At 40.8% G+C, this 288358-nt stretch overlaps 5 protein-coding genes and 1 long non-coding RNA gene across 17 annotated transcripts; 3 read left to right on the plus strand and 3 right to left on the minus strand.

Moving 5' to 3' along the window:
* Positions 1 to 17146: 17146 nt before the first annotated feature.
* On the plus strand, positions 17147 to 52618 carry MLF1 (myeloid leukemia factor 1). 6 transcript variants are annotated; one of them, XR_014296751.1, is made up of 9 exons: positions 17147 to 17312; positions 35568 to 35715; positions 45112 to 45189; positions 45552 to 45635; positions 46730 to 46858; positions 48892 to 49051; positions 50636 to 50774; positions 51543 to 51605; positions 52316 to 52387. XR_014296751.1 is itself a non-coding variant. In XM_082654442.1 (8 exons), exons 1-8 carry the CDS (start codon positions 17266 to 17268, stop codon positions 52419 to 52421), a joined length of 891 nt encoding a protein of 296 aa, XP_082510568.1. In that variant the 5' UTR covers positions 17147 to 17265; the 3' UTR covers positions 52422 to 52618. The 6 variants fall into 6 exon arrangements, 5 of the variants coding, with proteins under 5 accessions (XP_082510568.1, XP_082510569.1, XP_082510570.1 ...); XM_082654442.1 differs by lacking the exon at positions 51543 to 51605 and having other exon boundaries at positions 52316 to 52618; XM_082654443.1 differs by lacking the exon at positions 51543 to 51605 and having other exon boundaries at positions 45576 to 45635; positions 52316 to 52618.
* A 4840-nt stretch (positions 52619 to 57458) lies between these two features.
* Positions 57459 to 100214, plus strand: GFM1 (G elongation factor mitochondrial 1). The gene is made up of 18 exons (XM_082654303.1): positions 57459 to 57659; positions 58960 to 59112; positions 59978 to 60110; positions 60559 to 60763; positions 62726 to 62842; positions 66449 to 66599; positions 70130 to 70284; positions 70853 to 70937; positions 73260 to 73397; positions 75182 to 75283; positions 76947 to 77003; positions 79980 to 80117; positions 81008 to 81090; positions 91384 to 91546; positions 93161 to 93305; positions 97911 to 98071; positions 98850 to 98903; positions 99063 to 100214. The coding sequence occupies exons 1-18, from the start codon at positions 57561 to 57563 to the stop codon at positions 99192 to 99194; spliced, it is 2271 nt and encodes a 756-aa protein (XP_082510429.1). The 5' UTR covers positions 57459 to 57560; the 3' UTR covers positions 99195 to 100214.
* LXN (latexin) lies at positions 81162 to 87074 on the minus strand. Its single transcript, XM_082654700.1, has 6 exons — positions 86869 to 87074; positions 85480 to 85542; positions 84188 to 84365; positions 83735 to 83871; positions 81727 to 81789; positions 81162 to 81459 (listed from the first exon to the last, which is right to left on the minus strand). Exons 1-6 carry the CDS (start codon positions 86995 to 86997, stop codon positions 81361 to 81363), a joined length of 669 nt encoding a protein of 222 aa, XP_082510826.1. The 5' UTR covers positions 86998 to 87074; the 3' UTR covers positions 81162 to 81360.
* A 1472-nt stretch (positions 100215 to 101686) lies between the features above and the next one.
* RARRES1 (retinoic acid receptor responder 1) lies at positions 101687 to 145284 on the minus strand. The gene is made up of 6 exons (XM_082654304.1): positions 144996 to 145284; positions 118320 to 118382; positions 115725 to 115908; positions 112046 to 112182; positions 104513 to 104575; positions 101687 to 104433 (listed from the first exon to the last, which is right to left on the minus strand). Exons 1-6 carry the CDS (start codon positions 145272 to 145274, stop codon positions 104284 to 104286), a joined length of 876 nt encoding a protein of 291 aa, XP_082510430.1. The 5' UTR covers positions 145275 to 145284; the 3' UTR covers positions 101687 to 104283.
* Positions 145285 to 147488: 2204 nt separating this feature from the next.
* LOC309822468 lies at positions 147489 to 207044 on the minus strand. The gene is made up of 3 exons (XR_014296739.1): positions 206915 to 207044; positions 162528 to 162658; positions 147489 to 147613 (listed from the first exon to the last, which is right to left on the minus strand). It is a non-coding gene; the product is annotated as an uncharacterized lncRNA (long non-coding RNA).
* A 4187-nt stretch (positions 207045 to 211231) lies between these two features.
* MFSD1 (major facilitator superfamily domain containing 1) lies at positions 211232 to 234833 on the plus strand (the record flags this gene model as incomplete). Of its 7 annotated transcripts, XM_082655207.1 has the most annotated exons (16): positions 211232 to 211479; positions 213633 to 213685; positions 214624 to 214736; positions 216521 to 216563; positions 216879 to 216946; positions 218414 to 218522; positions 223313 to 223415; positions 225572 to 225670; positions 226191 to 226302; positions 227226 to 227282; positions 227638 to 227794; positions 229082 to 229179; positions 229794 to 229906; positions 231586 to 231633; positions 232899 to 232956; positions 234115 to 234833. In XM_082655207.1, the coding sequence occupies exons 1-16, from the start codon at positions 211308 to 211310 to the stop codon at positions 234116 to 234118; spliced, it is 1407 nt and encodes a 468-aa protein (XP_082511333.1). In that variant the 5' UTR covers positions 211232 to 211307. The 7 variants fall into 7 exon arrangements, with proteins under 7 accessions (XP_082511333.1, XP_082511335.1, XP_082511334.1 ...); XM_082655209.1 differs by lacking the exon at positions 229794 to 229906; XM_082655208.1 differs by lacking the exon at positions 234115 to 234833 and having other exon boundaries at positions 232899 to 232960.
* Between the last annotated feature and the right edge of the window lie 53525 nt (positions 234834 to 288358).

Consider the following 288358-nt stretch of genomic DNA (forward strand, 5'->3'; position numbering starts at 1 on the left):
ACTATGTTTAATACCACTGAACTGTACACCTAAAAATGGTTGAGGTGGTAACTGTGTATATTTTACCACAATTTAAAAATCTATTTAAAAAATACTAAATAAAAAAAATAGATGAGTTTTGTGACCAGATTAGTTTGGTTTCTGTGATTTGTGTCTCCACACGTCTCTGAGCTGACAAAGGCCTTTGGAATTCCTGGGGAATATAGAGTACACCGGTCTTCTCTATTACATTAGCGACTAACAACAGTGGGGCTAGAGTTTAAGCAAGGATCTTACTAGTCTTCACTTGCCTAGACTTTCTTTCTGGGCCAATTTTTATATTATATAAATAATATTTTCAATGATGTAGATGTGGTCATTCAAGGTCCACCCACTGGCTTCTGTGACTGCTCTCCTTGCAAATGATAGGCCAGTTTTAAAGAAGTAAAGTCTACCAATATAGTAAGACAACACTTTTAACTCAACAATGTACCATTTTATTTTTAGGTCTTGAGAAGGAATGGCAAAATGATCCTGCTGCAGTGCTAGGAGAGAATGATGAACTGAACTGACCCTCTCTTCTTCACATCTTGTAACATGGTACTCAGGCTTAAATCCCAGTGTACAAAACCTAGTATAGTGCAGGCTCCCTTCATAATCTTTTAAAAGATGAACTGCTAAAATCCCATGTCTTGAATAAAATCCGTAACTACAGTTTATCTACCTGTTCGTGTTCCATGAAAATATCACAAGCTTAAAATGGAATTGAAAACAAATAATTGAGAAATAAATAAATGTTTACCACATACCAGCACAATGGTTTGAATGCCTATGTTAAAGATTGGGTAGACTTTTTAAACAAATTCTGTAACTGGATTATTTATATAGCCCCATTGTAGCTTTTCTTCTTCCTCTTTCTGCCGTAGTAAATCTAAATGACCTGGAGAAGATAACTCATTTATTAATAGTTTGAAAAAATACTTTTTTCAGAACGCTTTGTATTTGAATCAGCTGCAGTGTTACTACATGCAGGGAAAATGAGGAGTCATCCAAAATTATAATCTCCCATAAATATACTTTCTCCATGTTTGAAATAGTTCATTTCAAAAAAAATTTTGTACCTACCATAGAGCATAATTAGCAGCCCAGTCCCTGTGTTATGTAATAGCTGTTCCATCTAAAACACTTAAACTTTCAGGAAGTAAACCATTTTCACATTAACATTTGTTCCCCTACGAGCACACTTGTGTTTCCAAGGTCTTGTGGGCCGTTTTCAGCAAAGGTGCTCAGAGACTTTTAACTCACTTTTTTTACAATTAATAAGAGAAAGTGACAAGTGACTGGTAAATAGGTTAGTATTCGACACAGTCTAGAAAATATCAGAGACTCAGTTTCTGTTTGGGATTCTTAATTTGAAGTTCCAATTTCTAAATATGTTTATCTTGCTATACTAACTGCAATATAATTCCCAAAAGGCATTGTTCAATTAATTTCTAAATCCCTTTGAAAGGCATTTACACAGACCTTAGAGAGCTTTGAAAGGGTTACAAAACTCATCAAAGAGTTCTTATTTTTTGAAAAACCTATTTTAGAATTTACCACAATCGATGACAAAAGTCTCTGTCTTTTCACTAACAAAGGCAGCATAGATTTGAAATGTATTTTTGCTTTGGGAGTTTAAAAAATAATATAATGTTTAAATGTCGATGGGGGATTTGAATATTGGATTCTAGTTCAAATGTGAAATTTGTAAGTTAAATATCAATGGCCACCACTTTACTAAACTAATTCTCTTTCTGATAAGTACTTCAAAACTTTCTCAATATTCATTTATATATTTTTTCTATAAATTATATGATTTATGCAAGCTAGCAAATGGCCACATATAATTTATTAAATTTGCTCATTTGCTAGAAAAAGTGTACACAAAATGAGAGTTATATCAAGAATTAAGCTTTTTCTTAAGTGATATCTTTCACATTTTGTGATTTGGGTTTTTTTTTTTTCTTTTTCTCATTGAAAAATACTAACAAAACACAAAAAGGAAGGTCATCCATGTGGAACCAGTTTTTGAATGTAAACATTATCTGTCCCTCTTAGTCGGCTGCTGCGTTGTCTGTCACCTCTGGTGACCATTATTAACAGTCATCCCAGCCTTTCCCTCTGCTTGAACAAATACGGCTCTGTTGAGATATTGACACATGGGCTCTCTTTTCAGACCATGAAAACAGATTTGTCTCCAGTTAATTTTTTTCCCGGATCATATTCCTTAGATAACTTTCCTGAGCAGTACATCTATATGCCTCATTGTTTTTAATGGCTGCGTAGATCCCTAAAAGTGGAATCGCTAGGACATAGGGTATGTACCTTTCACATTTTAACTAGTAAATAACAGCAACAATAAGTTAACTTTCAAATTGGATGATTTCATGCAAATTAAGATTATCTTCAAATCACTCAAGAACTAAAAAGTCATTTTATAATGAGAGGACATTATATATAGCTAGTTCTCGCCATCATCCATCAGAATCATTCTTCAGTCTTTTGTTCTCTGCAGTGTCCCAGGAGGCTGACTTTTACAGACTATATCACCCAGTTTCCCTTGCCCTCTGGCTTCTGGTTGGGTTCGGCCAATAGTAGGCACTAGCAGGAAATCACAGGAAGGAGGAGAGAGAATTGGGTCTCTGTACCCCTGCTGTTTCAGTTGTGGTTGCTTTCCTAAGTGTGGCTAGCCCCTCTCTCAAGGATACAGTTCCCACCATGTTATAGTAACAGCTCCCTCCTCCTGCCTTCTGACCTGGAGGCTGGGGCAGTTTCCGGTAGCTGTTAGTCCCTGATTGGCTTCCTTAACCCTGCTCACATCTCTGTATATATTGCCTTCGTTAAACTCTTTTGAGTATGTCATTTGTTTCCTGCTGGGACCAAAGCAGATAAAATTATCTGCAAGGGCAGTGTATCAATTAGGATTAATTGTAGCAATTAGTTTTGGCTTCGTAAACAATGACAACAGTAACAACAAACAGTGGCTTAAGTAAGAAAAACGTTTATTTCTCTCTCAAATGAAAGACATTTAAAGGCAGGTATGGTGGCTTCACATGTGAGGAACCCTGACTCTTGCTCTAACATCCTCATTAGGTAGGTGGCTTCCACCATGTGATTCAGTCCGGCTCTAGCCATCATACTCACATCCCACTGCCCACATTCCGGGCAGTGTGAAGGATGTACTTACTCCTTTCCTCTTAAGAAGACTCAGAAGTTAAAATTAAAGGAAACTTGGAAGTTTGTATGTCATCCCTTAGAACTTAGTCACCTGACTACTCTCCTGTTGCAAGAGAGATTAGGAAATGTATTTCAGCTTGTCAGAGCAGAAAATAGCCTGATAATTATGAATCTTACTATTTCCTTTAAAAATATAGAAGATCCTAAAGAAACCTGGCTACACAGCACATCTGCCCATTCAAATTTTTGCTAATTCAGAAAATAGTTACATCAAATGCTGCTGGGTGGCATACTCCCGTTTCCAGCTCTCCAAAGGCCGCTTGACAAGCATCCTTTTCATGAAGTTACAGTAAGCTGTGACAGCAGTAGCTTTATGTACAAACATTTCAAACATGAAGTGAGTGAGTGTCATTTCGACCCTGAGAATTCCTGATCACCATTGCTCCTCAGTTCTCTATTCCAGGCCAGTACTCATCCGCTAAGAGTAGTTCTCGGAGCCTGAATGTATCCCATTTAGGCATTGAATGTTTCAGCTTGACTCCGTGTCAAAATGGTATGATGTCTTGAGGTGAGGGCCCAGGGGAAAGGAGGCACCAAATCATCCATTTAACTCATGTGCCTAATCACCTCCTTTTCCATTTAAGTAGTTTCCACGTCTATTCAACTTTTTCTCCTTGAAGGGAAAAAAAGAACCTTTCATTCATCTTATCTTGTAAGCACATGGAAAATGCTCAATTCAATTCTCATTCTACATTTACCAGCCAACCTTTGATCAATGATTTCTGTCTCCACCAGCAGGATCTTGCTGTCAACAAATATTTGAACTTACTAAAAAATTGAATTAACCAGGTGTGTGATCTCTTGTGAGTGAAGCAATAAATATGATTTTTTTCAGCCTGCTCTCACTCCCAAAAAGCCAAGCAAAACCATCTAAGGTAAACGAGAGGCATAGTCTGATTCTCTCTGTCTTAGGAAGAAAGGTTGAAAAGGAGGCTTCCAGTGCTTCAACTCTTCCCCAGCCAATGTATCAAAGTCGTAGGTAGCTAGAAATTAGGGGCAGGAGTCCCAACTAGTAATAGAGGTGCATTTGCCTGGAGCGTGCCCTTGCTTATATTTCTGGCAACCAGGTGAGCCGTCCGGAAGAGGCAGGGAAATAGATGAGAACCTCAACTCTAACATGTAAGCCACAAGTAACAATATGTAGTTAAGTATTTATTACCCACTGTGATGGCTTTAAAACATGTCTGCAAATTCTTTGACACTTCTCCCATTGAGGGGGCGGGGAGGGGTCTATATCCCCTTCCGTGAATCTGGGTCAATCTTGGTGACTTGCTTTTAACCAACAGAACACACCAGAAATGACACAGCATAACTTCCAAGACTAGTTCAGGAAAGGCTTATGCCTAATTCTCTTGGGATACTCACCCCAGAACCCTGAGCTGTCATACAAGATGCCAATTACTTAAGGGCTGCCGTGTTGTGAGAAAACCCAGGCAATACGGAGAGTCCTCATGTTGGTGTCCTGGCTGACAGTTCCAGCTGAGGTTCCAGCCAACAACCAGCATGTGAGTGCAGACTCCTGCAGCCACAGTCCCCCTAGCTGAGGCCCTTCAGATAAGCCATCTTCATTTCCCAGTCTAAACTCCTTACCCACAGCATCTATGAATGTAATAAAATGGCACCTCCATACCACAAAGTTTTGAGGTGGTTTGTTATACCGCAAGAGTAACCAACCCTATTGAGTCACTGAAAACCTGGTTGAACCACATACTGATAAACACTGATGTTTATATGGAGGTCTGCTGAAAGCTGGGTGATTGCCACTGTTAGCAGAGACTGCATGGCATGGTGGTATGAAGTGAGCTATAGAGTTAAACCTAAGCCTAAACCCCCTAAGCCTCTGTTCCATGATCTAGTAAACAGGAATAGTAATTCCTATCTTGCAGAGTTTGTATGTGGATTAGAGCTGATGTGTGTACAACACTCAAAAAGTACAGTGCCTAGCAAAGAACCAGAATCAATTAAACAAATAGTTAAGAATAGCAGTGCTGTAATTTTCTGATTTTATACTCCCTACCATTTCACTTAGATTGAAGCCTTATGCTCTTGTGAGTAATCTTATTTCATAAAGCCGACTTGCCATATACAGCTCAGTTGGACAGACAGATCTATAAGAGTATTTGGGTTAAATGATAAATATAATTAGAAAATGAGAGTACCATGTAAAAACAAATACTGGGTTATTTAGTGCCTTTAGCTAGAAATCGGCTTGTCCTACAAGCTGACTGCCATGAGTAAGACTGAATAAGCCATAATCATCAAAATGACTGAGAATTAAGAAAGAAAATTAATTCGCAAAGGTAATCGCTATAGATCTCATTAGTTCAGGAATAACCTACCTTAGGACTTTAATTAAAAATAGTATTTATTCCAGATAAATGAGTGCTGGCAGGTTTCTGCAGAATCCATAATCTTGGTTATGCTAAATCTTCTTATATTAAGGCAGACATCATTAATCTCATTTGAGATGCCCTCCTGTCTGACAGCCCTTACAGCACTGGGGCTATTTCTTGCAGCAGACTTTTTATCTTCACAAAAGAGTTATAACTCATGCAGATACCTAATGTAAAAAGGTCTAGGCAATTAGAGACATCACTCTGAGATCTACACTGGCATTTTCTCATGTCAGAAAGCTTCTCATTATGAGTTTGTTCTCAAATGGAGGCCAATATCTCAACACCACCATTAAATTAATGGTGGTTATTTTTATTATTTTATTTATTTATTTATTTCTTCCTTCCATTCTTTGTTCCAGAGAAGCATCAGGTATTTTATAATAATTCAAAGACTGTGAGCAGATAAAAGAGAAATCCTAACAAGTCAGTGAAGAAAATAGGGCCAGGGAGAGAATGAGAGTAGAAAAGGCAGGAAGAAGTTGGAATGAGGTTAATATCCTAAACACATGCTGTAAAAGTTCTGTAAAATTATATAACTTTCAAGCTTGCCAGCTGATTGTTGGCTTATATTCCAAGTTTTATATAATGATTAATTCTGAAAAATTTGTTCCCTGCCTATTCTGATTATTTCTGTACAAGTTACTAATGGATGCATGCACTGGGTTGAATGGCATCCCCCCCCCAAAATTCATGTCCACCTGCAACCTGTGAATATGACCTTATTTGGAAGTAGGGTCCTTGCAGATGTAATCAAGTTAAGATGAGGTCATACTGGATTAGGGTGGGCCCTAAATCCAGTGACTGGCATCCTTATAAGGAGAGGGAAATTTGGATTCAGAAACACACAGGGGAGCAGGCCACTTGATGATGGGGGCAGAGACTGGAGAGATATGGGGACAAGCCAAGGAGTGAGGCAAGGAAAGAATTCTTCCCCAGAGACTTCAGAGCCAGCACGGCCCTGCCGACAGCTTGACTTCTAACCTCCAGAACTGTGAGAAAGTAAATTGCTGTTGTTTAAGCCACCCACCCAGATACTCTGTTATGACAGCTCCAAGAAACTAATACAACCCTTAAACATTTTTCTTTCTAAGAACCCGGAGTACATGCCCAGTATGGAAATAAGGATTCGAAGGGAGAAAAATTAAGTAAAAGAAATAAAATTCCAAAAATGTTGCCTAGTAAGCTTTTTGTTTAAAATGTATAGCTCTCCTATACATTCTGGCTAGTGACAAAACAAGTAGCAAGTAAACAAGTAACAAATATTAAGAGGGGGAAAAAGCTCTTGGAAGCATCCAATCACATTTAGTTTAACAGATTGCTTTTATATGGATAAATGGGCTTTTGATCCTTTATTGCATACACTATGAAAGTCTGATTTTTCCCAAAGCTATACAGGGACTGCTGACCCACTCTCTGGCACAGAGGAGACTAGCTGTTTCATTTACCTCCAATTGAGGGAGGGCCTAACCTAGAGCTAGAGTCAAAAACCACAAGTACTTCAACTTACAAAACTGGGATGCAAGGATTTTAGAGCACAGGCAAGATTATCTCAGGTCTACTTTAAGACAACAGAATTAGAAAGGTAATATAATACCCCAAACTGATAAACTTGTAATAAATGTTTGCACACCAGATGAAAAACATTAGTTTGTAATCTAAATATCCTGCAGAAATGAAACTACTGCTTTATGGTGCCAGTATTTTAAGATATGGACAGTCAGTGATGTGGCAACTGGCATCCACTCATGAAGGCCTTCAGCTGGGAGTCCGGGCACTTCTCAGCTCTCACAACACAGGCCTTGCTGTCAGCGCAGCTTTGAGCTATGCTCAGAAGGCAGTACGTGGATGCTACTGGGCTCAAGTATCCTTTCCTGCCATGACAACTCAAGCTCGAAGTAACTAGATCACAGACTCGAAGCCTGCGGGCCAGATTCAGCCCACAGCCTTGTTTTGTTTGGCCTGCTAGGGTATCTTGTTCTTAATTAATTGCTCACTGTAAAAAATTGAAAGATTTCATGTGACGTTCCATACTACCAGTGGGCATGAATTTCTGCAGGGCAGTCATCTGGAGCTGAGTAGCAGTTCCCCGCTTTGCTGGAGACAAGCCCCCTCCAGTGCCCACTGTCACGCCCTTCCAGGCACCCATGGCCATACAGCACAGGGATAAGAGTGTGGGTTCCCAGCCAGACTCCCAGGGTTCTCCTGGATGTGTGACCTTGAACACATGATTGCTCTTCTCTGACCATTAGCTTCCTCTCATGTAAAATGGGTGTAATAATTGTGTCTATCTCATTAGATTGTTTTTGGGATTAAGACAGTTAAAACATGTAAAACACTTAGAGTGGTGCCTGGCACACAGTGGAAACAATAAATGTTTGTTCTTATTCTCCTTATCATCTTACCTATTCCACTTCTCTCACTTTCATTACTTACCTGGCCCTTATTGATGTTTGTGTTTTTGACTATGGCTCCAGGCAAAGCCCCATCCTCAGTTGGAGATAAAGGAGACAGCTAGTCTCCTGTGTGCTAGACAGCAAGGCAGCGGGGGTTATACCAGTGCATCGATCAAGAGCCCAGATTCTACAGCCAGACAACCTGGCTCCCAGTCCCAACTCTACTACTTCCTAGCAATATGCTCTTACACATATTAACTCTCTAAAGCCTGTTTACTTACTTCTATAAAAGAATAATGGAACTGTTGTGAATTAAAGTGCCTAGCACATAGTAGGTTTTAGCTTTTATCATTAAGAACATGCAGCAGACCACACAGCATTCTCCTGCCCACCAGCAACCCCAGGCCTGGCCCACCTCAGTTTCTCCCAACAGGCTCCAGTGCTATTCCATAGTATGAGCCCTGCTGGAGGCTGTATCCCAAGGGAGATTCCAGGTCTGAGGGTGATAAATGAATTAGGAAGAAACCAGGTATAGCTTGGAGCTACTTATGATTAACTCCCTGTCACCCCTTTATCTTGTTATGCCCAAGTATATACCCCAGATAGCATTAGAACTTGCATGGCCTTGAAATTAAAAACAACTCTTCTAAGATGGAAGCAAATTTTTTCTAACACTTCAAATAGTAAAAGCATCGAAGCATATGACCAGGATGAAGGCATTCAAGTTCTTAAAGTTTTCCAATATAATTCCCTCAAGCCCTGGACAGCCTTCTCATATGATTGCCTTCACAGTGGGACATCCACCCACAGCTTGAATTCTCTCCAAATCTTATCAAAGGTTTAAAAATAACTTTTAAAATAATGCTTTAGACAGTCACATTAAACAGTTCCTGAGAACAGATGACCTCAACGGTGTTTCTTAAAGAATGCTACCTACTATTCAACTTGTTTTAGGCTTCGTGATTCTAAACTTTTTCAATTTTTTAAAGACGCAACGAAGTGTTCCTTCTATTTTAGACACAAAAGAAATATAGACAGTTGCAAACATCAAAAAGTTGACTCAATAGAAAAATCCTCCTTATGAAATTATTGTCTGTAGAAAGCTTTCCGAATTTCAATGAAAATAAAGATGAAAAAACAGCTGAATGTTAAATTGATTTTAAAAATTAAGTCATGGGAATTCCCTGGCAGTCCAGTGGTTAGGATTCGGCACTTTCACTGCCGGGCCTGGGTTCAATCCCTGGTCAGGGAACTAAGATCCTGTAAGCTGCACGGCACAGCCAAAAAAAAAAAAAAATTAAGTCATGTACAAGAATGGTCATAGCAGCTCTAGTCAAACGCAAAAAAAAAAAAAAAAAGAGAAAGGAACAATCCAAAAATCTATCAACAGTAGATGGGTAAATTACGTGTGGTAAATTCATACAATAAAATATTACACAGCAATGAAAAATAATAAACTACTGCTACATGCAATAATATGAGTGAATTTTGCAAACATAATGTTAAGCAAAAGAAGCAAATCTCAGAATACTAGTTACTTTTGAGAGAGATGATCTGGGGGTGACCACGAGGGAATTTTCTGGGGTATTTGAAATGCTTTGTATCTTCAACTGGGTGGTGTCTACGTAGGTTTATTCATATGTAAAATTGTATTGAGCTGTACATTTACAATCAGTGGACTTTACCATATTTAAATTACACCTCAATTAAAAAGTAAGTTAGAAAACTTATTAGTCTTCGGGTGTGGATTTCCATAACTACACATGGCTCTGTTATGGTCTCTGTGGAAAGTTTGTCACTTAAAAAAAAAATTAGTATAACATATTTCTACTTGACATTGTCATTCAGATGCCTTGTCTTTGGAGTAATAGGCTTCATTTTATTCATTAAATAACATTTTTGCTACTGTTTGTTTTTAAAGAAAATTCAAAACACAGGCCAAAGTTTTGATGTACTTAAACCAAACAAGCTATGCCGAAGTTTGGACAATCTTGGCAGCTTCACATATATGCCGTTTCACTCCATCAGGTTCTTTTTCGTTATGAGAACTACCTAGGGGTGTAGTGAGAGGAAAATGTCCTTGAAGTGGCCCCATCCGGATCAGAATCCCTCTTCTACCAGTCTCCAGCTAGAGGACCTTGGCAAATCACTCCACCTCCCCGAATCTGTGTTCTCATCTGCAGAATGGCGATGGTGCCTCCCTCACAGGGTTACTGAGAGAATTAGCATAAAATTTGTAAAACTTTTGGTAGACAATTTTTAGGTGGAAACTGTTAGTAAATGGAAGTGAGCCCTTAGCTAAGACTATATTTTAAAAAGAACATGGCACGTGCTTCAAAATATCAAAGTCTCAAAGATTTACATCTAAGAAATGTGGGAAAGGCCAAAATTTTGCCCATATGTAACAGCAGTATAATCCATGGTTCAGCCCTGACCCTACAGTGAGCCTTCACTCCCTCCCCAGTGTTTTTCTGTCCTCTCTGGCCTTCCATCACTAGGACAGGACATTCCTCTGCTTCTCTCCTACAAACTTCCTTTTTGCCACCCGAACATTAGGACCCCAGCCCAGGGACTAAAGCCTCGGATTCTGCCCCCAAGGGGCTGCCTAAAGCACCTTTCAGCAGAGGCAGACCTCTTGTTACCAATACCTCAAAGGTGACATTTTCTCAATGTTTTTCTAAATAAAATATGACAATTACAATTTGTGCAAAATAACGTGTCCACAGAGAAAATGAGCTATAACCGTAAACACCACTGGAAAAGTGTGCTGCTTATTCGTGGCGTGCTGTGAACAAAACTCCTGGCTCTCACCTCAGCAGCAGGCACCAAAAAGGAGGACTTAGCGTTGAAAATTTTTCTCTGTGAAGTCAAATTTGCTTTGAAGGTTTACTTCACCGGAGGAAAAACTTGCTTTAGAGAGTATGACTCTCAAGGGAGAAGAATGCTATTGACATTTAGGACAAGACGGTTCTTCATCGTGCCAGACTGTGCCACACATCGTGAGACGCTTAGTGTCCTGACTCCAGCCAGCGAGTGGAATAAAGATGCCTTCAGGGATGCAGCACAGCTGGCAACTAACTCCACCTTGGCATTGTCTGCCTGGGAGAGAAGGAAGGGTCACCCCCAATAGAATGGGAACACAGAATATAAATCAAGTTCAGCTACAGGAAAATAAAATTACATTTCTTGCTCATGAATTTGTGGATGAGCTGGGTACATTAACTTCTGACAAGTAGAAAGAATTCATGCTTGGGAGAGGGCTACCGTAATCAAGTGTGAAACACCTAAGGGGGCACCAGTCATACCGTACACATTGTAGATTTATAAATTTACTAAACAATTGTCCCATTAATGGAAGTATCTTGAGAGGGAGGCAACTGTTCCTAATTTGAACAATGATGCTGTAGGGACCAGAGGTGGCCCCAACAGGGAGTTTGAACACCTTGGACCTATGCTTTTATTATATGTCTTTTATCACTATGTATGATTTCCCATCTTTCATAAAAATATAATGCAAACTTGTAAGAGGGCTGGTAAGACGGCTAGTTGAAAAGAGAATAAACACTAAAAAGAAAATGAATCATACCTTTTAGAAAAATTGGATTTGTGATACAACTTTTAATTTTTAAAAATTTGAAAGAAAGAAAGATCATGGGGTTAAGACAGATGTGCCCAAATGATCTCAGGTCATGAGCCCTTAGTGCCTCAGTAATATATTCACTGTGCCCCCTAGGTCTGAAGAAATACTCAGTAGTTGGTTCTGTTTATTACCAACAACTTAAGTCCAAACAACTTAAATATGTATGTCCTAGAAACTCAGTAGCCTTCTTAAAAATTACATACATTGAAAGAAAAAAATTTTTATATCATTCTTAAATAATCACACTGAGAGATGTGTGCCACTCTAGCATGGCTTAACTTCTCAAACTTCGGGAACAGATTGAGCTTTGCCATCGACATTTCCTTTTCCACACTGATTTTCACAAGGTACTTCCTTGTCATCATGGTAATTTCTCAAAACCTAGCTTTCCAAAGCTATGACATCACCTTAAGGAATGTAGCACAGTATTGAAATATGTGAACTATCTCAAGCCAGTAGATTCACAACATCTGACAGATGTCAAGTTTCTGTTTCCTTTGAAGTTTTTTAATTAAAATTTTTTTTTTTATTTTTGGCTATTCTGGGTCTTCATTGTTGCATGCAGGCTTTCTCTAGTTGTGGTGAGCAGGGGCTACCCTTCATTGTGGTGCACTGGCTTCTTATTTGCAGAAGCTTCTCTTGTGGAGCATGGGCTCTAGGCGCACAGGGTTCAGTAGTTGAGGCGCATGGGCTCAGTAGTTGTGGCTCACGGACTCTAGAGTGAGGGCTCAGTAGTTGTGGTGCACGGGCTTAGTTGCTCCATGGCATGTGGGATCTTCCCATACCTGGGATCGAACCCTTGTCCCCTGCATTGACAGGCAGATTCTTAACCACTGGACCACCAGGGAAGTCCTCCTTCAAATTTTTAATTGTTGCATGGCACCCCCTGTGAATTTGCTGTAACTCTCCTGCAGCATCTCTGTGCACAGTTTAAGACAAACGGATTAAGACAGTGAAACCCTAAACACATTGAAATTAACTGTAGTAAAGATATTTACCATGGCCTAGCACCCGTGGCTCTGCAGAGCTAGAATTAAGTCTGAAAGTCCAGCACTCAAGAACCTGTTTACGTCTTCTTGGGCACTTGAGATAATGTCTTCAAAAGCATTTTGAAAATTCTGAAGTGCTGTAACAATAATACTTGCCGAATTAGCTGGTAAAAGAGCTGTCTGCTAGAATGTAAGATCCAAGAGGCCAGGGAGTTGTGAATCCTCAATGCCTAGAATAGTGCTCGGGATATAGCTATTTTTTTAATAAATAGTTGATGAATTAATAGATGAAAGAAAAGAGGGCACACTGACATTTCAAACTCTTGGTATTTTTAATAGAGTTGTAGCGTTGTTGTGGGTTTCATGCTTTTCTTTGTATTCTCTCAACTTGGTCAGTGACTTTCCAAGTGAAACCTAAGTTGTAGTGTGGTTAGAGATTACTATGTGTCTTGGCGTGTTTCTCCTTGGGTTTATCCTGCCTGGGACTCTCTGCGCTTCCTGGACTTGAGTGGCTATTTCCTTTCCCATTTTAGGGAAGTTATGGACTATAATCTCTTCAAATATTTTCTCGGGTCCTTTCTCTCTCTCTTCTCCTTCTGGGACCCCTATAATGCGAATGTTGTTGCGTTTAATGTCCCAGAGGTCTCTTAGGCTGTCTTCATTTCTTTTCATTCTTTTTTCTTTATTCTGTTCTGCAGCAGTGAATTCCACCACTCTGTATTCCAGGTCACTTATCCGTTCTTCTGCCTCAGTTATTCTGCTATTGATTCCTTCTAGTGTATTTTTCATTTCAGTTATTGTATTGTTCATCTCTGTTTGTTCTTTAATTCTTCTGTTTGTTCTTTAATTCTTCTAGGTCTTTGTTAAACATTTCTTGCATCTTCTGGATCTCTGCCTACATTCTTTTTCTGAGGTCTTGGATCATCTTCACTGTCATTATTCTGAATTCTTTTTCTGGAAAGTTGCCTATCTCCACTTCATTTAGTTGTTTTTCTGGGTTTTATCTTGTTTCTTCATCTGGTACATAGTCCTTGCTTTTCCATTTTGTCTATCTTTCTGTGAATGTGGTTTTCGTTCCACAGGCTGCAGAATTGTAGTTATTCTTGCTTCTCTAGAGATTATACATGTAAAAGTGTCTAGTACTTAGAGATACTCGGTAAATGATTAATTTTTTATAGGGAGATAAAGCAGGGTGGTGGCAAGAATACTAGCTTTGGAATAGGGCTAATTTGGATTTGAATTGACTGGATAATCACCAGATTTCTCTGTGTCTCAGGTTTTCCATATATAATATGGAGATAAACATCTTAGTACAGCAGTCCTCAACCTTTTTGGCACCAGGGACTGGTTTTGTGGAAGACAATTTTTCCAGGGATGGAGGGAGGGGAATAGTTCAGGCGGTAGTGCGAGCGATGGGAGCAATGGGGAGCAGCAGATGAAGCTTCGCTTGCTCACCCGCCGCTCACCTCCTGCTGTGTGGCCCGGTTCCTAACAGGCCGCGGACTAGTACCGGTCCACGGCCCAGGGGTTGGGGACCTCTGTCTTAGTATACAGAGTTGTTGTAAGGATTAAATGAGAAAATGTATACAAAGCACTTAATACAATGCCTGGAACATAAGAAGTACAAACAGGAGCTATTATCCTTATAGGTAATTTTCACTTTACTTGACTTATCTCATTCCTCTGAAGGTAAGTTTCAGGACCTATGAATAGACAGTGCATTATATACACCAGGCACATGCTACCTCAGGGCCTTTGCACTGGCCTGGAATGCTCTTCCAATACATGTCCACTTCCTTCCAGTGAGCCTGCTCAAATTCACCTTCACGATGAGGCCTACACAGAATTCCCTGTTTATAACTACACACCTCCATCCCCCTTACCCTGCTTGGTTTTTTCCCCTAACACCTATCACCTTTTAACATACTACTTTCTATGTTATTTATTTTCATTCTGCCCTCACAAGAATATACACTCCAGGAGGACAGGGATTTTTGTCTGTTTTGTTCACCAACAACTCAGTGTCTAGATCAATCACTGACAGAGGGTAGGCACTCAGTAGATATTTGTACAATTGAATTGAATTGATTTTAATATATTCCCACTGAATTTTATACTGTTTAATTTGGGTCCATTTTTTAGTTTGTCAGCATAATTTTGAGAAATAATAACTTGCTTTCATCCTGCATCTTTAAGTGTGGCCCATCACCCACATTGGTGTAAGTAGCCCCCACCAGGGAAAACTCCAGGCACCCCACCCAGTTCAATTACTGGCTGTGTGAACTTTGGCAATTTTCTTAGCCTCTCTGTGTCTTGGTTGCATTACCTATAAACGGAGATAAAAAACCATTGCTACTCCATAAAAATCTTGTGAGGATTTAATGAGTTAATACACAGGAAGTGCCTATAACAGTGCCTGGCACACATTCAGTAAATATGAGCTATTGTTTTTCTATCTACAGCCAAGTCCAAGACCTTCTCCCCTTAGTCCTGCTCTGCATCTCTATTCTCCCCTCCTCTGGTATTCATCCTCTGCCAACCCACCTCGTCTTTCACCTCCTCCCTCTTTACCTATCTGATCTGAAACTGATGAGGTCTCTTTAGCTTCAACTGTCCTTTTTCCTCTACTAACTATTTTTTAAGCATTGGCCATTAGGCCCAAACTGTTTTTAGAAGCTCCAGGTAACTCCCTGACTAACCTGTGCCTGGACTAAAGTTTTCATGTTTTAACAGTGCAATTCTAAGAAAAATCCCAATGGGAACAAGAGGGAAAAACTTCTCACAAGTTGCTTTATTTGACCTTAATCCAGAACTATTTTAATCCTATCATTTATCACAAATAACTTACCCCATTTAAGTATTTTTTGTTTTTTTTTTTTTTAAAGCGTGGCCTCCTTAACATCTTGTGTTGTATTATTTTAAAGAGAAAATAATTTCAGGTCTTCTAAAACTTTTTTTTTTTTTTTTTGCCTTGAAACTAGTCAAGAAGATCCCTAATATGTATATGCTCTCTGAACTTCATTCTGAGGCTGGGGAAGAAAATATCCTCTTCCCCGGAAGGGCTATACTATCTCAACTTGGGCTGTGAAGGCTGCCCAACCTCATGTCACCAGTCTCGGGAAAGGGGGGCTGCCAGAGAACTTGGCTAAAGGTGGGGAGGTAAAAGGTCCAAAGGATTAAATTTCTGGCTCCCAAAATAACCCTGAGTACTCCTGCCACCTCCAAATCAGGCCCTGCACGCTTCTTCACTCTGGCAGAGTGCCACTTCTCTGGCCCAATCCCAGGAGGCCCTGTGGAGCCATGGATAACACTCTGTCTCCACATGACAGCCCTCTAGAGAGGCTGGGGAGCCCACTTAATTAAGGATGGACATGCAAGGTGCATTTTCTCTCTTCTTAGACTCAATTGTTCTTCTCTTTCTTTAATGTTCTTTCTTTCTTCTTCTCCACCTTTCTCTAGGCTCCTGCAAGTTCTCAGGACAGTGTTTTCCAAAGCTCAATAGTATGAGAACCACTGTCATGATGCCCTCCCCCCTCCCCCCCAACATATCCAAATCCCACCTGTACTGTTTCCTTAAATTAGCTCACTTTTTCACTTAGTGTTTAAAGACTAGTTACTGCTTTAAATTTAAAACCAGTTTCACTTGCCATAAACAGAAGGCTCAGATATAAATACAATTAAAACAAAAATATACAGTAATGGAATTTTAGTTGGCTACGGCTGCTTGCTGCAGGCCTTGTGCCTGAGTCTTACTCTGTTAAGGAATGCTGGAGAAGGTGTTAAAGACATACCAGCATCAAAGTGAGACTTGCTTCTTGAAATAGGGACTGGAAAGAGGATGGAAGAGAGCAAAATTCTCATCTTATTTTTAAAGAACATGTCTACGTAAAACTTAAGCATTTCCCACTTTGGGAAACACTGCTTTCAGTTCAGGCTCACAAAAGGCAAAGATTGTTGAAATCTGATAGGCCTCATCCCATTTCCCTCAAGTACTGGGTACACTATTTACTAACTGTACTCAAAAACTTTTTGCATATCTTTTCTTATTATTTGTTCACAGTGTCCGACCAACCACCACAGAGCATTTTGGATATAGGACTCTGCTGTGGATCACAAAATGTGGCCGGTGAATGGGTCTTTGGACGCCATTTGGCCTAAATCTTGACCCATCTCCATTTTCCCGAAAAGAGACTTGGGGTTCGAGGCCGAGGGGGATTTGCCCAAGGTCACACAAGGGGTAGACTGATTTCTGTGTTCCTGCAGCCCAGAGAACAAGCTATCTTGTGCTACCCGAGGCTTCACGATGGGTTGCCTGGCTGGCGCGTGGCCAGACTTCCAGTCTCCTGTGTTGATGGCGGTTGCCATGGCAGTGGCACATTGTTTCCCCGCCTCATCTTGGTGACGTTATGGGACCAGCGTTCAATGGGAAAGCAGCTCCGCGTCAAGCACCGCCTTTCCCGACGGGCACTGCCTTAGCGACTGGGAGACAAGCGTCGACAAGTGCTGGACCGGCTGGCTCGGGTCGCGGCCGCGGCGTTACATCGTTTTCCAATCTGTCCGCAAACGCCGCCGCCCGAGACAGAGCCAGGATGTTCGGGATGCTGAGCAGCAGCTTTGAGGATGATCCCTTCTTCTCGTGAGTGTCGGCGGGCCGGGAGCCGGCGGTCGCGCGGGAACTCGGGGATCTTGAACGGAGCTATCTTAAGGGAAAAGAGTCAGTTAAAACTCAAGAGGGCGAGAGGGAATTCGAGTGACTCCAGGAGGCAGTTTGAGGGAGAGGAAGACTTGGGGGGCGTGAGAGGGAACGGAGAAGATTTAGGGGCGTGTGAGGGAGAGGAGAGGAGGATTTCGGGACGTGAGAAGGAGGGGAGAGAAATTTGGCGGGCGTGAGATGGGGGGATTCCCCGCCCAACAAACCCGTGTGCCGGCTGCTCTCAACTTGGCCAGACTTCGGATACTTCCCGCCCCGCAACCCCTGTGCTTCTGGTGTTGGGAGTCCCGTCTTCGCAGCCGCAGAGGCTTTGCAGGTGACAACGGTAACTGCCCTCTCGGTGGAACTTCTGCAGAGAATTATACTTACAGGACCCTTTCCACACCTGCTTCTATTCCAAATGAGGGGCAGGGAATGTTTAATAAGTCTTCAAAAAAGGAACCTTTTTTTTTAAAGAAGTATTTTCCATAATACGTGCTTGTAAGAGCACTTGGAGAGTTTTGCTGTCTTTCCCTGGAAGTGGCTGGAAATTGCCAAGTGCCCTGTTTGTTTCCTTTGCTTGCTTTGTTACAAAGCTAGCCTTGTTTGGAGAGAGACTCCTCTTTCTGTCAAAAGTACAAATAGGACAGGGAAGCAGAGAGAGGTGCACTGAACACCTCAGGTAAACAAGTGCCAACCCAGTGAATGGTTCCAAGTGAAATAATATGATGCCTTAAGACGAAGGCATCCAGAAATTAGTTGTTTCATTATGATCTAATTTTCTGGGTTTTGCTGTGTCTTGTTTTTTCTTTAGTTCTTCCTTTGTCGATTATATAAAAGTAATAACACAATCTAGTGATCCCTAAAACAGGAAGATTTGTGTTACTTTTTTACCCAAGTGTTTTGTCAGTTTGAATTTTGACTTGCTGTCCTAATTTATTTTGATCACTTAAATTCTCTATCTGTGCAACTTGGGGACCATCTTTTTAAAAAGTTAAAATGTTAACAGTTTACTACATCGATTTTTTTGTTTGTTTTTAAAGAAAAATATTATATTGGCTTAAATGTATTAGTACTATATTAAAACCAAATAACATAAAAGTAATAACTGAAAGAAAATTAACAGTAGAAAGATGAAATGATAAATTTAGAAAAAGTTAAATGATTAATATTTTATTCTAAAGATTATTCATTATAATTAAGGGGTGTATGGACTCTAGCAAATTTATCATGCTGTTTTAACTTGTTTAGTAGCAGTTGGGACGCTTATGACCAGTGTCATTTTAACACATTTCAAATTTTGGATTATGATTTGCTCTTTTAAAAGCCTCTGAGAGTAGGGACTAAATATATCCATAGATTAGTTGAGCTGTTGAAGTGGCTCTTATGTAATTGTGACATCAGTACAATGGGCGACAGTTAAGAAGATTATGACAGACAACTTTTGAGTTGTATTGTCTTTGATTATATCAAAAGAGCAATGAACTAAACTAAACCATGAATGTATAATTAGTACCTTCTTTAAAACGTCTAGCAAAAGTGTAATTTAAACTCTTGGATGACGCTTTCTGAGCAAAGGCAATGAACCCAAGAGTCAGGGTCAGAAATAGTAACAGACCACAAATAGTAGGCATACATCAAAGAACACTCTTCCCATGGGCTGAGGATGGATAGGACCATCAGTTACATGTCAGTAGGTTTTTCAGTCATCATTTTCTGTAGCCTTCTTCAAATGTAGGCAGCCATATCATAGAAATCTGGGATAAAATTAATTAACTTTATAAAACTGACGTATAATTTCTTTGCTCCACAATTAACAATATAGAGAATAAACATAATTAGGGGAGACAAGGGAGAAAGAGAATGTGAGTTTATATTTATTTCAAGTAATGTGTCATTTGACCCACCCCTTTTACCCGCACCCCAAACAAAATGAGAATCCACTACTTAATACAAGTCAAGCATAAGGAATTGATAAAGGTGACAGACTCCTTATTAAATCATCCACTGACCTTAAGGAACACAGAAGGGTTCCATGCCCACCATCTTTTATATAAATATTATCCCTATTGCTAACATTATGTGTCTGGTCATTGGGTTCACTAGTGGTTATTTTAATGTCTCACATGTAGAAAGTATTCAAGAGATATTGTTTAATGACAATCTGGCGTCTTTTACTCTGTCTTGTAGTTAATGTGGTATTTAGTTGATTGCTGGATTGCTGAAAGTAGTTACAGATGGTCCCCAATTTACAATGGTTCCACTTAAGAGTTTTCAACTTTACCATGGTGAGAAAACAATACACATTCAGTAGAAGCCATACTTTGAATTTTGAATTTCAGTCTTTTCCCGGGCTCGCGACATGTGGTACAATACTGTGATGAGGTAGGCAGTGGCAGGGGCAGTGAGCCTCAGCTCTGTCAGCCACACGATCACGAGAGTGAATAACCCATCACTGACAACCATTCTGTTTTTCACTTTTAGTACAGTATTCAGTAAATTACACGAGGTATTCAATACTTTATTATAAAGTAGGCTTTGTGTTAGTTTTGCCCAACTGCAGGCTAACGTAAGTGTTCTGAGCACATTTAAGGTACACTAGGCTAAGCTATGATGTTTGGTAGATTAGATGTATTAAATGCATTTTCGACTTACGGTTATTTTCACCTTACGATGGGTTTATCATCACAAGTAGAGGAAGATCTCTGTATTTGCATTCAACAGGTGCCATTGTCGATGTTGGCACTTTCTAATTTAAATACTACCATTTTCTAAATAATTCATTAGTTCAGAATCAGGGATATTAATAATAAGCACACTCTACTAATTTACTAATTAAAAATGGGCAGACAAAAAGTATATACTTCTTGGATATAAAATTAGAATTATTAAATAAATTAGGACTAGTAAAATACAGTGTCAAATTGTCAAACACTTTAGAGATTTGAGTAAAAAACAAAATCTAGTTTTGAATTCAAATATATTCATTTTTAATGGTTACCTTCCTATAATAGCACATATTAAATGTTTCATCAGAAAATTAAAGGGAAACTTTAAAAGTGATATTTTAAAGTTTGTTGTTTTATTATATATTTGGGACATTTTTGGTGTCATAATATGTTGCAGAGCTGAAGTTATTTCGGTGAAAATTGCCTCACAGTATACATTCACATATACCTTTTTAAACAAATAATACTTGTAATTTGGTTAAAAACACAAAGGCTAAAAGCTAGCACTTCCTGGCATGCAGTTTTCTCTCAAGAATACTACTTTCTCCTCCCGTTTGCATTTTCTTAAGAATAGAAATATGCAAGTATGGACAGAAAAATTAATTTGAGAATAAAATGATTTTGGCATCTATCCTACACCCTAAAAAACACTGATTATTAAATGTAAAAGTTTACATATATTTAGTACAATCTAGAAACTTCTGCTTTGTACAGAAACATGAACTTCGAATCTTCTGAGCTACAGAAATGAAATTCTGATTGTGCAAGTCTACAAAGAATAGCTGTGTTACTACTTATCAGCTATTAGACATTAAACAGCCTTTAATAAGGTAAATCAGCCTTATTTTTCATAGTAAATTGTTAGCATTTCTTTAAGCCACCCAAACTCTTCATGTGGGCACCATATTGTGATGACCAGTCTTTGGTTAAAGAAGCCCTGCCTATATGCTTAGGATGTTACTTTTTCTATCTCCTCGCTCTCATCAGGGGCTAAAATTTACATATCTATAATCTCTATTTTTAATTTTTAAAAATTTATTTATTTTGCACTTTGGAGGTAGTCAGAGGACACTGCTTTGACCTATTTACTGAGTTGAAAGTGAATGTATTACACATACAAGACAGGCATTGACTGATATTTTCTTGATTGAGAATATTGCCACGGCAGAAAATAAAACAAAATCACCTTATTAAATAAGCTAGACTGTTCGGGGCATTCTTTGGCTCGTTAAGTACGAACCATTGAGTTAGGAGCCAAGGAGCACAACATGATTATGACATAGTCAAAGAATGCCATTTGGTACCATCTGATCATATCATAATGCTTAGTTCTATCAGTGACTTTGTAAGCATTCACACAGAAGTAGGGGAGTACCTACAGGATGGGAAAGGAGCCATAGTCATTCCTACATCTCTTACAATATCAAAGCCTTCTGCCACACCACCATTTTAAACTGTGCTTCTAAACAGTAGGCAGATAAAATTGCCTATGGAAATGTAATTCATTCTTCAGGTATTTCTTAGTTTTCTACTATATGCCCAGCCCCATGGACTTTGTTATAAATTTGTAGAAGTCATGGTCCATGCCCTAAAAGATTCTCTTACGAAGGTTGTATGCATTATTTCTAGTGTTGAAAATATATCATCTGATCTATTTTCTTTATGGACCCATACACCTTACTGAGACTAGGAAACATTTTTTTGTGATCAAAGACCCATAGCAATCTGCTTATGCCACTACCATGTATAGTGGAAGGAAGGAATTTCCCTTGATGAATGGGACTGCCGTATCAGTTATCTAAGACCCTTTGTAATAAAGAATAGTGTACTGCTTTTCTACTTAGAAGCACAAATATCTATATTCTTGTACAGGCCAGTAAAATTGTAATTCTGGTAAAAAATATATATTACATGTATATATAATATAAATATTATATATATATATACAACATATATATATTTGAGAGAATCTTAAAGAAAAAAAACTTATTCTGAAATGAAACATTACCAGCCCTTAAAAAAAACACTTTTATGTTGAGGTTATCCCAAGAGACCCAGAATCAATCTAGGAGTTAAGATTTTTTTGTCGGGGGAGGGGGCAACAATTTTTCCTAGCTTCTGATAGGCAAATAAAATGGAGTAGAAAACATATGTTTGGTGCTAAATTTCATTCTGTTTGATTGTGGTTTGTGTCAGCAATGCTGAAAGAAGTAGTATGGCCATTATAATAGTATACGTAAATTTTTCCTCATTTAAATGAAAATGCATTCTCATGGAAAATCTGAAGACTATAGAAAATTTGGTAAAGGAAATCATGCAACTCAAGATTTTAGCTACTATCATTATTTTGGTGTATTTCGTTTCTATTTTCCATATATGAATTTTTTTCTCCAAAATTGGAACCAAACTTTATGGTTATAAATATACTATTTTGGCTTCCCTGGTGGTGCAGTGGTTAAGAATCTGCCTGCCAATGCAGGGGACATGGGTTCGAGCCCTGGTAGGGGAAGCTCCCACATGCCGCGGAGCAACTAAGCCCCTGTGCCACAACTACTGAGCCTGCGCACCTAGAGCCCATGCTCTGCAACAAGAGAAGCCACCGCAGTGAGAAGCCTGCGCACCGCAACAAAGAGTAGCCCCTGCTTACCGCAACTAGAGAAAGCCCGCGCAGCAACAAAGACCCAATGTAGCCAAAAATAAATAAATTTATAAAAATAAATATACTGTGCTTTTCCTCAACATACACCATAAGCATTTCCCTAGTCTTTAGGTATTCTTTAAAGCATGAATTTAGTGGATGCAAAATACTGCATCCTATGGATGTACAAAGAATATTTTTCATATACATCTTTAACCACATTTCAAGTTATTACTATAGACCAGTTTATGTACACAGTATAACCAGTTTATAGGGTATTAGCTTTGTAAAGTGTCATCATATTTCTAGTTTATTTTCCTAGAAGAATAAAACATTAATTTTCTTTCTTTTTTAAAAAATATTTATTTATTTATTTGGCGGCACCAGGTCTTAGTTGCAGCACGTGGGATCTTTGTTATGGCCTGCGGGATCTTTTGTTGCGGCATGTGGAATCTTTAGTTGCTGCATGCGGGATCTAGTTCCCTGACCAGGAATCGAACCTGGGCCCCCTGCATTGGGAGTGTGGAGTCTTAACCGCTGGACCACCAAGGGAAGTCCCTAAACATTAATTTTCAAAAGAGAACAATATGAATATGTAGAAAAATGTAAAAACTCTTCCTACCTGAGAAAACAAACTCTATTAGATTAATTTTTAAAATATTAAAATAACTTCTTGCTACCACAAGAGATTTTGCCTTTGTTAAAAAAGAAAAAAAATCAAGCTTGAACAGGAGAAATCTTAAAGTCCTGTTTCCAAGCAGCTGCTGTTTTGGGTAGACATGAGTTGAACTCACTTCAGGGTCCAGCCAGGTTTCTTCCTGAATGGTTCAGACAGGTGCAAAAGCCAGACTGTGAGCCCACTTTTGTCTTAATGCTTTTTCCAACAAGCAGCCTTTTGTTCATGTCAATAAAAAAATTAAGATTTTTTTAGCATTTGCTCTATGTATAAATATACCTACTCCTATTTAAATAAAGAGAAACCTGGGCAACATTTTAAATGAGCCACATTTAGTTGCTGCATTTTTAACCCAATTATAATGCAATCAGAAAAATAAATCTTACTGAATGTTATGTTTCTATAGGAAAATAATAGCTATTTAATACTCATTTATTCACTGAGCAAAACTAGTATTCCCTGAAGTATCTTTCTTCATGCAGTTGAATGTCATCCATGTATCTAAAGAGAAAGTTGACTGGTTTTCTTAAGTAACTGCATATTAATTAGAATGAATATTTTAATCTTCATACTTGTACCCATATTCTAAGCTCTAAAAGTCCAGTGAGTATAGAGATCTCAGCAAAAGGACTCTCTTTTGACTCATCCATTTTAAAAACATCAGACGGTATGAAATTCTTTAACTCTACATAGTTCTATTTCTTTTTTATTCTTTAAAGATTTTTATGAAACATTTTGAATATATACTACAAAAGTGTAACAGTATAACAATACTGCATACCCCGCACCCAAAATTTCAAAATTTACACCTGCTTTACCCATCTCTATCACTGCTGCTGTCTCCAAAGCGTTTTGGGTATTTTTAAATAAATTTATTTATTTATTTATTTTTTGCTGCATTGAGTCTTCGTTGCGGTGTGCGGGCTTCTCATTGCAGTGGCTTCTCTTGTTGTGGAGCACGAGCTCTAGGCGTGCGGGCTTCAGTAGTTCTGGCACGTGGGCTCAGTAATTGTGGCTCACGGGCTCCAAAGAACAGGCTCAGTAGTTGTGGCGCATGGGCTTAGATGCTCCACGGCATGTGGGATCCTCCCGGACCAGGGCTCAAACCCATGTCCCTTGCATTGTCAGGAGGATTCTTAACCACTGCACCACCAGGGAAGTCCCCAAAGTGTTTTAAACCAAATTCCAGACTTCTTGTCATCTTATTCATATGTATTTCTAAATACATCTCTGAAAAATATTGTTGTATTCTTACATCACCACAATGCCATATTTACATCTAACAAAATTAAAAATAATTCCAATTTCTTGGTATCATCTGGCATTGAATATCATCATCTAGATATGAAATACTTAGGAACAGTCTGGTTTTTAAGGTAAAAACTAGAAATTATTTCTTAGACAACTCATTTATTTGTCTTAGAACTACTTGAAACTCTGTCTCTTTAAGTAAAAAGTAGGGAGATACATACACCAAATTCTGATTCCTTAATTGTAAACTAACTTTTGATCTTCACGTCTTGATTTGGGAAACTTGATTTTGAGAAACTGTTTCTGCCCTCTATTCTCATTGTGTGCCATTGATCCACTTAATTTTTAAATTGTCACAACTTCCGCATGGTACTAGTTGCCTATACTTCTGCTAAAATAGTGATTCTCAAACTTTTAACAGGTGGCAGGTCTAGGAATAGTAGTCTGTTAAATTTTCCGTGCCCATCGCTCCTATTAATAAGACAAAAATCCAAAACTAAAAATTCTGTAAGAATTCATGGGAAAATTATTTATGATATTTTTCTTCATTGTGTGTATAATATCTTTACTTGATTATTCGTAGTATGTTAGAGTCTGTTTTTAGTTGGAAAGAATGAAATATGAATAATCTCTAAATAAACCTAATGCTCTAGTGTCTTCAGTTTATCCTATTTCCTAAATGAATTTAGTACAAGTACATTTCTGTAGTTAATACTGAACGTTCAACTAAAGAGACTCTTCATTCTCAGAGATTCGGTTACTAATTTGTTTAAGAACAGTTTAATTTTTGGACTCCTGTTGAAATTTTTGTGTTCTGTTGCACTAAGAGCATCCTCAACCTGCACACACTGGAGAGCACTTTCCTTTTATGACTTTGCATAAAGTTTGTCAGCAGGAAGGAGGCTGGAAAGTAGTCAGGGCAATGTCCACAAGTGGATTGGTGTGTAAAGGACAAGGGAGTGACAGTAGGAGAACAAATGAAGAAGTAAGAGTACCGACATGTTACAGTTTTTTAGAATATGGATCAATCATCCAGACCAGCAGTGGTCCTAATGCAGGGGTGGTTGAAAATTATCGTTTCGGTCAGGTATGCAGAGGACCTGCTATTTGTCATTCATAAATATATTTCTTTCTCTACTTAACCAGTTTCCTTTACAACAATTGATACTGCACAAGAGTAAACAGATCTGTAGAACAAAACAGTCAGGAAACAGCCTCCCTATTAGATATATTTAGAGAATACTTTTTTTATTTTAATTTTTTATTTTATTTATTTATTTTTTTGCGGTACGCGGGCCTCTCACTGTTGTGGCCTCTCCCGTTGCGGAGCGCAGGCTCCGGACGTGCAGACTCAGCGGCCATGGCTCACGAGCCCAGCCGCTCCGTGGCATGTGGGATCTTCCTGGACGGGGACATGAGCGACTCTCAACCACTGCGCCACCAGGGAAGCCCTCATCTTTTTATTTTTTATTTTAATACTTTGTAATATCATCACATGTACCTGGGAAATGGCACTGCTTTCTGAGTAGAAGACTATAATTGCTGGAAATCCTTTATACAACTTAAAAACACTCACCTTTACACCAGTTATTGTAGAATCAGTTTAATCATTTGAAACATTCGACATAAATTTCTACATTCAATTTTCAGAAATTATGTTCAAGTCGAATTAAGGCAATAAGACTTCAGAACTACACAATATTTTTTGGAGTAAAGTTCTGTCTTAGCATATAATTAAAACTAATGCCTAACTGAAAACAGATGGGAAATATTAATTTATTGAAGCAAAAATCTTAGTAACATCTTACCATGAAGACCAAAATTTGACAAGCTTTAGGGTTTTCACAGAAATAAATTGGTGTACTTTATTTTACAGCATTTTAGTGGGAGTAGAACTTTTGTAGAACTTTTTTCCCATTTCAATTTTCCATGTTTACACATGCACTATAAGACTTTAAAAAATGAGGAAAATCTCTTAAAATTTAATAACATCCAACATCCAGCAATTAATACCTTATTTCATAAAGTATCAAGGTGCTTTACATTTTCAAAAATGTGTTTTTGGAATGTGTAAAACATGCTTGTGGCAAAAACTCAAAAAGGTACAGAAGAGTACATAACTAAAAGACCCCTCCTCACAACAAAACAAATATAGTTAACACTAAACTGTACATTTAAAAATGGGAAAACTCATTGAGCTGTACAGTTGTGATTGATCTGTGCACTTTTCTATATGTGCTATTCTTCAATAAAATAATTTAAGACAAAAAAAGACCCTCCCACCTTTGGCCCTCAAACATCTAGCCACCCTCTCAGAATGCAACCACTATGACCAGTTTGCTGCATAGCCTCCTAGGGATATATTCTATACATTTATAAGCATATGTACATGAATTTTTTAAATATAAATGGAGGTATACTACATATCTTGCTAATCCTTCTATATCAATACATAAATAGCTGCCTTGCACTTTTAAAGGTGGCATTATATTCCATCTGAATGCTTTTAAAGTGCTGAAAAGTCTTCAATGGCTCTTTTCCTATCCTTTTTTGGTTATTGTTCCATCAGTCAGTCCAGAAACATCTGTGGGCCAGATAATTTTGTACAGTAGAGGGAGCAAGAGAGATGTGTCCCCTTTCCTCAAGAAGCTTCTAATTGGGCAGAAAAGACAAATAATATTTTCTGTATGATATTCTGTTTTCAAATGTCTTTGTTTTATAAAGAGGACTAAAACAAATAGCAAGACTTTATTTTTAACTTAAATTAAAAAAAATTTCCCCTTGACTCCCTATAATGGTAACCTATGCCTTCCCTTCAAGGGAAAGAAAAGAAAGTAGAAAAAAATATTGAAGAGTACATAAAAGAAAGATAATAAAATAGTTGAAACGGTCAGTACTGTTCAGACATGCTGCAATGGGATTAAGGCTGACGAAAATAAAAGGAGTAAACCTTCCCACCTATGTTGATATTGTGGAAAACGAAATTTAGTCTAGCAACTTGAAGCAGAAAATGATTTATTACAGGGCATTAGATGGCTTAGAGAATCACTGTGATGGCTGAAGAAACAGACTAGGTTAAACTTTCAGGAATGACCCTCAAAGTCCCATCACATCCAGACCACTGGGGAAGCAACTGCCACTTCCCAAGTTAGGAATCACTAAATTGGGAAGCTGCTGCTACTCCTAACTCCAAAGCCATTGTGTACCTGCTAGCAACCATATCAGCGAAATGGATTTCACTTCCTGTCCCCCAATACCCATAAAGCTCTAGTGATGAGACACTCTGAGTTGCTAATACTGCTACAGAAAAACTACATAGCTCTGTGATCATGTTTACCAACAAACAGAATTAATGGTACATACAGACTCTCCTACATCTCTACCTTCCAGTTATCCATTGTCCATAATTGGCAGAACCTAAATCCAGAATCTTAGCTGCAGGGGGGTCTAGGAAATTAAATTTTACCTTTTGAGCTTCTGCAGTATAAAAAGGCACATTGAAAGGAAGTTGAAATTATTGAATGCCAATCTGTCTTTTATATCCTCTTCCCCTTCCTCCAATCTGTAGCTCCCTTCCAACCCCAACGTCTTTTTCTCCTTTGTGTTGCTATTTTAAAGCAGGTAAGTGAAAATAACTATACATGATGGGGAGGATTAAAGTCTACAGTCACACTACGCTCCCCTCATTTCCTTTTTAGGGGGATAAATTATTGCTCCCAAGGTACTCCTTTGCTGTTCTGTGTCTCAGGAATGAAGGAAAAAGAAAATTATAAGATCTAGAGATCTGCTGTATAATATTGTGCCTGTAGTTAACAATACTGTATTGTACACTTAAAATTTTCTTAGAAGGGTAGGTTTCATAGGAAATGTTCTTACCACAGTAAAAATAAAAGAAAATTGTAAAAAGCTAGAGAAGCTAATTTGATAGAAGAAAGAGAGAGTAGTCTATTAGGCCTTGGATTGAAAGGGTTTGGGGAGGAGGTTAAAACAGGAAATCTCAAATACTGAACCAGACTGTAGGACTAAGCACACATTCCAGCTTCTCCCTCCTAATTCAGATCTATAAACTCACTTAAAATACTTTTAACCACTCATGTCCCTGCATCCATTTATTTCTTTATCTTGTTCAAAATATGTAAATAACTGCAAACATTTGAGGAAAACTAACATCACGAAAGACAGAAGCTACACTAACCAAACAGAAGAACCAACATTTAAGGAAACAAAACTAATGAAACAAAAAAGACTATAGAATGTGAGATTAATATCTTCAGGAGACCTTCATTTCTAGCATAGCCAAGAAAGCTCCAGTTGTACCAACCCTCCTTCAGATAACAGTATAATGCCAGAATAAAACACAAAAACAACTTTCTGTAGAAGGTACTGGAAAATGACCAAAATCAGACATACACTGGAGGTGACTCAACAGTTGGAAGAAGGGAAAGCAATGGTAGCCTATGGGTAAGCTTGATCTGTGCTATGTAGGGGTGGCTAAAACTCTGATAGAAGACTTGAAACTGGCTGGCTAAGAACCAGGCTCAAAGTTCAGTGCAGCCACAGTCACAGGAAAATGAGGAGTGAAGTCCCAAAAGGGGAGAGAATCAGAGAGGGTGATCTCTAAGAGCTGTTAATAAATTCTGCACAAGTCTCCATTTGAGCCTTACACCTGTATATGCGGGAGAGACATAGGATAAAACCAATATTAAGCCAAGGATAAAACCAATATTCAGCCAAGGATAAAACCAATATTAAGAATTGAGCTGCCACTCAAGAGACAGAATTTTAATATTAAGGCCAGCCAGAATAACTGCCTGCTTAAAACAACAACAGCAACCCACACTACTCCTGAGTATAACAGATCTATAACTCCCAAACATAATAGCCACAATTTACAGATACAATCCAAAATTACTTGACAACAACAACAAAAAAAAAAAACAGGAAAATGTGACCCATTCTCCAGAGAAAAGATAATCAATAGAGATTGATCCCAAACTGATCCAGATGTTGGAATTAACCAAGAAGGATTTTAAAACAATTATTACAATTTTACTCAATGATGTAAAGGAAAATATGTTTACAATGAATGAAAAGATATGAAATCTCAGTGGAGGAAGAGAAATTATAAAACAAAAACAACCAAATAGAAATTCTAGAAGTGAAAAATGCAGTATTTTTAGGAAAAAAATTCACTGGATGGGCATAAAGATGGCCAACAGGTACATGAAAAGATGTTCAGCATCCCACTAATCACCAGAGAAATGCAAGTCAAAACCACAATGAGATATCACCTCACATTCGTCAGAATGGCTGTCATTAAAAAGCTCACAAATAACAAATGTTGACAAGGATATGGAGTAAAGGGAACCCTAGTACACTGTCAGTGGGAATGTAAATTTTTGTAGCCACTGTGGAAAACACTACAAAGTTTTGTCAAAAAAAAACTAAAAATAGAACTACCATATGATCCAGCAATTCTACTCCTGGGTATATATCCAAAGAAAATGAAAACACTAATTTGAAAAGATACATGTACGCCAGTGTTCATAGCAGCATTATTTATAATAGTTAAGACATGGAAGAAACCCAAGTGTCCATCAACAGATGAATGAATAAAGATGATGTGGTATATGTATAATGGAATAGTACTCAGCCATAAAAAAGAATTAAATTTTGCCATTTGCAACAATATGAATGGACCTGGAGGGTATTATGCTTAGTGAAATAAGTCAGACAGAGAAAGACAAATACTGTATGTTATCATTATATGTGGAATCTAAAAAATAAACAAATGAAAGACTATCACAAAACAGAAACTGACTCACGGATATAGAGAACAAACTAGTGGTTATCAGTGGGGAGAGGGCACAGGGGAGGGGCAAGAGAGGCGGGGAGAGGGGATTAAGAGGTACAAACTACTATGTGTAAAATAGCCTCAAGGATGTATTGGACAACACGGGGAATATAGCCAGTATTTTATAATCACTTGAAATGGAGTATAATCTATAAATATATTGAATCATTATGTTGTATACCTGAAACTAATATAATACTGTAAATCAACTATACTTCAGTAAACACAGACTTATTTGGATAGAAATGGGCAAATGTTCAATAATTGCTTTATCATTGTAATTTATACTCTGAGTACTTCAAAAAGTATTACAACTTCCTGGCCAATAGGAAGTTGAAATTGATTTTAGCCCTCCAAAGTTCAGGGCTCTATACCCACTGCCTGGCACAGGGCCTTCTACATAGGTATTCAGTATATATTTGTTAAATAAATGGAGACCATTTGCATCAAAACAAGCAGGAATTGAACTACAGTCCCTGATAAAGTGGTTGAAGAGGACAGATTATAGTGTTTATTCATTTGAGGTCCTTGGAACATCTGCATTAGGGTTACTTGAAATGCTTGCTGAAATGCAGATTACTGGGCCATGCTCCAGATATACTGAATCAAAAAGCCCTGGGCGTATGTCTCAGGAATCTGCATTTTAATGGGTACCTCTGGTGACTTTTAAGCACGGTCAAGTTAAAAGAAATAATGCACAGAGGGCAGGGAAAAGAAGACCAGGTAAAGCCCAGAGGAAGTATGTCTTTAGGGGGCAGTGCTTTTCAGCATTTTAACATCATTTACAATTAGAGAATATTTGCAAAGCACCTTGGAGTACAAAGGAGGAGAGACTGATAGAAGCTGGAAGTAACCAGCGCCAGGGACTTTGGCAGGTTCAGGCCCCACCTGGCTGCCACAAGGATGAGGTATCAACATTTTGACACATCAGTAATCTATCTGTGACACTAAAGAAGCTCCATCAAGGGCGAGAAGGAAAGGAGAATTTAAAGGAGAAATTTATCAAACAAGGCTGAGAACAGCGCATTGCCCCCAGAGTTCCAGATGCTGTGGAGAATTCAAGGACTAGGGATGACCTTTGGGTTTCAGTAATTGGAAGGTTAAGGGAATCATTGGCGTTTTATTGCAGAGGTGAAGGGAAGGAAAAGGCATTTGTAAAGAAATAAAGGGAATGAGCTACAAGGAAGTAAAGGACACAAGTATAGATGACTATTGGAAGATTTTAAGTGCTAAAAGAAAGGAGACAGTAGCTGGAAAAGTATCAGGAAAGGGTTTGGGGGAGGGGGAGGCAAGGTATAACAGAAGCCTTTCTTTGGTACTTTAAGAACAAAAGGTAGTTTGCGTTGGCATGGATTTCATAAATTACTTTTAAAAAATTGTAATTATTTAGTTGTCTAATAAAGGACCTCAAAAGTCCCCTTGAATTATAACAAGAAATAATAGTTACAAATCAGGCCATTAGTCAGAGAGAATGCTGCCATTGGGGTGGATACTTCTTCAAGAGATGGTGCTTTCAGAGCTGATGTCTTTTGGCTTGTCCTAATTCAGGTTCAAGTTCTTTAATCTATTGTCTTCATCATCAGTCATAGAAATCCCCTTCAGCACACTAGTGCCAGGTTAATCACAAGCTGTATTTTATAGCTTTTCAATCTTCTAAGACTGTTTTATGCAGACTGACAGGAACAATTGGAAATTGCTTTAAATAAAGTGATTTTAGGAATGTATTTGTGGTAGACAGAATAATGCCCCCCTAAAGATGCCCATGTCCCAATCCCCCAAAACTGTGAATATGTCATTTTGCATTGCAGGGGGAAATTAAGGTTATAGTTGGAATTAACTCTGTTAATCAGCTAACCTTAAAATAGGAGAATAACCTGGATTATCCAGGCAGGCTCGATTTAATCACAAGAATCTTTTAAATATGGAAGCCTCAGGGAGAGATTTGAAGATGCTATGCTGCAGGTTTTGAAAATGGGGAAAGGAGCCATAAGCCAGGGAACACGAGCAGTCTCTAGAAACTAGAAAAAGGCAACTGATTTTCCCCTGCAGCCTCCAGAAGCAATACAGCCCTGCCAACACAATGATTCTAGCCAATTCTGGGCTTCTAACTTCCAGAACTGTAAGAAAATTAATTTGTGTTGTTTTTTTTTTTTTTTTTTTTTTTTTTTTGCCATACACGGGCCTCTCACTGTTGTGGCCTCTCCCGTTGCGGAGCACAGGCTCCGGACGCACAGGCCCAGCGGCCATGGCTCACGGGCCCAGCCGCTCCGCAGCATGTGGGATCTTCCCGGACCAGGGCACGAACCCGTGTCCCCTGCATCGGCAGGCGGACTCTCAACCACTGCGCCACCAGGGAAGCCCTGTGTTGTTTTAAGTCACTAAATTTGTGGTGATTTGTTACAGAAGCAATAGTAAACTAATATAATATCTAAGTTTTAAAATCTTAATTTTAAAACATGAAGTCTCACTTCTCTGTCAGACCAGAAGTTCCTCCAGACCAGTAATCAACCTTTATGCTTGATGCACAATATAGAAAATAAACATTTGTTGAACTTGAACCGGTATATCATATTGTCCAGCCACCATTTCTTGGGAGAGTTGCTTACTGTTCTTAAAGTTTCCACTCACCTGGAAGCATACTACATAGAGAAGCATTTCCGTTGCAGTCAGTACCTGTAGTTCCGAACTTCTTCCTTAGTGACTTTTGATTGACTCTTATTTATTAAATATGAGCATTGAGAACCATAGCTATGTTATGAATACCATAAAAGATACAACATTATTTTTTAAAAAACAGGTTTTTTTTTTGTCTTAACGTTATGGAGTTGTGAGGGTTCTTTATATATTCTAGACATCAGGCTTTTATTTTATATGTCTTGTAACTACTTTTTCCCCCAATCTTGGACTTGCCTTTCATTTTCTTAACATCAGCTTACTGAGCCACACAGCCAGGATCCTTTGTTAGGTCTTCAGTTTTCACCAGACTATGACCTTTGCATGGAAATTTTATTTCTGACTTAGTTTTCTACCTCTGCCTTTCATCTTTAACTAACTCCAACTCCTATGACATTTTACATATCTCCATAAGCGTCTTTTGTTTTTAGAAGATGAGGAATAAATAGAATACAAGTTCCGTGTCTTCTTGTACCTCAGTTTCAACTGCTCTGGAGTAAGACCACCTATCTAAGAAACCTATCTAAGAAACACCACCCTCAATTGAGGTTTGTTTTATGCCATAGAAGCTTATATATATATTCATACCATCCCAAACATAGTCTCAAAACTTGGTGAAAATCTAGAAAACATTTTCTCATGATGCAGAAACAGACCTACTTATTTTTATAGATTTGTATTCATTTCCTTCCCAGTCATTAGATGAAACTACCAAAATTGACAGAATAAGGGCAGTTTTAAATGTGTTATACACTGCTCTTTGGGATGTAATATGTATTAGTTGTCTATTGCAGCTTAAAACAAACATTGATTATGTCATAACTTCTGTTGGTTAGGAATCTAGGAGCAGCTTAGTGGTTCCAACGGGCCCTGTTAGGCTGCAATCAAGTTGTGAGTCAAGGCTGTCGTCATCTTAAGGCTTGACTGACAGAGAATATACTTCCAAGTTCCTTCACGTGGCTGTTGGCTGGTCTCAAAAACCTGCCCCTAAGCTCACTCAGGTGGGCCTCCCCACAGGGCTGCCTCATAGTGTGGCAGCTGCTTCCTGCAGAGTGAGCCATCATGCTAAGAGAGCACACAAGCAGAAGCCACAGTCTTTTTAAAAACCTAATTTTGGAATTGACATCCCATCACTTATATTCTATTAGAAGCAAGTCTGTAAGTCCAGCCATACTTAAGGGGAGGAAGGGTTTACATGAACTCATGAATACCAGGGAGTGGTGATCATTGGGGCCATCTTAGAAGCTGGGTACCACACATATAAATTAGTGAGTTCATTGGTTTATCAGAGACTAGATAATCAAGTTTATAATATACCTAACTGAAATTAAGTTCAGTAATATTAGAACATTTTGTAAAAAAAAAAAAAAACTACAAATAAATCTCCCATGTTAGAAGATGTAAAATAAAAATGGAAGCCTTTTAAATTTAAGACAGGAAATTTAGAAGGTACGGTAGAATAATCAACACAATTTACTCTTTTATACGATACTCCCCTCAGATTGTCAGATTGTCCACTTCTGACTTTCTATTACAATTCTTCCCTTCATGTTTTAAATTCTACTTATTCCTCATCTTCTAAAAATAAAAGATGCTTATGGAGATATGTAAAATGTCATAGGAGTTGGAGTTAGTTAAAGATGAAAGGCAGAGGTAGAAAACTAAGTCAGAAATAAAATTTCCATGCAAAGGTCATAGTCTGATGAAAACTGAAGACCTAACAGAGGATCCTGGCTGTGTGGCTCAGTAAGCTGATGTTAAGAAAATGAAAAGGCAAGTCCAAGATTGGGGGAAAAGTATTTACAAGACATATATAATAAAAGCCTGATGTCTAGAATATATAAAGAACTCTTACAACTCCATAACATTCAGACAAAAAAAAACCTGTTTTTTAAAAAATAATGTTGTATCTTTTATGGTATTCATAACATAGCTATGGTTCTCAATGCTCATATTTAATAAATAAGAGTTAAAAAATAAACAAGCCAGCATTCTTTATTAGCTCTCACTAGAATGTATGTAGACTGCCCAAAGTGGCCTCTACCTAGTAGCAATATTTTTCAGTCCTTTTTTGCCATTTCCTTTAGTGCTGGCTTAAGCTACCTGAGATGTGTTACTTTGTGTTTATCAATTTCATACAATGAGATAAATAAAGGTATATTTTTACTATTATACATAAGTGACTTATGGTAGGTAACAAACAACAGGTTTTGTATTCATGAATAGTGGGTCTTTATGAGATAATTCTATTCTCCTAAGCTCTTCTTTTGTCTCTTTAACAAGCATATTAGCGTAAAATCATTCTTTGTAGTATTAAGCTGCCTACTTATTATTTAAATTCCAACACTTACTCTTACATGATTATATGTATTTTCAACAGTGATTCTTTTATGGCACACCAAGAAAGTATGCGACAGATGATGAGAAATTTTTCTGAACCTTTTGGAAGAGACCTGTTCAGCATCTCTGATGGCAGAGGAAGAGCTCGTAACCATACGGGACATGAGGATGGAGAAAATTCCTTGACTGTAAGTTCTTTATTTTAAAGTTAGTAAAGAAAAGTATTACAGAAGAATATATCTCTGGCAACAGGATATGACTAATATTTATGTTATAGAAATAACTTATGTAAAAGGAGGGACCGGTTGGAAAGCTGAGTTCTTTAACAATGAATTGTTAATTGTATAGAATTCCACTGTGCTACTAAAACTTTTAGCACCATAAAGTTATATATTACAAGCCAAACTTAAAACATTGTTTTGCATATGTATATAGTTTTTTCCTCACCTCATCATTTACTCCCATGTCTTACATTAGAACAGGCAAGGAAATATCATTGCATACAACACTTTTTTTTCCCACTTTAAAATAAAAAAGGATAGTATAATGCTTTATCTCTATTGGACCAGGAAAAACCGGTCTTCTGCATGGCTACCTTGGACCTTCAAAACTGAGATTAACTTTTAATTGTATTCAAAAGCCTTGCAAAACTACAATATATATTCAGAAGTCTTGTCTGAGAGCAAAACTAAAAGGTTACAAACATACTCAACTCAAAAAAAAAAAAAAACCAGGATATTTATATACCTTAAGTATCTTCTTTTCTGCTTATTTCTATTGCTTCTTCAGCCTCAGGAATGGCAGTTCTAGAACAACAAATCCACAGGAGTTTCTTTCTAAAAGATAAATCTCTGCAATAGAAATGTAGATATTTGGAACTCAGTAAACATTTTGAATTGGTCAGTTGGGAAACTTCCCGAATCTTCCAGGAAAACATTTTTGTATTTTCTATTTGCAGTGGTCTTAAATAGAGCAAAATGTTTCAAATACTCCTAAGACGTTTGATGGATAACATTGCATTTGCCATTTAAATGAAAATAATCTTCACCTTCTTTTTCACATATATATTATTCCAATATATATATTAATTACATTCCAGTTATTTTTTAAATTAGTTAATGTGGTATCATTATATATATTTTTTACTGTTAGGGCTATAAATTTCCATAAAAGTTGAAAATTAAGGTCAAAGGAAAAAATTGTCAAAGAGAGCAGAAAAATCAAATATGACATTCTGAAATTTTATCTCTCACATGAGCATTGAAGCATTTTATATATCTGCTATAACCACAGCAAAGAAAGAGTAGGGCTGTACATAGTGCTTTGTATTTACGTGCATAAATGAGCTACTCGTAGCCTTTGTAGAAAAAGAAGTGACAATTTTATTCCCTTGTAAGCATAGAAAGGAGATCTGTTTATAATAAAGTTATATTATATATATATATATATATATATATATATATAAAGTTCTTATTAAGGATGCCTAAGCTGTAACTCTGCTGGTCATCCATTGGAAGTAGAAGTAAATGGGTACTTGTGCTTAAAACACATTGCTGGTCATCCATTGGAAGTAGAAGTAAATGGGTACTTGTGCTTAAAACACATTGCTGGTCATCCATTGGAAGTAGAAGTAAATGGGTACTTGTGCTTTCCTGGGTACTTGTGCTTAAAACATCTGAATGTTTAATGAGCTGGAATAAGAAATATATGTAACCAAATAGATAAATTTCTGTGAAACTGTAGCTTATACGATTCATAATTTAGAACTATTTGTATTTTAGCTTGCCTCATAGTTACCTTGCCAATGTGGCTTGAAATCAAGTTTTGGGGAACCAAAAACACCCACACAGCTGAAGTAATATGGTTGCATAAATGTGATGATTAAATAAGGAAAGTCAAGCAGGAAAACAACTCTGAATATAAAGGAAGGCCAAGAACAACATTTGAATGAAAAACTAAAATAGTTGCTACCTTGTCTGGTTTATAGTGACATAAATTAACTTTTGTGTAAGATTGTTAATCATAGATGTAGGCTTAAGTCTGTAGCATTATCCAATAGAACATTCTGGATGATGCAAATGTTCTAAATCTGCCCTGTTCAGTGTGGTTAGCCACATATGGCTGTCGAGCACTTGAAATGTGCCTAGTGCTACTGAATTTTTAATTAAATTCTAATTATTTTAAAACTAATTTTAAATAGCCACACGTGGCTATTGGCCACCTTAATGGAGAGCATGATGATATTCAAATAGACTGGAAAGCTTTTAGCTTTTTTTTAAACCAATGCTGAGTAAAGTACACTAATCGCCTATATGTGAACCTATCATCTTATGTTTTAATTTAATAAAAATGTCTTTAAACATTTTCCCAAGAAAAACTGCAGTACTCATCTACCTATTAAATAAAAAGTAAATGGTAATTTTTACTATATCAGATTTAGACAAAACCATTTCATAAAACTTTGAGTTTTATAACTTTTTATATAGTCAATACTGCTAGGTAGTATTTAGTTGCCTCTCCCATCTAAAATCAAGTAGTATACATTCTTCTTCAGTTACATTGTATTGTATCAACTGTCTTAGAAAGCTAACACCAGTGGGGTTTTTTCTTGTTCAAACTATGAAAACTCTTTGCCAACCAAGAGTACTGAGCACTGTCCTAGGGCAGTTGAAGGGCAGTAGTAATTTTTAAATATAGGAATTTCATCCAGTTTTACAAGGAACATTCAGCTTCTCTTTTAGCCAAAACACTTTTTCTTTCCCGGTACATTATAATTTATACTGGTGAGATATGGCTCACCTTTTTTTCCCTAGGGTGTGATACATTTGACATATTTATGTCTCAGTATGAAAGAGATATGTAATAGCAAAACTAAATAAATTAATTAAAAGAAAACAAAAACAAACAACAGTAGCAACAGAAGGCCTGTATCCTAACTTGACTTTTCTAAGTCAGTGTCTCATAACTAGATGTGAAAGTAGAAACAAGTTAGAAGTTGACTGCAGAAGATGAAAAAGATGGCTACCTAGTTTGAAAAGAGCACAGTGAAGAAAACAGTAGACTTTTTGAGCATGCTGGCTGTTCTATTTGAACTTTTATTAACAGTTTACACAAACTTTTTATTCTCTTTTTATGAAGTTATAAATTTTAAAATGAGTATTTTGATTAAGTAGCGAGCCATATGCTGATGCTTTTAAGCATAGTGGATGAAAATTTATATTTCAAATAGACACTTGATAACTTTTTTCTTTATTTTTGGCCCATTTCTTGATGTTTGTCATCTTTAACAGCCCTATTAGGAGGGAAAACAGAGACACCTACAGAAGTAGAAGAAGCATCAGCTTTGCTGTTTTCCTGTGTTTGTACTATTAGCAGTTTCTTCAGTTCATGATTTCTTTATTGGGATACTTTTAAGCCAGTTGTCCATTTTGAGAGGATTGGTTTGTTTAAAACTATAATTTAATCTGTAAATTTATTTAATTAGGCAGTTTATAATTCAAGATATGACATGTGACCATTTGACAATTAGATTGAGAGATGGTGCCAGAGTCAATGTAAAATCTGTTTTTCCTTTCAGTAAAAAGAAACAGAAAGAGGAATTTTACTGGTACATCAATACACTTTGGAGATTACCGTTCTACATATACAGTATAAGTATATATCAACTGATACAACTTATAAAATTGAAGATAAACACAGTTTTCTCTAGTTTTTTTGTCATAACTTACACAGGGAGAAAATTATCACAGAATAATGGTAAAACTTTATATATACCTTTTACCAAGAAATTCAAAATTTATTTTCAACATTTAAAACTTCCAAGTAATGAAAGTTTTTAATTTGTATACGAATCTAAAAATTTATTTTCATTCATCTGTACCTATTGAGAAATATAATTTATGAACTATTAATTTTGATTATTCTATCTATTATACTTAATGTTCTTTTTCCTATCGAAGACTCCAAATATCTTTAAATATCTATGTGTGATCCTTTCTGAAGTCCATATTACTTATTCTATAAATTAGTTCTTAGGAGGTATTCATTAAATTTTTGGCCGAATATCTCTACTAATTTTTTGAAATGTTATTAATTTAGATACTTTTGATTTTTAACAGGTTAAAGGAAAGATTAACTGATTTTTAAAAAAATATGGAATAGTTGAACAAAGGAAAGATGATATAATCTTAATCATTGTACCTTATGTGTTAACTTTGGTGTGAATTTGCATTTCCTTTGAGAAATGTTTGTCTCAATCCATAGCAAATACTTTCTCTTTCAACTGCCTTTAACAAATACTAGAGTAGTCTTATTTAAAAGTGATATATGGTCTCTCTATTTGCCTGCCAGGATCCTGTCAGGCTCTACAATGAATAATAAGCAGATAACTTTAAAAATATATGTTGAATTCTTTTTGATTAAAAGGTTCTGTAATTTGGTTAGCTCTGAACTATGTGATTATGCAGTGCATTTCTCTCTTTTTCAGAGATTGTTATATAATAAATATCATAACCAAAATTAATTGGAGTTTTTTTCTAGGTGATGAGTTCTCTTGTGCCTTTTGGCAGTTTTGGTAGTATGGTTCATATCATAAGACACAAACCATTTGAGCAATATTTTCTGACAAATATTTATTTTTCATTAACTCAAGCAAACTGAATTGGCATGCCCAATTTCATAATGGCTTTTTAGCATTTAGTACTGAAAACTTGTGTCATGTGTTAAATTTATCTTAGAGTGTTTAGGCCTGTGTTTTGTGAAGTAAGTAATATCAACATAATAAAATCAGTTTTCCAAAAGAAAAAGTACATTTTAGTTGATGACTACTCACTTGATTTGCAAAAGGGATCCCCACAGTTGTGTTTAAAAGTTGGAAACTTCTCCAAGCTTATGAAGACTTTTCAAAAGGTGAAAAACCACCAAACTGTAGCTAGACAAGCACATCTGGAAAAGCTCAGATTGGCTGCTTTCTCTAGGACTCTATTGCCAATTCATTCATGCGTTTCCTTTCCCATGTTCAAGCATGGCTACTCTGCAACCAGCTTTTCTCCCACCCCTGTTTCTCCAGGCCTTTGGTCCTGTTTTCTGTGGCTCTAGCTTCTAACACATTAAAGGCAATCTGAGGAGTAACAGAAAATAGCATCACCTTGGAACATTTCCTATGGATGCACCTATGCTCTCATGAAAAAGTTTTTTTATTCTCTTGTGCTAGACTTCAGCCATTTCTCTCCTTAAAGTTTGACATATAACATTTGTCCTTCCTGACCAGAGTTTTTAGTGGGACAAGTGATGAAGGAAAAAAAAAACAGCTATAGCACAGAGTTATCAGTAAAAATGATCAGGAAGTTCAGCATGCTGTGGGAGCACAGGCAGAAAAAAGCCTGTAGCCCAGACCTTTGGGGATGGTGGAGTGGAGGTCAACTAGAGAACACTTCCTGAACCTTAAGGATTAATAGGAGTTAGCCAGGAAAATCTGGGAGGGGAGAAGACGAGTGCTCAACACAGAGGAAACAGCATGTGCAGAAACCTAGAGGCTAGGGAGCCCAAAGATGTTTAGGGTCATTTGGCCCTAGGATGTGAGTTGGAGAGTGTGTATAGATGAGGATGGAGAGGTAACCAGGGCGACTTCTTTTGGCCCTGGTAAGGATTGTGGACATTATCTTAAGAGCAGGGGGAGCAATTGATGAATTTTCATCAAAACAGTAGTAGAATCAGGTTCTCATTTTTTTTTTTTTTTTTTTGCGGTATGCGGGCCTCTCACTGTTGCGGCCTCTCCCGTTGTGGAGCACAGGCTCCAGATGCGCAGGCTCAGCGACCATGGCTCTTGGGCCCAGCCGCTCTGTGGCATGTGGAATCTTCCCGGACCGGGACACAAACCCGTGTCCCCTGCATTGGCAGGCAGACTCTCAACCACTGCACCACCAGGGAAGCCCCCAGGTTCTCATTTTTTAAAGATCATTGTGCCTGCAGGGAGGAGAGAGATTAGAAGGGATCACAGTGGAGACAGGGAGACTAGGAGGCTGATCAAGTATTCTGGGAAGTATTAGTGATAGCTTCTACTCAGGTAATAGCTGTGGTGATAAGGAGAAATAATCTCCTTTGAGAAAGAGTTAAATAGGTGAATGGATAGAACTTGTTGATAAATTGGGTTGATGGATCAGTAGAGAGGGAGAAGGAAAGTATTATGCTTATTTTTGTGGCATGAGGAATTAGGTAGATGGGAATGCCACTGAGCTAGGAACAGAGAGCATTGATGCAGTGCAGGTATGAGGGCAGGGGTGTTCAGAAAGGTCATTTCAATTCTGGGTGTTTTGCATTTGAGGCATCTGTGGGCTGTCCAGGTGGGATTTATCTGGTAAACAGTTGGATATATGGGTTTGAGCTGAGCTAATTAGGTAACTAATTAGAGATAATTAGTTCCTTCATTCAGCAAATATTTATTGAGCCCTCCTATGTGCCAGGAGTTGTTTTTAAAGTATTGGGAATTAGTAGTGGGTAAGACAGAGAATATAGCCCTGCCTTCACAGAGATTATTTTTACAGAGTGGGAAGACAGACAATAAACAACAAAATAATTTCAGATCGTCAAAGTACTCTGAAGGAGATGGAGTAATGATATAGTGACAGGTGGATGTGAGGCAGAGATTAGTTTAGACGGGTGGGCTTCTTAAGGAGGTGATACTTGAATGATTAGAAGAAACTATACTGAGAGTCAGGAGAAAACATTCTAGGCAGAGAAGAGCAGCTGTACAGAGTTCCTGAAGGCCTCAAAAGCCCACTGGAATCTCCGCTCTAATTTGTAGCTCCACTTTTTTGTCAAGGCGTTGGGCCACCCCATAGCAAGTACAGATACATCTTTTGATGGCTGATTTGATAGTGAATTGAGAAGAGACAGAATATACCCCAAACATCGGATCTTTTTCTCCTCCTCCTCCTCCTCTCCTTCCTTAGGCCAGCCCTTCTGTCTCTCTTGAATTGTTCTCTCTTATACAGCCTTGATTCTCAACCTAATGTTGAAGCAAAAAATTCACAACATTTCCTGAATTGTGTTGAATCTCTGAAATGCAGATTAATTCTATTGTAGTCCTTTGCATCCTAAAGATGTATCAGTAACTCCTAAACGTGTCTTTGTTGTTCCCTACTGTGCTAAGTGCAGATTCTAAAAAGGAATTTGCTTTTTTCATCTATTTTCTATTGTAACTAGCAATAAAAACCCAGTAGAAGGCAGAGACATAAACAGGCCTTTGATGATTCTTTACTGAGTCCCAGCTTGGCACAAAGCAAAAGAATATCCAGAAGGGCTGAAATACCAGCATTGAATAACAGTGCCTTACAGGATTCAAAACACTCCTCCTGCTTGAGCAGGGGAGTTCCTTGAACTAAACACTCCTTATAATAGTAGATGATGCTTTGGGTGACACACTAGAATATGTGCTTCACTTTTTGATTCCTGCTGATTGTTCCAGTGATAAAACTGAAAATCAATAGCAGATCTTTCTAGAGCAGAGTTTTGCAGCCTTGACACCACTACTTTCACGTTGGGCTGGATAATTCTTGTTCTGGGGAGCTGTCCTATGCTTTGTAGGATGTTTAGCAGAATCCCTTGCCTCTACCGCTAGATGCCAGTCATATACCCTCCCCAGCTGTGACAAACAAAAATGAGTATAATTATTGCCAAATGTCCCCCTGGGATCAAAATCACTCCTGGCTAAGAAACTACTGTTCTGGAGGAATTCTTAACTGTTCTTCTAAAGGAGCATACCTCTGGAGGCATCAGGCTCCCCAGCTTCAAACTATACTACAAAGCTACAATAATCAAGATAGTATGGTACTGGCACAAAAACAGAAATATAGATCAATGGTACAGGATAGAAAGCCCAGAGGTAAACCCATGCACATATGGTCACCTAATTTATGACAAAGAAGGCAAGAACATACAAAGGAGAAAAGACAGTCTCTTCAATAAGTGGTGCTGGGAAAACTGGACAGCTACATGTAAAAGAATGAAATTAGAACATTCCCTAACACCATACACAAAAATAAACTTCAAATGGATTAAAGACCTAAATGTAAGACCAAACACTATAAAACTCTCAGAGGAAAACTTAGGAAAACACAAACCATATATGTGGTTTGACATAAACCACAGCAAGGTCTCTTCTGACCCACCTCCTAGAGTAATGAAAATAAAAACAAAAATAAACAAATGGTACCTAATTAAACGTAAAAGCTTTTGCACAGCAAAGGAAACCATAAACAAGACCAAAAGACAACCCTCAGAATGGGAGAAAATATTTGCAAATGAAACAACAAAGGATTAATCTCCAAAATATACAAATAGCTCATGGAACTCCATATCAAAAAACAAACAATCCAATTAAAAAATGGGCAGAAGACCTAAATAGACATTTCACCAAAGAAGACATACAGATGGCCAAGAGGCACATGAAAAGTTGCTCAACATCACCTAATTATTAGAGAAATGCAAATCAAAACTGCAATGAGGTATCACCTCACACTGATCAGAATAGCCATTATCAAAAAATCTAGAAACAATAAATGCTGGAAAGGGTGTGGTGAAAAGGGAACCCTCCTGCACTGTTGGTGGGAATGTAAATTGATACAGCCACTATGGAAAACAGTATGGAGGTTCCTTAAAAAACTAAAAATAGAACTCTCATATGACCCAGCAATCCCACTACTGGGCATATACCCTGAGGAAACCATAATTCAAAAAGAGACATGTACCACAACGTTCATTGCAGTACTATTTACAATAGCCAGGACATGGAAGCAACCTAAACGTCCATCGATAGGTGAATGGATAAAGAAGATGTGGCACATATATACAATGGAATATTACTCAGCCATAAAAAGAAACAAAATTGAGTTACTTGTAGTGAGGTGGATGGACCTAGAGTCTGTCATACAGAGTGAAGTCAGAAAGAGAAAAACAAATACCGTATGCTAACACATATATATGGAATCTAAAAAAAAAAAAAAGTACTGATGAACCTAGTGGCAGGGCAGGAATAAAGACATAGACATAGAGAATGGACTTGAGGGCACGAGGTGGGAGGGGGAACCTGGAGCGAAGTGAGAGTAGCATCGACATTTGTACACTACCAAATGTAAAATACATAGCTAGTGCGAAGCAGCAGCATAGCACAGGGAGATAAGCTCAGTGCTTTGCAATGACCTAGAGGGGTGGGATAGGGAGGGTGGGAGGGAAGCTCAAGAGGGAGGGGTATGGGGATATATGTATGCATGTGGCTGATTCGCTTTGTTGTGCAGCAGAAACTAACACAGTATTGTGAAACAATTATACTCCAATAAAGGTCTATTAAAATAAATAAATTACTTAAATAAATAAAGGAGCATACCTCATGCTTCAAGTGTATGCCCTACTGAGCTGGCAGTGGTGGGCAGCAAATCCAAGGACGGTTAGTGGAATCAACCTATATCACTTGGGTCCAAGTCTGATGGAAAGGAGGACTGATTACTCCAGAGGCAGCTTCTATCACCCATGTTGGACTGCTGGAAGGAACACTGTCATCTTATACTTGGGTTTTATTTGCCTGGTAGGATATCCAGAAGGAAGAAGGAAAAATTGGAAGACTAGTCTATGCTAGAGCTGTCCCACAGCCAAGGATACACCACTCAGTATTTAAATTTTAACCAGATTATGTTATGAGCAAGTTGAATTTTATGTGTGTGTGTATTTATATGTTCTTGCATGTATATATGTGTGGATATATACACATGTATGTATGCATGTATTTATAGTGTTACAACTCCCTAACCATTTGTATGTTGGCTGTTTAGGATTTTGTGTATGCTTCAAATTCTTCTTTAACAAATCACTTTCATTATATAGTCCTTAAATTATCTTTGCCTGGTCGATCACTGCATGAGACCCCACAGCAAAAATCAAAAAAATAAAATTTCAGCTGTTTTGGGAATGTTGATTTTGCTTCCTTTGTGTTGTGCTTATAGTTAATAACATACTTCCTAATATCCTATAGCGTACAGATGTCAACCCTTTTCAGGCAATGGACCGAATGATGTTAAATATGCGAAACAGCATGCAGGAATTACAAAGAAACTTTGTAAGTACTAAAGGACTGATGAGAATGTTATTTTCAGTTATTGGTATCCTATATTATAGTGGCTTTCAACCTTTTTCTAACCATGGTCCACAGTGATTGAAAAATATATCTTACATCATGACAGTACTTGTGTACTGTATATATTTTACACCTGAAATAAAAATTTCATGAGAAAATAATCATACTGTTTACAGCATGTGCTGATATTTTCTATTTTACTTCATATTTTAAAAATCCTGGTCACAGCCTACCAAAATGATCTCAGAACCTGCAAGTTTGAAAAGCAGCGTTAATTAAACTTTCAAAATAAAAACATTCAACTTCAAAAACATTTATTCTGCTGAAGATCACTATTGTAAATGAATGTTTTATATGAATTTAGATTTTTTTATTATGTATAACTTGTCTACTTAAAAAGATTTGTAGCATCTAAGAAATTAAGTTTTAGTGTTAAAAAATAACTCTGAAAATAGAAATTTCAGGAATGATGTTTAGGCACTGGATTAGATTCATACAGTCCAAACACTTATAAACTAGTACTAATACTCTTACTTTTCTACTCATGATATTAATCAAAATAACTTGATTCAGTATGAAGACCACCCATATTATTTTAGTCATCTAGTTTGAAATCTAAGGATCATTTCAGAATGTCCAAATCTAGGACATTATTAATGATTTTAGAAATGTAGCAGTTGGTACCCACAGAAGGTATAAAACTTCTTGGCATATGGCTAATTGGCTCAACATTGGCAAAATTGCACACAAAAGTCAACCACTGACTGTAAAAGTATTACATGCTTCAGGGCACGGCATCTATAAATTTAAGCCACAAGTCTTTGACCTCAAAGATTTGAGGATTTCTGAATGAATCACTTGTCATTTATTATTCCTTACAAGGAGAGTGTGAATTGGTACCTAAAATGGAAGGAGGTTAGGGCCTTCATGGGGGTACCATTTGGACATCATACTGATCATATATACTATCTTTAGTAGAACTTCTAGCTAGTGTTGTTACTTTATTTGAATCCTCTGACATTATTTCTTCGTATTTGACTAAACTCACTGGATTTACAATTTATATGTACCTCTAGGGTAACCTTTCAACGGATCCAAATGGACATTCGTTTAGTTCTTCCTCAGTTATGACTTATTCCAAAGTAGGAGATGAACCACCAAAGGTTTTCCAGGCCTCAACTCAAACCCGCAGGGCTCCAGGAGGAGTAAGTATTTTCTTGGAACTTTATAAAGTTGTGGAATCATAGATCACCTATATCAAATTTTAACTATTAAAATTTGACCTGGGACTGGTCAGGGGAAGGGATGGGGGGAGAAAACACAGGTCAGTGTGAAAAGCAATAAAACTAACTGTATTTATGTATTTATTTTGAGGCATTCTTTGTCTCCCCCACCTACCTCCATCCCTGCCCCACGTGCCTTTTTTCATGTTAATATCCATGGATGTTTATTAGCTTTACATGTTGACAAAGTAAGTAGACACTATAAGAAGTCTTTGTTTCATGAAATAAATGTCTACTTTCAGTTTCTATTTGAAGTAGATGAATTTTTTAACTCATAAAATATTTCAAGTATACAGAAAGGACATAGAGAATAATATAATATAAGTACCCCATACTCCTTCAACCCAGTTTAGTCAAATCATTAACACTTTTCTCTATTTAAGTTGTCTCTTGTTTTGCTTCCTTTTTAAGCAAAGATGTTACAGATTCAGTTAAAGCTTCCAATATACTCCTCCCTCCTCCTCCTTTTCCCTTTCTCCGTCCCCCAAAGACAACCATTTTCTTATACAGGCATACCTCGTTTTATTGGGCTTCACTTTATTGCACTTCACAGATAAATTGTGTTTTTAACAAACTAAAGGTTTGTGGCAACCCTGTGTTGTCAGATGATAGCAATTTTTAGCAATACAGTGTTATTAAATTAAGGTATGTACATTGCATTTTTAGACATAATGCTACTGCACACTTAATAACTACAGTATAGTGTAAACATAACTTTTATGTGTACTGAGAAACCAAAAGAATCATGTGACTCACTTTATTGCAATATTCCCTTCATTGTGGTGGTCCAGAACAGATCCCGCAGTATCTCTAAGGTATGCCTGTACCTGGAATTTATCATTTTCATGCATGCTTTTATAATTTTATTACTTATGTATGCTTCATATACAATACAGTGAATTATTTTACAGGTTTCTAAACTTTGTATAAATGGTTTCATACTGTACGTGTCCTCTGCAGCTTGACTTTGCTCAGTAATTGCTTCTGAGATTTATTCAAGTTGATATGTGTAGCTCTGGTTTCTTATTTTAACTTCTATATAAATGTCTAAAATATGAATATACCACAGTTTGTTTTGTTTTGTTTTGTTTTGTTTGCGGTACGCGGGCCTCTCACTGTTGTGGCCTCTCCTGTTGCGGACCGGCTCCGGACGCGCAGGCTCAGCGGCCATGGCTCACGGGCCTAGCCGCTCCGCGGCATGTGGGATCCTCCCGGATCGGGGCACGAACCCGTTTCCCCTGCATCAGCAGGCGGACTCCCAACCACTGCGCCACCAGGAAAGCCCTATACCACAGTTTTTTAATCTATTTTTCTATTGATAGATATTTAGGTGTTTATAATTTTTCACCTATTCATCTTTATACCTGTCTCCTCGTGCTAAAGGGCTAGGAATGCTATTGTTGGATCGGAGGAGATGTGTGTCTTCATCCTTACCTAGAAATCACCAAGTTATTATCACACAGTGATTGAGACAATTAGCTCCCACAGACTTTGGTATGAGTTCCCATTTCTCCACTTCCTTGTTAGTACTTATAGTAAAGAAAATTTGGGTTTGCCTGTCTAATGGGTGACTTAAATGAAAATAGAATATATAAGTCATTTCACGAGTGCTGAATAATTAGTTGCCCTTTCTTGTAGGAATGCTAGTATGTACTCCCATCTATTAATTGTCAAGGACAGTGTTGAAGGCACTAAGTTTAATATAATTAAGTTATTCTTTGTTTTAATAATTATATTCGTTCTGTTTGTCCTAGACATTTTAATTGTAAGCAGTTCAGGAAATATCAGAGAACTATTACCATAATTTTACTACAAGTTGGTAGTGGAACTGAGTACCCATTATTTTTAGAGCAGTAGATTTATATTCTTACCTCTATAGGTAAACAGGTTCTGAGGAGTTTATAGTCTATATTTATTTAAATAATAACTAATTTTTATTTTCATCATTTTCACAGGTAAAGGAAACTAGGAGAGCACTGAGAGATTCTGAGAGTGGACTAGAAAAAATGGCTGTTGGTCATCACCTCCATGACCGAGCTCATGTCATTAAAAAGTCAAAGAACAAGAAGACTGGAGATGAAGAGGTCAATCAAGAGTTCATCAATATGAATGAAAGTAAGTTATCAGAGAAAATAGCATTCTTCCTCTCAAAGTTAAAATAGCAGCTGTACCCATAGAACTTGGTGAATATTTTTTATAGAAACATTTTATATGATGTTGTTTCAGACAGTTTATGAATTGTAAATGTAGAGAATACGTTATCAAAGTAGTAATAAAATTGTGGTTTCAGTGTTTCATTGTAGATCTGTTTTTTATAGTGATTTTTGTTAATGTTGAGTATCATTTATTTTTTTGTTTTATACTTGGAAAATGGAATCTTTTGAATTGTTTTTTAGTAAGACTATCAGTAGGAAATCGAGTTTTTATTTATTTCTGATATCAAAGAAGTACATTCGAAAAGTATAAAAAAGTATAAAGGAAATTAAAATTATTCATAACTCCAACCCCAAATAACTACTATTAACGTTTTAGTGTATTTCTTCCTAATAGTTTTATGTATTGATATATATAAACATACAATCACACATACTGTTTTTCAAAATTTGTATTTTACTACCTATATAGTTTATATTGTGCTTATTTTAATTCCCCACTATAATTGTGAACAGTCACCTATGATGTTACTTTTCAGAAACATCCTAGATGGTTACCTAAAAGTTTTATCATGAATTGGCCATAATTTATTTCAACTATTCTGTATTGTGGGGCACTTAGGCTTTTGTATAGATAAGATTTAAATTTCTGGTGTTGTTAGATAGTAAATCACATATATATCAAGCAAATCTTTCCATTTCTTAGATTTTATATTCATTCTTCAACTCATTTAAGACTTCCTAACTTTTTTCATTATAGTTTTTAAGCTGTATTCATTTCCTGTTTTTAGAAAGTATTTTGAATAAAAATGTTTTATCATAGTAAAGGGTTTAAATTATATGATTTTAGAAAAAGAAATTCTCTTGGAGCTGGATAAAATTATTCTTATGCAATGAGATGGAATCCACAACATCTTAACCTCTCTTTAATTTTAACCTTCGTAATTTGGCCATATTTAAATATATACAGAGTACTTCACAATAATGAACATACTGAAGAAAATTTTAGTAAAGTAACACATTATTATAAAGGCAATCTGAAAGAACACGTATTATCATTTACTTATTGTTATTATGGAATTTAGATTACCTACTTCATAACAACATGAACTGTCAGATGAGTAACCTGTCTCAGGAAATTGAAAAAGAAGCTTGTGAGGCCAAACTGAGGACAGGAAGTGCTAGGCACAGGAGGAGTGTCCTCCCAGTAAGAGGAAGAGTAGCATCACCATGAGATGACCCGGGAAGAAAGCCTGTTAGTGTCGCTGGGTCATGGGGTCCATTGGATAAGTAATGTGATATCCAGGCAGGTGTGTGAAAAACCAGATCATCCATAAGCAAATTATCAACAGGAATAGGAGAGGAACAAAGAGAAAAGGAAATACTACTCTGAGTCCAAGACCTTTTTATTTGAAGCAGTTTCCTGCTTCTACTTTAAGGTTAGGCTGATGGAAACACCAGGCTAGAGTGAAATGTGTGGGGAGCAAGGCAATTACTGACAGCTGATACCTTAATACTTACCACTTTATTTTGATATTGGATGTAGGTGATGCTCATGCTTTTGATGATGAGTGGCAAAATGAGGTTCTGAAGTACCAACCAAGGGGACAATGGCACAATCTAGAAAACTCTAGGATGCGAAACATTGGTCATGAGAATTCAGGATCCCGAGAACTTAAAAGAAGGTAAAAGTTATTTCTAAACTAAGCTGTGTTTTTTAAAGACAATTTAGAAGAGAAGTTATGTAATTTTACCTCTGTTATCGGGAAGTTTTGATTAACATCCAAGTTGTTTGTATCAATAATATCTTTTGTGAAAGATGTAATAACTTTATATTATTTCTGAGTATTCCAACACAAATTTAAATTTGTATCTGAAAACCAATAGTATTTTAGGATTATATGACTAGTACCTTACTAGCAAATTATGCTTTAGACAATGGGGCTAAAATCCTCCTAAGGTAGAGCAATATACTATAATGCAGTTATTCTTGTGAAACAGATTTTCATCTGGATAGAGTAGGAGTCATACATTTTGTACCAGGTAAAGATACTGGTGTTTAGGGATATGGTAAGGAGAGAGGAACTGTAGCTAAAAGGCTGAACAAAACTTCCCTAACAAGTCAAAATTGAGCATTTAATGGTAAAAAGATTTTTAGACCCTTGTATAATATGTAACAGTATCTGTATTAGATATCAAATATTTTGGAAGAGTTTTGCAAAAACTTTAGCCTCCTTTGGAATTACCGTTTGGAATAGCTGCGAAATATGAACGTGCTAATACCACACTTTTATAGAGATTATAGAAATTTTGACACATTTACTATATATCCTAGAGTTACAATTTTATTTGATACTCTGGGGGAACAATTGAAAACACTACCTAAATCCTATTGAAAATTAGACTCGAGAGAGAGAGGGCTCAGCAGGCCTGAAAACAGAAATCTGTTCTAGGCTCTAAGAGAGTGGAGAATTGCTGCAGAAGGTGGAAGCCTTCCCAGAACCAGCGGTCGACAAGTGGGTACCAAGTAAATTAGAAGACTTGTGCAGAATTTCATGTGCTAGCATCTTTTATTTTAAAATACTTGTTTAGGAATTTAGAGCCCCAATGTTTTCTTTAGAAATCTTGCTCTCATATTAATTTTAGATAGTATTTGTCTCACTTTGAAAAGCTTATTGATAAAAACCTAACAGTGCTAAGTTTGACTATGAAATCCAGGTCCCAGTTAGAGAAAAGCATGCTCTTTATAGATGATCTATAAATTTATGGCCTATCAGTGGCATTTTCTGTAAATCAGCACTGTCCAGTAGAACTTTCTGAAATGATTTTTTGCAATGACGAAAATGTTATGCATCTGTACTGTCCAATATGGTAGCCAGTAGCCCCACGTGGCTATTGAATCACACTTGAAATGTAAACAATGCAGCTGAGGAACTGAATTTTTAATTTTTATTTTATTTTAATTAATTTAAATGTAAACGATGTGGCTAGTGGCTACCATGTTGGACAGCATGGTTCAACGGTAAACAGTTAAATCTATCTCAGGAAAGCAGCTGTTGCTTTCTTAAATGTTAAGTGAAATAGTATGCCATATGTTTTTCAAAGCTATTAAGGAACCTTTAAGATAAAACTCACCTTAAATTACAGTGGTCTGTATCATGTTTGTATTGATTTTTTTAATGACCATTTAAAAAATGGTATTAATGTTCACATGTATATTTCTCAGGGAGAAACTGCATCAAAGTCCAGCCATTGAACGTGGAAGAAGATCAAATGTTTATGTGGATAAACTCAACATCAAAGGATCACCTATGAAAATCAACAAAAAATAAATAGCATTGCACTTGATTTGTTTAGTTTTGGTTGTTTGAACAGAGAAAGTAATGGTGCTGAGTAATACACCTAAGACCAATTGCTTGTTATTAAATCAATACTGTGTTCTTAGCAACTTTCTTCTGAATTTTCTTGGAAGTGCTAGCTTTATATTGTCCCTACTTTAGGAATAAAACTTTAATGTTCAATAGTGCAAGCTGTTAAACATTCTATGACACTCTTTAAAACATAACACATGCTGATTTTGCTTTCACAATTATTTTCCTATTGGCTATGTATTCCCCTATACATTCAAGATTGAATGTACAGCTAGCTGTTCTATCATATAAAATTAGTTAAAAGAATAAACTGTAAAAAAAATAGTCTCAATTTTTACTAACACTATAATAGGGTGATGTTTACAAAGGTTAAAATTATTTAGCTCAAATTTTATAATGTGTTATGTAGCCAGCTAGCTTAAAGAATTTTTTTTTTTTTTTTTGCTGTATGCGGGCCTCTCACTGTTGTGGCCTCTCCCGTTGCGGAGCACAGGCTCCGGACGCGCAGGCTCAGCAGCCATGGCTCACGGGCCCAGCCGCTTCGCCGCATGTGGGATCTTCCTGGACCGGGGCACAAACCCGTGTCCCCTGCATCGGCAGGCAGACTCTCAACCACTGTGCCACCAGGGAAGCCCAAGAATTTTTTTAAATAAAGCAAAACTATACTAGTACTCTTTTACAAAAAATTAGTTATTGTTTTGATAGAGAACATAAAGAATAATCAAATAGTTCCTTTTCAAAGAGATTTTAAATTGTTAATATACATGAATTTTCTTATTGTTTCTTTATACAGTGTATTCTTTTTTTGTTCTGTGTTACATTTTCAACATTCGACAGACTTTATATTGACCTTTCTCTTTAACATCTTAAGGTAGCATATTTCTGTTCTCCTTTCTCACAGACAGCTTAATCTATCTCCACGGTTAACATTCTAAAGTTGCAGTGTCCTTGGAGAAACTCTGCTCGGCCTTTTTGTGACATTTAGAAAAATGCATTTGGTATTCTGCAAACCTGAATGATTGATTGTCTCAAAATTTCTTAGACAGGTGAAGTGTGTTTGAGCAAGGTACTTAATAATTCAATTGTTCCCTTTTTAAGTATACTATTTAAAAATTCAGCTCTTGGGTTTTTTTCATTCTAGAATGCGAGCATTAATCTGTTTTTATAAAGTTAGGCATGAAGTTTGTGAGAATATATAATCTTAACTTTTAAGTTTTTGTTGTTTCAAGGGGGGGAAAAACAGAATCGATTATCACTCTATATAATCCTAATATCTTCCCTTTTAAATTTTGGAAGTAGAATTGTGTGATTGTGCTTATACTCATCTAATTTTCTATATCATATCCTGTTAATTTTACTAGTCAGTGTTTCATGCCTTTAATTAGTCACTAAAATAAGATGCATATGTGTCAATTCATTTTTATAATGGAAAGCAATTGAGCAAGTATTAAAGATGTTAAAATTTTCCTCTTATGGATAATTTAGTATACTAATAACATACTATTACATACTGGGAAGTTATCATAAGGCATCCATTTGAAATAACACTTCTGCATAAATTCCCTAGACAGAGCAAAATCCCGGTAGACACTGAAATTATTCTCCTTTTGCCTAAATTATTACACTGAAGTTAACTTGAATCATTATATTCAAATATGAAAACACATTTTAATAAATAATTGTACTTAAAACAGTATAACTTCTATGCATCATATAACAGAGAATTCATAGATGCTTTTTTCATCTCAATTTGTTTACTGTAGAAATCAAATTAAAATTGAATTAGATATATATTTCCTCCTATGCCACAGTGCTTCCTAAGGGGCCACTTACAAAATATGTGACATCTGGAGACTAAGTGTTAATTCTTTATGTTCACACGATGCTGAAATTAACTTTTTTCAGATTTTATTTTTATCTTCATTCTGAAGTCAACTAGTATAAAAAAGAAGGCTCGCCATAGCTTGTAGTTCACATGTTATTTTTTCTTTATTGACAACCACTGATCTTTCTGGAACGCTGGGTCCTTGGGGAATGTAAGGATATTAACTATTTTGTGAATGTGGCCTTGACAATAAGTCCAAGTTGAAAACTTAGGCTCCTTGCTACTTTAGTGATTTTCCTGGTAACTTTCAGTCTCAGTGATAGGTTTTCATTATTTATCTTTAGGACTTCATTATCTTTTATTGTTACAGGGCAGTGGCAGGAGCACATTGGTATCAGATGGTGCCCTACGTGTGGCAATGTGATGGTGTTTGGAGGTGGGGCCTTTGGGAGGTGATTAGGTTATGAGAGTGGAGCCCTCATGAATGGGATTAATGCCTTTGTAAAAGGGACCCTAGAGAGCTCCTCCACCCTTTCTGCCTTGTGCCCACACAGTGAGAAGTTGGCTGCCTATGAACCAGGTTGTGGGACACACCAGACACTGAATCTCCTGGAACCTTGATCTTGATCCCACCTTGCAGATCTATGAGAAATAAATTTCTGTTGTTTACAAGTCACCCCATCTATGGTATTTTTGTTATAGCTGCCTGAATGGACTAAGGCAATGGTCTTAGGCTAGTCGGGCTCGGGCAATTTGGAGATTCTACTGATGTTTGACCTAGACCCTTACTGCAGTGAATCAGGACCTTCACTGAATTGATCTTTATTCTTATAAAGATAAGATATAAAAGTTATAACATATACCTGGCAAAGTTATAGCAAAGTTATAAAATGACTATGAATTAATAGAATGTGTAACTGCTTTGAATGATATAATGTATGTGTATTTTGCCACTTTAAAACCTAACAGAAGTAATCTATAATGTATACCCATATAAAAATTTAGCTAGACAGTTCTTGGCCTTTTGTCCTCTAGTTTCCTCTGTGGAGAAAACAAGTTTATTACTTTGGTTAAAAGTGGTGATTAATAAAAATAATTAAGAATATACTTGGTATAATAATTACAGAAAAATATGAATATATATATATACACACACAGAGGACAATGAGTATGAATTTTTACTTCAGGAAACTTAGTTTGTTAAAGTGGTAATTTCAAAAAGTAATTTCAAAAGTAACAGATACACTTTTTTTTTTTTTTTTCCGGTACGCGGGCCTCTCACTGTTGTGGCCTCTTCCGTTACGGAGCACAGGCTCCAGACGCGCAGGCTCCAGACGCGCAGGCTCAGCGGCCATGGCTCACGGGCCCAGCTGCTCCGCGGCATGTGGGATCTTCCCGGACCGGGGCACGAACCCGTGTCCCCTGCATCGGCAGGCGGACTCTCAACCACTGCGCCACCAGGGAAGCCCCAGATACACTTTTTTATTTAACATAATTATATCTTAAAATTAAAGTAAAACCTTAATGTTATTACTATTTACATAATTATTATTTAATTTACATATTTTAAACAAATACACAGGCTTATAAAGGCTAAATTTTTGAAAGCCTACAAATAAAAAAGTTTACTTAAAAGTATTCAACATTAATGGATTGATTCATCAAAGTAAATCCTTTACTAAAAATTAATACATGGATGATATACAAAAAATAAGTACAAAATTCATCATTGAATCTCTGGTTTTTCTTTCCTTGTATTCTGTAATTTACTCTGATTTCCATTTATTTGATCTTATTCATTTAACAAATATTTATTGAGCACCTAGCACAGCAGGGGGTACAGCAATTAACAAAACCAAATCACTGTCCTTGTGGAACTTACATTCTCATTGGGAGAGTCAGACAACAGACAGCTATGTAAAATGTCTGGGTGTATCTAAGAAGAGCTCTGAAGGAAAATGAAGCAGTGCAGGAACATAGGGAAGAGCTTGCTGTTTTAGAAGAGTTGGTCAGGGAACACCTCACTGATAGAGGATATTTGAACAGAGAGAAGAAGGTAAGGGAAAGAGCCATGCTGGTATCCAGAGGAGAGCACAGGCTCTGGTCATGTGAGGATCAGCAAGGAGGCCAATGTGTCTGGAGGAAAATGAGCAAGTGACGTAGAGTTACACTGGTGTGGCTGCTCAAGCAAGACCTTGTAATGTAGGTGCTTATTCTGAAGGTTAATTTTTTTTAATTTATTTAAATTTTTAAGGTCATTAAAAATTTCAGATTAAAAAAATTAGTTACGAAAAATTTCAAGCCTACACAAAAGTAGAGATGACAGCAACAGTGAATTCACTAGTTGAGTGATTTCAGTAGAAAAATGACATGGCCAGGCTTAAAAGGATCCCTTTAGTTACTGTGCTGGGAATAGACTGAGCAGTCGCAGGGCAGAAGCAGTAAGGTCAGTTAGGCTATTACAGTAATTCCCTCGAGATAGCAGCGCTTTGAGAGGTGGAGAGAAGCTGCCGATTCTGGATCTATTTTTGAACGTAGTTCCCATAGCATATGCTGACAGACTAGACCAGCAGAGTCAAAGAGTGGTTCAAAGTGACATTTTTGGTCTGGGCAACTCAAAGAACGGAGTTTCCATTTATCGGATGAAGACTGCAGAAGAAGGTTTTGGTGGAAGATCATTAGCTCCTTTTTGGACATATTAAGTTCGAGATGCCTCTAAGACATCCAAGTGGAATCCTCAAGGATGCTGTCTTCTATAGGACTGGACATATAATGTTTAACATAGAACAAAGGTGAAACATTTTGAAAGGAGAAAAAGCACTTGTAGATAGTTCATTATTTTTCCACGTTCTTTACAGGTCATCCTATAGATCAATTATTTTTTCATATTTCTGTAGTACATAGATAACAATTTTGCATTTTTTAACGTAAATTCTATTATAAACGTCTCTGCACTCTGCTGTATGGGGAAAACAACCACGTTTAAAGGCTGCATCTTTCTGGTAGCGTGCCAAAACCCTGATTAGCTCCGCAAAGTGACTGCACTTCCTCTTCCTAGTCGGCAGAGGGCACCCTGGCAGCGGAGGGTGCTGCTCGGCTCTGAGAACCGGAAGCTTCTCCCTCTCTCTTTTTTTTCTCCCCGCCCTCTCATCCTTCGCACGTGAAGTCCTCTTCCGGCACTGTTTGCTGGCGTGCCTGTGAACGCCAGTAGTAGTGGTGCTGGTTGCCGGGCAGAGCCGGAGCTGCGGGAAGTTCGCGTCTGTTCTGCGCTAGCCATGAGGCTGCTGGGAACCGCCGCCGCCGCCGCCGCCGCGGCTCTGGAGAGCCGGCCGCTCCCGCGGGTCCCCACCGCTCTGTGCTGGCAATGGAAGCAGGTAGTGGAGTCCGGCAGGGCGACACCGCACCACGGACTGTCCCCGGGACCTTGCGGTGTGTCCGGAGCAAGGGAGGAAGTGACACTCCTACCCTCCCTGGCACCTCCTTACTGACAGCTCCGAATGTGAGCTGTCGACCTCAGCGCTGAAAAGCCCCTCGGTATCTGCACAGCTGCTGGTTATTAATGAGCAGCGCCTCGGTGCGCTGGGAGGTTCGGCGGCCTCCGATTTACGGTTAAGCGTCTTATTTTTGGTATAACTTAGAGAGGAGAGGTGACTGGAGTGAAGGTCGAGACAACCTTCACTCGAGAAAAATTAGTGTGTCCAGGGCTTCTGACTCGTTATGCCGTGCTCTTTTCATTACAGAGTGTCGTTGGCCTGACTGATCCCTCTTTCAGCTGACCCTGGGTTGTTTGATTTGGAGCCCGACCCTCCCAGTACCTTTCTTTGGTTCTGTGTCTGCCTTTTGTGCGGGGCGCGGGGAGCGCAGAGTGGACTAGGATTAGGTAGGAGTTGAGCCTTTCCTGTCATGCAAACCTCCTTTGCTTTGCTCGCTGATATCGGTGGGATTTAATCAACCAAGTGCCGATCACCCAGATTCCATTTTACCCAGGTTTTCCAAGTTCTTCCCTTTTCCCAGAAGTGGCTGCAGTGCATTTTGGATGGGCAGTCCTATATAGAGAGATTTATATGGTGTCTTGTTTCCATAAATGCAGGATTCCCCATCACCACCAGAGTAAAATAAAGTTGTTGTTGTTGTTTTAATGTTACTAATTGTTTGGGGGTGGAAAGGAATTGGAGACCTTTTGTGGGCTGCCTTGAAGCTATTGGCACCACTGCATAGAGCATATAAGTCCGCAAACGTCCTTGCTAGCTGTGAACTACAGTAAGGAGGAAGGGGAAAAAAAAGTAAAATTTAGAGTAAAAACTATATTTCCTTTTAAAGTAGTTGTTGGGAGCAGTTTTTCTGATTTTATCAGCCCCAGTGTATATTTTCAAACTTGTGCCATCCGGTAAAAGTATCTGTTCCCTTTTATTTATTTAATTAATTAATTTGAATATATCTTTTCTGACTTATTTATTTTTAAGAGTATGTCTTTTCTGTTCTCTCTTGCAACCTCTTCTTTGGTTACAGGAGTTTCAGGTTGAGACATTCCTTCTTTTGCCTTTTCAGACAATCATATATGACGTTTTGTGTCCATTGAGATTTCTCGGAGGAAAGATGTCCACTAAACCCTTTCTAATTGTCCACTGTTTTCTCATGAAAAGTGCATTGAATTGAGCTCTCTTATTTTTTCAGGCTAATTGGAAGATTTGCCGATGGTGTTCATCAGGGGTGATACCTAATGAGAAGATACGAAATATTGGAATCTCAGCTCACATTGATTCTGGGAAAACTACATTAACAGAACGAGTGCTTTACTACACTGGCAGAATTGCAAAAATGCATGAGGTATGTGGTTCATGGTTGATGCCATTATTTTGACCCTGGTTTTAATTGTTCTATAAGGATTTAAGAAACTTTACAAACCTGAAAGATTAAAAGAATGGTGACAGTGGATCTTTAATCAGAGTCACAAAATGGATAGATCAGGTTGGCTTGAAATGTTGCTCTGAGGAATCTTTCTAGAGACCATCACTGTGGGTATACTGAGTAGGCTGTTTTTTAAGAATGTTAAGTCAGTATGATGTACCCTTAAGCAGCCATTAAAATAATGTTTACATACTTTTAAATGTTATGGAGAGATGTTTATAATGTTAAGTGGAAAAAGGGTTTAAAATGAGTTTAATAGTTTAAAAATACATATGTCAGGAAAGAATTATTTTAGAAAATCTTGAAACTCTCCTGAAGACATTACATTACATATTATTGAGTAATTCAACTCTCCACTTAAAAATGTTACTTCAGATGAAGATCATCTCATTAAATCACAGACTTTAAAAGCTGCATTCTTCCCACCCAGACCTCAAAGTCCACAAGAAACACAGCAGGGAAAAATCTCTTCTCTGCATATCTGCTCACAGACTAACACAGGGCTGGTGGGCAGGAACAGTGCAGAGGGAGCAAGGATAGCTCTAAGACCAGGTAATGCTCAGTGGTAGCAGCTGCTAAAAATGGCAATGAAAAAAGGGTTAGGGTTAATAGAGGGCAAAACCTGTAATCAATTTTCTACTCCATGAGATGATATGGTTTGACAATTAGGTTTCTCTGAAAATTGCATCAGTTAACTATCTGTGTTCTGGTTCCATCTGTGAAGGTTTCTTTCCTTCTTGGAATGCAGGGACAGAGAAATCTGAATTGCTGTGCTTGTGTTTAGGTAAAAGGTAAAGATGGAGTTGGTGCTGTCATGGATTCCATGGAACTAGAAAGACAAAGAGGAATCACTATTCAGTCAGCGGCCACCTATACCATGTGGAAAGATGTCAATATCAACATTATAGATACTCCTGGTGAGCTAAGTTCTTGGTTTTATTGCAGCTTGTTTTGGCAGTGGCATATTTAGTTCTTTACCGTGATCTAGCTCATTTTTGAGTACAAAATAATACTCAAAAGTGTGACTGTGAATTCCCTATTAGAGAAATCTGACTTGGGACCTAGAATACTTCATCTTTAAGTGGTTTCTTTGAAAAATAGTGCAAAGAAATTGTGAATAGGAATGTTCTTGCCTTTTACATGTTGCAGCTGATTCCAAAGATGCCCATGCCCTAGTATCTTTTGAAGTGATTTTGTTGAGCCCCTGAACCTTATGGTAAGTGAACAGTATTGGTGGTTTAAGGAGTTCATATTTTATTTAGAAGACATACGTAGTGATCAGAGATAGAAGAACTTTTACTTGTACATGTTGTAAAAATTCATACTGCTTTTTAAGACCCCGACACAGTTCTCTGTCTCATTTAGGGCACGTGGACTTCACAATAGAAGTTGAAAGAGCCCTGAGGGTGCTGGATGGCGCCATCCTTGTTCTGTGCGCCGTTGGGGGGGTGCAGTGCCAGACCATGACTGTTAATCGTCAGATGAAGCGCTACAGTGTTCCATTTCTAACTTTCATTAACAAACTCGACCGAATGGGCTCCAACCCAGCCCGGGCCCTGCAGCAAATGAGGTACTGAACCTTAGAACAGAGCGGGGGTGATGATCCGGATAACAAGCCTCACATCCAGAAGGACAGTTAACTCAGTGTCATTAAGCTTTATCCCCTTAAATTTTTTTTCCCTTTTTAAAATTCATCTATGTGTATGACTTACAGTAAATGGAACACTAAGGTCCGTAGTTTGGTTTGTGATGTGATTTCATCAACTACTTTCTCTGTAAAATGGAAGAAATATGACTTAAATTTTAGGGAGATTGAAGGTGAATTCAGAAAACCATCTGGCAATTTGTAGTGTTTTGCTCTAATTAGAGAAGTTATAATCTAGGGTAGATTCTAAAAGTACTGTGCATTTATTTAGACAAAGCTAGAGGATTATCTTCAATTTTAACCTTCATTTGAGGAATTTTAATTAATGACTTAAATTAGTACGCTATATTCTCTTGCTTTTCTTTGTTAACATATTTGTTAAGACAACAGCAATACTTCCTTCCTGAATCAGACATAACCCAGTGGTATTGATATGATTTTACATTTTGCACAATACTACGTGTTTCACACAGCCTTTGAAAAGAGTCGGAGTTTCACTTTTCACCTTTTGTAGATCTGTAAATGTAGCGGTAGAGTTCCTACCCAAGTTTCACATGGCAGAGCTGATGGATGTAGGCAGTAAGGTTTGTGGTAGTGGAGAGACTAAGAATGATGTGTCTGATGACAAAAGATACCGTGTTGAGGAACTTTAACTGACAGTATTGCTGTGTGCTCTCTGATGGAAGTGATGTTTTGAGAACATGAGAGTGAAATATTTCTTTATTGGGCATTTGTAATACTTTCTTGGGATAACGAAACGTTTTCACTTTTTTTTTCTAGTTATATTTTACTTGTGGTTGGCAATAGATGGTCTCTTTGCACCAAGTCTTTTCCTGAATTCCAGGCAGATTCTCTTTCAGCATTTATTTGACTACTTTGGTTCTTTCTTTGCACCACTCCCTTTTACCTGTTACCTCATTCTGTAGCTCCCATTAAACAGATCTTGAAACTTCTGAATCTGGCCTCTGTGTCTTAACTTTTCTACCATACTTTCTCATACTTTCTCCTAATTTTTCACTGGGTTATGAGAGAATTTTTGAGGTCAGTCTTCCAACTCACTAATCTGGTATTCATCTGCATCCCTTCTGTTATTTAGCCTGTTTTTTGTTCTTTTTAATCCCAGCAGTTATGTAGTTAATTTCTATAAACTTTCCCTTTTATTGTGACATCTTTATTAATAGAGGTAATTCCTTTTTAGATCTTTACATTTTATTTTCTTCTAGTAACTTTCTCCTTGGAGGTTAGTACTATTTCTTAATTTCACCTCTCTTGCAAGCTATTGATTTCCTTCAGATATTTGGTGGTTCTTAGTTATCTATCCATAGTTATAGATGGGTACCTAGAATCTAGAGCATAGTTAGCTAGAGCATATTTCTACTTGAGTGTAAATCCCTGCCAGTGAGTGTGATTTCTCTTCGGTGGTTGTGCCTGATTGAGGGTACAGGCCGATGATGAGTGTCTGACTTTAATACCCACTCTAAGGGTTTTCCCCCTAAGGAACTTCCTTTTCAGATAGCTATACTCAGCTTCACTAGAGTCAGCTGATCCAAGAATGAGATGTGGGTACAATTATCCCACTATGCTTTAATTTCCTGGCCAACCACTCAATGACCTGTTTTTCCCTCTTCTGTTTCTGATCCAGGGTATTCTGGGGATCTGATGGGAAAATACGTATCTTACAGTTCTTTTTGTTGCCCGAATAGGGTTGAGGCTTCCTGAGCACAGTGAGTTTGGCTGTCAGTCTGTTCCCAAATGCTTTTGTATCCTCCGCTCTGACCTGCTGATCACTTCCACAGATCTGCCATTGATTTCTTTTTATATTTGTTTTGTCATTTCAAAGGGATTTGGGGAAAAAAAAAGGGGTAAACATGTATTTTTATTTTTCAGGTCTAAACTAAGTCATAATGCAGCATTTGTGCAATTACCCATTGGTTTGGAGGGTGATTTTAAAGGTATTATAGATCTTATTGAGGAACGAGCCATCTATTTTGATGGAGACTTTGGGTAAGTGTTAAAAATATACTATTCTATTAAAATCTTATATTTTAAAAAGTATCAAAGAGAAGGAAAAGGATGAGTGCTTTAAATATAAACTTCTTTTTGAAATGTGGCTGGAAGAATATCCTCTAAGATGATTTTGTTTTAATGCTTTTAATCCTAGTTACTCCCCATTTTGCTTAGTATTCATTCCAAGGGAGAGTATGTTACTCTTTGGATGATATATTTATATCGCATTATGATATACACGGTGTGGTGAAAGGAGACCTTCAGCTTGGGCTAATGATGTAATATCTCTTTTTCTACTTGTTCATGCATTCATCCATGTATTCTTTCATTCTGTAGACTTTTCTGGAACAGCTACTATGTTCTGGGTATTATTATAAAAACTGGGAAGAAAATAGGGATCATAAATATTTCCTCTACCTACTTCATGGGATTACAAAAATAAAAAGATTAATATATAAAAGAAGTTAAAACTTGTATACCTGTGGTTTAGGCAATACAAAAAGCAAATTGGTAACTTTTGAAATGGTTTTGGTCTGTCAACCAACTTTTGAAGAGACCTTTGCACACAAAGCATTGTAACTGCGCAGTGGTTATCAAACCATGGCATTCAGAAAAGTCACCTAGAGAGCTTATTAAAACACAAATCTCTGGATTCACCTTCAGAGATTCTAATTCAGTAGCTGTAGGGTGGGCCTGGAGTTTGCATTTCTGGAAAGCTCCCAAGTGGTGCTGATGTTTCAGGTCTGCAGACCACAGTTTGAATGGCACTATTCTAGACAATTTGGGGAGTCATAAATGAACCTTTGTTCTGAAGCGTGGACCCAGTAGCCCGGCAGTTCTCTCCGAAGGTCCTTTATTAGGGGTTTCCTGTTTCTGCTATGGAACTGAGATTGCTGGTCTGGCAGGTGGGTGAAAGGCATTGTGATCAGTTAACTATATAGAATTTATCCTTATCGACCGTCTTGTAGGTAGGGAAAAAGATCAAGCCTATTCAGTGGACAAGGCATTTCTCACTCTTACTTTTTGTTTGACAACTAAGTAATGACAACAAAGTTTCTCTCTCACTCCTTAGAATGTAAGGGACAAGGATTTTTATCAGGTTTATTTGCTGCTGTGTACCCAGCCCTAGAACTGTCTGGTACAAAATAGAGACTCAAAAAAGATTTTTAAGTAAATGAATAAATCTGCTTCCTCAGAATTACCAGGGCACACGTTTCTGCCTACTGAAGCAGAGGCTTTTAAACATTGTTGTACATCAGAACCACGGGCCTCTCACTGTTGTGGCCTCTCCCGTTGCGGAGCACAGGCTCTGGACGCTCAGTCTCAGCGGCCATGGCTCAAGGGCCTAGCCGCTCCACAGCATGTGGGATCTTCCCAGACCGGGGCACGAATCCGCGTCCCCTGCATCGGCAGGTGGACTCTCAACCACTGCGCCACCAGGGAAGCCCAGGTGGAACTTCTTAACATACCTGCCCCCTTTCCCAGCCCTAGACCACTGGGTATGTACATTTTGAAAGGAAGATTCTGACGTGAAAGACTAAGAAGGAGGGAGCTTGCCAAAATGGAAAAATTAAGTTCTGAAGGCTGTGAAGAGCATTCTTTAGGACAATAAGAATTATTTTCTGACTACTTGCAATTATTTGCAATTGGCTTCTTTTCCCTTTTTTTTTCCCCCAGGAATGTGTTTTCTGAAAAGCTTGTTATTTTTCGACGTTAGATTCCATTTTTAAAGAAATCCTTTTAAAATGTTAAGACTGATGTTTCTAAATATCAAGTATATCCATTTCTCTGTTTTGTATTTTATTTGTGACTCTTACCTGTCTGACCCCTAGAGGGACGGAAAACTGAGGTCAAGGTTGAAGAGTCTGTCATAATTAGTAACCTTTTTTTTTTTAAAACTACAGAATGGAGTGTTCTGTGTTAAAGATTGCTATTAATGAAAAGGAATAGTCAAGTCTCTAATCCTGCTTGTCAAAGACTGTGATATTCTTCTTTTGTTTTTTTTTTTAAAGATTATGAAAACTACTGATACATGGAGTTTTTAATAAATTTATTTAATTTATTTATTTTTGGCTACATTGGGTCTTTGTTGCTGCACGCGGGCTTTCTCTAGTTGTGGCAAGTGGGGGCTACTCTTCCTTGCGGTGCACAGGCTTCTCATTGTGGTGGCTTCTCTTGTTGTGGAGCACGGGCTCTAGGCGTGCAGGCTTCGGTAGTTGTGGCTTGTGGGCTCTAGAGCACAGGCTCAGTAGTTGTGGCTCATGGGCTTAGTTGCTCTGCGGCATGTGGGATCTTCCCGGACCAGGGCTCGAACCAGTGTTCCCTGTATTGGCAGGCAGATTCTTAACCACGGTGCCACCAGGGAAGTCCTGACTGTGATATTCTGATTAATTTGGTTAATAGAATTTTCAAGTACAGTTGACCATTGAACAATGTGGGGGTTAGAGGTGCTGATCCCCCCGTGCAGTTGAAAATCCAAGTATAACTTTTGACTCCCCCAAAACTTAACTACTAATAGCCTACTGTTGACTGGAAGCCTTACCTATAACACAGTTGATTGACACATATTTTGTATGTTACATGTTGTATTCTTAAAGTAAGCTAGAGAAAAGAAAATGTTAAAGAAAATCATAAGGAAGAGAAAATACATTTATAGTATTGTACTGTATTTATCAATATGGAAAGTAATACCTACATCAGTAAAATCTTATATGAGTCAAAGCACTGTAGATGTTATATGTATTACTAACACTAGATATCAAAAATGAAAAGATAAAATATGAAAAGAAATTCATATTTATATACAGGTATAACAATTCATACATTGATAAGGAAGAAGCAGCACTATATTGCTTTATGGTAGCCTAGTGTAATTGATGTAATGCAGTAGCCTAATCTGTATGCTAATGAATGAGTCGTTATAGAATTTTTTATGGCATATCATATAATCATATTCATAATACAGTATTGGAAGCATTGTGACTTAAAAAAATTACTTGTGATGATACACAGTGTCTTTAATTATGTGAGAAAGGCATACTGTATGGTGATATAATTCTTTGAAAGCAAAGTTATAAAACAGTAAGAAAACTAACACATTAATTTCATATTAAATATCACTTATCTTATTCCTATATAATGATAGGCTGTCCACTTCAATACAAGTTTTGTATACAATGTTATACACATATATTTTTTCATGTTTATTGAAAAAAATCCGTGTATAAGTGGACCTGTGCAGTTCAAACCTGTGTTGTTCAAAGGTCACCTGTACTCATGGGTTTTGGAGTCAGTTTAGCTTTGAATCGTGGCTCATCTGTTTACTAGTAGTACAACCTTGAGCAGTTTGCTTTGCTTGTTTAAAGTATTTTGCCCACTATTCTGAATTTTAAAGATTCACATTTTTCTTATTTGTGATTTTAACGCAAATATATCAGAGCTCTTATCAAAAAAAATATTTTGGCCATTAGTTTATCTTTTTCATTGGTGCTTATATGTTTAATTGAATGTTCTTTTTTTAAATTAATCTTTATTGGAGTATAGTTGATTTACAGTTTAACTGAATATTCTTAAAGTACCAAAATAAAACATTTCTACTTTTAGTCAGGTTGTTCGATATGGGGAAATTCCAGCAGAATTCAGGGCGGCGGCAGCTGACCACCGGCAGGAGCTGATTGAATGTGTTGCTAATTCAGATGAGCAACTTGGTGAGATGTTTCTGGAAGAAAAAATTCCCTCAATTTCTGATTTAAAGGCAAGTGCTCTCAAAATTAATCTTATATTAATAAGAAAAAAGAGGGCTTTCGGGGTTTTTTTTTTTGCAGGGAAGGGACATGGTGCTTTTATGCAGGGGTTTTATTAATGAAATCGGAGCAAAGTTGTTAACATAATTGGTTTCTTAAAAAAATATTTGACATGGCAAATTATTCTCTTTTTTTAAGTAGTGAGTTATGTAAAATGGGAAAGGAGTCATAGTTGTAGGAAAAAAGATACTTACACTGCCAACCTCTTGGACATAGTCTTATTAAGAAGAAAGAAGATAAATTAGAAATGTACCCTGTTGTACTATTTGGAAGGCTGTATAGATTTTTTTACTTGATTGTTCAGCTCTTAAAAAATAAAGAGAAGATCCCTGCCTAAAACTGGTATTCAGTTTGTAAATAGACAGTTCTCCATAGAAGATAACAAATGGCCAATAAGCACATGAAAAGATGCTCAGCATCACTAATCATTAGAGAAAGCAAATCAAAACCGCAATGAGATACCACTTTACTCATTAGGATGACTATTATTTAAAAAACAAAATAAGTGTTGGTGAGGATATGGAGAAATTGGAACCCTTGTGCATTGCTGGGGAATGTAAAATGATGCATGTACTGTGGAAAACAGTATGGTGATTTCTCAAAAATTAAACCTAGAACTGCCGTATGATCCAGCGATTCCACTTCTGTGTACCCAAAAGAATTGAAAGCAGGGACTCAGATATTTGTACACCAGTGTTGATAGCAGCGTGATTCACAATAGCCAAAAGTTGGAAACAACCCAATGTCCATCAATGGATGAATAAACAAAATTGGTATATTCATACAATGGAGGGTATTTTTTGGCTTTAAAAAGGAATCAGATTCTTATACATGCTACAGTATGGGTGCGTCTTGAGGACATGACGTTAAGTGAAATAAGCCAGACGTAAAAGGACATAAAAGGACAAATATTGTATGATTCCACTTCTGTGAGGTACCCAGAATAGTCAAATTCCTAGAGACAGAAAGTAGAATAGTGGTTACCAGGGGCTGGCGGGGGGGGGGGGGGGGGTGAAGAATGGGAAGTTTAGTGGGTACAGAGTTTCAGTTTGGGATGGTGAAAAGTTCTGGAGGTGGATAGTGGTAACAGCAATGTGAATGTACTTGATGCCACTGAACTGTACACTTAAAAATTGTAAAGATAGTCAATTTTGTTATGTATATTTTATCATAAAAATAAAAATCATAAAAAGACTGATATTTATTTTGCCAAACCACTTGGTGCCCTTAGCAGAGATCAGACAAGTAATTATTGTGTGTAAGACATTGCACTCAGGGAGTTTATAGATCAAATGCACAAGGAAAGAACCCTGTTGAAGTTGAGATGCTTACTAATTTATCTCATAGCTTGAGTTCTTTACCATTCACAAAGGCCTTATCACCTCAGCTCTCTGATGAGTAAGGAGCACCACGTAGGAAAGTATAGGTCTGGGCCTTAATTGAAGTCAAGCACCGTAACCCAGGAACCACAGTAGAGAGTTAGGTTTCGATCTGTGAAAGGGAATATGTCAGATTCTGTGATTCACTAGGAGTAAGGACTCAGCACATAATCACACTCATGGCTATGATTTATTACAGTGAAAGGATACAAAGCAAAATCAGCAAAGGGCAAAGGCACATGAGGTGAAGTCCAGAAGAAACCAGGCGTAAGCTCCCAGGCATCCAGTGCAGTCTTGCAGTGCTTGCCTGTTTCCTCCAGCGGAAAGTTGTGAGTGCACCTGTGAAATGACGTCTACCAGGGAAACTCATTAGAAACTCAGTGCCAAGGTTTTACTGGGGGCTGGTCACATAGACACCCGCTGACTAGCATGTACCAAATTCCAGACTCCCAGAAGGAAAGTAGGTGTTTAGCACACATCACATTGTTTGTACAACAGTATAGGCACAGTGAACCAGCCTTACCAGTTCTGGGAATGCTGGGAACCTCCCAGAAATCCAGATCCCCAGGCCTCAGCCAGGGGCCCAGCCTTGCAAGCAGGCCTTTATAAGGAGGACAGTTTTAGCCCTGCTATGTTTACTGTTTTCTGCCAGGATACATGGGTGTACTTTAGTTTCTATGTTGTTTTTGGGTATATTGTTATTAGGGACAGTGGAAAGGCAACGGTTTTCAAGTGTGAATGTGATTCTTATAAAAGTAAGGGAAATTTTCCGGAAAATAAAGCTTTTGTTAGGCTGGTATAGGGTTAGCTTTAATTTCTCCTTTTTTCTATTTATCAACCGTGCTCATGTGTTTCTCTATTCAATGGATGTAAAGTTAAGCGTGGTAAGATTACCATATAGGGAGGGTTGGAAAGTTAAAGACCTGACCTTGTGGCCTAGGGTAGCCTAAGTGATTAGTGACCAAGCCATTTCTGGTCCCTAGCAACAGCAAAGGCAAGTGTTTTAAGATAGCTCCAAATAGTAATTGCTTTCTTACCATGCCTATTTTCTCCTTTTTATACTCCTTTTATTGTGCTCAGCTGTTATCCTACTTTTCATTGTGATGTTTAGAAATTGTGGTTATAAATGTTTTGCTTTAAGCTTTTTAGGATAACTAGTTTTCTGTTTTTCCTGAGGACTGAGAAATAATTGTATGCAGTTGCATATTTCTGCAGTGGTGGGTTGTGGCCACAGCACAGCACTGCTGTTGGCCTCTTCCAGCTGCTAGAGCTAAAGGTCCACTGCTCCCTCTGAGGCCAGTAGCCAGTAAGGAATGAGGCTGGGACACATGGACGGTGCTTGCACGAGGGGTTGGGACATGACCAGGAGGTCGTTATTTTAGAGCCTTGTTACTATCATGGCCCTTAATTTATGAGCAGTTTGTACTGTTTGGCTTCCTGTATGTATGTCCTTTAAAAAAAGAAAACAAATCAGTTAAATGTTTTTTTAATAGGTGATACTTTCATATCGTTTAAACTTTCATATCATTTAAACATTTAACAACTATACAAAGGTACACAGGAAAAAGTCTCCCACCTGGCTCCCATCTGCCCAGTTCTCTGCCCTGTCCCTAAAACAGGTTGCTGGTTAATAGTTTCTGGTGTATCTTTCCAGAGACGTGTGTGTGTGTGTGTGTGTGTGTGTGTGTGTGTGTGTGTGTGTGTGTGTGTGTGTGTGTGTGTGTGTGTGTGTGTGTGTGTATTGCTGTTCCCTCTATCTTACACAATTGTTAACATACTGCTTACACTGTTCTGTGTGTGTATTTTCTATGTATGTGTGTATATATGTATATATCTTTTTCTTTTTTTGCCAGATTGAAAGTTAGTGACATTCCAGGAGTGTTGAAAGCAATTGCAGTGTTGAAAGTTAAATAGCCTTTTTTCTTTTTTTTTCTTTTTTTTGTATTTTGATCTTAAGTTATAGAGAACCTGATTCCAGTCTTCACCAGAGCCAGTACTCCAAAGAGTACCAATTCATTTCATTGATTTGTCACTTTGTAATTGATCTGAAACACAAAATGTAACTTTAAGATAAACTAATCATTAATTTTTTTCGTTTGTAGCTCGCAATTCGAAGAGCCACTCTAAATAGGTCATTTACTCCTGTCTTTTTGGGAAGCGCCTTGAAGAACAAAGGAGTTCAGCCTCTTTTAGATGCTGTTTTAGAATACCTCCCAAATCCGTCTGAAGTCCAAAATTATGCTATTCTCAATCAGGAGTAAGTCTTGGAAATTGATTTTTAATTTATGCACAAAGACTTTAACACTTGTGCACTGGGAAAGTATTTAAGAATGGTTCTTGTAGTTGTGATTGTGGGTTTTTCCCCATAATTTACAAAAATCAATCTCCATTTCTATTTGGGTAACGATTTTGGCATAGAGAAAAATATTTATTATACCTTCCCATATATTCTATTTGTAAGTTAGAAATATGATTTATTTCATTATCAAAGTTTACATCATTAGAAAATTTACTCATTTGGAACCAATTGTATTTTTTTTTTAATGCTTTAAGAAACAAAAATTTTGAAGTTCTCATTGATAATTTTTCTTTTTCTGCCAGACTTTTTGTGTTTTTTATTCTGCTCTGGTCCTGTCACAATGCAGTAATTAAGGCCAGAAAAGTTATTCTTATTGATCCCTTTCAGTGAAATTTCACTTATGAATCAGCCCAGAAATGTTTACTGCACATGTGCTGCTTCTCAGATAATTTTCTGATGAAACAAATTGATATAAAAGAAATGTGAAATATTGCATCTCAAAAATGTGTATTTCTTTTATTTTAAGTGACTCACAAGAGAAAACCAAAATCTTAATGAACCCCGAAAGAGACAATTCCCATCCATTTGTAGGCCTGGCTTTTAAACTGGAGGTAAGTTGCTTTCTAATGTATTTAACTGCTATATATAGAAATTTTCTTTTCTGTTAGGCTTTTATTCCTATTATAAAATGACTCTTAGGAAATATTTGGTTACAGGTTTCTCCACTGTAAAGTTACTTTCCCCTCTACCCCGTTCCATATTGACTCTTTAGAAGAAGGTTCCTGGGCACAACCCACACTTAAGGGCTGGGAATTATTTTCTTCCTCCTTGAGGGAGCAGTATCTATGTAAGTTATTTGAGATTCTTCTGTATAAGAGAATTGTCTTTTCTCCCCATATATTTATTTATTCAATCATTTATTTTTATCAGTATGGACTCGTGGATATTTAGTTTGTACTTTGAGTTATAATCCAGTGGTATGTTACTTATTTTGTTGCCAGATTGACCAGTTTTGGCCATTGGAGCTGTTTCACTTGGCTTCTGTGCCCCTTAGACATTCCATCGTATTTTGCTTTTTTGAATACTTGCTTACTTTCTGGCACTACAGGATTCTCCAGGCTTACGTTGTATATTCCCTGCCCCAGCCCTAGAATCAGCCATTTCTCTAAGAGCCCTGATTTCTTTTAATTGTGAATGGTATTAGAAACCAACATTTGGGGACTGGGTGTGCTTTTTGTTGTGTTATTGCTTCTGTGTATAATATTTTAAGTAGGAAAAAAGTTGGATAATTTGAAAGTGTTAAAGAGTGGTTATTTCTGGGATGGAATTATATTGGGGAAGGCTTTTTCCTAGTTTTTATTTTTAAATTTTTACAGTATGTTTTTTATTACTTCTAAAACCAGAAAAAGTAATTTTAAATTAAAAAGTAGAAATAACATTGCAGTGACAATTTTTATGCATAAAGCTTTTAAAAATATATATTTAGGAATATTTTTCTTAGGATCCTCAGAATTGTAATTATTGAGTAACAGGTATGAAATATTTTAATATTTAATGATTTATATTGCCAGATTGCTTTCATACTCAGAATTAATGTATATGTTAGATTATTTCAGTGAATCTTTATCAGCATTGAGTATTGTTTATTAAAAATCATTACTGATTTCATAAATGAAAATAGTATTTTAATACTTCATCTTGCCTTAATTCCTAATAATAGAGAACATTTTTCCATATATTCATTATGGAATTGTATTTCCTCTTTTGTAATTGCCTCTTTATTTCTTTTGTCTTTCCTTTTTTAAAATTAGAGTCAAAGTGTTTTACTTATTTGTACGAGCCTTTCTCTAATAAAGTTTTTTAAAAAACAATTTGCAGTTTAAAATTTACATAGACAAATACATCAGTCTTTGTCTTTAGTCATTATCTCATTTTTAACCTTATAAATCTTCCTCTTTGATTATATTTTGTAAAGATTTACTTTTCTTTCTCCTTCTTTATGGTGGGGTTTCTTGTTTTGTTCATTGTTAATCCAGTTGGAATTTGTTTTGCTGAATGCTGTGAGGTAGGATCTAAATGTATTTCCTCTGCCTTCAAATAGAAGACCAGTTGTCTAGTTACCAGTTTTTGAACAATGTTATATTTTTTCATTGATTGTCATGTGTCATTTATCTTCTATTGACAAATTAATTAAACATTTTAGATATTTATACTATACCCTATGGGCTGTTCAGTTTAATTTGTTCTAGTTTTATACTATTTATGTTTTGGAGTATTTAATATATTCTTATATCAGAGTTATTTTCTATTTTTATCCATTCTTCTAATATTAAAGTCACTAATAAAATGTTTAAAAATTCCTATTCTGATTTTTATTGCTATTGTGTTAAACCTGGAAATTAACATGGGAAGAATTGGCAACTTTTAAATACTTACCTAATAAGTTAGTGTTACTATTCAGGAGGAAATGATCCTTGATTATTCATTTTATATTCAGTCACTTTACAGAACTCTTATTTGTATAGCTTTCCAGGTGACTCTCAAAGTTTCTCTAACATGTAGTCTAACTAACAATGTTAGTTTCTCCAACATTGTTGTCTTTCTAATAATTATACCTTATTTTTATGTCTTCTTGTATTAAACTGAACTTATGGAATAACTTCCTTATTATATAAATTTTAAAACTTTTTCTAATAACTTAGAGGAAGCAAAAGTAGTATCTTGGATTTTGATATCAAAGAACAACCATTTAACTTATCTATATTCAAAACTAGTATTAAAGTAGTTTATGACAACAAACTGAAGCATGTGTATAAGTTGTACTACTAAAACTGATAGCAGATATTTGAAGGTAGTTGTGAAGTTTTCCTCTTAATTTTGATTCCTGTGTTTCTTTTTCATTCTTTCTGACCTTATCCAATCTTGACTTCTAGGCAGGTCGATTTGGACAGTTAACTTATGTTCGAAATTATCAAGGACAGTTGAAGAAGGGTGATACCATCTATAATACGAGGACGAGAAAGAAAGTACGGGTGCAACGGCTGGTTCACATGCATGCCGACATGATGGAGGCGAGTACCTGGGCATTGTTGTGAGATCAGAAATTTCTCTAATGCAAGTGAAATATATCTACCTTCTTGGTATCCTGAGCCCCACAAGAAAATCACTTCTAGTTGAATGTGTTTTCCTAGCTTCTTCCTTTTTAGTTAGGTGGGCTACGATTCTCATGTGGCACTTTGGTGTAGGCTAAATTAGCAAATGTCAGGAACACATTTAAAACCACCATTTGTGAGTTAGCTGTATTTCCTCAGTGGCCAAGGTTAAGGAAAAGGGACATTAGTTCCCTAAGATTCGGAGCACAAGATTCAACACTTTCCTCAAGAGCTATCCTTACGAAGAGTATAATAGGTTTTTAGCACAGTGGAACTGTGGTTCTCAAAGGTAAATGAGAGTAATAAATTCATACATAACTTCCCACATTGTTCAGTAGATTTACTTCCTGAAATATGGAAGTAGAACCAACCCCCAGAAGGGCCATATTGATGCCAGAATTCATCTGAGCATTTAAAACCTCTGAAGGTCTAGTCTGGGAGATAAACTTTGGCTTATGGCTTGAATCCTTGAATTGGCTCTGAATCTGTCCTAGCCTTCTGTGGTCCATAGGGTTAAGGTTTGGCAGGAATACCAAGTGTGTGAGGTTGTCTCCTTCTTGCATCCTTTCTCAATTCAGCTCTATATTCCTAGAGAAATTTATTAGTCTAAGCAAAATGTTACGACATTCAGAAATTTTCAGTGGCCATAACTTTTTTATCTCCTGGAAAATGAACAGGCAGTCTTTCAAAATTAGACATCATTGCTCTTTTTTGAGATAGGCAGCAGGGGGCAGGCTAGAGGGATTAGTGATTGTTACAGCTCTTTCATGGGCCAGAAGCTAGGAGATCCGTACAGCTGTGTAACCAGTAAAGCAAGACACACACACTTGCTCATTCACAGCCACGGCTGTTATTAATGAACTGTCAATATAAAAAAGACTAGGAAGTTTAGAGGAACCAGTGCTTTATTCTTGTGTTTTTTTAGATTTCCTGTGTTTTTTTAACTGCCTGCATCTGTGAGAAATTAAGATTATTTTAAGTACAGTAGACTCCATTCTCCTGCCTTTGTTTTCCAAAACTTCCTTTGCAGGTTTTCCTTGTATGCCTTTGTCATACACATCTCATTGTTGGACTGTGGCAGCACATATAGTACTACATGTTTTTTGTTTGTTTTTCTTTTTTTCTTTCTGATAGAATTGTATTTTTTATTTTTTTGAATTTATCTTTTTAAAATTTATTTCTTAATTGAAGTATAGTTGAATTACAATGTTGTGTTAATTACTGCTGTACAGCAAAGTGACTCAGTTATACATATATATACATTCTTTTTCATATTCTTTTCCATTATGGTTTATCACAGGTTATTGAATATAGTTCCCTGTGCTATACAGTAAGACCTTGTTGTTTATCCATTCTATACTACGTGCTTTTTAATTCTATAGAAATAACTTTAGAACCGTGAGGTTCTGTGTTCCGTCAGTACTGCAGATCCTCCAAGTAAAGATGCCATAGCTCGGAGTTTCCATTTAAAGTAAAATCTTGTCAGTTGAGGTGTGGTTTAAATAAGGGCCCTGTTGAAGGTATATCTTGCCGTGGTTGATTGTTGGTGTTGCATTGATTCTATCTAATTCCTTCTTCGTGGAATTCATGGTGAGATTCTGCCACGTTTGTTTGTGTACAATGTGTTCATTGTGCAGTTACTTTTTAGTTATGATGTCCTGGTTTGTATTACTTGCAAGTGTCATATTGTATTCTTTATTTAGGATATTGAGGAAGTGTTTGCCGGAGACATCTGTGCATTGTTTGGCATTGACTGTGCTAGTGGAGACACATTCACAAACAAAGATAATAGTGGCCTTTCTATGGTAAGTCATTTAACTTCAAAGCTGTTTATCACTTGCGTTTCAAAAGTCTATGTTTTAGTACTTCAGAAAAACAACCACAGAAGTTTTCATTGAGTGCCACGGGCATCAACTGTAGGTTGGTTATGGCTCTTTTAATGTCAGCTAAACAAGTGCTCTGTTAGCTAACTTACCTGGTTTTTCATAGTAAAATCATTCCACCATTCTCCAGGGTTTAGCATGGAGGGAGAATCTCCACCAGGTAACCTGGCGTGTGTAGCGCTGACTCCTACCCTGAGATGTGCCTCCCCATTGTGGGCACACCTCTAATTGCTGTCACCGTCATCAGGCTAGTCCCAGCCAAGTGCTCCTTCCTTATTAACTCGGCAGCTGGAGCTTGGACCCTTCCCTCAATCCCCTAGAGAACTGTAAGAGCAGGCTGTAACATTTTGGCTAGACTCCAGGGGCAGCATGACAGAACAGAACCCTGCCCTGCAGGCAGGATGCAACTAGACAGTCCCACTTACTGTACACAGCCTGCCTTGTGGAACTCATAGGTCCCTTTTCATCACTGAGGGAGACTGAAGGGAAGAGCATGCTCGGGCAATTCCCACCTTTCAGTCCCCGCCTTTCAGTCCCCTTTACTCCTCCCCTTTTTGCCCCCACAGGACAGCAGGCTCTTGCACAGTATGACCATGTGTTCATGAGGGTGCTCCCTCTCCTGAATTCATTCAGTAAAGGACGAATATGAGTACACAGGGTATAGGTGATTTGCAGGGAAGGAATTTACAGTGGGTTGTTTATATAAGAACTGGTCCAACATAACAGATGAGCACTATAATAGCTCCTGTATCATATGATGAATTCTTAAGTTTATAATTTAGCTTTTTTGTGTAAAATACTCTCTAATGTCTATAGTTTTACATGTGAAGTTAGGACACTACAAAAATCATAAATCTGTAAAGGTTTTTGGGGGATCTAGATAAGGGGACTTTTTGACAAGTATTATTGATAAGGTTTTTTCTAAACTTGTCATTACCAATATGAAGGGACTGGAGGTTGTGGGAAGTACTCAGGCATTGAGGCAAATAGACCCTGGTCAGTCTTACCTCTGCCCTGTGCTACCTGCTGGCCCTTGGCCAAGTTAGTTATTCTTCTTGCCAGGCCTTTAATGCTTCTATTTGTAAAATGGGGATAATAATATCTGCCTCTCAGAGTTGTGACTGATTAAATGAGATACCATATGTATAAAGAATCTAGTCCCTTTCTCTGCTTCTCTTATCAGTGATGGCAGTATATTTTGATTAAATAACTTATCAGAAGATAGCTATAGCAGATGTAGCCACTAGCTAATAAGTATTCCACATCTCAGCATTTGAATTCATTATACGTAACGATTATGTTAAACTGAAAGTGTCAACAAACTTAAGGGTCTTAAACAGTTAAGTAAATAGATGCTTTATTTTTGTTATTTTGGGAGGGAGGAGATCATATAAGTGGACACCTATATATGTTAGTATATTCATTTATTTAAGGAAAAACAGACCAAGATATATTTGTCTACCCTAAGATGTTGACTAGTATTTGTCTTTTGTTCTGTTGTAAAGGAGAACATTAAAATTAATCCATCCCTGACACATACGGTACTGTATTTGAATTCTTCTCTGTTCTTTGAAAAATATTTTAGGAGTCAATTCATGTTCCTGATCCTGTCATTTCAATAGCAATGAAGCCTTCTAACAAGGTAGGAGTTTGATTTAACGCTCAGTATATCACAGTAAAAACTTGAGCTCTTTTTTGTCTGTCTCCACAATGCACATGGTGTCTTGTGATAACCAGCAGTCTTTTGGTCTCTATTTCCTCTTTCGGTATTCAGATCACCTTTTAAAATTTACCAGTCTATTAGTAGTAAGTACTTCACAGTATATTTGAAGAAGTTGATGGTATTAAAGTATTCATGAGACTGTGCTTTATAACTCTTTACTATAGTAAAGGTATATCATTGGCTCTGGAGTGTTAAGTGTGAGTAACTTCCTAGATTCAGATCATAAGAGATGGAAGAGAGGCAACTGAGGCATTTGTCCTAAGTTGCAGAAAAACCTCACTGTAAAGTATATTAAAATATTGCGTAGATTAATTGCCTTATGGATTATAACACATCTCTACGTCTGTGGTAGTTATGAACTAAATGTCTGACTATAACATGGAAGGCCTTCAAACAAGACTGTTTTGACTCACTTTCAAATACAAAGTTTTATGATTGGATTTGATGTCATTTAGCTTTTTAGCCAAAATTGCTTGAATAGGTTCTGCATATGCATTGCTTGTCATTGGAATTAGTCCTGATCTTGAAACATAATTGTTTAGTTCTTAAGTTAGTTACATTCATAACAGTCATTTTAACGTGATATATTGACATTAACTCATTCATGCATTGAGTGAACATTTTATGATTTCTTGTCATCTGGATACTATCATTTACAGAACGTATTCTGATTTATTGTCTTGTGGATATATTAATAGCAACTACTTCATCTATTTTGAGGAACTGAGATTTTCCAGGCCCTTCTCATTATAGAAAAGAGAATGTTGAGGTGGCAGGAAACGTTCAGTCACTCTATCTCAGAAAGTTGAAAGGCGAGCTTTACATCTTACCACAGTGAGATGCCACAGTTTGCTCCAAGTACTTTGCCAGATTGGTTGCTTTTCCCTTCAGAAGATGAAGGACTAGAAGTTAAAGATATTCTTCTTCTTTATTCCTAACTCCAGAGTTCATGTAAGACATTTAACTGTTGATAGTTCACAATCATGGAGGGAAATCAAACGCATCAATATTCAAAAGGTTTTTTGGTGTCTTGGGGTTGTCTGCTTCCTGGAGAATTAATATATATCAAATAATAAAATCACTGCATAAAACCCTGAATCTCAGTAGTGGGGCAGGAGTGATCTTCTAGTAAGTTGAGAGTCCCTGGCTAGTGCAGGAAAAAGGGAAAAGACTTTGGAGATAGACTAACCCAGGATTCAAGCCCAGCTAGCTCTGTGGACTTGAGTAACTTGTCTGTACCTAGTTTCCTCACCTGTAAAACATGGATAATTCTGTCGTGCAGCCTTGTGGTTAGAATTTGAGATAACTATACAAAACACATAACACATCTTCAGCCACATGTGATAGCTGTTAATATTGGTGATTGGGGCGTGTTAGTTTTCTATTGCTGCTGTAAGAAATTAGCAAAAACTTAGTGGCTTAAAACAGCGCAGATGTATTATTTTACAGTTGTGTAGGCCACAATTCGGACACAGTTCTTAATGGGCTACAATCAAGTATTGGCAAGGCTGTGTTGTTTCTTTCTTGGAGGCTCTAGGGGACAGTTTAGTTCCTTGCTTACTCAAATTGTTGGTAGAATTCAGCTCCTTGTTGTAGGACTGAGGTCCTCATTTCCTTGCTGTCACCTGAGGGCTGTTTGTAGCTTCTAGAGGCTGCTCATAGCCCCCTTCCTCCTGTCTTCAATGCCAGCAACAGCAAAATGAGCCCCTCTCATGTTTCAAATATCTCCTGTCTCTTCTTTTTCTCTTCCCATCTCTCCACTACCTTTCTTCATTCAGCTTCCATTTTTATTTTATTTTATTAAAAAAAATTTTTTTTGGCTGCATTGGGTCTTCGTTGCTGTGCATGTGCGGCGAGCAGGGGCTACTCTTCATTGCAGTGCACAGGCTTCTCATTGCAGTGGCTTCTCTTGTGGCGGAGCACAGGCTCTAGGCATGCAGGCTCCAGTAGTTGCATCATGCAGGCTCAGTAGTTGCAGCACGTGGGCCCTAGAGCACATGGGCTTCTGTAGTTGCGGCGTGTGGGCTCAGTAGTTGTGGCTCGTGGGCTCTAAGAGCGCAAGCTCAGTAGTTGTGGTGCACAGGCTTAGTTGCTCTTTGGCATGTGGGATCTTCCCAGACCAGGGATTGAACCCGTGTCCCCTGCATTGGCAGGCGGATTCTTAACCACTGCGCCCGCCACCAGGGAAGTCCCTCAGCTTCCATTTTTAAAGGCCCATGCAATTTAATTGGGCCTGTCCAGATTATTCATGATAATCTCCCCATCTCAAAGTCTGTAACCTTACTTACATCTGCTGAGTCCCCTTTGCCGTGTAAGGTAACAGTCACAGGTTTGGGGGGGATTAGGGCATGTCCTTAGAAGACCATTATTCTGCTTACCACATAAGGAAGTTACATCTAAGGAGAATAAAGGTGCATCAAACCGCATCCAAGCAGATAGTTTTGAAAGGGAGAGGTCTCATGTGCATTTGCCTAGTGTTGGTCTTAACTGCCCTCTTGAATCTACAGTAGAATCTTGGTAACCATGCTGATTCCTTTGATTATGTATAGGATTTCTAAAATATAACACAGTAACACAGATTCTGCTTTCCGCTTTATGGGCAGTTTTCCACAAATGGACAGTTTTTGTCAATATAATAGGAAAGGGCATAGAGTTAAGTCTTGGACTCCTGTATCTCGGTGTGAAAAGAAAATTCTCTCAGTTAGCTGTTCCCTGCTGTCTTGGCTGTGTGGTATCCAAGCTCTCATATTAAAAGGATATAGCCTAGAAACTAGATGGTAGATCATTTTTATTTTTTAACTGTTCATGTATTTGATTTCATTCATTAAAGTTTTTTCAACAATTTCATTGCTTACCATGCTTAGTAAAATGTGTAATGATTTTCTTTTTTTAAAGAATGATCTGGAAAAATTTTCAAAAGGCATTGGCAGGTTTACAAGAGAAGATCCCACATTTAAAGTCCACTTTGACACTGAGAGCAAAGAGACAATTGTATCTGGAATGGGAGAATTACACCTGGAAATCTATGCTCAGGTAGTGAATAACAAAGAAGTTAAATTCACTTTATTTATGTCTATGTTTTGTTAAAAGTCGATAATTCTCAATCTAATGGTTGTAAACTAATAGTGGTTCTTCAAGCTTCACTCTGGTTTTTGTATCTAGATGTGGTATACTGCTTCTTCCAGTGTGTGTTACTAATTAATTACTTTTGGTTTCTAAATCTTTTTATTCGTAAAACATTGCAGACTTCTAGAATCAAGGCTCAGGGGATTTGCAGTAAGACCATTGATCCATCCCTAGGTTATGGTCCCTTGGGTCGAGTGTATCCTGGTCTCAGCCTTAGGAAGACAACCTCAGGGAGAAACCTGCTGAGAAATCGGCCCACCAGTACCCACTCTTCAGGCCATTTCTTGCCTGTTTTCTTCTCAAGTCACTACTTGAAGATCATTATAATGGAGATAAACAAGTGGGTAGATGGGGCTCCTGCTTACCTAGGAAAGGTCTTGTGTGTATGTGAACGAAAACAAAATATATGTGACTTACGATTAAAAATTCTGGTTCTGATTATATCTTTGAAGTTGAGATAGTAGAAAATTATGACAGCAGATTCATATACTATTCCAGTAAATATGTAATAAAATGGAGCAAAGATAAAGTTTTAGTGGATAGATTAATTGGAGGTAAGTATAAATTAATCATTCTAAATTAGAATTCATTTATATAAAATCTGTAAAAGCAGTTTGTATTGCTTAATATCATGTATTTATCCTCATAAGGTACTTAAGTGATTTAAGATTTATCATTTGCTTATCATATTTAAATGAATGCTTCTAAGGTATTTGAGATTCTTAGGATTTTTCTTCCTTTAGTTTATTATTTTTTTAATTTAAATATATCAAAAAGATCTCTCCTGCTCTTTTTAGAGGATGGAAAGAGAATATGGCTGTCCTTGTATCACAGGAAAGCCAAAAGTTGCTTTCAGAGAAACCATTACGGCCCCTGTCCCGTAAGTATGCAAAACGATTAAACATAAACTATGAGGCTGGAATTTAAAGCTTTTTATTAGGGGATATACATAGCACTATTACTGTTGATAAGACACTTTTACATTGTGATGCTCTTTATTACGGAAGCTATATAGTTCTGTAGTTCAGGCCGTTTATACAAAGGGACACTTACGAGATTTGTCTGACCCTTTAAGCTAGATATCAGTGAAGACTGGTATACACATCATTAATAAGCATGTTTATACTTCATCGAATGTTACAGTCTTCATTTATTCCAATTGTGCTTCCTTTGGTAGACGGCTATTATGTTTTACTTTAGTACCATATTGTGGATGCCAGAGAACTTGCATTTGCCAAGGAATAATCTCCTGCAAGTAAAGGAAACCGATGCTATGATAAAATTCAGAAAACATTTAAGGAAACAGTTGGGTTTATATTTTGTTAGAAACAAAACAGTCCTCATAAAGAAAGCACAAAACAAGTTAAATTGCTGCAAGTGTAATATATTTCAACCTGGTGCCTATTTGAATTTATATGAATTCTGATTTAGAGTCAAAATTAATAAGGCATACTGTGGCTACAAAATGAGTCTCAATTTTCAAAGTAGCATCAAATAAAGGAAAATGATACTCTACCTGAGATGCAATGTCATGAAGTAGAATGGTGTAGTCTAACTCAATGAAGTCATCATTTCTTTGCTATAATAAAAAATAAAAACCTGCATTTAAAACTTGATATCATTGGCAAAAATGATAATTTTAAGAATCAGCTTTCATTAATAGATGACAGTAATACTTCCACTTAAGTAAAATTAAAAATTGAATGTCATAATTTATTTAGCCTGGCAGAAAAACTATTCTCTTATAAATAAGATTTTTTTCAAACTACATTTTAAAATCATGATTTTTAAAAAATTTGTTACTCTAAAAATCATTTACCCTTTCTGTTTTTAGTTTCTGAGTTGTGGTAGCTACTAAGAACATTAGAGTCTATAATTTGTCATTTAAATTCCTTAATGTTTCCATTATTCAGAAAAGCATCGTTTAAGGGATATAAACTACTGAAATGAGAGTTTACACTAAAGGAAACCAATTTTATAATAGAAATTCTCTTTTAAAAAACTGAAAATAATAAAATGTAATGTTTGATTTTGTAACTAAAGCTTTGATCTATGCTGCTTATTGCTTTGGACATATAAAGTATTTATACTATCAGCTGCACAGAAATATTGCATCTACAGAGTTTCAAACCATGGTCGTCAGAAATTTGCTGTACTCACCCAAGGCTCTTTAAGGCTTATAACTGATGTATTGAAACAAGCCCTAGACTCCAAGAGGCAGCACAAACTCCTGTGGCTCCTTTGGTTGACAGTAATTATAAATATGGCCCCAGGATCAAATAAAACTGTACTCTTCTCTCCTTAATAGTATCTTGAAGCAATCCCTTCTTTGACTATATCAACAAAGAATGTCCTTTAAGGATAAGGTAAAAATCAGGAAGGTTTCTTACGTGTTGGATCATAATAGGTAAAGATATATAATATATACACGCTGAAGCAGTGGTTAAACTCTTCTGTTGGGATTTTCATTAATGCTTTAAAACTTCAATTTAGTGAAGGGTTACAGGAAATTTATTTCATAAAGCAGTAACACTGCATATTTTGCTATAAAAACATGGCTTGAAAATCATGATTGTGATTGTATATCCTCTGTAACGTGGACCCAGCTACTCAATTATCTGAGCCTCAGTGCCCCTATAGGAGTGTTGTAACCAAGGTTGCTATCTACAAAAATGCATTAGAAAAAGGCTCTCTTAAAGTGTTATAGATAGTGATGCTAGGTATTTGGCATTACACTCTGAGTACTGTAATTGGTATCCTGTCCTCCAGTGTCCAAAGTTATCTAATAAGTGGCTGCAAAAGCTTGTGGAGTAAAGGTGCTCCAACTGCCTTGCAGTTTGTTATCAACAAACTGAAACAAGCCAATGGAAAGTGCTTTTCTCTTACAGAGTATTTTTCTTGTATTCCATTGAATACTACTAGTTGACATATTTTGTTTTTCTTTTAAACCTCTTAATAAAGCTAAACTCAAAGAATTTAATCTCTTTAAGGTCTAGAAAGAGGCAGTTTGGAATAGTCATATCAGACTTAAAATACAAGGCTAGCAACAAGTAAGATATGAGGTTGTCAATTATGACTAAATGGGTTATAAAAGATAATTATATACAGCAAGCTTCACAAAGACTGAGATGCTAATATTTTTGTTCCAGCTGATCCTGGGGGAAAAAAATCCAGCCATATCTCTAGCTCTGACACTACCATTTCACTAGAGGAGAAAAGCAGAGGTGGTTTCAGTATCACATGATTATAGTAATTTGAACACAAAACTTAGGTTGCAAAAGGAAATAATCTGTATTAAGCTGCACACAAAAACTATTGCCAAATTATTTATAATTCAAGACTTCACTCTCTTGAAACTGCAGCTTCACCTTCTCTAGCCTTGATAACTGACTTCTCCTTCAAATACTGACTTCACTATCTTAAATACAAAATGACTAAAGGGGCACTATTCATCCAATCATGAATTATAACACCTTCAGTAAATATTAAATCTGTTAATAGTGTATTTTATAGAAATTACTTACCACTTGCTTGACAGTTTGAATTTTTGCCATTTTATACCATGTATTTTCAGTGGAATTTTGCCATATTATATAACCACAGGCAACCCAGGCTAAATGTTGAACTGGCTTCATTTCTTGAGGTACATTTCCAAAACTGTCTGGTGAGGGAAACATTTATATGATAAATGGAATTATTTTATATATACAGTATTAACCTTTAAAAAAAATCTAAATTTTAAGTCATGTCTTAGTTTTCTTCAAATGTGTACAGAAAGTAATTAATTTAATTAAGCCATAGATTGATCTATAAAGTTTCAAGGCTTTTTTGTTGTTGAATTAGATTAGTAATAAATATTTTTGCAAAAGTCAGTATATTGCCAGCATAATGTTAACATCTAACAATTTTGAGCATAGGTAATTGATATTGATCTTAAAGTCGAAAAAAATATTTTTCCGTGCCATATAGTTATATACCTGGAATATTTTGTGCTTCTAGTGGTTCCTTCATAGACTTGAGTCTATGATAAAATGTGTTATCTTCCTCATCTGGGTTCTTTCCAATTTCTCCTTCAAATGTGAAGTTGACTTCTGGTGCAGTATCTTGTCCCATTGGAGGGTACAGTACTTCAGCTGTGCAATTCACTGTAACTTGCTGTTTGAAACATTTTGTGAAAGATCTTTACATGTAGATGGACATCCATTACTGATTATTGTTCTTTGAGTTACAACATTTAAAGCATCGCCCCCCCTAATGATGTTGTTTCAGACTTGACCTGAGTGTACCTATTCCAGAGGTATCTAACTGGTGGTGGCCCAATAATTTTCTTAGAGGTATCTAAAATAGGTAACTTATTTTATAACATATAAGGTCTCATAATCTTGTAAATTCATTTTAAACTATGTATTTCAGTATTAATGGGAAGTCCATTTGTAAGGCAGAGTTTAGTCTGTCTTTATATACCAACTCTAGACTCTGGTTACTTTTTTTAAGTCTGTCCATTACTCTTATTCTCTCCTCCTGAAATAACAGAAATTTCAAACTCAGATTCTGCAATCTATATCCAAATATAAAATGAGAAGATTGTAGCGTTGGTTCTGCTTTGTAAAGATGACTATCAAGCAGCTCAAATGCCTTTTAACGAATCTCCTTATGTTAGCCTGTATCTCTTCTTAATTATGCTTAACAAAAGGGCAAGCTTTTTTAAATCTCAGGATGGTTATGGTACAAGTGGCAGTTCCTTCCTTTTAAGTTTGTCTCATTAATAATTTGACAGGTGTATGTATTTTTTAAATTTCCCTGCCCCATTACTGAAAGATTCTTATCTGAACACAGTGGTATCAGTTGGCCATTCTATTGCTCATAAATATCTCAGAAAGCACTTGCTTTCTTTAAATAAAAGAAATGAAAAACAGAATGAAACAGACATTTAAAAAGTGATGATGATTGTAGAGTTCATTATTACACTTGTTCATATTAGGCATAAATTCATACTGGCCTGTGAGTATGTAACATTTTTAAAGGAAGTTTATTTGAACTGAAGTATATAGAGTCTCTTTTCTAAACAGTGTGATAGAAATACTAAGTGTATCTCAGAATACACAAAAAGTAAAAACTGACCTTTGTATGGTGATCATTTTTTTTTTGAGGCAGGGATTTTACAACAACTCTTTTAAAAACCAAATTAACCCTATGATTTGATCAGCAGAGGTGATATGGAATATTAGGAATCAAATTTTATTTCATAATAACATGACATTTCACTTACTTTTTGGATAATTTCTTCCACAGAAAATTTAAGGCAATACTTTCGTCCTCTTCCCGGAATATCCTAAAATTAAGAAAATGTGTTATTATAACAATAACTCAATTTCTTTACATTGTTAGAAGAACCCATTCTCATTTGGTTGGGCATGGTGCTGACTGTTGGGGGTAAATGATTAAGGCCTTACACCTTGACCAAGGAATGTCACCATGTTTGTGACATCTAATTTAGCAGGTCCTCTAGCAGGGTTATTTTGGATGAGAACAAGAGGGTGAGATAAAAGCATATATAAATAAAATCGGTTATAATTCACTTTCAGTCATCAGAGTACTCTAACCTCTGGATCTGTGATCCTAAATTCCACGTAAGAAATTTTGAAAATTTTAATTCTAAAGGTGACAAATAGGATGCACCATTGAAAAGCCTTTTCATAAACCCTTATGTACCCTCCAAATAGTGTTCAATGAAGATGAATTCCATTTTGAGGCAGCATACTGCGAAGTGGTTAGAGAGTGTTAAGTACTGCTTTTACTTGTATGTTAGTGGACCTGCAAAATGATGCGTTAACAAATTTTATAACAGACAGACGTTTAGATATTTCACTTTTGAATCAAGATGTAATGGAGAATTTGTACCTAATTATGTTGTGTGGTTTTGAAATAACATTTACTCCCTGTCAGCTCTTAAAGACTGTTAGCAGTTAAACTTCTGTCAGATAAATAAGGGACAGTCTCAAATCTATTAGATTTTAGTAAAACAGAAACAAGCTTAGTGGTTGCTGAGGTCTTGAGCAGTTTAGATTTAACCCTTTAGCCAGAGGGGGCCCATCATTCACAGCAGTCACTGGCAGTAGTGTTTGGATGGTTGAAGTGAAGCTTCAGGCCACAGTACTTTTACTCTGCTTTGTCAGTTTCTGTTGCTTTTTGTTTACCCCTTCATTTTGGTCTAAGAGTCTAATAAAGGATTGATCTTAAAATTCAGGCAGTGAAGAATCTTTTGCAAGACGGGAGCTTCTCTTGGCCCAGATTGGAGTAGTAGATGCTAAACATAGCGCCAGTTTTAAGATCCTTTTGAAAATGATTCCTATAAGTTTCACTTGGGGAAAGGGGAGAAGCCGCCCCAATTGAGAACATTTACCGATTTCCTTGTAGCAGGGCCCATAAAAACCATCAGTGTCTCTGCCTTCCCGTAAAAACAACAAACAGCCCTGGGGCTGTCCCCAGAGACTGGAGTGTAGCCCAAGCCCAGAAAAGCCAACTCCTCTAGAGAGACAGCTAGCCTTGAGGCCCAAAACGGGCAAGGGGTGTGGGGAGTCAGGAGCAGGTGGAGCTGAGACCCTCGACGGTGGGGGGAACGGTAGCAGGTGCCGCCACCACCCTCTGCCCGACTCACCTGCAGGCTGGCTTGTTTGACTGTCTGCACCAGAAACACCTTGTGGGGGCTGCCCTGCTGGTAGTTGATGCAGCTCTCTACCACCGAGGCCGCCCTGGAGGCCGGGTAGTGGGTCGGAGGGATTGCCATTCTTGGTGAGCGGCGGCTGGGCTTGCGTGGGGCTGCTCGAGCTTCACAGGAAAGGAAGGGCACCCCCGTCCTGCCTGCTGCCGAGTCCCCCGGGCGGAAAAAGTCAGCCCTCCTTCTTCGGGCTGGGCGGGGCCTGGGGCGGGGCCGCCAGCTCCTTCCCTCCCTGTCTCCCTCCTTCCGATTCTGCAAGCCGCTGCCTGGGAGCTGGCTCCTACCGAGGCTGCTCTTGGAGCCCCGCCCTGCTACCGCCTACTGTTACTCTCTGGTCCCTGTTTAGAGAGAGCCCCCTCCTCCTTTAAGGGGGGGTGAGGAGGGAGTCGTTGGGCTGGGTTGTCAGGGACTACATCCTTCCTTTTATTAACCTTTACAGAAGCTTGGGGAGGGGCTTTCGGGCCTTCGCCTTAGTGGAGAGTCTCTGGGGCTTCAAGTTTACTCTTCCTGGAAGGAGGCTGGTTACTTTACTTGCAGACTGGAGCGCAGCTTCCTTATACACCACCCACAGTGTCCGGCACGAGCGCAACTTCCTTATACACCATCCACAGTGTCCGGCACGGGGCAAAGTACAAAGGAGCGCCAGGTAGTGAGTCATTGTGATTCCTTCTTTTCCCTTCCCTGGCCAGGAACAGGCTTGCTCATACCCAGCTTTCTGTGGTGGTGTATCAGTTCAGCCCAAATCAGGGTACGAGAGACTGCAAACGATAGCGTTAATTTGGAGGATTATGTAATTTAGGTCAGGAGAATTTTAAAAGGTACTTGCACTCCTCTCCCTTTGCTGATCTTCGAAAGATGAGGTTTTGATATCACACCATGCTTCCAACTTTCTGAATCACTTTGAAAATTTTACTTTGAGGATTAAAACTTACTTAAAAACTGAATTTATACAAAGCACTACATTGAAGTAACTTCTAACAAAAGCAGTTTTTAAAGCTCCTTAAGCAAGCACAGACTTTTAGTAGGCAGTGCATTTTTACTCTCCAGATCTCTTAATTACCTCCTGTGAGCTTTAAAGGAACTATAGTCTAGGCTGTTCTTTGGATTTGCTGTAGATCTACCAGCTAAGATTTCTTTTCATCAAATGTATAGCCAAACTGACACTGTAGCTTGTTGGCTTAGAAATAAAGACTCTTTGCTATTTTCCCAAAACGAATTTTGAAGGTTCCTTGGGTAGACATATATTGTGTTGCTTTTTTAAAAAAAAAGTTAACAAAAATGTATTTGTAATGTGTTGTTTTCCTCAAATACCCTTTTTTATTTATTTATAAATAAAGTATTTGGAGTAAGTAGATTTTTAAAGAATAGTAAGTAGTAAGGCATTCCCATTCTTTCTAATTATATTAGCCAACAACCATCAAGTAACTAGAGGATGAAAGGGTTAGTTTCTCCTCAAGGCTTTTTATAAAAAGTTGAAGCTTGTTTTTCTGTTTTGGGGCGGGGGCGGGGGGTGGGGGTGTGAGTCATTCATCTATCAGCCAACCTCTTAGGTTGTCATTGTATTTGTGTGTTAGTTGTATGAATTATGTGCTCCTTTGATAGTGTCCAAGAAGGAGTGGCCTAATACATTCTAATTACCCAGAAAGAGCTTTTTTGCTGATAATGAAATTTTGAAGTTTTCACAAGTAGCTAGTTAACATCTGTTTTATTACCAGTTAGAGTTGTGAGGAGTACAATATGTGAGCTTCCTAGATGAAATCACCCTTTTGAAGCTTTACGGATACAGTTACCATCTCTGTCGATCAAGGCTAGTAACAGAGGTTGTGACATATCAGGCATTTATTTACTAAAAGTACACATACCAATTTAGGTTCTTTTTAAAATATAATTATTATATTAAAGTTTTTAAACTGCTTATTTAGATGTTACGTAAATAAACTGCATTGAGAGAATCTTATTCCTATATTTGAGTCCTTGAAATCTTACTTACTAAAATTTCATTAGTGGTAAGTCAAGAGATCATTATCTGCAAACTTGAATAATGTATGAGTTACCTTGAAAGTAGCAAAATTATTATGGGTCTCTGGGATCGGGCAAATTAAATTATTATTTTAAATAATTGTATGGACATAAAACTTAAGTAAAAACGCCTATGGCTTGCAACTTTGATAAGACTATGAAGTCAAAATAAATCTACAAAACAGAGATATACAATAAAACCAACACAATTCTAATTAACAGTAATTTTAATGTGAGAGATGATGTTTTGTCAAAATGAAATTGTCTTTTACAAAATTCCAGTGGTCTGACCACAGGAGCATGGATTCTTTTGCCTTCAGCATATCTATTCAGTGCCTATCAAGTGATGTCTTAGTTCTTCCACTTCTCTATTTAAGCTACAGTAAAATCTCTCTGTGCAGTGTTTTCTAACAGCTTTTGAAGTGAATGCATCGTGTGCAGCTTAAATCAGTTTATATTCTTATTAGCCTTTTAGAAACATGTTTGATTAAGAGTGTTGGTCTTGGTACAAATCCTGGCTCTGCCACTTAAGAGCTGTATCACGTTTGGCAAGTTACTTAGCTTTTCTGACCCTCAGGTTTCTCACCTGTAAAATAATAATAAAAAATAGTGCCTACTTCCTGGGGTCTGTGGTGAAGAACAAGTAAGTTCATAAAAAGTGCTTAGCACAAGCCTGGCACATAAGTGTCCTGTTATTTGGCATCCACGTGATTATAAACGCAGCCATGGTCCCTGAAACTGCAGGGATTGCTTGGCTGTGATCTGGCCCTCCAGGGCACTGCTGTCCAGTAGCAGTTTGTGCAGTGATGGAAATGTTTGGCTCTGCTGTCCCGGACAGTAGCCACTCTCCACACCTGCCTGTTGACCACTTGTAATGTGACTAGTGCAGCTGAGGAACTGAATTTTAAATTTTATTTAATTTCAATGTAAATATCCATGATTAGTGGTTATCATATAGACAGCACAGATCTAGAGTATGTTGTATGTCATATTATTGTCAAATTGAAAACAATTTGAAATGTCTCAGAGAACTTGAACATACTAGAGAATACGTCAGTGGACCACAGGTTTGGAATCCCTTCAGTAATTCTGTGGTGATTTGGCAGTTGTTTCTCTTCTCCTTTTCCTGCTCTCGGTTCTGATAGCTGTTTGTTTCTCTCCCGGGAAAATCAACCGTTCAGCATTGTTTCCCAGCCTATCCTGAAGCTCTTGGCTGCTGGAAGATTATTTAAAGGCAGTTCATCAGGCACATTCACGCTTAGGCTCTCTATGGAAACTGCTTATTCCAAGCTGACATCTACTGAAATTTGCTGTTTACTTCTTCCAAACCATTCACAGATCTGTACGCAGGAACACACACTCATTAATGCCCATTTACCTGCAGTTATCTGCAGACACCTTTGAAAGCAGCCAGCTTCTTACATCTTACGGTCTTGAGGAAGGTTTCAGTTTAAAGGAAAAATGCCTTGCAAACAGTAGATACTCATGAAATGTTTTTTCAATGATACTGTAACCTGTGTTTACGTATATTTAGTATGCGTGTAGGTGATTATTTCATCCTATTTATATTGTCATTAGTAGTTTCAAGTAAACACTGACCTGTGTGTCTATTTGTTTGTTTTTTGGTTTGTTTTTTTTTTTTTTGCGACATGCGGGCCTCTCACTGTTGTGGCCTCTCCCGTTGCGGAGCACAGGCTCTGGACGCGCAGGCTCAGCGGCCATGGCTCACGGGCCCAGCCGCTCCGCGGCACGTGGGATCTTCCCGGACCGGGGCACGAACCCGTGTCCCCTGCATCGACAGGGGAACTCTCAACCACTGCGCCACCAGGGAAGCCCTGTGTGTCTATTTGAATGACTTATGTTAATCATGATCATTTTGCCATTAATCATTTTCAGGTGTTAGTTATTCCGCCTGAAACTCCCTTCTCTCATATTTTCTCAGTCCATAGTGTACAAGTTGTAAAATCAAATAGCAACTATCTCAATGAACTAACTGCATAGCTCCTATTTTCAGGTAATTGTCCTCATAGAGATTTAAGGAGAGAACACTGTGTCCCAGGGAAGGGAGGCATTCCAAAAGAAATGGGTAAGCTCTTGGAATGTAGATTACTATTACTAGAATAAGAACCTTACACAAACTTTTTATTTTAATTTGTTGACTTTTACTTTCTACTTGTGAAATTCAGAATTAGCAGAATTAAAACCATGGATTACTTTGGTGGTGTGCCTCACCCTCACCTCCAAGTAAGAACAGAAAGGACAGGATTACTTTTTAAATAAATTCTATAATAATTTTATAGCAAGGCCATCGTATTTGAAGGAAAAAGTAAAAATGATGAGAGGTGGTTTTTCATTTAAATTAGTAGGAGTTATTTCATTTTGGTGATTATATAATGCTATGTTGATTTTTTCTTCTTCTTCCTAAATTACTTTCAGGTTTGAGTTTACACATAAAAAACAATCAGGTGGTGCAGGCCAGTTTGGAAAAGTGATAGGTGTACTGGAGCCTCTGGACCCAGAGAACTACACTAAGTTGGAGTTTTCAGATGAAACATTCGGGTCAAATGTTCCAAAGCAATTTGTGCCTGCCGTAGAAAAGGTAAAAACAAACAAACAAAAACTTTATGGCATTTAAAAAAAAATCAAAAACAGTCTATTAGGTATCAAAGCACATTGCTATCACATTGTTTTCTGTGGTTCATTTTCATTACAGTTCTGCTTTTTCTCATTAAGCTTTCCATCTGATTAGAATCATTAAGTTCAAGAGCTATAAATATATGCTATGACGAGGGGAAGTCATTCTGTTTCTTAATCATAGTTATTGTATTTCTCTTGATAAATTGAAACTACTTCATTGATTATAATCAGCACTTGAAATTTGCAGTAGGCGTTAGGGATTTATGAAAATTTTAGGTGTACTGATGTAGTAGAATGTACATTCATTAAGATTCCCAACACCTGGGTGCTGTCCTCATCTCTGCTAGTGATTAACATGCCCTTGGGTAAATCATGGTGTTCAGAGCCACTTTCTTTTGTAAACTGAGCATATAGTACTTAATTCCGAACCCCTCACAAACTCAAGGATCAGATAAGACTCTGATATTTCTTCGGGAATTGTGAAGTGATTTGCACATATAATGGGTTACTAGTGATTTGTTGGCTTTCTGGGTCAACTGGCTTTAAGACTGTTGTAAACCTTTAGCAACTGTCTATTCTTGTAGATTGATATTTTTAGGTTTTTTTTAACCTTTTAACTTAGAAATCCTTATTAACAGATCATAATTTTGGCTTCAGCATTAATTTTGGTAGCATTTTTTGTGATTAGTGTGTTTCATTCATTATACTTTATTTCAAGACAATAGTTTGTCATTCACACACTTTTAAATTATCTTTTACTCTCCAGGATTAATGTAAGTGAAGGAAAGCTCAGATATTTTTCAGCATTTAGAGTTTACAGTTTTGAATGTCAGAAATATATTGTACTACATGTGCAGCTGTGTGATTGTCTTGCCATGAAAAACTATCTTGAATTGTAGGAGCTCTACGAGTATTTAAGTGACTGAATGGAAAAAAAAATTGCACACTTATCAAATTGTACTCTTTAAATATGTATAGTTTATTGTATATCAGTTATACCTCAATAAAGCTGCTTTTTAAAAAAAGAATTGCTTTGGAAAAATGAAATCAGCTTTTAATTTTAGTTCTTACTGACATTGTATAACACTAAAGCTGTTAGGTAGTGATCTGCCAATGAGGCAGAGCAGGGATAGGTATATAGTAGGAGCTTAAGACACAGCTGTTGATTAGATGTCAGTTTTGATTGAAGTTTTATTTTAGAGAATTTCTTAGATTTGCCTTTCCTCTGTTTCCTCCTTGTAAAATTAAGATCATGCTGTCTCTGTAATGCATCATGAGAGTTTAGTAATTCTTGAAGAAAAGGTTGAGAAAGTGATTGCTAGCACTCTCAGCATCACTTTCAAACCAGCTCTCACCTTTAAGTAATAGACTTTTGCAAGGGATTGCTCATCTAGATTCCACAATAATAATACTTAAATAGGCTGTTCAACTTAAAAAAATAATTTTTTTTTAAAGAATGAAATATAGCATACATAAAAATGTTACACTTCTGAATACTAAAACGTTTGGGGGTTTTTCATAATGCTTCTGTGAGTGAAACCCACTCACTCCAGAAGTTGTGTACATTCATTAACAGGGGTTTTTGGATGCCTGCGAGAAGGGCCCTCTGTCTGGTCACAAGCTCTCTGGGCTCCGGTTTGTCCTGCAAGATGGAGCGTATCACATGGTGGATTCCAATGAAATCTCTTTCATCCGCGCAGGAGAAGGTGCTCTTAAACAAGGTATGCTGTGTCTAGCAGTTGCCACCACATCAGTGCATCTGTTTCCCTGGTGGACCATCAGAGCCGCAGAAGGCAGCACTGTGTTGGTTAGGTCTTCTTCCCATCCCCCCCCACCCCACCAGAGCAGTAAGCAGCACACCAGGGGACATGGATAGACTCTGGGCAAGTACTCATAGAATCAAAGTGAGGATAGATTACTGTGTTTTCTTTCTTACAAAATTAAAATCCTACTTTGTTCTCCTAAATTACCTGGTATTTTTTGTAAGTTTAAATTCATAGATAATCTGTAAGTTCTACTTTTAATAGAGAAGACAGAAATGCTCAGAATTATTTTAAAGAAACATTAACTATAGTCATCCTGTTTTTAGTGATTTATTCAGATGTCAGAAAAATCTATAAATTTGTAAACAACTTTTTCATATATGACATTGTAGGCTTTTAGGCATTTGAAAGAATTCAGTAAACCTTATTCTCAGTGCAGACTTCTTGTTAAACTGCTAAAATTGTCAACCTTTCCCACATAGAATAATATGTCTATTAAAACCCTGATGAAACAGAACCCTAAGCAATTGCAGCTATATCTGATTCTTGCTTTTAAGAGAGAAAAGCAAATGACGGCACAGCAGTTTGACATTGGGGGCTTTTACGTTGTAACTGGGAGCCAGAAAATTCATTCTCTTTGTCATCTCTTCCATATCCATTATATGGTAATTCATTAGTTATGTCCATAAGTGGGGTTTTGCAGAGAATTACATTATGATTCACAAAACATTTCAGAGATATTTTTGTCAGGGTCAAAATAGACAGCAGAAAATTAATCCTAACACATCATTTCCAGACATTTGGAAAATCAGGATGTTATTGTATGAATTTTGGACTTTGTTGGTTTTGGTCTGTTTGCATCTGTGACCAGGTGTGGGGCAGTGGCTGGAGAAGGTTGCTTATTCCTTGACCAGGTTGCTAATTCCTTATTTTAATTAAACTAATGGGAGCCATTAGTAATTTGTGGTTTTGTTTCTCAGTTGTGAAAGGGTGAGAGAATCCTCCATTTTCTTTACCCCAGCTAGCTATTAAAAATGCATTTGAAATTTATGATCTAGAAACCTTGTCACAGTCTGTCAGTTGTATTAATAGGAAAAAGGGAAATAAAGTCACAAAGAAAATAAGACTTTATTAGGCATGATTCAGATTGTACTGATAACACCTGCCTCTTGCCTTCTAGGGGTTCACCACTTTAATAAATCTTAAACTGGCAAATTGGTTGTAATCACTTCATATTCTTTTTTTCAGCTTTATTGAGCAGTTGACAAAACTGTAAAATATTTAAAGTAATGATTTGATAAATGTATACATTGTGATACTTTTTTAAAGTATAGTTAAAACAAATTAGAAATCAACTGTTCTATGCTGGTTCTTGACTGGAAATTGGTAGCTTTCCTGGATAGAGGTTACATAAAGCAAGGTAATTGGTAAAATCAATTAACAAAGAGCCTCAACCTTTTTAATTGTACCTATATGAAATATAAATAAATATAGATTATATGCCCATAACATACACATATATAGCCATGAAAAAAGACTGTATGTCTATGCATATTAACTAAACAGGTAAATATGTACACTCAGTTTGTAAATACTTAAGTGTACAAATACTGTTATGTGTGATGATTGCCTGGTGGGGTGCAAAGGAAAAGCACCAGATAATAATTGAATTGAGGAGTATTGGTTTTTGCCAGATAAATATGTGCAAATAGGTTGCAAGTGTGAAAAATGAATTACTTTGCTGTATCATCATCTGATTCTTATTTCTCCATGACTGAAAGATAAAAGGGTAAAAGGAAATTTTTGCTGGGCTCTTAAGAAAATCAGCTTTTCATGCATGCATACACCTCCACTGATTATCATGTGAGAGTTTTAGGGTGGAAAATGTTGATAAATTAGCCTAGTATCAGATTAGCTTATACTTTTGAGCTATTCTCTATTATCAAAATTGGAAGAAAAATCGTTCAAATTCTCACGTAGTTTTCATTAAAAAAAAAAAAAAAACTGGAACTATTTTCAGTCACAATGTAAACTTTGCCCCTGAGATTAATCAGTAACTAAAACTGAAACGTGAAATTGAATGTTCTTTCAGGGACTGTTTCACCCCATGGATGTTAACCGTTGCCATCATTGTCTATGGCCAATTTTTAGACCGCTGTGCTTGGTCTCTGCAGAAACATTGAACTTGTAGCTACTCTACAAGAGAAATAAAGGCCTACCCAGAGTCATGTTAGCTCATTTTACTCAGCAGTGTGCCTTTTCTGATCTCCTGGGCTTCGAGTTTGAATGCTGGCTCTACTTCATACTTAACTCTGTGGAAATGGGCAAGTCCAGGCTGTTTGGAGATAGTAATGCCAAAGTATTAGATGAGAATGTACTTGAAAACACTTGCACACACATATTTGGGCATAGTGAAGTCTAATCCCTCTTCCCTTCACATTACCTTTGACCTAGCACTGTGCAGTGCCACCCATTTGCCAGCTTTTGGTCTCAGAGTGGTCATAATAACACTTATTGATCACTTTTGTGCTGTGTATTATGTTGAGTACATGAATTATCATATCTTATCTTCAACAGTGGCCTTATAGTTGAGAAAATTGAGACTCGAGTAGTCAATCAAATGGCCCAAGGTTACATGTTTGTTAGTGGTGGAGCCGAGAGTTAAACCCAGACCAGAGCCTAGCCCTTGACCACCTTCTCACACAACCTTGTTAGCACCCAGCCTGGTGTTATCAACTTTATCCCTAGGGGGCTGAAATAGAAACATTACCATCTCTACGCACCACTTTGGCTTAAAGGTCCTGTGATGGTGTGGGTATTTTCACTTGCTTTTTATTCTACTTCCGGAAAAATTGCTTGTAGGGCTTGGCTGCCATGTGACTATTAAAAAATGGCAGGATGAATTTAGCTCTGGTATCTTGTCATATGGAATGGGACAGAGAAAAGCATGAATAAGGGCGAGGTGAATCAGAAGGTGGATTTAGGAAAAAAGAGGGAGTTGAAAGGAGCAGGGTGAGGGAATATGAAACCGAGAACTGGACAGGTCGTCCTCAACAATTATATACTATACACTATATACTTGGCCCCTTCTTTCTCTTTAGAATGTGACTGTCTCACACTCTAGCTCTTTTATACCACTGACCTATTGAAAACACTAGATAATGTGTAACTAAATTTTAATATGTCTGTTCACATCTCTTTTTCCGGGTACCTTCTTCTGCATTAATTACATTTATTTAGAGCCAAGGAAGCTCTGCTGTTGTGGTAACCCAAGAAGTTAACAAGAAATAGAGCTTCTTCTGCAGTCTAGAATTTTTAGTCTACTGCTTTAGCTGTCTACATAGAATTCTGCAGGCTTAGCTAATGAAACTTAGGAGTCTGCAGAGTTCATTTATTCCTCTTTTCAGAACAAAATTCACTAATTAAGAGTAATGAGTCAGGTCTGAGCTAAGATATGATTTGAATTAGAAAACATTTCAAAGAAATGCAAGTATATTAAATGGCTGTTCTTATAATTATTGCACTTAAACTAATAGTGTCTTTAGAACAAGTGCTTTAATGAATATACAAGAATAATTGCTGACTAGATTATTATAAACAAATTGATGCTTGGAAAATTATGATTATTTTAAAACAAAACGTTTTCTTTGTCACCTTTTCATGTTACGCTTAAAGTCTTTATTTAAAGATAATTCATCCAGTCTGAGGCGGAAGTATTATTCCACACTATCATAATGTCCAAATTAAATATGAGTGTTTGAAGTTTTTTTATATTCTCTCCACACTGTTACATTTTCAATCTCAGTCAACATTTGTCACAGTAAGAAGTGTTCTTGTTATGTACTAAGTGGGATTAAAAAAATAAGTTTTTTTAATTAAAAAAAAACACACATAAAAAACACATTGGGGTTTAGTGCTTAAATGGCCTTTAGCATCTAGGCCGATGTCTTTATTTTGTAGGTGAAGAAACATGACCTGGACAGCTTGTGTTTTTCCAAAAGGCATATAACTTATTAGAGGCAGAGCAGAAACTAGAAACTTGGTTTTCTAATTCTCAATCGGGTATTGAAATTGTTTAGCCTAGACATATCTCAGGCATGACTTGATTATTGTCTCCAAGTATAAGTAACTGTCTGCCAGGGACCAGCAAGAAAGAATTGATTTACCTTGGTCAGAGGCTTAACAGATAGTGTCTTTATTCCCGAAGGATTTCAGAAAGAATTAGTAACCCTCAACTGCATAATTTAAATGGGAAGGGACTTGATCGAATGTTGTTTTAAGACCCTTTTATATTATTTCTGCAACCTAATGATTTTTAGGATAAAAATATGGTAATGGACATACTAATATTAGAATTAAGTATGTCTTACTGTAAGTTCCATTTAGAAGAGTGACTGCTGCTGCTACTAGAAAAATGAGTCCAGATCACATATTTTAACCTTATCATTTATGTGTGTACCTTTGGGAGAGCACTTTCTATTTCCCTTTTGTATATGTGGATAGGAAAGAGTTCCAGTTTGTTTAAAGATTAATAAACCAATTTATTTTTTTTTCAAACCCTAGCCCTGGCAAATGCCACATTATGTATTCTTGAACCTATTATGTCTGTGGAAGTTGTAGCTCCAAATGAATTTCAGGGACCAGTGATTGCAGGGATTAACCGGCGCCATGGAATAATCACGGGACAAGATGGAATTGAGGACTATTTTACACTATATGCAGATGTAAGTACTGTTAGTCACTGACAACCTTGCTTTTATTATCCACAAGAGGAAATCAGAGTTAGCTTTTGTTTTTGGAAATTGTAGAGCAGATTGGCACATTTCCATGGCTGAGTGTTGAATTTGTGGCTTATATGTATGTGGCAATTTCTGTACTTTGCTGTTAGAGTATCTCTTTAAGTGCAAAATCTAAAAATAAGATTCATTTCAGGTAGGCCTTTTGTGAGTATGTCATTTTCTTAGATGCATAATTACCTTTCTCATTATAGCTTTGTTTGCATAGCCGTTTTATGATGTTCTAATTTATTGGGATAATATTTAATTCCCTTGCCTGTCCCTTACTTAAATCTCATGGGAGAAAGGGTTTATCACGTTACCTAAGGCCTCTTAGAAGACACTACCCTTGGCATATGGCCTATCACTGAGGAGTCCAAGGGAAAGTTGTATTCACATTTTCACAGAAGAAACACTTCTGAGTGCTTGAGCTGCAGCTGCGTGGAGTGGGGATGAGAGGGACGGCTGTTAGTGGTGTCCGTCTGCTCCGTGAAACTGAAAGATTGGGTTTCTAGTTGTGTCTGCCAAATGAAATTATTTTCAAATAGGGTTTCTACTGTGGTAAAACAAAAACAGGTTTCTATTTGGCTTTTAATTCTTTTAAACCAGGAGTAGTTAGTAGAAACCTGAGTCTAAAGGAAGGAGTTAAATGACTAAGTCTTCTCTGTATTTTTCTCAAATATTTTTCAATAAGCAATGCTGAAATATCTACTGTGTATGTTTTCAGGTCCCTCTAAATGAAATGTTTGGTTATTCTACTGAACTTAGGTCATGCACAGAGGTAAGCAAGTGTTTAAATTTTACTTCAGTGTTCTTCAGGAGACCATCCTGCAAAATCATCATTTTTGTGAAATCTTGTCTTTTCATGACTTTACTTGATAGTTGTTTAAAAAAAAAAAAAAATCTGCTTTTTGTTTCTGTTTCTGTGTTAAACCCCCAGGGGAAGGGAGAATATACAATGGAGTACTGCAGATATCAGCCATGTTTACCAGCTACACAAGAAGACCTTATCAATAAGTATTTGGAAGCTACAGGTCAACTTCCTGTAAAAAAAGGAAATGCCAAGAACTAACTTTCCTCACTTTGTTGACTAACTTTAACTGTATCTGCAAGGTTTAGATATGTTAATGGATTCATGGAATAAATTCAGCCTGAAAAGAAGTAATTTTAGAAGCCCTTCCTATTATATTCAGGAGCTTCTGTTATATCATAGTTAATTCTGTGTATGTCTCAATGGTTGATTGGTTTTATACCTCAAATAAAATATTATTACTGAAATATATTTAATATTTATTTGAGGGAGGAAGATACTTATTTCTGTTATACTGAATAAGCTTAGAACATGTATAAACGTCCACATTCTTTCATAAGAATTTTCAACATACAGAAAAGCTGAAAAAATAGTACAAAGAACAGCCATATACCTTCCATCTAGACTCAACAATGAACAGTTTTGTCAAGTGTTTATCGGATAATAATTTGTTTTGTCATATTTGCTATTTCTGTTTGTTGTCCATCTGTGTTGCATACTTCCATCCTTCAAGTTGTTTTGCTGTATACTTGAAAGTGAATTGCATATATCATAACACTTCTTGGAGCATCACCTTTTTTGTTTCAGAGTGGATTCCTTTGTGACAACCTGGATAGCTAGCCCTAGAGGGTATCATGCTAAGTGAAATAAGTCAGAGAAAGACAAATAGTGTATGATTTTACTTAAATGTGGAGTCTAAAAAGCAAAACAAGTGAACAAACATAACAAAATGGAAACAGCCTCACAGATACAGAGAACAACCCAGTAGATGGTGGTCAGAGGGGAGGGAGGGGCAGGAGGGGAGAAATAGGTGAGGGAGATGAAAAGGTGCAAACTTCATTATGAAATAAATGAGGCACGGGGATAAAGTGTTTTCTTAAAAAGAAATGGAGAACACTTTTCAGATTTTCTAATGCTAGCTCAATTTCTAGCTGTTTTATATAGAGCTGATTGCTTCAATTTGTGGCTTCTGCAGATTTTGAACTGCTTGTTTTTAGGAGTATAAATGTTACTTTTTTGCAGACCTGTGAGGTAAAAAAAAAGGCCCTTGCATATGCTATTCTTGTCTATGTTCATTTTACTGTTTCTGCAGCCTGGAAATAATAACCTATAGGGTTGGTGGCTAGTCTATTTCATCCACCTATTAAATGCTAGTTGAATTAGAGTCTGCTGGAATGTATCATATATTGTATTCATTGAGATTGTGAAAGAACAAATGTTAAGCTAGAGAATGTTGGACATTGCCAGGGAGTTCTACCATATTGTGCAGAATTGCTTCATCCAAAAACCATCTGATGTGAAAGACATATCCTAGTCCTTTCCCTTAGTGGATAATAGACATGAAATAACTGTTTTAAATTCCTTTGTTTTTCTTGATTTGTAGATTTGGCTCTATAACTTCAGGTTCCTAGAAAAAAAGACCTTTAAAAAGTATTGAGCAAATGTTTTCAAGGCATTTGTTAAATGCTTTAAATGCATTATTCATTTTAGTTTTCACAACCCTATGAAACTAGGTACTATTATTATGACCATTTTGTAATAGAGGAGGCAAAAGCACAGAGTAAGGTAAATAACTTAAAGACCACACAGCTCATTAACTTTTCAAATTGATAATGCAGTTATGATACTTATCAAACCAAGTGCATTTTCCCATGAATATGTCTGTTGCTACAGTAGCATCAAGCCTGAAAAATTGTGTTGCTTTGGCATTTCATCAACATCTCATGCTATTCACACTGACTTTGAATATTGTTCCTGATGAGGAAATACCTTCATAGAATTTAGCACAGTTCCTCTTGCTGTTGCTAACAGTCAAAAATATTAGAACTAAGATGGATAAATTTGGAAGTGCTTTTTACTTGTAAAAACATTTTGGTTATGAAGATACGGTGCCAGAAAAGAGTCGAGATATCTAACACAACACCAGCGTTTCACAGGCAACGACACAGGCCCAGCTGGTGGGAGTAACTAGAATAGGATCACATAGGAACCCATCCAGGACCAGAGTCCACATCTTCTGTTAACTCATTAGTTTGGTTAGAGTTGGTAAAGACCACATACCAGCCAAAGTCTGTATAAGGAAAAAATTAATGAGAATATTCATAAATGAGGGTTTCTTTTATACTACTGTTGTAAAGGATGATTGTTGGCTAATTTAAAGACAGTATTATTTGTGTTGGAGAATGGTAGCAGCACTAGGCCTGCTGCAGTATCGCCCTGATTCGCAACCGTGGCAGCACTTTAAAAATTACTTGGGGAGCTTTAAAGAGAAATACCCAGGCCAACCCCTAGATACTCTGATTCTTTGCATCAAGATCAAAAGGTTTCCAGCTTATTCTAGTATACAGGCAAGGTTAAAGACCATTGCAGTATAACGTGTACCTCCAAAACATGAAATGCAGGATTTGTTCAGATGTGTCACATTATTAGTATTCTTTTGTGTGACGTTAGTGATTGGGCTATTGGTTCTTAGCTTGGTAAGTTTATCTTTAAAGATGTACAGTCAATTTTCTGTTATTCCTTGCCTCCTTGCTCACTCTTAGATTTACGTTGTGAAGTCACTAAAATTTAATACTGAAATTTTAGGATTTTTCAGATTTTAATACTTTTGAAATCTGGATGAGACTTAAAATTGATGCCAGTGAAGTGAGGCAGCCACCAGGTAAGTAGTAAATTGTGACATGTAGGAATATATCCCTTTGTAGAAAACATCTACGTGCATTGCTAGAACTGACAATTTTTGAATTAGAGCTTTAATTGCTGCTTAAAGCGTCTTCAAATAAAACTGTAATGCATCGTTGAAACAGTTCATGTTTTCACAGGCAATTTATTGGGAGCATGGATTCATTTATCCTTTCAAATAAGTGCCAGGCAGCATGCTAGTGATTGTAGCACTTTGAAAGTTAGGAAAGGTCACAGAACAGGTCATAGAATTTTCTAAGCTGAGAGAAATCAGTGTGATAAACTCATATGTCATGAAGCACTGTCATTCATTCAAGGGCCAATATAGAAACTTCCAATTGACTTTCAGAAGAACTTGTTTAACTTCTAACTATTCATAACTCAGGTAGGGAAAAGAAAACTATAAGTAGAGTCAAATGGAATGCAGGCAAAATCCTGGTGTTATTTTGTATGTCTTAAAATTTTTGAAAATTCTAAAGAGATTAGGAAAATAAATGTGATGCTCTCTGTTACTGTCATTGGGTCAGAGTGATTCAGAATTCTTTAGACTCTTAATGAATAAAAGAGGGCTTAGGGAATTTAGAGGTTTTCATTTTATATCAAGGCAGATGAAGCAATTTTTCTCCTCTGTTAGCTAGCAAAATCAGTATTAGTAAAATCAAGTCAGCAGTTCTAGAGTTTGTGCTAGAAAAGATGTTCTGGTGGTGAAATTGAGAAATTTTTAGTTGGTTTAACTTACAGGTTTTGTAAATTTATAAATTAGGTAATTTTTTTGTATGTCATATGTGTAAATTCACCTTCATAATCGATTATACCGAAATCTGTTAAAGGGTTACCACCTTAGCTTCCTTACCTGATTGAATTATGATCACGTTTGTGAGCCTAATCTCACTAATTTAAAATGCCTTTACAAGGATGAGAGGACTTTTAGAAAGTTGAGACAAGAAAGCTGAAACCCCTTTCTAGCTCTTAACGTGACACTGAAAGATTAAAAATCACAGGACATTGAATATGCTCTTATAATGCTCTTGGCACTTTTTTTCCAAGATATTTAGGGAACTTCAGTTAGAAGAGTTTATTACTTGGTTCTGGCATTGTTTATCACTAGATTGTTTGATATCTTAGGGAAAGTATTTTCTCTGCATTATCATATATGTGGGAGATCTGATGTTTTCTTTAAATGATTGTTTCCAGTGCTTTGGAAAACTTACAGTCCTTAAATCCAGAGGATGTTGGGAAGATGAATGCAGAGGGGTTGGGGTTTTAAACAGAATAATACATGATCTGCCTCTGCTAAAAAGTAACAGAATAATTCATCTTACTTTTATTTTGTAAGAGTCCATGTCTTAAAATTTTTTCTATTTAGTATAAACTTTTTCAGTTTTCTACTACAGACATAAAGGTAACATTTTGGTATGTTTTAAAAAGGCTGATGCTTCCTAACCAGCTACTGATCAAGGAACCCGGCTAGGGGTTTTGAGACATGAATATAAGCATTCCATTAAATACTAATTTTGAGAGGCAAATGCTGGCCACATTTCCTGGATCAATTCTTCCTGCCTTGGGGAGGTACTCCACGAATCTGATAATGGTACATATTGTTTGTTTTTGTAAATTACTTAGGCCAACACTGGGTCCAAGTTGTCCTTACAAATGAAAATTGTAAATACTTTATGTACTTTCAGTTACATCACTGTTCCATTTAATACATGTTTGCAGACACTCGGCTTTATCTCTGAGACACTCTCGGCTTTATCTCTGAGACACTCTTTTTATTTGTAAAGTTTTTATTAATATATAAATATCCTTTAATTCCAGCTTAGCACAAATTTTGCCTATATAGACAAATCTCTACAAACACATGTAACACATTTTATTTAGAAACACATTTAAAAGTAGATATCAAATTTAAAAGGAATACTTGCTCAAAATCATAAAAAATAGTAAAGTTCCTTTTAAACAGGTAATATTTTCCCTACAATTTGCTTTCATTGAAATATATTATCTTTTTTACATACTAGGTAGAAGCAATTTAACAACACAGAATAGTTAGCTACAATATGTTCAGAATATTGAGAAATGCAGATTTATAGATGTGACCATCAATTTTATTGTTATGTTTTAAAATACTTACTGGTCCAGCTGCAGCACACACTAACTGACTTGGTTTTACATTTTAGGGCTGAAACCCTGAGGAACCTGCAGAGTAACTGTTTAGCACTGAGCAGAGTTCAGTTTGCATGTGCTCCCACAGTTGAAAACTAAACCAAACCAATCGAAAACCAAAAATCCCAGTATCTTTTAATTTTTGAGTATTTACTTGTAATCACAGGCTTTCCCAAATTATTAGAATGCCTTGTACCTTGGCTATTTTACTAGAATAATGATTTAGGCTATTTAATATAATCATTTTGTTCAGAATTTGGTATAAACAGATCTTTTTTGCTTTTCAGAAATTACTAAGCTCTGTCGGTGCCACAGCTGATGCCTCTTCAGTTCCAGAGGCTTCTTCTGGTGTCTGTAGCTCTTGACAGTGGTACTTCACCTTCAGTGGTTTGCCAGGGTACCAGACCACGTGAATATGACAGGGAATCATTTCCTGGGAAATAAGAGTTCTAAAATATTATGATCTGCAAAAACTTGTGGTTTAAACAGTTCTATATACCGTTTTGTTTTACCTGTGTTGAGAATTCATGGAGTAGAACAGTATAATCAAAATCAATTGCATCTTCATTTGTTTTCTAGAAGAAGAAAGAAAGAGTTAGTGCGATAGATAGTGTGGGTTTATATTAGCTTAGAATTTGGAAGGCTCATCTTGTATCACCTGCCTTGAATGGGTGGATGGGTGCCTTGAATCGCCTGCCGCCTCTTTGATTCTAGCCTCATCTCCTTTGGTGGTATCCTGCATTAAGATGTGGAAGTTGTTGATTCTTACTGTTTTGCCACTGTCATGATAATCTAGTAAGGTCCTTCTGTCACTTTTTCTCTCTAATGTTTATGGGTTTTGATGGAGATTAAGGTCTATGAGAATAGGGAGAATCTTTTGACAAGCTAAGGAATCTAGATACTGTATATGCACCTCAAGCTGATTTATAGCCCTGATATGCCAGGCAGTAAGACAAGGGGCAGGGCAATCAGGATTTCTAGAAGGACACCATGGGCCAGGTTCTCTGCTAGGCACTTTATACATGTTCTTATGGAATTCTGTCTTTTACAGGGAAGGCAACTTGAGGTTACAACTAGTAGGTGACAAGTGGGGATTCAAACCCAGATCTACTGACTCCACCACCCACATCCTTCATGCGGTACCACACTGCTTCTAAACCCAGCACATTTTATAGGTAAGCAGGCAGTCTCCCTCAGCTCTTTTATTCTCTTGATTTCTATAAATTTTAAGAGTGACTAAACTGATTTCCTGCTTTCTTTTTGACAGTAACTGTTTTGAGGGGAAAAGGTTGGGGCACAAAAGTGCTTCTCCCTTTACTAGTAAAAATGGAAGAGAAGGAGTAAAAAAATTAATTTGGATTATGATTTTAATCTACCAGGCTTTCATTGAGACTAAGAGTATGCAAAAACAAAAAGGACTTGATATTAAGTTTTATCTTCCCTTTGCTTACACTGATGAAGACTTTTACAAGCCGTGAAATTTCCATCAGGTGGAGGGGGTACTGGAGGGATATGATACAAGAGAGGGCCTGGATCAATCAGAAAGTGACTGCTTTTCTGTGGTGCTTTGCGTCATTGGGTAGGTTTCCCTTCTGCCTTGCAGTGTACCCATGAATGGTGAAAGCAAATATCCAAAACACAGGCTGCAAAGTCAGAATTCATGAGAGAAAATTTAACATCTTTTATCTAAAGGAACGGTTTCTGGAGGCTCCAGTTATCAGTTGGGCATTGCTGGGTTTGGGGGGTCCATTTAGCCTTGTCTGACTCTTATTTGGTGACGATGTTGACCTTGGACTATATTGACACAGCTGGCTGCTGTGCTGTGTAATTTTTGTCTCAGACTTTTGTGCTGCCTGCACTTTTTCTCAAGGTCTGTTTACCATGTATTTCTACAGTTAAAAAATTGGTCTTATAAAGTGTTTTTTCAGGACAGTGCCTCTTTCTGTTTCTGAAAATAGCGTTTAAGGAAATCATGGCAATCCCCAGATTTTAGGCAAAAAGGAAGAAAGGCTTGAAACAAATCATGGCGTTCCAAGTCCATCTGACAAACTTCTGCTCAATACCAAGTGTTACCCATTTTTTAATAATCCAAACAAAAATTTGGATTATTATAATGCTTGGGCACCCTCTTCATTTAATTAAGACCTTCCTCAGTAAGGCTCCTGAGACACACCTCATGTTTCTGTTCATAGATTCTTCCTCCTTCAGGGGGAAGCGCCCTTAGACCAAACCAAACCAGGCCTTATTAAAGAGCTGCAGCCCAGACACGGCGCAGCCCAGCCTGGCAAAGTACCCAGGGGGCACTGCCCACACCAAGCAAGGCTCTGCCAGGAAGCCATCATTTTTAATACTCAGAAATAATCTCCTTGGTTTTGTTCAAATCATCACATGTGTCAAATCCTTATAGTCCAAATTGATGATTTACTGTCACATTTTTCTGATAACCTAGCACTTTAATCTTCCTAGAGACAGAATGAAGTATTTGGTTTCCTTATACTTACTCGTGACCTACCCTACCCCTACTGCTCCCCTTCCCACTAAAAAAAAAAAAAGGAATGATCCCTAGCAGAACCAGTGTGGTTTTAGTAGAGAATAAGTAGGCTTAGGTTATTAACATATGCTATCAAAAGTTGATATTTTTTTAATTGAAGTTTAGTTGATTTACAATGTTGTTAGTTTCTGGTATACAGCTAAGTGATTCAGTTATACATATTTTTAGTATTTTTTCCATTATGGTTTATTACAGGATATTGAATCTAGTTCCCTGTGATATACAGTAGGTCCTTGTTGGTTATTTTATTTTTTAAATAAATTTATTTATTTTTGACTGCGTTGGGTCTTCGTTGCTGCGCTCAGGCTTTCTCCACTTGCGGTGAGCGGGGGCTACTCTCCGTTGCAGTGTGCGGGCTTCTCATTGTGGTGGCTTCTCGTCACAAAGCACGGGTTTTAGGCACGCGGGCTTCAGTAGTTGTGGCACGCAGGCTGTAGAGCGCAGGCTCTGTAGTTGTGGTGCACGGGCTTAGTTGCTCCACGGCATGTGGCATCTTCCCAGACCAGGGCTCCAACCCATGTCCCCTACATTGGCAGGCAGATTCTTCACCACTGCACCACCAGGGAAGTCCATATCTGTTTTATATATAGTAGTTTGTATCTGTTAATCCCAAAGTCCTAATTTATCCCTCCCCCACCCCCTTTCCCCTTTAGTAACCGTGTGTTTTCCACGTCTGTGAGTCTACTTCTGTTTCGTAAATAAGTTCATTTGTTTCATATTTTAGATTCCACATATAAGTAATAGCGTATGGTATTTGTCTTTCTCTTTCTGACTTATTTCACTTAGTATGAGAATCTCTAGGTCCATCCATGAAGCTGCAAATGGCAGAATTTCATTCTTTTTTATGACTGAGTAGTATTCTGTTGTGTGCCTATACCACATCTTCTTTATCCATTCATCTGTCGATGGACACTTAGGTTGCGTCCAAGTCTTGGCTATTGTGAATAGTGCTGCTGTGAACGTTGGGGTGCATGTATCTTTTCAAGCTATAGTTTTCTCTGGATGTATGCCCAGGAGTGGGATTGCTGGATCATATGGTAACTATTTTTAGTTTTTTAAGGAACCTCCATACTGTTCTCCATAGTGGCTGTATCAATTTACATTCCCACCAGCAGTTGTAGGAGGGTTCCTTTTGCTCCACACCCTCTCCAGTATTTGTTACTTGTAGATGTTTTAATGATGCCCATTCTGACCAGTGTGAGGTGGTACCTCATGGTAGTTTTGATTTGTATCTCTCTAATAATCAGCAATGTTGAGCATCTTTTTCCTGTTGGCCATCTGTATGTCTTCCTTGGAGAAATGTCTGTTTAGATCTTCTGCCCATTTTTTGATTGGATTTTTTTTTTTGATATTGAATTGTAGGAGCTGTTTGTACATTTTGGAAATTAAGCCCTTGTTGGTCGCATCGTTTGCAAATATTTTCTCCCATTCCGTAGGTTGTCTTTTCGTTTTGTTTATGGTTTCCTTTGTTCTGCAAAAGCTTATAAGTTTGATTAGGTCCCAGTTGTTTAGTTTTGCTTTTATTTCTACTGCCTTGGGAGACTGACCTAAGAAAACATTGCTACAATTTATGTCAGAGGACGTTTTGCCTATGTTCTTTTCAAGGAGTTTTATGGTGTCAAGTCAAAAGTAGATTTTTTAGCAGAATGAGGTAGATACAATGGTTTCTGTAATGTACTGTCGGCCGATGGAGGCCTCTAGTTAGGGTGAAGACTTGGGCTGGCTGCCAGTGATGTGCTGCCGGTTAGATAGTTTGGGATGCTGACAGTATCTGGTACTGATAAGATTTGGAACAATGCTGGAAAAGTAACAGTTTTACTTTTCTCAGTTCACATTAAAGAAAGGCTAAAGGGTGTCAGGAAAGTCCTTATCCTTTTTTTTTTTTCTAGCCATCAGTATCTCCCCTGCCCTTGGCTTAGTCCTCACGGTTTGGGAATGACATCTGTTCTTCAGTCCTAAGGCAATAACTGCCGGTAAGATGGGTCTTATATTTATTTGTATTTCAGCTATTTCTTAGCCCACTCTTCTCTCAGGCTGTGTTCATATGGGGCTGTGAAGTTTATAAGGCTGCACTGCCTTACACAATTGGATTATCCCTGAGTGGAGAGAGAGTAATTCCCACCCAGTAAGCTTTTGGAAAAAACTATAATCCCTATAGATTCCTGAGCTACCTTGGGCCACGGGCACCTCCAGTCACTCCCTGCTTCTGTCTTTGCTTTGTCAGCCCTACTGTCCTGCTTCTGGTCTCCAGGGACAGTCCCTAGACTTTCTGATCGTGGTGACTTTTTTAGAAATTGTTGCTTGTTTTGCTTGTTGTTATGTTGCTTATTTTTCTGAAAGATCACAAGAATCTTTAGTAGCCACCAAATAGCAGAATTTGAAAATCTATTGGGTATGTGCTTGCTTTTATTTAAAAGAACTCTAATCTTGGAAGCTAAGCAGGGTTGGTCCTGATTAGTAACTTGGATGGGAGGCCGCCTGGGAATACTGGATGCTGTAGGCTTTTAAAAAAAAAAAACTCTAATCTGAAATGCATATCAACCTTAATCCAAATTTCCCAATTGCTTCCGTATTTTAGCTTTATGTTAGTTTCGAGGGCTTCACTCAATAAGCTTGTTGACCCTCATTTCATAGCCCTAAGAGAAGAAGTCATTTGCCTTAGGTGACCCAACCAAGTCAGCTGCATCTTCAATTACTATTTATCTAAAACACAGACACCACAGGGTAAAAAAATCTAAAAGTCCTGTTCCCCCTGCATTTTTGTTTTCTTAGCTCTACAATTACATTTGTCCCCACTTTCCCACTTGTAGGGATATTAATGGACAGATGATGGACATCAAAGACAGACTGGCTAGAATGAGTGAGAAATGGGGCTGCTGTTTTCAAACCATAGTAAGTCCTGGTGTTTACTTAGGTGATGTGTCATTTATAAATGCAGAAGAATGGAAAACAATGCCATTAAAAGATCCTAATTTTTTCTTTTGTGTCCCTGTTGCTCTATTCTTATTGAGTTTTCCTCTGACATTCATTAAAATTAGTTCTATTATCTTGACGCCATTTTCTACACTCAACAAAAAATTTCCCCTAACTTCTCAGTTAAAGGAAAAGCCTTCTGTGGAGGACATGGTTGTCTTGGTAGACGAGAGAAACTTTTTACCTGCAGCCAAAGAATCGGTGCTGTGCCCTAACTCCTGGTGTAACAGCAGTCAATTACACGGCCATTTCTATCAAAGCCACTCCATAGGGGAAAGAAACGTTCATTTCGATAAGGAATGAAACTACATTTCAAACAGTTGTCTGCTTCACAAGTGGCCTTTGAAAGGTACACCGAGCTGTTACCACCATGAATAATGCTGACTGGACGCCAGGCAACTCCTTGTACTCAGAAGATACTCACTGCTCTCCATCCATGGCGAATGTACTGCTTCAGCCACCCGTGAAGAAAACGATTTTTAGAAATGTGTATTTATGGTTGGCTCAGCCTGCCTCTGAGTAGTTGATACTGTTTACTCTGGAAGTGCCGCTCCCGCTCCACATGACAGGTGCCTCAGCCACCTCCTTGTCCGCACCCTACCAGTTGAGTGACTGGCCCTTCTCTAGATTCGCGACCACAGACCTTCAGAGGCCTGCAGTGCTGCGTGATGCTCGAATCCACGCACTCCCACCCCCTCTCACCTCCTGTTCCATCCTCACGCTCAGCTGGTGACTTTGCCTCATTTTTCACTGAGAAGACAGAAGCAGTCAGGAAAGAACTTCCACAGGCCGCCACGTGATACCCACCCTCCTACCAGCATCTGTGCCACATTGAAAGCCTTGCTCCAGGTGAACTCTGTGCCCTTGTCCAGTCATCTCCTGGATCGATCATATCCTCTTTATCTCCTCAAAGATGTTAAATCCAACAAGTCTTCCTTCTCTTCCCTACAAGTCCTACTTTGCCCCTCTCTACTGGATTTTTCTCATCAACATATAAATATGCCGTTAAATTGCCCAATCTAAAAATACAACGGAAAACCCTCCTTCAACCCTGTGCTTACGCATCTTCCAGCTCTAGCCCCCTCCCTCCCTTTTACTCCGCTTTATAGCTAAATTCCTTGATGAAAGACATGGAGTGTCCACTTCCTCTCCCATTCTTTCCTGAACCTATTCTAATCAGGACTTTGCCCACACTGTGCCAGTGAGACAGCTCTTGATAAGCTCTCCATCTACTTCCAGCTTGCCTAAACCTAATGGCAATTCTCGGTCCTCATCTTTCTTGACTTTCCAGCAGCATTTGATAGATAGTCAATTCTCATCCTTGAAACACTTCTTTCTCATCTCTCTAAACCCGCTAAAGTTGGAAGTGTTCCAGGACTCAATCCCTACATAACCTTCCTCTGTTTACACTCATTCTCTCATCTCATCCACTCTTGAGGCTTTAAAAACCATCTATGTGGTGATGACTCCAGCCTAGACATCTCCCCTGAACTTCAGACTCTTATGTCCAGATGACGATACAAATTCTCTGCTTGGTTATGGAATTTAGAATGCTCCAACTCAAGCTAATTTCCACGCAAATCTGTTCCTCTGTAGTCTTCCCCAATCAGTAAGTGAAAACTCTATCCTTCCATCCAGTTACTCAGGCCAAAATCATAAGAATCATCCTTGACTTTTCTCATTCTTGGATATATCCATATCTAACCCATCAACAAATACTGTCAGTCTACCTTCAAAATGCAAACACTTCTCACCACATCCACTGCTGCCACCCTGGTCCGAGCTCCCACCAGGCCTTGCCTAGGCTACTGCAATACATTACTGCTCTCCTTGCTTCCACCCTTGTCTATCTACAGTCTGTTCTCAACACAGCAGCCAGAATGATCCTGTTGTAAGTCAGATCGTGTCACTTCTCTGCTAAAAACCCTGTAGTGAGTAAAAGACAGGGTCCTTCTAATGGCCTTCCATGAACTGACCGCCTCTATCCGATCTCATCTCCCGGCACGCTCCCCGTGCTCAATCTCTTGCAGCCATACCAGCCTCACTGCTGTTTCTCCAACCCATCAGCCACAATGCTGCCTCCGTCCCCTCTGTCTGAAATGCCTTCCCTTCTGGAGGCGTGGCTCACTCTCACTTCCCTTAGGCCTCTGCTCCAGTGTCACCTCTGCTTAAATTAGAGGGGCCTTGCTTTAGACTAAAGTTTAATTCTGTCAATACCCTGCATTCCCTTTTCCCTACTTTATTTTTCTCCATAGCACCTACCACATGTTTACTTGTCTATCGCTTCACTGTCTTTCTTCTCTTGCTAGAATTAGTCTCAATAAGGGGAGCTACACTGAGTTTTTTGTTTAGTGCTATATCCTCAGTCCCCACAACCATACCTGGCATTCACATATTTATTGAGTTAATGAAATGCAATTAAAACTCTTGCCACAGATCTAGAAGTTCACATTAATTTAGTCTAAGAACATTGCATTGGTTGTATCTCTTGTGGTACAAGTTAATTGTCAGTTTTTCTTACCCACTGCTTCACACTGCTGAGCTGTGCCATGTAGTAGTGTAAAAACTGTGTTGTCTTTTCCCACATCACGTAAGAGCTGCCCAGAAAAGCTAAATCCCAGATGGGTCTCAGAGAGGGATCAATATGTCCATGACTATCTGAGGGCACAAAAAAAAGTACATTCATATTAAGACGTTTTCAGGACAAAATATTACAAGTTTCAGTAGTGAAGTGTGACTGTCTGTTTCTGTATTGTATGGAATCTTACATGCTTCAACTTGCCCTGCTGAGTAAAGCTACTATAAAACAGTTTAAGGGCTATTGGCTGTACAATATAAATGCAAACTAAGAGCTATAATGATACTCAAAGTTAATCTAAAACCTCTAATCTAAAATCTTTTAATTAGATGGAAACATCTATCAGTCATCTTCTCCACATTACCTTCTGGTTTGGGTCTACAGTCAATGTGCTGGTCTTTGACAGTCTACCAAACGTCTTTGTCCTCCTCTGATCCTTGGCGTTAAAGCTAATCTGTGTATTGGCGGCATCTGTCACTTTTGACCACATAAAGAAATCAAGTGGGTTTTTCCTGTGGCATTGTTTTTGGAACTGCAATCTTTTAAATTCAGCAAACATTTATAAAAAATCTACTTAGTATCAGATACTGCTATAGGTAGGGATACAATGACTAATAAATTACCTCTTGTGACTTTTAGGAACTCAAATTTTAGCAAGTAATTTATGAGCTATTCATGGACCATCATTTATGCAGTTTGAAAGAGATAGTGTATATTAAAGCCCAATAATAGTATAATATGTGAGGAATACGAACAGCTTATTAGGAAATGAATCCTTCTTAGTAAAATAATCTTTCGCATAAATTCTGCTCTGTATTGGTAGAACTAGACTTGGCCGGTTTATAGTGGTAGTCAATTCAGAAGGCATTCACTGATTGCTTGGGTGCTGTGAGAGATGCAAAGAGAGGCCCTACCCCCCACTTGACAGTGTGGAAATGCAGCTGACACCTTCCTTAAGAAAAAGGGAGGATCAGAGAGCTGAGGGGACACAGGGAAGGGGGGGGTTTCTTTGGGCTGAAGAGGTTGGGGACAGCTTCACAGAGATGAGATTTGAGCTGAGCCTTGAATTCCTGTCGTGTGTGTGGAAGCGAGAGAGTGACAGACTTCCTTCGTCTTACAGTGCCACTAGGAGTTTAACTTGTGAGATCAAAACGAATTACCATAGAAGAAAAATTAGTTATACAAAATACTGTGAATAACGAGGACAACTGAAAGTTATAAATGCCAGTAGCACTGCTACAGAGTCACTTAGGACTTTGGTTATTCCCAGGTCCCCAGTCTTTTCTTTTGTCTGTCATGTAGTTGGGCTCATCTATAGGAAGTTTATGAATTCATTAGAAGAGGAGAAATTTCTACTCTTCATAAAAACCAGACAACTGCTTTTTTTAGGGGAAAAACAGTGCAGAGCAAGGATAGCCTAAAATGGATTAGATCTTCTCACTTAGCAGTTGTAGAGAAAACTGCTCAACAGTCAAATACCCTGGATTGATTAAATACTGAATGGGATCTGCTGAGATCTGAACTGGCTGCTCCAACATAGGTTTTGATTCAACTTATCTAAAACCAAACCTTTTCAGTTTTAAATAGATAATTTTAGATATACAGGCTATAAGCACCATTAAACATCTCTGCTGAATTTAAAGTGACAAGAGAACTTGTAGATTTTGTTGATGAAAACGTGCCCTATATTAAGCAAAAGCTTTTTCAAAGCTTCACAGCAGCCACGTTAAGTTAGACTGTTACAGAATAATCCTTGTGGGCATATAGGACTTAACTGAACAGGATCCAGTTAACCTGCATTATTAAAAATTGTCCAAAATCTAGAGACCCTGTGGCAAAAGGACTGAGACCCTTTCAAAGAAAGGGTCCAATACGATTTCTAAAATTTGTGTTTTAAGAAGAATATATAAAACCTTATTTCCCCAACTAATGCTAATGAGGGGACCAATCCCTAAATAACCATAGATTTTAAGTATTAGTCATGGCCCATTTATTTCAGGCAGTTAAATATAAACAAATGCTACTACAATGTAAGATTCTGAACTTTCTTCATAATTCTTTGGAACAGGATTTAATCCAAGTTGTCAGAGAACTAGAATGCGAATGAGCCAAGCCTCTGAATTCGAGAAACGCCAAGGTGCAGTATCCCACCTCCGGGTTTTTCAGAACACTTAGTCTCAGTAATGGATGGGACACAGATGCAGCCAGAAATGGAGACCACAGGTCCTCCATGCTGACGCGGGCCTGTCACAGTCTCCGGGCAAATGAGTGAACTGAGAGAGAGACAGTGGGGCAGGAAGCGCTGTGGTGGTCAGATGTCAAGCTTAATACCCCAGTGCAAGTCCAGAGATGACTTCTGTGGTTTTGGAGATTGGATTTGCCGGTAAGTGCCAAGTGTCAGCTGCTGTCCACAGACCCTGCTGAGTGCCAGCGCAAATGGGCTCTGCTTCACTTCAGCTGAGTCACTTCAGAGGCAGGGCTCATTTCTTATAAGAGACGGCACCACCGCCCATTAGCTCTGGACCTAAAATGAGATCAGCTTGACTTCCCTGCAGCCTCCCAGCAAGGCCCCGAGACAGCTCGCCTGGCCCTGGTGCAGAAGGCCATGATGCACACGACAGAGGCCCTGGATGGGGTCCCGTCACCTAAAGTTTCCAAAGCCACCACCAGAAACCTCTAGAATTTTTCTCCTCAGCTTCTGGACTCAACCCTGAGAACTGCACCCCTACGTGTGGGTCCTGTTGCAACGACCTCCACCTCTTCTCCCTGGAGTCCGGCTCTTGCCCAGCCCTGTGTCTGGGATGAGAAGTGGGCAGATTAAAGGGGCACAGATAGTTTTCAGTGGAGTCACTATATTGTACTCGAGGGGGAAAACAGGAAAAGGATACTTGTGAATTTTGTTCAGATAATCAGGTGTACCACATTCTGTAGTTGAATTAAATTGCCATTTGGGGGATACATTTTTAGATAATCATTTTTTAAACATAGATCTCTATAGGAGTATAACTGCTTCACAATATACTGTGTTAGTTTCTGTTGTCCAACAAAGTGAATCAGCCATATGCATACATATATCCCCATATCCCTCCCTCTTGAGTCTCCCTCCCACCCTCCCTATCCCACCCCTCTAGGTGGTCACAAAGCACCGAGCTGATCTCCCTGTGCTATGTGGCTGCTTCCCCCTAGCTATCAATTTTACATTTGGTAGTGTATATATGTCCATGCCACTCTCTCACTTTGTCCCAGCTTACCCTTCCCTCTCCCCGTGTCCTCAGGTCCATTCTCTAGTAGGTCTGCATCTTTATTCCTGTCCTGCCCTTAGGTTCTTCATAACCATTTTTTTTTTAGATTCCATATATATGTGTTAGCATACAGTATTTGTTTTTCTCTTTCTGACTTACTTCACTCTGTATGACAGACTCTAGGTCCACCCACCTCACTACAAATAACTCAATTTTGTTTCTTTTTATGGCTGAGTAATATCCCATTGTATATATGTGCCACATCTTCTTTATCTATTCATCTGTCGATGGACATTTAGGTTGCTTCTATGATCATTCTTTTTAAGATATAGTAATGACATGCATTCCTGAATATAGAAATTCCAGATATTGGTTCATACCAGGTATGCTGACAACATCCAAGAGGTTTTTAAGTTGCTTCATGTACTTGTAGAGCTGATAATCTTCTTCTTGTCTTGTCTTCTTCTCAATGAGCCGAGTACACGTTATATTAATGGCCGGTCTGGGTTTCTCGTTCCTGAAAAACACTCGAGCAGAACATTTCCCCAGATGTTCCTTACCTTCCTGAAAGAAAGATTTTGGAATTAGAATGGTTCCTTATCACTCCCCACTCACTCCAATGAAAAACACACACAAGATTGGGGAGTTCCTTGTACATGGCAGGTATGCACTGGCATCCATATGTAGTATTCTTTGCTTTGTAGAAAATGATTTTTGCGCTCACAGCCAAACACAACAATCTTCAGTCTTTGCTGTCATTTAAAAAACTGCTTTCTGATGGTGCCCTTATGAAAGAATGCTGGGCCTCTTCCAAAGAAATACCGCTGACATCTGTGGGTGCTACTCGGCTCAAACCTCTAGCTAGGATGGAGGTACTTTCCTCTCTACCGTGGACCAACCAACATAATGCTTACTTGGCCCTCAAGCTGGCCGACTTGAACCAAAAGGAAGCTGATTCCCATCAACACAAATGACAGTGTCTTCATGCTGCCTGATGAATTCAGTCCTCTTATTCCAATTTTACAGTTTAAGACAAGTTTAAAGAGGAACCTACTCCATGTCTCACAGCCAGTAAGTGGTAAGCCAGGACCTGAGCTGGGTCTGTGTGATGCCAGGGCCCCAGCTCTGTGAGAACGCCATCTCTCTACTCCGAGGTCTAATCTAGAAGAAGTGGAGGGACAGATCACCCAAATGGGACTGATTCAACTACCTGAGTGACCGAAGGAAGTCTGCTTGCACTCATATTTAAAGGTAGACACACTGAGTGTTCTGGGATCTCCCTCACTTACTTTCCAATCCAGAGACACATGGAGCTGGGTAGCTGGATGCTTTAAGTAGACATCAAGAGTACAACTCATTTCTGGGACGGTGCTTCTCCACTCTTTTAGGTCACTGATTCCTTAACCCGACAATAAAAGCCAGGGAACCGCTTCCCAGAAAAATGCACATTCACTCATACCATCCACTGGGCCTAGAATCTGAGGGAGTTCATGGCGGCACTCAAAACCCATCCATGGGCTGTAACTCCTGTTACAACATGGTTGGTTGAGGAACTGAGTTCTTTTCACGTTTACAGTCATTTAAACTGGGTGGAGTCCCAGTTAAGACAACAAAAAGAAAAAGCCCACAATGAAACAAACCATACTTAAAATTGGATCTGCTAAATAAGCCCCCTCCTTGAACTAATGCAAAAAAACTGAAATAGGCGTTCCAGTGGGCAGCGTCTTCTCCCGTAGTGCTGGTTTACAGGAGAGCAAATTTAAGTGGTACATTAAAATCCTAATGATCGGTGCAATACAGGAAAACGGTGAAGGGAGCAATGGGGAAGAGGCTTATGAAAGGCAGAAGACAGGGCTGGTACGTGGACTCTTTTGGTGTCAAAACCGTTTCCAGGGAAGAGAAAAGGCAATAGGTATTGTCCCCTTTTGTTTTTCTTTCCCTTTCCCCTCAAACAGCTCCACAGAATCAAAACAGTTGCCAGAAGACGAAAGAACTCTCCCTACCTCCCGAAAGGAAGCATTTCAGTTAGCTAGCCCTTCAGAGAAGCACAGTTGGTCAAAGTAATCTAGTAATTGTTTTCCTTTTAGCTTTAATCTAACACTTCGTTTGCAACACAGAAACCAAAAGCACCTTCCTTATGCTTTAAGAAAACGTTAATTCTTAGGTTAATTAGCAAAGTTGGCATAGTGTTTTCTTGTCAGAACTTGTTTGTGAATGCTGGTAAGCTTTCTTCCAGAAGCATCAGCCGGAGGGGTTATGCCTTCTCCGAAGCTCCGCCTTCCTGAGACACCATAATGCCCATGCTGCCTGCTCATCCCCTGCTCTGACTCCGCGCCACACAAAGGGGTTTGGGCTGGTCCCTCCACCCCGGTTCCGGGTGCTGCCTCCCAGCCTGGCCCAGCCCCGGGAAGTCCATCTGGCTCTAATTTCTGTATGAGTCCTCTGTTTCCTCTCTTCTTGCGAAGGGGGAGGTGGTGGGGAAAGGAAACTTGGTGACCGTGGCCCGCTGGGTCAGAAGGAGAGGCTGAAGATGCCTGCGGCGCACGTGGGCTGCTCTGAGTTGCGGAATGCCTCTGTGCACGGAAGCTCCTGGAGGTGGCCTCGTGCTATGCCGGCCCGCTAACGAGAAATGCCACCAGCTGACAGGAGAGAAGGTTGGCATTTGAGAGTGAATCATTCTGGGGATTCGGAGGTGCTAGGGAGGGGCACCGGGTCCAAAGGGGGTGTGAAACGCCCTCCCAGCGGCAGAGGAAGGAGGGGACGGCGGCTGTGTGGACGCGGTAAAAGGAACCCTGTGTGAGACCATGAAGTGGTCCTGCCTAGCGCTGTCTTCAATTCTTGAGAACAAATAGAAAACAAAGCAGGAAAGAAAAAAAAAGGCAAACCTCCAGGTCACTACATATTAAGAGTCTCACTTAAAAAAAAAAATTCATACAAGTTGTTAATAGCACACTTCACAAACCATGGCAGCTTACCTCTGGGTTGTAGAGCTCCGTGGTAAACACCAGGTCAACTTTATATTCCTTCTTTTGATTAATCTGAAACACAGAAGTAGAACTTTAGCCTCGTGGAAGCTCTGTTAACACCTTCATATCCAAGAACCGCTCGCTCTCTGAGAATAACATGACATGCAAATTGCAGCTCTAGCATTCGTACCTGAATAAAATCGCTGATTTTTTACAAAGAGAGAAGATCCCAAATTTTGGGCTTATCATGACACACTGCTGGCTGATTTGACAGCTACTCACAAGGCGGGAGGCTGAGAGGGGGAAACAGTGGTCCTGAAGCTACAAGTTGGCTTTGTGGAAGCAGCTAGATGAGAAACAGACATGAGCACACAGGGCTGAGAGGCAGGGGCCTTCCTTCCTTCCCCAGCCGTGGAGTGCCCCTCCACGCCCTGTGCGGGGCGCTGGGCCCCATCAGCGGCCCCCTCCTGCCACTCACAGCTGAACACGGAATCCAGCGACAAAGGTGCACCCCGTAATAAATAATGGGTTTTCAGATGGTGAAGAGAGAGTGGTGGGGCAGAGTGGCTACTTTTCTTAAGGTGGTCAAGGAAGGCATCTGGGAGGAGGAGACCTCAGCTGAGGCCAAAGGGACAGTATGGAAGCAGCCACACCCGGACCTGGGGTAGGCGGGGGGCACCCACACGTGCACCCAATGCAGAGTTTTAGAGTATATATACCCATATCATTGAAGCATATTAGACTGTTTAGAAGAACTTTATGTTATTGGCCAACTTTTTTTTAAACACCACAGTGACCATTCAGTAAAGGGAGTGTTTTCTAGAGAAGAAAGGAAACTTCCGCTGCCTGGAGCTGAAGTTATTTCATAGTGTTGATTAAGTTAGATTCTGGAAACAACAATTTCCCTTGAATCAAGAACACAACAACCAAACAGGGTTGACTTATTGGAAGTAGACCAGATATCATCTATTCCCATCACAGATTTTTTAAAAATTCTGGGAAACCAGAGGATGGAGGGCGAGATTCTGTGGCAATTATTTATGTAAAGAATATTTAAACATGTGGATATATGGATATTGCTGGGAGACGGGGCGGGGGGCACCCAGAGCACATGTACGAGAGCAGTTTGCTTAGGGCTCATGCTCAGTCTTGAAACAAGCCCTGGTATACGCTGAAACATTGATTTCAATGACAAATTCATACAAATTATAGAATTCATACAAACAAGTCTGTCTTCGCATTCACTTTTTGCCACCTATTATGCCAGGCACCAGAGATACACAAGGAAACAGAACATCCAGTCCAGCTTGACCAGAAACCTACTTCCTGTGTGGAAACAGATATATCAACAGAGCAGCTCATCTATGTGGCCAGAGCTGCACGTGTGCCGGGCACTCAGTTTAGGGGGGGCTTATCTAGAGCAAGGGGCCCAGGCGAAGACGTGGGAATGGGGTGCAGAGCCTGGCGTTCCAGGGAAGGCAGTGAAGCTAGAAAAAAGGCTGTCTGGGGAGGCTGGCGCAAGGTCACAAAAGCCTCTTTTTTGTAAAAAAGTTTGGGATCAACTTGGAACTTGATCCCAAAGTCTGTGGGAGCCCCAGTTAACATAATGCAGTACTTAGGCTGTTGTGGAGAGTAAGACATGGCACAAATAGAGCTTCGACTGTGCCTGGGTCGGGGTAAGAGTCCAACATATGCTCACTCTTTTTAGCATTATTAAAACCTATTCAAGCCCACAGCAAACACCATTCTCAATGGTGAAAAGGTGGAAGCATTTCCTCTAAGATCAGGAACAAGACAAGGATGTCCACTCTCACCACTTTTATTCAACATAGTTTTAGAAGTCCTAGCCATGCAATCAAAGAAGAAAAAGAAATGGAATCCAAATTGGAAAAGAAGTAAAACTGTCACTGTGTGCAGATGACATGACACTATACATAGAGAATCCTACAGATGCCACCAGAAAATTACTAGAGCTCATCAATGAATTCAGTAAAGTTGCAGGATACATGGGAATTGTCTGGCGGTCCGGTGGTTAGCACTCGGCACTTTCACTGAAGAGGGCCTGGGTTCAATCCCTGGCCGGGGAACTAAGATCCCACAAGCTGCACAGCGGCAGCCAAAACATAAAACTACAACGAGGTGTCACCTTACACTGGTCAGAATGGCCGTCATCAGAAAGTCTACAAACAATAACTGCTGGAGAAGGTGTGGAGAAAAGGGAACCCTCCTACACTGCTGGCGGGAATGTAAATTGGTACAACCACCATGGAGAACAGTATGGAGGTTCCTTAAAAAACTAAAAATATCCCTGGTGGCGCAGTGCTTGAGGGTCCGCCTGCCGCTGCAGGGGACACGGGTTCGTGCCCCGGTCCAGGAAGATCCCACATGCCACGGAGCGGCTGGCCCGTGAGCCATGGCCGCTGAGCCTGCGCATCCGGAGCCTGTGCTCCGCAACGGAAGAGGCCACAGCAGGCCTCCTTTTGTTTTTTTTCAAAAAAAAAAAAAAAAAACTAAAAATAGAACTCCCATATGACCCAGCAATCCCACTCCTGGGCATATACCCTGAGAAAACCATAATTCAAAAAGATGCACGCACCCCAATGTTCACTGCAGCACTATTTACAATAGCCAAGACATGGAAGCAACCTAAAAGTCCATTAGCAGAGGAATGGATAAAAAAGATGTGGTACCTAAAAACAATGGAATATTACTAAGCCATAAAAAAGAATGAAATAATGCCATCTACAGCAACATGGATGGACCTAGAGATTATCATACTAATGAAGTAAGTCAGACAGAGAAAGTATTATATATCACTTCTATGTGGACTCTAAAAAGATGATACAAGTGAACTTATTTACAAAACAGAAATAGACTCACAGACTTCAGAAACAAACTTATGGTTACCAAAGGGGAAAGGTGGGGAGGAGGGATAAGTTAGGAGTTTGGGATTAACATATACACGTTACTATATATAAAATAGATATCAACAAGGACCTACTGTATAGCACAGGGAACTCTACACCATATTCTGTAATAACCTATACAGGAAAAGAATCTGAAAAAGAATGGATATATGTATAACTAACACTTTGCTGTACACCTGCAACTAACACAACATTGTAAATCAACTATACCCCAATATGAAATAAAAATTAAATTAAAAAAAGTAAAATGCAAAAACAAAGAAAACAAAACGTATACACATCAGGGAGGGAAAGAACTGTGCTGGAAAGCAGGGTCTGGCCCAAGGATGTGGCTAGGGAAGGCTGAGGTACAGACTCCATCTAGCTTGTTTTCACATTGGTTTTCTCCTGCCTAGAGCTCGCAGTGAATCATTAAAGGGTGTAAATAGGACCTGCACGAAAGTGGCTGCACAAGGCGCTCCATACATCCGTCTCCAAGTCTCCTAAAGTTCAGTGTCCTCGTCGCCCCACCCGAGTTAGAGGGACACATGGAACAACTCACCCGAGCCACTCGGGCACCAACAGCTGAGACTCAAAGGAGGCGACACTTCTGCCAGCCGGCAGGTCTAAAGCTTAAACTGCTTGCTGCGCCAGTCCTAGGGCCCTCTAGCCTGCTGCATGCACGACCTAGGAGTCTGCCCTTCCCGTCCACTTAGGGGTCTAAGCGCAGCCTCCTACACAGGAGTCAGGATGCCCCTCAGGCTGCTAGCTGGGGGTGAGTGGGGTGGGTGGTGAGGCCATTCATGGGAAGAGGAGGGGCAGCAGGGTTGGTGCTACATTCTTTGTGCTCAGGGACATGGAATACGGCCAGGAGGCAGCTGCATGTCATAAAAATACATTCAGTAGAGGTGGTGGTTGAAGCCACAGAATTGGCTGCAATCCCCCCAGGGAAGGTGTGTACACTGAGAAGAATCTTGAGGACCACCAATCTTCCCATCGGTAATAAACTGGGCACACTTACTTGCTACCCACAAGGATTCACAAAAATCTGCCTCATTCTTGATATAACTGTGCATATTTTAAATAAAGTACTTAAGATATTATTTGACTCAACATTTTTTTGAAAACACACGGAGGCAAAGTGATGTACCAGTACCTATTCTTTGCAGGGAAAGGAACAAGTGGATTAACCAAACCAAGGCTGTGAGCTGAATGGAGCTGTCTGGTTTTTTTGGCCCCACTGTACAGCGGCGGCTTGTGGGATCTCAGTTCCCCTGACCAGGGATCGAACCCACGCCCCCTGCAGTGGAAGCTCGGAGTCCTAACCACTGGACCACCAGGGAATTTCCCCGAGCTGTCCTTTTGAAGAGTAATTTTTCCTTCCCGATTTGATCTCCTTCTTTTGTTTTAATTAGGCACTCTTAAAGGCATCTACATTCTGTCCAAAATAAGACTTTTATATTTTTGGTTGTACTTTATCCTTTATCAAGACACAGCCCTTTTTTCTCCCACAGAGGCCTCTCCCGCTCCCTTCCTCTGAGCCACAAGTTCCCCTGAGGCAGCTTTGCTGGTTCTCCTGAGATAAGGTGGCAGCCTCAGGCCCTGGGCAAAGCAGCACCAGCCAGGGCCTCCTTGTCTGGGACAAAGTGTCTCACACTCCTCGGGACATTTTAGGGCTGTGAGTTCCCTGCAGCTGCCTTTGATTAAACTATCCTGTGATAAACAGGTCTTTGTAGTTCAACACCTACCCCAGGAGTTTTGAACGTGTGAGCCGCAGGGCTAGGTGACGACAGGGAACAGACTGTCACAGCCGCCCTCAGGGCAGTCAGGTGACAGGAAGAGAACTTCAAATAGATGGCTGTAGAGCTGATTATATGATCATGGATGACTTAAGAGCTATGAAAGGATAACTGGAGAAGTGATCTAGTCTGGGGATCAGCGACGTGACATTTGAGCTGAACTCTGATCATTAAGAAGGAATTGACTTTGGGGTGTCAGGGTGAAGGTGGGGGGATGGCAAACATTCCACATGGAGGGAAGATGGGGCTGAAGGTGCTGGGGAGCAGCTGGGGGGCAGAGGGCAGAAAGACGGGAGCCAGGATCCAGAAGAGGCTGGCCCTGGCCGGCTGCTCAGGGGCCGTCCCCTGCAGGCTGCAGTAAGAGTTTCTTCCTAAGAGAAACGGGAAGCCACGAACAGGAATGAGAGATTTTTAAAGATCCTTCTAGCCCACATATGGAGAACTGGTGGTGCTGGAGTGAGGAGGGGTCCGGAGTGAATGCAGAGACCAGGAGGCTCGTTGAGGGGGTGGATGAACCAGGGTGGGGACAGCGGAAATGGAGGGAAGTTTATGGTGGAGAGAAGTGGATGTAAGTCCTAACTAGCAGGTCAACTGACCAGTCACATCACTCAAGATCAGAAATAATCACGAGAATACATGTTTTGTATTAGGACAACATTATTACGTCCACCATCATTTAAAGGACGCTTGTATTTATACAACAACAACAACAACAGACACCCTCTAGGGCCTGTGCTGGGTGTGGTTCTAAGCATATCACATGTTTTACCTGGGCTACCAGAGCTCTGAAGGCCTGCGCACAAGTGAATAATCGGGGGGGGGAGGGGGTGCCAGCTAAAGAAGCAGTGAGGGACCACTGTACAACTGTTAGATTGGCAATAAATGAGAAAATGCACAGGGCCAACCCATCGGCCGGGTTTGGGGGGTTCATGGCTGATAGGGGAACCAATGACTGAAACTGCCCACTCTGGCCAGGCACCACAGAAACCATTTGCATGAGTTATCTTGCCGCAGGAGGTCCTGGTAAGGAACGCAGAACTAACAAGTCACCACCAACAGGAAGAATTCGGGGAAGGTCAAAAGGAGCAAGGAGATGCCAGTCCACATGTCCTACCGACCTCCCAGAATCCTTCTCACTGGAATCCATCTTGGCTGAGCAATGCACATGCCACCAGGAAGGACCCTGAGTCAGAACGATTGGGCAGAGGCAACCCAGAAACTAACCCCATCACCGTAAAACCTGAGGCTGCGAGCCACGTGGCAGAGCGGTTCTCCTGGGCTCCCTTACCCTGCTGCTCTCTGCCCAGGCTCCCCTTCCCAATAACGTCTCTTGCTTCGTCAGCACACGTGTCTCCTCGACAGTTCATTTCCAAGTGCTGAACAAGAGCTGACTGCCCTGGAATGGTCCCCTTCCTGCTGGGGGGAGGTAGCTTGGTGCAGTCTAGCTGGAAGGCAGTCTGGCTGACTTGGTCAAATCAAGACTGCACACACCTTATGATCCAACAACCTACTGCTGGGTATGTGTCCCAGAGAAGCTGTGATGCTGTTACAGGGACTCGTGGGAGCATGTTCCTTGAGGCATCATCTGTGGGGTGGGAAGTGGGAGGCAATCTGGTGTGCGTCCCTTGGGGGCGGGCAGGTAAAATGGGGTTGCTGTGCAGCAGGGAGAGGTAGCCAACTAGCCATACGTACAGCAACCAACAGAGCTCCTCAAGGCTGGGCGTGCAAACAGAAGCAACAAAACGCATGGCAAAACAGCACTTACAAAAATGTTTTAAATAAAAATTTGCACACACACCAACAATATCTTTTATAAGAGCACTTACAGACAGAAGAATATACAACAGCCCTTTTCAAAGTGGCTGCCATGGGAGGGCAATGGAATGAAGGTGTGGACAAAGAAGGTCACCTGCCATGTCAGTAAACACAGGACACTGCAGCTGTAAAGCCCCTACAGTGCAACCCTGAGGGGAATTCAGGATGGAGAAAAACAGGATACTGGCCCTCGATAGTTAAGATGCATATCAAAGGAATAATTTCAGTGAGCCCAGACTCTTGCATCTTCCCGTACATAGAAAAGCACGAAACTCATTAACTTGAATACAGACTGAAAGTGAGGGGATGGAAAAAAAATATTCCATGCAAATGGAAATCAAAAGAAAGCTGGGTGGATAAAGAAGATGTGGCATATATATACAATGGAATATTACTCAGCCATAAAAAGAAACGAAATTGAGCTATTTGTAGTGAGGTGGATGGACCCAGAGTCTGTCATACAGAGTGAAGTAAGTCAGAAAGAGAAAGACAAATACCGTAGGCTAACACATATATATGGAATCTAAGAGAACAAAATGTCATGAAGAACCTAGGGGTAAGATGGGAATAAAGACACAGACCTACTAGAGAATGGACTTGAGGATATGGGGAGGGGGACGGGTGAGCTGTGACAAAGTGAGAGAGTGGCACGGACATATATACACTACCAAATGTAAAATAGATAGCTAGTGGGAAGCAGCCGCATAGCACAGGGAGATCAGCTCGGTGCTTTGTGACCACCTAGAGGGATGGGATAGGGAGGGTGAGAGGGAGGGAGACACAAGAGGGAAGAGATATGGGAACATATATATATGTATAACTGATTCACTTTGTTATAAAGCAGAAACCAACACACCATTGTAAAGCAATTATACTCCAATAAAGATGTTAAAAATAAATAAAGAAAGCTGGAGTAACAATACTCATCAGATAAAATAGACTTTAAAATAAAGACTATTACAAGAGATAAGTGAGGACATAATGATCAAGGGATCAATCCAAGAAGAAGATATAGCAATTGTAAACATTTATGCACCCAACATAAGAGAACCTCAATACATAAGGCAAATGCTAACAGCCATAAAAGGAGAAATTGATAGTAACACAAAAATAGTGGGAGACTTTAACACTCCACTTACACCAATGGACAAATCATCCAGACAGAAAATCAATAAGGAAACACAAGCCTTAAATGACACATTAGACCAGACTTAATTGATATTTATGCCACATTCCATCCAAAAACAACAGAATACACTTTCTTCTCAAGTGCACATGGAACGTTCTCCAGGATAGATCACATGTTGGGGCACAAAGCAAGCCTTGGTAAATTTAAGAAAATTGAAATCATAACAAGCATCTTTTCTGAACGCAACGCTATGAGATTAGAAGTCAACTACAGGAAAAAAAACTGTAAAAAACACAAACACATGGAGGCTAAACAGTATGATACTAAATAACCAATGGATCACTGAAGAAATAAAAGAGGAAATCAAAAAATACCTAGAAAGGGGCTTCCCTGGTGGCGCAGTGGTTGAGAGTCCGCCTGCCGATGCAGGGGACACGGGTTCGTGCCCCGGTCTGGGAAGATCCCACATGCCGTGGAGCGGCTGGGCCCGCAAGCCATGGCCGCTGAGCCTGTGCTCCGCAACGGGAGAGGCCACGACAGTGAGAGGCCCGCGTACCGCAAAAAAAAAAAAAAAAAACAAAACCTAGAAACAAATGACAATGAAAACCTATGACCCAAAACCTATGGGCTGCAGCAAAAGCAGTTCTAAGAGGGAAGTTTATAAGCAATAAAATCTCACCTGAAGAAACAAGAAAAATCTCAAATAAACAACCTAACCTTACACCTAAAGCAACTAGAGAAAGAAGAACAAACAAAACCCAAAATTAGTAGAAGGAAAGACATCATAAATATCACAGCACAAGTAAGTGAAATAGAAATGAAGAAAACAACAGTAAAGATCAATGAAACTAAAAGCTGGTTCTTTGAGAAGATAAACAATATTGATAAACCTTTAGCCAGACTCACCAAGAAAAAAAGGGAGAGGACTCAAATCAATAAAATTAGAAATGAGAAAGGAGAAGTTATAACTGACACCGCAGAAACACAAAGGATCATAAGAGACTACAAGCAGCTATATGCCAAAAGATGGACAACCTGGAAGAAATGGACAAATTCTTAGAACAGTACAACCTTCCAAGACTGAACCAGGAAGAAATAGAAAATATGAACAGACCAATCACAAGTAATGAAATTGAAAGTGTGATTAAAAATCTTCTAACAGGGCTTCCCTGGTGGTGCAGTGGTTGAGAGTCTGCCTGCCAATGCAGGGGACACGGGTTCACGCCCCGGTCTGGGAAGATCCCACATGCCACACAGCAGCTGGGCCCGTGGGCCATGGCCACTGAGCCTGTGCGTCCAGAGCCTGTGCTCTGCAACGGGAGAGGCCACAGCAGTGAGAGGCCCGCATACTAAAAAAAAAAAAAAAAAAAAAAATCTTCCAACAAACAAAAGTCCAGGACCAGATGGTGGCTTCACAGGCGAATTCTATCAAACATTTAGAGAAGAGCTAACACCTATCCTTCTCAAACTCTTCAGAAAACTGTAGAGGGAGGAACACTCCCAAGCTCTTTCTACGAGGCCACCATCACCCTGATACCAAAACCAAAGATATCACAAAAAAAGAAAATTACAGACCAATATCACTGATGAACATAGATGCAAAAATCCTCAACAAAATACTAGCAAACAGAATCCAACAACACATTAAAAGGATCATACAGCATGATCAAGTGGGATTTATCCCAGGGATGCAAGGATTCTTCAGTATACACAAATCAATGGGATACACCATATTAACAAATTGAAGAATAAAAACCATATGATCATCTCAATAAATGCAGGAAAAAGCTTCTGACAAAATTCAACACCCATTTATGATAAAAACTCTCCAGAAAGTGGGCACAGAGGGAACCTACCTCAACATAATAAAGGTCATATATGACAAACCCACAGCAAACATCATTCTCAATGGTGAAAAACTGAAAGCATTTCCTCTAAGATCAGGAACAAGACAAGGATGTCCACTCTCACCACTTTAATTTAACATAGTTTTGGAAGTCCTAGCCATGGCAATCAGAGAAGAAAAAGAAATAAAAGGAATACAAATTGGAAAAGAAGAATTAAAACTGTCACTGTTGGGCTTCCCTGGTGGCGCAGTGGTTGAGAGTCTGCCTACCGACGCAGGGGACACGGGTTCGTGCCCCCGGTCCAGGAAGATCCCACATGCCATTGAGCAGCTGGGCCCGTGAGCCATGGCCGCTGAGACTGCGCGTCCGGAGCCTGTGCTCCGCAACAAGAGAGGCCACAGCAGTGAGAGGCCCGCATACCGCAAAAACAAAAAACAAAAAAAAAACTGTCACTGTTTGAAGATGACATGATACTATACATAGAAAATCCTAAAGATGCCACCAGGAAACTACTAGAGCTAATCAATGAATTTGGTAAAGTTGCAGGATACAAAACTAATACACAGAAATCTCTTGTGATCATCAAGAAATAAAGGAAACAATCCGATTTACCATTGTAACAAAAAGAATAAAATACCTAGGAATAAACCTACCTAAGGAGGCAAAACACCTGTATGCAGAAAACTAAGATACTGATGAAAGAAATCAAAGATGACACAAACGGATGGAGATATATACCATGTTCTTGGATTGGAAGAATCAATATTGTGAAAATGACTATGCTACCGAAAGCAATCTACAGATTCAATGCAATCCCTATCAAATTACCAAGGCCATTTTTCACAGAATTAGAACAAAAAATTTTACAATTTATATGGAAACATAAAGGACCCCAAATAGCCAAAGCAATCTTGAGAAAGAAAAATGGAGCAGGAGGAATCAGGCTCCCTGACTTCAGAGTATACTACAAAGCTACAGTAATCAAGACAGTATGGTACTGGCACAAAAAGAGAAATATAGATCAATGGAACAGGATAGAAAACCCGGAGATACACCCACACACCTATGGTCACCTAATCTATGACAAAGGAGGCAAAAATATACAATGGAGAAAAGACAGCCTCTTCAATAAGTGGTGCTGGGAAAACTGGACAGCTACATGTAAAAAAATGAAATTAGAACACTCCCTAACACCATACAGAAAAATAAACTCAAAATGGATTAAAGACCTAAATGTAAGGCCAGACACTATAAAACTCTTAGAGGAAAACATAGGCAGAACAATCTTTGACATAAATTACAGCAAGATCTTTTTGGACCCACCTCCTAGAGTAATGAAAATAAAAACAAAAATAAATAAATGGGACCTAACTAAACCTAAAAGCTTTTGCACACCAAAGGAAACCATAAACAAAACGAAAAGAAAACCCTCAGAATGGGAGAAAATATTTGCAAATGAAGCCACTGACAAGGGATTAATTTCCAAAATATACAAACAGCTCATGCAGCTCAATATCAAAAAAAACAAACAACCCAATCAAAAACTGGGGGGAAGACCTAAATAGACATCTCTCCAAATAAGACATACAGATGGCCAACAAACACATGAAAAGAGCTCAACATCACTAATCAGTAGAGAAATGCAAATCAAAACTACAATGAGGTATCACCTCACACCAGTCAGAATGGCCAGCATCAAAAAATCTACAAACAACAAATGCTGGAGAGGGTGTGGAGAACAGGGAACCCTCTTGCACTGTTGGTGGGAATGTAAATTGAGACAGCCACTATGGAGAACAGTATGGAGGTTCCTTAGAAAACTAAAAATAGAACTACCATATGACCAGAAAGTGCACATATGGTGCACATTTGGCAGTCGGTGGAATAGGCTGGGATTCTGAGAAGTCATTTTGTCTGGCTGTACCAACTCTCAGGGGCTTTGTCATCTTAACCTGTGCAACAAAGGTCTTTACCTTCTTTGACTATTTTGGGGAGTAAAGTTTTCTTGTTTTTTAGGCTGCACGGCACAGCTTGCGTCATCTTAGTTCCCTGACCAGGAATTGAACCCGGGCCGCTGCAGTGAAAGAGCCAAGTCCCAACCACTGGACTGCCAGGGGATTCCCATGAGTAAACTTTCTGTATCTTGTGTAGGCTTTGCACTCTCTTGTGGGGATGCCTCTTTCATCTTCCTAGTCTGAGTCACTATTAAGATATATCTTGTTAATGGCCAGATGATGGATCATTTAAATTGGAGAAACTTCAAAATTGGTAAATTTTTAGAGAGCTCTTATTATATAGTTTATTGGCACCTATAAAAAAATCAGAAGGTGGAGATGTATAGGTATATGTATATATAAAATGGCTAATCAAAAGAATCCCTTTAGTTTAATTTCTTATTTATTTTTTTTTAATTTTTGGCTGCATTGGGTCTTCATTGCTGCACGTGGGCTTTCTCTAGTGGTGAGCGGGGGCTCCTCTTCATTGAGGTGCTCAGGCTTCTCACTGCAGTGCCTTCTGTTGTTGCAGAGCACGGGCTCTAGGCACGCGGGCTTCAGTAGTTGCAGCATGTAGGCTCAGTAGTTGCGGCACGCAGGCCCTAGAGCATTCAGGCTTCAGTAGTTGTGGCACGTGGGCTCAGTAGTTTGGCTTGCAGGCTCTGTAGCTGTGGCGCGCAGGCTCTAGAGCGCCGGCTCAGTAGTTGTGGCACACGGGCTTAGCTGCTCCGCGGCACGTGGGATCTTCCTGGACCAGGGATCGAACCCATGTCCCCTGCATTGGCAGGCAGATTCTTAACCACTATGCCACTAGGGAAGTCCCACTCCCTTAGTTTAAAACAAACAAAAAAACAGTTTGGGAAGTCTTATTTGTGGCCTTTGCTTCCCCTCAGTGGGTCTAACAAATCCTAATAAAAACATTAGGTTAACTAATGTAAATTAGGTTGATTAATGGGGAGGGAGGGAGAAAAAACTGAGGGGAAAGTCTAGAGACTTCTTCCCAGCAAGGTGGAAATTTTAAAGGGACTCCTTCCAAAAGGATAAAAATCTTTAGATGGTTATTAAGAAATGGGATAAATAAAACAGATGTTAATGGGATTAAAACAAAAGGTTTTGATACAACACTACCTAAGGTTGGGTAGGTTAAAGGGACCCCTATTGGCCCCCAACATAAAAGGCCCCAAACAAGTCTGCTTTATTTACCCCAGTTATATATATAAAGGCTGGGGGGCGGGGGCGGAATTACATTGAGATACCTGACCAGCAATTGCTTGGGGCGACAGTTAGGCCAATTAATCAAGTTAAAAGATTGACAAAAGGGCCTGAATCCCTCAGCTCAGCCCTTCACTGGGGACCCCAGAGCCTTTTATACAAAAATAGATTAAATGGTTGGGAGATTAAAAAAAGGAAAAGCATCTAAGACTCCTTGTAAGACCAAGACTTATTGATGGGGTCCTAAAGGAAACTAAAGCTAAAGGTATAAAACTTGATAGAATTGAAATGAAAGCTTACATAAATTGGTATGTTTAAATGGGCTTTATAAGGTGGTTACATCTCTTTTCCCTAATTATACTGTAAGACAGACACTATGTCTCCCCCTTCCTGGTATAAGACAGGGCATATAAATCCGCCCCCAGACAATATTAGTTAAACATACTAAAAGAAACCAACAGGGTTACCTGAGACCACACAATATGAAATAAAAACTGAGTGCTAACATTCAGGGGCCAATAAAAACAATAATGGAGATCCTTGCTCTAGGTTTAACCTGTGCACTCAGAAAGAGGGCCTTTGTTGAATCCCTTATGCAAACTTTTGAAAGCATGATAAATAAAAGCTTAAAATTCTAGGACATAGAACTCTTGAATTTCAGTTTAGTTGGAAATCTTCTCACTGATACAAAAAAAGCAACTTAAAGAAAATGTTTTTGGACAAATCAATCTTCTAGTATAATTTAGGCAGCAGATCTGTTCTCTGGGGAATGAAAAGCAACTGTCTGGTTTTCAAATCTCTACAAATCAGGAATGTAGATAAGCTACACTGACCTGAGACTGAGCCTAATCTGCTTAATCAGGTAAAACCTGATACAAAAAAAAAAGGAAAAAAATGGCCTTTTAAAACTCAAACCATTGGAAAGGCTCCCACGCTCAAAATCTAATTCACAGCTTCCTTAGGGGATTATCAAGAATACAAATTTTAGAAGTCTTTTCCCCAAATATCAATAGTAAAGTCTTGGTCATCTGAGAAAATAAATTTGACTTATTCCAACTTATTTATAAACTAGTAAGTTTATACCGTAATACCTGATTCAAAACTAAGTGTTAAAGTGAAGCTATGAGATCTCTATTTTTGTTTGTTTATGTCAGTGTGTACATTACACATATAGGTGTTTCTACCTCTGGAAAATATTATCAAAATTAAACTTATAAAAGAGCTCTATTTAATTAACTAGTAAGCACTTACAAATTAAATATTTCCAAGTATAAAGGAAACTGGCCAGAATGAATTCCAGGTTCACATGATCTAGTATGCAAGGAAAGTAGGATGAGTGTTTTTGGCAAAGAAGGTATGAGGAGTGGAAGTACATTTTGTTAAGGGAAGAGAGAGATTTTGTCCTAGAGCTGGTTGTCTCAGGGCGGAAAAATAAGTGACAAACTAAAATGGATATAGAAAGTGTGAAAGGTTTGTAGAAAGACAGCTCTGAAAAAGTTGTTCCATGCATGGCCAGGCTGGGTTTGGATTGAATTTAATTGGGTAAGTGAATTTTGTTGTTCAGGGTGGGCTGGTGCAGGACTGGAGTTTGGTTTTCTGTGTTAAGAGAAAAGAGTTTTCTTGGAATGTTGAACTAAATACTTTTGGTAACAGATTGTGAGTTTCTTTGCCTTCTAAATCATCTGTTATTTGCCTTAAAAATCTTTTACTGTCACTTTGGTTGAGTGAATAACTATTGCTTCACAGTGACCTATGATCCTATTTGACCAAGTGTTTTAAAAACTTGACTTTTTTTTTATAACAAACTTCCCAAATATCAAATTCTAATTAAGATTCTTTTGACTTTCCAACTAACTTTGGGATGCTTCAAAGGACCCCTGAAACATCCCAAGGAGAGATATTAAACTAATTAGGTTTATTTGCCATGTTAAATTACATGGGAAACATTGTCAAATAAGTGTGATAAAACCTTCTTATTTTATGGGTAAATGTCATTAATATAGATATTCCAAAACTTATATGGAATTCCTAAAAATCTGATAAGTCCTGATATAATGTTATCAGTTATAATTCTAGTTGTTATCTTAAAATGTCATATGACACAGAAATAACCAAGTTTCTCGTCAGTTACACTGTAAACGGATCTTTAACCATGCCATTTTAAGTCTTTTGTCATTTATAGACAATCACTGTTTTACTCTGATGCTTTTATAAAATGACGATTCTCAAGAGGATTCGTAAAAAAGACTTTTGACAAATTTGTTTCTGATAACTTTTAGATCATACCACTGGACTCAGTAAGAAGTTACAAAACCCTAACGGAAAACCTGATGACTTCATCCAGATCAACTGGAATTAATTACATGGGACTGAATGAATTGATAAATATGGTTTATAATTTTATGACTTTTTTCTGAAATATACTGGCTTTTAATTTTTTCCAGAAAATCTTTCTCTTTACGCTAATTTTGATCTACAACAAACTGATGAAGTGGACCTTTGTAAACAAAGATGAAACATTTACCTTTTTCTCTCTACATGATCCTTCCAGAATCTGGCTTATCCAGCTGGCTCCCCTGTGGGTTTGATGGCTTATTGAGACCAGATTACAACTAGTTATACTAATCATTGTTTTAATTTGTTCTCTTGTTGTTTTCAAGTTATTTATGGCTCGTGCCTTTCTCTGCCATACTTCATTAACATTACAGGTGTATTATTTACATCCTGTCTATTTTATGAGATTATTGTCTCTTGCATTACCCAACGTGTAACCAGGCCTCCAACAAAACTAATGATGGCTAAATGTCTTGAGGCAATCAATCACATATATAACTCTACGTAGAATAATTGTAAGAGTGCAACTGTAGACATGGGAAGAAGCAACAAGAGAAAACGTTTCCTGGATCATAACAGACTAGTAGAACAGGCAATCCAGAGAATTTTAGATTACCGACAGGGCCTAATCCAAAAACCCTAGCACATTGAGTGGCCTATCCACAGAATCCTCACCTGATCTAGGAATGAGCTTTCCTAGAACCACGGGACAAAATTGGTCATGAAATGCCTCCCAAATGTTGGTCAAATTTATGACCAAGAAGAGGCACTGTGGACAAAGAAGAGGCACTGTGGACAAAGAATGTCGCCTGCCATTTCAGTAAACAAAGGATGTTGCAGGCTTCCCGAAAGTGCGCCCTGAGGGGAATTCAGGATGGAGAAACACAGGATACTGGCCCTAAATATTTAAGATGCTTATCAAAGGAATGATTTACATAAGCCCAGACTCTTGCATCTTCCCATACATAGAAAAGCACTAAAATCACTAACTTGAGACGTTTTTGTGATTAGCAGTAATCTTTTGACGTTGAACTACATGTTGTTTTGTTTTTGTGGGGTTTTTTAAAATTATTTATTTTTGGCTGTGTTGGGTCTTCGTTTCTGTGCGAGGGCTTTCTCTAGTTGCGGCAAGCGGGGGCGGGGGGGGGCACGCTTCATCGCGGTGCGCGGGCCTCTATCGCGGCCTCTCTTGTTGCGGAGCACACGCTCCAGACGGGCAGGCTCAGCAGTTGTGGCTCACGGGCCTAGTTGCTCTGCGGCATGTGGGATCTTCCCAGACCAGGGCTCGAACCCGTGTCCCCTGCATTAGGAGGCAGATTCTCAACCACTGCGCCACCAGGGAAGCCCCTGTTTTTGTTTTTTTTTCCAGCAAAAACTCCTACTTATCCTGGCACCTCCCTTACCTCTTTGGAGTAGTTCCTCAGAGCTATCTGAGAGGCTGTATCCTGGGCTATAGTTCTAAGTTCATCGAATAAAACATAATTCTCAACTTATAGGTTGTGCTTTTTTTTTTTTCAGTCGACAATGGGAAAGGGGATAAAAGAGAATAAACAGCCATCAGAGAGGGGTCTCCACGAAGCAAAGGTAATGAGGGTGTTATTCCCTCAGCTTTGTACCTGGAACCAACAAGTGCATGAATGGGCTTTTAACAAGATAGAAAGTCATTTAAAAAACGTTAAGTCCAAAGTAACTCGGTATGGATGTCCCCACCCCGTATCTTAAACTTGTGTTTTTGTCCCTCATGTTGTTGGTGTGATCAGATTTGCAGAGTGAGGTAAACTGCCCGCTAGAGTGGTTTTGAATCTAGAAGCTCTGTACCTGGGACGGAGCCAAAGCCAAACTCTCAAGGTCAGGCGTTCCTCCCTCTGTGCTGACAACACGTGTTGTGACGGCCAGATGGTGCAAAGCTAATCCATTCACTTAAAGACATTTTTTGAAAAGCTACACAGACATTTTTTAAAGAGCCTAGGCTGTCGCAGGGAAGGTGACAGGCAGGTCTGGCTTTCCTGACATGAGGAGTGTTCCCACGGAGCGGATCATGGGGCTCTGCTTCTCCCATCCCCACGCTGCCAAAACTGCCCACATGCCATACGGATTAGGAAGTTCACATCCCTGTCCAAGCACAGCCAGGGGCACAGTGTCTTGCTCTAATCTTTTCCGGAATAAAGCTTTTCATGTAAAGAAAAAGTTGGCAAACAAAGCAAATTACTATATGGCTGTATAACCTGAAGGAATGAATTAGTACACATTTCTTTTTAATTACGTGTAAAAGAGGACTTATGTACTGTGGCCTAGAACTAAATGCTTTACAGTCACGGACCGCCAATGATGTGGTTTATGTTCTAACCTGTTTTTTTTGTGTGTGTTTGCTTGATTTTGTAGGTTCCTTGGTTTTTGTCCCCAAAGGCCATGAGGAAGGGTAGCCCCAGGCAGCTGCCCTGCCTCAGGACAGGCTCTTCAGGAGAGTGACCAGCACTGTTTGGGGGCTTCCCTTGCAATCAGTTCGGAGGGAAACAGGCCACTTTTAAAGTCTTGTTTAAGAAAGTGTACCATAGAATGCCTTCATAGGACAAACTCATCTCACTAGATTTTGGGGGGGGGGGGTCAAAAAAAAATGTTCCTCAAATCCCTATCTAATCAATGTCAAGCATTTATTCAGCACTTGTGTATAAAGCATTCTGCTGGCCACTGGGTAGAATCATGATAAAAACTATAATATATATGTTATATATATATATTGAGCTCTCACTACATGCTTCACGTGGTTTAACACAGTGCCCAGGAACTACTTAACACAGCACAAGAGTCCTTTGAGGTAAATACTGATCTTATCCCCATTTTAAAGATGAAGAAACTGAGGCACTTGCCCAAAGTTAAGGAATTGTCCAAAGTCACAGAGCCAGTAAGTAGCGAAGCCTGGCTCCAGAGCCCTGCTCTCCCCTTATACAGGACAGAGGTCATACAAACAGACCCAGTCAATCCCTTTAAGAGAGGGCGGAAAGAAAGCTGCCTGGTGTGTGTGTGGGAAGTGTGAGTGTGTGTGCGGGCGTGAAGTGTGAGAGAGGGAGAGGGGGAGAGAGAGGCATTGAGAGAGTTGGACTGTGCTTAAAACCACAGTTCCTGTAGACAAGACCACGCAGACCTTCTGGAAGGGAGAGAGCCAGGCAGGGAGTGGAGTGTGTATCCATTTCCTAGGTGGCCATAACAAAGTACCATAAACTGGGTACCTTAACACAACAGAAATCGATTCTTTCACAGTTCTGAAGGCCAAAAGTCCAAAATTAAGGTGTTGTCGTGGCCGGCCTCCCTCTGAGGCTCTGGATAGAAGCCCTCCTTTCCTCTTCCGAGCTTCTGGTGGCAGCCGTCAATCCTTGCCTTCGAGCTGGATCACCCCAGTCTCTGCCTCTGTCTTTAAATGGCATTCTCTCTGTATCTTCACATGACCTTCTTATAAGGACATCAGTCACTGGACTTAGGGCCCACGCTAACCCAGTACAGCCTTATCTTAACTTGATTACATTTGCAAAGGCTCTATTTCCAAGTAAGGTCATAATCACAGGCCCAGGGGGTTAGGACTTCAATGTATCTTTTCTGAGGACACAACAATCCACAACAGTATGGAAGTGACGATGATCTGAGACTCTGGAAGGAGTCCCTGGATGCACTCTTTCAGGCAGGGTTTAAGTGGGAGCTTGAGCCAGTGCAGCGCAGGAGGGGGAAATCTCCAGGGCGACTAGGCTGGAGACAACTGGGGAGAGAGAGGGCGAGGACACTCAGGAAGACAGGTGAGCAGCCAGGCTGGGGAGATTAGCAACTTAATAGCGGGGATACTTGGAGTGGAGGTTACCATGGTGGATGGGGCCAGATTAGAGAAGGTCCCTTAAGGGACTTTCTTGCAGAGCCATGGGTCGCAAACTTGAGCTGGAACAGAATCTCCTGGAGGGCTTTGCTAAGTAAGACACAGTGTGATGGCCCCACCCCAAGTTTTGATTCAGTAAACCTGGAGTGGGGCCTGAGACCCTGCATTTTCACAAGTTCTAGGGGATGCTGATGCTGCTACTGCTAGGGACCACACTTTAAGAACTTCTCTCTAGACACTGAGTGGAACCACTGAAGTCCAGAGGGAGGGACAGGAAGTAACAAGTAGCTCCAGTGACTGTCACTAGAAGACAGATAAGCAGGAGATTAAGGACATGACAATTAATCCTCTCCAAAGGTTTGAGGGTATCATGAAACTAAACGAAACGGAGGAATGTCATCTCAAAGTTTGGTCCACCTGGAGTCTTTGGCAAATCAGGTCATGATGATTTAGGAAGTTCGTGGGACAGATCGACCCGCTGCTTCAGGGGGTGCAGCTGGTAAAACTCCGTGGCAACACAGCATGTGCTGTTTTTCAAGCAGGAACATGTGGAGAAGGCAGTCTGGATTTAAATCATTTTTGAAGAAAATTCACTCCTTCCTTCCTGCTACATGGATAACGACTTGGCCGTGTAATGCCATTTATATCCAGGAAGTTAAAAATTACATGTTCTAATAGCAACTCTACTAAGCCATGTCTCATTTTCAGTACAAAGCTATTTTCTGTAAAACACAAAGCTTTTGTTTTCATGTCAGTAGATCAGAGATGTCTCCTCCAACACGTGTCCAACTATCTCTATATTAGACACTATACAACATTTGCTTGCTTGTTTAAAGTTAAGTCATTGAAATACTGGGTGTGAGTACTGGACATAAAACTGAGGAACTTGATAAGGGATGGAGAATAGGTATTTATTATTCTAAGAGCACATTTTAAAAACCTAACACCCCCTTTAAACTCACTCAAAAAACACAACAAAAACCTAGGGCAAATGTAAGAGCAGGGATGGTACCCAGAGAAACCTTGCTGTCGGATGCCGCAGGGGTCACGAAAACACCGAGACTCTGGGAGTCTCCAAAGATAAGATTCTGCCCAAAGCTCATCTACAGAAAGAAAACCCTTGGGAATTCCCTGGCAGTCCAGTGGTTAGGACTCTGCGCTTCCACTGCAAGGGATGTGGGTTTGACCCCTGGTTGGGGAACTAAGATCCCATATGCCCCGCAGCGAAAAAAAAAAAAAGGAAACAGAAAACCCTGTGCTTTGGGGGAAGCCTGTCTTTTGTTTTTTCTCTCTGCCACTGGTTCCTAGGCATGGTTCCTTCATGTAACCTTAGAGCCGGTGGTGACAGCCTTAAACTTCATGTTTCCACATTGAGGGGGTGGGCAGTGGGGACAGACCAGTTGTCAAGAGCTCGAATGGTGATGCTAATCTCCCCTCGGGCACACAGTGGGCCTCACTGGCCTAACAGACTGGGCTTCTAAATGTCCCCTCCAGCCTTCACATTTGGTAAGAAAACATAAATGTCATGCCATTCCGGGAAAAGCAAACTTCTTCATTTTATAAGGTTAGTTTTATGAGTCAGGCTTAGTTGGAGATAAGTAAACAACTCATCTGTGGACAAAAATTGCTATGCTGCTCTTATGTTCTGGACAGAGAGAACATCAGCGTATTACATTAGACCCTGGAATTATCTCATTGCATTTTCCTTCTCTCGGGCAATGCCTTATGGGCAATGCCAGATAAGGCGATTGCAGTTTACGGAAAAGTCAATGACCTCCAGATCAGGCCCTATCCTGTGGGGTCCAAGGAGACCTTTGCACGGGACACTTCATCAGGCTAAGGAGCAGTGGAGAAAGAGAGACAGAATACTGTGTGTTCATCTGTGTGGCCAACTCTGAGTACGAGTTCTTGACCCTTCTTCCAAAGGAGCCAGGGTAGAAGTGGCCAGAGGCAGTGTTCCCCTCCGCTTCCCCTCTAGCTCAAGGTGGGGCTCAGAAAATTAGAAAAGGCTGGTTGTAAGAGATTTGAGGTATTCGATCTCCCTCCTCCTGTAGGAGGGCTGGGAATGGGTCGGGGCCTGGCCCAGCCTCCTGTTCCTGATGCCCAGTGGTCCCAGCACCCTTCCAGCTACCTTTGTTTTCATCTAATATTTCATATTTGTCTCTAGCAGGTCCCTATGCTAGGACGTGGCGATAAAGAGAAGGGAGGCCTTCCACCCTGTGGAAGCAGACACACATGCAGGGCAAGAGAACAAAGCAGCCTACAGTCAGGTACCAACACGGGGTGTGGAGGGTGGGCGTGTTTGGGGGTAAGGAGGTTACCAAGGCTGCAGAGATCAGCCAGTGCTGCCACCTCTTGGGTAGAGGCACGTGTTTGGCAGTGTGGTAAATACTTGCATGAGCTCGCAGCCACCCGGAAGCTGGGTGTGGGAGGCTGAGTAATGGCCCCCAGAGATGTCCACATCCTGATCTCTGGGATCTGTGAACATGTTTACAAGGCAAAGGGGATCTGGCCAATATGATCGGGTTAAGGATCTTGAGTTGGACAGAGCATCCTGGATTATCCAGGTGGGCCCAGTGTACTTACATGGGTCCTTATAAGGGAGAATAATGTTATACTCAGGAGGTGCTACCTGCTGGCTGTGAAGATGGAGGAATGCGGGCGGCCTTTAGAAGCTGGAAAAGGCAAGGAAATGGATTCTCCCCTAGAATCTTCTGAAAGAATGCAGCCCTTTCAACACCTTAATCTTAGCCCAGTGAGACCTAGTTCAGACTCCTGACCTCCAGAATTGTAAGGGAATAAATTTGTGGGAGTTGTTCTGTTTTGTTATTTTCTACAAAGTCTGTGGTCATTTGTTACAGCAGTGAAACTAATACAGATACAAAACTACCTGGGATCCTTTACATAGTGTTCTGTGTTGGCACCTCCTCGTGGGGCCGTTGTGGGTTCACGTACATCTCGTACACAGCTACAGTACAAGACTCTTTCATAACTCGACTTTACTGGCTAGAGGCGTCTCGGGCCATCCTAAGCAGTAACCCAGAGTGGGGAACTGCTACGGCTACTGTGGGACCAGCTCTGGGCAAACCTCTTCAACTGAGGGGCCGTCACAAAGGCAAATAAATACCACGGCTGCAAAAGCGTGACTAAATCTCTAGGGTGATTCATGCTGATGAATTGAGATCAAGGGTCAGGTTGGATCTGGGAGACTGTGTGTGCATGTGTGTGTGTATACGTGTGTGGAGTTAACATTCCTTGTCTCATTAAGATTAGTCATTCTAGGGCTATTGACATTCCGTCTGCAGCAGAACCACTGAGGCCGTTCAAGGAAGAGTGTGCAGCCAGGCCACACTCCTGATGGCTAAATTCACAACCCACCAACGGTGGCCTAATTTATTTGGGATCACTACTAACGTTCCATGATCACACGCACCCTTGGCCATGACTCCCCATGTGGCAAGACAAGTGGAAATGCTGTGGGCTGGTAAAAAAAAAAAAAAAAAAAAAAAAAAGTTTGCTGTTCAAAAACAACTTCTTACAAGCTGGTTAAAAGCGTTCGCTCATCCACGTGCAGCTGGCTTGAGCGACTGAGGGACGTGCGCCAGGAAGGCCAAGGCCTAAGTATACCCTCAGGGCCAGTGGCCTTTCCCACCCCATGCTGGACCCAGACTCTGCAATCAGAGCCTGCAGATCAGGTGGGCGCCGCGGTGGGAGGTGAGCGGAGCCATTGGGGGCACCTGTGCCATTTCATCAGTGGCAGTGCCCGGAAAGGAGGGCGTGCGTGAGCCTCGGTTCTGTGCTTTCAGGATTGTTATGTTTCATCCTCACGGCAGAGGGCGCTGAGGAGCGCCACCTGCATCCTGCCGACAGCCACCCCCTACTGTTCTTTCATGAGGGCTGTAAAAGCACTTAGGAGCCTTGCTAGCGTGAAAGCAGAGATTCTTTCACTTAAGGGTTTTATTACTTATCTTTCCCCTCCGTATTCATTGCGGCCTTCTTCAGTCTCCAGTTTTCATTTCTATGGTCGGCTTGATGTATCGCTTTCCTATTCTTGTGAACCATCACCTCTAAATTATTGACATTAATGGAGAGAAGCCTTCAAGGAGAGCAGTAATTAGATGAATTGTGTTGCATTAAAGTGCTTCATAGATTGAAAAGGGATAAAAGAAGAAGCTTTTTCTTAGTAGACTAGGCGCTCACCCAGCTGCCTTGTGGCTCATCAGACCGGCTCTGTTCCGCCTTCAGACACGCGCGGGGGGCGGAGGGGCGGAGGGGCGGGGGGCAGCAGCCCAGCCCACCAGCGCTGGGGCGGCCCGATTCTCACCAGAGGTCAGCTGTTTTGCTCCCAAACTTACCTATGCCAGGTGTACTCATTACCTAACTGCATAATTAAATGTTCTGGTGAAGAGGGGGCACAAAAAAAAGATGTCATGTCCACAAAATCCAAGTTAAATGCAGTAGAAAGAATTGATGAAATCAAGTCTCTAAAACTCTTGCTGGTGAGTCATAGTTAGGCAAGAAAAGTCAAAAAAAAAGTGAAAGGAGAGGATCGTGAACTGTATTCTTTGCAAGTGCTCCCTCCACTGTAAGTAAACAAAAATGGAAATCACAGGTGCCCATTATGGGTGTGTCTTCTTGCTAGAAAGACTGCAAGGAGTGCCAATTAATGGCCTTCGCCCTACACAAAAAGACAGATGATAGTTTTATATTTACTGATTTTAATTTAAATTGAAAGACAGATGATAGTTTTATATTTACTGATTTTAATTTAAATTGAAGCAGTTAAGGTTTGGGCGTAAGTCCCTCCTGCCCCACCTTTGGTCAATTGTTTCAATTATTGATATGTTTCCAACTACTGGTCCTGGCCTGGTCCTTGTGAGCAATCCCTAAGCAAGGGCTGATTTCAAATGGGTTGCCTTTCTCCTGAAGTTTGTGCACATAAAGATCTCGCCAGTCTCTCTAAATGCCAGGGAAGGGCTGGCCTCTCACCAGCTGCTTGGGGCAGGGGCAGTTGTCGTAGGACTTACGATTGGCCAGAGGATAGTTGTCTCAGCGTAAGAGACAGCCCCACATCGTCGGGAGCAGGGCTGATCTAGGATACCCTGGGTAGCATAGGAGCTCTCAACACCACCCCTCCATGCTCTGGGTCCTAAGGCATCAGAAAAATAGGAGCCTCCTGGTCGTGGAAAGGTAGTGTATGGTCAGGAAAGAGATGTCATCAGACAAGGGCAATGAGGGAACACAAGTCATGGTCTGTGATCTCTCCTTACAATTAGTAAACTAAACAAAACAGAATGCTCCCAAGCTCGCTAGCTAGCTCTGATTTCTTCTCAATACTTCCTTGCATTTACTACCACAGCTATTACTGCATTTTACCACTAGAGGGCAACAGTGTTCCTAAAATGAGGGTTTGTTGCAGAACCGAAACATCACTTAGAATCAAGGAATTTCAGAGCTGTTAAGAGGTCTTAAGAATCATTTGGTTCACTGGCTTTCAAAATTTTTTCAGCTGAAACACATAGCAAGAACTGCATGCTTCATAATGACCCAGTTCATACATATATGTTTGCAACATCTTGAGGCACTACTTACCCTGTCTTCTGCAATGCACTCTAAACAGTTTGTATTCCAAACTATTTCATTTAAAACAAAACAAAACAAAACTGCAACCAATAAATAAATTTCATAACCCAATAGTGTGCCATTAGTTTGAGAAACCCTGACTTGGTCCCAGCCCCTCATCTGTAATACAAAGGGATGATGCACTGACCCCGAGGATGGAGAAGGATGCTATCAGCTACACTTCTCTCGCCCACCCAGCCACCTGCTAACCCCGGGTCAGTCCTAGAGGAATGACAGATATTGTCCAGCAACTCAGTGCTCACTCTAATAATGCACTGATTGGATAAAGAGTTTTGAGGGTCTATCATTTTCCACCTCTTGTCAATGCTACGACTGCTCTTGTAATTGAAGCAGAAATTCCTTGCATTGAAGGCTCCTTGCAGGTGGTGCCTGTTCTCCTCATTCAAGCAGTTTCAATCAATCAAGCAATTTCACTGAATTCCAGGGAGAAACTGAAACCACTTTAGTCTCTAGAGTCTTGGCCCTGAAAATCACTAAGTTCTCTTCCTTGGCTCCTTGATGTTAAAACATTTATAATCACTTTGGGAGGAAATGTAAAGGTAAACCAGATGATCGAGGAAGGTACCTTTTCTTAGGGTCAATGTCCTGGATTCTTCTACTTCTTAACTCCTCATCCCTCTCCTGCATACCTGTCTCTAATTTACTGATTATCCCTCCCAGCTTTTTTAGGCCAAACAAGGAGATCCCTTTGAAATTCACGATTATATTATTACAGGCGAAAACAGTAACTGAGCTCTCTGTGGATAAGACAGGAAGTTTTTCTTAACTCACTTGGATTTAGTTCATTTTATGAAAAGTGCCAAGTATTTTATTTTTTCAATAAGGGGTTAACTAAATGCATGAAAATGCAAATTATTTTATTATTTAATTATTTTTATGGTCTTAGAAGGAAGAAAAAAAAATTCCTAGGACCTGAAAAATTCCTGGTGCACTTTAGAAATCGGAGCTTGGTGTTCTGTAGGGAATCCTTGCCACTGATAACCAGGGAGGAAATATTCAGGGGGGCCCCTCTTTGGGCTCTGGGAGGTGGCGACTCACTTACTTTGATAGAAAGTTCTCAAGCTCTGTTCCCTCACTTCTCTGTTGGGCTGGTAAACTGAACTTTTTCCTCCCTGACACAGCAAAGATCTGTTACAACAGGTGACAAGCACAGGTTGCCTTTTTTTAGGAAAAATTTTATTTCACCATTCAATAAATCTAGACAAGCTGGGTGTAGGGTTAAGTCTGAAGAACCAAGGCCGAACTTCCAAATGGCTTTCTCACACCCTTAACACCACGTCTAGAACAGTCTTAAAGAAAAATCCTACAGCCACTCTTTAAAATTCTATTTACACTATTTACTAAACTCTAGATTCCTTAAGGCTGAGTCTACAGGCTTCGTGGAATATTGGAGGATTACTGGAAAAAGCATCGTCACTTTTGGGACAGGCTAAGTGTAGTTCTGTAACTTTCGTAATCTTCTACTTGATGAAGAAAACAACGTAGCTCCACAGGCACAAAATGCTACCTACAGCCAGTGCCTTGAAATCAGCAACCGAACGAGCTGCCACGTTCTTATTCACTCCGTTCACAAAGAAAACAGCCCTGGTTCACTCACTCCCATTAGATTAAAGCAGACGCCAGGATTACGAAGGTTCTTGCCCAGGCCAACGCGTAAATTGCAATATTATCCTGAAGCCCTTGCAGGATGGCCTGCAATTAACCAGGGAACGTCAGCGGTTCAGCCTGGAAACTGGCTTAGATTTTGGAAATTCCGCCCTGAACTAATGCTCCGTGACCACCCCATAGCAACCAACTCTGGGTAGTCGCAGAAAAGATAAAGCCTTGCCTTTTGGGCCTGCTCCTCAGTTTCCCCATGCACCTCTTTCCCAGGTATGGGAGCTGCCCTGTAAAAAATCGTTATGGCCTCGTAAATGCCAGAAAGAACGAGCCAGCTTTCTACTGACTCCGCGCACTGACTGGCCTTTCCACGCCTAAACAATTCCCAGCGCCGAGGCGCGAGCCGGGATCCCAGCAGGGGCCTGGCGCATCACAGTCTCCCTCGCGGATCCGCCGCCGGGCGCACAGGCGCGCGTACCCAGGCGTCACCACCCACGCGGCTCGCGGCCTGTCCCTGCGCGCGCCCACTGTGTCGCTCTGGTACTCACCCACGCGCGGCCCTCCTGCACCTCAGCCAGCACTCGAAGGGCGCTGGGCGAGCTCGCGCGGAAGTTGAAGAAGTGGAGCGCCGCGCGCGCCGCCTGCGACAGGAGCCCGCGCGGGGGCTCCGCGTCCTGACGCCACCCGGAGTCCTCGGGCTCCCCGGACCCCGCGGGCGCCGCCGCCGCCCCCTGGAGGGCGAGCAGCAGGAGCAGCGCGAGCAGCGGGGCGGCGGGGTACGGGTCCCCCGGCCGTGGCGCGGGAAGCGGTTGCCGGCGGAGCTGCATGGGCGCGAGCTGGCGCGACGCTCGACGGGTCGGGCTTCGAGCGGGCTGCGCCGGCGCTCGAGTCAATAAGGCCGCGCGGGCCCCTCCCCTCCGCCCCCGGGGCGGCGGCTGGAAGGAGTCCGGGTCCCGCTCGGCCGCACCCTCTCGGCGCTTCCCGCAGCCCCTGGGCCCCTCCGCCCCGCCCCACTACGCTTGGGCTCCCAATGACCCGTCTCCTTACGCGGCGGACGCGGCGGCGCCTCCGCGGCGCGGGGCCCGGGTATCTGGCTGGGGCCGCGCGGGCAAGGGGACGAGGGGAGCAGTGGACGCTCCTCCCCCAAGGGAGAGCGGCCGGGTTGGCGCCACCCCGCGCCCCCAACCCAGCTTGGGGACCTCGTTTCTCTCCCCGGAGGCTGCTGTGATTTCGAAGCCCTTAGGGTTTTAGAGCAAACCTGCTTCAGTTCTCCAAGGCTTGGAGCTCATTTCCCAGAAGATGAAATTGGAAACAGGTGGAGAAGGGGGCGGGACGCAGCCGGCGTTGTTGGGGGTCCTTATAGCACAATGACCTTGGAAGTGGGACAGGTCGCCAGAGAACTGGGGCTGGAGAGGAGGCTGCCGTGGCCAGCAGGGCAGAGCCAGATAAGGCCCCAGAGGCCCCAGTGGACTTAGAAACATTGATAACCCTGGTGCGGCACAGATGGGCGTGGAAGCCAGATTCCAGGGAAGTGAGGCATGGACTGGGCTGTAGGGCAGTGGAAGCAGTGAGGGTTGACGACTCTTTTTAGATGCTTGGCAGTGAAGGGATGAGATGGCCATTGTTTTTAGGCCACAGAGAGAAAGCCCAGGAGAACCAGGAAGTAGATGCACTCCCCTCATCCTTTTTCCTACCTCTCTTTATTTTGTTCAGGGGTCCACCTCTCCCCAACACCCGCTGACCCCAGCCCCACTGTGGAGCTAAAGGAAGTCCCTTCTTGCCAGTGACTGGTTGAGGCCCCACTGGTTGTGCGATTCTGGATGAGATATGCCGGGGGAAGCCTGGGGAGGGGGTGATGCGATGGGGTCACCATCTCTGAAAACATCCTCCCTCCCCCACTTCTCCCTCTGGATGTTGTCCATCTCTTGTCTGTCTTTTCTTCTACAGAAATTTATGGAACACATACTCTGCTAGGCCCTGGGGGAAGTGAAGAGAGGGTAATCAGATAAGCATCTCCGTACTCCTGGAGCACACCTTTTGGGCAAGGGGAGCCCAGACAATCAGAGAGGCAAAGGAATGATGGATGCAGTTACATGCTGGAGAAAAATTAAGCCTGAAAGGGGATGGGGAGTTGGTTGTAATTTTAAATAGTGTGGTCAAGGCAGGCCTCACTGGGAAGGTGATACTTAGGACCTGAAGGAGCCAGATGGACATGTATGGGAAGAGCACTGTAGGTGGAGGGAACAGCGAGTGCAGAGGTCCTGAGGCAGGAGTCCACCGGCATGTTTGAAGAAGAGCAAGCAAATGCAGCTGGAGGGAGAGGGCAAGGAGGAAAGTATCAGGATGCGAAGTCTGAGGGATAATGGAGAAGGGGCAGAGCATGCAGGACTTGGTAGACCCTTGTTGTGTCTGGGTGTGCCGCGTGGAAGTATGCCCCTATCTTTTTTTTTTTTTTTGCGGTACACGGGGCTCTCACTCTTGTGGCCTCTCCTGTTGCGGAGCACAGGCTCTTGACGCGCAGGCTCAGCGGCAATGGCTCACGGGCCCAGCCGCTCCATGGCATGTGGGATCTTCCCGGACCGGGGCACGAACCCACATCCCCTGCACCGGCAGGCGGACTCCGTATGCCCCTATCTTGCTAACAGCCTGGGGATGAAGCCCATCTGAAGAATGGCTGAGCAGAGAGAGGGGAGGAGACTGGGTTCCTGATGACACTGTTGAGCACCCAGATCAGCTGACCCTGGAGCTTATTTATTATGTTCCTTGAAGCTGGAGGTTCTGTTTCTTGCCTTCAGAGGCAGTCTAACGCAGATAATTATCTTCCAGAACTCAGTCATCTTCCCCTCCAAGGAGTAATGTAGTAGGTTTCTTGAGAATTATCACCTCTAGGTCTTATAAAGACTAAGTATTCCTTACTCTACTTCAGTGCTTCAGCCCCAGTGGGTGTTGGGCTGCTTTCAGCTGCAAACAACAGGAAAACTGATTAACGTTGTGGACTCTGCAGTGGTGTGGAGTGGGAGGTCTCGGGGATGGCTTGAAGGGTTCAGGCTCTCTCCATCCTTCTACACAGCTCTCCTCAGCTGTTTGGCTTTTTGTCCATAGACTGACCAGTAGTTCCATAATTTCAGAATGGCTGTCACAGCTCCAGACACCACATCGTCACATGCTGCAACCAAAGGCAGGTAGCACAGAGTAGGTTGCCGGGGTAGCAAGAGAGCTCTACATCATGCACCTGTTTTGGTTTTTGTTTTGTTTTTTCATCAGAGAAGAAAATTTTTTTTTCTGGAACCTCTTCCCCCCACCCTTCTCCCCACCCGACCTTCCCATACATCTCGTTGGCCAGAACTGGGTCACACTAGCAAACCCTAGCTGCAAGGGAGGCTGGAAAAGCAAGCATCTGCCTTTTTTTTTTTTTTGCGGTACGCGGGGCTCTCACTGTTGTGGCCTCTCCCACTGCGGAGCACAGGCTCTGGACGCGCAGGCTCAGCGGCCATGGCTCACGGGCCCAGCCACTCCACGGCATGTGGGATCTTCCCAGACCAGGGCACGAACCCATGTCCCCTGCATCGGCAGGTGGACCCTCAACCACTGCGCCACCAGGGAAGCTCGCATCTGCCTTTTTTCAGCCTCTATCACAGTGGTCTGGTCTATAAGTTAGGATTTAGGCTTGGCCACATAGGACGAAGAAAACAAATGACATTGGCTTAAACAGGAGAGAAACTTATCTCACATAAAAGAAGTTGTAGGCAATCTGTGGTTAGTTTTGGCAGGTCCATGACATTGTTAGGGGCCCAGGGTTTTTCCAGATCTTTGCTCCCACATCTGAGGGTGTGGCCCCCATCCTCAGAGTACAGGACAAGCTCTAGCCATCAGCAGGAGTGCCCTTTTACAGGCTTCTGAGAAGTCCTATAGGGCACTTCCGCTTATATCTCATTGTTAAGAACTTAGTCATAGCCTTAGTTGAAAAGGAGGCTGGGAAAGGTAGCCTTTTTTTGGAGAAGTTGCATGCCAGAATAAAAAAAAGAAATCAGGATTTTGTTACTAAGGAAGAAGACTTTGTTTTACATTGCCTTTAGAGCCTGCTGCTGGGACACCCAAGGATTATGTGAGAGTGGTTTATGAAGGAAACACTCCCAGGAGAAACCAGTAAGGACCTAGAAAAAGGGTAGCAAGCAAGGATCTCAGACAAAGTTACAAGAAGGGTAACTTCACCTGGTCAGCAGAGGAGCTCCGGAATATGAATTCCTCCCCCCGCAGGGGATCTGGGCTTCCATATCTATGCCTGTGGGTTATTGGCTAGGGGCCACCCTGGTTAACATAATCCAGGCACTCAGGCTGTCTATCTGGGTACAAAGGGGCAGTCGTACAGGACAGCCCTCCTGAGAAGTGTCGCGGGTACCTCAGATTGGAAGCAAAAGCATACTTAGTGGTAGGGGCAGAATCAGGGAAAGGGATCCTGGGGATCTGGGCAGAGCCCCAACGGGGTCCCTGCAGGGAGAGTGGATAGAAGCAGGCAAGTGGGAATCTGTCACCGAGGCCGGGAGGGGAGGGTGGGAATGGCTGATGGCAGCATCAGTGCTTATGAGATGGTGAGTCACAGCAAGTCTTACACAGGAAGAAAGACAGACACAGAAAGGGCCAGGGGAACAAGTGTGGCTGGCTGAGTGCAGAGGACTCCTCTGAGGCCAGCTGTTTTTAATAGTGGTAATGACTACACGTGGGGCAGATTGATGTTGATCAGAAACACACATTTTAAAAGTTTTTAATGAACAGCATTCATTTTATTAACAGGTTTTCTGGAACACAGGAGAACACTTCCTTCATTGAGAACTGTGTTTGTCCTTTGTCCATTTGTCTGTGGGGTTGTTGGAATTCTAATTAATTTGTAGAAGTTCTTTAAATACTAAGGAAATCAGGCCTAGGTCATAGGTATCACTAATATTTTTTTTCTCAGTTCCTACACAGTGTGTGTGTGTGTGTGTGTATTCCTCCTTGTCAGATAGCGTGTGCATGGGCGATTCTGTTAACTGCACACCATGTTCTCCAAAGGGCCTGTCCTCTTGGGTCACATGTACCACCTCCCACCCCCGTGTTTCCTTCTTGGCATTGCAGGAGGCAGGGAGGAAAGTCTTAGTCAGCAGGGTCTGGCCCCCCCCACCAAGAGTGTCCCATAGGTCATGTTTCCTAGTTCCTTAGCCATTGCTCAAGTGATTGTGAGCATTTTTATATGGAGAATTTAGTTTAAGAAATATAAAAAATTATAGTGACTTTTAATCACATGAAAATATTCAGAACAGAGAGTGAGAGGAAATTGATACAACATTTTCTTGGGCTATTTGCAATATCTATCAAAATTAGCAATGCATGTATGCATGTACCTTTTCACTCAGCAATTCTACCTCTATAGTTTATAGAAAGGATACATTCACACATGTACACAGAGGTATGAGAATGTTCCTCTCTGTATGTGGATTGTAAATTCCTCAAATATCTTATTTTCTGCTCTCCATCCCTAGAACAGTGCCTGGCACATCTTGGGCATCAGTACAAACTTTAGGAAAGAATGAAGAGTAAGAGGCTGGAAAAAAATCCAAGTCCCACGGCTGAATAATTACGGTACTTCCATCTAGCGGGATACTGTACAACTATTAAGGAGTGAGATCCAGGCGTGTAGATATTGAACTATCTCTAAGGTATAATGTTAACGGACAGCAAGGTGTAGAGTAGGGCAAATTGTGCGCTACTGTTTAAAAAGAAACAAATGACATACACACATGAGTACATAAATGTGGAAACGTGCAAAGATGTCTGAAAAGGTTCATAAGAAATTAGCAATTATAAGATGGGAGACAGGGGTGTGAGAAACTTTACTATATACCCTTTCGCAGTATTTTTTTTTCTAACGTGCATTACCCATTCTAAATAACTACATAAATGAAATGCTGTGTATGAATGCACTTTGTATCAGTTTCTTCATCACCATTTCTACAGGGACGTTACAATTCTATCACTCAGCATAGTCTGAGCAAGCCTGACCTCACCTTATACATACAGTTCAGGCTTGTCTTCCTGCCTCTGCACCTCACCCTTCCAACACCCTTCTTTTGCCTCAGGCCCAGTCATGTTTCCCCTTTTGCCTCAGGCCCAGTCATTTTAATAGGGTCAAAGTCTTGAGCCCAAGAGACCTGAGCTCTGATTGAACAGATTGCAGGCACTGGCAGCTCTTCAGTGTGCGAAGTAGAGGCATTTAGCAGCCCTGAGCATCTGCACCTGCCCCTTCCTATGCCTTTGAGTAATAACAGGCCAGAGAGCTGAATGAGAGGGTTTCGAGAGGCATTGACTGTTGGCTTCCCTCCTCCAGGAAGGAGGGGCTGGGATGCATCTTCCCTGGACGTGGCTAAACACAGGCTTGCCGAAGTACCCTCACCAGCGGCCTGACGGGACTCGCTCATGATGTGCACAGAAAGAAAGGCATGGTGACACGACTGTCATGGCTATTCCCAGCTCTGCTGGCTTTTAGAGAGTGTGGATGAGGACTCAGGGGCCAGTTCCCTGACCTGCAGCCCCATGTTCCTTATCCAAGCCCTGAGAATACACCTGAGAACAGGTGGAGTCGAGTGGGCATTCGGCTCATCTGAGGTTACAGAAGTTGGAAGAGCTGAAAAGTTTATCTCTGCACAGATCCAGCCCAGAGCACTGTCCAGATTCTCCACCCTGGGACCCCTTTGGACAACTGGGCGGGGGGTCTTGTAAATTAATTTTTTTTTTTTTTTTTTTTTTTTTTGCGGTACGCGGGCCTCCCACCGCTGTGGCCTCTCCCGCCGCGGAGCACAGGCTCCGGACGCGCAGGCTCAGTGGCCATGGCCCATGGGCCCAGCCGCTCCGCGGCATGTGGGATCCTCCCAGACCGGGGCACAAACCCGCGTCCCCTGCATCGGCAGGCGGACTCCCAACCACTGCGCCACCAGGGAAGCCTTTGTAAATTAATTTTTGATGAAAGTTTCAGTTTAAGGTTTTTTACCAGCAGTCTCTTGTGGACATATTTGTAAACACTATCATGTTTCTGTGAAAATGCGTTATCAAATAAAATGGGAGGAAAACACCTTTTCTAGGAAAGGAAAGCAAAAGAGCAAAAAAAAAAAAAAAAAAAGCTGGGGCTTCCCAGCAGTGTCCCCTCTTCCTCTGGGTGACGCAGCTCTGATTTTCATCACTGCCTGCCCCTCTCCAATGCTGCTGAATACACCTCACTCCAGGGGCCCTCCTCCTCCACCCTTACACCCCTGGTCGTTGTAGGGGGCTCAGGCATAGGCTCGGGACCTATTTGGGCAAGTGTTGGGCTGCACCCAACAGACCAGCAAGTCTTGGAGTTGCCCAGCCATGAGACGGAAGAAAGAGCCCAGATACAGCTACAGAGACATCAACAGTTTATCAGATAGGGGAAACTTACAAGTCTGAAGCAAAAGGTCCTGGAGTGACACCCCACTGTGTACAGTAGGCAAGACACCGGCTGCAATCTTCACTGCTCTGGGGAGAAGGAGGCTACCGTTTATAGGGGGAATTAACATCAAGTTGACTCATCAGTTACCAGGGAGACCAGTGTCTGGGACAGGAGGCAAGCATGTAGGCAGTTCCTGATTAAGCCCTATAATTAAGAGGACTGGTTGGTGATGTGAGTGAAGCAGGGACTGGTCGAGCAGGGGATGTACAGAGAGGACGAGAACAGCCATCTTGAATGGCCTGACCGCACAGCGAGTGAGTCACGAGGAGCTGTTGGTGGGGTCTTGGAGAGAAGCTCCCTCGCCCTTCTGAGACAGCATGTTCCTCCCTCCCTTGCTGGGACTTTGAGAGGAAGCCGTGGCCCCAGCAGTTGCTGATGCCATCTTGCCGTCCTCGGGGGAGCAGGCCTCAGGATGAAGGCCGAGGTGAGGCACAGAAGGAAGCCAGGTCCTTGGGGATATTACTGACCTGCTGGCTCCCGGCCTACCTGAAGCCTGCCCTGTCCAGACCTTTCCATTATAGGAGCCAATATGCCAACTTTATTGTTTAAGCCAACTGAAGCATGCTTTTGCTGCCCCAGTTGAAAAATTCCTAACGGATTGCTGAGGCAGGTACTACTGCAGGAACCAAAGAGCTATAAGGCTGCCCTTGGGGGTCTGCTTGTGCCAGGGACAGGGAACACCTCTGCTGCCTCTAACCTGAGGAGACCATATTGGCAGCTTCCCCCAGCGTCAGGCTGAACCAGGTGGTGAAGGGACACCCTTCCCCCAACGACTCCCAGCCTGGCTGTGGACCTTCTCCAGCCACAGGGGCCAAGCCAGGCCGTGAGCCCAGATGCGAAGTGACCTGCTCAGGCTGGAGAGCTGTCAGCTGCACTCGCTCAGGCTCTACTCTAAGAAGAGCAGACTCAGGAGGAGTGCGACGGAGAAAAGACCCTGCTAGAGGAGAAGGAATCCCTAAGATAGAGACTGGAACCCGGGCCATGGCTCAGAGGAGGGTCCAGGACAGCACCACCGGGGTGGATGGGATCTCTCGCAAAGGCCCGAGTACCCTTATTGACAACGTTTTCTCCCGCCGTGGAGGCTTGGAGAGCAAAGTCTATGTCAGTAACTAGAAAAAAATGAAGACGTCCCCTATTTGTACGCGAGTGAGTTTAGGTGCCATTACACGTGATGTAATGCCACAACTTCTCCTTTCTGGATACTGATGTTGGCACAGAACATCTCTAAGAAGGACAGTCAGAAGCTGCTAACAGTGGAAGGGAGCTGGGGGCAGGAGGGGCTCACTCAAACTGTAACTCTTCGGTTCCTTTCTGTTTTCCTTTGCAGATGGCACAGCGGCTCAGAGCTCAGACTTGGAGCCAGGCTACCTGGTTTGAAGCCCAGCTGCACCAGCGTGAGCTGAGGCCAGTTGCTTCACCCCCACCCTGGGCCTTGGGGGTACATCCTCCCTCACAGAGTCGTTGGTGAAGCTCACGTGCCCTAATATCTACACATAAGTAAAGCACTTCACAGTAATGGCTATGACTGAGATTATTGTTATTAACTTTAAAAATTTAGGTGTAATCCTTTTTTTTACATTCATTTGTTTGGCTGTGCCGGGTCTTAGTTGCCGTATGCGGGGTTTTCAGTTGCGGCATGTGGGCTCTTGGTTGCTGCATGTGGACCTAGTTCCCTGACCAGGGATCGAACCTGGGCCCCCTGAATTGGGAGCGCAGTCTTAACCACTGGACTGCCAGGGAAGTCCCTGGGTGTTATCCTGAAAGGAATGCAATCAGCTGTGGACTTCTTTTCACAAATGATGAGAAGAGATAGTAGGGACTAAAAACTGCTGGGTCATTATATAAACTCTTAGCTATTACTTTTAGCCTTCTTAATCTCATCTTTTATGGGAGCTATTGGCAAGTCAGAAAATGTGACTCTCTATTGTTTTTTTATTCTTCACCGACCTAGGTGAAGGTCGGTGGAATTGGGAGAATGTGGATAATCAATCCTTGACTATTGAAAGCTGCTTAACCGTAGCTCAGGTGTGACGGAGATGATCCTTATCTCCAAGCCACGGAACTAGAAACGCTTGTGGAGAAAAGCGTTGTGCAGCTCACCTGGTTCTTTGGGTTTGCATCTAGCATGCTCGAAGTGACCTCTTGTCTTCTGTTTTGGTTCACCCTGCAAACCTGCACATTTTCCATGCTGTATCCATGGCCCACAATGTCTCTCCTGAAACCCCTGGAGGGAGACACCTTACTGGTGATGGAAAGAACGGAAGCCCTGCTCACTCCATCTGCTGTCCTAGACATTTGGCTTCTTTATCTCTCCTTTGAGGGTGCTTGGAACTCGTGGGGGAATTCCCCGTGTCCTCAACGCAGGGTCCATAAGCTCCCTGAGGCTCACACTGGCTGCAGCAAGTCCCCAAAGATGGCCTTTTGCTTTGAGAAGAAGACCAGTGGAGCTTTCAGTGTCATGCCCACACCCCACCAGATCCTCAAGGGCAAGGCAGAGGCTTCAGTGCCAAGGGCACTAGATGTAGGTCTAGGTTGTGGTGGGACAGCTGACAATTGTTTTCTGAATCTGTGAGGGCCAAGGAGAGAGCATTTCTAGCTGAATCTAGTAAGACTCACACAACTGGAGACAAGGTTCTTTCTAAAAGAGATGTGAGGGACTTCCCTAGCAGTCCAGTGGTTAAGACCTCACTTCCAATGCAGGGGGTGTGGGTTTGATTCCTGGTCAGGGAGTTAAGATCCCACATGCCTCACAGCCAAAAAACCAAAACAGAAGCAGGGGACTTCTCTGGTGGCGCAGTGGTTAAGGATCCGCCTGCCAATGGAGGGGACATGGGTTCGAGACCTGGTCCGGGAAGATTCCACATGCCGCGGAGCAACTAAGCCCGCATGCCACAACTACTGCGCCCGCGCACCTAGAGCCCGTGCTCCGCAACAAAGAGAAGCCACCCCAATGAGAAGCCCGCGCAGCTCAACGAAGAGTAGCCCCCGCTCGCCGCAACTAGAGAAAGCCCACGCACAGCAACAAAGACCCAACGCAGCCAAAAAAAATAAAAAAATAAAAAAACAAACAAAAAAACAGAAGCAGTATTGTAACAAATTCAATAACGACTTTAAACATTGTCCACATCAAAAAAAAAATTAAAAAAAAAAAAAGAGATGTGATAGGAAACAAAGTGGTTGCATTTATTCCTGTTAACCGAGGAAAGATTTTGTAAGGCCAACTGGCCCGAGGCAAGGGAACACAATCAGATTCACAGGTTGCATCAGACCGAAATTCTCCGGACCACCCAGTTCCAGAAACTGCCCTGGAGACATTCCGGACCACCCAGTTCCAGGAACTGACCTGGGGACTTTGAACCCAGCCTAGCCTTCCCGCCTTTCGAGGGGCGGGACTAACGGTCCCCCAGGATACCCGAAGAGACCACCAAATAAGGAATACCCTGCGCCCTCCCAGATTCACCACACCCCTTTCCCTTCTTCCCCTATAAAGTCTTGCCCAGCCCTCGCCCGGGTGCGACTTCTCTGGCCCCTTTCTCTCGGACCAGTGAACCAGCGAACCTCACCCGGGAGCGCTCCCTAATAAAGCTCACTTGAAGCTTTCCTCTGTTTCGCGGTGCCGTTTGTTAAGATCTGACCTTACAGATTTCACATGACACAGTTTAGGTAGAGACTGACATGGATGTGTTTGGAAGCCTTGAAATCCAAGTGAATACGGTGACCAGCACAATCCAATAGAACTTTCTGATGAAAATGTTCTACATCCACACAGTCCAACATGGTAGCCACTAGCTACAAGTGACTACTTAATGCTTGAGATCTGGTTAGTGCAAAGAACTGAATCTTAAACCATATTTAATCTTAATTGATTTAAATATACACAGCCACTTGTGGGTGGTGATGATCACGTTAGACACGCAGTTATAGACAACTGACTTTCACTACAATAATGATTTGGGGAAAGAAAGAAAGTAGTATTTTGGGGAGCTGCGTTTCAGCTGGATACTTTCTGTAACGGAATTATCTCATTTAACCCCCACAATTTAGAGGGGTCAACTGGGGGCCAGAGAGAGGTAAGTGACTTGCCGAAGTTTGCATCCCTAGAGGGGTCAGGGAAGGGGTTCACACTTAGGTCTGGCCCATTCTTTCTCCAAGCACCATTTTGTATGTGCCACAACCAGAGAGACTCAGGATGGACTGGAGGGGTTTAGGTTACAGCAACAAAGCTAATTAAGGCCGGAAAATATGACTTTGTGGTTAGGGAAGTTGGGATTATCTTATTTCAAGATAAGAATACTGAAGGAAGCACTCAATCTTTAGTACTAAATTGAAAGATTTAATGTTTGGAAGAGAGCGGCAGGCTGCCTCTGGCACCACTAGTGAAAGCGGCACTTAATTCTGGTTAACATGGGGGCCATGGGAGAATGTAATAAAGTCTTAGTTGTATTGTGGGGGGCACTCTCTCCACATCTCAATGAGCCTGAGTGGACTTAGGTCCCCGTGGGCCAGCTCTGGTGCAGGAGGAACTCGACAGCCTTAGGACACTGTGTGAGTAGCATTTAGGCTAACCAGAAACTGGTGGCTTCTAAAAGCAGAAGCCTGTACTCGGATGACACGTAGATCTCAACACTGGTGTCAGCAAAAGCACACAGTGTGGACAGCCTCTCTGCTGGGCCACTCTTGATGCGGAGTTATTGCCAAGCTTGAGCAGATGAATAGAACTGTTATGCAATTCTCTGCTCCACTTACCTGTGGGCATGAAACAATTCTTTAAAAATCCACCATGTTTCACATTTGAAACAAAGTAATTTAGATTGTGTAGCTTTGAGGAAAAAAAAAAACAAACTCCTTCTCTTGCAAAGATTTGACAAGCCCATTTTGACACACAATTGCCAACAGATAGTTTTATAAAATGTAATGAAATGAACACAGTCAGTATTGCATGTATAGGATTTTGCAATTTTCCAAAGTAAGCCCTCATTTTTGGCATGTCACGCTAGTTAAGAACACAACATCACTGTAGACCAGTTATACATATTATGGTTAACCTGGCATGGCCTTTTGTTTTTCCATCACTCCCTTAAGACAGGATGTTTGCCATTCTGAGAATGAATTAACATTCTATTCGGCGATCTGTAAACTGTGATGTGAAATAAATTATAAATTGGGACCGTTTTAATTTCCCAAGCAAAAAATATTTAAACTTGAAATTATAACGTTTACTCCTTCCTATTTGAGAATATGCATTACAGAGTGAAAAAAGGAATTTAAAGTGTTTTTTTCCTGGCAATAATCGTAGAATTTTACAGTCTTCTAAGAAAAATCTCCAGTAGTTGTTAATATTTGTATACCATAAACTTCCTGGAGCAACTGACTTATGAAACTGTTAATGACACTACTGTTCACCAATCAAACTTGCATAGAGTATGTTATCAGGGAAACCAAAACCAACTTCACACACCACAGAGGAAGGCATCTGCCCACATATGGCAGCCTAGATAACACAACAATATGTCAGAAAACCCACATTCCATTCTGCTTTTCTTTCCCTCCTTACCATTCTTTCCACAGGTACATTACAGGGCATGCATCTAATAGTGAGAATAAAGTGCTGATAAGTAAATCATCTGAGTAATACATAGATAACACAATTGCCTAGACAATTTATATACATACAGAGGTTGGTTGTGTTTCTTAGAATGTAATGATGCAGTGGGTGGATCTTCAAGGCAGGAAACTATTCAAGACAGGCTGGATTTGTGGTGGGTTTAGAAGAGACAGCAAGTTGGGAGAATATCAAGGGACAGGCTGTTTCAGGCAGAAGGGGTTACTGAGCAAGCAAACATGGGGCTGCAGTGAGGCTGGCTGGAGTGGCGCCAGGGGCTACCTGGGGTAAAGCCAAAAGGTGGAAGACCTGGTAGCCCAGAAATGGGATTTGTTCTTAGAGGGTCCTCAGAAGTTCTACACACCTAGGCTGAAAAAAGCATACAAGTTGGATCATAGGAATATTCATTTTTGGAAACAAATGTTCGTGCAAAACAGTTTTCATTGGTAATAGAATTATGACCAGGTTTTAGGATAAGGAGCTGCTACTGCTGGCTAGAGTGAGATTCTTGTCTTTTTATTCTTTTTATTTTTTAATGTTGAGTCTTCTTTTAATTAATTTATCTTTTTTTAAATTTTTGGCTGTGTTGGGTCTTCGTTTCTGTACGAGGGCTTTCTCTAGTGGCAAGTGGGGGCCACTCTTCATCGCGGTGCGCCGGCCTCTCACTGTTGTGGCCTCTCTTGTCGTGGAGCACAGGCTCCAGACGCGCAGGCTCAGTAATTGTGGCTCACGGGCCTAGTTGCTCCGCGGCATGTGGGATCTCCCCAGACCAGGGCTCGAACCCGTGTCCCCTGCATTGGCAGGCGGATTCTCAACCACTGCACCACCAGTGAGGCCCTGTCTTTTGATTCTTAAAGGACAAACAAGTACAGTCTAGTGCAAAGGGCTCTTGTTTGAGAGGCAGGAGGAATGAGGTCTAGTCCCAGCTCAACCACCCAAACTGGCTTCAGTCTCTTCTGTGTAAAACGCCAGGTGTGGGATGAATGCGATGATAATCAGAGGGAACTGCCAGTTTGGAGCACGTTGGTTGTACCCTCCTTTAGCTGTGCCTACCCAGTGCAGGGAGACTTGCGAAACTGTCTTTTCTTGGGACTAACCTCAGTGACATCTTCCCACCTTCTGTAAGAAGCCCTGTGCCCTCTTACTAGCATGCAAGTATCACGTATTTTAGATTTAAAAAAATCCATTGCCCCCCCATCAATGGTTTAATGGATAGGCCTATCATCTGAATTCAACAAAACAATTGAATGTTTGAGATTGGGTAAATGAGATGACTCAGATCTGAAATGGTGAGTAAACTGATGTAGCGGTCAGGAGAGTCTGGGTTCCCTGCCATAATGAATATGCCAAAATCTCAGGGCTTAAAATAGCAAAAGTTTACTTGCCGTTCTCACTGTGAGTCCATTACTGGGTTGGCTGGGGGCCAACCAGGGCCAAGCTGATGGAATAGCTTCCTCAGGAGACTGTTCCCTGCTGTGGCTGAGGGGAAAGAGAGCAGACACAACTGTCCGCAGGCTCGTGAAGTTCCTGCCGGAAGTGATGTCACTTCTGCTCACCTTTTATAGGCCAAAGCACATCACATGGACATGCCTAACTTCTTCAGAGGGTGGGAAGGTACAGTATCATGACGTTCCCCAGGAGGTAGGGAGCCGAAAGTATTTGGAACAGCACAAATGCCTACCACCACATAAGTGCCAGGAGAGGCCCAACTTCATCATGAGTCTTTTGTATAACGTTATTCGTCTGCTAGGCCTGCCCTAACAAAATGCCACAGACTGGGTAGATCAAATAGAAAAATTTTTCTCGCAATTCTGAAGGCTAGAAGTCTGAGATCAAGGCTTGGCAGTACTGGTTTCTGCTGAAGCCTCTCTTCTTGGTTTGTGGATGGCCGTTTTCTCCCTGTGTCCTCACATGGCCTTCCCTCTGTGCCTGTCTGTGTCCTAATCTCCTCCTCTTATAAGGACGCCAGTCATATTGGACTAGGGCCCACATTAATGACTTCATTGTACCTTGTCACCTCTTTAAAGTCTGGGGGTTAGGACTGAATTTGGGGTGAGGGGTGGGTGGAGCACAATTTATCCCATAACAGATATCATGTTAAAATTGGGACCTGTCTCGTTAATTGGGGCTATGACAATGCTAGGAGTATGCAGAACTTTTGGATACATCTTATCCCTATACTTGGTGCCAAAACTCTAATGAAATAAACTTCTGCAAACAAATCATCTCTTGCTATGACCTTTAAGACAGATGCTGTGATTAGAATTAAAAAAAAAATTTTTTTTAAGAAATGTAAATTCAATGGCAGGCCTATAGAGAAAGTTTCCCTAATTCATTGAACACCCTAAACTCTTTCTGAACTTATTAGATAGTACTGATTTCACTTTTTACTGGCTTAGTAATTCTCTTGTGATAGCTATATGGTAGAAAACCACAGACCAGTTAACTCTTATTGAATACTTCCCTGCTATTAGACACTGACCTAGGCTAGGGATTCTCAAACTTGCCTATATATCAGAATCCCAGTAGGTCTGGGATGGGCCTGAGGTTTTGCATTTCTACTGAGTTCCCAGGTGCTGCTGGCGATGCTGCTTCGGGTCCAGGGACCAGGCTTCAAGCAGGGCTGGATTAGGAAGCTGTGGCTGGGGTGATGCAAAACCAGCTTCACGTGCCTTCTCATCTGGGTGCCTGTGTGTGGGGGTGCTGGGAGCTACCAGGTTAATGTAGGTATGCACACTGGCACCTTCCAGGCACTGGCAGACAGCAAGCCAGGGAGAATCATCTAACCAGGACTAGCTCTTCTGTGTTTTTCATCACTGCACAAACCATGTAACTAACCTTCCTCACTCTGCACAAGGCCTGCCTCCTCTTGGCTCACTTTTCAGTCATTCTGGTTTTGTTTTTAGAACAGAGGGTCCTGGTAGAACATTCTTTTGAACAGTTATGCCAATTCCACCAGTCTTGAGGAAAAAAAACACTAACCCAAATCCTTTTACCATTTCCAACCGTGCTGTTGTCACAAACAAAAATTCCCTGGGCCCAGGGTTAACTTCGACCAGTTCTGCTTTGGGTGTCACGGAGCTCCCTGCCGAGACACAGCATGGCAGCCTGTACTCACTCTCTTCTTGACATCCTCGCCCTCCTATTGGGGCTGCAGACTCCAGCCCTGCCATTAGGACTGGTGGTTTTTTAGTTCCCCAAGGAGCAGGGACAGCCAGGGAGGTGACAAGTGTATATGCCCAGAGGTGGCTGAGGCAGACATTGTTCTCTGCCTACCCAATATCCGTTCTCCTTTTCTTCCTTACTAAGCAGATCCCAGTGTCGTTCAGGGTGGCAATGTGTCCCCTAAATGCCGTGGCAATGCCCTTGCAGCCAGCAGTAGCTGTGTGACCCAGTACTGACCAATGACATCCAAGGAATTTCTGCATGGGGCTGCCAGGAATGGCTTTTAAAAGGGGTCTGGCTCAGCTGGGGTGCTCTTATGGCCTTCCCTTTCCCTTTTTTTTTTTTTTTTTGCGGTACGTGGGCCTCTCACTGTTGTGGCCTCTCCCGTTGCGGAGCACAGGCTCCAGACGTGCAGGCTCAGCAGCCATGGCTCACGGGCCCAGCCCCTCCGCGGCATGTGGGATCTTCCCGGACCGGGGCACGAACCCGTGTCCCCTGCATCGGCAGGCGGACTCTCAACCACTGCGCCACCAGGGAAGCCCCCCTTTCCCTTTTTTTCCTTCCTGGAATTCAGGTGCAAGGCTTGGAGTTGCAGCAGCCACTTTGCTACAAGAGCTGCACACTGAGGAAGTTGGAGCAGGAAGAAAGAAGGAGCCTGTCTCTTGAATGACCTCCCTGCAGCTGCTGATCTCCAAACTTCCTCTTCTGTGAGAAAACAAACCCCTTACTCAGCGAGGCCTCTGTCAGGTTTTTGGTTACTCAGTTACCCGCGCGGGCTCTGCCTCAGGCAGCGTGGTGTCTGGGAAGGAAAAGAAGTGATTGCGAAAGGACATGAGCATGCTCCCTGCCACTGATGATGCTGATGATAAGCACTTACTGTAGCTCAAGCACGATGCCAAGCCCAGGACACACAGAACCCTGGAGTTGAAAGGAATCTCAGGCAACATCCAGCCTCACCCTATCCCCTGTGGATGGCAAACTCGGAAGTGGTGAGGGGGTTGGAGGACTTGCATGGGAGCTGGGAGCAGAGCATTCTGTATAGAAAGGTTAAATCATGTCTCCCAGTTTCCAAATGTATCAAGACACTGTTGTGATTAATGTAATATAATAATATATATAATAGAATAATATATATTACTATGTAGAATGATATATAATATATATTAATATAATAAAAGCATCACTGAATGCAGAGGTTGTGACCATGATGAATTTTCTGGTGCGTGTGTATTTAAAGGGTTTTCATACCCCAGGAGTCATGACCACCTCCTCATGCAGACCTGCCCTGTGGTGTTCCTTCTCCTGAGAAAGTTCCCTGGGAATCTCAGAGTCTTTCTTACCTGGAGTTCAGCTCTGCCTCTGGGTAAGTTCTACCACTGATCTGGTCCACATAAGGGCCGTTGAGAATAAGCCCCTCCAAATATTTGGAAATCAGCAGTCGTATGTCCTGGTACCTCTTACCCCATTGTCACCTCGACCTAGGGTGACAGCTTGTCCTGGTTTGCCTAGGATTATCCCAGCTTTAAAACTGAAAGCTCTGGGACTTCCCTGGTGGGCCAGTGGTTAAGACTTCAGCTTCCAATGCAGGGGATGTGGGTTCGAACCCTGGTCGGGGAGCCAAGATCCTACACGCCTTGTGGTCAAAAACCAAAACATAAAACAGAAGCAATACTGTAACAAATTCAATGAAGACTTTAAAAATGGTCCACATCAAAAAAATCTTTTAAACAGAACAAAACAAAACCCTGAAAGCTCTGTGTCTGGAAACCTTCTCAGTCCTGGGCAAATCAGGATGGTTAAGGGCCTAACCCGTACCTGTCTACCCTTTTTCAGGCTAAGCAATATGTTTCCTAAAATGTTGGTAGTAGAATGAGGTGTCTCCTCCCACCCTGTCCCTCCTCTCTGGCACACTCCAGCTTGTCAACGTCACTCGTAAAATGCAGCACCTGGAACCAGAGACAATAGTGTTGAGTTCAGCAGACCTGTCAATGCAGTCAATCTGTAACCAACTGTACAACCATTGGCTCATAAGTGTACACGTGGTCAATTAAAACCATAGGGCTTATTTCCCTCAAGTCTGGTTTCCCCGCTCTCACTCTGGATTTGGCAATTGGCTTTTTCAAACTAATGGCAGTTTGTTTTTTAATTTATTCTAGTTTAGCATTTTGGCTTGGGCCCAGGCATCATTCTTGTCCAGGTGATGTGAATGGTGAGCATGTAGCATCTCTTACTGGTGGTCTCACGCCTGCGTGTGACTTCTGAATATTTGGTAAACACTTCTTCTATGCCCTCATCCAAATTGTTGATTATGTTTGACAAAGAGCCCTGGGGCACACCACCGAGACATCCTTTTAGAGTAACAACAAGCTGTCAGTCAATAATCTGTAGTTTTCTTGTTCAGCCACCTAGGAATCCATCTCACTGTGTTTTGGCCCTTGGGGGTAAACCACAATGACTTTGAGCATATGCTCCTGAAAAATAAAGATACTTTAGGGGCTGAAGCCTTTCCCAAAGAGGTGAGGGTGTCACCAGGTCAACTCCACCTGAATGAGCACAGATAGTTGAGGCACTGACCCTATAATTACGTGGGCGGTTTACTCCCTGCAAAGCCCTAATGGTCAATTGACTCCCTTTGGTCACTCACAGGTCTCTGAGTCTCCTCCTCTCACCAGAAATTAGTTAGTAAACCCGTGGGGAGTTCAGATCGATTTGCTTAGTATTCCAAGATTTTATTCTGTCACATAAAGAAATTGGTACCGTGGGATATATTATACTTTCAAATGTATCCTCTTAGAACTTGTGTTTTAACTTTTCTATTCCTCTACCTGTTCCTATAACCTCGATTACAGCTGAGCTATGGCCTACGGAGAAACGCCAAGGCCTTCCATGTGCAGTTCCAAGAGTTTTGACAAAAGTATGCGTCCATATAATGAGCACCCCAATCAAGGTACAGAGCATGTCCATCACCCTAGGAAGGTCCCCTCCTTTACCCTTCACACGGTCTAAGGCTCTAACATGGCAACAGATCTTAGACACCATGCAGATATAATTAGGGTGGAGTAAATAAGCTCTAAGAATAAAATTAAGAGATATACATGATTTGAATGTCCCTCCTACATTCAACTGTCCCTCCAGTTCAGAATGTTCCTCCCTCTCCACGGGGCAAGGTAACCAAGTGTTTACTACATTGTTTCCCCACAATTCCCATTGCATAATTTTTTTCAAATACCTCAACATGTCATAACAATTAAAGTGTTTATTCTGTGCTGTAACTTGTAGTATTTAACAAATATGTATATAAAATTGAATCTGTCTGGACACGAGTGTCATTAGGTATGTAAGGACCAATGTCATGGTCATTGGTTGGCAGAATTGACCCATGAAGCCTGCAGTCGGCAGAGGTGCAGGAGTGGGTGCCAGCTGGCCTCCATCACTGGTTTGTGTTGGCTGCTATTTAAGGAGCCCTGCATTTGCAAGTGCATCGCTGACTGCTGTGGCTGACACACCTGCAGGTGTCTGGTGAATGTGAGTGATTGGTGGGGCCTGGCTTTGCAAATAGTGAAGACTTCTTCTGTTGCCAGAGAGGAACTGGACTGGCCCATTCATCATAAGTGGACAGAAGATAACTCTCTGTAATACTACCTCGTAAAGAGTATGGAAATAGTAAATCGTGAAACATTTATTATGATGGTGACGTTAGGAAAACTCTGGGAAGTTCTTTAAGTCGGATAGCAAATTATGTTTTAGGGATCCTGTCTCAGGTTCAGCTTTGGTGTTTTTGCCCAGCTATGGTTAGGTCCTACTTACATCACTGGGTAGCAATAAAGAACTATTAGCAGTAACATCAGTAATAACCACCACCATTATGACAGCAATAGCAACCGTTACTGTCTGCTCATGTGCTGGATGCTGTGCTGCGGAGCTTATGTAAGTCATATTAACTAATTCCCACGGCTGCACCATTTATAGATGAAGTAATTGGAGTCAGACAGGTTAAGTAACTTGCCTAACAGGGCTACACCACATGAGCAGCAGCATTTGTACCAGGTTTACTAGTCAGTGTCCCAGGGGAGAACAGATGGCCGACTTAAATTGGGCGATCAGAAGTGAGTATACATAAGGTGTGGGCAGGGTTTAAGGAAACCATAAGGGCTATTAACAGTGGGGCCCTTGGACCCCTAAGCCAGTGGAGCAGAGGAGAAAGCTGGGGACAGTGAGGCTGTGTGGAGAGGGCTCTTTCAGGAGCTGCGGTCTTTGGTTGAGAGTCACAGTCAGTCATGGGGACATCCACGGATACGGGGAGGATAGGTGCTCTGACCTCAGAGCACTTGCCTGCCTCCACTCCACTGGGCTCTCCGTTGATAAAGCCAGTGGAAGCAAGCGGTGGAGCCCCGTTGACGTAGTCGAGTATGGGTATTGAAAACTTCTTTCAGTCTATGGATTGCTTTTTTCACTTCATGTATGCTGACTTTTGTTCTACATATGTTTTACACTTTAATGTAATCAGAGTTAGATTTTCTTTCATGGTTCGTGCTTTTATCTCATTAAAGAAATTCCTTTCCTACTCAGATGTCGTAAGAATAGGCTCTTATTTTCTTCTACCTGTGTTAAGATGTTGTTTTCCGCATTGGTCCCTAGTATCTATAATTTTGTATGTGCGGGTGAAAAAGTGACTTTTCCCCCCAATAAACAGCCAGTTGTCCCAGCATCATTCACTGGTCTAAACTGTAATGCCACCCTTGCCATGAATGGGGTTTTCACACGTGTGGGGACCTGCATGTAAATGTGTTCCTTGGCTGATTTGTCTATCTGGGCTTGTTATTTTACAGACACCTGGCACTCGTTATTTTAGTGTCTCCTTCTTAGTGAGTTGTATTATCCAGAAGTGTGAGTCCCCATCTCCTTCTCTTCCTCCTCCTTCTTCAATTTTTTTCTTAGCTGTACTTTTCCTTTTGTTACTTGCTATTAATCTGAGAATGAACTTGACAAGTTCCATGAAAAAAATTTGTTGGGGTTTTGTCTGGAATTGCATGGCATTTATTGATTAATTTGGAGAGAAATGACTTATTTAAAATAAGAAGTTTTGGGGAATTCCCTGGTGGTCCAGTGGTTAAGACTTGGCGCTTTCACTGCTGTGGGCCTGGTTTCCATCCCTGGTCGGGGAACTAAGGTCCCACAAGCCGTGTGGCTCGGCCAAAAATAACCCAACAGAACAAACAAACAAAAATATTAAGTTTTGCCATTTGTGACTGTGGTACATATGTCTACTTGTTTAGGTGTACTTCATTTTCATGTCCTTCATTATAATTTGATAATTTCCCCTGGATCATGTACTATTTTTGTTAGAATTTTTTTCCTAGTTTAATACCTGGTGGTTTTGTTTTGTTTTGTATTAAGATTGGAAACTTCTTTTTTATTACAATTTTTATTAGTTGACTCTTGTCTAAATACTTTTGTTTTTTCATCTGTTGATCTTTTATATTTAGCAACCTGTTAAAATGTCATATTAGGTATAATAGTTTTAAAGGATCTCTTAGATTTTCTGTGTTGTGGTAGGCAAAAGTCTAAGAAAGTCCTCAAGATTTTCACCTTCTGATATACACCCCCATGTAATCTCCTCCACTGAGTGTGGCAAGATCTGTGAATATGGTGGAATAGTCACTCCCTTGAATAGGTTATTTTACATGGTAAAGATGATGGGATAGTCACTCCCATTACTGTTATATCATACAAGACTCAGTCTTAGCACATGGAAAGGAAAGACTCTCCTGGAGGCTTTGAGTAAGTACACTGTCATAGGGCGGGGCATGTGGCAAGGGACTGCAGGCGGCTTCTGGGAGCTGAGGGCAGCTCCCAGACGCTCAAGGAAATGGACACCTCAGTCCTACAACCACAGGAATTTAATTCTGCCAACAACTGCATGAGCTTGGACAAGGACCCTGAGCTCCAACTGAGAATAGAAACAGGGAGCCACTTTGATTTCTGCCTTCTGAGACCTTGAGCAGAGAACAAAATTCTACTGAACTATGAGGTAATAAGTGTGTACTGTTTGAAGCTGCTATACTTGTGATAATTTATTACCCTGAAACAGAAAACAAATACATACATAAACAATTATATTGTCTGCAATTAATGGTAAGATTTTTTTCTTCCTTTCCAACCATTAAACATTTTATATTCACCTCTGGTCTTACTGTGGGTGCTGAAACCTTGGGTTAAATAGAAGAGCTGATATTGAAAATCCTTGAATTTTTCTTGATTGTGAGGAAACACTTCCAATGTTTCATCATTTGGTATAATGTTTGCTGTGATTTCTTGGAGGACATCTTTTATGAGGTCATGAGCTTTCCCTTCTATTCCTACTTTGCTAAGAGTTTATTTTCTAATTATAAATGGGTTTTAAGTTGTTAAATGAGTTTTCTAGATCTATGGAAATAATTATGTATTTTTCCTTTTTTAACATGCTAACTGGCCCCTACATTGATAGATTTTCTGAAACTAAACCACTGTTTCATTCTGGCAATGAACCTCACTTTATTTTTTAGGTTTTAATACATTGCTGGATTTAGTTTGCTAAAATCTTATTTAAGATTTTTGTTATCTTTCTTCAAATATTTGGAAAACTATCAAGGATTGTTGCTTTTTTTTCTTTTCTTTTTTTTTGAGTTTAGAACTCAAACTTTTATTCATGCTGGAAAGGGGAAGAAAAATGATTAGCAGTCACATACATGGTGTAACAAGACTGATTCTTCCCATACAGAGCAACATAAAAGTACTTTTTCCTCCTATTTTTACAGTTTCAATTTCACAACAGCTTACCATTTCCCCATACATGCATGACTAGTATTCTTTAAATACCAATGACAGTTACTGCATCATGCCCAAATCATGGGTTAAGAACTGAACTATCATGTCAACATATTTTTAAACATTAAAAAGAGCACCTAGAAAGATCCCAAGTGTATAAATATTGGGGATTTAAAATTTTCAAAATGAAGTTCAATGGGAAGAGGGACATGATAAAAAAGCCACTGGTATTACTTTATCACAAAGGATTCAGACCTTTCCCTGAATTTTCACAAACACACCGTAATCTAGTAATAAAGCACCTCCCCATCCCCAGTTTTGCTTATTTCCCAAACTGATTTTGGCTGATAGCTTCCTCTCTAATACGGTTATCACTTAAAAAAACACAAACATTCAAACTAAAGATACAGTGGATTACTGACTGGAACCTTAGCAAGCCTACATGGATTGTTTGCTCCCAAATATTACAGTAATTTTACAGTGATCACAAAAAGTCATTAGGTTCTCCTTGTTACAATGACGACGAAAAGTAAAAACTCTTGCTGTTTCTAATACTCATCACAAAGAAGAGATGTGCTTATAAGGCAGGAAGTAACACAAAATTCCTTTAGAAATCATTGCATTTTCACTTTGCTCAAGTTTTCAACTGCAAAACCTCAGTGGAAAAAAATGTTGCAAACCCATAAGAGTACATCTCACCATTTTAAGTGCACTCCAAAATCTCAAGCTTACTTTAAAAGCCCACAATATGGGTATTTAAAGTCTTTTCGAAGACCTCTCCCAAATACCACACATCTCCAGATAAACCATGTAAGAAGCTTGAAAGCAGTGAAGGATGTTAACCTGCTGATGCAAATTTCTGACACCAATCTTTCAAGCCACCAATAACCAGGTCTTCAGTTATCTTTTCAGTCTTCCCCATCTTGCAGCAAAGCAATTTTGCTTTTTCCCCTGCACTTAGCAGAGTTCTAAGCATTTTAGAAAGTTTCCAAGCAACTTTTTTTGTGTGCTTGCAAGCGATAATTTAACTAGCATTAACAATTTACTATTAACTAGTGCTTTATTTGCCCATGAGCTCTATATAATTCCCCAGAGCTCTGCCTACTGATCTTTTCTCCAGAGAACTCCCTTCAACCCCCATTCCCTACCACTCCCACCCTCTACAACCCATACCTAACCACAACCCTCCCCCCTTCTCCCTTTCTTCACGCCCACCCCTCCCACCCTTCCCAGCACCTGCGGCAGGCTTTTCCCTCCCCACCACCCCTCACCTCAGGGTCCTCCCATTTGAACACTAAGATTGCTCTGAAATATGATCAAGTAAAATCGAAGTTAAAAAACACATAGAGCAAGATGAATCAAAGATCACTGTCGGTACCCTGACCACTCCCTTCTTAGTAGGAATGCCCAAACTATACCTGCCATTTCTATCACAATTTGGGCATGACCAACTCGTACCTCCAGCACAGTACAATGACCCCCCTCAATTTGCCAGTTGGCTCATTTAAGTATTTGCCTAAGGCATTTCCATCTTGAACGCTTTCCCAACACACAGATTATATCACTTCATGTATGCTGACTGGCGGGCGGGTAGATGAGAGGGTCACGGAGATGCATCCGCGAGCTCCGTCTACAAGGCAGCACTCTGCGTTGTGGCATCGCGTTAAAACGTTCTACAGCTTCAGAGTCCTCTGGGAGCAAGGTGCGTAGCACAGAACTAGTACAACAGGAGGCTGAATTTAGAAGATGCAGCATCTGAAAACCTCCACCCCAGAACAGGACAGGTGCCTGCTGGCATTCACGTGCCCAGAGATCGCTGCTCCCGGATTACACACTCAAAGCAACACAACTGCTGAAGGCCCCGGATGCATCTGCTTTGGACTTTTAAAGATTGCCCCCTCATAAGCTCATCTGAAAACCTTAAAGGGTGGTCTCCTGAATGAATACAGGGCTTCCTGAGCAAGGCCTGGAAACAGGACACTGAAGAACTCCTCCTCCTAAGCCTCTGGAAATTCAATCTGTAGACATCAATTTAGGCGGGCTCTCTCCTCCTCCAGGGTCTCCCCTCCTGCACTGCTACGACTCACACTGGCCAGGGGCTCCATTTCTCCTGGTGCCACCAGCTTGCCATGATGAACACTATAGTAACAAACCACGGTCTACGAAGCATTTTTGTAGCTTTCAGCTGGTACCATCGCTGTGGGCCCACCCAAGGGTGCACCTTCAATCCCCACCCTCTCCACCGGCAAGCAAGACCAACCCGCCCACCCAGAGTCTCCGCTGGGGACGCCTCTCCTCCTTCGGGATTACCAACAATACCGACTCCGGCAGGGACTCCAGCAACTTTCCCGGCTTACCAGATTACCAGAAGCAACGTTTTAAGTGAAGGGGTAACCTCGAGAGAGTTAAGAGGGGGGAGGAGGGGCAGAGTGAGGTCATAGAAGAGGTAAGCATGGGACCTAGAGGAAAAGTCCAAAGGGGTGCACTGCCACCTGGAAAATAAAGTGGGCGTCAATTTTGTCTGCCTACAGCTCCCGCCTGTCAGATACACCAGGCGCCGTACCAGTAACCGCTCAGGGTGGCACCTGACCTCCATCACTCCCTAGACCACCCTCACACCCAGACCTGGGTTCCACCCAGCTGGGCCTGGCTGGACCCTGTCCCAGGCCGAACCAGAATTACATACCGCCCTGTGCCAGAACTGTCAGCCCCACGAAGCTAAGTTCAGTTTCCACAATGCCAGGCAGGTTCACAACCCTCTGTCTGGAAAAAAAAGGGGGCTGCTGGTATTGACAAGTTCAAGTGCTGCCCTCCCTGCCCATCTGCATCCCTGTACCCCACTGCCTTCCTTCCTGCAAATTTTGAGGGCGTCGACTGCCCAAGTGTGTCTCCAGCAAGGGCCGCGGGACCATCAGCCTCCTCCTCCTGTCTCTCTGCCTTCCTCCTTCCATACAAACCAGGGCACTGGGGGCCGCTCAGCCTACACAGGAGCGGCGCCCTCCTAGAGGTCAGGCTCCCCTTCTCCAGCAGGCAGCTGCGACAGCCAGGACTGGGGTGTTGTCCTCCCCCCGGGTTACTGTGGGCACTTCCGACGCAGCTCTTCCCAGCACAGTTCCCCCAACATCAAGTCTCTCCTTCAACCTTCCTTCTCCTGGCACCCCCCATCCCCCCAGTCCCATCTAACTCTGCCATCTCCCCCACCTGTCTCCTGAGACCCTAAACTGGCCACCTCCTCCCCCAAAACTAAGCCCAGACCCCCTGCCCTCCCTGTCGCTAGCTCCTCGCTTTTTTTTCTTTTTAAATAGAATTTTTCTTTAAGAGCAGTTTTACATTCACAGCAAAGTTGAACAGAAAGTACAGAGTGTTCTCATAAACTCCATCTCTCCCCACGCTCCCAGACTCCCTCGTTATCAACATCCTTCACAGAGTGGTACATTTGTTAACAACTGATGAATCTACGTTGACACATCCTTATCACCAAAAGTCCATAGTTCACATTAGGTTTCACTCTTGGTGTTGTACATTCTATGGATTTTAACAAATGCATAAGGACATGCATCCACCATTATAGTATCATACAGAGTACTTTTACTGCTCTAAAGATCCTCTGCAATCTGCTGATTCATCCCTCCCTCCCTCCAACCCCTGGCAACCACTGATCTTTTTACTGTCTGCATAGTTTTACCTCTTTTACAATGTCATATAGTTGGAATCATACAGTATGCAGCTTTGGCTTCTTTCACTTCATAATATGCATTTAAGTTTCTTCCATGTCTTTTCATGACTTGATAGCTCATTTCTTTTTAGCACTCGGTAATATTCCATTGTCTGCATGTACCACAGTTTATCTGTTCACCTACTGAAGGACATCTTGGTTGCTTCCAGGTTTTCGTAATTATGAATAAAGCTGCTATAAACATCCATGTGCAGGTTTTTGTGTGGACATAAGTTTTCAAGTCCTTTGGGTAAATACTGAGGAGTGTGATTGCTGGATCATAGGTAAGAGTATGTTTAGTTTTGCAAGAGGCTGCCAAACTGTCTTCCCAAGTTGCTGAACGATTTTGAAAGATCATTGCCATTTTTTAGCTGTTGAATTTTTTTTTATTACTGATTTGACTTATTTTTTAAAGTTTATAGATCTTTTCAGGCTTTTAAAATTCTTGTTCGATTTTTTAATGTTTTTCTAGAAAATTGTCTACTGCATCTAATTATTAATTGTTCTATTGTTCACAGCTTTCATGAAATTAAAAAAATTTTTCCCATATCAATATTTATATTTAATTTTCATATTTAGTATCATTTATTTGTGCCTTTTCTTGTTTATTACTGACTAATTTTGGAGAGTTTTATCCATTTTACAGGTCTGTAAAGAGTCAGCTTTTGATTTTTATTAAACCTAGTTAGTTAGCTTCCCATTCACTTCTGTTCTTACATTTATTAGTTTCTACTTTGTTTTACTATTATTTTTATGTCTTCAACTGAATGCTTTAGAGCATTAGCTTTTAATTCTTCTTTTCTATTGTACCTAAGTTCTTCTCTAAGCACTGTTGCATTCCACATGTAGAACGGTACCCATTTCTAAATATTTTGTAATCTTTATAATGGTTTATTCTTTAACACATGAAATATTTAGAAAACTATTTCTTATTGTTCAAATACATTGATTCATTTAAAAAATTTGTTTTTGATTGTATTTTCTTGGTGGTACTGAGTTTTTGTACTTACTGAGATTCTTTTTGTTGTTGTTCAGGGATCAATTTTTGTAAATATTCAACTTTGATAAATGTTTTAAGTGTGACAGGAAAAAAAATATGTTCCTAACATTGGGCACATGGTCAGATTATTCCAAATTTTTGAAACACTAATTCTTTCTGATATCCTTACAGGGTAGTCTGCCTTTTCTTAGATCGAAGGGCTTTTGGAGTCCCAGACTAGCTCTCAGTTTAATTTTTTGTTTCTTTGTGTTTTTGGTTTTTTTGAACATCTTTATTTTATTTTTTTATACAGCAGGTTCTTATTTGTTATCTATTTTATACATATTAGTGTATATATGTCAATCCCAATCTCCCAATTCATCATCCCCCCCCAATTTCCCCCCTTGGTGTCCATACGTTTGTTCTCTACATTCGTGTCTCTATTTCTGCCTTGCACTCAGTTTAATTTTTTGGATTAGGATTCCTGTGCTCTGGGAATAATGTAAACGTGGCTCCTATTTCTGTGAGTGAGTAAGCCTGGGGATTTGATTTCATGTGAAACACTTACTCTTCTTTATCCATAGCAGCAGACAGATGACAAACTCGCTGGACACCCGTAGTCCTGGGGGAATCACTTATATTTATGTGTATAGTTTTTCTAGCCCCCTTTTCATGGAAGGGTTCACAGAGAGTTACAAAACTTGTGCTACATTTATTAGAAATTTGAGAGGTGACTCTCTCAATGAACACTTGATCAAATGATACAGAAGTGCCAATTACAAGGGGAAAAATATATAACAGTATAAGCTTAGGTTTTCATTGTAGTGTTTATTCCAGCACGTATTTCCAACACTACTTTTGAGCTTGATAGAAAGACTTCAGTCATATATAATATTTTTAAATTATCTTTTTAAAACTTCTACTGAGTTGGCTGAAGCTACTAATTAGGTTGCTCAGCTATCTTAGCCAACTTATTCTGTATTTGAGAAATTAGGAACTAAAAGGAATTATTTATTATCTATTTGTACCACTGTCTACAGAAAATGAGATCAGCTCTGACTAAGATTTGCTGTGTACCACTGGTTTGAGGATTTTCCTTCTGCTTTTACACAAAATAACTTTTATAATATGTGGGACAGGGACTGTCCAAATTTCTCACCTACTTATTACTACATCCTACTGAGCTGATTACAGTATTTTTGATCCAGCAGCCCTACAGATGGAAGGCCACTGAAGACTTTAGTAGACCCCCATTTGGGACTATAATCACTCTGAATGAAGAAACCTAAGTTTTCTTTTTAGACTGTGGTATTCACATTTTATTTTTAATTTTTTTTATTAAAAAAAAATTTTAACATCTTTATTGGAGTATAATTGCTTTACAGTGGTGTGTTAGTTTCTGCTTTATAACAAAGTGAATCAGTTATACATATACATATGTCCCCATGTCTCTTCCCTCTTGCATCTCCCTCCCTCCCACCCTCCCTATCCCACCCCTCTAGGCGGTCACAAAGCACCGAACTGATCTCCCTGTGCTATGCGGCTGCTTCCCACTAGCTATCTATTTTATGTTTGGTAGTGTATATATGTCCATGCCACTCTCTCACTTTGTCTCAGCTTACCCTTCCCCCTCCCCCTATCCTCAAGTCCATTCTCTAGTAGGTCTTCATCTTTATTCCTGTCTTGCCCCTAGGTTCTTCATGACCATTTTTTTTTTTTTTTTAGATTCCATATATATGTGTTAGCATACGGTATTTGTTTTTCTCTTTCTGACTTACTTCACTCTGTATGACAGACTCTAGGTCCATCCACCTCACTACAAATAACTCAATTTCGAAGAAACTTAAGTATTAATAACTAAAGTATTAGTTATACTTTAGTGTGACGTATTTGGAGGAAGTAGGATTGGGGTGAGATAAAGTCTTTTTTAGGTCTAAAAACAAGATTGCCCTTTGACTTCTTGATGAAGGTAAGACATCTTAAATGCTTAAACCACCTGACTTAATATTTAATAAAGATGTACCTTTAGTCTATGTTAATCCACCACAGTTCTGAGCTCAGTTATTTTTGACTCATTTATTTTTCTCAGGCTGTGAAAGAGGACGGGTGGAAGGGTACCACTGAAGCATGGCAAGTGTCTCCCATCACTCTGAGCTGGCTCACCCCCACCTGCTGCCAGCCCGTCTTCTTCCTCTGACTCAAAACAGCACCTTGTGACTTTTATAAACATTTTTATCAGCAACATTAATTCTTGAAATCATTATTTTAATTATGTGATAGGCAGGATTGTTTTGTTTATACTAACCCCCAGATTGAATCATAATACTGTACATATTGTAGGTGTTCCAAAAGCTGGTTGGTTCAGAAAGAAGTAACTCTACTAATGGTTGATAATATTTTTTGAGCACTTGCTCTATGCCAGGTGCTGGGATAAGAGCTTTAAATGGGCTGATTTTTGATCATCAGGCCAATCGTATAAGGAGGAAGCAAGTCGTTTATTGTGAAATTTAGGGCTCAGCGAGATTTGAATCCTCATTAACTGTCCTTCTGCTGGCTTGCACTGTCCAGGTTATTTCTTTTGTTGTTCACTTATACTCTACTCTTTATCCTGACCTTTACCTTGAAACATAAGGTAATTTTATTGCCTTGAGAGAATAGTTCTTAAAGGTATAAAAATAATTTTAAAAAGAACTCTTTCTCATTTTGATGAAATCACAGGAACCGTTTCTTCTCTTCCTCATTGGTAGTGTGTCCAGAATGGCAAGACATACTTAGATCACCTTATAACCCTTGACAGAGGATGGAGAAAGAAGACAAGTCCTAAGCTATATGGAAGGACTGATTGATGGAATAAATGAACAAAGGACTAGGACCATAGCTTCTGGTTCACAAAGTGCTGTGTAACAGAGAGAATATGAGCTTTAGGATTCGACCAGGTTTGAAATACCGTCTGCTGCTTACTGATGATGTCACCTGGGACCCATTACATAAGCTCTCTCAGCCACAGTTGCCTTGAGGAAAGAAAGAGTAGAAAAGAAAATAACGTGGTGGTGAATGAAATCTCACACTATAAGTAGGTTACAAACCATAATTCAAAAAGACACATGCACCTCAATGTTCACTGCAGCATTATTTACAATAGCCAGGTCATGGAAGCAATCTAAATGCCCATTGACAGACAAATGGATAAAGAAGATGTGGTACATATACACAATGGAATATTACACAGCCCTAAAAAGGAACAAAACTGGGTCATTTGTAGAAACATGGATGGACCTAGAGACTGTCATACAGAGTGAAGTAAGTCAGAAAGAGAAAAACAAATATAATATATTAACGCATATATGTGGAATCTAGAAAAATGGTACAGATGAACAGGTTTGCAAGGCAGAAATAGAGACACAGACATAGAGAACAAAAGTATGGACACCAAGTGGGGAAAGGGAGGGTGGGATGAACTGGGAGATTGGGATTGACATATATACACTAATATGTATAAAACAGATAACTAATGAGAACCTGTTGTATAGCACAGGGAACTCTATTCAGTGCTCTGTGGTGACCTAAATGTGAAGGAAGTCCAAAGAAGAGGGGATATATGTATACATATGACTGATTCACTTTGCTGTACAGTAAAAACTAACAAAATATTGTAAAACAACTGTACTCCAATTAAAAAAATAATAAATGGTAACAATTACAAGACAGAAAAAGAAAAGAGAAAAGTGGGTTACAACAATATCTGTTAAATCAGAGCACCTTATTGTAATGCAAGTCCTTAAAGATACTTCCTGCTAGCACTGCTAATGATGGAGAAAAGCAGTGGAGGCACTTTTCCCCACACTCACTCTCTTGTGCACCCCTCTACCCAGAATTGGTCTCTACAAGGAAACAGGACTCCCAGAGGGTAGCTGAGTCCATGTCCAGGGCAGAGAAAACCTCAGGATATATGTGGAGCAAAGCAAGAATGATTTCCAGGACTTCCAGAGTTGTGCTGGAAGGACACAGGAATTGACCTGGGGAGGTTCCCACCTGCCTTTGACCATCACAAAGGGAATGGTAATTATAGTTGGAATTGTTGTATTTGTACAAAGTTAATAACATTTAAAAGAAAAGTTAGGGCTTCCCTGGTGGCGCAGTGGTTGAGAGTCCGCCTGCCGATGAAGGAGACGTGGGTTCGTGCCCCGGTCCGGGAAGATCCCACATGCCGCGGAGCGGCTGCGCCCGTGAGCCATGGCCGCCGAGCCTGAGCGTCCGGAGCCTGTGCTCCGCAACGGGAGAGGCCACAACAGTGAGAGGCCCGCGTACCGCAAAAAAAAAAAAAAAAAGAAAATATAAGATGAATGAAGAGGAGGTCATAGTAGAAGAATGAATGCGATGACACGTGTTTAACTTTGGGTTGATTGTAACAAGTAGAACAGTAACACACACCCACTTATTTCTTCTGTTGGGCCATGATTACAGCTGGCTTTCCAAAAACAGTGGGTTCAACAAATCTTGGACCAAAATTTCCATAATACTAGAAAGGTATTGTAGTAAATAGTACTAGATTTTGTATAACTTAGAGAAGGCTTAGGAAGTATAGAAAAAATTAGGAAATGAATTGGGTTGATAATTTAGAGTAGTTTGAAGTGTTCCGTAGTCATTGCGTTCGTGTGTGAAGTGTTCAAAAATGAGTCATGCTAAAATTTTAATTGTAGCTTAGGTAATTTATGGTAATATAAGTATATGATCATTGCTTGAATGTATAAGAAAATTTGACTTTCAAAGTTTTATTAAAATTGAAGGTTTAGTAAATTGAACATTAAACAAAATACAAATTACAATGAGTGTTCTTTCCAAGGGGAGTTTTTTAAATATAAAAAAATGTAATCATTTTTTTGTGTGTGTATGTTGGAGATATTTGTGAGTATTAAATGGATTATAGTCTGAAAAGCAGAATATAAACTTTCTCTTTAAATGAATATTCAACTTTCATTCTCTTTTTCTTTGTGGATGGTAGAGCTTGGTCCATTCTGGGTGTGAGGTCCAATTTCTCTAGGGCTGAGAGGTAACACCTCTCTTCTCTCCTTGGAGTAAAGATGAGACTTATCAGGTGTGATGAAGAATGGGCACCACTTGCCCTTGAGGATTGATTGTCAGTTTATGACAAGTGGGGCTTATCACTGAAAGGGCAATTGAGGGTCTTCCCAATAAGCTAACCACAGATATTGTAAGGGAAGAGAAGAGAGCAGGGCTTTCACTCAGAGGATAAAAGGGATAGCGACCAGAAAACAAGTGAGGCCGGGAAAGCCAGGAGAAGCTAGGCACTCTCAGGTTGAAACTGTGATCCTTAAGTGGGTGCCTTGGCCTAGAGGTAGCCTCAAGTGGGTCAAGTGGGGAAACCCCTGAGGAGCCATGAGGGATCACAGCCCTGGCCAGCACTGTCCGGGATTTCCAGCGCTTTAGTTACTCTGGTGCCCGAAGGACATGGCTACTGAAGCAGAAATCCTGGCGCTCGTCTCATCAGTTATCGTAGCCTTATAATGTATTTAATATTTGGCAGAGCTGGTTCCTCCTTACAATTCTTTCCAAAGTTGCCTTTTCCATGGCACCTACACAGAAGTTAAGAAGAAAAACCACTTTAAATAAAGGAATGAAGCTAGAAATGTTTCAGAGAACGGAGGGCATAGCATCCGTCAGCTACTCAGAGAGCTCATGAAGGATGAGGAAGATGCTGCAACTACATCTGGTTGATCTTCCCTTCCCAGACCATCAGTCAGAGGGAGGGTACATGAAAAGCAAAGAGAAATTTTCCTTGTCTATTAGGGTGCATGAAGATTTAAGTGGCATTTGACTAGACTTCCAGGGCAGGGAGATAATCTCTAACAGTAGAAAAATTTAGGAAGCTCAGTTAACTAGACTAGACTGCTTAACATTTGCCTAATATTTAAACTACCCAGTCAAAATAACGATGTCCCCTTCACCGTTATGAGTCTGTGATTTTCTTTGTCTTTAAAGGACAGAGATACACGAATTGAAGTAATCAAAATACAATTAAATCCTAGAGGATAAGATACGAGGCAACCTTCACTGTATTTGTGATAGAAATTTGCATGCTGATTATACCCTGTGCTGGAGTGCTGGGGAGTGAACCCCAATCTTACATTTATAAAGGATGGGACAGCACTCTACCATTTATTCATGCATGAAGCATTTATTGAGAGCCTATGAGGTACCTGTGCCAGGCATTAGGAAATAACATGGTGAGCGAAACAGACATGGGCCTTGACCTTGTGGAGATCACTGCCTAAGTGGAGGAGGAAGACATAAAATAATCATGCACATGCCTGCATAATTGCATATTGTGATAAATCCTTTTTTTTAAATAAATAAATTTATTTATTTTTGGCTGCATTGGGTCTTCGTTGCCGCATGCGGGCTTTCTCAGTTGCAGTGAGCGGGGGCTACTCTTCGTTATGGTGCGTGGGCCTCTCACTGCAGTGGCTTTTCTTGTCGCGGAGCACAGGCTCTAGGCGCGCGGGCTTCAGTAGTTGTGGCTCACAGGCTCAGTAGTTGTGGCTCGCGGTCTCTAGAGCACAGGCTCAGTAGCTGTGGCACACGGGCTTAGTTGCTCCATGGCATGTGGGATCTTCCTGGAGCAGGGCTCGAACCAGTGTCCCCTGCATTGGCAGGCAGATTCTTAACCACTGCACCACCAGGGAAGTCCTATTGTGATAAATTCTTGAGGGAAAGACACTTGGTGCTGGGAGAGACAATCTAGCCTGGGGCAGGAAGTTTATGGAGGAACTGACTTTTAGGCTGAGATCTGAAGCACAAGTGTGAGGCAAGGCAGAGGAAAGGCGAGGGGAGAGAGTTCCCGGCAGAGGGAACAGCCTGTACAGAGCTCCAGGGCAGCAAAATGCCCTCATGGAATGCTTGAGGAGCTTACAGAAGGCTGGTGCGTGGGAGCAGGAAGTAGACGATGAAGGTGGAGAGGCGGGCCTGAAGACCCTAGGAGGATGTGGTCCTTGTTCTAAGAGTGACATGAGGCCTGAATGTTTAAGCAGAGGCCTGACACGATCAGAAGTGTCTGGAAAGGGTCACTCTGGCTGCCCTGCTGTGAACATACAGGAACAGGCACAGGAGGATGCTGGCAGCTCAGTGAAGAGGGTGTTACTGTAACACCCACTCAGTGTTGGCGTCTCCTTCCCCCCAGTCTGTCCACCAAGACCTCAGGTTACACAATATTTGTAGCGGTGACCTTTCTCAGCAACTCGGTGCCCTGGGCCTACGGTGGGGCTTTGAGGAGCTTCTAAGGTTTCAAAAGCACCCCAGGAGGGCTAAATATTTTTGTTGCTGACCCAATGGGCCTGAGGCTTCCTAAATCATAACTGCCGCATCCTGCTAGGCCCCAGGGTGCTTTTTGGTGGTGTCCTGCTTGTGTTCTCTCCTGCCCCAACCCCACTTTGCCTGAGGACACGATCCTACAGAGCCTGAGAGGGCATGGCTTCAGGCCATACTTTGAGCAATCGTAATTCTTAATGAAATTCATTTCTATTTTCCTCCTTACTGACCTGCAAAACTTTCACGTACATCATTTGAGGATTAATTATGAATTTTGAGGCAATGTCCGTGTAAACTGATATGCTGTCTTTCAAATCTTAAAAAAGTGAAGTGAGTTTTCTCTGGCAGAACTATTTAGTGGAGCTATTACATTTTTGTAGTGTTAATTTTTTGCCACAAAATAATAAATGGTACCAACAAAATAATATGGTATCAACCTTCTGGAAATTAAGGCTGGTTTTAGGGGATCTGAGTAAGATTTAGGACTACATGTATCACTGCATCTTGGATTCAGCAATCAAAATAGTTTATTTTGCGACAAATTACATTTAAAAAATACTTTGTTCTTCTCTAATTAGAACAGAGGGATGCTTACCCTATCAAAAGAGATCAAATCCACTCTGTTCACCATCCTGGCGCCTGTGGAAGCCTGCCAGCAACGGGACTTCCACAGCAGTAACCGCTGGGGAGGCTGGGGCCTAGGGCCACTTCTGCTGGCTCTAAGTGAGGTCTCTGCAACCAGAAGGAGCACACAGCTCTTCTTAAAACTGAAAGTGTTTATGCCCCCAGATGAAACCGAATTCTGTTTGGGCAAGAGGCGTGTGCATAAAGCGCAACAGAGTGACTTCTGGCGGCAAACCAAACAAAACCAGAGGAATCTGGAGAAAGGTAACTCGTGCCCATGGCAACAGTGGCAGTTCCTGCCGAACTGCTAGGAACGGTCTTCCTGCTAGGGCCATTGCACGTAGAATCTGTGCAATGCTGTACCTCCTCAAGGATTTAAACTTATTGAAAAGTAACTAAATAAAATCATGGATTGGTTCTCTTGAAAAACAAAAGATATCCAATTCTGACATGTTGCAAGGGCCAAGCAATGGAATGTCGAATTTTGAAATGAGGGCAACACCTAGGGTCCTTCCTCCCGACCTGCCCTTGAGGCGTGCAGGCAGCCATCCACTCCTCGAGTCACTGACGGGCTGCTCTCCCCTCCCCAAGGGGCCTTTCGTGGGACCTCAGGGGTGTCCTCTCTAAGGTGATCACCCTAGCAAAGGTCAGAGCCATTCTTGGAGAGAAAACTAATTAGACAAAAATGTTAAGCAGCTTAAGGTCAGGACAGTGAGAGTAGATCATGAATTTTACGAAGATTCGTTAAAAGAGCTGCCATCAGAAACTAACACAACATTGTAAAGCAATTATACTCCAATAGGGATGTTAAAATAAAATTTAAAAAAAGATCTGCCATCTACAAGCCGGAGACCCAGGAGAGCTGGTAGTGTGGTTCCAGTCCAAGTATTCAAGAAGATGGATGTTCTAGCTGAAGACAGGCAGAGGGAGCAAATTTTCTCTTACCTCACACTTTGGTCTACACAGGCGTCCAAAGGACTGGATGAGGCCCACCCACACTGGGGAGGGCAATCTGCTTGACTCAGTCGACAGATTCGAATGCTAATCCCATCCACAAACACCTTCACAGGCACACCCAGAAATAATGTCTAATCAAATATCTGGGCACCCCATGGCCCAGTCAAGCTGGCACATAAAATTAACCCATCACACTGTGATATCTTTAAAAGGTTAAAAAAAAAAAAGTAAGTGTATCTTACTGTACCTTACTTATACAGAAAGTATATGAGGTAAGCTTTCATTTGTGTAAAATATATACATAGGTTCATATAGACACACCCCACAGGTGACCACACTAGCTCTTGTTAGCTGAGAGCCCACGACATGGGGGGGAGATCACAACGTAGGAGTGAACTGGGCGTATTCACACATACACATATATATTTTTAAAATACAAAATTTATGAGATTTATTGTGTCTTCCTGATCAGTTTGCAGGTGGTATAAAATAGGGTGTGTGAGGAAGTGAATAGAAAATTTCCATGAGGATACACAGGTCAACTGTGTTTCTCTCCTGATGGTAGAATTCTGGGGATTGAGAAGCAGTGGAAAGAGATTTACTTTTCACTTTATATACTTCTATACTGTTTGAACGTCTTAACCATGGTTACATTCCTCTTTTAAATGACAACTTCTTTAAAACGTGTGTGTGTGTGTGTGTGTGTGTGTGTGTGGTTTCGCTGGCCACTAGTGTAATAGGTCCCTTTAGAGTGATGCACTGCAGCAAACCCTACTGACAGCTTAAGCTCAGGTAACCCTGGACTGGTCAGCTTTGTGGTCAGTTTTGGATGGACATATTTAAACTAGAGTATTCCAAAAAAGTGCCAGGAGAAACACCTCACGCCCATTAGGATGGCTACTACCAAAAAGATAGGAAACAACAAGTGTTGGTGAGGATGTGGAGAAATTGGAACACTTGTGCACTGTTGGTGGGAATGTAAAATGGTGCAGCCACTATGGAAAACATTATGGAGGTTCCTCAAAAAATTTAAAAATAAAATTACTATATGACCCAGCAATTCCACTTCTGGGTACATACCGAAAAGAATTGAAAGCAGGGTCTTGAAGAGATACTTGTACACCAGTGTTCATAGCAACATTATTTACAATAGCTAAAAAGTGGAAGCAACCCAAGTGTCCATCAGTGGGTGAATGGATAAGCAAAATGTGGTCTATACATACAGTGGGATATTATTCAGTCTTAAAAAGTATAGAAATTCTGCAATATGCTACAACATAGATGAACCTTGAAGATATCACACTATGTGAAATAAGACAGTCACAAAAAGACAAATACTGTATGCTTCCACTTATATGGAGCAGTCATAATCATAAAGATGGAAAGTATAATGATGGTTGCCAGGGGCTGGGGGAGGAGAGAATGGGAAGTTATTGTTGACTGGTATAGCTGCAGTTTTACAAGATGAAAAGAGTTACGGGGATAGATGGTGGTGATGGCTACACAAGATGAATATATTTAATACCACTGAACTGTATACTTAAAAATGGTTAAGATGGTAAATTTTTATGTTATGTGTATTTTTTTTTTTTTTCTTTTTTGCAGTACACGGGCCTCCCACTGTTGTGGCCTCTCCCGTTTTGGAGCACAGGCTCTGGACGCGCAGTCTCAGCGGCCATGGCTCACGGGCGCAGCCGCTCCACGGCATGTGGGATCTTCCCGGACCGGGGCACAAACCCGTGTCCCCTGCATCTGCAGGTGGACTCCCAACCACTGCGCTACCAGGGAAGACTCCCTTTTTTTTTTTTTTTTTTTTTTGCGGTACGCGGGCCTCTCACTGTGTGGCCTCTCCCGCTGCGGAGCACAGGCTCCGGACGCGCAGGCTCAGCGGCCTTCGCTCACGGGCCCAGCCGCTCTGCAGCATGTGGGATCTTCTCGGACCGGGGGATGAACCCATGTACCCTGCATCGGCAGGCGGACTCTCAACCACTGCGCCACCAGGGAAGCCCTATGTTATGTGTATTTTAACACAACAAAAAAAAGAAAAAAAAAAAAAAGAAAAGAAAAAAAGATGCAGTCAAACATGGCTGTGTCTTAAAAAATGAAAAGCAACAAATACATCCATTTTAATAACAACAGCAAAAAACAGTACCAGTAGAATGGTTAAAGAAAAGTAACCCATTTCATCCTTTCTAGCACCAGAGACAGTGCCTGGAAATTCTAGGAAGGACAATCCAAGCTGCTGACACAGAGGTCCTTCCCTGGGACTCCCATGCCTCAGCTTCACTCCTGGCCCCTAGGAGAGGGGCCCCTGCTCAGCTGGCAGGAAGTTCATCTCCACTATCAGGCCTCCTGACCATAAAAGTCATACCATCAGTCAGGTTCTACTGCCTGGTCTCAAATCTCAAAGTCCATAGCAAAAGGGAGAGCCAAGGAGACTCTCTCCTGGAGCACAAGCCAGGCTGTGTCCAGCTGTGCCTGGTCTGAGCCAGCATATCTTTCTTTCTTTTTTTTTAACATCTTTATTGGAGTATAATTGCTTTACATTGTTGTGCTAGTTCCTGCTGTATAAGAAAGTGAATCAGCTATATGTATACATATATCCCTATATCCCCTCCCTCTTGCATCTCCCTCCCTCCCACCCTCCCTATCCCACCCCTCTAGGTGGTCACAAAGCACCAAGCTGATCTCCCTGTGCTATGCGGCTGCTTCCCACTAGCTATCTATTTTACATTGGGTAGTGTATATATGTCAATGCTACTCTCTCACTTCGTCTCAGCTTACCCTTCCCCCTCCATGTGTCCTCAAGTCCATTCTCTACGTCTGCGTCTTTATTCCTGTCCTGCCCCTAGGTTCTTCAGAACCATATATTTTTTTTTAGATTCCATATATAGGTGCTAGTATATGGTATTTGTTTTTCTCTTTCTGACTTACTTCACTCTGTATGACAGTCTCTAATTCCATCCACCTCACTACAAATAACTCAATTTCGTTTCTTTTTATGGCTGAGTAATATTCTATTGAATATATGTGCCACATCTTCTTTATCATCTGTCGATGGACACTTAGGTTGCTTCCATGTCCTGGCTATTGTAAATAGGAGCATATCTTTCTTGAATGACAAGTGGCTTGGGATTGACATGCATTCTCTTGCTGACCCTCCCCTATTCATTTAAGCTGTACCATGTGACATGGTGGAGTTTGCGCCAGCTCTTCACTTGACGATAGTATAAATTCTGGGGCAGCATTGACCAGCATTGACCATTGTGACGATGGAAATGTTGTATATCCTCTGTGCTGCCTAATATGCCATATGCGGCCATTGAGCACCTGAAAGGTGGCAAGTGTGACTGAGGAACTGAATTTTAAATTTTATTCAATTGTAATTAATTTAAATTGCAATAAGTACATGCTGCCAGTGGCTGCTCTATTGGAGAGCGCCACTCTAGAATCCTGACCTGAATGGGTGTTAGCTTGGTCTTGGTTAAATTCTAGCCTTGGAATGTTAAAAGTGACCTAGAGGGGTGGGATTAAGGAGGGTGGGAGGGAGATGCAAGAGGGAGGGGATATGGGCATATACATATGCATATAGCTGATTCACTTTGTTATACAGCAGAAACTAACACAACACTGTAAAGCAATTATACTCCAATAAAGATGTTAAAAAAATACCATTTACACTAGCACAACATATACTTTTTAGAAATAAAATTTATAAAACATGTAAAAAACAAAGTGACCTTCTTGAAATGAATCTTCAGTGGCAGAGCTATTAATAACTAGCTGTTTCACTTTTAAACCAACTAACTAATCCAGCAACTAACTAGTCAACTCCCCTCCATTGACCCCACACCTACCTCCGGGTACCATCTGTGTCTTCTCCTTCCCTTCACAGACAGGGTTTTGGAAAACATTTTCTACGATCGTTGACATGTCCTCATTCCTGCTCACTCCTCACTCCCTGCCACCTGGCTTCCCCTCATGCTGCTTTCAAATCCGCCTCTCTTGTCAAAGTCACCACTGCTGCTGAGTTAGTCTTCGAGGGCTGCCACCACAAAGTGCCACAGACTGGGTGGCTTACACAACAGAAATTCATTTTCTCACAGTTCTGGAGGCTGGAAGTCTGAGATCAAGGTGTCAGATGGATGGTTTCTTCTGAGGCCTCTCTCCTTGGCTTGTAGATGGCTGCCTCCTCCCTGTGTCTTCACATGGTCTTCTCTCTGTGTGGTCTGTGTCCTAATATCTTCTTTTTATAAGGATACCTGTCATGTTGGATTAGGGTCCACCCATATGTCCTCACTTTAACTTAATCACTTTTATTTTTTCCTTTGACTGCGCGGCATGTGGGATTTTAGTTCCCAGACCAGGGACCGAACCCGCGGGCCCTGCAGTGGAAGTGCAGTCTTAACCACTGGACCGCCAGGGAATTCCCTTAATTATTTCTTTAAAGATTCTATTTCCAAATATAGTCACATTCTGAAGTACTGGGGGTTAAGACTTCCACATATGAATTTGGAATGGGGGACACAATTCAACTCAAAACATCTGCTTTGCTGCTAAATCCAACATCTACTTTTCCACCCTTGTTTTGCTTAATCCTTCAGCATCACTGGACAAAGATATCCACCTCCCCCTACAACTCTCTCCTCTCTTCCTTCCCTGTCTCCATACTCCTGGTTTTTCTCCCATCTCTCTGGCTGCTTCCCCTCAGTCTCCGCCACAGACTCCTCTTCGTTTGTCTTGCCTTTAAATGTTGGGGCTCCTCAAGGCTTTGTCCTTGTTTTCTCTTCTTCTCTGACACACTCTCATCCACTTCCACGGCTTTCCTTACCATCTTTGTGCTGATGCTATCTAAGTCCCTGTTTTCAGCCCAGCTTCTCTGCTGAGCTCTAGACCCAAATACACAGTGTCCATCTAATGGACATTTATCTATGCTTGGATTTCCTGCAGGTAAGTCAAATTCAACAGGTTAAAACTGAATCAGCTGTCTTCCCACCTTCTCCAAACCTGCTTTTCCTCTGTGGGCTCTAGCTCAGGGAATGGCACCTCGTTCACCCACTTGCTTATTTTAGAAGCCTGCAGCTTCATCTTGACTTCTCCTCCTCCGTCATCCCCCATATCCTTTTCCCTCCTACATATAAATTCTGTCTCCTAAAAGACTCTTAATATTCTGCTGCTTCTTTTCATCTCCATTGTCACTCTGCTTGTTCAAATCACCATCTGATATTTCTAAAATGCAAATGTGATAATGCCCCCCTCGCCCTGCACTTAAGATACTTCAGTGACTTCCCATTTCTCTCAGGATAAAGCCCAAACCTCCTAATATGATGCCTCTGTGATCTTCTCCCTGCTTCCCTCACCCTCCCTCATCTGCAGCTTCTTGCACTCTGTGCATTCTCTGTTCCAGGTTTAGCCCAAATATATCACAGCACCTCTCACCTATGGGCTGTTCCCCTGCTGGGAACTCTCCTTGCCCACCTGCTCTGGCCTGGTTTCAGCTCTTAGAGATCACTCTCTGGGTATCTGGGCCATGTGTCCCTTTATGTAGCCTTATAAGACTCTACAACTTCCAGCTCCTCCACGAGACTTCGAGTTCCCTGAAAGCAGAAACGTGTCTGTCTTGTTTACCACTGACACGTAGTAGGTGCTCAGCACCCCCAAGAGAACCATTAAATGGAGCACGGTCAGGACACAGAGTATGGGGACCTTCTTCCTATGCCTTCTAAGGGGAGACCTGCTTTCTGTCCACACAGATTTTCCTACACCATAAACCACTCTAGAGAGCCTGTGTGATTCATGGAAAATGGCAGATTGAGCCCCAGCCTCCAGGAGCTGGACTCACAAAGGAGATGATTTGAAAAGAGCCAGGAGAGAGGTCTTTTCCTCTACATTTGAGCCATAGAACCACTAGATTAATCAGCATACATGGGCTTCCAGGCCAGCCTCAAACAAAATTGGTAGAGTCTATGGAAGCTCACAGGATAGACAAGTGGATTTGAAAAGAACACAAAAGAGAACTCTCTGACACTCTCTTGTGTGGTAGAAAAAGCTTACGGCTATCAGATGCAAGGTTTTTATTTTTCATTCACCTAAAAATCTTTATGGAGGGACTTCTCTAAGCAAGGCTCTGTTCTGGACACACATGGTTAGAACTGAGCACTCCAACACACACATACAAGAAACCAGATCCCCGGAAGTGACCAACCTATAGAGTTCAAGAGCCTTTTAAGATTGTACGCCTGTTGTAGTTATCTTATTTCCCAAAGTCAGGGATGTTTAAATGTCAAGGGCATGCCTCTTGCTAAACAGGAATATTTACAAAACTGAGAGTATTGCTCTCCAGATATTTTTACAAGAGTAAATAGAAGCAAAGGAACTGGAGCTAAAGAAATAAAGACACTACACTTGGAAGTCTGAACAAGTGGAATGTGAGACCAAGAATTCTCCTCCACTGGGACATTCCTCCTAGAATGTGGAAGGGGCTGTTCTGATGTGAACTGGTGTGTCTGGCATTGTACCCAGTAAATTCCTGAGGACACAGAAGTGGAGACACAGAATTGCAGAATTAGAAAACACCAAAAGTAGGGGCCTAGACCAGTGAAAGTTCTCTTAGCTACTCCTGGATAATGGTTTAATGCTTGTTCCAGTGGGAAGAAATACACAAATGGAGGAAATCAATTGATATCTGGAGTCAAGGAGTGAGCAGAGCAGGCAGCTGCCTAGCACTCCTCCCACGGCCCTCCCGGCAGGAAGGAAAGACTGGTGAGATTTCATCACCAGAGAAACTTATTTCTCTGACTTAGAGTGAAAGCCTTAAGGTAAACATGAGAATGCTTGCGGGAAGCCAACCAAATTTGTACTTTGTTGACTTTTGTCTTCCCTTCTTTCCATCCTCAGTGTGAACAAAATACTTGGGAAAGAACAGAGGGACTCTGCAGCCAGTGTCGGGAAAGTCAGTCCTCCCTGCACCACACCCTCACTCAGCTTATGGGTTCAAGTCCCATAGTAACTTCTTCCTTTGCACCCACTGCTCAACTGCCCACGGCCATAAGCTTAAATTTTCCTTTGTTCACATTTTGCCCCCCCAAACAGATAGTAATATATTTGAAGGCAGGAGTGTCCCTTGCACATTAGAGATGCACACTTCATATATATCAAAACACACAATGGACCAGTAAATCTCTGAGCGAGTCAGAAAGAAGCGCTAGAGGCAAACAGTGTTGGTCCTAAAATTTGTTAGGCGTTCACGATGTATGAAAAATAGTAGGGTTTTCTTTCGCTTTCATTCATTCATTCAAACCTGTGCCTGTACGTTGGGTGAAGACACTCATGGGTCTCCATGTTGACAAGAGGCTCAGGGAATAGAGCCTCTGCACAGACACCCCCAGCTATCCGTGTGGCTCTGGCGCCTTCCCTAGTTGTTATGATGCTTTTGGCTTAGAAAAAAAAGGACGAAACAAAGTTCAATTGAAGTTCATTGTGTGTGTTTGTATGTTTCCTTAGAGCTTACACTTGGCAATCCTCAAGGGAGGACTTTGGCTGAACCCTGTGAACTAGGGGGAAAGAATTACAAAAGTCTGGGACTAGTTGACCAGAAAAGTCCCTGTGATCTGACAGATTACCATTTCCCACATGTTCCTTTTCATCGGAGAAATAAGTCTCAATTTCAACTGGCTCCGCTGCTTCTTCTGGATCTTTCCTCCATGTGTCTAAATCATATGCTTCTGTATTGATTTTTCAGATTTAGATATAAACTCTTGACTTCCTGCTGTGAAAGATGAGGATTTGGCACTCTTGTTCTGCCCATTCTTCCAATGTAACTGTCTCATAATTTTTTTTATTAAATCAATAGTCAAGGTTAACACTGTGGTGATTATTGTAAATATTTTTCCCAGCTCAGGCGAACTGATAATGTTTCCTTTGTAATGCAACATTTATTTTTCTCCCTGGAGTTCAAAATTATCTTGTGATTTATAACTATTCCGGATGTTCTTTCAACTCTTTGCCAGAATTGTTAATCTCCTCATAACAGTCAAAGGTGTCAGGTAACCTGTTGATGTTTTACTTTTAACACAGCCCCTCTGGAGCCCACTGGCCTCCTGCTCTGATGTGTCATCCAACTCTCCTGTGTTGAATCCCTGTTTCTTGAAACCTATGTCTTCTCTTTCCCTGGTTTACTCCCTCGTTTGGGTGGAACACATCCTCCAGTAGCTTCCCAATAAAGCCTGCTTGGATTCTATTGATTTTTTTTTCTGTCTTTATATTTTTTTAAAACTGAGAACTCATTTTTATTCTATAAGTAGTATTTTTTCATTGGTGCAATTATCTTCCATTACCTCTCTGAAGATATTAATTATGATTTTCCTGAAAGTTTATGCTGTTCTTTGGGCTGCCTTAATTTCCTCTGAATTCCTGTGTTTGATTAGGATTCCCAACAATCATGGTCTATAAGTCTTTTCTTTGAGCTCAGTTACCCTAAAGAAGAACTTTCCAACCTGTAGCTGGTGGTTCTCACCATTCATTCAGCATGCCAACTTGCCTTTAAGCTCCTTCTCCAGCATGTTTTCTGTTGGATGAAGTAGATGCCTCACTGGTGGGGTGGAGAAGTGATCCAGGGGTCCCCCTGCATTTAGTACAGCCTCTTAGCCCACACCCCACCTCCTGAGAGGTTCCTGGTGTCTCCAATCCCTTGCCTTTCAGGGGCTCTATGGGGCCAATCTGTTAGCTTCCTGCGCCCTATCTGCAACTCATGCCTGGTCTCTAAGTCACTTCTTACTTGCTATCTGCTTTCCAGTTTCCAACATTTTGTTCACATCTCTCTCTCCATTCTTATTGCCTTTTCTTTTAGCTTTATCCTTGAGGATTTTGTTGCCTTTAACAAAATCTTTATATCGTAATGAGGTTTTGAGACAGAATGGAGGCAAAAGAGGGTGTTTAATCCACCATGTTTACTTGGAAGGTTACCCCATCTTTCAATGGAAAAAAAGTACTTAAAATAGATTCTATGACAATTCTACCTAGTTTGAGAAAGTTAAATCATCGCATCTATAGGTCTAGTTCATGACCCTCGCTCAGCTGTCTGCCATGTAAAAGGTGAGCAGTTACTGCTGGTTGACTATTTGAATGAATAAATGAATCAGGTGTTTACTGGTAGTGCTGTTGGCTCCTTTGGAAGCTAAAGGACTCTGGAAACTCAGAAGGGGGGAGAGCACAGTAGGTTCAGTGAGCTCAGGAACAGTGGCTCCACATCTGGTTGGGTCACTTGGGAAGCTTCTAAAATTACAGATCCTCGAAGGTTATTCCAGAACTAATCGAATCTGGTCCTCAGGAACTGGGTCCTGAAATGCAGTTGCCTTCTTGTTACATTAGAAAAAGAAACCTCTGGTGCCTAAGGCACTGCAAATCATATACTTTTTTTGTTGTTTGCAACTGAAAGCATTCCTAACAGATACATGGGGCTTGTGAGAGTCCTGAAACGTGGAAGTGGGGAGGGTGTCCAATCAGAGGAGTGTGGAAAGGGCTTAGCAAACATCTCCAGGAGTATGCTGCCCCCAAAAGCCTCCCAGGAGGAAGGGTGCTGATGGGGAGCCCTCTCAGGTGCTCTCCAGGTTCCTGATGCTGACCTGTTCCTCTCCAGGTGCTCTTACCTGCTCCTCCCCTTGCCCAGCCCAGCAGACCTACTCTGGCCTCCCTGGGAGGCACTGGGGTGCAGTTGTCTGGCAATTCCTCTAGTCTCTCTCCTTGTTCTGTTTCTCTCCATGCTTCATGCCCTAAGCCTCACTTTTTGCTTTTCTAAAGCTGCTTTGGAGTCACAAATCTCAACATTAACTATTTCTGGCTCTTTTCAATCACCTTCTATCAACTTTACTCTCCCATGAGGTCACTTGGTCACTGTATAAGGAAGCAGGGAAAGAAAAATCCACAGACTAATATCTCAAGGTAACATCTCACCATGTTTGTTAATAATAACCTACTCATTGTTGAATTCACCCCTCCAGCCACCCTCAGCAAGAGAGGCTGGGTTTACTTCCTGAACTGCTGGAGGTGGATTATGTGGGATCCTGCAGAGATGGCAGAAATACAGGGAGTTCTGGGGAGAAGGCAGTGGCTGGAATCCCAGGAAGTTCTCCCAGCACTAAAGAAGAGTAAGGGGGTCTTTTCTCCTGGAGGAAGAGGAAGTGGGTGAACTCTAGGGCCAAAGCCCTATGTCAGGGAGAGGGGACACCTCAAAAGAATGGTGCACGTTCTTTGATGGTTAAATGTAGTAGAGTAATATCCTGTTCCTAGAGACAGGGATTCTAATGCAGAGATTGCGACCTCTGACCTGAGATTGTGCCCTGAGTAGGCAGTGTGTGTTACGGTGGCAGGCAGCAGGTGACTCTGCAGACTCGATGGAGAGAGTTAAATGATCCTCATGTAACAATAGCTCTTGGGGCAGAAATTAGTCATGACACAGGGAACCGAACGATGTGCTCCTTGCTGGGGAGGAAACCAGCATTTTAAAATCCTCTACATATTTACCATCCTTTGGACCATATTCCTGGAGCGCTTCACTGTTCTAAGTGTCTGAGGAGGGCTCCTGAGGGACCCGGTACCCGGTTCTTTGACAACAAGACTAGAAGCTAGAGGATCCCAAGGCAGGACAGGGCCCTGGTGATCTGCTGACATTATAATTCATTTAGAAAAATGCAGATGGAATGCAACTGTCTCACTTAATGATGTAATAAACACATAGTGTTTTACTTGAAGTGCCTGGAGATGTTTCCTTGAGGTCTCACTAAGCAAGAGATCTAGTGGGATGGATGCAGCTCACTGTCCAGCTGCTGCCCCTTCCTGACTGTCCCTGAGGCAACTTCAAGGCCAATGGTGCTCAAGAAAGTCAGGTGGTTTGCAATAATGAGTTCAGAGTTAGAAGTGAGTCACTCTTCAGATCAGTTTTGAACTTGATCCGTGACTTCCCTCAGTGGATTTCAGATCTGTCAATTTTTTACTTTTTGTACTTTTAAGTTAAAGCTAAGTTATTGTGTGTGTAAGCATTTGAGATTGCGTTATTTTTCTGGTGGATTGACCTCTGGTCATTATAAAGTGTCCCGCTTCCTGCTGGGTGATGCTTCTTGCCTCACAATTTACTGTCTGATGTTAGGAGAGCTACCCCAGCTCCTTGTGGTAAACATTTGCATGAGAACTCATTCTCTCAATTTCAATCTTTCTGTGTTCCTATATTTCAAATGTGTCTATTTTTTTATACAGTATTACAGTTTTAGCTTTTTACTTGGCTTAATTTATATTAGTTCTTGATATAGTTGGGTTTATAGTGACTATCTATTTGTTTTCTAATTAACCCGCCTGCTTTATGTTCCATTTAAAATTTTTCCTTCCTTCTCTTGAATGACTGAAACATTTTTTTATCATTCCATATTACCCCTTCATTAACATGTCATAGATTTCTTTACTTAGTGTTTTCATGTCTTCAGTGCTGATCTCTGGCTACATACTAAGGTATTACTTTCAGTTCCAGGTTTCATAGGTTGAAGAAGAAAAGTAGCAAACTTTCTGAGTGCTAAGAGGTGGGCAATAGATGGTTTAAGCTTAGAAATTAATGGTTGGATGGATAAATAAAAATGGAAGGCTGAACTAGGTAATTCTTTGAAGGAATCCATGAGATACATGGTTTTACATGGAAGGGACTACATTTGCAACAAAGGAAAACACCATCAGTGGTGTTTACAACAGTTAACTCCTTTTAATTTGCCTTCTGGTTTTGATCCAATAACCAATTGCTATTGGAAATTTATACTGGATTACCCATGAGTATCTCAAATTCAGTGTATCCTCCCTCTCTGCCCAGGCTCGCTTCTCTGTACTCTATCTCAGCAATAGCACCACCATCGACCAGGTTGCCAAGCCTAGAACCTGGGCATCATCTTTGACTTCCCCCTCTTATCTCTTTTTATCACCAAATCTGACCGCCTCTATATATTAAAGGTCCCTCACATCCATCCACATCCTCCATACTCTTTCTTACTGCCTCTACCCAGTCTTTTCTATTGCTAAACCACAGAACAGTGCTTAATGACTCAATTTGCTAAATGAATGCTCACAGAAACAAACATTTGAAGACAAACAAGACTACCCTCTTGCCATATCAATTAGCTTCTTTTCAGATACTAAAGGCCCACAAGGGGTTGGGGGTAGGGGAGACCTGATACAACAGGAAAGACTAGTAACAAAGAGCATTACAAAGGATACAATGATTTAACTCTCAGTGGGTCCTACACTAGCCTCTGCTTCTCTCCTCATGTTAGGAAACATAAAATGCTCTCCTTGGAGGTCATAATAACCGAAGTGAGTAAAACTCTGAAAGCCAATTTTCAGTTCCCAAGTGTACTGGCTATCGAGAATTTTCAGTGGACCTGATGGATCAAAGTAATGCAAAAAAGCGGGACCTCCAGCCTCAGGGTTTTATAGCATCTATAAAACACGTTTTATAGTTTCTGCTCAATTTTATGCTGTTAAGCTAAACATTTGATATCATATGGCACTTTAAGCACATTGATTTATGGTAAGTCAGCAATTGCATCTGTAATAAAAAGCCCCAAGTATGGGTTTTTTAAGTAATCTACTGTATTTATTATTGACATAAATGGTTACCTGCAGTCCTCTTGATCATCATCTTAGATTTAACTCATGTATTAAAGATATTATGTTTCCCACTCAGCAAGGTCATCACCAAGGTGAAAACTATACATGGTTGGAAATGAAAAAGATTAAATGTGTAATGATATTTTTCAAATAAATGATATATAGGATTTCACCTTTCTACATTTCTGATTAATAATCATATTCTGTTTATTTTTTATACCTGCCTCCTTCGCCCAGTCCCCAACTCCGGCAGCCACTAATCTTTTCTTCATTTCTATAATTTTTTTATTTCAAGAATGCTGTATAAATGAAATCAGTTTGTAAACTTTTGAGATTGGCTTTTTTTTTTCCATTCAAATATAATTCCCTTGAGGTCTGTTTAGTTTTATGTGGATTGTCTCATGCTTATTTTGCCAGCATGGATACAACTACGCTGGCATAATTAAATTAAGAACTACTTCAGTACAAACCAAAGTTAAGAGAGTCTAAATTCAAAGTAATTTCATAACAGGGAAACATTATTTATAATTGAGTCCATTTTAATGAGAGAAAAATGTTTATTTTTAGACAGTGTTAAAACAAGTTTGGACAAAAATGCATTTAGTTCATCTAAGAGGTGGTTGGCAGCATAATTAAAAAAACCACCCAATATCCCTAATGCTAATTTAAGAGATGTTTTAAACGTTTGAAAAAAATTATGAAAAATTTGGAGAAGATTCCATTTTCATTTGCAGAATGCATATTTTTAGTATGTAAGCATTTATTGAGTTCAGCCTATGTGTATACAGTAAGGCCAAAAGGAAGGGAAAAAGAGAATTTGCATGGGCCAAAGGCACAGATTTGTATTGCTTTCCTTTGACTAGCTTGTGTGTTCCTTGCTATTGTTCTCAAGATATTGTATGTGGGCTTATTTTTGTTTTCATAAATAAATTGAAAGTTTGACAAAGGCTCTTTCTTTTCAAATACTTCAACAAAGGGAGGTGTACAATTTCATTTCAGGGAGTGTTGGCAGGCCATGTCATGAGGTCCCAGGTTTAATGATTTTCTAGGAGGACTCAAAGGACGCAAGGTAAGTTGTAGTCGTGATTTATTATAGAGAAAAGATACAAAGCAAAATCAGCAAAAGGAAAAGGTGGATGAGGTGAAGTCTGGCATAAGCTTCTAAGAGTCCTCTCCCAGAGGAGTCACAGAGGACACTGAATTCCTCCAGCAGCAAGCTGTGACAATACATACGGAATGTTGCCAACCGGGAAAGTCCATTAGAGATGCAGTGCCTAGAGGTTTCCCTGGAGACTGATCACACAGCACTCTATCTAGCACATATCCCAATTCCAGGCTCCCAGAAGGAAAGCACGTGTTTACCATAAACTACACTATTTGTACAAACGGTTTGGCACAGTGAGCCTCATTTATCAGTTAATGGATGGGAACCCTCTTGAAATCTAAGTTCCCAGATGCCAGCCAACGGCCAACCTTGCAAGCGTTTTCAAGTTAAGCAGGGCAGACCTGCTATGTTAACTCTTCTCTGTACATAAGGCCCTTTAGTGTAACACCTATCAATTTGATCTCCATCTCTGACTGTGTCTTGGAACACACATGGGTAACAGATAAGGGTTATTTGTTGACTCTCAGCTAAATAACAAGGCAGGGACAAATGAAGAAGAAAGTGACTAGCAGACATGCCTCTTTCTCCTAGCAGGAGAAAAAAAACAGAGCTACAACAAACAACAATAAAAATCAACACACAAAACTTTAAGATTAAAAATACTATAAAAAATGGATTCACATTCACTATCCTTATTGACAAAATCTATATTGTGGCTTGAGATAGTGATAATGATATATAGAGCATCCCAGTTATCAAAATATCTAAAATATTATTTCATTTTAAACTCTCATCTTTTAAAATGTGTGTGTGTGTGTGTTCATTACTATAAGGTACTAGTACTGTGATACATGCATACATTTTGAAACTAAATAAATATGCATATGTGAGGACTGTGCACTCAAACAGGCGGTTAGCAACTACAGTCGTCCCTCAGTATCCATAGGGGATTGGTTCCAGGACCGGCCATGAATACCAAAATCCATGGATGCTCAAGACCTGCAGTTGGCCCTTCATACCTGTGGATGTGGAATGCGCAGATATGGAGGGCTGACTGTACTGCCTTTGGGTCATAAAATTTTAAAACTGGAAAAAATCACATAGACTCAGCTAAATTTCCTCATTTTATATTGCAGCATTATTCACATTAGGAATATATGGAAGCAACACAAGTGTTGAGATGAATGGACAACAAAATGTGTGGTATATAAAATGGAATATTATTCAGCCATAAAAAGAAGGAAATCCTGCCATGTGCTACAACATGGATAAGGCTGGAGGATGTTATTTTAAGTGAAGTAGCCAGACACAGAAAGACAAATGTCACATGATCTCACTTATATGTGGAATTTTTTAAAAAGTGGAACTTATAGTAGCAGAGGGTAGAAAGGTGGTTGGGTACCACAGGCAGGGGTGGGAGTGGAAGAAAATGGGAGATATTGACCAAAGGGGATAAAGTTTCAGTTTCAAGATGAATAATTTCTGAAGACCTAATGTACAGCATAGTGACTACAGTTAATAACAAAGTACTAACAGAAATTTGCTAAAAAGGTAGATCTCAAGTGTTTTAACGACACACACAAAATATGATAACTATGTGAGTTGATGGATATAATAATTAGCTTGATTATAGTAATAATTTCACAGTGGATACATATATCAAAACATCACATTGTATACCTTAAATAAATACAATTTTAATTTGTCAATCATATCACTATTAAGCTGGGGGGGGGGCGGGAAAAAGTAAGAAAATTGAAGCCCAGGGAGATGAAGTGGACTTGTCCAAGGTGATAGAGAAGTTAGTGGTAGGGCCAGGCTAGAACCTGGATCATCCTTGAGCCAAGCAGGAATGTTTGACAAGATCCAGGATCTTTTGGAGGAAGGAAGGAATGAGCTACCTTTCTCCTTGTCCCTGTTTCCCATGTGTCATCTTGCCTTGGCATCTTCTTTTCCATATTATTCTTTCTCAGGGGGACTGGGCTGCCATAGCTTGCCTCATCTGGAGAGAGGGGAGGGGGATTTATGCCCAGTTCCTTCTCTGATAGGTGACTTCACCTTAGAGTATACATGAGACATTGCTGGTTAGACGTTGGTCAGGATTACAATTGCTCAGAACTGTGGCATTAGTACATTATTAGACATTATTTTACTCCTTTCCCAGTTAGTTGGCTGGAATTGGTGAGAACTTAAGTTAGCCTGGAGCATCAGTAGTAATAATCCCTTATGTTTTCACAAGGCTTCCCCAGCTATAAAGTATTTTCCTCCACGTAGTATCAATTGGTTATTGCTTAAACCACTAAATTTTGGGTAGTCTATATAACCAGAAAAGAATGGATAGAACTATTCATTCTGTCCAATAATAAAAAGGCAATCCAATTAAAAATGGGCAAAGGATCTGAATAGGCATTTCTCTAGAGAAGATCTATGAAGTCTAATCAGCACATGAGAAGATTCCCAATATCATTAGCCATCAGGAAATGCAAAGCAAAGAAATATGACTTCACACCCACTAGGATGGCTATAATAAAAAAAGACAAGACAATAACAAGTATTGACAAGGATGTGGAGAAGCTGAAACCCTTATACATTACTAGTGAGAATTGAAACATATATCCACAAAAACTTGTATAAGAATGTTCATAGCAGCTTCATTCAATATAGCCAAAAAGTGGAAACAATTCAAATGTCCGTCAAGTGATGAACAGATAAAGAAAATGTTGTATATTCACACAATTGACTAATATTTGGCAATTACAAGGAATGAAGTACTGATATATGCTACAACACAGATGAAACTTGAAAACATTTTATAAGAGGAAAGGAGCTAATCATAATATACCACACATGTGACTCCATTTGTATGAAATGTTCCAAACAGGCAAATCTATAGAGACAGAAAACAGATTAGTGGTTCCTGAGGCCTGGGTGGGTAGGGGACAGTAAGGGGAAATGGAGAGTGAGTGCTAATGGGTAAACGGTTTCCTTCTGGAGTGTGGAAATGTTATAAAATTAGATTGTGGTGATGGCTGCGCAACTCTGTAGGGATACTAAAATCGATTGAATTGCACACATTAAATGGTTGAATTGTATGGTATGTTAGTGGTATCTCAATAAAGTTATTTTAAAAGACCTCATTGAGAAAATAAAAATGCAAGCCACAGACTGGGAAACAATATTTACAAAATATAATCTGATTAGAGAACTTACATCCCAAATATATAAAAAAAAATTTTACAACTAAATATTGGGAACACAAACAACTCAATTTTGAAAAAATGGAAGAGAGATTTGAATAGACAATTAACCAAAGAAGATATATAAATGCTAAATAAACACATGAAAAGTTGTTCACTCAACATCATTAGTCATCAGGGAAATATAAAGTAAAACTACCAAGAGCTATTACTACATATCCTTTAGAATGGCTAAAATCAAAGAAAAAACCTTACAATACACAGTGTGCATGAGCACGTGGTGTTACTGGGTCTCTCATACATTTCCGTTGGGGATGCTGAAAGGCACACCCAGTTTGCATAGCAGTTTGGCAGTTTCTTAAGAACTGAAGTATACGCTTACCATTCAACTGACCAATCCTACTCACAGGTATTCACTCAAGAGAAATAAAAACCTATGTTTTTACAAAGACGTATGCATGATTGTCCTTAACAATTTTATTCATAATAGCTTAAACTGGAAGGAACTCAAGATTTCAGCAAAGGTGGTTGGATAGACAAACCATTCTATATCCCTTCAAAGGAATAAAAGGAATAAACTACTGGTGCACACAACAATATAGATGAATCGCAAATGGCTTATGTTAAGTGAAAGAAGACAGATAACGACGACTACATACTCTATGATTCTGCTTATATAAAAATCTAGAAAAGGCAAACTGTAATGAAGGGAACCAGATCAGTGGATGTATAGGGACAGGAGTAGAGGAAAGGATCAACTGTAATGGGCTGTGAAGGACTTTTGGGGGGTGATGTTTTGATGTGGGTGGTGGTTACATAATGGAATACATTTGTCATGAGTCATTGACTTGTACAGTGACAAAGTATACATTTTACTAAATGTAAGTTATGCCTTAATAAAAGTGATAAAAATTTTTAGACAAAAATCAAAGAAATGTGGGGTTTATGCAGGTAGTGAATTACTACAGACTGAAGGTTTGTTTTCCCCCTAAAATTCAATGTTAAACCCTAAGCCCCAAAGTGATGGTATTAGAAGGTGGTGCCTTTGGGAGGTGGGGTCAGTGCCCTTATAACAAAGAAGCCAGAGAGCTTCCTTGTTCCTTCTGCCATGTAAGCATGCAGTGAAAAGAACCAGGAAGCAGACTCTCACCAGATACTGTCCCTGACGGCACCCTGATCCTGGACTTGCCAGCCTCCAGAACTGTGAGAAATAAATTTCTGTCATTCATAAGCTACTCAGTCTATGGCATTCTGTTTTATTCAATAGTAGCCTGAATGGACTAAAACAGGAATTAACAAGGGATTATTGGTGGTAACAAACTGCAATTCACCAATGTGAGCCAGTCCTTATGTGAGGTACATATGGATGAGAAGTTAAGACCCCTGTGACTCCCAGAGCAGGGGTCTGGCCACTACGCCACATGTTCAGTTCTTTTTAGTTTGTATAGTATCACTTTATACAAATCCAAAGCATTGTGAAAACGAGTGAAACATGAAGGAGTTATTATTATTATTTTTTTTGTGGTACGCGGGCCTCTCACTGTTGTGGCCTCTCCCGCTGCGGAGCGCAGGCTCAGCGGCCATGGCTCACGGGCCTAGCTGCTCCGTGGCATGTGGGATCTTCCCGGACTGGGGCACGAACCCACGTCCCCTGCATCGGCAGGCGGACTCTCAACCACTACGCCACCAGGGAAGCCCATGAAGGAGTTTTAAAAGCAAATATGTTGAGTTATGACAGAGTTACTGGACAGTACCCTCAGAGGCAGGGCATGCTCCAGGATTAGCCTGGATTAAGTGAACCCTGAGACAGGGACCTGAGAGGTAGAGAAAAGCATTAACATGCAGGCTTGAGACTGCTATCCTGAGGCCCTTGGTGGTCATCTGAGAACTTGGATTTGGGGAAGGATCCCAAAATCCTTATAAGAATGGTTCACTGTGCCTAAACTGTGCCAATAATGTGGTTTGTGCTAAACACACGCTTTCCTTTTGGGAGCCTGGGATTTGGGCACAGGCCAGGCAGAGGGTGTCTATGTGACCACCTATCATGAAAGACATTGGACAGTGAGCTTCTCAAGAGCTTCCCTGGCAGACAGCATTTCACACACAGCATGTCACAACTTGTTGCTGGGGGAATGAAGCACATCCTGTGTGATTTACTGGGAGAGAAGTCTTGGAAGCTTGTTCCTGGTCTTCTGGACTTCACCCCATGCACCTTTTCCCTTTGCTGAGTTTGCTGTGTGTCCTCTAGCTGTAATCTATCAAAACCACGAGTACGAATATATTCTGAGTTGTGTGAGTCCTTCTACATAATCATTGAACCTACGGGTGATCTTGGAGACCTCAACACAGGAGGTGATCCCAGGAGACACTAAGAAGGGAAGGGATGATGGCCTTAAAGGTATATATTGTCAAATAAGTTACCAGAGTGGGTGAATGGGACAAAATTCTTCTGGGGAATTTGGAACGATTGTAGAACATGCACTTCTGTGGCAAGGGGGGATGTAATATTTATCCACCAACTCCTGAGTTGGTATTAATTATCTGGAACTTCCAGCCTACCCTGTGCATGGGCCCAGTGGGCTCTGGTGGCCACAGCCAGCCCTGAAGCCAAGAGCTGCAGCTGGAAGCATGCCATGTGCCTGTGGAGGATACGGTGGGGCACTTCTGCTACCGCCCCTAAAAGGCATGAAATCAAACATGAAGTAGGACCATTGCCCAGTCTTTCCCAAGGTGCTCATCACCTGCCTTAGCAACACAGGGAAGATGGATTACTTGTGCTTCATTCCCACCAGAGAGGCCCTTCCAGGAGAGGGCGCTGTAAGCTGCAGCCTCGCCCGGGGCACCATGAGCACAAGGGAGAGGTTGCCTTATCTATTCGAGACAGAGATGTGGTCCTTCTTCTTCCCTCTCCACCCTCAAGTCCTGGGCACAGGAATCCCTGCTTTGGTTTACTGTTTCTTGTTTCACCTCTTTACTAGCTCAGTCTAATGAGTAGGTCAATGGGAGGCTTCCTCTCCCACAGAAGGGGCACCTAGGCGGACGGAGCCTCCTCCATCAGGCTACACACTGAGCGATAGTCTCCCTGTCTGGGTGCTGTGTGTGTCCACTGGGGCTGATCCACCTTGTCTGCTCTTGGTAGAGTTCCCACACTCCCCAGAACTCTCTGGCTTACTTACAGTTTCCTCACTCTGCCTTTTCCTACTTACGTAGCTAGAAATTCATCATCCGTCACATGGGGATATTAAGAGTACCTACCTCAGAGAGTTGCCACGAGGATTATGTCAGATAATACAAGTGCCTAAAACAGTGCTTGGTACACAGTAAGCACTCAATAGAGTTAACTATTATTATTAGGTATTTATAACTAGTTGGCAGATGTGTATTTATTAGAAGAATAGAACGCCCAGATTGCTTCAACTTGCTCCTTGCAATGCATCAGCAGACTAGCATGGTAATGGATTCTTCAAGAACTCTCAGCCGATTTCCAATTTCAGCTTTTTCAAAACTGTCAGAAGTTCTAGGTAAAATACTATTCCTCTCAAACAGCTGTGAGTGATTTACATGTTCAACTCCTAAAATCAAGGTTGCTAGGAAGACTTAGTGACATTCTTGCTCAAGGAATGGAAGGTAATAAAGTGGTAACTCTCCTAAGTTCACTGTACCCTCTACTATCCATACAGTTTAATCTTCTCTTTTTTAAAAAAAAGTCCAATATTTACAGAACAGATTTGAAAACTCCTCCCCCTCCAAAACCACCTGTGGGGAGAAGAGAGAGGCCACGGCCAAAAAATTTAGAGTGCTCACATGAGAAACATACAGAAGCCACAGGGCCTCATGGGCTCCGTGAGACAGCCAGTCCTGTGGTCACACGTGATGAACAACGAACGCTTAGCAAGCACAGCCGAAGGAAGAGGGTGCTCCTGAGAACTCCCCTGTGAAGACTGCACTTCAGGTGATCTTGGAACAAGAGCACAAGCAAGAACCTCAGGCGGCCTGGCAACTGGAACAAAGGCCCAAACAGGACTGAGCCAGCAGGCGACAATGTGTGGCAAGACTTCCCCAGTGTGGAGGGAAAGGTTCAGAATGGAGATGAGCTCTCGGCCACCCCTGCCTGAGGGCTGTCATCCGGAGGGATTTACCTGTTTATACCAGAACTCAGTGTGTATCACTGTTGCCAGTTTTACTAATCATGGTTATGTTTACTGAATACTGAGCTTATACCAGAATGAGGAGTGGGGCTATCCCAACTAATGTTTTGTGGTCTTTAAGATTCTTCGAACCTTTTTTGATGTATCCTAATTTGAATATGCTATCATTTTTCTGCTGAGAGTCTCCTGATAAAATATCTATTTAAAAATAACTATATTTAATTAATTTTGATAACAAATATGCTGGATTGATGACAAATAACACAGCTCTAATCCCTGAATTTAACCTTTTCTTTCTCTCGGATTTGAAAATTACCTGCTTTTTGAAGTAAACAATAATGAATCCTAAAGAGCAACGATAATGAATATTTAACTGCCCTAGATTGGCTAAGATTTCTCTTTCCCTTTAATGCACAAAGTAACTAATTCAAGGATTCCCCAGTCCTTAAGATCGACCTTGCCAATTTTAAAAAAAATGTATAAATGCTTCAGGAATTCATTTAAAGATCAATTTTACGAAGGTAGTGTTAGGAGAGGGACTGCAAGAGCTAAGCTAAAAGATTTGCATTTCGTGTTTGTATACTGTCCTAAGTAAAAAAGCCATTGCCCTCGGCTGGAGAGGGGTCTGTAGAAGTGCAGGGAAACCCTCTCCATCTAGTTCTCTGAACCTGTACAGGACATTTCATCAAGGACAAAAATGCCAAGCTCTTAATATTTACGTACATCAAAGAGCTACATGATCATCGTTTAGTTCTCACTGCTTATGAAGTTTGTTCTTAATTTAGCTGATTTTAGGTATCAGCTCAAACCTACTACACAGCTTAAATCAGAACATGCTGAATTTAGACCTTCAAAAAGCTCCCGCTCACTCCTGTTAAGCATGATAGTCTTGGGCTTTTCAACTCTTGCCTACTTTATCTAATGAACACATGGGGTGGATTTTTAAAGAGGGTCATTGTCCTAAAATATACGAACTGAGAGGGTTGTACTAGAATCTATCCCTTAAAGTAGCACAAAAGTGACATCCACTGGCCAAACAGCTTTCGTGACTATGGGGGAGAGAGCTCACCTCTGAGGAGTGACAAAGAAAGAGAACATTCAAAGACAGATGCTCTACATAGCTGAACACATCTATCCAAAAGCAAATGATTTCCACCTTCAAAAATTTATATCCACTATTGCATACACTTCTTCACATTATTTTTACAAATCTATGCGGCATATGCCAATCCATATTGGCAAAAATTCAAAGGCTTGACAACATACTCTCTTGGTCAGGCTGTGGGAAAACAGGTATTTTCACAACACAAAATGTTACAACCCCTCTAAAGGGAAATTTTTCAATATCCAACAAAACCACATATGCATTTATTCTTTGACCCAGCAATCGCACTTTGACCCTGAGAAAATTCCAACAATATAAAAATACATATGCACAAAATTATTTATTGCAACTTGATTTATAATTGCAAAATGCTGAAAACTTAATAAATGCCTCAATATAGGAAAGTCGTTGAAAAAACTATGGTACATACATACAATACAGTACTATGCAGGTAAGAGAAAGAAAAGAAAGAGTAAGATCTATATGAACTGATATGGAGGGCTTTTCAGGATAGATCATTAGGCAGAGAGAAACCACTTTTAATGACTGACATTGGTGACAATACTTTTTTTTTTTTTTACGTAATCCAGGAGATAATTTAAATTTTTAGTGCTAGAAATTTGTGGTGAATCAGGCATGGTAAAGACGGATGAGAAAAGCATTTCAAGCCAGGTATGATACCTGTGATACCTGTTTTTGTCTTTCATGGGCCAGCCCTCTTGATACACTCACTAATGCAATCTATCAGGGATAGTCATTCTATAGATAGATAGATAGATACATACATACATACATACATAGGTAGATAGATACATACATACCTACATACGTAGATATATCTGCTTCAGATAGATATCTGAAGCAGAAAATAAAAATGTCTGGGTTTAGGTATATGAATTGAATCACACATTGACTCTGCCATTTGCAGTATTTACAGACAAATCACACTTGAACAGATGACAGCAGGTGGACCAGAGTCTAGTAAGACTGTTTACTTCAAGATTTTACACTGATCTGTTTGACATGGGTGTGTGTTGACTCAAATTTCAAGCTTAGAGTAGGGAAGACATTACTGCTTCCCAGACTGTGAAATCTGCCATGCTTCTGTAGAGGTATGCTCCTATTTCCCTTTCTATCATTGTTCTTCCAGCAGGCTGGTCATTTAAATTAGATTATATTTAATTTAATCTAATTTAGTGTAATTTTTTCTCATCCTTTTTTCTCTTAGAATTTCAGAGGTATCTTTATTGTATAGTTTTGTAACAGTACTAATTTTATAGTACTATATTTCTTTCTTCTATTAAGCTGTGGTTTTCTTAATATTTTTCCTTAAAAAAAACCCAAAAAACACCTGTGCTGCAGGAACTGGGTGCTGGTGAGCCTGTGCACTCAGAAGCCCAAGGAGCATAGGAGACCTGGGGGCGAAACCCTTTCCGTCTGAGATGTCTCTCCTGCGCCATCTACTGACAAAGGTCAACTGGTGCCAGTTGGAGAAGGAAGCATATTTAAATGGTCACAGAATAGGTGAAAAGGATGAACTGGAGCTCAGACAGTAAAACCATAACCTGCATAAGGAGTGTCCATATATACTTCCTATGGCTGTTCCTCTAACAGCTTAATTCTTTCTTAAAATATTTGCTCATCCTTTGTCTTTCTCTTCTTCAATATGTAATTCATAAGCGTGTGCACATATTTTTTATTGCTTATATTCATATATACACATACATATTTATACGTGTATATATTTTTCTATTTTACCAAGAGAGAGAGTTCCTTTAGATTTTTCCAATTAGAAAATGTAATATTACCTATTCTTTCCTGACTCCCTTCACCTGTTATGAAGGAGGAAAAATATGGTGAGTTTATTTTTGCAATTAGACTGTAAAACAGACTTCCACAACTGTAGTAGACAAATAGGCAGATAAGTGTATAGGCATATGAATGAATGCATAGCTGGACACATACAGAAAGAGAAAAACAGAAATAGTTTGAAAGAAGAATGCATACACAGATAACGCTCATAGTAAGAGAGATATAACTATTAAAAATTGAAGTCTGTAGGACATAAATTTAATCATTGGTGTTAGAAATCTGGGGCAATTTTGGATGGCATTTTATCCTAGGCATTGTACCTATCTTTGTGCCCCATAAGCCAGACTTTTCTCCTCTTCATCCTGACATATTCACCAACTTAGTATTTTTGGGAGCAGGTCCCTTAGATTTTTGGGTTTTTTTTTTGCGGTACACGGGCCTCTCACTGTTGTGGCCTCTCCCGCTGCAGAGCACAGGCTCCGGACGCGCAGGCTCAGCGGCCATGGCTCATGGGCCCAGCCGCTCTGCGGCATGTGGGATCTTCCCGGACCGGGGCACGAACCCGCGTCCCCTGCATCAACAGGCGGACTCTCAACCACTGCGCCACCAGGGAAGCCCCCTTAGTTTTTAATTAGTTTTCAAAACAGATAATAATGTGCCCATCTGTATAAATGGAAACACACGTATGTATTTACTCTTAGACTTCACACGCATGTACTTACAGCTCTAACAGTCATGCTGGCATCTGAGGGTCAGAGGCTCCGAGCTCTGAGGTGTAAGAGTTTTCCCCTTCCCAATTTTTATTCTTCCCAGTGGGAAACCTCATATGCTGCTGTACCAGCACATTCATATTTACTTTCTAAGGCTGCTTTTACAAGGTGCTGGTTTTGGTGTTAGTCTTTTCTTATCTTTTCTTCTTCATTTTGTAATTCTGTATTACATATCTCTTTATTATTGTTTGGTCATATTGCTTCACATATTTCCAATACTTCCATAGATTTTTGCATTTTTAATGAATTTTTTCATTCAGTGGAATAGTCATATATATATATAAATAATGTAATATCTTTTGCAATCCTTTTCCTTCTTTTAACCAGTGGTTTGAAGTAAGTTATACAGTACTTTACTTTTAATCTTCATTCACTCACTAATTTGTATTGCAACAAATTCTGCTCCTTCAGGACTCGAGTTTGCCATAAACAAATGAGGAAAACAGAATTATTCCATGAGAAGTGTGTAAAATAGATCTAAATGATTCTTATGTATTTTGCTATATAATAAAAAGCATTATTTACTGAGCATGTAAACATTCTTTCAGACCTTTAAAAAAAAAGTTTGGCTGCAGAGGCTGTGATCCACAAAGACTACTCTTTGGCTTTAATTATTTTATATTCAAGACTTTGTACCCAAAAGACATTAAGATTAGTATTTATTGTTCATATTTTTCCACATGAGGACATGGACATGCTTAAAAATCCCACTATCACTTTGGCATCCCAGTGAGTTATGCAGGTCACAAATATGATTCTTACTGATAGGAAAATTAAAATCTGAAATGAGCCCAAATCATATAGTGAATATCTTGTTTTACTGAAAAAAGCACTTCTATTTCAAGCAACTTTTAAAATTATGCTTTATGAGGACATCATTTTAATTTTTTGTTATGCTATTGTTCCTTATAAAGACTGAATTTTCTATTCTGGACAAAGGAAGTAGATATTCAGAGTGGACTTCCTTGCAAATGTATTGCTGAGAGAAATGTTAATGAATGAACAGGAACATTACCTGAGTCCCAGAGCTGAGAGGTGAAGGAAGAGCTTTCTCCATACCAGGGACAGTCAAAGGCAAGGTAACAGGCAAAATGTGTGAAAGACACAGGTTCTCAGGTCACGATGGTAATGTCAAAAAAGAAAAGAAAAGAAGAATGATTAGTAGGTGAATTAGCTAAGGCTCCCCAGACCTCCTAGTGGATGCCTTTTCATGATCTGGTCCACGAGTTTTGCCAATTAAACTCTAAAGTATAAAGGCAATCTTATACTACTAAACCCCATATTTTTCTTTTAAAAATTGGTACCTCATTCAAATAAGGATCTACAAAATTTTCATTCTGATCATATAAACTTGACCAGAGACCTATAAAATATTTGTTATGAGTTGATAAATGGAAAAACCAGACTTAAATTCTAGTTCCAGGACTTAAATCAACCTAAAAATTATTTATATTATATCCAAAGCTTTCCTTGGCACATATTCCACACAGAATTGGATGAAGCTGATATGTCAGTTGATGTGCTTTTGAATATCTTTCTAAGCCTTTGCATATGATGTTGCTTTTGCCTGAAATACCTTCAATCTCCTCTTCCTCCTCCCTCAGTCTTCTCTGTTCTTTGAGATCAAGCTCACTTATTACTGCTTGTCCCACGTTAGAAACTCACACTGCTGGTGGGGAGAGGTGGGTTTGGGGCAGACCCAGGAGGGAAAGAAGACACTGACAAGGACTATATGGTTTCCAGCTTGGCTTCCGAATAGGATGGGTTTAGGGGAATGTTTTGACCCACACAGCCCTCAGGATGAGTGGTAGGAAGCAAAGGCAGGTGAAGGCTGAATCTAGAACTCAGATTTTTGAGAGAACCCTATCCTCTTCTCTGCCTGTGGGGCTAACTTTGCCCCGAGGCTACAGCCATCCCCACACCAATGAAACCAGCTGATCAATCTAATGGCCTTGTGTCCTGGCCAGATGATAAAATCTACACCTATACCCTCATTCCTATTTTTCCATCACTCGGTAATTTTAAGTGTGACTTGCTTGACTTGTAAAAGGTCGATGAAGGTAGAATAAGCATGCTTATTGTACAGGCAGGAATGGGCTTTTCCATGGCAGTATGCTTTCCTTATTACACCATGAGCTGGTGCAACTCTCCCCGGATTTAAGAGCCTCATCCATCCACTTCAGCATTTTTTCAAGCTGGGTCCTGTGCAAGGTGTTTGAAATACAAAGATGCACAAGGCTCTCATGAGGTTAAAGTCTGGTGGACATAATTTCAGACCTACATAAAAGTTGTAAGACTAGTACAAAGAATTCCCATATATCCTGTACCCAGATCCCTTAAATGTTAACACTTTACATTTGATTTCTTTCCCTCCCTCTGCATACCTATACACATATACATACATGTATGCATACACACACACATTTTTTGGAACTGTTTGAAAGTAAGCTTCAGGTAACTTGGTACTAAATATCTCAGTGTGTTTTCTAAAAGGAAGTATTCTCTCTTTCATAACCACAGTGTGATAGTCAAAATAAGGAAATGACATTGATAGAGTATAAATTATCTAATCATAGGCCTTATTCGGATTTTGTCAACTGACCCAATAATGCTTCTTACAACTAAAGAAATTCTGGATCACATGTTGTAGTCAGTGGTCATGCCCCGTTAGTCTGCTTTAATCAGGAACAGTTCCTTAGTCTTTTATGACATTGACTTTTTTAAGGGGTACAGGGCAGTTATTTTGTAGAATGTCCTTCGATTTGGGTTTGTCTGATGTTTCCTCATGGTTAGATTTAGGCATGAGCTTTTTTTTTTTTTTTTGCGGTACGTGGGCCTCTCACTGTTGTGGCCTCTCCCGCTGTGGAGCACAGGCGCCGGATGAGCAGGCCCAGCGGCCATGGCTCACGGGCCCAGCGGCTCCACGGCATGTGGGATCCTCCCGGACCGGGGCACGAACCCGTGTCCCCTGCATCAGCAGACGGACTCTCAACCACTGCGCCACCAGGGAAGCCCTAGGCATGAGCGTTTGGTAGGTCTACTACAGAGGGCTGTATCCATTTCAGTGCATAATATCAGGAGGCCCATGATGTCAGTTTATCTCAGTACTGGTCATATTACCTTTGATCACCTGGTTCAGGTGGTGCGTGTGCCAGGTTTTTCCATTATTTTTTTCTTTTTATAATTAATAAGTGTCTTGTGAAGAGATACTTTGAGACTATATATGTATCTTACCCCTCCTCAAAATTTCACCCACTAATTTCAGCAAACATTGATGATTCTTGCCTGAATCAGTACTATGATGGTTGCTAAATTGTGATGTTTTACCTCCATCGTTCCTTCTACATTTGTTAGTTGGGTCTCCACTGTAAGGAAGAGCTTTCCCGTCTCCCCCTTTTTTGTTTGTTTAGCATTTACCCAGGTCCAAGGTAAGAATGTGCACTATTTCCACTGCTATCTAACGCTGAACTGGAGGTATTAGCCAGTGCAGTTAGACAGATGACGCCCAACCCTTTGCCTCCTAAATGTACCTGTCTCTGAACCCTGTACTTCCTGTAAGTCCTATACAGGATCCACGGCCTGCTCTGCTTGGTGACACTGTGCATACCCACACAGCTCTCCTTACAAGAGTACGCAGTAACTCCAGTTTTGTCTTTTTTAATTCACATGTTGGACGGTTGTCTCATCACCCTTTGACAAACCAAACCCCAAAACTAACCGAAAAGATCATTCTGATTTGCTGTGTGGGCAACATATCACAGAAATGCAACAGTGGAAGTAGGAAACCCAATTAAGGCTGCTGAAAATCTTGTGTGGGAAGCAAATCCCTGGAGTTCTGAGAAAAAAAAACCATTTACACTAAAAAACTCTATGGAAAAATATACCATAAACATAGTCAAAAGAAATTACCTCACGTCACTGACAAAGCCAATTTCATCAGTAAGAGAAAGCAAACGACTCATCTGAAAACATAAGCAAAGGATATGAAGAGAATTCCTAGAAAATAAAACGACTCATCTGAAAACATAAGCAAAGGATATGAAGAGAATTCCTAGAAAATAAACTTGTCACATGTGGTGATGGCTACCTATTGGATAGTACAGAACAGTGATGATATTTAAAGCTATGGGGCTGGATGAGTGGAAGAGAACCCAGGACTGGATTTTGGAGCCCTTGAACATTTAGAGTTTAGGTAGAAGAGGAGGAGCTGACAAATGAGACAGCAAATGAGAGCCCAGTAAACTAGGAAGAAAACAAGGCAAGTGTAGTGTCAAGGAGGCCATGAGAAGGGGGCTGTCAACTGCATCAACTGATGCTGAGAAGTGGAGTAAGATGAGGACAGAGAAGTGACCACTGTGATTGGGAAGATGGAGTTGTTAGTCATCTAACAAAAGTCAGCTTTATTAGACCGGGGGCTCCTCCTTTGGAGCTGAAGAGACCATGGGAGGTGGAAAGTGGAGTCCTCTTGTGCAGACATCTCAAAGGCAACACATTCCAAACTGATCTATCTTCTCTGGCATCCTCCCCCACTCTCTTCTCTTCCTATATTCTGATCTACATTGGGGAGCCCACACTAGAAATCTGGGAGATGTTCTCAAATCCTGCCTTTCTCTCAGACCTCATAAGCTATTACTCACAACGTCATCCATTTCACCTGCGAAATACTTAATCTGTTTCCACTCCTCACCCACCCCCCGCCGCCAAGTTACCCCCAAAGCTAGTTAAACTGTACACTTACTCTCCCTTTCCCGAACGCCTTTCCCAGGCATTCCTATGGAATTCAGTGCTCATTTCAGCCGCTGTTCTCACTACATTCATCCATTAACCAAACTGGTCTTTAAAGTATCAGTTTCTGTCGATCTCTCCAACTAAACCGTGAACTCCTTGAGGTCCAAGAGCTTGTCACACTCCATTTTGTATTCCCAGTACCTGGCACGTAACTTGATACATCATAAGGTGCTCTATCAACTGTGTGTTATTAAGAAAAGCCAAACAGGCTGCGGAGAGCAGCGCTGCGAGAAGGGCGGCGGGCGTTTTCGCTTCCTTCGCGGTGGGATCACGCCTGGCGTCGGGCCGGAGGGGAGGCCCGCACTTTCTCCGAAGGAGCGGCGCGGGGACGGCAACGAGAGCAGGGCAAGAAACGAGAGGACAGCGCGGTCGACGATGGAAGGCCGGGGTTCCGCGCCTAGACCGCTGCTGAAGAAAACGAACGTCGCCGCCTCCCCTTTTTCCCTGCCGGCCCTGCCCACCACGTGCTCACGCCCACTCACGTGAGCGTAACCCTGCTTGACCTGCCGCGGCGTCACATGACTAACTGCGGTCACGTGAGCACTGTTTTCGCCGGGCTCTGGCAGCGGCTTCCTCCCGGAGTTGCAGTCGCTGTCGTCTCTCGGTCTCCCGTTAGCCCGATGGAGGAGGAAGAGGAGGAAGTGAGGGCGCTGCTGCCCGGCGGCCCTGACGAGGCCGGCAGAGGCGCCCCCGTTACACCCCCTGCCCCCGGGGCGCTGCCGGCCCTCTGCGACCCCAGTCGCCTGGCGCACCGGCTTTTGGTGCTGTTGCTGATGTGCTTCCTTGGTTTCGGTGAGCCGGCTGGCCTGGTGGGGTGGGGTTGATAATAAGGAATTCCCGACTTTCTCTCGGAGCTGCACTGAGCTCCTAGGTGCCACGTGGCCTCAGGGAAGCTTTTTGCTTCAGCTCCTGGGCTTCCCTTCTTTAACTTTCGCGACCCCACCCAAGCCTGTGGACATTGCTAGCTATTCAGCGTCCCGAAGGTGGGGGTCAGGGGACTGAGCTGGGCGAGTTTCGTCCCACTCCTTTGCTTCCAAGAAGTCCCAAAGGCTAGCAGCTTGGGCCCTGGGGCCACAGATACGAAGAAATTCCTAGATCGTCAGGGTTCCTCTCATGACACTATTTTTAATCCTTTTTTAAAAAAAAATGTATTGGAGTGTAGTTGCTTTACAATGTTGTATTCGTTTCTGCCGTACAGAGAAGTGAATCAGTTATACGTATGCATATATCCACTCTTTTTAAGATTTCCTACCCGTTTAGGTCACGACAGATCACTGAGTAGAGTTCCCTGTGCTATACTGTAGGTTCTCATTAGTTATCTCTTTTATTCATAGTAGTGTATATGTGTCCATCCCAATCTCCCAGTTTGTCCCACTCCCCGCTTCCCCCCTTGGTAACCCTCTCATGACACTGTTCAGAAGGAATTCAGAAAGATTTAACTGGCCCCCTCCCCCCAAAGAAACCCCACACATACTTTAAAATTTTCGATTGAATAATTCGTTGGCAGTTATTTATATGTTTCTCACCCTCTTTGGTAAAACGTATGAGTATATCTTGATAGTTTCAGTGAGTAGATGTGTACTTGTACTCCCGCTCTGCCAATGTGAAGCAGTCATAACTGGATTGGACTTGTGGTGTTTGGTTTCAGTCATGAAATTTGGTGACTCTGAAAGCAGTTTCTGGAGATAATTTTTAAAATATCTCTCTATTATATTTCAGCAACTAATTTATTCAGCAACATTCTAATGTCAATATCAGTTTGGTAGGAAAGTAGTAATGTGTTTTTCATGGGCTGGCTGGAATTGGTGGAATCAACAGATTTAGGAACATGATGGTGGATTGCTTTATGCTACTGCTGGAATATATAAGTAGGCATGCAGGATGCTTTGGGCTTTAGTTTCTTTGCATCTCTTTTTGTTCCCCCTCTTCTCACTTTGTGGAAAGATGGTGCCCATTCATTGGCTTTAAAGCCTGAGATTGGTATCCCTGACAGAGATTAAAGCAGGAATCATAAATTGCTGAGTTGAGGAACAAAAAACAAGAACAACACGAAACACTTAAAATACCACGTACTTAAGCAATTTATTTTTAGTAAATTATGGTTACCTGGATGGGTTTCAGAAGCCAGAGTCATACCTTACTAATGACAGTTTTCTTTCTTTTGAACTGGTGGCTTCTAATGTATACTTCTAGACGGAGTTGGTGAAGAAATGGAGGCAGCATTATCCTGTGCCTATAAAAAAATCTGTCGATTTTATTACTGTAAAAATAACTCTGAGTGCGTGAATGTCCAACCTCTCTCCACTTCTCTTTCTTACCCTTCAAAAGACGTTATTATTATGTTTTAATTTAACCCTTTAGAATTCTTGTTTTATTTTTCTTCATTCCTGGCACTGTATTTGCTAAATTATTTGATCTTGGGTATGCTGTTTGTAGAATTAAGAGTTCTTGTTTTAAAAACAGGTTTAATCAGAATAGTTAAACTCCATTCCTCTGCTCTCAAGATAAGTGGTGGCTTTAGGTAACGTTACTAGGAAACTGCTGAGGATGTTTTTGAAATTTTTAGTGTATGTGTGTTTTGGTAGCTTTAAGGAAATTACAACTGTTTCATGAAGGCGCTAATAAAACAATAGACATACAAAACATGATGAAAGTAAGGTGGAAGAACAATTAGTTGTTGATTAACTTCTTAATCCAGGTTCCCAGTATTTGCTGTGTATGCAGGCTCATAATTTGTAAATAACTTGGCATGTTTTCTGTGGATTATTTGGCTGCAATTTAGAGAATATTGGTGGACAAGGAAGTGGTCTACAAAAGGTTCCAGTGTCAGTCTTCGAACCCCTAGTATAGACATTTAAAATCAGCATTTGAGTAGTAATTGCAGCTTGAAACTTTTATATGGAAAGTATTACTACTTAGAAGAAAATTGCTTTTTCTTTTTCTAGGCAGCTATTTTTGCTATGATAATCCTGCTGCCCTTCAGACTCAGGTTAAACGGGTAAGTTGACTTTTCACCTTTGTTTCTTTTGTTGGCTCTGGAACAGGTATACTGTTGAGGCATCATCAGCTCTCAGGTTGCCCGGTCTGAAACATTGTCTAATGAATCCATTTTAATATCCATTGTCACCAAATTTGTGTGGGCAAGGAGTATTCTTGAGTTGGAATGAATGGCCACAAAAAATTCATTCATAGCACTTGTGACTTGATATCGTTTCACATCTTAGATAAGTAATTGCTATTTCTACAGTATTGCCAAAAAGTATTTTGGCAGTTTTTTGTTTGCATTTCTCTCATTGTGTAATCATTGGAATGACAAATGATTTGGTAGGATGGCATTTTGCTTTCTTAAATATGTTTTTGTTGTTATTTCATTTTTAAAATGCGGCTACTGATTCCAGAGGATTGTCCATGTCAGTATTTTTAGTCTGGCTTTATAAAAATATATTTGACATTTACAGTTTCTTGTGTATTTAGATTTTTTTTTCCTTTGTAAGTTTTTTCACCTTTGGATAGGAAGAAATACATAGATTGGCCCTTCACATTCTAGAATGAGAGGGAAGGAAGATAGGAATTAGTGGAGGGGAGGGAAGGGATAAGCTAAGATGGCCCTTTTTCCTGTGGGTATAGAACCCCACAGCAGGTTGTACATGGTGAATAAAATGTAGAAGATACAGGCAGATGCAGACAGAAGTGGTCCCAGTAGTGAAAGAGCTGATTGATCCTGAACTCCATGAAGCCTCTGAAATGACTGCACACTCAGGAAGTTTCTCGGTGTGACCATTTTTCTGGGGTAGCGACCATAGATGTCATGAGAGTCTCAAAGCACTTAGCAACTGCAAATGATTAAGAAATGCCTGCCCTTCCAGAAAGAATGTTTTGATTTGTTAGTTGCTAAACTTAACTGGAAAAAAATAGTTTTGTTTTCTTTCCGTATAGGATATGCAGGTGAATACCACGAAATTCATGCTGCTGTATGCCTGGTATTCTTGGCCCAATGTAGTTTTGTGTTTCTTTGGTGGCTTTTTGGTAGACCGCGTATTTGGAATACGGTAAGCTTGGGAAAAATCTCACTTATGGGTAAATATGATTATTAAGAAAACACAGAACTAGATTAAGTATTTCTGGAAAGAACTGAATAAACTTGTGTATTGACTGTGATAATCTGCATTAGTTTTTGTGTGTGTGTGATTTTTATATCTCCGGAATTTTTAAAAAAAATAAATTTATTTATTTTTGGCTGCGTTGGGTCTTTGTTGCTGCGTGGGCTTTCTAGTTGTGGCCAGCGGGGGCTACTCTTCGTTGTGGTGTGTGGGCTTCTCATTGCGGTGGCTTCTCTTGTTGCTGAGCATGGGCTCTAGGCACGTGGGCTTCAGTAGTTGTGGCGCACGGGCTTAGTTGCTCCGCGGCATGTGGAATCTTCCCCGACCATGGATCAAACCCACGTTCCCTGCATTTGCAGGTGGATTCTTAACGACTGCACCACCAGGGAAGCCCCTGGAATTGGCTTTTGAAACTTGGTTGGTATTTCAGTTAAGGTAAATGCTGCTCAGGGAATATGGTAGCTCAGTTATCTAAAGGTAAATTATGCCCTCACTTGGAATCAGCAAACCAGAGTCTGAATCCTTTTGCTGCCACTTACTCAACTTCCTAGCTCTTTTGAGCTGTTCCTAGCTTCCTGATCTTCAGTTTCCTCATTGATAAAATATAGATAGTACTTCCTGTCTTGCAAGGTGGTTATAAGGATTGAGAGAGATGGAAGGACAGTATTTGGCACGTAGTTAGTGTTTACCTCTCCCAGCCCTAATGAGATTTTCTCTTTTGGCTTTCTTTAGGCATCAAACTTTTTGTGGCCACTCCTCTTAGCTGAGGAAGGCATACATTATAAGCTCTGTCAGTTTTCATCCTAATGATTGGTTGTGTGTGCGCTGTTAGTGGAGACTTTAGCAGGGAGGTAGTCTGGGAATATTTTCGGAAGGCAGAGGGCAAAATGACGAGGGGTTTTCCAACCATGTTTGGTGGAAAAGAATTGAAGAAACTATAAGTGTTTAAATTTGGGGACTAACTTTTAAACATTTTGAAGAGTGTATAAAGGAGGACTTAAATTTAATTTGCTTGGTCTAAAGGGGTAGAATAAGTTTGAAATTCAGGGAGCCAGATTCCACTTAGTATGATGGAAACTTTGCTTGATCAGGGTGACAGGTGGGGCTGTGAGGTGCCTTGGGACCACAGTGAGTTTTCCAGTGCTAGAGAACATTCAGGAGACTCTGGTATGACCGTTTCACAAGGATCTTTGGAGGGATTTGAGTTTCAGAAGAATGGTTTACTCATATGATCTTTAAGAACTCTCCTGGTACTGGTATTTTATTACTCTGGGGAAACATTAATGAGCTATTCAGAGTGTGGGATACTAGAGTAGGCAGATTTATAAGTGTATTAGCATGGTGGCTATTTTTCCTTTTAAAGATAGTTTTTAGTTATCAAGAATTATAACCACTTAAAATTACTTAATCTAGGATTCCTTGGAGTCAATCCTAAACTCAATAAAAATTTTATAAAGAATATCCATTTTTAAATGGGAACCCTGGGAACTTCTTGAAGATTATTTAGTAAGTTGTGTTTAAGATATGATAATGGCTTAAACAAGCATATGCCATCACTAAAGCCTCTGGAATCTCCTTGGAAGGCAAGACTTCTGTAGGTCACCATGCAGCCTAGGAAGGCTGCTGACTTCAGAGGCCGACCCCTTTCTCTGGAGGGAATGCAGAGGGGTCAGAGAAACCCAAGAAGGACTCGGTGATATACTCTTCCTTCATTCTCTCTCTTTCTCTAACAGATGGGGCACCATTATTTTTAGTTGCTTTGTTTGCGTTGGACAGGTAAGAAAAGACAAAACGTTCATTGATTCATTGTGACAGTGACTCTTGAATTCTTGTCTCATTCCACCAGCAAAGATGTGTTTAGTGAATGCCTGACTTAATTAAGCAGGGCTCACAAATGCCCGTGTAACGTAATGCATAGTAATGCATTTTAAGCCTTGAGACAGATGAACCTGGATACTTAAATTTCACAGATTTACTAAGAAGGAATATTAAAATCATTGTAGAGGTTGTGTTTCATCGTAAGTCACTTATTTCTCTTAGATTCCTTGAATTTACTTTTTCTTTGATCTTACGTTATATTCTACATTACAGGTTGTTTTTGCTCTGGGTGGAATATTTAATGCTTTTTGGCTGATGGAATTTGGAAGGTTTGTGTTTGGGTAAGTTATGCATGATTTCACTTATCCCAACATATTACTGTTTTAGTGTTCATCTGTCAATTTATTAAAGATTTACAAAAAGATATATTATTATATCTTCTGGAGAATTACTTCAAATCCTTGAAATCTAGCTATATTTGTAAGATTGTTCAATGGTTGTCTTAATTTTCCCTTAAAGTAAGCAACAATTTTGAGGGGTCATAGTTAACTCTGTGTAGGGTTTGAATATTAAATAGTTCTCCAGAAATGATATTTTTCTCAAGTGTTTTACTTTTCTATAGTATTGAAGACTGTGATTTAAACCTCATTTAGAAAAGCATAGACCATCATTTTCTAGGTTGGTGATTAATGGACATTTTGCTGCTTCTTAGCGGGTATGTGTAGGTCCTTTTGAACCGTGTTGAAGAGGCTTGAAGGAGTAAATTACCAGAAGACAAACTGCTCTTAATGAATTTCAGCGTCTGTTCAGTAAACCCATTCTGAGTTCAGCCTTGGGCTTCCTGCCCAGAGGGATGCAGATGACATAACTTACTCATGCTTTTTACAAGTACAAGCGACATGTAGACATAGGTGACACACCCCCAAAAGTGCTCTAAGTGAGAGAGAAGGAAAAAAAAAGTATATAAACATATGAAAGGGATTCAGAGATGGAAGTGTGGTCAGAAATGGCCTCGTGGATGAAGTGGGCCTTGACATCAGTATAGGATTTGGATTAGTAGAAGAGGGGAGATATTTTTGGACGAGGACAGTGATGAGGAGGACTCAGTGCTAGGATGCAGGGGAGAGGAAGCTCCTACGTAAAGGTCAATGTGTAGAACTTACAGAAGGAAAATTAAAATCCGGGAAGTAGGAGAATGTCGACTATGGAAGGTACTGGCCTGGAAAGTGTGAATTTTTGTGTTTTCACAAGTACGGACCGCTCTCCCCACATGAGCATTTTATATAGCATAGATGGTGATGTGGTAGCTCAAACTCCTTTTATTGCTGGTCGTGGTTGTCATTGCAGTGTATTAAATTACCCACACTGAGTATAAAACAACCCTTACCTTGTGGGCTTTGTGGGTCAGGAATTTGGACAGGGTACAGTGTGCATAGTGTGTCTGGAGCCTGAGCTGGGATGACTTGAAGGCTGGCACTGCTGGCTGGAGCACCTAAACAGGGCCTCTCTTGGCTTTCACATAGTGTGGCGAACTCAGGGTAGTTGGACTTCTTACAAGGTGGCTCAGGGTTCTAAGTGTGAATGTTTGAATGGAAAGGCAGATCTCACCTTTTATAGCCCAGCCTTGGGATCACACAACCCTGCCTCCACCACATTCTACTGGTTGAAGCAGTCACAGGCCCACTTAGATTCAAGGGACGGGACATAGACCCCACCTCTTGACGGGAGGGGTGTCAAAATTTTACACCTGCTGCTTTGTTAACTGGGGTATTTCTTTGAAAACTGTGACTTTTCTTTCCTTATTCTAGGATTGGTGGGGAGTCCTTAGCAGTTGCCCAGAATACATATGCTGTGAGTTGGTTTAAAGGCAAAGAATTAAACTTGGTGTTTGGACTCCAGCTTAGCATGGCTAGAATTGTAAGTATGACACAGATAATGAAGCCAAATGGGAAGCAAAAGATTGAATGTTGTAGTTATCTCTTAAAGATTACAGGATGAAATGTGTTTGTGTATAAGTTAGGTATTGATTTTTTATATATTTTTCTAGACCATAGTATACCATTTACCTGACCTTTTTTTAAAAAAAAAATATTTATTTATTTTTGGCTGTGTTGGGTCTTCATTTCTGTGCGAGGGCTTTCTCTAGTTGTGGCAAGCGGGCGCCACTCTTCATTGCAGCGCGTGGGCCTCTCACTATCGCGGCCTCCCTTGTTGGGGAGCACAGGCTCCAGATGCGCAGGCTCAGCGTCCATGGCTCACGGGCCCAGTCGCTCCGCGGCATGTGGGATCTTCCCGGACCAGGGCTTGAACCCGAGTCTCCTGCATTGGCAGGCAGATTCTCAACCACTGTGCCACCAGGGAAGCCCCCATTTACCTGACTTTAATTAAGGCATTTCTAACCTTATTTCACTTAGGAAACAGTCTAAAATGGCTAATTGAGCATTTGTTAGTTCAGAGAACCTGAGCATTGGGATGGATCGTATAGATTTTGTTGTCTAATTTCTTTACCCATTTTCGGCGTTCCTGCAATGCAAGTCTTTACATATGGTCATCCGGGTTCTGCTCGCACATTGCTAGTGATTAGAAGCTCGCCGTGTGATGGGACAGCTCATCTACTACAATTAACTCTGTGAAGCTCAATCTCCCATAGAGATGAGATCTGCCTGTACAAGTAGCTTTTAGTGATTGTTCCGACCTTTGCCCTCTAGTGAGTGTTTATTTTCTCTGCTGTGCAGCAGCACTTTGCTTATGAAGACAACTCTGAAGGTCTTGGTCAGACATGCTCATTTCCTGTGCTTGTCTAAGCCATGTGGCATGGGTTTCAGCTCCCTGACCGTGGCGCTCCCGCCTCTCTGGACTTCATCACAGGTGGCCAGTACTCCTCAGCAGCATTTGGAACCTGGAAGTGATCGTGGTGTTTCATGATAGGGGATCTGGTAGAGGGTACCCAGGGGAACAACATTATGCTATTATAAATGCAACCTGGAAGGGGTTTTGGCCATCCCAAACCCTGTTAGGTTTTTTCCTTCATGAGCTCCTGTGAATAGAGGTTTTTAAAAAGATCCTTGCCATTAAAAATCAAGGTTTTAAAGACTGTAAGTGGCATGAAAATGCTTGGAACATAGTCTTGAGGGAAGAAATCCAATACAAAAAACCCCAGTACAAATGAAATATTTTTAATGTAATATTTCATCTTATGAAATATATAACACGTACATATGTCATACATATGTAACATTTCTATATTTTTGTACATGTAGGCTCTTTCTAATTTTCCAGTATTATAAATAGAGCTGTTGTGCAACACTCCAGAACTTGTCTGCATCTCTGATTATTTCCTGAGGCTAGCTTGCTAGGAATGGAATTATCACTGAGTCAGAGGGTTTGTTAGGGTTTTTTAAGACTGTTGAGACATATTTCCACTTTTTCCTCTCAGAGATGTTTACATCTCCATCTGTGAAATATGAGAGGATCCTTTTTATTGTAGCTTTGATAGTACTTTAAAAAAGTCATTTTGGGCTTCCCTGGTGGCGCAGTGGTTGAGAGTCCGCCTGCCGATGCAGGGGACACGGGTTCGTGCCCCAGTCCGGGAGGATCCCACATGCCGCGGAGTGGCTGGGCCCGTGAGCCATGGCCGCTGAGCCTGCGCGTCCGGAGCCTGTGCTCCGCAGCGGGAGAGGCCACAACAGTGAGAGGCCCGCATACCGCAAAAAAAAAAAAGTCATTTTATCAATTTTATAGGAAACACCTAAACATTATTTTAATTTGTAATTCTTTGATAACTAGTGTGGTTTTCCACATTTTCTAAATTTTATCCACAAGGACATTCCTGGTACTTCCTTATGTATCTTGTGCAAGTCAAGACATGTCTGTGGCAGCTGGTGGATCTCATCGTCTAATAACTTCTAAAAGAAGGAAATAGGAGCAGTTGAGCAAGACTCATTCTCAGTGACGCCATTGTGGTTACTAACGATCTTCACGTTCTTTTCTGTGTGGTCACAAACTAGTTATAATCCATTCACCTGCGTCCCCAGGAGCCCTAAGTTTCTAGAACGGAATCTCAGGGGCTTCTAGGATGCGGGGTGGAGGTTATGGGAATGGTGGGGGGGCCTGAGGAGGAGGTGGCAGGAGCCAGATCTCAGGCAGCCACCTCTCCGTCAGCCAGGGTGGCTCGACTCTGATCTGGTTGGTGTATTGAGGGTCCTTGTGAGATGCACGCAGGAGACCAAAGGACTCCATTACAGAGTTGCTGGGGTAGATGGAGGTTCAGTCTTTTTTGTGCTTCTCTTGGCCCTGCACATACTCAGAATGATCATAGAGGTTTTGGCTTTACCTCGCCGTGAGTTTTTTGTCGGCTGAACTGTGAGTTTGTCTGATTTTAGACCCTTGGACTGTTATCATTCAGGCAGTGGACTTTTCACTTTTCTTATTATTCCTGTCTTAGCTGGAGGTTGGAAGTCCAGCACTCTTTTGATTTTCCTCTGTAATTTGTTACTTTTAAAAACTCCTTATTTCAACAAATATTTATTGAGTACTTGCTAAGCCAGGTCATGTTAGGCATTTTAGAATTAAAGGGTTATTGAGACAATACGTCTTTGAGGGGCTTGTATTTTTGCTGATGCTGAGGAACGTTTCCAGCAGGTCTCCATTTATACCTTATTCAGAGGAGCATCTGAATAATGCCACTGGCTAACATTTTGTGAGAAATAGCCACGTGCGATTTGCTGCTGTATTTGCTGTGGGAACATGGTTGAGGACATGTTTATTTCTCAGTCTCCTTATCAGTAGCATTTAGCACAGTTGGCACTCCCTTTTCCTTGATTTCTTCTCTTGGCTTCTAGGACTCCACAGTCTCATAGTTTTCCTCTTGCCCTTCTGTCTGCTCCTTCTACCTCTTTTGCTGGTTCCACCTCAGTCTTCTCAACCTGTAAATGTGGGTTTGGTCATTGGACACCCTCTCATTTCTTTTGACGCTTACTACCTTGGTAATCTTATCTAGTTTTGAAGTTTTAAATAGCGTGTCTTTGCTCCTGAAGTTATATCGTCCAGGCCTTTCCGCTGAATTCCACACCCGTATTTGCAGCTTCCTCCTTTGACATTTCCACTTGGATGTCTAGTAGGCATATCAAACTCAACACAGCCAAAGCCCAGCTCTTAATGTTTCACCTCCTGTCCTCCAAACCAGCTCATGCTGAAGTTTTCTCATCTTCAGTTATGAGCAACTCTGTTCTTCCAGGTGCTCAGGCAAAAACTTTGATGTCACCCTGAACCACTCCTTACCCCCATCCCTAACCCCACACTCTCCACGTATTTTCCATTGGCAAATCCTGTTAGCTCTACCACTGGAATATGTCCGTATTCCGACCACTTCCCACTGTGCCCACTGCCAGTCTCCCCAGTCCAAGACCTATCGTTTCTGTTCTGCATTATTGCAGCCGCCCCCAGCCGATGTCCTTGCTTCTGCACCGTCCTCACTGACAGTCTGCTTTGGATATAGCAGCCAAAGTGAGTCTCTAAAAACGTAAGGGATTGTGCCACTTCTCTGCTCAGAACCCCAATGGCTTCCCATCTCACGCAGAGTAAAAGCCAGAAGTTCTTATTACCAATAGCTTGCTTTCCTATCAGTTCCTCTCTGGGGACCTCGTCTCATCCTCTCCCTTCTTCATTGACACTGTTCTAGTCTCTACGCTCCTTGCCTTGAGCACGCCGGGCAGCCTCCCTCTCGGGGCCTGTGCCCTGGCTATTCCTTCTGCCAGGAGTGCTGTGCTGTTCTTCCAGGTAGCCTCCCAGCTTCCTTCAAGTTCTTAACCCAGAGTCACATTCTCAGCAAGGTCTCTACCCCTTTTTATTCTCCTTCTATGCTTTACTTTTATTTATTTATTTTTTGCGGTACGCGGGCCTCTCACTGTTGTGGCCTCTCCCGCCGCGGAGCACAGGCTGCGGACGCGCAGGCTCAGCGGCCATGGCTCACGGGCCCAGCCGCTCCGCGGCATGTGGGATCTTCCCGGACCGGGGCACGAACCCGTGTCCCCTGCATCGGCAGGCGGACTCTCAACCACTGCGCCACCAGGGAAGCCCCTATGCTTTATCTTTTTTCCTTATTTTTTAGAAGCACTCATTGCTGTTTCATATACTGTATATTTTACCTTTTCTACCCCACTAAAATGGGGTTGCTCTCTATGAGAGCTGGAAATTTTTCTGTTCTTTATTTTATTCCCAGTAACTAGAACAGTGACAGGCATGTAATCAGGGTTCAATAACTGCTAAATGAAAGAATAAATGAATGAGGGTAGTACTATTACTGTCTTCTAAAGGATGATCAGAGGATGAATTTTTTTTTTCACATGTCAGGATCAGGAAAAGCTGTGCTTTTTATGAGCCAAAGTTTATTTTTGTCTTGGGTACCCTGTGAATTTTATAACTTGTGTTTCATTTTTGTTTAGGCTACTAGGAAGATCTAGATGTACTGTGCTGTTTTGAATGCTAGCATTTTCTATAAATTGGCATTTTTGTGTGGTAATCTTATCTGCGGCTTTATCCTAGGTTGTTAGCTCTTTCCTTGTAGTGTTTTTTTAAAAAATTATCTGTTGTTTAATCTGAACCCTATTAAACCTATTTCTCTAAGCTAACTGACATCCTTTTTTTCTGAGCAAGACAGATAGAAATGAAAATTGTGTTGATTTTTTTTTTTTTTCCTTTTCTTTCAGGGAAGTACAGTAAACATGAACCTCATGGGATGGCTGTATTCTAAGGTTGAAGCTTCGTTGGGTTCTGCTGGTCACACAGCCCTTGGGGTCACACTTATTATCGGTTAGTGGATCCTGAAGTCCCACCTTTTATCTGTCCTGAAAGCTTGTCATAGGAAATGGTGTGACAGGGAGGAAAGAACACAGGAATTGGGCTTAGACCACTTGGTTATAGTTTTGCCTGTACAGTTCACTAGTTCTTGGACCTAATTAGACACAGTGAACATATTGGCAATCATTCACCCCATTTGTATTTTTATTTCCACTTTCTTAAAATAACGATCTTGTACCACCACGTGTGTTCAGGTTTTTTTTTTTCCCCTAAATAAGGATAGATTTTAAAAAATATTCATTTATTTTATTCTTGGCTGCATCGGGTCTTAGTTGTGGTGCGTGGGCTTCTCTCTAGTTGTGGTGGGCTCCAGAGTGTGCAAGCTCAGTAGTTGTGGCACATGGGCTTTAGTCATGGCACGTGGGTTCCAGAGCGCGTGGGCTCTGTAGTTGTGGCACATGGGCTCCAGAGTGTGTGGGCTCTTTAGTTGTGACGCACGGGCTCGGTAGTTGCTGCGCACGGGTTTAGTTGCCCTGCCAGGGATTGAACCTGAGTCCCTTGCATTGGAAAGTGGATTCTTAACCACTGGACCACCAGGGAAGTCCCTGTGCTTCGGTTTTGTTGTGATGAGCAAATGAGAGTGTATGTGAGAACCCTGAAAACAGTCAGGGAGTTTGTACCTCTAAGGTGTTCATTAATAGGCTGTGGCAGAAGGGAGAATTGTTTCCTTTTGATCAAATTCATTTCATGCGCTTATGGAGCTTAGATTTTATAGAAGTCAGAGGTGATAGGATGTGATGGGAAATCCACCAAGTTGGGAGTCGAGAGTCTAGGTTCTGGTCCTGGCTCATTTTGGACAGGAAGTTAACCTCTGTGTCTCTTCTCTGTAAAACTGTTTTCTTCTCTGTAAAACTGTGGGTGTTGGACTAAAACTGTATAGGCTCCTTCTGACCCTAAGTTCTGTTGGCTAAAGCTGGGTTCTGCTGGTTGCTGGGTGGGTCACTGAGAAGCGCATGATGCTCTCTGGGTTTACCACCTGTGCTTCTTCTCTGAGCAGTGAATTTGTCTAACTGAGCCCCACAGGATGTGGAGAGCTGCTTGCAGAGCCCTAGGGAGACCTGTGGGTGCTGGGTTGAAGGTTCTGTGCCATCTTTTATTCCTTGTATTCCTTGGTACAGGCTCGTAAAGGGAGGACAGTGAGAGGTAATCCTAGATGGGCAACTTGTGTCTAGAGACCCCTTCTTTCTCCCCCTCCCTATTAAATCCTTTGCCACTTATAACCTCTTTCTTACTTTCAGATTCTCTTCAGTATTCCTTCCAGTTCTCTCCACAGTGGAGAATTTGAGAATTTTAGAGAATTTCAGAGCCAGAAAAGATCTGTGCCATCAGATCAAAGCCTCTGATTTTACACCTGGGAAAATTGAAGCCCAGAGAGGTTAAATTCCTTGCCCAAGATCAATCAGCTTGTTACTGCCAGACGTAGAACCCACGCCTACCGACTCTTTGCCGTTTTTCATATTATGTCAGCCAATTAAAGATGTCATTTACTTTACTAAGCTGCTTTTTATTAAAAATTTTGAGAAGTGTACACTTTATTCACTGTTTATCCTGATTCACTTTAATGATACAAGGTCAGCATTAGTGAGTAATGCTGGATACCTGAAGGAGAGTGAGCGGGCTGTGCTGTGGGAGGATTGGGGCTGCCACAGGGTAGGAGCAAGAGTCAGACTTGGGAAGGAATCAGAGGGAACATGAGGTGATCACAGAATCAGACTTTGCTTTTGCGGTTTGTTTCCCCTGGCATCCATCAATAATTGGTGCTTAGACTGAATTAAGAAATTAGGACTAATTTGCTAGCTGGTCATCAGCTTTCTTCAGTCTATATTCTGATATAAGACTAGACTAGTTTGTTCTAGTCTTTCTCCTCTAATCTCCAACCTTCTACTGGGAAATAATATACAATAGTAATAGCGACTGCTGTTCCTTGAGTGCTTCCCAATGCACTTCCTTTCCTTCTGTCCTGATTTAGTAATTGTAGGCTTTTCATGTATGTGTCTAGATGCCATCCCTTTAAGTTGCTAAGTATTTTGCTGTTAATGTAATGTGCTACCTTTTAGGAACCTTCATTTTGGTTCTCTTTTAAAAATCTCTCTTTTTTTTAATTATAGGGGGTATAACATGTATTCTTTCACTAGTCTGTGCCTTGGCCCTTGCTTACTTGGATCAGAGAGCAGAACGAATCCTTCATAAAGAACAAGGAAAAACAGGTTAGTCTAAATGCAAGAAAAAGTTAGGCTTTTAGGAATTATGGCCTTTTTGAGATAATTTACAATGAGGTAAATTCCTAATGTAGTGTTGTAAACCCAGTGAGGCTTAATACTTGTTTATTAAATCTTTTTTTTTCCACTTTAAAATTTTTTTAAATTTTATATGGGCATATAGTTTATTTAAATCTTTTATTTCCTAATCTATTTCCATTTGTCTAAATTTTTGGATACTTTTTTTTTCCCCCTTAAGCGGTTTTGGCAGAATTTACATTCTTGATTGTACTTTGTATATTTGCAAAGTGATGAGTGTTTCTGGAAGAAAGAAAGAAGGTAGATGCTAATCTTAGGTTTTGCATTTTCTGTTGTCTTTTTAGTTTATCCGAGAAACTATGTTCTAGTGATTTACTGAGACAAGTATTTTTTCACTGAATTGCAAAGGTTAATCACATGATAAAAGAAAAATAATCTTGACTTAGAAATGCAAAATTACACTGACAGCATCTTCCCTTTCTTCTGTAAGGTGAAGTTATCAAGTTAACTGACGTGAAGGACTTCTCCTTCCCCCTGTGGCTCATATTCATCATCTGCGTCGGCTATTATGTTGCTGTGTTCCCTTTCATTGGACTTGGGAAGTGAGTCTTCTCTAGCAGTCTGTTTTTGTTGGCTAAATTTTAATGAGAATTCAGTCACATAAATGTAATTTTTTTAAGGTATAAATTTTGCCTCTCTGTTACGGTTGATACTTTCACAGGAATTGTTTTACATCCTGGGACACAACTGATTTTCTTAGCTTAAGGTTTAGTGTTGCTTTAATACTTGTATTAGGTTTTTGAAGAAATACCTGAAACAGTTTTTGATACATAATATTGATTTACTTTAATGCTTGATTTTGGATTTGTATTCTTTTTTCATTTCCTCTTTATTTCTTTGTTAGGAAGCCTCTTATTGAGAATGGAGACAGTGCGTTAGCTTGTAGTGACAGGGCATATCTCCATTTGTTAGGACTGCGTTTCTGCAGACTCAGATTCAGGGTTTAAATCAAATTCTTCTTTGCTTTATCTTCTACCTTCTCTCCGTTTTCACGGGCAGCTACTTAAACAGAGCAGTGTGTGAGTGTGAGTGTGTTTGTTGAGATGCATCTCTGTAATTATAACCTTTAAATTCAGGCTGTCATTTTACAGTTTGAGACAAGAACCTTATGCATTATTTAGCAAAGAACCCGTCCAGTATTGCTTCTAAGGAAAAGAAGCCATATTAATTCCTTGTAGTAATACATTTGGGTTTCTGAAAATTTGTGTGTATTGTTTGCTGTACACATAAAAGAGGAAAGAATAGGTATCGATATATTTTATTTAGCTGGTGAAGTACTTACGTAAATACTAAACCTTTAGCCAGTTGCTTGAAGATGGATACCAAATAAGGTGGGAAAACAGTATAAAGAAGGGAAAGTTGACTAAACTTATTTTTATTCAGTTTTATTTTGCCTTTATTTTTTAAAAAACAGAATAGTTCTTTCTAAAGTGTCTGTTTTTTGTCCTCTCTCTTTTTATTTTAGAGTTTTCTTTACAGAGAAATTTGGATTTTCCTCCCAGGCAGCGAGTGCTATTAACAGGTATTCCATTAATTCTGTAAGTGCTTACTGTGTGCTTATTGTGGGTCTTTAATTATAACCCGATGTTATAAGAGACAGAAAAGACGTATGTGAACTAACATCTACAGTGTGAAACAAAGTCTGTCTTGGGTCTTGATCCTGAATGGCCATCTTTGCATTAGGGAAAACCAAAGAAGTCTTGGACCACTGTTTATATCTTTATATTTCTATTTACTGCTGACCATTTTAGAAGGATGTTAAATTAAATGAGCTAGGGTTTGCTTTACCTAATCATTGTAGGATTTAGGACTTTCTGGATTTTTAATTCTTTTTTCCTGTGATATATTATTAAATATCTTTTATATTTTCTGGACAGTATTGTATATGTAATATCAGCTCCCATGTCCCCAATATTTGGGCTTCTGGTGGATAAAACAGGAAAGAACATCATCTGGGTTCTGTGTGCAGTGGTGACCGCTCTTGCTTCCCACATGATGCTGGCCTTCACTCTGTGGAACCCTTGGATTGCTATGGTAAAGTCGCTGCGAACAGCTGGGGGGCTCAGGGCTTCAGGGAGGACTCTGTACAGCACGTATCAGAAGCCAACGCTCAGCTCTTCCGATAGTAGTGCTTGTGACAGTGGGAAAAACAATGACAATTTCAGTTTCTACAGATTAGCTATTTTTAAAGTATATAAATATTAATCATTAATGCATAAGATGTTTTTGATTTCATTTGGCCTATATAATAGTACCCTCAATGCTGCTATAGAATTTGAAATAAAATAGTCTTATAAAAGCCCAATGCTTATTAGTTCCATTTATTTTTCAGTACTTCATTAAAAGAAGTCATTCCATCATAGGTGGCAAAAACATCTGTCAACCCAGTATCCATGATTTTGCGTTCTTTTGTCTTTGACTTTTAGTAGGTCAAAAAGTAATAATGAATTCATCAAGTTTTTGTAATTGTTCTTCAGAATGTCATTTTTAAGACCATAGGCCAAAGTGCTGGCATTTCTTACCTGTTAATAAAAGAATATCTTGAACATATATATTTGTGCACTTCGTTAGAATTCTCTAGGACAGACTCCTAGAAGTAGAAATGCTAGAGCAGAGGCTTTGCACAGTTAACATTTTGATAGATACTGTGAAACCTCTCCTCTAATAACTTTCTACCCATTTATAGCTTTACCAATAATACATGAATGTGTTTGTTTTTTAGTATCCTTGCCATTGTTAGACGTTGGCATTATTTTAATTGTTCCCAATCTGATAAATGATCTTATTTTAACTTAAATCATAAGGTTTCTTCTTTAATTGAAGAAAAAGTTAGCATTAGGTGATGTTTATCAAGCAGTGGTTGTTGTTGGTCCTCTGCTTGGCTCTCCAGTTGGGTGGTGATGACCCAGAAGTAAGATAATGGACTGTTGGCATGATGTTACTTGGATTGCTTAATTTGTAATTGTTAATGAATACTGGGAAATTAGCTTGCCTGAAACATTGGTAAAGACATTTTGCAAATTAGCTTTATTTTCTTGTTTGGTCTTTGACTGCACCCTGGGCCCAGCCAGTTATGTATTCATATAATATAAAATGGTTAAGACAGTGTTATGTGTATCTTGTCCCTAGAGGGATACTGTTAGAGAGGCCCAAGACCATTTTGTGTTGAATATGAGTTTTTAGCCTAATTATTTTGCAACACAATTTGCATGGATATTCATATATTAGTTATTATGTCACTCTTGCTAATCTGCATCGAAAGAAAATCACCTTTTGGTAAATATAAGACTTCTTTACCCTTTTCCGTATTGATTTCAATAGTGTCTCCTGGGACTCTCCTACTCATTGCTTGCCTGTGCATTGTGGCCAATGGTGGCGTTTGTAGTTCCCGAACATCAACTGGGAACTGCATATGGCTTGTAAGTGTTTGCACTGTGGATCATATAATGTCTCTCTCTGCTGTGTCAATTTAATTATCTTATAAAACTCCAGGTCTCCTGAATCTAGTCGTCTTCAGGCTTTTGGGACAGCTCTGAACCTGGAAATAACCAGAAAATCAGTTAATCTATTTGTATTATTATTGTGGCAAAAAAAATGCTCCGAGCCTCCAGCAAGAGAGCTGGAGATAAGCTACCCCATGAGAGGTCATTGCTGACGTGACCATTCCACCGCCTGTTTATCTGAGGGCCTCTCAGTGAGAAGTTGAGTTCCAATCTCTAGCACAAAAGGCCGAACAGGGAAACCACATCTCTGGTTGGTATTCACTTAGCCCTTGGATTCATTCCGCAGGAAGGCGTTGAGTTCAGACTGTACTTGCTAAGGCAAACTTCCTTGCCTTTGAGCCTAAAGTTAAGTAGTGGAAACAGTCATGGGATTAAAGAAACAAATCTAATCAGGTCATTCCTGGTTGAAAACCCTCTTAACACTGATAGTATGTGGTTTATAGATACTAATATTTATAGTGAATTGGTACTCTGTGTGTGAAGACTTTAGAATTGAAATGTTTGGTCTTTTTTAATTTCTTAAATTGTAGCATGCAGTCCATTCAGAATCTTGGGTTGGCAGTCATTTCCATCATTGCTGGCATGATATTGGATACTTGGGGATATCTGTTTTTAGAAGTTTTCTTCATTGCCTGTGTTTCTTGTAAGTGCGCCACCTGGCAACATTTAGTTTCTTTTAATATGCAGCAGAATGTTCTCATTTATACTTTTAGGTTTTTGTTGCTATTGTTCTTTTTTCCCCTTTTTTAAACCAAATCCCTAAGATGTATCATTCAGATTTGCCTAATTCTTAGCCTGTGCATCAGTTTCTCAGCTGGTGACTTTTTAGTTTTCTGAAGATTCACAGGATTTTTTCAGGAGATTCCTGTCCTTAAAGGCAGGAATGGAATCTGCTCTATATTCTGTTTTAAATATTTATTTTTTTTTAATGGTAAATGTCATGTTATGTATTTTTAATTATAATAGAAAAAAGAATGTAGTATGGATACATGTTACAATATCAGTGAACATTGAAAACATCCTTAGTGAAAAAAACCATACAGAACAGGCCACCCAGATCCCATACTCATCTTGTCTGTTTCATAAATATTTATGGTTGTTAGAAAACACTTTCCTCTTTAGAGTGGAACCATTTGAAGGGTTCTGAGTATGTCCCTGGTGTGAATGTGTGGACATTAGTGTGGCTTAGGTGTGAGCGCTCATTGTTTATTCATTAGTCTGTTTTGAATTGGTTTTATTCTTAGTCCTGTAATTTAATTTTTACCTGTAATGATTCATTGGTTAAAAATAGGCAGCATTAGGAAACTGGCAAAAACTACAAAAATAAATCAGTATTTTTCCACTGTGTTCTCCTTACACATCGTGTTCATCTGAAAAAAAATGTTCACATAACATATCAGATGTCTTTCATGCTTCGATAAATTGTGTTTAAAATGGCAAGCCCGAGTAATGATTTTATCTGACTTCATTTTCATTTACAGGAATAAAGACTGACTATACTTGAGGTGTGGTATTTGCAGATGATTGCTTATGAATAATAGCCTGAATGCATTTTATTATCTCATAATTTTAGAAATTAGCACATCAAATTTTAAAAATATATTCTTAAATAGTGGGCCATATACGAATTCATAGTACTAGGTTGTGAAAGTGTTTTTGTCTATTTTTGATGCTGCAACGTGTGGTTTAATCTCAGTCAGCGGTTCCTTATAAATTTGGTTCTCAAACCAAACACCACTCCATTTAAAAAGGTTTTTGTTGAGGTATTAAAGTAAGTTAAGTGTGCCACACTTGTTAAAGTGAAAAGCCAACTACCTGACTTTCTGAGGCCTTTACTGGTCTGGGTTTCTGGGAGTTTAATGACCACATTTTAATATTTGGTTAATTTGTAAAATGAACATGGTGTTTTCAGACCTAAAACCCCCAAAGGATTACTTCTATTTGGCTCTCTGTAAAAACATAAACAGTCTAGCAGCTGGCAGGGTTTTGGGAAAGTGCTGGGAACTACCAGCATTACAAAGGGAGAGGAAAGAGAAATGATCTGTGGGTGGGTTGGCCCCTTCTCCTGGGGGCAGAGGGGTCTCAGTTTCTCTTTTTCTGTCCCTGCCATCCCTGGGCTCAGGTTTTAAAAATATATTTCTCATGGAGAAAATGGTGTGTAACTTAGTGCTTTTTGGAAAATAAAGTGAAGAGTGTTTTCATTTTTAAATGCTAGTTAATAAAGATTTGATTTTCTAAGCTTTACTTTGTAATTATGATTACATAGGAATCATTGGGGAAAAGTACATGTTTTTAAGGACCTTATGTTTTTTTCATTTCCAGTCTCACTTTTATCTGTGCTCTTACTCTACTTGGTGAATCGTGCCCAAGGTAAGTAGAAGTTCAGGTATTTTCTTCTTAAACCACAGTGGATCATCATTGTTTTTAATTTAATTTAATTTAATTTATTTTATTTTTGGCTGCATTGGGTCTTTGCTGCTGCATGCAGGCTTTCTCTAGTTGCGGCGAGCGGGGGCTACTCTTTGTTGTGGTGTGCGGGCTTCTCATTGTGGTGGCTTCTCTTGTTGTGGAGCATGGACTCTAGGTGTGTGGGCTTCAGTAGTTGCAGCACACAGGCTCAGTAGCTGTGGCTCGCGGGCTCTAGAGTGCAGGCTCAGTAGTTGTGGCACACGGGCGTAGTTGCCCCGTGGCATGTGGGATCTTCCTGGACCAAGGCTCAAACCTGTGTCCCCTGCATTGGCAGGCAGATTCTTAACCTCTGCGCCACCAGGGAAGCCCACAGTGGATCATCTTGTGGGGCTCCTGGATTGTCTCCATCCAGGAGACTTTATTTCCTGTAATAACATTCTATTCATAGTGATGAAACACATTTTACTTCATAGCATATAATTATGTATTTTGGACCTTCCCATATATTAAAATCATTGTCATGTTCTTTCTGGCCAGTTCAATTGAAGTTTTGTAATATAAAATTTTAGATGTTCTTCTTATATTAGCAGAAGGTCATATTTGTATGACTTCTAAAAAAATAACCTAAAGCCCTTCCTATGTTATTGTCTTATATTTTTTAAAAATGAGAAGCAAACATATTTATAGCTGCAGTTTGCATTTTAAGGTTGAAAGTGTTTAATATAGAATGAGAAATTATAGATTTTTTTCATTTGCTAATATCTACTACATTTATTTTTGCTTTTTTTGTTATATATAAGATTTTGATATTACCTTTATTAATTTTTCTAAACTGGCTTGGCCCTAAGGGTTGTCATGTATTTAGAAGAATGAATACATATGCTGTTTAAATAATTTTAGGTCATTTACTTTAATGCCTCTTAATTTTCACTATTATTGAATATTGATACAGTGTCCCAAAGAACAAAACCTCGAGCAATACATAAGTCCAAAATTTTTTAAAAAATGCTAACATTAAGGAGTGATTATTTGTATCATATAGTGATTCTTAAGAAACATTTTTTCCCCCTTGGGAAGTTTCCAGGAGATAAACTATTTCTTTCTCACCTTCCATAGCCTCTTCTGTTACTTAAAGGCATTTGTATGTGTGTGTGTACACATGTGCATGTTTGAATTTTACTTTCGATAGTTGTGTTGAAAAGATTCAATGCTTATTTGTATTTTAGGTGGGAACCTAAATTATTCTGCAAGACAAAGGGAAGAAATAAAACTTTCTCATGCAGAGTAAGTATTGAAAGAAAGAAAATTTGTCTTTATTATGAAAATCTTGAAACAGTAGCATTTTATTTCAAGATATTGGGTTTAGACATTTAAGAAATTAGTCTTTTTCTTAAATTTTGAGAGCCAACAATTATCTCTGGAACTATTGTAACATAATTTTTCTTTGTGTTAGAAAAATTTTAAAGGGAGGATATCAAAGGTTAAAATGAAGGGGATAAAGAACAAATTGGGCTTTAACTTGCCTTCTGAGAGGAGAGAGAGAGAGACCTGCAGTATTTGTAATTTATTGGAGGAAAGGTCTTTGTCCTGACTTCCTGTGCTGGGCTCACCCTTCCATTCTTTCTCGTATTTTCTTTTTCTTAACTAGTTGAGATAATCTTTTATTTTCTCCTGGTACTAACATGCCATTATGTGTTCTCTGACTCACTTGGAACAGATTAAAGTATCTAGTGTGGGGTTTAAGTTAAATTAATTTTTTCCATGAGTGCATGCTAAAGCATAGTAGTGATTCTATTTCTTTTGTTATTTCTAGTGTTTTAGACATTGTATTTTTTATGATTTAAAAACTTTATTTGTAAATATATACCACCTGACTGTAAGTTTTATGAATTTTGAGTAGGTTAAAATCTGGTAGAACAAGGCTGTGTTTTCTGGGGCTTGATTCTTGGCCATCTCAAATTCCCTTTTCACATAGTAATTCTACTATAAACAAATGTTGTTAAAATCATGTTTAAGGAGGATTTTTGAAGTCAGAGTTACTCAACATGCCATGTGTTAAGTAAACAAAAGGTAAAAATGCAAATATAATATCCCAGTTTTATTCAAGAAAAAGTATGTAGGCATGTGTATTTCTTAAATCCATTACTTATATATAATAGAAAAAATGCTGAAAGAAAAATCCCCAATATTAACAATTCCATTTGAATGGTAGGGTTAGAAGAGTTTATTTTTTTCTTGGTGTTTCTATATTTTCCAAATTTTCTAAGTCGATCCTCTATTACTTTTATGATCAAGAGGAATGAAAAGATTATCCAGCAAAATGTGTAACTTAATATTTGGCACTGCATGTTTTATAGTGGTTATGGTTTTCATTTTGTAATAATGGGGTTTCATGGTTTTTTTCCTCCCTTTTTTGATAATGTATTGCATTGTGTTTTGCAGGTGAGAAGTTTAAATGACTGTGTCATGCGAATGGGCTGCACACATCATTGGTTTGAAAACCTCCATTTTTTTTTTTCTTTTAATTTAGAGTTCAGTCGTTAGGAAAAATAATGGTCTGGAGAATTATTATATTTATATTTTGAATATATCTATTTTAAAGTATAGCTGTGAGGACTATTTTAGCCTGTGTCTTTTGTATTGCTGAAGAATTCTGCTTTGGAATAGGCTCATCAATGATGAAGTTTAGAAAATTGCATCTGGTACGTGCAGGTGATTTTGAGTAAGGACAGTAAATAATGGAAATCTTTGGATCTTGTGTTGAGATAATTTTCACAAAGTGTATCTTAGGGATATGGCCTTTAATCTTAAAGCAAAAAAAAAAGTTTTGGGGGATTAGAAAGGATATTTTATATAGAATAAACAATGGCATTTTAATAGGCATTCCCTTTTGTAATAGGGAATATTTGAAAGGTATTTTTATGAAGTCTCATTTCCACAAATAGCAGATTGTGTTCTGCTCTCTTTAGTTACCAGAGGTTGCTGAGCAGTGACCCTTTTGAGCTTCTTTATTTCTCTGTTACTGAGAACCCTGATCCCTTAGGGACATAATTTTGTGGTACAAACTTTCTGTACGGTTTTTCTTATAGTCCAATTAATTACTAAAAAACGTCCTGTAAATTATGATAATTGCATATCTACAAGGATAAATAAAAACACTGCAAAAGGAATACTTGAAGTCTTTTAACTTTTTATTTAAAAAAAATATTAAAACACTGATTTTAACTCTTATTTATGTGGAAAATTATCTCTATAAGAAAATCTAAGTTGGAATAAAGAGAATTTGACTAATGACAGTCATTGAAAGATTATGGGAGTAGTTTTTTTCTCCAGACTAGGATCTTGAGTAACATTTATGTTTTTTGCATTAAATAAAATACAGATATGAAATTTTTCTGACAAACTTAAACACTTTTTAGTTGACTTAGTCTTGTCATATTACGTATTAAAGTCAAGGAATTTATGTGTTTTGCTTTCTGTGGACATGCAGATATTTTAGACAGCAACTATTGTATGTATTTAGCTGATTATAGTGTTTGAAAGTACGTGGCCTAACATTGTAAGTTTAAAAGTTCTAGAGCAGCTTGAAAGTGCATTCCTTATTCAGGGTAAGTTGATTTACATCCATTTTTCTGGTTTAGAGTTTATTGTGTCATCATTCAGTTGTTAGTTCTCTAGGCTTTGACTGCCATATGACTGTTCTGGCCCATGGCTATTGAAATTTGGCCTTACCAGCTGGGAAAAGTTTGCTGCTGTGGAGGGCTTGTGTGGTCTGGCCCTGCCTTACTCTTTTCACTATCTCTCTCTGCCTCAGCTACAGTGAGCTGCTTACATTTTTTCAAATTGGTCATGTTCCTTCCCTTCTCAGGGGCTTTGTCCATGCTGCTCCCTTTGCTTAGAATATTTTATCCAGGGTTCTCTGCAACCTGGTTTCACAGGATTTACAACAGAAAACTTTAGGTCCAACTCAGAACCATTCTTCCTGTGGAAGCTCTTCCGGACCCTTCAGGCTCTATCAGGTTCTTCTAAAATTCCTGTGATCTTTGAAAAACCCTGAACTTTTCCTTCTAAGCTTACCTCTGCTTATAATGAAGAATTTGTTATGAGGTATGTGGGGTCTCTGTCTCTTCCTTTAAGTTGTAAGCTCCATGAGGGCAGGAACTGTGTCTGTCATGTTGATAATGATTGTGTTGATAGAGCCTAGTGCAAATTAGGCACAAAATAAATATTTTTTGAATGATGGATAAGTAAAATGGAGAGTAATTTGGAATAAGCTTTTTGGAGGATAAATTGGCACTATGAATAAAAAAACCTAAAAAGCAGGATGGTGGTGGGCCGCATGTCTTTTGACTTAGCACTTCCAGTTCTAATAATTTAAGGAAACCATCAGACAAATAATACACATAAATATATTTTAAGGCAGTATCTTCATTGCAAGGTTGTTCGTAACAGCCTAAAATAGGAAACGACCATTTGTTAGGTATGTTGTATGATTTGCTTAAAGTGGAAGATTGAGCAGTCTTTACGTGGTTTCATTAGAGAGCATATTGACGTGGAATGGTGGCATTATTATGTGGAAGATTCAGAGTGCTGTTGTTTTTGTAAAAACAAACACAAACATGTCTGAAGGATATGTACCTAAATGTCTCTGGGTGCTGACTTTTGTTTTGCTTATTTGTATTTTCTAATTTTTCAACAGTAAATACTTACTGTATAATAAGAGTTTAAAAAAACTCACAAAGAACCAAATTCAACAGAAATTTAAGTGCTACTGTTTGAAGAAAGTGGTAGGTAGTGTTCAGAAGGGACGGAGGTAACAGGTAGTGTTTTCCAAAGAAGTTTCGGAATGTAGGTGAGAGTTAAACAGACCCTGAGTGAGAAACGGAATTTGCATTGACAGGAAGGAAATTGAATGTGAAGGGAACCACAGGTGAAAAAAACAATAGAAAATGGGGGATAAAGGCACTTATATTTTGGACTCAGTGGTAGCAGAGAGCAGCTTCAAGTTGTCTGCAAGCTGTCCATGATTTCTGGAATGACTTGGCCTCAGCCTCAGCCCCCTTGGCTTCTGCCATTTGCAGGTTCTTGGAGCTCTGAGCAGAGATTTGCTGCCTTGAGGGCAATGGGGAAAACTTTGGTGTTTTGTAAGAAATACTGAAAAGTTCTTGACATCATACAGGCAGGACAGACAGCCAGACTTACTACAAAATCATTAGTACTTATACCCTTGAGGTGTTCTTATATATGGTCATGCACTGAAGTGAACGTGGCCTCTTCTTGGTGAATCTTTATCAGTCCCACTTCTTGGCAGCGACCCTGCCCAACTTACTCTGCTCCCTGGACTGATTTTTTTTCCCGCATAAGTTTGACTGCAAATCAGTTGTGTAATGAAAATCAGTGGACTTATGAGGTATTCCATTTGGGATTTGCATCTACTTTTTAGGAGTTTGTCTTTTTTGGTTTTTTGAAGGGGATTGCTTTCGGTGCTGTCTCCGAAGATTTAGTAGGGTAGTAGCTTTCTGTGCTTCCATTTCCTGATTAGCAAAATGGAATATCACTAGAGTTCCTTCTGCCACTCATGTTCTTAATTTATGAAACATATAAGTATGGTTAATTGCCATACGTTAGATATGCATTCATTGAGGGATGACCTAAAACATTGTCTAGAGAAATAGCTATCCATTCCTTGCATTCAGTTGATGGCTTGGTCAGGATGGGCCCTCTTAGGATCACGTTCAGATTCCTTTGGGCCTTGGCAAGCAAATGAAGCATTCTCGGACATTTCTAGGATACAGTGGGTGGTTCAGGAACAGCCAAAATTGTGGGCTGGTGAGAGTTTCAAGCTTCTTGCCAGGCTCATTCCAACCCCCTCCCCCCTGCTCCTCCCCAAATATTGAGGCTGGTTCAGTTTCCCAAGGAAAATCTGATTATTTCCAGGGTCTGTGTCTTATCACGTTCAGGTGGTTTTTAACCACTCAAAGCAGACCCGATCTGCCCTGAGTAAATAAAAGTATCAGGACAAGAGGCGAATCCCTCTCCCCCTTCCCCACCCCAATGGAGCCCAGATTTTGCGGGCTACAGTGGACAAGAGGTGGTCAAACGGTTGATGGAGTGAGGTAGGAAGAGGATGAGAGGGAGAGGAGAGAGGGTGGGTTTGAGCTGGCAGCAGCAGGGCTGGGAGAGCTGGGATGAGACAATCAGCTGCAAGGGGAACAGGGCCTATATGAGCAGCAGGAAGCCTGGCCTGGGACTTGGAGGTGGTGGGGAGGTGGGCCTGGAGGTGGGCCATCAATGGAGAAAAGACAGCCTCTTCAATAAGTGGTGCTGGGAAAACTGGACAGCTACATGGAAAAGAATGAAACTAGAGCACTCCCTAACTCCATACACAAAAATGAACTCCAGATGGATTAGAGACCTAACTGTAAGGCCAGACACTATAAAACTCTTAGAGGAAAACATAGGCAGAACACTGTATCACATAAATCACAGCAAGATCCTTTTTGACCCACCTCCTAGAGAAATGGAAATAAAAACAAAAATAAACACATGGGACCTAATGAAACTTAAAAGCTTTTGCACAGCAAAGGAAACCATAAACAAGACGAAAAGACAACCCTCAGAATGGGAGAAAATATTTGCAAATGAAGCAACTGAGAAAGCATTAATCTCCAAAATATACAGGCATGCAGCTCAATATCTAAAAAACAACCCACCAAAAATGGGCAGAAGACCTAAATGGACATTTCTCCTAAGAAGATATACAGATTGCCAACAAACACATGAAAGGATGCTCAACATCACTAATCATTAGAGAAATGCAAGTCAAAACTACAATGAGGTATCACCTCACACGGTCAGAATGGCCATCATCAAAAAATCTACAAACAATAAATGCTGGAGAGGGTGTGGAGAAAAGGGCACACTCTTGCACTGTTGGTGGGAATGTAAATTGATGCAGCCATTGTGGAGAACAGTATGGAGGTTCCTTAAAAAACTACAAATAGAACTACCATATGACCCAGCAATCCCACTCCTGGGCATATACCCTGAGAAAACCATAATTCAAAAAGAGTCATGTACCACAATGTTCATTGCAGCACGATTTACAATAGCCAGGACACGGAAGCAACCTAAGTGTCCATCAACAGATGAGTGGATACAGAAGATGTGGCACATATATACAATGGAATATTGCTCAGCCATAAAAAGAAATGATACTGAGTTATTTGTAGTGAGGTGGATAGACCTAGAGTCTGTCATACAGAGTAAAGCAAGTCAGAAAGAGGAAAACAAATACCATATGCTAACACATATATATGGAATCAAAAAAAAAAAAACAGTTCTGAAAAACCTAGGGGCAGGACAGGAATAAAGATGCAGACGTAGAAAATGGACTTGAGGACACAGGGAGAGGGAAGGGTAAGCTGGGACGAAGTGAGAGTAGCATGGGCATATATACACTATCAAATGTAAACTAGATAGCTAGTGGGAAGCAGCTGCACGGCACAGGGAGATCAGCTCGGTGCTTTGTGACCACCTAGAGGGGCGGGATAGGGAGGGTGGGAGGGAGGGAGACGCAAGAGGGAAGAGATATGGGTACATATGTATATGTATAGCTGCTTCACTTTGTTATACAGCAGAAAGTAACACACCATTGTAAAGCAATTATACTCCAATTAGAGATGTTCAAAAAAAAGAAATCAGGTTTGGGAGGAAGGTGATTTCAGTTTTGGCGTTGTGGAACTTTCAGTGCCCAAGGGACTGCTGTATGGACAGAAGCATGGGTTTGAAATGCAAGAGGATTTCCCTGGAGAGAGGTTTGGGGGTCATCAGTGGGTCCATCAGGGAGTCAGTGAGATCGCCCAGGAGGAGTGTGAGGATAGAGTAGAGAGTGCCAAGGACAGAGCTCTGGGCCCACCCAACCACACTTAACGGGGCTGGAGTAGAAAGAGGTGTGAAGAGAAGCAGGAGAGAGTGCATTCTATGGAAGCAAGAGTTTAAGAAGGGAGTGGGTGACAGTGACAAATGCCATGGAAGCTCAAGCAGGGTAGGCCCTGACAGTTCAATTTGTAACTGGAAAGCCATTGGTGTGTTGTTGAGAGCAATTTCAGTGGAGTGGGATGGTGGGATGGGCAGCAGCCGGCTCATAATGATTTGGCATATGAATTCAAGGTAGAAATTGCAATAAAAAATGTAGCCTATTCTCACAAGAAACTAGGCTATAAAAGAAGAGAGAACATAAGGAGTGTTCAGCGGCTGTGTCTTTGATTGTTGGGTTAAGGCTTTCTAAAGGTCTTGTGGCTAATGTGTTTTTCTGCTTGCAGAATGGAGCATTCTCAGACTCTGATTCTTTAATTTTCTAAGTGGCACTTTTTGCTTTTTGTTCGTGATTTAACCGCTATAAAAATGCCCAGCTACAGCTTGCTGCAGGAACATAAGTTCTGCTTATCATGGAATTGTTTTTGAGGTGGTTACCTTTGAAGTTGTTTGGTACATTAAAAACAAACGAACAAAAAACCTCAACAAAACAAGAAGTTGAGAAATTGCAAGAGATTTGGTTTGTTTACAAGAAAGTAAAAGACAATGGGAATACATAACTTTGTAAGCTTAGGTTATGTTTAATTGCAAACGACTTTGTGAAAAATTTTCCGTCTTTACTGTCCTTGAAATATGGGCTAAAAAGTGAGAATGCTTACAGGTGTTGTGTGTTCTGGAATTGCTTTGAATTGCAGTTGGTGAGTGTGAGAACAAATAAATCCCAAATGATTTGTGATTTAGTTTTATAGGCACACATTCATAAACTGGGTTCAGGCAGTAATTCCAGAAAAGCATACGCAGGAGTACAGGAGTACTCCACAGAAATTTAGCGAGTACCCATATATTCAAGCCTCTGTTAGATCCTGCAGGAGGGGAAATAAGGGGACTTAAATAATGCTGCTCATACTTGGTAGAAGGGAGATGTGCCTTAATAGATGTGGATGAAGGGTCAGAGAAGGAAAGAGCCTTCTTATGGGTGATCAGGGTAGGCTTCTTGGAAGAGGTGGCATTTGAGCTGTTTGCTGAGAGAAAGCTGTTCATTCTTCTTTGACTAGTCTGTTTCATGTGATACCCTTGACTACTCTCTTTCTTAAAACTGTGCCCTCGTTTGATTTTCCAATGCTCTGTTATCCAGCACCACCTCCTGTCCCTGTGTTCCCTGGAAGGACTTTTTTTTATGGTTCCTGTATCTCCTAGGTCCTCTGTTCTTTCTCTTCCTTTCTTCCTCAGAGATGTAATTTCCATCTGCAGCTTTGAATAGTTGCCTGGACAGATAACTCTAAACCCAGGACTTGAGCCTAAGCTGTCTCTGAACCTCCATTGTACATTTCCAACTTGAGGCCTCACTAGCAGCTCACGTTTAACTTGCCTGAACTCTCCCTCGTGATACACAGTCTCGTCACCTCCCTCCTTCCTTCCTTTTTCTTTCCCCAGTAACTGTTGAGTGCCCATCGCGTGCTAGGTGCTAGTTGATCATTCTTTTTGATTCCTCAGGCTTGGAGTCTCAGAGTCATTTTTTTTCTGTCTCCCTTACCACCCATGTCTCAATAATTTATTTCATTTCTCTTCATTCTTTGTTTGTTTCTATGACCACATTTTATTTTATTTTTAATTTTTATTGGAGTATAGTTGCTTTACACTGTTGTGTTAGTTTCTACTGTACAGCAAAGTGAATCAGCTATACGTATACATACATCCCCTCTTTTTTGGATTTCCTTCCCATTTAGGTCTTCATTCTTTCCAGTATGTTTTAAAATCTTTTTAGTTCTACTCACGCCCATTATCTGTACACTTGGATCACTGCAGTGGTCCCCTGTAAATGGTAATCACCTTCCTCTTCCCCCTCTTTATTGTCAGCATCACCATTGCTTACTGAGTGTTCAGAATGTTGCTAGGATGCCATAGTCTATAGATTGATAAATGGAGTAGAAGGGGAGACAAAATAGACCTGAATGATAAAGGAGCCCATTGTCAACTCCAAGGTGATAGGCCCAGTGGGTGAGTCAGCAGTGCACTGTGAGATCAGAGGAAGTAGAGCCCAAGATCTGGGAAAGATGAGTCCCTAGGCATGTGGAGAAGGTTTGGGGGAGGGTGTTGAGTGGTAAATGGTGGCCCCATGGTAAACATGTGAGAGGTGGAAATCCACATGGTTTGGTGGGAGACCTGTGAGTTGAAAAGTTTAGCTGGAACTGGACTGTGATGGATCTGGTAGACCAGCATGAGAAATCTGGGCTTTATCCTATTAGAAGTAAGGATATAGGGAGAGGGAATGGACAGAAATAGGGAGAGTGTGAGCTATCAAAAATGTCCTTTAAAAGAAAATCTGTAGGTGGTGTGTAGGCTGGCTTTGAAGGGAAGGAAGGCCCATTAGGAGATCTCACAGAAGCCTGCTGTGACATTTTGTTTCTCTTCTCTAAACACAATGGCTGCCAGATTAAGTTTCTAAGTCACAGCTTTGATCCTATCACCCTCCTGCCCAAATGCCCTTGGGGGGTTCCTGTGCCTTGAGGAGCGGTTCTTGGCGCTTCGTGATCACACTTCAGCCCACCTCCCAGCATTGTCTCCACCTCCTACCCTTCAGGAACCAACCATTGGTCTCCACACAAAATTTTCCGTTCTCTCCAGTGCTTGGGAAATTCTAATAATTGCAGTTTCACCCAGCCTTCAGCATACTCATGACGCCGTTCGTGGTCCCCACAGCCTCTGCCCCCTGCCGAAACTTCCCTCATACTGACGGTGTGGTTTGTTTTTGATTAATCAACAACTGACATGCTTTTTTTTCTGTAGCTGCTGAAGTTGTTAATTAGCGCTCATACTGTTGTTTGTATGTTTTGGTTTTTTTCTCCAACAGTCTGTAACCTCCTCACGGGCTGGCACTGTGCTTGACACTTGTAGGTGGCTATAGCCATTATATTTGCATCCAGTACTGCCCCAGTCATGGTATTTCGAACGTGATATTTGCTGACCTTCCATTTTGTTTTAACCTGTCCAAGCAGCCAGGCAGCTTATGCGAGATGCTCGGGGCCCAGGGTGACAACACATTTGAGGATGCTGGCTTTCACCAGGGTGGTGGGCATTGAGTGGGGAGATGCAGGAAGAACTTTTTTCTTAAAGTCTCCTTGTCCCATTGTGTAGGTAGGTTTTGGATAACCACAAGGGAGTCAGGAGTATCCCCTTGACTTTTGTTGGGCAGTGGGTTCCCAGCTCCCCTTTCAATAAGGCCCTTTCTTCAAAGGGAATAGTCTGCTTTGATTCTTGTCTCTCGCGATAGCTATCCCTGAAAACCAGGATACGATGACAACTAAGTTAAACTTTTTTGATACCAACTATCGAGAAATAAGTTAAAAGTGGGTGCTTATACTTTGCTGTTAAGTGGGTCAGAAGATTCTGCAGAAGCAAAATGAGCATTATGTGGATCAGAGAAATAATTGCAAGCACATAGGTTAACAAGGACTGAAGGTGGAAAACTTTGGCCAGGGGTGGAAAGCGCTTGCTTTTTAGATAAAGGTGATGCATCCTGAAGAGTCTAGATTAATTTTCTTTCCATTTCTAGGGTCGGCAGGCTGGTGGGCCTAAGAGGTCATGGCTCAGTGGAACGTGGAATGGCTTTCAGCTTTTACTGGGGAGCCTACGTGCCAGTTCTCCAGGAATGTTAAACCTTGCTAACTCGTAAGGGGTGGTACTTAGGACTGGAGGTCAGCTGAATCTTCCCTGTGTGTTGATGAGAAGAAAGGGACAAAAGTTAATAATATAAGCAAGACAACTGAGAGAATATTCAAAAGAGCAAACAGTTTTAAGTTCTCTCAGCTACTATAGAAGCACTTACTTATGTAGAAACAGCTGACCTGCTAATTAGAAAACATCCTTGCCTATTCATTAAACTAATTATCCTGAGGAATTCCGCTAGGCAACACTTAGTCTACTTCTAATTATTGTGTGCCCTTGAAAGCAATAAACTGCACGTTTAGAATAAAATTTTATAATTTAGATATGTACGTGGTTTACTCTGACAGTTCCTGTAAATAGAGTGGGGTGGTAATGAGGGGTTTCACTTTGGTTTTTACGAAAAAGGCTTATCTCTCTTCACAGGGAGATTATAATGAATTATTAAATAATGTATGTTTAGATCTGAGAACTCCTTGGAGATCATTATTGTTTAAATATTAGAGGTGTTTTTTTAAGGGCTTCTTTTTGGATTACCTTGGATTTTTTTTTTTTTTTAAGAGGATGAACATTACATTATGACTTAAGACAGTGGTAAAACTTTTCTGTCATGAACTGAGACATTATGTTCAAATAAGATTAAGGTGGATCGTTATTCACACAGCCACTTTACCCTGCAGAGCTTTTTCTGACCTTAACCAGAACGCTGGTTAAGAAGTGTAGGAAAAGAGCACTTACTGCATACCCAGTGGTCTGCTGGTAACAGCAGTTATGTAAACAAGCGAGCTGGTGCTGTCAAGGAAAACTCGGCCAGCTCTTTTTTAAAAATTTTATTTTATTTTTTTTTGCGGTATGCGGGCCTCTCACTGTTGTGGCCTCTCTCATTGCAGAGCACAGGCTCCGGACGCGCAGGCTCAGTGGCCATGGCTCACGGGCCCAGCCGCTCCGCGGCATGTGGGATCTTCCCGGACCGGGGCATGAACCCCTGTCCCCTGCATCGGCAGGCGGACTCTCAACCACTGCACCACCAGGGAAGCCCTAAATTTTATTTTTTAACATCTTGGTTGGAATATAATTGCTTTACAATGCTGTGTTTCTGCTGTACAACAGAGTGAATTAGCTATACATATACATATATCCCCATATCCCCTCCTTCTTGCGTCTCCCTCCCACCCTCCCTATCCCACCCCTCTAGGTGGTCACAAAGCACCGAGCTGATCTCCCTGTGCTATGCGGCTGCTTCCCACTAGCTATCTGTTTTACATTTGGTACTGTGTATATATGTCCATGCCACTCTCTCACTTCGTCCCAGCTTACTCTTCCTCCTCCCCGTGTCCTCAAGTCCATTCTCTATGTCTGCATCTTTATTCCTGTCCTGCCCCTAGGTTCTTCAGAACCATTTGTTTTGTTTTGTTTAGATTCCATATATATGTGTTAGCATATGGTATTTGTTTTCCTCTTTCTGACTTACTTCACTCTGTATGACAGACTCTAGGTCCATCCACCTCACTACAAATAACTCAATATCATTTCTTTTTATGGCTGAGTAATATTCCATTGTATATGTGTGCCACATCTTCTTTATCCATTTTCTATTGATGGACACTTAGGTTGTTTCCATGTCCTGGCTATTGTAAATAAAGCTGCAGTGAACATTGTGGTACATGACTCTTCTTGAATTATGGTTTTCTCAGGGTATATGCCCAGTAGTGGGACTGCTGGGTCATATGGTAGTTCTATTTTTAGTTTTTTAAGGAACCTCCATACTGTTCTCCATAGCGTCAGCCAGCTCTTGATCAGTGTTTGGATTGGGCCATCTGCTTCAGTCTCAGGGGTGTGTGCTTCAGAGCCAGTGCCTGGGTTCAAAGCTTCCATCCAACACTATGATCTGAGCATTCTCCAGCTGGGTGACCTTGGACAAGCTACTTAAAGCTTTGTGCTTCAGTTTCCTGATCTGTAAATGGGGCTAACAGTAGCTTCTGTCTCCAAGGGCTGTTGTGAGGATTAAATGAGTTACTTCTCATAAAGCGCTCTTACATATCAAGGGCTCCATCCATGCCTCCATCCACCCACTCACTCAGCCCCTATCTGTTGCGCACTCACCATGTGCTGGGCCCTGCTGTGGAGGCTGGTGTTAGGGGTACAGCACTCAGACAGAAGAGGTCCCTGTCCTATTGGAGGCTACATTTTAGGGGGAAGAGACCATAAAAAAAAAAATGAACAAGTCTAGGTACTAATAAGTGTTACAAAGACAATAAATAGGGAAATAGAGAGTGACTGGGCTAGGGGGAGAGAGGCCAACATTGGCTAGGGTGGCAGGAGTGGATTTGGACGAGGTGATGTTTGAGCTGAGATCTGAATGACAAGAGATAAATGTCAGCTCTCATTAAATTAAGAAAGTTTTCCTTTGTGTTGGTGACTCTTTCAAACATTCTTATTTAAAAGTCTCTCATCAATATAAAATCCTTTCTAGCAGGACACCACTAGGAGATCCTGAGCCCCTGTCCCATAGCACATGACTGTGTTCAAACAAGTCATTGTCAACGTCTTGGAGCTTCCCCCTGAACTTCATCTTGACAGTACCCAGATGTGCCCACCCCTGGGTCTCTCTCCCTTGGCTCCAGCTGGGTGCTCACCCACCTTGTTACGCCTCAGTTCCTGCAAGAGCCTGACTCTGTTGTTTCCACCTGGCAGCAAGTACAGGACTGGGTTGAGGCAGCTGCTCAGGCTCGCCAGAGGCCTCCGTATCTTGTAGGCCAGGCTGGCCACCTTCAAGAGCTGGCAGTTCTGTGAAGGTAGGAAGCGGAGCGTGACGTAGAGGGAGCGTGTGATGCGGAAGGGCACAAAACAGAGGGTGAAGAGGCCGCACATCAGCAGGGTGGTCCGGAGGGACTTGGCCCGGGCCGCGCTGCCCACCCTCGTGAGGGTTTCCCTTGGCTTGCTCAGGCTCCTGACCATCAGTGAATAGCACACCAAGATGACCAAGGAGGGAAAGACAAACAGGACAACATCAGGACCACGCCATAGGTGGAAAACTGATCAAAATGCTCTGGGCTGGTCATGTCGTGGCAGACCATCTGGCCGTTGATGTAGTCCGTTTGGGAGAAGACCAACGTGGGCAGCAGCTAGAGAGCCACCAGGGCTCACGTGGCGGTGGTGCCCAGCAGGACATGCCGGCGAGTCCGGTAGGGCAGCAAACGCAGCGGGTGGCACACGCCCAGGAAGCGGTGCACCAAGATGCAGGTCAGCAGCAGGAAGCTGCTGTAGAGGTTGGTGTAGAACAGGAAGCGCACCAGCTTGCAGAGCAGCTCCCCGAAGCGCCATCTGTCCCCCAGGGAGCAGGTGATGATGAAGAAGGGCAGTGTCAGCACATAAAGCAGGTCGGCTACCATCAGGTTCACCAGATCGATGGTGGCACAGCTCCAGCGCTTGGTTTGGTGCCAGGAGAGTCACAGAACAGTGCCATTCAGGGGGAGGCCTAGCACGAAGATGATACTGTAGGTCGGGGGAGGTAGATCTGCTTGTAGTCCTCCGAGAAATAGCAGAATCTTTCTGCCTTTGAGATGTTGGTATCCAGCTTCTCCATCTCCTGGGAGGCCCCCTTCTGGGAGCACAGCTGTTCCTGCTTCTCCTTCCCCTGGGGAGAAACAAGGTGGATGGCAGAGCATCATGACCTCAGCTGGGCGTTAGTATCTGCCTTGATGTGGCATCCAATTCCCAAAGTCTGGGCAGAGTCCTTGTTTGAGAGAGACCAGCTCCAGAAAAAAAAAGAGTTAACCCCAAGGGCAAAGCAGTTTTCAAAAGCAGGGCTTCTAGACTTACCAGGTCCACAGGGCTGCCCTTACCCTGACTTGTATGCTCTTGGCTCCAGGCTGGGTTGGTAGGAAGCTCAGATATAAATGGTGGCAGGAAGATGCTGCTGTCATTGGAACAGGACACACCATCTCCAGCGCTGTGACCTGTTCTCTGGCTAGGCTACTCTGCATAGAGTTAGGAAACCTCCAAGAGGACCTTCTGCAGCCCGAGATGCTGGTACATTCCTAGGGGGTTAGTATTGCCTACAGTCTGGCCCTAACCCCACGTGCCACGGTGGAGTAGAACGTGATCCTTGGGGGCTAGGGAGGATTAGGGAAAGCACAGGTTTTGCCTGCAGGCTCTGCGGGAGGATTTTGGTTTGTATCTCTTTCAGGATTTATTAACTGCGTATCTGAATCTTGAGGCTGATGTGCTTATTAACCATCTCAGCATCCCGGACATCCAAGAAAACAGATCTGAGCCATGAAGCCAGGTGCATCTTCTTTCCTACCCCTGTCCCTGCTGACAAAACAGATCCAACAGGCGGACCCACAGAGCTGAGGCAGCTGTGCGTGGAGCCTGCGGTTTCTGGTGCGTTGGGAAATCAGTGGGCCAGTCGGCATGGAGCCTACAGGGGTGGAATGAAGTTGATTTCTAGGGGTTAACCTTCAGAAAGATGAGTTAATACGGGGCAAGAGAGAAAAGTTTAAGTTGGGTAATTTTGGGGTAAATTGATTGTTGGCTGTAAACTCTACCATATAGATGTTTATTCACAACAGAAGGAACAGAGACCTCATGCATTCTGTCAGTCAACAAACACTTACGGAGCATCTGTTGGTCAGGCACTAGGGACGAAAGATAAATAAAGCACGGTCCTCGCTCTCCAGGCTCTCACAGTCCGGTGGGGAAGACAAGCAGATACAGATGATTGCCCTGCAATATGGGAAATGGTCAACCAAATGCTGGGAAAACCAGCAGGGTGCTGAGGGAGTCGAGTGAAGGCTTCTTAGACTAGTGCCATGGGAGCTGCTTGGGGGAACAAAGGGGAGCTTGCTGGGAAAGAAGGGTGAGGGGCATTTGGGGCAGGGTTGGGGGCACAGCACATGCAAGGAAACAGAGCCGAAGGGTGCTGGGATGGCAGGATTACCCGTGTGGAGGGTGAAAACTGAGGATGCATAAGGAGGATGATGGATGTGCTTAAGCAGGACAGTGACGGGATGAGGCTGTGTGGCAGGAAGACACCTGGCAGCAGCACGGAACCAAGGCTGGAACAGTCAGACTGTAAGGGGGCCGGAGCAGTGCATGCAGGTGAGAGATGCTCGGGACCCCAAGTGAGGCCATACAGGGTTGACGAGGAGAGAAGACTTGACCCCAGAGGCGCTGCTGAGGCAGGAGCAACAGGACAGATTGCATGTGGCGCGTGAGCCAGAGGAGGTGTTGAGGGTGTCCCTGAGACCGGACAGGTGGTGAGGCCAGTGCCTGAGCTGAAGCCTGAAGCTTGAAGGCTGGGGCCAATGCTCTGAGGTGGTGGGGACAGTGGCCGTCTGTGCTGCAGCCTGCCAAGGGACTCGCCACCTCGTCGCCTGACTTGAAGATCTGCCTGACTGGGAGGGCAAAGCTTTTTGGCTGGGTGGGTAAAAAGAATCTCGTTTTCATTCATTTTGTCCCATCACCTTCCACGTGGAGGGCTGGCAAATGCTTAGTTATTTCCAGCGAAGCTGCCTTCCCAGCTCGGTGTGGGCTCTCAGACGGAGGTTGAGGAGGGGAACCAGCCTGGTTCAATGCAGACTCGGGCCTGCCACGTCACACCGTGATCTTGTTCAGTCCTCAGAACAACCGTGTGGATGCAGCATTAGCTCCATTTTACTGTGAGGAAATTGCGGGTCAGAGAAGACACCCTGGTGGGGCTCGCTAGGCCCTCCAGTCTGGGGGGTTTGCCCCTGATGGGGGCTGTAGGCTTCTGCCCCCTCACACCTGTGGTGAAAAGCACTCAAATCCCAGCTCTGCCGGGGACCATGAGTACAGTCTGAAGAAGCAAGTCACCTTATCTCTCTCAGCGACAGTCTCCCCAGTTGTAAGATGGGACAGTGTGTCTGGTGAGGTTGCTGTGAGAATTAGCTGGAAGAAAGGCACACTCACAAGGGAGTGACCCAACATGCTTTGGTTCTCTTCCCTCCCCTCATCCCTCTTCTGCTAGAGACCATGGTGCCCTGGAAGCCTGAGCTCTTTGGTTTATGTGGAAGGATGGGAGGACGAGTGTGACTTTACTGCCTCATAACTGACAAGGTCACTTTTCTTCCTGGCTATGACTTTCTGCTGTGGTCTGAATTGTGTCACCTACGAATTCATGTATTGAACCCCTAACCTGTAGTGTGACTACATTTGGAGTAAGGGAGTAATTAAAGTCAAATAAGATCATAAGAATGGGGGCCTCCATATACCTGGAGAAAACCATAATTCAAAAAGAGTCACGCACCACAATGTTTATTGCAGCTCTGTTTACAATAGCCAGGACATGGAAGCAACCTCAGTGCCCATCGACAGATGCATGGATAAAGAAGATGTGGCACATATATACAACGGAATATTACTCAGCCATAAAAGGAAATGAAATTGAGTTATTTGTAGTAAGGTGGATGGACCTAGAGTCTGTCATACAGAGTGAAGTAAGTCAGAAAGAGGAAAACAAATACCATATGCTAACACATATATGGAATAAAAAAAAATGGTTCTGAAGAACCTAGGAGTAGGACAGGAATAAAGATGCAGACATAGTGAATGGACTTGAGGACACGGGGAGGGGGAAGGGTAAGTTGGGACAAAGTGAGAGAGAGGCATGGACATATATACACTACCAAAAGTAAAATAGCTAGCTAGTGGGAAGCAGCCGCATAGCACAGGGAGATCAGCTTGGTGCTTTGTGACCACCTAGAGGGGTGGGATAGGGAGGGTGGGAGGGAGACGCAAGAGGGAGGAGATATGGGGATATATGTATATGTATAGCTGATTCACTTTGTTATACAGCAGAAACTAACACACCATTGTAAAGCAACTATACTCCAATAACGATGTTAAAAAAAGAAAAAAGAGTGGGGCCCTAATCCAGTAGGATTAGTGTCTTAATAAAGGACAGCAGAGAGCTTTCTCTCTCTCGTGAGGACGTAGCAAGAAGGTGGACTGTAAGCCAGGATGAGAGCTTTCGTCAGGAACCAAACCCTGCAGTTCTTGAGATTTTGGACTTCCCAGTTTCCATAACTGTGAGCAATACATTTCTGTTGTTTTAAACTACCTAGTCCGTGGCATTTTGTTCCAGCAGTTTGAGAAGACTCAGATATCTTCCATGCATTTCCAGGCCTACCCAGTTTGGAGGGACAGCTTTTGGTGAGAGATTGACCATCCTTAGTCGAGACATCGTGTAAGAGAACTACACAATGTTTGGAACAGTGCATTACTGAGGCTGCTATTATGGAGAAAGGAAGAGGGAGAAAAACTCAGGCCATAAGGGGTTAATTCACTTGCCAAAAGCTGTGATGATGTTGACCACCTCCTCCTTGAAGCCTCTTTTCTACCCTCTGCAATCCCCTGACTTTTCTCCTGTCTCCCTAGAACTCCTAGCTTCTTCCATTCATTGGGATGCAGCATCGAGGGGCTATTAGCTATTCACAGAACAGAGGAAAAGACTCAGTGGAAGAGAAGCAGGCTGGGGTTTTACAATAAAAGAGAAGTTGGGGGACAGTTGCTGTGATGAATGGAATTCTCAGGAGAGAGATGTCCTCACTTCTAGAAAGTGAGTGTATGTTGTAACATGTGGTTTCCCCTCTTTTTTTTTTTTTTAACAAGATGTTGGGGGTAGGAGTTAAAATTTATTTATTTTTGCTGTGTTGGGTCTTCGTTTCTGTGCGAGGGCTTTCTCTAGTTGTGGCAAGCGGGGGCCACTTTTCATCGCGGTGCGCGGGCCTCTCACTATCGCGGCCTCTCTTGTTGCGGAGCACAGGCTCCAGACGCGCAGGCTCACGGACCTGTAGTTGTGGCTCACGGGCCTAGTTGCTCTGCGGCATGTGGGATCCTCCCAGACCAGGCCCGAAGCCGTGTCCCCCGCATTAGCAGGCAGATTCTCAACCACTGCGCCACCAGGGAAGCCCCTGTAGTTTCCCCTCTTTGTCACCATTTATTCACAAGCTTTCAAAAAGACTGACGTGGTTTAGAGTTGGAATTTGTTTCACTGTTGGACTCAGTGGGGATTTGGGCCTTGAGAAAATAATGAAGTGAGAATCCTGAATGTGGGTTAAATGGGTACCATGACTTCCAATCTTCAGCCTAGAGTTCTTCCCACTGTGGGTCTCCAAGAGCCTGGCTCCCTGCTAAACAGGGGTCTCAGCTAGTCATCTCTGGAGCAGCAATGACCTCTGAGTACCATGGTGTACATCTTCCCAAGGGGACAGGGAAGTCTTTATCATTTTCATGGTTTGAAATAGTTATTACTACCCAGAGAAATGACTCAGCTAAGATGAAGAAAGAGGTGTTCTCTCTCCTTTAACAAGTATTTGTAAGATACATATTTCAAGAGTTCAGAAAAGGGAAAAGTTATGAATAAATTTGAGTAGCAACAAAATGTTAACTGCCTTTCAGTTGTGGAGGAGTGGTTGTTGAGAAAATAGGATCCCCTTTAAAAAAGATTTTGGGTCAAAGGAGTGGGCATTGCTTATTTTCATTTTTAAAATGCCACTATTGTATTATAAATGTGTTTAAATCTGTAAATTGATTTTAATATTTTACTTGTATCTAGAGACCTTTCTTAGAGAAATGGAGCTATTTAATGGAGTCTCATAAATGCCTTCAGACAGTAAATTTGTTTTTACAAGTTATTCCTTAAAACTGTTTATAAATATATGCATTTCTTTAATACTTTTACCTTTAATTTTTAATACAAATTTTAACTTTATTTTTATTTATTTGTTTTTTTTGCGGTACGCGGGCCTCTCACTGTTGTGGCCTCTCCCGTTGCGGAGCACAGGCTCTGGACGCGCAGGCTCAGCGGCCATGGCTCACGGGCCCAGCTGTTCCACGGCATGTGGGATCTTCCCGGACCGGGGCACGAACCCGTGTCCCCTGCTTCGGGAGGCGGACTCTCAACCACTGTGCCACCAGGGAAGCCCTTTAATACAAATTTTAAAGGTTACACTCCATTAACAGTTATTACAAAATATTGGCTATATTCTCCGTGTCGTATAATACATCCCTGAGCCTCTCTTACACCCAAAAGCTTGTACCTCCCACTTCCCCACCCCTATATGCCCTTCCCACAGTGGTGTGGAAAACAGTATGGAGGTTTCTCAAAAAGCCACTGTAATATATGCATTTCTTAATTTCCAGAGATGAATTAGAAATTATTATTCATACTCATATTCACAACGTAATTATTCTATTTTTCAATAAGTTTTAAAAAATGGGGCCCCAAGGTACATTTAATTAGGTGGTGGATTACCGTAGTCGGTGGTTTACTTTGAATTACTTTTCCTAAGTGTTTCAAATCCACTAGATAGTTTGGTGTTATTTGGCCAATAGACCACTGGGTGGCGATAAAGACTGACAGACAGGTTACAATTTTTTCCTCCACAAGGAAGCAGAAATTGGGATTGGGCTCAGGTCCAGCCATAGCAGCTGTGGATAAGATATAATTCATTGAGGACATACAGAAAATCACACCAACCAAACCACCTCCTGTCCAAAGTTACTATGTTAGGTTCACACAATGAAATGGTGTTGCAATCAGCTGAAAGCAGCCTTTCTGGGATTGATTTTTAAAAAGATCTTGTGAGATAGGCATGGCTGGCATTATTTCCCCCATTATACAGCTGAGCAAACTGAGGTTCAGTGGAAGTCTTATCTGCAATGATTTGGGAAAAGCCTGGGCTTCTTTCACAAGGCAGAGACTCAGCAAATTTCCAGATTTCCAGGGAATTTTTTTTTTTTTTTTTAGCTACCTTCCCCCTTCTCACCCCCCTAATCACATAAGAAAGAAAGAAAGCAGGGAAATAAAAGAGCAGGTCATCCCAGAAGTCACTAGATGTAGTGCCTTTGTTATAGATAACTGAACCCTAGCTCAAAAAGCATGGTCTAGAGATAATGGTAAAGAGAAAGAGGACAAAACAGAGTTTTAAAAAACTGTCAAGAACGAGATCTACATAGCAACCCAGTTGTTTTTTTTTAAATTAATTAATTTATGGCGGCGTTGGGTCTTCATTGCTGCACGTGGGCTTTCTCTAGTTGCGGTGAGCAGGGGCTACTCTTCGTTGCGGTGGGCAGGCTTCTCATTGCGGTGGCTTCTCTTGTTGCGGAGCACGGGCTCTAGATGCGCGGGCTTTGGTAGTTGCGGTGCGTGGGCTCAGTAGTTGTGGCTCGCAGGCTCAGTAGTTGTGGCTCACGGGCTTAGTTGCTCTGCGGCATGTGGGATTTTCCTGGATGAGGGCTCAAACCCGTGTCCCCTGCATTGGCAGGTGGATTCTTAACCACTGTGCCACCAGGGAAGTCCAGCAACCCCGTTTTAAACTGTACCTTGAGTCTTAAGATAAAAGGCACTTGTTAGCCTTTTAATGATTTTGTATTATATTTTTCCAGTGTGGGCTTACACCTGCTGTGTACCTAGATCTCTCTTCCATGTCTGAATTGTCCCCAAACCTAAGAGCCCAAGGGCTTTTATTTTCCACAAGGGAAAGCAAGTTGGATCCTTTAAATAATTAAAAGACTGTCGAGAGACAGTGAGTACTTAATTTCAATAATTAATTTAGCAGCTTGTACATTTTTGTTTTCTGTTGACAAGGATCTGACATAACTGGCAGCTTCAAATTAGTGTAAACACAGGGAGGGATTGGGAAACATCACTCTGACATTGTATTGTCACAACAGAGAAGGTGGCTGCCCTGAAACTGATGTTACTCTGTCTGGAAAAATAATCACTACTGAAAAAATTATCTTTTTACTTCATCTATACAAATGTGTAATACCACCCCTCCACTGACTTTGAAATCAGAATTTTTAACATTAATGGTGCAGTAAAAATAATCTTGGCTGCAACATCCTGTGGCTCTGGAAGTCCATCATTGCCTCTAGGCTCACGACCCTGAAAGGAGATCTTTATGAAACTTTTTCCTTTTCCTTTCATTTGGCATCAAAGATATCTAAACGCGTCACGACTGAGTCTTTGCCTGTGTGCCCTGTGCAGATATGTAGAAAGCTGGTTTGGTTTGGGGCAAGAGAGGAGATCAGTGGTAGAGTCTGGGGCTTGAGGACTAATGGTAAAGTTGCCCAAGGCATCTGCAGAGTAGAGGGCTTGTATCTTAGGACCCTGTTTTCATCCACTCTTCCCCTTAGGCATCAGGTTCCACCCACAGCTTCCCTAAAATGCCCTTTACAGCAGTAACACGCTGATGGATGTGCGGTCCACTGTCAGAGTCTTTCCTGTTGCTAGGGTGTTGCTAGGGTCTGGGGGAGGAATCCACGATGGCTTCAGACATTCAGCACAGTGGGTGAGAGGGAGTAGGGTGTGCTACCGTCGTGTTTGGGAGTCAATCCCAGGGAGCAGGGTGAGGGGCAAGGGGAGTGACCGGCGAAGGAGGGACCCTGCCTTCATCCACTCTTACCCTCAGGCATCAGGCTTTCTCACCAAACCCCAGGGTTTTTTTGCCCTGTGAGGTGTTCCCCCTTCCTCCCCACACACTTCTGTGCTGCTTCTACGTGGGAGATGAGGGGCTCCTGCTGTATCTGGACCGGGATCCTTTTGTATGAAGTGATTCTTCTAGTTTCTTCTTGCTCATTTTTTCTATTGAGTTGTCTGTCTTTTTGTTATTGAGTTTTAGGAGATATTTACATATTTTCAATAAAAATATTTTGTTACTCATGTTATAACTATTTGTTTTCCTACTCTGGCTTTCCCTGACTTAACTGCATATATATATATATATATATATAGTTTTTTCTTTTAAGGAATGAAGTTTTTAATTTTAACATAGTTGAAATGATCAGTATTCCTTGTTTGTGCTTTTTGTATCTGGTTTAAGACTTTCTCTACCCTGAGGTCATAAGGATATTCTTCTGGATTAGCATATGAAAGCCTTTCCCATTTAGATCTATTTGATTTTTCCTACTAAAGGGTTTAATGTGTGTGTGTGTGTGTGTGTGTGTGTGTGTGCGCATCTAAGAAACACAGAGAAAGATGATTAGATTAAATGCTGTGTGGAGAGCGCAGAGCATTGGAAACAGGTGAGGGAGCATTTTGCTGTAGTCTAGAAGGGACATCATGGTAGCTTTGACCTGAGTGGTGAGGGTGGGAACAGAGAGAAATGGGTGTATTCAGTGGACATTTAGGAGGGAAATGAGTGTGACTTGGTGTGAATTGCATATGGGGGAGGGGCTGAGGACTACCCCTAGTGAACCCTTTTTCTGCTGCTCTAACCAATACACTCACCCTTTTCTTTTTTTTCTCGATTTCATTGCTTCTGCATTCAGTTTGTGCTTCCTCCTTGCTTCTCCTGACTCGGCTTTCCCTCTGGGCTTCCTTCGACTTCCAGCACTGCTTCAGATGGCTAACTCTGCCCACAGAGTCATAGAAAATTTCCCAAGAGGCTCTGATTGACCCAGGTATTCACCATCATTCCTGTTTGGATAGGACTGCCGCAGCCAGGCCTCTGGCATGCTGTGGGTCTGCACACACATGGGCTGCCTGGGTGGGCCCTTCATTATGGCCAGGGGCTGCTGTGATGGGATCACAGAGTTAGGAGCAGGGCCACACTTGACGGATGAGCACTAAGGGTTGCTCTTTCTGTGGAGGTTTTGAGAAAGACAGCTCCCCTCAGTGGAGGGCTGTGAGCAGCTGGCACTCGGTGTGTTCTGTGAGCGCAGCAGAGCGTTAGAAAGAGAAGATACACCTAAGAGAATGGATTTTCTTTTTCACTAAACCCGCTTTTTCTTTAATGATGTCTATACTATGAACTTGCTTTCTAAAACACATATTTATATTAGAAACTTCTCATGACCCTTAAAGCGGTTGTAGATAGCAAACATAATATTTGAAGATGGTCTCCAACGCAGTTTCGTTTATTAATAGTATACCAATCAGAGCTTTGACTGTGAGATATTTTGTTCATGCATAAACCATGCATTTGAATTGACAGTCCTATTAATGAAGGAATGCAGTTAAGTATGTTTATGGTAAAAGAACCAACTGGATATTTTTTGAACCTCATTATATGCAAGACATATTAAAAACAGGAGTTGTAGAGAGTGAAAACAGGCCTTGATGTCATGTTCAGTAAAACACGTCAGAGGTGAAGTCTCAGAAAGCACTATGGTGAAATACGAGGGGAAGGTGTGGAGTTGCAAGGGGTTTCATTTAAACACAAGCCTCGTGTATTAATATCTTCATTGATTTATTTTTATGCCAATATGTTCTGACATAAATATGGTGATCTATAATGTATCGACCATAAAAGTCAACATTATTTTTAAAGCTGAGTCAGGGAAATAAAACCTCATTGTTAGTGCTGATATATACGGTATGTTACTCTGTGGAAAAATTAACCTCTCCTGTCCTGTTCCTGACTGAGCTAAGTAAGAGGGATTCATTTTAATAGTCACTGACCTTTGGTGCATGTTTTGCTTCCTGGCCAATGTCCAGTTTGCGATGGGATTGGCCCATGGTGTGAAGTAAAGAGCAGGGCATATTCAACATTCCAGAAAAGACTCTGCCAAGCATGGAAGCCAGTCAGCAAATATCTTTGCCTTTTAGAAGGTCAGAAGGCCTGTGAAACTCTCCTGGTCAGGTATTGTGGAGCCATAACTTGTGTCTTCTGTATGAGAGCAACAATGAGAGCGGAAGTGGCATGGAGACCCCAAAACAGAGAGGACACGTGCGGACAGTGTCAGCCTTGGATGGTCACAGAGAAGAGATTCCGTCTGGAATGCCAGAGGCAGGGAGCACACTCCAGTGCTCTGCTCAAGCCAGTCACATTAGTGCTGTGGACTTCAGTGAAATGATTCTATGAAATGAGAACCAAGCCAAGGAGAATTTAATTTAGCAGCATAGTAGAGAATGCTAATGGGACTGGGGCCAATTTGGACGACTTCCACTTCCACTAAATTTCAGAACAGAACAAGTTTGCTGAAAATAACAAAATGCTGAGAATTTTAGAGCTAGAGGGCCCCTGGGTGCAAGGCAGGGGTAATCACTTGATAGATGAGGCAGCTGTTAAACCCCAAGAGATTAAGTGAGCAGTTTGCCCAGGGAGACACAGCTGGTTAGTGGCTGCACTGTATCTGAGGTCCAGATCTCCCGGTTCTCTATGCAGGGCTCTTTCTGCTCCATTTTATCAATTAGGAGCCGTGACTGATAATACACATGCTTGGAGGATATTCCACAGAACCACCTGAATCTGGTTGCAAACCTACCAGTGCACTGAACTGGTCTTTTCAAGGTTCCCTATGGTCCCCATGCTGCCAAATTCTCTGCAAACTTTTCTGACTCAATTTAAACTTCTAATCAACATACTGCAGTTGAGCACTCCTTGAAGCATCTCTTCTCTTGCTTTCTCCATGAGTTAAGATTCGTTGCTGATGAGAGAAACCCATGCCAAAAGTGACAAAACTAAATGATAATTGATTCGCTCATGTAATCACTGTCCTGGGGAGGCTGGCTTTAGGCACGGTCTGATGCAGGAGCTCAGATAGGGTTACTAAGACTGCTTTCTTTATATATATTTCTTGGCCCTGTTTTCTCCAAATTGGCTCCATTCTCATACATACGCTCCCCTCATAGTGACAAGACGGCTGCCATGAACTCCACTCTTTCATTTAATTATATGCAAATCCAGCAGGAAAAATTATGCCTCAACCAGAAAGTCCTGGGATTAGCAATGATTGGTCCTGTGGTCTTGTCCTAAGCTCAGTGTCCATCCCTGAACCAACCACTATGGCCAGGGCATGGGATGCACTGATTGGCCCAGGCCTTGGTTAAATGTTCCACCCCTAGGACCTAAGGGAGAATTGGCTTCACCCAAATCACATGTATTAGAGTGAGGAAAGGGTGGTTCCCCTAAAGCATATTTGGGGTCCTGTTACCACAAGAAAGGGACTGAATACTGGACAGCAAAAATAACAAATGCCCAGAGCAATTTCTCTGATACCACACTTTCCTAATATGCCTAGTACTTCTCTCTTTTCAGTCTCACTCATTGTGTCACTCACTTCAACTTGATCTCTCATGTTGGATATCCCCAGGGCCCTGCTCCAGAGCTTCTAACCTTCCATGACTATACTTGTTCTCAAAGCAATTTCATCAAGTCCAAGAAGATGGACATAGCCCAAGGCACTTTGAGTCAACCTTGGCTCACATGGTAGTTGAGACTGTAGGCCATGGAATTTAATGAGAAACGGTATTTAAATGGGAAGTCTTAAGAGGAAGGAAGACTGTTGACACAAGTGTATCTGAGAAAGCAAAGCACTGAGCTACTCCTTATCCTTTGCTCCAAAGATAAGGGATAAGGTTGGAGAATATTTACAAGTAGTTACCATAAAGGCACAAAACATAAAGTGTATTAGCCAGGTGGGTTAAAAGTCTTGTTAAGGTTAGATCTATAAATACTTGCTCTTCTTCTTGTGAAATTGAATTCCTGGCGTGTTTGCTGAGAAGGTGAAGAACTCTCCTGGGATATTTCCCTTCCTTATTATAGAGGTTTATTGTAATCATCTATGGACTACAATCTTTAACCTCGAGGCTATAGTAACTGCAAAGCTTGTTTTACATATTTGTTGTGGGGAATTGCATTTATTCACTATCTGTCTGCTATAAGAAATTGTATCTATTAGAATATGTCTGGGTAGGAGATGGTTTATGACTTCACTAACTGTCCCATAACTCTATTTCTACATAAATTCATAAACCCAGTTTCTAGCAGGAACTGTTAAGCCCCTTTGTCTTGACTTCCTTGTTATAGGGTTTATATGAGAAAAATATATTTGTGATTCTGGAAGAATAATTTCTAAACAGTATGTGAAGCTTGTTTTCTTCACACCATCTGTGTCTTGATAACTCCCTAATCCATACCCGCAGCTCTGTTCTGTGCCCTGAGCTCCAGACTTGTATATCCAATTGCCCACTTGGAACTGCCTGCATAGTTTGCAGATTTCACCAACCTAATGTTGCCAAGAGTGAACTCCTAATATCCTCATTTTTCTCCAACCAAATCTGTCTCTCTGCTCAACATTCTTTATCATTTCAGTAAATGGCACTGTTACAGATCCAGTCGTTCAAGCAAAGATCCCAGAAATCATTCTCCATTCTTCTCTTTTCCCTTCTCCCATATCAGTCCATCACCAAGTCTTATCAAATATCTGTCACACCATCCACTACTGCTAATTCACTTCCACCACCCTAGTGTTTGCACTGTAATCTTTTGCCCACTTCAGCTGTACCCCTCACTGGTCTCCATGCCTCCTACCTGCTCCATGCACAGCAGCCAGGGTGATCTGTATGAGGCATAAGTCAGACTCTGTGCCCATCTAAAGGCATTCTGTTGCCTTCCTATTGTCCTTCAGAATAAACCCCAAATGTCTTCCCATGGACTATAAGGTCCTCTGTGGTCTTATCCCTGCTCCACACTCCAACCTCGTCTCATCTTCTCTATCCCCTAGTTACGGGGCTGTAGCCACACCAACCACCACCTACCTGCAATGTGTCAGGTGGGTTATGGGTTAGCAACAAGCAATCTCTCTCTCATACACACACACACATACACACCCTGATTGGTGGAGTCAAGGCCCAGAAACTTTTCAGAAAAAGTGTGGCCACAGAGGACAGGAGCAGATGCAGTCTATTCTGGTTGGGCTTTTCCTCTTTACTAGTTCCCCCATGGCATGTCCACACAGAACAGGGTAGGGGCCTGCTGTTTCTAAGTAAATGGCCAGATTTTTGCTGTACCACAAGTCTTTTATCTTCACATCAAGACTTAGCCTAACCTTCTGTATATGGTGCCCTTAGATTTTCCAGGTTTGAACCAAATCCAGCATCAGCAAAGCCACATTATCAGTGGAGGAGAGTCAATATTCAGTTGAGCCTGAGAAATATGTCTGCCTGTAGCTTTTAAGCATTCTAGAAAACCTGTTTCCCCATAGTCCGTTCCTTGACTCTCATTCAGTCTGGATTATTCTCATGCCGAATTTGGTTCCAGGACCCAAATCACAAGTCCATTTCCCTGAAGGCCTATCTGTCCCCTGAACACATCATGCTCATTCATGCCCCAGAGTCTTTGTTATTCCTGCTCCCAACTGCTTGGAGCACACTTTCCCCAGCTTTTTCTCTGTATGATCGTATTCATCTTATCCTTCAGATCGAAATATGTTCCGAGAGGGCTTTTTACTATCTAAAACAATTTGTGCTGTAATTCCTTCCTATGGATTTTATTTACTTTCCATATTTTAATGAAATCTGTTTATTATTTTGCTTTTTTTTCTGTTAAATATAATTTAATTGAGGTCAGAGACCTTGTCTGTCTTGTTCTTTTTTATATCCTTGGGCCTAACAGCACTTTGCAATTAGTTGGCACTCAACAGATCTTAGCTGAATGATGGAGTGCCCTGTTTAATGTCCCAGAGGGAGGGAGACAAGTGTGTTGCTCCGTTGAGGGTCATGCTGCCTTTCTCATCCCAGCAGGGTGGACTTTATTGCTGGATTCATACAGACAATTACAGGCTAGCCTCTGAGACAATGGTTGTTGGGTAACCACCATCATGGATGTACACAGGAAGGTAGCTTGAGCCTTCAGCCCCCAAAGTCTTGACTTTTGGTGTGTTGAATTTCTTTATGGCCCCTGCTCTTCAGTCCCCTCTCTAGAAGCCATAGGTGATAAGGTAGAACATTACAATTTCATGCTCTCAGGTCTTGATTCCCTTAATATGAGATGTGTGTTCTTGAGGATAAGTGAGAAGAACCTATTGGGTTGGCCAAAAAGTGCTTTCGGTTTTTTTTTTTAAACTGACTTTTATTTTATATGCAATTGTAACAATTTTTTTTGTGTTCCTCTTTTTTTTAACTTTTTTTTTTGTTTCTTAGTGTGTGTTTTTTTAAACATCTTTTTTAGAGTATAATTGCTTTACAATGGTGTGTTAGTTTCTGCTTTATAAAAGGGAATCAGCTATACATATACATATGTCCCCATATCTCTTCCCTCTTGCATCTCCCTCCATCCCACCCTCCCTATCCCACCCCTCTAGGTGGTCACAAAGCACCGAGCTGATCTCCCTGTGCTATGCAGCTGCTTCCCACTAGCTATTTGTTTTACGTTTGGTAGTGTATTTATGCCCATGCCACTCTCTCACTTTGTCCCAGCTTACCCTTCCCCCTCCCCATATCCTCAAGTCCATTCTCCAGTAGGTATGCATCTTTATTCCCATCTTGCCCCTAGGTTCTTCTGACCATTTCTTTTTCTTTTTTTTTAGATTCCATATATATATATGTGTTAGCATATGGTATTTGTTTTTCCCTTTCTGACTTACTTTACTCTGTAGGACAGTCTCTAGGTCCATCTACCTCACTACAAATAACTCAGTTTCATTCCTTTTTATGGCTGAGTAATATTCCATTGTATATATGTGCCACATCTTCTTTATCCATTCATCTGTTGATGGGCATTTACGTTGCTTCCATGACCTGACTATTGTAAATAGTGCTGCAATGAACATTGGGGTGCATGTTTCTTTTTGAATTATGGTTCTCTGGGTATATGCCCAGTGGGATTGCTGGGTCATATGGTAATTCTATTTTTAGTTTTTTAAGGAACCTCCATACTGTTCTCCATAGTGGCTGTATCAATTTACATTCCCACCAACAGTGCAAGAGGGTTCCCTTTTCTCCACACCCTCTCCAGTACTCGTTGTTTGTAGATTTTCTCATGATGCCCATTCTAACTGGTGTTAGAGGTGATACCTCATTGTAGTTTTGATTTGCATTTCTCTAATGATTAATGATGTTGAGCATTCTTTCATGTGTTTGTTGGCAATCTGTATATCTTCTTTGGAGAAATGTCTATTTAGGTCTTCTGCCCATTTTTGGATTGGGTTGTTTGTTTTTTTGATATTGAGCTGCATGAGTTGCTTGTATGTTTTGGAGATTAATCCTTTGTCAGTTGCTTCATTTGCAAATATTTTCTCACATTCTGAGGGTTGTCTTTTCATCTTGTTTATGGTTTCCTTTGCTGTGCAAAAGCTCTGAAGTTTCATTAGGTCCCATTTGTTTATTTTTATTTCCATTTCTCTAGGAGGTGGGTCAAAAAGGATCTTGCTGTGATTTATGTCATAGAGTGTTCTGCCTATGTTTTCCTCTAAGAGTTTGATGGTGTCTGGCCTTACATTTAGGTCTTTAATCCATTTTGAGTTTATTTTTGTGTATGGTGTTAGGATGTGTTCTAATTTCATTCTTTTACATGTAGCTGTCCAGTTTTTTCAGCACCACTTATTGGAGAGGCTGTCTTTTCTCCACTGTATATTCTTGCCTCCTTTATCAAAGATAAGGTGACCATATGTGCATGGATTTATCTCTGGGCTTTCTAGCCTGTTCCATTGATCTATATTTCTGTTTTTGTGTCAGTACCATACTGTCTTGATTACTGTAGCTTTGTAGTATAGTCTGAAGTCAGGGAGCCTGATTCCTCCAGCTCCATTTTTCTTTCTCAAGATTGCTTTGGCTATTCGGGGTCCTTTTTGTTTCCATACAAATTGTGAAAGTTTTTGTTCTAGTTCTGTGAAAAATGCCAGTGGCAGTTTGATAGGGATTGCAATGAGTCTGTAGATTGCTTTGGGTCATAGAGTCATTTTCACAATGTTGATTCTTCCAATCCAAGAACATGGTATTTCTCTCCATCTATCTGTATCATCTTTAATTTCTTTCATCACTGTCTTATAATTTTCTGCATACAGGTCTTTTGTCTCCTTAGGTAGGTTTATTCCTAGATATTTTATTCTTTTTGTTGTAATGGTAAATGGGAGTGATTTATTAATTTCACTTTCAGATTTTTCAGCATTAGTGTATAGGAATGCCAGAGATTTCTGTGCATTAATTTTGTATCCTGCTACTTTACCAAATTCATTGATTAGCTCTAGTAGTTTTCTGGTAGCATCTTTAGGATTCTCTATGTATAGTATCATGTCATTTCCATCAGTGACAGCTTTACTTCTTCTTTTCCAGTTTGAATTCCTTTTATTTCTTTTTCTTCTCTGATTGCTGTGGCTAAAACTTCCAAAACTATGTTGAATAAGAGTGGTGAGAGTGGGCAACCTTGTCTTGTTCCTGATCTTAGTGGAAATGCTTTCAGTTTTTCACCATTGAGGACGATGTTGGCTGTGGGTTTGCCATTTTTGGCTTTTATTATCTTGAGGAAAGTTCCCTCTATGCCTACTTTCTGCAGGGTTTTTATCATAAATTGGTGTTGAATTTTGTCAAAAGCTTTCTCTGCATCTATTGAGATGATCATATGGTTTTTCTCCTTCAATTTGTTAATATGGTGTATCACGTTGATTGATTTGCATATATTGAAGAATTCTTGCATTCCTGGGATAAACCCCACTTGATCATAATGTATGATCCTTTTAGTGTGCTGTTGGATTGTGTTTGCTAGTAGTTCGTTGAGGATTTTTGCATCTATGTTCATCAGTGATATTGGCCTGTAGTTTTCTTTCTTTGTGACATCTTTGTCTGATTTTGGTATCAGGGTGATGGTGGCCTCGTAGAATGAGTTTGGGAGTGTTCCTCCCTCTGCTACATTTGGAAGAGTTTGAGAAGGATAGGTGTTAGCTCTTCTCTAAATGTTTGATAGAATTTGCCTGTGAAGCCATCTGGTCCTGGGCTCTTGTTTGTTGGAAGATTTTTAATCACAGTTTCAATTTCAGTGCTTGTGATTGGTCTGTTCATATTTTCTCTTTCTTCCTGGTTCTGTCTCAGAAGGTTGTGCATTTCTAAGAATTTGGCCATTTCTTCCAGGTTGTCCATTTTATTGGCATATAGTTGCTTGTAGTAATCTCTCATGATCCCTTGTATTTCTGCAGTGTCAGTTGTTACTTCTCCTTTTTCATTCCTAATTCTATTGATTTGAGTCTTCTCCCTTTTTAAAATTTTATTTATTTATTTATTTTGCGGTACATGGGCCTCTCACTGTTGTGGCCTCTCCCGTTGCGGAGCACAGGCTCCGGACGCGCAGGCTCAGAGGGCATGGCTCTCGGGCCTAGCTGCTCCGCGGCATGTGGGATCTTCCCAGACTGGGGCACGAACCCGTGTCCCCTGCATCGGCAGGCACACTCACAACCACTGTGCCCCCAGGGAAGCCCTCTTCTCCCTTTTTTTCTTGATAAGTGTGTCTAATGGTTTATCAATTTTGTTTATATTCTCAAAGAACCAGCTTTTAGTTTTATTGATCTTTGCTATTGTTTCCTTCATTTCTTTTTCATTTATTTCTGATCTGATCTTTATGATTTCTTTCTTTCTGCTAACTTTGGGGTTTTTTTGTTCTTCTTTCTCTAATTGCTTTAGGTGTAAGGTTAGGTTGTTTATTTGAGATACTTCTTGTTTCTTAAGGTAGGCTTGTATAGCTATAAACTTCCCTCTTAGAACTGCTTTTGCTGCATCCCATGGGTTTTGGGTCGTTGTGTTTTCATTGTCATTTGTTTCTAGGTATTTTTTGATTTCCCGTTTGATTTCTTCAGTGATCTCTTGGCTATTAAGTTGTGTGTTGTTTAGCCTCCATGTGTTTGTATTTCTTACAGATTTTTTCCTGTAATTGATATCTAGTCTCATAGCATTTTGGTTGGAAAAGATATTTGATATGATTTCAATTTTCTTAAATTTGCCAAGGCTTGATTTGTGACCCAAGATATGATCTATCCTGGAGAATACTCCATGAGCACTTGAGAAGAATGTGTATTCTGTTGTTTTTGAATGGAATGTCCTATAAATATCAATGAAGTCCATGTTGTTTAATGTATCATTTAAAGCTTATGTTTCCTTATTTATTTTCACTTTGGATATTCTGTCCATTAGTGAAAGTAGGGTGTTAAAGTCACCTACTATGATTGTGTTACTGTTGATTTCCCCTTTTATGGCTGTTCGTATTTGCCTTATATATTGAGGTGGTCCTATGTTGGGCACATAAATATTTACAATTGTTATATCTTCTTTTTGGATGGATCCCTTGATCATTATGTGGTGTCCTTTTTTGTCTCTTGTAATAGTCTTTGTTTTAAAGTCTATTTTGTCTGATATGAGAATTGCTACTCCAGCTTTTTTTTGATTTCCATTTGCATGGAATATCTTTTTCCATCCCCTCACTTTCAGTCTGTATGTGTCCCTAGCTCTGAAGTGGGTCTCTTGTAGACAGCGTGTATACGAGTCTTGTTTTTGTATCCATTCAGCCACTCTGTGTCTTTTGGTTGGAGCATTTAATCCATTTACATTTAAGATAATTATCGATATGTATGTTCCTATGACCATTTTCTTAATTGTTTTGGGTTTAGTATTGTAGATCTTTTCCTTCTGTTGTGTTTCCTGCCTAGAGAAGTTCCTTTAGCATTTGTTGTACAGCTGGTATTGTGGTGCTGAATTCTGTTAGCTTTTGCTTGTCTGTAAAGATTTTAATTTCTCCATCGAATGTGAATGAGATCCTTGCTGGGTAGAGTAATCTTGGTTGTAGGTTTTTCTCCTTCATCACCTTAAATATGTCCTGCCACTCCCTTCTGGCTTGCAGAGTTTCTGCTGAAAGATCAGCTGTTAACCTTATGGGGATTCCCTTATGTGTTACCCATTGTTTTTCCCTTGCTGCTTTTAATATTTGTTCTTTGTATTTAATTTTTGATAGTTTGATTAGTATGTGTCTTGGCGTGGTTCTCCTTGAATTTATTCTGTATGGGACTCTCTGTGCTTCCTGGCCTTTTTAAACTATTTCCTTTCCCATATTAGGGAAGTTTTCAACTGTATGCTCTTCAAATATTTTCTCAGTCCCTTTCTTCTTCTCTTCTTCTTCTGGGACCCCTATAATTCGAATGTTGGTGCATTTAATGTTGTCCCAGAGGTCTCTGAGACTGTCCTCAATTCTTTTCATTCTTTTTTCTTTATTCTGCTCTGCAGTAGTTATTTCCACCGTTTTATCTTCCAGGTCATTTATCCGTTCTTCTGCCTCAGTTATTCTGCTATTGATCCCTTATAGAGAATTTTTAATTTCATTTATTGTGTTGTTCATCACTGCTTGTTTGCTCTTTAGTTCTTCTAGGTCCTTGTTAAACATTTCTTGTATTTTCTCCATTCTATTTCCAAGATTTTGGATCATCTTTACTATCATTACTCTGAATTCTTTTTCATGTAGAGTGCCTATTTCCTCTTCATTTGTTTGGTCTGGTGGGTTTTTGCCTTGCTCCTTCATCTGCTGTGTGTTTTTCTGTCTTCTCATTTTGCTTATCTTACTGTGTTTGGGGTCTCCTTTTTGCAGTCTGCAGGTTAGTAGTTTCTGTTGTTTTTGGTGTCTGTCCCCAGTGGCTAAGGTTGTTTCAGTGTGTTGTGTAGGCTTCCTGGTTGAGGGGACTAGTCCCTGTGTTCTGGTGGGTGAGGCTGGATGTTGTCTTTCTGGTGGGCAGGTCCACGTCTGGTGGAGTGTTTTGGGATGTCTGTGGCCTTATTATGATTTTAGGCAGCCTCTGTGCTAATGGATGGCGTTGTTGTGTTCCTGTCTTGCTAGTTGTTTGGCATAGGGTGTCCTGCACTCTAGCTTGCTGGTCATTGAGTGGAGCTGGGTTTTGGCGTTGAGATGGAGATCTCTGGGACATTTTCACCGTTTGACATTACATGGAGCTGGGAGGTCTCTTGTGGACCAGTGTCCTGAACTTGGCTCTTCCACCTCAGTGGCACACCCCTGACACCTGGCTGGAGCACCAAGATCCTGTCCTCCACACGGCTCAGAATAAAAGGGAGAAAAAAAAGAAGGAAAGACAGAAGAAGATAAAATAAAATAAAAGTAAAAGTAAAATAAAATAAAGTTTTTAAAATAAAAAATAAAAGATAACTAGTAAGAAAAAAATTGTTTAAGTAAAAAACAAAAAAAAGGACAGACAGAGCCCTAGGACAAATGGTAAAAGCAAAGTTATACAGACAAAATCACACACAGAAGCATACACATACACACTCACAAAAAGAAAAAAAGGGGAAAAAATATATATCCTTGCTCCCAAAGTCCACCTCCTCTATTTGGGATGATTCGTTGTCTATTCATGTATTCCACAGATGCAGGGTACATCAAGTCGATTGTGGAGCTTTAATCCGCTGCTCCTGACGCTGCTGGGAGAAGTTTCCCTTTCTCTTCTTTTTTCGCACAGCTCCTGGGGTTCAACTTTGGATTTGGCCCCGCCTCTGCGTGTAGGTCGCCTGAGGGCGTCTGTTCTTCGCTCAGACAGTACAGGGTTAAAGGAGCCGCTGCTTCGGGGACTCTGGCTCACTCAGGCCGGGGGGAGAGAGGGGTACGGAGTGCGGGGCGAGCCTGCAGCGGCAGAGGCTGGTGTGACGTTGCACCAGCCTGAGGGGCGCCGTGCGTTCTCCCGGGGAAGTTGTCCCTGGATCCCGGAACCTGGCATTGCCGGGCTGCACAGGCTCCCTGGAATGGGGGTGTGGATAGTGACCTGTGCTCGCACACAGGCTTCTTGGTGGCGGCAGCAGCAGCATTAGCGTCTCATGCCCGTTTCTGGGGTCCGCGCTGTTAGCCGCGGCTCGCGCCCGTCTCTGGAGCTCCTTTAGGCAGCGCTCTTAATCCCCTCTCCTCGCGCACCAGGAAACAAAGAGGGAAGAAAAAGTCTCTTGTCTCTTCGGCAGCTCCAGACTTTTCCCGGACTCCTTCCTGGCTAGCTATGACGCACTAGCCCCATTCAGGCTGTGTTCACGCCGCCAACCCCAGTCCTCTCCCTGCGCTCCGACCGAAGCCCGAGCCTCAGCTCCCAGCCCCGCCCGCCCCGGCGGGGGAGCAGACAAGCCTCTCGGGCTGGTGAGTGCCGGTCGGCACCGATCCTCTCTGCGGGAACCTCTCCGCTTTTCCCTCCGCACCCCTGCTGCTGTGCTCTCCTCCGCGGCTCTGAAGCTTCCCCTCCGCCACCCGCAGTCTCTGCCCGCAAAGGGGCTTCTAGTGTGTGGAAACCTCTCCTCCTTCATGGCTCCCTCCCACTGGTACAGGTCCCGTCCCTATCCTTTTGTCTCTGTTTATTCTTTTGCCCTACCCAGGTACGTGGGGAGTTTCTTGCCTTTTGGGAGGTCTGAAGTCTTCAGTCAGCGTTCAGTAGGTGTTCTGTAGGAGTTGTTTCACATGTAGATGTATTTCTGGTGTATCTATGGGGAGAAAGGTGATCTCCGCATCTTACTCTTCCTCCATCTTGAAGCTCCTTCTGTGTTCCTTTGTTGTTTGTTTTGGTGGTCCACACAGGCTGACCTTCAGTTCATCACCTGGTGACATGGTGTACAGATTCCAAGTCTATTTCTTGTAAGATTTTAAGGATCCCAGGGAGCAATCTCATGCACGTACTGAGCTTAAGCTTAGGTTGCTGTCTCTCTCTGGAGTTTTTGCTGAGGACGCAGTGGGGTTTGATGCACTGAGATTTGAGGTTGATTTTACAAAAATTTTCACTGTCTTGCCTTGTCCTGCTAGTGTTGGAGGGTCTCCTGCAGAGGTGGGGGTGGCTGTGGCTCACTGCGAGGACAAAGACACTGGCAGCAGAAGTTCTGGGCAGTACTCCTTGGTGTGAGCCTTCCCAGAGTCTGCCATTAACCCCACCAAAGGGCCTGTAGGCTCCAGTGCTGGGTTCCTTCAGGCCAAACAACCTCAGTTTTTAAGTAAAAATAAAAGACACATTTTTCATTTTCACCAAGAACTTTATTGAACAACGTATTCTCCCTTTTTTCCACTACCTTCTGCCATTTTTCAAGCAACTTCATAATTCCATCTTCCCAAAACTTTTTATCTTTTTGACCAAAGAACTGTTCCAGGTGCCTTTTACAGTCTTCCAGGGAATTGAAATTTTTTCCGTTAAGAGAATTTTGTAAAGATCAAAATAAATGGAAATCTGAAGGTGCAATGTCTGATGAATATGGTGGATGAATCAGAACTTCCCAGCCAAGCTGTAACAGTTTTTGCCTGGTCATCAAAGAAACATGTGGTCTTGCGTTATCCTGATGGAAGATTATGCGTTTTCTGTTGACTAATTCTGGATGCTTTTCATCGAGAATTAGTTGCTTTCAGTTGGTCTAATTGGGAGGAGTACTTGTTGGAATTAATCGTTTGGTTTTCTGGAAGGAACTCATGACAGAGGACTCCCTTCCAATCCCACCATATACACAACATTACCTTCTTTGGATGAAGACCGGCCTTTGTTGTGGTTGGTGGTGGTTCATTTCACTTGCCCCATGGTCTCTTTCATTCCACATTATTGTACAGTATCCACTTTTCATCGCCCATCTCAATTTGTTTTAAAAATGGAATTTTTCATTATGTTTAAGTAGAGAATCGAATGGGGAAATATAGTCAAGAAGGTATTTTTCGCTTAACTTATGTGGAACCCAAACATCAAAGCGGTTAACATAACCAAGCTGGTGCAAATGATTTTCAATGCTTGATTTGGATATTTTGAGTATGCCGGCTATCTCCTGTGTGGTATAACGACTCTTCTCAACAATGTCTCGATTTCATTGCTATCAACTTCAACTGGTCTACCCATCCAGTGAGAAATCTCCAGCACGAAACTTCACAGACCACTTTTGACACGTTTGATCAGTCACAGCACCTTCTCCATACACTGCACAAATCCTTTTTTGAGTTTCAGTTGCATTTTTACCTTTCTTGAAATAATAAAGCATAATATGCTGAAAATGTTGCTTTTTTTCTTCCATCCTCAATATTAAATTGGCTACACAGAAATTCACCAGTTTTGATCTTTTTTTAAATGCACGCTGATATGACAGCTGTCACATACAATCTAAGAAAATTGTTTTAAATGAAGTTAAAGATAACCAAGTGCTACTAGAGCCATCTTACAGAAAAAACAGAATGAACCTTTTGGCTAATCCAATATTAATGATTCCATAGCCAACTTTTCACTCTGCTCTTGGAAAAGAAGTTCTGTACAATGTGAAAGTGAATAGATAAAAGAAAGAAGAATGAATTATGACTTGTCTTCATCTTCAAAAATAACGTATTAGGTTGGTCTCTCTACTCACATTTTTAAAAAAAAATAATTTTATTTATTTATTTATTGGCTGCATTGGGTTTTCGTTACTGTGCATGGGCTTTCTCTAGTTGCCGAGAGCGGGGGCTACTCTTTGTTGTGGTGTATGGGCTTCTCATTGTGGTGGCTTCTCTTGTTGCAGGCTTCAGTAGTTGCAGCCCGCAGTCTCAGTAGTTGTACTCACAATTTTATATGAGTTGTTTTGTGATGACTGACCAAGCATTTTTGTGGTTTTTGCTGTTTGTTGGTAACTGTATCAGTCAGCTTTTATTAGGTTATGCTGCAATAACAAAGAACCCTCAACTCTTAATGGCTTAAAACAGCAAAGGTTTGTTTCCCATTCCCAATGTGCCAATGTGAGTGAGGGTTAGCTCTTTTCCATTCTCTTCTTCATCTTAGGATCCAGGCTGAGGGAATGGTCCCTGTCTGGGGCATGTTTGCCTTATAGCAGAGGGAAAAAAGAGAGAGGAAATATGCAATGCCTTTTAAAGCTTCTGCTTAGAAAGGCATACTTCACTTCTGCTTGCATGTCATTGGGACAGTTTAATTCTCTCATAGGGAGGCAGAGCAAATGATTGAGAATGTTAATATAATATTCCACAGGAAGTTTCTAATGATCTAAAAGTACTGCTGCTGAAAAGTTTTGGCAACATCTAATGAATGAAAATTTAATAAAGAATGAATATTTTAAATTGTCATGATATATCAGCAGTATGTGCAAGCCACATAATGCAGGACAAAGAGCATGATATGGGGAATTTGGAGTCTTTGTATGCCGATAGTTTACTGAGTGAGCCTGGGCAAGACATTTAGTATCACTGGGCTCCCATTTCTGCAAAACAAGGGGTTTAAATTAGAGGATCTCCAAGTTCATTATAATAAAAACATCTATGTTCCTCTGATTCCAGGTACATGCTGTGTGGTGTGTCTGGGTGACAGTAGTGGTAGTATTGAGGGCACGTCTCCAAGTTCATTGTAAAAAAAAAAATCTATGTTCCTCTGATTCCAGATACATGCTGTGTGATGTGTCTGGGTGACAGTAGTGGTAGTATTGAGGGCGCATCTCCAAGTTTATTGTAATAAAAAACATCTATGTTCCTCTGAGTCCAGGTACATGCTGTGTGGTGTGTCTGGGTAACAGTAGTGGTAGTATTGAGGGCGTGATTTGTGGGGCCTCTTTGGGCTGTTAGAAAGCATTGCTCTGCACTTTGTAGGCAGGTAGGGAGATGTAAGGCTTTCACCCTTAGCCAGCCTTAGAGCGGATGAATCCTCTACTTAATTTCTTCCCACTGAAGCCTTGCCACTTGCCCACATGGGACTGCTGTTCAGTTTAGAAGGATTTTTCATTCTCAATTCACTTAGCCAAAGGGCAAGTTCTGACAAGGTGGTTGTTTGAGTTTTGTTGATGAGTGATGATGAAAAAAGCAGCAGTAGGATGTGAATGGAAATCCTGACTCCAGCCTGGCCCTAAATTGTTAGTTTTGGGAAAGAAAAAAAATCAGAAAAGAAAAAATCAGACTTTGAAAATCTCATTGATCTATAGCTAATTCAGTATAATTCTTTGTGTTGGATGAGCCTCAGGGGTTTGGGAAACTTATTCAGTGAGAAGCTAACCGGAACATGTCAAGATTTTTTTCTCTCAGTACATCTATTTCCTTTTTTCCTTGCTATTTAGGTGTACTTGGCATATATCTTAAATTAGAAATGCTCAGCTCTTTCAACCAGAGTTTCAGCTTAGATCAGACCCTGCAGAGCTTCAGCCACTGGATTAAAAACTTGACCAAGTTCTTAGTTGACCTCTAAATGCCCATTCTTTATCTCTACAAAAGTGATTTCGTTTATTTTTGAATACGTGTCCTGAAAATGGTGGCTTCGAACTATTCCCTGTAACCGAAATATATCACTGTCATTGTCATCACTGCTAGCAATTAGAATATTAGTTCAATTTAGTGGACTACCTTCCTGTAATGTGTTAAAACATTTTACATAAACATTGTCTCTCAGAGGAGCTCTCACACATGTGCATCAGGAGATAGGAAACGCAAGGATGTTCACTGCAGTTATTGTTTGAGATCAGGAAAAAAAAAGAATGCCTAAATATCCACCAATAGGAGAATTGATGAATATATTGTGCTATAATCATACAGTATTCATGCAGCAGTTAAAATGAATGAACTAGAACTGAATGTATCAATATGAAAATATCTCAAAAATGTTGGGTGAAAAAAAGCAAGTGGCACAATTATACATATAGTATGAAACCACTTAAAGTTTAAAAACGTACAGGACTCCATATTGTATATAGGTATACACATTTATAATTAAAGTAAAATGTAGAAGAAGGATGCACAAGAATTTCAGAATGGTCACCTTTGGGGAAATTAGTTTATGTCTGTAATGTTTTATTTCTCAAAAAAAAAAACACCCATAAAAACAGAAAACAAACAAAAAAACCCCCAAATATTATAAGACGTTAACCTTGGCTAAATCTTGCTGGTGGGCATGAGGGTATCTATTATTTTTTTTATGCTTTTTGGTATATGGGAAATACTTAATAAAATGGTCATTCCCCTTTCCCTTTCCCCCCCCTTTTCCTCATATCAACCTCAGAGAGATGTTGTAGCATTGCATGTGGAAAACAACCTCTAGAAGACTGGGTTACCTTCATGTGGTTTTGAGAAGGTGATCTCTTCTTTCTTTTTAATTTAAAAACATTACCTCAAACTCAGATTCAAGATACATTTTGAAAAAGAGCTGGACTCTCAGGGCCTTTTCGTTCATAATGATTATTTTTTCAGGAGTCCCTGAGGTCCTTCCCCTGCTTCTGCCACTCCCATGGTCAAAACCCTCCCGTGGCCCCCTGCTGTCCTCAGAATGAAGTCCAGATGGCCTGCAGCCTGCAGCATCCGGCCCCAGGTACCTCCCCTGCCTCTTGGACTTTGGTCTCCTACCACGTTCCCCCTTCTCTCCCACCAGGTCTTCACAGGGCAGTGGCCTCTGCCTGCCTTACTGTTGTCCCTCATCCTCCTTCAGCCCTAACCTCCAGGTGCTTCTCCAAGGACGTCTTCCCTGAGCCCCTCACTGGGGTCTGTGTTGGTCTCGTTTTCTGTTGGATCCCCAGTGCTGAGCAGATGATCTAAACATATTTATTAACTCTCACTAACTAACCTGAAATGAGAATTGTAGAGATTAAATGAATCAGGTCACGCTCTAACACCCTCTTATCCCTCTTTATGAATGGAGATATGTCTATTTATTCTTGCTTCGTTTTTGCTACACATAAGACAACAATAGGTGTAAAGTTAATTATCTTACCAGATTAATAGAAATTCCTACCATGTTTTTTACATATATCTAAATTTAATATTATTTAGTATTAGTGACAGCTAATATAAAGGGAATATTGCCTCATGAATTAAGTATTAGTAGTTATTTTTAAGTCAGTTACCTCTAAAATAGATGATCTGTCCTCCAATTCAGTAGCATGTGTTGGTAATAAAGATTCCTAAGATTTTCTGTTGAGTTTACTAGCAGTATTGGCAAGCACTATGCATGGGAAGAAAGTCACTGAAACACATTCCATGTAAGGCAGGCTTGTTTTAAACCAAAGACTTTAATTATTGAAGTAAGGGTAATTTTTTTGATAGTTTCATTGTATTAGGCAGTTCCTTGGAAAGGATTCATGGGGTGGTGTTATAGTCAGAATCCTCTGAGCTTAATAACACAAGTGAAAATTTACATAGTGTCTTTCTTGACTTTGTGTAAGGGGCTGAAAGTCTGCAGATCTTAATAGGGTATGTCTAATAACATGTTAGTAACTCACAAATTGTCAGCTTTGGACTACAGACCTGGAGTGAAAGGGCCTTCATAAATTATACATGTCTGACAAACAGGTGATACATTTTTCAAATCACATAAGCTCTTCAGAATCAAGTCTGCTCTGTGGAGATAATTAAAGAAAATCAATGTGTGTCGATTGATAGATATCTGACTTGAAAACACATTCTCCACGCTGCCTCAGACAGTGGGGCGCCTGAGCTTGAAGACCACTGTTCTCTGAAGATGGCGCGAGGCGGCGGGGTCCAAGGCTTGAGTGTGCTGGGTGTGGTCCTCATGACGCCACATGCCAGGTTCTCACCTTGGTGCTGGCCCTGACCCTCCCCCCCACAGAGCTGAGGGCACCTGACTTGACCTCCTATCTCTGTCTCCTTCCCTGAGTGAAAGAGTATGACTGTCTTTTTGTCTCACTAGGACCGTGGGAGGCTTAATTCATCAATGTTGGTAAAGTGCTAGGAAGATGAGAAGTGCTGTGTCCATTCTAAGCAACATTATTGATTCCATTTTTCCCTTGTGGTTAACATAAAGTTCTCCACATATCAGATAATGGCTCAGCATTGCATAAACAGCCAAGAATTGCTGGCAGGAGAGATGTGGCCTGTGTTTTCCCCTAGGAAAATTGATGTCTGTAAAATGCCTTCTCTTTCTCTGAAAAGACATTATTACTTGATTTAAACTGATTAAATTGTTACTGGATTTTTATTTGCCTATCAGAGTATTTTCTTTTTGTTTGTTTTGGTTTGCTTTTCAGCAACTATCAGTGGTAATATTGAGCCCAGTAAATGCTTTATATTATGGAAGGCCTAGATTGGTAAACATTTTGCTTACCCATTTTATTTATTTATTTTTAACATTTTATTTATTTATTTATTTTGGCTGCATTGGGTGTTCGTTGCTGTGCGTGGGCTTTCTCTAGTTGCGGTGAGCCGGGGCTACCCTTCGTTGTGGTGTGCAGGCTTCTTATTGCGGTGGCTTCTCTTGTTGCGGAGCACAGGCTCTAGGTGTGTGGACTTCAGTAGTTGCGGCACACAGGCTCTAGGTGCACAGGCTTCAGTAGTTGTGGCACATGGGCTTAGTAGTTGTGGCTCACAGGCTCTAGAGCACAGGCTCAGTAGTTGTGGCACATAGGATTAGTTACTCCGTGGCATGTGGGATCTTCCCGGACCAGGGATAGAACCCATATCCCCTGCATTGGCAGGCGGATTCTTAACCACTGCGCCACCAGGGAAGTCCCTGCTTATCCATTTTAGATAATCCTGTTCATCAAATAATAGGGAGGATACATACATACCTACATACACAAATGTGTGTTCATATATGTGTGTGTGGGTGTATCTATCTTTATATGTAGTGTTTGTGTATACATACATAGAAATATAAAATGGTAATTTGCATTATCCATAATGTGTAATCCTGTTCATTAAATAACAGGATGTATGTATGTATGTATGTATACATAATACATATGCATGATATACATATATTATGCTAATATGCTTATATATGTCTGTATTATTATTCTACAAAAATAATGTAGCATGGTAAGTAACTACTAATTATGACATTTAGTTAATTCAGCATTCTTGAAAAGATTTTACGAATTGCACTCCTGAACTTAGTTTCCACAGGGATTTTAAAAGTGTATGAGGGGGCTTCCCTGGTGGCTCAGTGGTTGAGAGTCTGCCTGCCGATGCAGGGGACACGGGTTCATGCCCCGGTCCGGGAAGATCTCACATGCCGCGGAGTGGCTAGGCCCGTGAGCCATGGCCGCTGAGCCTGCGCGTCCGGGGCCTGTGCTCTTCAACGGGAGAGGCCACAACAGTGAGAGGCCCGCATACTGCAGAAAAAAAAGTGTATGAGGAATCTAGACTAGTTACTTTATCATCATAATTAAAAAACACTGAAATGGTGTGATATAGCTGGATCATCTAGCTTATTATTCATCAGACTTGGTTCTGGATCACTTTTCCAAATTCCAAACACATCCTAACAAGATAGAAGGTTCAACACTGTTGGTTACTGTGAAAGAGAAAGTGCAGTGGGCTGTGCAGATTGCATGGAAGGTGAAGACTCTTCTTTGTTACATAGGGTCTGGTTTGTTTGTTAAAAAAATTTCTCTTTCTAATGGTATTATGATCATGGCTTTTAAAAAGTCCTTATCTTTCCATGATACATACTGGAAAAAGAAATTGGTTCTATTATCTTATGGTCACACTATTTGTGTGTAGCTCAGCTGTGAAAATAGACAGTCTCCATAAACACTACCAAGATTTTCAGAATTTACTTGTTTCATTTGTCATTCATCAATTCTTTTCTTACATCATTTATTGGATGCTTGGTATGTGCTAGATGCCATGTAACACATTCAAGAGCAGAAGGTAGTCCTTACTCTTAAGGAAGTTGTGATCTGGTTGAGTCAAAGAAAATGTTCTAGAAACAGGAGATTAAATAAATTTTTATGGACAGAGGCTGGTAGGTGTCCCCCAACATCTATTCTCCCCTTCTTCCTCAGTAACGGAATTCCAGGTTTTAGCTGGGCACATGGCCGCCCAGAGTAAAAATGCATCTCTCAGCCTCCCTTGCAGGTAAGTTGTGGCCAGTGCCACGTCTGGATGATCCTGTATAGGAGGAACTGATCTGTGGCAGCTTCCGGAAGCTCCCTTATATGTCAGTTATGTCTCCTTTGGCCCTTCTTTTTCATGTTTTCTTCTTGTTCATTGGATGTGCATGTAATTGCTGGAGTGCCTATGACCATGCTGGATCACACAGATGAGGGCCTCACCCAGGAATGGTGGAATGGAGTCCAGGAGCGGCTGGGGGCCCTGCATTTGTGGGACTGCCATACGGCCATGGGGCAGCTACACCTGGGCTTCTCCACGAAAGATCAGCAAACTGCTATCTGTGTTATTTTGGGTGGCTGATACTTTCAGCTAAATGTAATCCTGACAGGCACTTCCTACAAAGCGTGCATTTTAAATGTGGAGGGGACAATACACAGAGCAGTGATCAGAATGGGACTTGCCATGAGGGAAGGCTTCTTGGAAGAATATGCTATCCTGGCATGATTTTTTTTTTTTTTTTTGGTATGATTCTTCTCTCACCTGCTCATTATTTCTTCTATCTCACCATTTCCTGAACATGATAACACTTTCTCTCTTCCTTACCTTTGCTCATGCTTTTCCTTCTGCAACGCTTTCTCTACATACCTTCCTTCCCATCTAATTTTATAATTATATTAAATTATATAATCCACATAAGCACTTAACACAGTTAATTAAACTGTGTAAACACGCAGTACATTTAGCTGTTATCTCCATTGTCATTACCGGCCAGCTCAAATCTGGCTTCTGTTCTGAAACCAATCTCAAGCCTCCCCCACTTTTATCAGAAACAACTGTCCCCTTAGTGCCCTAATACCAGGCACTGAGCAGTACTCAGGGAATTGTACTGTTTGGGGAAAGCGGCTGGCTAGTTATTTGTGTAGTTACTGCTCAAGAGGAATGGAGGGACAGGAGGAATGTTGCTCTCCCACGTTCCTTCTTTGCCTTCTGGCTGCTTGTTTGCCATTGTGGGCTCCCCATCCCCAGGCCGCCGTTTCTGTGGCCACTTCTTCGTGTTCCATAGCAACACAGCTTCAGCAACACAGTTTCAGCTCTGCTTTAGATTTGCCAACTTGAATTCTAACCTCTGCCATTTGGAGGGTCAGGGACATGGCGGCAAACAGATCAGAGTGCGGGGCCGAGGGCAGGCAAACTGTGCTTGCAAGATTACCCCACCTCCTTTTTGATAACTACAGGAATGGCATTGTAGGACCAACGATGCTGTGCCGCTCTTTGATTTCCAGGCGTTACTGCTCAGATGGGATTGCTATGCCAACACAACAGATTTGTGGGGTTGCGTCTCAGACACACCCGCACTCAGCTGTGCTTAGGCGTCCTCCTGGCACTTTCCCCCCTCCAGCCTGTCCTGTGGGCTGGGGGCACAGTCACGCAGGTGTCTGTGCAGCTGACCGTGGGTTGGGCTTGTACAGAGACTTCTTGCTTGGTCTTTGGGAGTTCAGACGCACACACACAAAATTCCCCTGTCAGGAATAATGAGGGCCTTGACGCTGATGGGATGAGGCAGATTTCACTCCAGATGGTGGTCTTTGGAAAAAGAAAGTGGTGCTGTTGGATTTGAGGTGTTCAGTCACTGAAAAAGAAGGACTGATTTCGAGGGTCATTTGCACAGTCCCTCCCTGTTTCTTGGCCTTGTCGGTTTAGAGAACTAAGTGAAGAGGTCCGTCCAGCTTCCTCCTGTTGTTGCTGCCATACCTATATTGGCTGGGTTTTTGTACCACATTTCACAGTGGCATGTCCCTAAGGCCGGCATACATGGGGGCCATATTTCATTGTAATTGCCAATTTCATTGAGGCCCTTTTACTCTTGGCTAATTTACCCAGTAGGGAAAATTCTTACTTCCTTATTCAAAAGCTTTCTCCTGATAACAGGTGATTACAATATGGCCCTTCTTCTAAGCCCATCCACCTGTGATTCCCAAAGAGCAAAGTTCCCCAGGTGAATATTTGCTATCTTTTTATTAAAAACATTCTTTTAAAAAAAAGAGATTGGGAAGATTGAGCTCTAATATTTCTTTCAGTGCTATTGTTTTCTCAGTCTTGTTTTATTGAGTTAATGGCATTTTTTTTAAATACAGTTAATCCAGGCCTCCAGTATGAAAAACTGCATAACTTTGCTTTAGTAAAAAGTACCAATTGAAAAGGAGAACTTAAAGTGTTTCTGGAATTGTTAAACTAGAAAATACCCTTAAGGAAATCCACAGCATACAATGGGTAAGGAACCACCTAATAGCTGAAATATAAACTAAGGGTATCTGATGTTTTCTTCTGGGTTTTTCAAAAAACCCGGATTAAGTAGGATTTACAGATGGGGGCAAATCTGGCCTCCAAATACTGGGGAAAATGCTTTTGAGTTTCATCGCTTACATCTCATTGCTTTGCACGGGAGGAATTTCATGATTTTCCAAACATCTCTACTGTTTCATCAGGACAGAGTACGAAGAATGCTTCTCCCTTTTTTATTTACTGAAATACAGAAATGAGGGGAACTAACTATAATATTTCTCCTTGCTGAGAGAAGGCCGCTCCGCGCGTCGTTGCAACCCTGCGGCTCAGCCGCCTTTGCGGACCCTGCGACGCGCAAAGCATTGTGGGAGCGACGGAGGCAGGGCCTGGAGATCCGGCAGCGGCGCGCGAACCCGGCCAAAGAGCGCCCCGAAATCCGGTGACATCAGCTGCCTTGGGAGAAGTTACAGGCTTTAGCGCTTCCTGTGTGCCCGTTTCTCTGGAAGACATACTCCAGGATGAAAAGGCAGGTGATTTAAGTTTCTGTTCAGAAATGTGGGGTCCCCTCCGAGTAGATGTGGTGTTGGGGTCAGGTGTGCCGTGAATGTGGTATTCTCAGGACCGTTCTTTGTTGGATTGAGGAGCCCCCCAAATTGCATTGCAGTGCAATTTGGAGAGCAAGACTCGAAGCTGCCCGGGTTAGCTTTGCCTGCACAGCAGTAACCTCTGGAGATGATTGCGTTTGCGCTGCCCGTGCTCATCTTTAATGAGACCTGCACCCCAAGGGTTGAGGGGAAGGCTGGGAAATGGCAGAAGAGCTGTCAGTTCTCTGTTAGGAAGCCAGGTGACTGAGGCTTATGTATGCCGCTGTCAGAGGTTTGTCATCCTGCCTCAAAATCCAGGGACCTGGAGGCTGGAGTAACGGTACCGCGTTGGACAGCTAAAGACAAACACTGGTCGAGTGCTTTTTCAGAGGGTTGAAAACTCGTGTTCTGGCCGGTCTTCTCAGCGTTCCTGCAAGGGAGTTGTTAGTTCTGGTTTACAAGCCAGCTATCTTGCGCGCGCGCGCGCGCGTGTGTGTGTGTGTGTATGACATGGGAAAATGGCTAAAAAATGGCCTTCTTAGCATGATTTGCTTTTTCTCCACCCTCCTCCCGGGTAGATACAGCAAAGCTTGCAAAATGGCAGCTGTAGGATGGCATGTGGCCCACAGACTTATGTTATTTGGCTTGCAGAGGATTTAACATTTTTGCGGGGGGGATTAGTTCCTAGTTAGTAAGTGGGAGAGTTCACATAAAAATGACTCCCACCTTCTCCTGAAGAGTCGATTTTTGTTTGATGATAGTCAGCTGGCGCTGGGCAATGGCTGCCTCTCTGAGCTGAGGCATCGGCTCCCCAGTTCACCATGGCCCACATTTGTCCAGGCTTGTTCATTATCTGTTTGGCTCTAGAAGGCATTTGAGTTTGAGACCCTTGACACAGCCTTGCTCCCAGCTCCCACACATTTTAGTGGCCCCTGTGCTACCCCTGCTGTCACAGGAGCTCCCTCAATGAGCCTGTCTTCCTGTGCCACCAGTGCGGATCCTGTATCGTAGCCCTTGGTTCTCTTCCAGAGCTCTGGGCTTTATTGCTCTATAGACTTCATCACAGGTCAGAGAGCTGGGAAGTTGAGTGCTGATGCCCTGTAACTATTGGGAACCTATTGGCAGATCCCAGCCTGCTGGGTGCAGGTGCTGGTTCTGAGTACAGTGGCACATGGGTCTGGCCCTGCAGTCCTTTATTCTGAACTCCCTGGAGATGAACTTGACTGCAGTCTAAAATGAGGGACAGAGAAGTATGTTTTGTTTTTTTTTTTAAATCCTTTTGGAGAACTGTGGGGCTTCTCCATAATAAAGGTTATAATAGTAACACAATTATATATGTATATATATACACATGTAATGTATATGTATAAATGCCTCCTTGTAAATCATTCCTTTCCACTCAACCATGACCTGCTAAAAGTAGGGATTATTATTGCCCCTGTTTTGCAGATAAGCTCCAGAGAAGGCTCAGAGCACCTGCCGCAGATCTCAGTCACTCAGCCCAGTAGGGCCTTAGAAGCCTATGTTGTGTTTTGTTTTGTTTTTTTAATCTGCACAGTGCAGGGCCACAATTTTAAGCTTGAATGTTTTTATATATATATAAATGTCTGTAGTCGCAGTTTAGCACACAGAAACATCAGAGTTTCTACTCACATTCACTCTGTCACTGAGTAGGCCATTAAGGGAACTCGAGGAGGAAAAATCCCCAATACTACTTACACCTGTAAATTTCTCAATTTAAGCTTTCTGCATCCTAAACTATTAGATATTAAAAATAAATACATTTTTAGTAACAGAAAAAGTCTTGGCATTTCTAAATATTCAGAAATTTGCAAGCCCACCAGCACCCTTTTTACTATATCTACATACTATTACATTCTTTAAAGTTTTTAAAAATTTTAATTTTATTGGAGTATAGTTGATTTACAATGTTGTGTTAGTTTCAGATGTACAGCACAGTGAATCAGTTATACCTATATATATATAATCATTCATTTTTAGATTCTTTTCTCATATAGGTTAGGATCGTACTGTTCTTAAAAAAAATTAAATTTAAATTTACACATTAAAAATATCAACTTAAATTTGAATTAAAAATTTTAAAGAATCTAATAGTCACATCTTAATAATAAAAATATGAGTTTGATGTGCTGGTTGTATTTTTAAATGTCTATGAAAATAATTATGACCTACTAATTTCATTTTAAAGTTTGTCCAGGTATTGGTTAAAATTATGGCACATTTGCCACCCTTTGGGAAACCCTGATTCTGAGGAAAACACCAAGTAAATTGCAGCTTTTTGTATTTGTGTCACTAGCAAGCTTCCCTGGCTCAGTGTTGGAAATGTATAATATATAATACAACAGACATGAAACAAGTTGGGGGACTTGGCCATATCTGTGCAGTTGTCACAATCTGTTGGGTCTTCCTAGGATTTTGTGTGGTGATGGGCAAAGCCAGTGCTTTGGTGGATATGAGATGTGCTGGGCACATGTGATGACACATGTCCTTATGAGGAGCCTGCCCCAAAGGCTGGTGAGCTGCATTCTTCACCTGGCTTTGTGGAGAATCTGAGTTCATCCCTGGTTGATCATGTCTATCTCCAAGAGCTCACATTAGGAATTGTTATATGAATATTTAATTTCTCTAATCCAGGATGTTAACTTGATTTGAGAGATGGTAGGAAAATATTCTTCATGTCTTGAGTATTGAGTTTAAATGCACTTTAGAGTTATAGCGCTGATTCATTTATTTTGTATACTTAGACTTTGAGCCTTTTGAACTCAAGCAAATTTGTGCACATCATAAGCTAGTTATTGATTTGAACAAAAGGTCCTGATCTTTTTTAAAAAAGATTTCAACTACTGAAGAAAAAATGAGAAAATTTTTCTGTAATTATTTTAAAATATCTGAACACTGAAAGCAACACTGAAACCAACAATAATTCTTGTAGTTAATGTGCTAGAAATTCACCATGCTTGGATCTCACTGTCTTCCCCGGCACTGACTTTACTGAGTTATCCATGTGGTTCATATTGGTAGTAGAAGGTGGGGCCATCTTACAAGATTCAGATCCAAGAAAATAAGAGCCTGGTAGGTGCCCTCTGGGCTACTTGGAGAAAAGAAGACTCTGATAGCTCAAATTGTGGTATATATTAGCTCGACCCTTTGAAGACCAACAAAACAATCATTGCAAACATTTCTTAATACAGTTTTTGAAAAGCTTATATTGTTATTTAAATGTGTTACCCATTATAATAGCCATTGTGGTCTTCTAAAAATAATTCGTGGGCTTCCCTGGTGGCGCAGTGGTTGAGAGTCCGCCTGCTGATGCAGGGGACATGGGTTCGTGCCCCGGTCTGGGAGGATCCCACATGCCGCGGAACGGCTGGGCCCGTGGGCCATGGCCACTGAGCCTGCGCGTCCGGAGCCTGTGCTCCGCAACGGGAGAGGCCACAGCAGTGAGAGGCCCGCGTACCGCCAAAAAAAAGAAAAAAAATTCGTAATTTGGAATTTGGAAGTCATTATATTTTTAAAATGTATGCATTCACTTCAGAATAGCTCTCAGAGGATGTGCTGCACATATAAATACCAGGCTACAGACAGGGCTTGGATTAATGGACCATGGAGGGCTATTTTTATGGAGGGTTTAAGTGCATATTATTGTTATCTCTAAATTGTATTAATAATATCCTACACATGTCCAGCATGTGTATGACATTTTACTGATCTACAGAGGGCCATTGCTTGTGTCATCTCATTTGTTTCTCACAACAATCCTGGGAGGGAAGTGGGATGTTTTCAAGTGTTGATACTGAAGTCCTTTGCTTGAGATAAAGTCCTGGTAATGCGTGGGAAGAAAAAGATGCTATAGAAACGCAAACATTCTTTCTACTCTATTTTGGACCAGTGTGGTAGCAGGTGTTCAGATTGGCTTTGGACATGTCAGTCTCCAGGGACTGATCCTGTCTCATCATTTCTTCCACATGGTAGGAGGAAAAAAGAGCAAAATATATGAGTACTTTCTTGGAGGAAAAACTACAAGATTAAAGGAGAAAGCTACCTTCTACTTCACAGAAATTAGCAGTGAACCCTTGGATTTCCTATTGAATACTTATATATATCCTTCTTGTTTAAAAACACTTTTTTGTATCCTTCTTGTGTCATTCGTGGTGAAACCTGGAGAATCAAGTATGTAGAGATTGTCTGAGGAAACAAACCATTTTGTTATTATAGTCAATAGTGATTCAATCTGGACTTAAGTATTATTTATGGAATATTTTGGGCTTTCCTGTTTACCAACAGCAGCATGGGAACTCAGAGACAGCAAGCTGCATGGTATAGTGATAGCCAAGCAGCAATATTGAACCCAGGACGGGGGAATCCTGGAACCTGTGTGGACAAATATTTAAATAATTTATCATAATGATTATTTCTATAGGATACAACCTCAGGATTAAATGCTAATTTTATTTGACTTACATAAAGGGGAATTATTACTGCAGTTACTTTTAAAGAGCTCCCTGGGTTTGCAGGGAGTATCTGAATTAACAGTAAATTGAGCACCATTACTTATTAATGGGGTCAAGCTGATTTATTGGTGGTCTGTCTGGCAATTAGCCATTCTGCATAGTGTCTTCTGTTTGGCCATTACTTTTTCAGTATTGAGTGCAAGCTCAGGGATGAGCACCTTGAACCAATGGGGAAGTCTGCCTGTCAACCTAATGGGGCCTTGCATCATCTTAATGGTGAGTTATGATCTGTCTTGAAGGATATTTGGACACACTTAATATCTTCTGGATGACAACCATTGGAGGCATAAATGAAAGTACGTGTTGTCATTGAACCACTAAAAATCTTTACTCAGTCACCAGATAGCCATTATATTATATGAATCTCTTTGGATATTTCTTTTATTTTTAAAAATTATACAGTTGCTTTTCACTTCTGTGGCACTTATAGAATGAATTGCTCTGAGCGAACTGTAGCACAGCAAGTAATGGCCAACAGTATTTATTTGCAAGTGTCACTTTGGGGTGCCTAATTTGTCCTCAGGAGAAATATTTTTTGCTCAATCTGCAAAATGTTGTAATAAAAATTCGTGATTGATGTTGATTATAAGATTAAATGGCTGGGCCACAGTGGCCAGCGTCGTAAATCAAAGCAGCCCGAAGTTGTGATTGGCCACTAGAGAAGGTTCTAAGTGGGAGCGTTTTTTTAATGAATCAGTATATTTCAAGTCTTTATAGTATTGACTCCTAAAGTTTATTGAAACTGCATTTAAAACAGTTTTACAGTGTTTTTAATAAGTTTCTAATACAGTTTGGTTTTGCTTATCTAAGCATGCAGTAGTGGAAGAAAATACATGAAAATTCTCTTCTTAGCAGGAAAGCAGTTTAAGAATTAGTGAGGGTGTGGGAGTTGCTAAACCCAAGTTTAATCACATGATCCTTTGATTGGAGAGTTTTGTATTTGGTTGCTCAGAATTAATTTCTCTTTCCTAACAAATTCTTTGGGGGATGGACCCCTACCCTATTGTCTGTAGTCTGATGCTATCCTTCAGTGTCCAAGGGGCCAGCCCCTGATCTGACATAGCTCCTCTCTGGAATTGGACTCTTCAGTAGAGGCAAAAACACTGGAAAAGTTTGGAGTCCTTTATTTCCAGTATGATCAGAATGTTCTGGTCACTCCCCTTTTCTGGCCATCAGAGTGACAATTGTTTTCCAAGTCTGTTTCTCCTATCTTTGACAAATCTGGGAGCTCCATGATAGCATCCGGATAAATCCCCCTTTGTTTAACTAAACCAGAAATGGTTTCTCTTGAATGAAACAAAAAAACCTTAATATATAAACTGGGCATCTGTGAGCCCACAGGAAACAGGATTTCTGATTGAGACTGTGAATATACACTCATTCACCAAATATTTATTGAGTACCTACTATGTGTTAGGCACTCTTCTCAACACTTGGGAAACAGTAGTGAATAAAGCAAAAATCTGTGTTTTCATGAAATTTGCATTCTAATGAAGGGAGATATACAATAAGCAAGATAAGTTAAATATGTAATGTGTATGTTATAGTGATAAGTGCTATGCATATGTAAAATATTTCTCTTCTTAGTGCTTTCCTTGTTAACGTTCCTTGAATCAGATAAGCCTGTTCAGATGTGGGTGAAGATCTGGAATGACCTGGACTGAGGCTCTGTCACTCTCTTGTACTTTGCTCCAACCTATTTCTGCATATCTCTCAAAGGGGTTTCAGTTGGGGTCTGAGCCAAGGCAGAGGAAATTTCCAGCTGAGTGAGAATGAGTGTATGCAGAAAGCAGAGAGCTGGAGAGAGGGGGAATTGGGTTAGTTGTCGAAGTGGCAGGAGTTGAGCAAGGGCTATAGTCTTGAGGGAGAAATTCTTCCTTCTGGGACCCTGTCTGGACTGAGGCACTAAGATTGAATCAAGAAAACTAGGCTGGGACTTGGGCAGGTGGCCTGGAGCAAGGATACATACTGATATGTGTGGGGAAGGGGAGAGAGATGGGAGGTCAGAGATGGGAGGAAGCATCATAGGATTGTGTGAGTCAAAGCAGGGTAGCAGCTCTCAGAACCCATCAGGGGTGGTGCAGGGGATGGGCACCTGCCACCATTAAAGAAGGGGATCCCATAAAGAATGAAGCCCAGAAAAGAGATCAGACTCCATTGAGAGGACTGAGGAGATTGGAAGAAGTGTTTGTCTTCCTGCCTGGGATGAACCCTAGTGAGGTGAGAGTAAACCCTAAGCTGATGTTTATACTTGAAAGTGAAGAGGCTTGGAAAGTGGGGCTGTACGTGAGCTTGTGAGAGAGAAGGAAAAGCAGGGAGACGGTAGTTATGCTAAGGTGGGAGCAATCAAAATCAGCACCAGGGGTTTGGAAAGCAGAAGATGGGACAGAGGAGACAGATGAGGCAGGAGACTCCTGATGGGTGTTGGTCACCTACAGAGGGGAGCTGGATGTTTGGGGGAAGAGTATATGCCAACCAGGAAGAGTCCTAGGCTTTGCCAGCCACCTGTCACTGGCCCGGAATGAAAAGTTGTGGTGTTGCTGATTTCCTGTTAATGGGGAGGTAGGAACAGAGCAAGCTGAACAGGTTCAATTGGGAAACAGGTACACAATCCTGGAAAACAGGATTGTTTTCTGAAAAATACTCACCCACTCCTGGTAATTTTTTTGCGGGGACAAATGACACAGAAGAGAACTTGGAAATGCCTTTGAGGTTTATGGAAACTTGGGCATTTGAAGTAAGTACATGGAATGTTGTTCTGGTTATCCATTGCTGCATAACGAGCCACTCCAAAACTTAGTGGTTTAAAATAACAAATGATTATTATCTCTTCCAATTATGGAGTCACCTTGGTTCTTGCTTGCAGGCAGATTGTGGTTAGGGCTGTAGCCATCTGAAGGTTCAGCTGGGCTGGAAGGCGTATTTTAAAGATGGCTTTTTCCCTCAAACATCTAGGGCATCTGCAACAGCTTGAGGCTGGCCAGGCATTCGTCTTTCCACATAGTCTCTGCATGGTTATCTTGAGGTTCCTCACAGATGAGGATCTCAGTATAGTTGGACGTCTTACATAGTGGGTGGTTTTTCTCAGGAGAAATGTTCCTCAAGAGCAAGAAGGAAGCTGTGAGCCTTCTTATGACCTAGCCTCGAAAGGCACACAGCATTACTTCTACCACATTCTGTTGGTTACACAGGACCAGGCCAAATTCACTTTGGGAATGAACTATACAACAGTGTGATGCTCAGAGGCGTGATGCATTGTGTGTGTGCATGCACATGTGTACATATGCACACGTGTGCCCATATGGAGTCTGCTACCACAAGCCTGGTGTTTTTTCTACTTGACATCTATTTTGACATTGGAAGAGAGAGAAGATCTTTGGGTAAACCGTTGGCCTTGGATTTCTACAATAGGATTTAATATTCCTTAATGGCAGACTGTTGGAGAAGTATCAAGGTCACACTACTCAAATGAAAAGGAATCTGTTTTTCTCAGAGGTATCCCCCAAACTTACTGGAATAGGACTCAATTTTAGGACACAGTGATGGGAAAGTGAATCACATTACAACAAAGAGGGGAGTTTGAATAATATAAAGAAGTTTTATACCTACATAGATATGGATATACTTGGAGGTAGGTGGTTTTTTGGAGAATGTAAATGGCTGAGAATAAATGAAAGAAGTAGAACAAGAGAAGAACTAGAGGAATTGTATTGGACCCTCATGGAGCATGGAAGTGCACTCTTGAAGAAGCTCAGAACTGGCTGCCCTGGTACCTAGAATGGTGGCTGACAAATTCAGTTGGGAAATATGTTATCCTGCAGTGTGCAAAAGATTGTTTTCTTAAATATGCTTATCTACTTCTGGTGATTTTTTTTGTGTGTGTGTGTGTGTTAAAATGACACTTTTAGAAGTGGTTATTCCTTTAAGGTCATGAAAAACTTGGCCATTGCCATAGCCCAAGATCTGGTAGTAAGGGGACCTTTCATTTTCTGGGTGTCTGCTGAAGCCACTTTTGGCCCAAAGGAAAGAATCTCCAACATTTTTAACCTGATTTTTTTTCCCTATTGAAAAAGAAAGGAAGTCAGAAGGAAACTACCATTCTGGTTCTAAA

This window comes from Grampus griseus, assembly GCF_964374135.1.
Source record: "Grampus griseus genome assembly, chromosome: 5".
In the NCBI taxonomy this organism is placed as follows: Eukaryota; Metazoa; Chordata; class Mammalia; order Artiodactyla; family Delphinidae; genus Grampus; species Grampus griseus.

Bases quoted from the DNA above. Each gene is read 5' to 3' on its own strand.
- GFM1 (XM_082654303.1), top strand. From the start codon at position 57,561: ATGAGGCTGCTGGGAACCGCCGCCGCCGCCGCCGCCGCGGCTCTGGAG. The intron at 59,113-59,977 runs GTATGTGGTTCA...GCTTGTGTTTAG, and splicing joins GAATTGCAAAAATGCATGAG to GTAAAAGGTAAAGATGGAGT. The intron at 91,547-93,160 runs GTAAAAACAAAC...ATTCATTAACAG, and splicing joins TTGTGCCTGCCGTAGAAAAG to GGGTTTTTGGATGCCTGCGA.
- RARRES1 (XM_082654304.1), bottom strand. From the start codon at position 145,274: ATGCAGCTCCGCCGGCAACCGCTTCCCGCGCCACGGCCGGGGGACCCG. The intron at 104,576-112,045 runs GTAAGAAAAACT...TTCTTCTTCTAG, and splicing joins TCAGCAGTGTGAAGCAGTGG to AAAACAAATGAAGATGCAAT. The intron at 104,434-104,512 runs GTAAAACAAAAC...CTTATTTCCCAG, and splicing joins TCCATGAATTCTCAACACAG to GAAATGATTCCCTGTCATAT.
- MLF1 (XM_082654442.1), top strand. From the start codon at position 17,266: ATGTTCGGGATGCTGAGCAGCAGCTTTGAGGATGATCCCTTCTTCTC. The intron at 45,636-46,729 runs GTAAGTACTAAA...ATGTACCTCTAG, and splicing joins AGGAATTACAAAGAAACTTT to GGTAACCTTTCAACGGATCC. The intron at 46,859-48,891 runs GTAAGTATTTTC...TCATTTTCACAG, and splicing joins CCCGCAGGGCTCCAGGAGGA to GTAAAGGAAACTAGGAGAGC.
- LXN (XM_082654700.1), bottom strand. From the start codon at position 86,997: ATGGCAATCCCTCCGACCCACTACCCGGCCTCCAGGGCGGCCTCGGTG. The intron at 85,543-86,868 runs GTGAGTCGGGCA...TCTTAATTTTAG, and splicing joins TCAAACAAGCCAGCCTGCAG to GATATTCCGGGAAGAGGACG. The intron at 81,460-81,726 runs GTAGAGTATCAT...CTTTACTTGCAG, and splicing joins TTCATGACATTGCATCTCAG to GAGATTATTCCTTGGCAAAT.